The sequence below is a fragment of the Thalassophryne amazonica genome, chromosome 13, assembly GCF_902500255.1.
Source record: "Thalassophryne amazonica chromosome 13, fThaAma1.1, whole genome shotgun sequence".
Lineage (NCBI taxonomy): Eukaryota > Metazoa > Chordata > Actinopteri > Batrachoidiformes > Batrachoididae > Thalassophryne > Thalassophryne amazonica.
In genome coordinates this window covers 66,497,622-66,785,979 of record NC_047115.1, presented here as the reverse complement: position 1 = coordinate 66,785,979, position 288,358 = coordinate 66,497,622, and the positions used below count along the sequence as shown (strand labels likewise).

General features: G+C 41.3%; 2 protein-coding genes across 2 annotated transcripts; one reads left to right on the top strand and one right to left on the bottom strand.

The window, feature by feature from the left end:
- Positions 1-77,525: 77,525 nt before the first annotated feature.
- LOC117522972 (fas-binding factor 1-like) lies at positions 77,526-84,348 on the bottom strand. Its single transcript, XM_034184390.1, has 12 exons — positions 84,339-84,348; positions 83,873-83,952; positions 83,413-83,513; positions 82,448-82,575; positions 81,518-81,636; positions 81,246-81,368; positions 81,022-81,144; positions 80,691-80,867; positions 78,626-78,763; positions 78,443-78,533; positions 78,224-78,300; positions 77,526-77,597 (listed from the first exon to the last, which is right to left on the bottom strand). Exons 1-12 carry the CDS (start codon positions 84,346-84,348, stop codon positions 77,526-77,528), a joined length of 1,239 nt encoding a protein of 412 aa, XP_034040281.1.
- Positions 84,349-103,714: 19,366 nt separating this feature from the next.
- Positions 103,715-213,982, top strand: ccdc85a (coiled-coil domain containing 85A). Its single transcript, XM_034184440.1, is given in 5 exon segments — positions 103,715-103,996; positions 115,455-115,754; positions 115,756-116,527; positions 205,228-205,285; positions 213,310-213,982. Coding segments are annotated over 5 exon segments (1,365 nt in total). The 5' UTR covers positions 103,715-103,777; the 3' UTR covers positions 213,326-213,982.
- The last annotated feature ends 74,376 nt before the right edge of the window (positions 213,983-288,358 follow it).

Sequence of the window (288,358 nt, the reverse complement as noted above, 5' to 3'; positions counted from 1 at the left end):
ACACAAACATGTGTTAATTACCAGACTAGAAAGATTTTTTTTTTCTGTGAAGGGACACAAACATGTGTTAATTACCAGACTAGAAAGATTTTTTTTTTCTGTGAAGGGACACAAACATGTGTTAATTACCAGACTAGAAAGATTTTTTTTTTTCTGTGAAGGGACACAAACATGTGTTAATTACCAGACTAGAAAGATTTTTTTTTTTCTGTGAAGGGACACAAACATGTGTTAATTACCAGACTAGAAAGATTTTTTTTTTTCTGTGAAGGGACACAAACATGTGTTAATTACCAGACTAGAAAGATTTTTTTTTTTCTGTGAAGGGACACAAACATGTGTTAATTACCAGACTAGAAAGATTTTTTTTTTCTGTGAAGGGACACAAACATGTGTTAATTACCAGACTAGAAAGATTTTTTTTTTTCTGTGAAGGGACACAAACATGTGTTAATTACCAGACTAGAAAGATTTTTTTTTTTTCTGTGAAGGGACACAAACATGTGTTAATTACCAGACTAGAAAGATTTTTTTTTTTCTGTGAAGGGACACAAACATGTGTTAATTACCAGACTAGAAAGATTTTTTTTTTCTGTGAAGGGACACAAACATGTGTTAATTACAGACTAGAAAGATTTTTTTTTTTCTGTGAAGGGACACAAACATGTGTTAATTACCAGACTAGAAAGATTTTTTTTTTTCTGTGAAGGGACACAAACATGTGTTAATTACCAGACTAGAAAGATTTTTTTTTTTTCTGTGAAGGGACACAAACATGTGTTAATTACCAGACTAGAAAGATTTTTTTTTTTTCTGTGAAGGGGCACAACATGTGTTAATTACCAGACTAGAAAGATTTTTTTTTTCTGTGAAGGGACACAAACATGTGTTAATTACCAGACTAGAAAGATTTTTTTTTTTCTGTGAAGGGACACAAACATGTGTTAATTACCAGACTAGAAAGATTTTTTTTTTTCTGTGAAGGGACACAAACATGTGTTAATTACCAGACTAGAAAGATTTTTTTTTTTCTGTGAAGGGACACAAACATGTGTTAATTACCAGACTAGAAAGATTTTTTTTTTTTCTGTGAAGGGACACAACATGTGTTAATTACCAGACTAGAAAGATTTTTTTTTTTCTGTGAAGGGACACAAACATGTGTTAATTACCAGACTAGAAAGATTTTTTTTTTCTGTGAAGGGACACAAACATGTGTTAATTACCAGACTAGAAAGATTTTTTTTTTTCTGTGAAGGGACACAAACATGTGTTAATTACCAGACTAGAAAGATTTTTTTTTTTTTTGTGAAGGGACACAAACATGTGTTAATTACCAGACTAGAAGATTTTTTTTTTTCTGTGAAGGGACACAAACATGTGTTAATTACCAGACTAGAAAGATTTTTTTTTTCTGTGAAGGGACACAAACATGTGTTAATTACCAGACTAGAAAGATTTTTTTTTTTCTGTGAAGGGACACAAACATGTGTTAATTACCAGACTAGAAAGATTTTTTTTTTTTCTGTGAAGGGACACAAACATGTGTTAATTACCAGACTAGAAAGATTTTTTTTTTTTCTGTGAAGGGACACAAACATGTGTTAATTACCAGACTAGAAAGATTTTTTTTTTTCTGTGAAGGGACACAAACATGTGTTAATTACCAGACTAGAAAGATTTTTTTTTTTTCTGTGAAGGGACACAAACATGTGTTAATTACCAGACTAGAAAGATTTTTTTTTTTTTCTGTGAAGGGACACAAACATGTGTTAATTACCAGACTAGAAAGATTTTTTTTTTCTGTGAAGGGACACAAACATGTGTTAATTACCAGACTAGAAAGATTTTTTTTTTCTGTGAAGGGACACAAACATGTGTTAATTACCAGACTAGAAAGATTTTTTTTTCTGTGAAGGGACACAAACATGTGTTAATTACCAGACTAGAAAGATTTTTTTTTTTTTCTGTGAAGGGACACAAACATGTGTTAATTACCAGACTAGAAAGATTTTTTTTTTTTTGTGAAGGGGACACAAACATGTGTTAATTACAAGACTAGAAAGATTTTTTTTTTTTTTCTGTGAAGGGACACAAACATGTGTTAATTACCAGACTAGAAAGATTTTTTTTTTTTCTGTGAAGGGACACAAACATGTGTTAATTACCAGACTAGAAAGATTTTTTTTTTTCTGTGAAGGGACACAACATGTGTTAATTACCAGACTAGAAAGATTTTTTTTTTTCTGTGAAGGGACACAAACATGTGTTAATTACCAGACTAGAAAGATTTTTTTTTTCTGTGAAGGGACACAAACATGTGTTAATTACCAGACTAGAAAGATTTTTTTTTTCTGTGAAGGGACACAAACATGTGTTAATTACCAGACTAGATTTTTTTTTTTTTCTGTGAAGGGACACAAACATGTGTTAATTACCAGACTAGAAAGATTTTTTTTTTTTCTGTGAAGGGACACAAACATGTGTTAATTACCAGACTAGAAAGATTTTTTTTTTTCTGTGAAGGGACACAAACATGTGTTAATTACAAGACTAGAAAGATTTTTTTTTTTTTCTGTGAAGGGACACAAACATGTGTTAATTACCAGACTAGAAAGATTTTTTTTTTTTCTGTGAAGGGACACAAACATGTGTTAATTACCAGACTAGAAAGATTTTTTTTTTCTGTGAAGGGACACAAACATGTGTTAATTACCAGACTAGAAAGATTTTTTTTTTCTGTGAAGGGACACAAACATGTGTTAATTACCAGACTAGAAAGATTTTTTTTTTTTCTGTGAAGGGACACAAACATGTGTTAATTACCAGACTAGAAAGATTTTTTTTTTTTTCTGTGAAGGGACACAAACATGTGTTAATTACCAGACTAGAAAGATTTTTTTTTTTCTGTGAAGGGACACAAACATGTGTTAATTACCAGACTAGAAAGATTTTTTTTTTCTGTGAAGGGACACAAACATGTGTTAATTACAAGACTAGAAAGATTTTTTTTTTTTTCTGTGAAGGGACACAAACATGTGTTAATTACCAGACTAGAAAGATTTTTTTTTTTTCTGTGACAGGGACACAAACATGTGTAATTACCAGACTAGAAAGATTTTTTTTTTGTGTGAAGGGACACAAACATGTGTTAATTACCAGACTAGAAAGATTTTTTTTTTTCTGTGAAGGGACACAAACATGTGTTAATTACCAGACTAGAAAGATTTTTTTTTTCTGTGAAGGGACACAAACATGTGTTAATTACAAGACTAGAAAGATTTTTTTTTTTTCTGTGAAGGGACACAAACATGTGTTAATTACCAGACTAGAAAGATTTTTTTTTTTTCTGTGAAGGGACACAAACATGTGTTAATTACCAGACTAGAAAGATTTTTTTTTTCTGTGAAGGGACACAAACATGTGTTAATTACCAGACTAGAAAGATTTTTTTTTTTCTGTGAAGGGACACAAACATGTGTTAATTACCAGACTAGAAAGATTTTTTTTTTTCTGTGAAGGGACACAAACGTGTTAATTACCAGACTAGAAAGATTTTTTTTTTTCTGTGAAGGGACACAAACATGTGTTAATTACCAGACTAGAAAGATTTTTTTTTTTTCTGTGAAGGGACACAAACATGTGTTAATTACCAGACTAGAAAGATTTTTTTTTTCTGTGAAGGGACACAAACATGTGTTAATTACCAGACTAGAAAGATTTTTTTTTTTTTCTGTGAAGGGACACAAACGTGTTAATTACCAGACTAGAAAGATTTTTTTTTCTGTGAAGGGACACAAACATGTGTTAATTACCAGACTAGAAAGATTTTTTTTTTTTTCTGTGAAGGGACACAAACGTGTTAATTACCAGACTAGAAAGATTTTTTTTTTTTCTGTGAAGGGACACAAACATGTGTTAATTACCAGACTAGAAAGATTTTTTTTTTTTTTCTGTGAAGGGACACAAACGTGTTAATTACCAGACTAGAAAGATTTTTTTTTTCTGTGAAGGGACACAAACATGTGTTAATTACCAGACTAGAAAGATTTTTTTTTCTGTGAAGGGACACAAACATGTGTTAATTACCAGACTAGAAAGATTTTTTTTTTTTTCTGTGAAGGGACACAAACATGTGTTAATTACCAGACTAGAAAGATTTTTTTTTTTTCTGTGAAGGGACACAAACATGTGTTAATTACCAGACTAGAAAGATTTTTTTTTTCTGTGAAGGGACACAAACATGTGTTAATTACCAGACTAGAAAGATTTTTTTTTTCTGTGAAGGGACACAAACATGTGTTAATTACCAGACTAGAAAGATTTTTTTTTTTCTGTGAAGGGACACAAACATGTGTTAATTACCAGACTAGAAAGATTTTTTTTTTTTCTGTGAAGGGACACAAACATGTGTTAATTACCAGACTAGAAAGATTTTTTTTTTTCTGTGAAGGGACACAAACATGTGTTAATTACAAACATAGAAAGATTTTTTTTTTTTTTTTTCTGTGAAGGGACACAAACATGTGTTAATTACCAGACTAGAAAGATTTTTTTTTTTTCTGTGAAGGGACACAAACATGTGTTAATTACCAGACTAGAAAGATTTTTTTTTTTTCTGTGAAGGGACACAAACATGTGTTAATTACCAGACTAGAAAGATTTTTTTTTTTCTGTGAAGGGACACAAACATGTGTAATTACCAGACTAGAAAGATTTTTTTTTTTCTGTGAAGGGACACAAACATGTGTTAATTACCAGACTAGATTTTTTTTTTTTTCTGTGAAGGGACACAAACATGTGTTAATTACCAGACTAGAAAGATTTTTTTTTTCTGTGAAGGGACACAAACATGTGTTAATTACCAGACTAGAAAGATTTTTTTTTTTTCTGTGAAGGGACACAAACATGTGTTAATTACCAGACTAGAAAGATTTTTTTTTTTTCTGTGAAGGGACACAAACATGTGTTAATTACCAGACTAGAAAGATTTTTTTTTTTTTTCTGTGAAGGGACACAAACATGTGTTAATTACCAGACTAGAAAGATTTTTTTTTTCTGTGAAGGGACACAAACATGTGTTAATTACAAGACTAGAAAGAGTCGAATTCAACCTCGAGGTGGCTGTCGTCATCCGATGCCATGGACACTTGTGCAGATTTAGTTGAACACAGAAAAATGTTGACACCTCCATAAGGAACTTGAACTTTTTTTTATTCTTCTTGTATATCTCTTTGCTCTTGTGTTTTGTTCGTTTGTTGTTGCATTTGTTGAAATAAAGTTTCAAAAAAAAAAAAAGATGTTGGTTGGGGAATCTTCCTGTCACGGCACAGATTGGATGGGAACTCATTACTTTGTATGGGGAGGGGGCGGGCTTTCAAATGACGTTGTCCCGGGCGGCCAAAGCCAGCAGCAGCCCTGTGTGTGTTGTGTCTTTGATGCCTCCTGAGTGCAACGCCTGCAAAATGATTCTTGGGTGTCAGAGAGAGATGCGTGTTTGGGCAACCAACTGAAATTATCGTACATATTGGATTTTTTCCCATTATTGATCGTACATCGTACAGATGGCAAAACTATCGTACAAATACGATAATTATCGTACATCTGGCAACACTGCACCGGAGCCACCCATCCTCTGCGCTCCGGGACCTCCCACTTTACAAATGAAGCACTGCCTGCCACGAGATGCGCTTTGTTTACGGCCATGTGAGAAGAACGTGAGCCAATGAAATTGCAATATGGGTAACCCTGTCACTCTGGCACGTCGAAAACACAAAACGTGACGACTAAAATTATAGTATCGAGTTCGCAAAAAAATAGTGAATGATTTTGTTATATAAAAAATGCTAAATATTGGTAGGGACTATTTTGCCATCCCAAAATATTGGTTGTGACTTGTCCCTATGGTCCATATGCAAACCTACGCCCCTGTCTGTGTGTGTGTTACCCTGTATTTTATGTATTTATGTGTTTTTTATATACATTTTTATATTATTTTGTGCATGTTTACATTTTATACGAATTAAAATCAATCAAGAGACCAGCTGTATGGGAGACCTTGTGGTTTAATTTCCTGGCAGTACAGCTCACCTGTTGTTTCTGCAAATCCACACCTGCTGCTGCTCTGCAAAATAAAGCAAAGGCTTTTTTAAGAGCCATTCTTTAGTTATTTGAAAGAGCTCTTTATTTTCATATTTTAACAATAAATGAATGAACCGTGTAGTTAAACATGGATAAGAAGTGAAAGCTCAAACAAGAAAATCTTTTGCTTGCACAGGTAGAAGAAGCCACACCCCTACCGTATATGATTTCAATGCATTCATAATCACTGATATATATGTTTATATAACGGCTGAGTGGATAGGTTTGGTACCATTGCACTCTGCGCACACACGCGCACGCACCCACACACACACAATATGCATTACCCCATCACCGTTTGTGGTTAGATAACTCATGGAGTTCTGAAGATATTTTATTGATTCTGTGGTTTCACCCCAGCCTTCCTGTAGCGTTGTATCAGTACAGCTGTCATTGAACCAAAGCCACACCCCTTCGCTGGCAGTGAGCACACTTATCAGCACCTCTCCCCCTTTGTTACCTATGTTGGCAGCCCAGGATGCTGTACCTGCACTGTGCCCTGCCAGTTTCCTGACCACTTTCTTGGTGGAGTCCATCTTCAGGATGCTGCCAAATGTGGAGGTGATGGATGCATTTACCTCTTCCAGCTGGTCCTTGATGTCCAGGACATACACAGTCAGCAGTCACCTTTATTCTGCCAAGGGGACAAACTTGGCAGTTCTTTGAATGACGGTGTGGACAACAGGCCACTAGCTGCGGCAGTGGCAAAGTAGTATTTGCAGTCTGTCAAGGACTGCATTGATTTGGAGAGCGACACAAAGGTGTCCTGCACTCTCAGAACGCAGAGGCCAGACAGTATGTAGGGTTGAATTAGGTCAGCTAAGTGGGAAGTGCCAGTCTGTGAACAATTTTATCAGTTAGTAACAGAACCTGAAAATGTGATCTCACAGGGACAGGAAGCCAGTGAAGAGATGCCAAAATGGGTGTAATGTGGTCAAACTTTCTGCTTCCTGTTAAAAGTCTAACAGCAATATTTTGAACCAATTAGAGACCCCTAATGCTGGACTGCAGTAAACCAGAAAACAGAACATTGCAGTGGCCCATGAATCAGGGTCTCACCATCAGCCATAGACAGGATGGGACGAATCTTCACTATATTTTGCAGGTGAAAGAAAGCAGTCCTTGTGATATCTCTAATATGAAGGTCAAAAGACAACGTAGGATCAAAAATTACCCCAAGGATCCTCACTTTGTTAGTGTGATGTACGACACAGGCTAAGCATTAGCTGGTCAAATTGATGCAGTCTCACTGGACCAGGAACCATCATTACAGTCTTGTCAGAGTTTAAAAGTAGGAAATTACAAGACATCCAGCTTTTCACTGATACAAGGCAATCGTCTAAGGATTTTATGTGGATGAGATTACCAGCACTTATCAGCAAGTATAACTGAGTATAATCAGCACAGCAATGAAAGGTAATCCCAAAATGCCACAATATGTGCCCAAGGGGTGCTATATAAAGGAAGAAAAGCAGAGAGCCGAAGATAGACCGCTGTGGAACCCCAAATTTCATGTCACTAAGGTTAGAGGAAGTGTTATTGTACAAAACACAGTGAGAACGACTGGTCAGGTATGACGTCAACCATGCAAGGGCATTCTCAGTAATCCCAAAATGATTCTCCAGCCTATCAAGCAGAATATAATGATCCACGGAATGGAACGCAGCACTAAGATCAAACAGCACCAGAACCGTAGTGGTGTCCGAATTCACTGCAAGCAGATCATTCATCACTTTAGTAAGAGCTGTCTCTGTGGAATGATATTTTCTAAAAGCAGACTGCAGTGGCTCAAAAAGATTATTCTCAGTAAGGTGATCCATGAGCTGCCGTAAAACCACATTTTCCAGAATTTTAGAGCAAAATGATAGATTTGGTATCGGCCTGTAGTTTTCCAATACACTAGGGTCAAAATTAGATTTCTTAAGTACTGGTTTAATCACTGCAGATTTGAAACATTTAGGAAAAGATCCAGAGGAGAAATTAATCATTTCCACCACAGTCGCGCCATGAGTGGGCCACAGGTCCTTAAACAGTTTTGTTCAAATAGGATCAAATAAGCAGGTTGTGCTTTTTGTAGATGTTACGAGTTTTATCAGTATGCCCCTATCAGTATCAGTTTTATCAGTCACCCCTTTGAGTCTGGTCTGCTTGAGGTTTCTTCCTCAGAGGGAGTTTTTCCTTACCACTGTTGCTCTGGAAGTTGGTATGGTTAGACCTTACATATGTGAAGCGCCTTGAGGCAACTCTGTTGTGATTTGGCGCTATATAAAGGAAAATAAATTGAATTGAAATTGAAATGCCTAGTGAGATACTATCAAATTCTGTAAATTTATGTAATACCTCAGTAATGGCACCCACCTCAATAGCAGGGAGTAGTGGCTGGGTTAAGGCATGCTGGGATATGTTTAACCTAATGTTGTCTATTTCCTTTTCAAAGTAATCCAGGAAATCCTGTGCTGTAAAAGGAAAGCAACTTACAGGTGGATGTCCATGAATAAGTGTTGCCACCGTGTCGAACAAGCACTCTGAGTTATGCTTGTTTTTGTTGATCAAATCAGAGTAAAACGTTTTTGAAGCATGTTGCAGGCATCCATTTCAAAATGACCAAATATTTGCACAAAAACAAAGTTTATCAGTTTGAACATTAAATATATTGTCTTTGTGGTCTATTCAATTGGATATAGGTTGAAGAGGATTTGCAAATCATTGTGTTCTGTTTTTATTTACATTTTAAACAACGTCCCAACTTCATTGGAATTGCGGTTGTAAAAAGCAACATATCAGGGGGTGCAATCCTATTGATCGACCATCTACCATAATGTGGTGAGCAGAAACAGCAGCAACAAAACTTTAATTGTAAGACAGAAATACCGGTCAAACAATGATTGAAGATAGCTCAACAGCACTGGCACAGGAACGCTCAGGGTCCACACCTTGTGTACTGCACCAATGGGTACAAAGCTTCCAACTATTGCCGTATAATGCCCTAGTGGAGGGCGCACAGGCATTCAGTATAGACTGCACAATGGCTTGATCACAAGAGCTCAACATGGAGTCTGTTCCTTCAGGTGCCACACATACAGTTGAAGACGCTCTGGGTGAGGATGCCAAATATTTCCATCCAACTGCGACAAAAGGTCCCTCCTTTGTGGGAGAGGCCATGGCTCTCCGCTGAGGAACGTCAGAATCATGGGGAACCATGTCCTGCCCGGCCAGTACGGGGCTATGAGCAACACTCTGTGATCGGTCATGCATATTCTGTGTAGTATCAGCATGATCAGTGGAAGAGGAGGAAACGCATATAGTAGACAGGCTGGCCAAGGGTGAGCTAGTGCATCCTGACCCAGTGGGCTGTGTGGTTCTGAGAGAGAGAATCACAGTCGACAGTGTGATGTGCATTTAATCTATTATTAGACTCTATTGGCTTTGCTCAAAAAGTAAATGAGTCCACCCACCACTTTAGTCATATCTTAGATCTTGTTCTGACTTATGGTATGGAAATAGAAGACTTAACAGTATTCCCTGAAAACTCCCTTTTGTCTGATCATTTCTTAGTAACATTTACATTTACTCTGATGGACTACCCAGCAGTGGGGAATAAGTTTCATTACACTAGAAGTCTTTCAGAAAGCGCTGTAACTAGGTTTAAGGATATGATTCCTTCTTTATGTTCTCTAATGCCATATACCAACACAGTGCAGAGTAGCTACCTAAATTCTGTAAGTGAGATAGAGTATCTCGTCAATAGTTTTACATCCTCATTGAAGACAACTTTGGATGCTGTAGCTCCTCTGAAAAAGAGAGCTTTAAATCAGAAGTGCCTGACTCTGTGGTATAACTCACAAACTCGTAGCTTAAAGCAGATAACCCGTAAGTTGGAGAGGAAATGGCGTCTCACTAATTTAGAAGATCTTCACTTAGCCTGGAAAAAGAGTCTGTTGCTCTATAAAAAGCCCTCCGTAAAGCTAGGACATCTTTCTACTCATCACTAATTGAAGAAAATAAGAACAACCCCAGGTTTCTTTTCAGCACTGTAGCCAGGCTGACAAAGAGTCAGAGCTCTATTGAGCTGAGTATTCCATTAACTTTAACTAGTAATGACTTCATGACTTTCTTTGCTAACAAAATTTTAACTATTAGAGAAAAAATTACTCATAACCATCCCAAAGACGTATCGTTATCTTTGGCTGCTTTCAGTGATGTCGGTATTTGGTTAGACTCTTTCTCTCCGATTGTTCTGTCTGAGTTATTTTCATTAGTTACTTCATCCAAACCATCAACATGTTTATTAGACCCCATTCCTACCAGGCTGCTCAAGGAAGCCCTACCATTATTTAATGCTTCGATCTTAAATATGATCAATCTATCTTTGTTAGTTGGCTATGTACCACAGGCTTTTAAGGTGGCAGTAATTAAACCATTACTTAAAAAGCCATCACTTGACCCAGCTATCTTAGCTAATTATAGGCCAATCTCCAACCTTCCTTTTCTCTCAAAAATTCTTGAAAGGGTAGTTGTAAAACAGCTAACTGATCATCTGCAGAGGAATGGTCTATTTGAAGAGTTTCAGTCAGGTTTTAGAATTCATCATAGTCCAGAAACAGCATTAGTGAAGGTTACAAATGATCTTCTTATGGCCTCGGACAGTGGACTCATCTCTGTGCTTGTTCTGTTAGACCTCAGTGCTACTTTTGATACTGTTGACCATAAAATTTTATTACAGAGATTAGAGCATGCCATAGGTATTAAAGGCACTGTGCTGCGGTGGTTTGAATCATATTTGTCTAATAGATTACAATTTGTTCATGTAAATGGGGAATCTTCTTCACAGACTAAAGTTAATTATGGAGTTCCACAAGGTTCTGTGATGGACCAATTTTATTCACTTTATACATGCTTCCCTTAGGTAGTATTATTAGACGGTATTGCTTAAATTTTCATTGTTACGCAGATGATACCCAGCTTTATCTATCCATGAAGCCAGAGGACACACACCAATTAGCTAAACTGCAGGATTGTCTTACAGACATAAAGACATGGATGACCTCTAATTTCCTGCTTTTAAACTCAGATAAAACTGAAGTTATTGTACTTGGCCCCACAATCTTAGAAACATGGTGTCTAACCAGATCCTTACTCTGGATGGCATTACCCTGACCTCTAGTAATACTGTGAGAAATCTTGGAGTCATTTTTGATCAGGATATGTCATTCAAAGCGCATATTAAACAAATATGTAGGACTGCTTTTTTGCATTTACGCAATATCTCTAAAATCAGAAAGGTCTTGTCTCAGAGTGATGCTGAAAAACTAATTCATGCATTTATTTCCTCTAGGCTGGACTATTGTAATTCATTATTATCAGGTTGTCCTAAAAGTTCCCTAAAAAGCCTTCAGTTAATTCAAAATGCTGCAGCTAGAGTACTGACGGGGACTAGAAGGAGAGAGCATATCTCACCCATATTGGCCTCTCTTCATTGGCTTCCTGTTAATTCTAGAATAGAATTAAAATTCTTCTTCTTACTTATAAGGTTTTGAATAATCAGGTCCCATCTTATCTTAGGGACCTCGTAGTACCATATCACCCCAATAGAGCGCTTCGCTCTCAGACTGCAGGCTTACTTGTAGTTCCTAGGGTTTGTAAGAGTAGAATGGGAGGCAGAGCCTTCAGCTTTCAGGCTCCTCTCCTGTGGAACCAGCTCCCAATTCAGATCAGTGAGACAGACACCCTCTCTACTTTTAAGATTAGGCTTAAAACTTTCCTTTTTGCTAAAGCTTATAGTTAGGGCTGGATCAGGTGACCCTGAACCATCCCTTAGTTATGCTGCTATAGACGTAGACTGCTGGGGGGTTCCCATGATGCACTGTTTCTTTCTCTTTTTGCTCTGTATGCACCACTCTGCATTTAATCATTAGTGATCGATCTCTGCTCCCCTCCACAGCATGTCTTTTTCCTGGTTCTCTCCCTCAGCCCCAACCAGTCCCAGCAGAAGACTGCCCCTCCCTGAGCCTGGTTCTGCTGGAGGTTTCTTCCTGTTAAAAGGGAGTTTTTCCTTCCCACTGTAGCCAAGTGCTTGCTCACAGGGGGTCGTTTTGATCATTGGGGTTTTACATAATTATTGTATGGCCTTGCCTTACAATATAAAGCGCCTTGGGGCAACTGTTTGTTGTGATTTGGCGCTATATAAAAAAAATTGATTGATTGATTGATTGATGTGGTGTTCAAGGCAAACAGATCGACTTCCGCTTTGCCAAACCTGTTCCAGATCAGTTGAACCACATCCGAGTTGAGGCGCCACTCGCCCGGTGGCGATTTCTGACATGAGAGAAAAACCGCAGCGTAAAACTCGAAATTGGGTTTTCAAGTTTTCAGCGCAGCAGTGGCTGCTGGGTAAGTTCAAAGGTCAATGCATATAAACATTGCGCATTCCCAGGATCATGGTGGCGAAGTACAGTCAAGTCTGTTTGTAGAAATGGGAAAGATTACAGCACTTTGTTCGTGCAAGGGGTTTATCATTGACGGGGAGAGTGGAGGAGCTTCAAGCTTCAGTGTGCTGGTAAAATCCACAGAAAAAGAGGAGAACCAACTCTGAGCAGATCGGTTTACTGACAGTCGACAGCGTTGTCTTACTCGGTCCACTCACCGACCTCCCGAACGGTTCGCTCAGTAAGTTAGTGCATTTATAAGAGATACACTCAACAAAAATATAAACGCAACACTTTTGGTTTTGCTCCCATTTTGTATGAGATGAACTCAAAGATCTAAAACTTTTTCCACATACACAATATCACCATTTCCCTCAAATATTGTTCACAAACCAGTCTAAATCTGTGATAGTGAGCACTCCTCCTTTGCTGAGATAATCCATCCCACCTCACAGGTGTGCCATATCAAGATGCTGATTAGACACCATGATTAGTGCACAGGTGTGCCTTAGACTGCCCACAATAAAAGGCCACTCTGAAAGGTGCAGTTTTGTTTTATTGGGGGGGGGGGGATACCAGTCAGTATCTGGTGTGACCACCATTTGCCTCATGCAGTGCAACACATCTCCTTCGCATAGAGTTGATCAGGTTGTCAATTGTGGCCGGTGGAATGTTGGTCCACTCCTCTTCAATGGCTGTGCGAAGTTGCTGGATATTGGCAGGAACTGGTACACACTGTCGTATACGCCGGTCCAGAGCATCCCAAACATGCTCAATGGGTGACATGTCCGGTGAGTATGCTGGCCATGCAAGAACTTGGACATTTTCATCTTCCAAGAATTGTGTACAGATCCTTGCAACATGGGGCCGTGCATTATCCTGCTGCAACATGAGGTGATGTTCTTGGATGTATGGCACAACAATGGGCCTCAGGATCTCATCACGGTATCTCTGTGCATTCAAAATGCCATCAATAAAATGCACCTGTATTCTTCGTACATAACAGATGCCTGCCCATACCATAACCCCACCGCCACCATGGGCCACTCGATCCACAACATTGACATCAGAAAACCGCTCACCCACACGATGCCACACACGCTGTCTGCCATCTGCCCTGGACAGTGTGAACCGGGATTCATCCGTGAAGAGAACACCTCTCCAACATGCCAAACACCAGCGAATGTGAGCATTTGTCCACTCAAGTCGGTTACGACGATGAACTGGAGTCAGATCGAGACCCTGATGAGGATGACGAGCATGCAGATGAGCTTCCCTGAGACGGTTTCTGACAGTTTGTGCAGAAATTCTTTGGTTATGCAAACCGATTGTTTCAGCAGCTGTCCGAGTGGCTGGTCTCAGACGATCTTGGAGGTGAACATGCTTGATGTGGAGGTCCTGGGCTGGTGTGGTTACACGTGGTCTGTGGTTGTGAGGCTGGTTGGATGTACTGCCAAATTCTCTGAAACGCCTTTGGAGACGGCTTATGGTAGAGAAATGAACATTCAATACACGAGCAACAGCTCTGGTTGAAATTCCTGCTGTCAGCATGCCAATTGCACGCTCCCTCAAATCTTGCGACATCTGTGGCATTGTGCTGTGTGATAAAACTGCACCTTTCAGAGTGGCCTTTTATTGTGGGCAGTCTAAGGCACACCTGTGCACTAATCATGGTGTCTAATCAGCATCTTGGTATGGCACACCTGTGAGGTGGGATGGATTATCTCAGCAAAGGAGAAGTGCTCACTATCACAGATTTAGACTGGTTTGTGAACAATATTTGAGGGAAATGGTGATATTGTGTATGTGGAAAAAGTTTTAGATCTTTGAGTTCATCTCATACAAAATGGGAGCAAAACCAAAAGTGTTGCATTTATATTTTTGTTGAGTGTATATAGATGAATATTATCACAGGCTGGCACTTCTATTTTTTATTTTCCTTTTGCACGTGTGTGTCGTGTCTGACATTACCCAGAAAACTACACACCGAAGGACACTGGTCAACTTGCAAACAAAAATTTAAATATTATCATAAAGTTCATGACATGTTTCGAACAGCCGTCACTCCAGTTGAATTTAATACAAAGTGATTAGAAGTTTAACTCTAAACAGACAGCACTGTTAGACGAGTTCAAGTCACGTTTAAGTTAAAGTTTGCTGACTGGTGCAAAACTGATGACTACTTAAAAAAATGTAGCAGTGATGAGTGTTCTCAGCAGTGAATGATTTTTATGTTCATCTGTCTCAGTATTGTAATTTTGATTATAAATTATATTTTTATCCATTATTCCCATTTCCATTTTTATTTACACATTATGTACATTTGGCCACGCTTTCTGTCTGACATGCAATGAATGAAAGAATGAAGTCAAATAATGTCTTTATTATGGTATTTATTTTATTCAGGAGAGGAGAAAGGAAGGCCACCGTGTTTGTCTTGTGACATATCATCTCATCAGTGGAGAGGAGAGGGACCTGCAGACAGGCTCCTTACAGACTACAAAGGAAAAGCCAACTCGTGCTTCAATTCACAGTGGTTGAAGGAAGTGTATTACCATCCATCTCTATTTACTGCTTTTAAAAGCAGACTGCACCCCTTCTATAAACATACAGTACACAAGCTTCCACACAAAGTTTGGTTGTGTCTCATTAAGAAGACAGTGAAGGTTGTCAGTGGCTGCTGCACTTGCTTTGCTTGGATTGCCAGCCAAATGGTTAAGAACTGTATTATAGATGCTCATAGATGCTTAGCTTATAGATGCGAAGTAAGTCCCTTCGGCTGCTCCCTTGTTTGCACTCGGGGTCACCACAGCAAATCCAAGGTGGATCGGCATGTCGAATTGGCACAGGTTTTACTCCGAATGCCCTTCCTGACACAACTCCACATTATATGGAGAAATGTGGCAGGGGTGGGATTTGAACCTGGAACCTTCTGCACTGAAACCAAGTGCATTAACCACTTGGCCACCACCCCTGCTATTATAGATGCTCATGCACAACTATAATATCGAATTCCAATAATATGAACATTACACATTACAATGACGTGTTCGGATGACCAAGGTCTCATCTGATAATCTTCATGCAGATCTCACCCCCCAGTCATCATATAAGTAATAAAAAAAACCCTGAAAATTAAATGTTTCTGACTTTGTGTACAGTGCTAATAAGAAAGCATTAATTCAGTTGCACTGAAAAGGGGCCCCAAAATATCTCTTGGACTGGAAACCACTACCAATCACATTCAGTATGCCAAGTAAGAATGAAATATATCAAAAAGACAAAACTTAAAGGTTTCGACTGTGATTGTTTTAAGTGCATTTAGATTAGGTTAGCTTTATATTCCCTCAGCCCCAACCAGTCCCAGCAGAAGACTGCCCGTCCCTGAGCCTGGTTCTGCTGGAGGTTTCTTCCTGTTAAAAGGGAGTTTTTCCTTCCCACTGTCACCAAGTGCTGGCTCACAGGGGGTCATTTTGACCGCTGGGGTTTTTCTGTAATTATTGTATGGCTTTTGCCTTACAATATAAAGTGCCTTGGGGCGACTGTTTGTTGTGACTTGGCGCTATATAAATAAATAAATAAATTTGATTTGATATTCCGTTTGTTAGCTTACAAGCTATAGTTACATTGCGCTAGATGAATTGTTTTCAGTTTAGATTGAGTCAGATTTATTTTCAGTCAGTTTTAGATTGTTTCAGGTAGGTTTTCCTGGAGCTGCATTCACTTTGGTTTTGATTAGGTTGGCTTTGTGTTTTGTTGTTGTTTTACAACACAGATATTGTTTATTCAAGTATGGCAGTGGTAGGTCAATGACCTATACGGGATCTAGGCGCTCCCACCATCACGAGCCTCCCAGCTGACTGGGTTATAGCAGTGGGTAGATGGGACTCATTAGCCCTGTTAAGGCGGTCCACCTAGGGGAAGGAAAACCATGATGTTAAACCCCCCAGCCTGGTTACTGCCCCCGTGCCTCCGAGGAAGGTTCTTTAGCCAGAGGCTAGGAGAAGGTCACTCTGATGTAAAACCTACAGCCTGGTGGTCGTCACAGCTGTCTCAGCTTGTCTGTGCCACTGTGGAGTGCCACCTTGCCTAAAGAGTGGAATTGGTGTGCGCGAGCTGATCCCCACTTTAAGCAACGAGCGCAGGCGGGAAGGAAAGCCCTGTAGCGATGGGAAGAGGCGAAAACAGCAGGTGCATGATGGCACTGGGAGCTGCAGTCTCGATCCTGCATGCAGGCGGCTCAGGAACTATGGTCGTTTGATTGCTGACCCGAGACAACAGCATCATCCGGCAGGGCCCTGGGTGACCAAGCAGCCCTGTTTAGGGATAGTCCTGCTTGCTCCACATGGAGACAGACCTAGAAAAGGTGGTCTAAACATGGCTTGTCTCACTAGACCCGGTTGGCTCACTGCTGCCAACAGGCATCACTACACGCGGTGCGAAAAGAAAAACAAAGAACCTGAAAATTGCGTGCCGAAATGTACACACAATGATGGACTCAGACAATAGCGATCGTCCTTGAAGTCGCCAAAGAGCTAGCAAGGCTTGACATAGACATTGCTGCACTCAGCAAGGTGTGCTTTGCAGACCAAGGGTCACTCACCGAGGAAGGCACAGGCTACACACTGTTCTGGTCATTTTAGGCTAAAGAAGATCGTTGACTCTCAGGGGTCGGGTTCATGATTAAGAGCGCCATAGCACATAGGTTACACAGTTTGCCAGTTGGACATTCTGACCGACTCATGTCACTCCGGCTCCCCATCAACAACAAGGATTTTGCCAACTTTGTTGGTGTGTATGCCCCAACCATGCAGGCCGACATCGGAGTTAAAAGGCTTCTACAGCGTGTCGACACCCAGGACAAGCTCCTCATCATGGGAGATTTCAATGCCAGAGTGGGCCGCGACTCTGATGTATGGAGGGACGTGCTAGGGAAACATGGCATAGGCAACTGTAACGACAATGGCCGCCTGCTGCTGGAGTTCTGCTCTGCACATGACTTGACGATCACCAATAGCCTGTTCCAACAGAAAGAGAGATTCAAAGCAACCTGGAGACACCCACGCTCCAAACACTGGCACCTTCTGGACTATGTTCTGACGCGACAGCATGATAGAAGAGACGTACTACATACCAGGGTGATGCCTAGCGCGGATTGCTATACGGGATCATCGCTTGGTCCGTTCCAAGATTGCTTTCACTTTCAAGCCCCCTCCTAAGAAGAAAGGCCCACAGTTTAAGAAGCTACAAGTCCACAAGCAGCAAGACATAGACACAAAAAAGGAGTTCCAGGCCAAACTAGAGGAGAGACTGGGTGGAGAAGAAGGCCTGCCTGATGACCCTGAAAAAAAGTGGATGAGATTAAAGACCATCCTTCAGGAGACGGCAGCAGAAGTAGTGGGCTTCTCAGCCAGGAAAAATAAAGACTTGTTTGATGAGTCTGATGCACAGATCCAGGAACTACTAGAAAAGAAATGTGCATGCCACAAGACTCTTTTAGCTAAACCTGATAACCACTCTGCCAAGACAGCTTACAGAAATACCTGCTCCACACTGCAAAGCAAGCTCCGCATACTGCAGAACGACTGGTAGCTAGCTTTTGCGGAGAAGACACAACAACATGCCGATGCTGGAGACATGCGCTCCTTTTATGAAGCCCTTAAGACCATCCATGGGCCAGCACATCAAGTGCAAGCACCCCTGCGCTCCTCAGACGGCTCCACCCTTCTGACGGACAAGGAAACCATTATGCAGCATTGGTCAGAACTCTTTGAAAACCTCTTCAGTGACAAGCGCACTGTGCCAGAGTCACCGTCATTCCCCAGGTGGAGGTGAAATGGGAACTTGATGACCCCCCAACACTTGAAGAGATCCGAAAGGCCACCACACAGCTGAATCCAGGGAAGTCTCCTGGCATAGATGGCATCCCAGCAGAGGTGTACCAAAATGGAGATGAGGCAGTCCTCGACAAGCTTCAGATTCTCTTCTCCGGTTGCTGGGAAAAGGGAATGGTTTCCACATGACCTTCGGAATGCGGTCATTGTCACCCTGTACAAGAACAAGGGCGACAAGTCTGACTGTTCTAATTACCGGGGCATCACTCTCCTCTCAATAGCAGGTAAGATTTTGGCTCGAGTGCTGCTCAACAGGCTTACCCCTACCATAGCGCATGAAAATACTCCCGAGAGTCAGTGCGGATTTTGAGCCAACAGGGGAACCACCGACATGATCTTCGTCCTGAGACAGATCCAGGAGAAGTGCAGAGAACAGAACATGGCCCTTTATGCAGCCTTCATAGACCTAACCAAGGCTTTGACACGGTCGTCGTGAGGGTTTGTGGAAGATTCTTGCACACCTTGCTGCCCTCCAAAGCTCCTTACCATCATCCGCCAGCTGCATGAAGGCCAGATGGGACAAGTGAAGTACACGGGACTCTGTCCGGCAGCTTTCCCCATCTCAAAGTGCGTCAAAACAAGGTTGCAATCCTCGCACCACTCTGTTCTCCATCTTCTTCAGCATGATGCTTCGTGAGGCCAAAGAAGACTTGACAGACGGCATCTATATCTGCTTCAGAACAGGACGGAAGTCTGTCTACAACTTGCGGCGCCTTCTGTCCCACACTAAGATCACAGAACAGCTAATCATGGAGCTGCTCTTCGCAGATGACTGCGCCCTCGTCGCAGCACATTGTCAACTGTTTTGCTGAAGCAGCAAGAGCCTTCGGCCTCACCATCAGCCTGAGAAAGACAGAAGTGCTATATCAACCGGTCCCCCATACAGCATATACCCCACCCCAAATCAACATCGAGGGTACCAGCCTGAATGCATCTCGGTAGTGTTATCTCAAACAACGCATCTGTTGCAAGGACCTAGACAGTTGCCTTGCCAAGGTCGACTCTCTAAGAAAGTCTGGCAGAATCAAGTATAACAGGTCTTGTGCATCCCACATTGGACCTTTCAGCCACCAGAGGGCTTGTAAAAAAAAAAAGGCCTTCCCACTATCCTCGCAAGCGAGGAAACTGCCAACAACAACTGGCCAGCAGCCCAAATGCATTTTAAATTTGAACTCTTCAGAAAAGGATAATACATGTTGTTTCTAATGATTAATACTACAGTGATTTGTCCTGAAATCATGAAATCATACCTGTTAATCTGGTGACCCTGCTGTCAGTCCTTGTTAGTTTCTCCAGTGGTCTGTTATATCCCAACCACAAACTAAGATGTTCCTCTGTGGGTTTTTTTGTCAATAAAGTGAAAAGAGCACAGGTATAATGTTTTAGGTGGCCAAATCCTTCTGGGTTCCTCATCTCTCTGTCTGGCTTCATGTTAAAGACATCGCTGTTGTAGCCGCAGATTTAACTTTGTCTGGTTGCTTGTACAACTGCGAACAGCGCAACGTGTTCCCGAGTTGTGCAAGGACATTTTTAAATGCTACGGGAGCTGAAGATCATCTAGAAAAGAAAACAATAATTGTTCAACAACAGTGACAGTGCTTTAAAGAGTCACAGCGCTTATTCAGGTTTGATCAGTCCTGATCGATCAGGGCATCTGATGATCGCACGGATAGCGACGGTGCTTTAACAGAGTCACAGTGCTTATTCAGATTTGATCAGACCTGATCGCAGTCGACTGCCACTTTAAAAGTTTAAATCATCACAGAGCTTCTGTCTGACCAGATGTGATCAGCGCACGACACTGCCATCCTCTGAGAAAATGCACCTGGAGCAGAAAAAACACAGAGGGACTTGTTTTAAAATGCTACGTTTCCAGCCACGACAAGAATTAAAAGTTTTTTCAGACATCATTTTCCACAATCAGAAGCTTTATGTGGATATTTGTCTGTCAGAGTGTGATGATGGATTTGATTGAAGTTAATAGGTAATATTTACTCCGTGTATGAATGAAACAGTCTGTCTGAATGAAGCTTGCAAAGTTCAGAGTCTGCTGTGTGTCATCCCTCCCCCCAAAAAGTAGAAATATTGCCATTTAAACTCACAAGCATACTTAAACATCCAGTTTCTTGTCAGCATTTGAGAGAGAGAGAGAGAGAGACAGACAGAGAGCAACAGAGAAAGAGAGAGTGACAGACATTCTCTTTTTTCCAAGACCTGCTGTTTCTGCATTTCTGGATTTATGAGCTGAGGTTCGATTACCTGTTCTGAGCACACATATCCACCAGTAAGATCACCTGCTCTGAGCACATAGAGGCACTGCGGGCTGCGTGATCTTGCAGCCACACACATGCGCTACACCTGTTATCCAACTGATTCACTCTGAAAGCATATGCAGCAGGATAAAGTCTGGATTGAAAAGATATTCCCACTATCTTGGCTAATGGGGGAATTCCCCTTTGGCTGACCTGGTAGAGTTCTGGTCCTTAGTGCGAGCAGTCTGGGACTCGATCCCACCACTGTCCCGGCTACAATAGCATCACGCCATGCAAGGTGGAATACTTCTAATTTTGAACTACGCCATTTCTGTTCTAGACCTCTAACCTAAGCTTGAGGTCTAGAACACAAGTGATCATCGAATCGGGGGGGGGGAGGGGGGGGGGTGTTTTTAATATAGGTGGCGCAATCCTGTCGAGTATAGCTTTGAGCACTGTGTTTAAACTATCCACAAGACTGTCTACCTACTGGGCATTTTCCACATGTGAAGCTAAGATATTAGGTAGTCAGCTTCAAGTTCAGTCATAGTTGAGGAGTTGATGCATCACCGCAGTGATACATAAGGTTGTTGTTCCACTAAAACACAGCAGCAAAACTGTAAACCTAATAAGTGAGTGATCAGAGATCACCGATGCAAGAGTGATGATTTCAGGATTTGTGACAGCAATACCACATGCGAGAACCAAATCCAGGGTATTTCCACTAATGTGCACCGAATCCTGAATGCATTGCTGAAATCCTAATGCATCCACAATTTCCCTAAATGATTTGCAGAGGGGATCAGAAGGCTTATTTATATGAATATTGCAGTCACCAATAATCAGAATGTTATCTTTCTGCACTAGTCAACAACTTAGAGATGAACTCACTAAATTCATCTAAGAAATCAGAGTATGGGTCAGGGGGCCTATATACAGTGACAAAGTAATGCAGCTGATTTTTATTCTTCTTACCATGGCAATATGTAGCATCGTGGGCAGAGCGGAGAGTCAGATGTTCAAACAAGTTATATTTGTGACCCCCAACAGCTAATCACTTAGATCATTAATCAGCAATGATTTTGAGGACAGTGATCTTATGTTAATGAGACCCAGACTAAGGACCTCAGTGGGGTTGACAGTTGGACTGTTTTGAATTTAGGGGGTAGTTCCAGAGTAACATAAGATACCTGGAAGTAGGTTTAGGTTTGAGACATTCCACATGGGTTGTAGGTAGTAGACAGGAATATTTGATACTGCTGGAACAGCCAAAGGGGCCATCCTCAATTCACGTCATCCATATAGTAATGAGTATTAAGTTTGCAAAGCATATCCCTCGATGTTTTATGGACACGTCTGCAGAAACAGGCCACAGTCTCAAACTTGATGAATTTCCGTCTCTGTCACATAAAATGCAACATCACCATAGTGGATTTTCTGGACTAATTTCCCCACTAAGCTAATGGATTCCACACCCACATTTGTCATAAGCCTTGGCAGGGTCTCTAATCACCTGCTCCGTGGCTGCTGTAAAGTCCTAATGTTACTCTCCCTGTAGAGCTCTATCTATGTTCGCAGACAAGATGGCAGCACCTTCCCCCAGTAGGGGAAGGCCGTCCGGCAACAGAATGCCACTGCGGCCCAGAACGAAGGCCAGTTAGCAATAAAACTAAGCACCAGCCACCTATTTAACTATTGCACCAGCCACCTATTTAACAATGTCATCCTGCTAAACACCTCATCATTACCCGGGAGGGGAGGGGGACCAGAGACTATTAATTGATGCCGACAAGGCCAGGTCACAAATCCTCTCTATGTCCATTTTGTGACCTCGGAGTGCTTCATCCTGACATCATTAGCGCGGATGTGAATAACTATGTGACTGTATCTAGTGTCATGTTTCCTTTGTCTGTCTACCCGTTTGCAGCGTCAGCACCCTAAGATGGGAGGGCAATGTCAGGAGCTCTGGCCAGTAATACATTTAATGTCAGCCAGCATCTGTAACCTGACTTTGTGGGCGATAGAATCCACTGTACCTAAAGCCCGCGTTTCGGCCTGGAGATAGGAGTGGAAGTTCACCTGTGGGCTTGAAGAACTCACAACAGGCATATCCAAGGGAAAACCGGTTCACAGCTCACAGTGACAAGTATGATTGGGGTACCACAACTGGGCACCAAGCCCTACGTGACTTCCTCCGCCTAACCACAGTCCGAAAGCCGTCATCCACAGCCGACATTTCTAGTTAATGCTAATGGGCAACGCTAGCCGGCCCAACACTAACCTTGCCTGGAGTGCCCTTAACATCTACCTCCACTGAGCTAAGAAGCTATTCTAGTTTATGGACATGGCTCTAATAGAGCCACCCTGTCTGCCAGCACCATGCAGGATTTATGTAAAGTGTAAAGTAGTGTACTTTGTGCACCAGAAAATTCAAGAGTATAGCCAAGCTAGCGTGAGCTAACCTCTAATGAAATAGCTAACCAATCTAAGATTCACACAGGAGTTAAATAATGAGCTAAAAATTCACAGCAGTTAAACTGAAAAACTAACAGAATTATTAGACTGGTAAAAACAGTAATAAAAGAAACGGGAGGGGGGAGTAAAATGGAACTGGAGACTCAGTCAATCAATCAATTTTTTTATATAGCGCCAAATCACAACAAACAGTTGCCCCAAGGCGCTTTATATTGTAAGGCAAGGCCATACAATAATTATGTAAAACCCCAACGGTCAAAACGACCCCCTGTGAGCAAGCACTTGGCTACAGTGGGAAGGAAAAACTCCCTTTTAACAGGAAGAAACCTCCAGCAGAACCAGGCTCAGGGAGGGGCAGTCTTCTGCTGGGACTGGTTGGGGCTGAGGGAGAGAACCAGGAAAAAGACATGCTGTGGAGGGGAGCAGAGATCGATCACTAATGATTAAATGCAGAGTGGTGCATACAGAGCAAAAGAGAAAGAAACAGTGCATCATGGGAACCCCCCAGCAGTCTACGTCTATAGCAGCATAACTAAGGGATGGTTCAGGGTCACCTGATCCAGCCCTAACTATAAGCTTTAGCAAAAAGGAAAGTTTTAAGCCTAATCTTAAAAGTGGAGAGGGTGTCTGTCTCCCTGATCTGAATTGGGAGCTGGTTCCACAGGAGAGGAGCCTGAAAGCTGAAGGCTCTGCCTCCCATTCTACTCTTACAAACCCTAGGAACTACAAGTAAGCCTGCAGTCTGAGAGCGAAGCGCTCTATTGGGGTGATATGGTACTACGAGGTCCCTAAGATAAGATGGGACCTGATTATTCAAAACCTTATAAGTAAGAAGAAGAATTTTAAATTCTATTCTAGAATTAACAGGAAGCCAATGAAGAGAGGCCAATATGGGTGAGATATGCTCTCTCCTTCTAGTCCCCGTCAGTACTCTAGCTGCAGCATTTTGAATTAACTGAAGGCTTTTTAGGGAACTTTTAGGACAACCTGATAATAATGAATTACAATAGTCCAGCCTAGAGGAAATAAATGCATGAATTAGTTTTTCAGCATCACTCTGAGACAAGACCTTTCTGATTTTAGAGATATTGCGTAAATGCAAAAAAGCAGTCCTACATATTTGTTTAATATGCGCTTTGAATGACATATCCTGATCAAAAATGACTCCAAGATTTCTCACAGTATTACTAGAGGTCAGGGTAATGCCATCCAGAGTAAGGATCTGGTTAGACACCATGTTTCTAAGATTTGTGGGGCCAAGTACAATAACTTCAGTTTTATCTGAGTTTAAAAGCAGGAAATTAGAGGTCATCCATGTCTTTATGTCTGTAAGACAATCCTGCAGTTTAGCTAATTGGTGTGTGTCCTCTGGCTTCATGGATAGATAAAGCTGGGTATCATCTGCGTAACAATGAAAATTTAAGCAATACCGTCTAATAATACTACCTAAGGGAAGCATGTATAAAGTGAATAAAATTGGTCCTAGCACAGAACCTTGTGGAACTCCATAATTAACTTTAGTCTGTGAAGAAGATTCCCCATTTACATGAACAAATTGTAATCTATTAGACAAATATGATTCAAACCACCGCAGCGCAGTGCCTTTAATACCTATGGCATGCTCTAATCTCTGTAATAAAATTTTATGGTCAACAGTATCAAAAGCAGCACTGAGGTCTAACAGAACAAGCACAGAGATGAGTCCACTGTCCGAGGCCATAAGAAGATCATTTGTAACCTTCACTAATGCTGTTTCTGTACTATGATGAATTCTAAAACCTGACTGAAACTCTTCAAATAGACCATTCCTCTGCAGATGATCAGTTAGCTGTTTTACAACTACCCTTTCAAGAATTTTTGAGAGAAAAGGAAGGTTGGAGATTGGCCTATAATTAGCTAAGATAGCTGGGTCAAGTGATGGCTTTTTAAGTAATGGTTTAATTACTGCCACCTTAAAAGGCTGTGGTACATAGCCAACTAACAAAGATAGATTGATCATATTTAAGATCGAAGCATTAAATAATGGTAGGGCTTCCTTGAGCAGCCTGGTAGGAATGGGGTCTAATAAACATGTTGATGGTTTGGATGAAGTAACTAATGAAAATAACTCAGACAGAACAATCGGAGAGAAAGAGTCTAACCAAATACCGGCATCACTGAAAGCAGCCAAAGATAACGATACGTCTTTGGGATGGTTATGAGTAATTTTTTCTCTAATAGTTAAAATTTTGTTAGCAAAGAAAGTCATGAAGTCATTACTAGTTAAAGTTAATGGAATACTCAGCTCAATAGAGCTCTGACTCTTTGTCAGCCTGGCTACAGTGCTGAAAAGAAACCTGGGGTTGTTCTTATTTTCTTCAATTAGTGATGAGTAGAAAGATGTCCTAGCTTTACGGAGGGCTTTTTTATAGAGCAACAGACTCTTTTTCCAGGCTAAGTGAAGATCTTCTAAATTAGTGAGACGCCATTTCCTCTCCAACTTACGGGTTATCTGCTTTAAGCTACGAGCTTGTGAGTTATACCACGGAGTCAGGCACTTCTGATTTAAAGCTCTCTTTTTCAGAGGAGCTACAGCATCCAAAGTTGTCTTCAATGAGGATGTAAATTATTGACGAGATACTCTATCTCACTTACAGAATTTAGGTAGCTACTCTGCACTGTGTTGGTATATGGCATTAGAGAACATAAAGAAGGAATCATATCCTTAAACCTAGTTACAGCGTTTTCTGAAAGACTTCTAGTGTAATGAAACTTATTCCCCACTGCTGGGTAGTCCATCAGAGTAAATGTAAATGTTATTAAGAAATGATCAGACAAAAGGGAGTTTTCAGGGAATACTGTTAAGTCTTCTATTTCCATACCATAAGTCAGAACAAGATCTAAGATATGATTAAAGTGGTGGGTGGACTCATTTACTTTTTGAGTAAAGCCAATAGAGTCTAATAATAGATTAAATGCAGTGTTGAGGCTGTCATTCTCAGCATCTGTGTGGATGTTAAAATCGCCCACTATAATTATCTTATCTGAGCTAAGCACTAAGTCAGACAAAAGGTCTGAAAATTCACAGAGAAACTCACAGTAACGACCAGGTGGACGATAGATAATAACAAATAAAACTGGTTTTTGGGACTTCCAATTTGGATGGACAAGACTAAGAGTCAAGCTTTCAAATGAATTAAAGCTCTGTCTGGGTTTTTGATTAATTAATAAGCTGGAATGGAAGATTGCTGCTAATCCTCCGCCTCGGCCCGTGCTACGAGCGTTCTGGCAGTTAGTGTGACTCGGGTTGTTGACTCATTTAAACTAACATATTCATCCTGCTGTAACCAGGTTTCTGTAAGGCAGAATAAATCAATATGTTGATCAATTATTATATCATTTACTAACAGGGACTTAGAAGAGAGAGACCTAATGTTTAATAGACCACATTTAACTGTTTTAGTCTGTGGTGCAGTTGAAGGTGCTATATTATTTTTTCTTTTTGAATTTTTATGCTTAAATAGATTTTTGCTGGTTATTGGTGGTCTGGGAGCAGGCACTGTCTCTACGGGGATGGGGTAATGAGGGGATGACAGGGGGAGAGAAGCTGCAGAGAGGTGTGTAAGACTACAACTCTGCTTCCTGGTCCCAACCCTGGATAGTCACGGTTTGGAGGATTTAAGAAAATTGGCCAGATTTCTAGAAATGAGAGCTGCTCCATCCAAAGTGGGATGGATGCCGTCTCTCCTAACAAGACCAGGTTTTCCCCAGAAGCTTTGCCAATTATCTATGAAGCCCACCTCATACAGTGACAACTGTAAGACATTAACTGAAGCACCATTTTTATTTAGTGGTTCATCAACAATGTCAGGGCCTCCAGGCCCCAAGGGCTTTACACTGCATAACATAATATGAAGACCAAAGTTAACACTTTGAATTTTATGAAACAGTCATCACAATCAAATGAGCATTATTATGATTTAATGTAGGTTTGAAATTCAACATGTATCTTCATCATCGATTTCTATTTAATACACTATATGACGTGGGCTGTTGCCAGGCAGCTGCCATCTTGCTTAGCATTATTACGTGTCAGGCATTAGATTAAATAGAAATTGATGATGTGCTTACTTAAACGTGGGCTGAAAATGCCATTTTGTGCAGTGTTCGGCTGAGCAACAAGCTGACAAAGGATTGTGGAGTGAGCTAAGTGAGCATTATATGTCATATTAATGATGTGTGGAAATGACTAAAATTACTGAAAAAAAAACTTAGAAAATGATTACATTTTTGGAGTCAATCTGTATTCTGTAAAGTAGACTTCAATTTTACTGCCTGGATGCTTTGTTGTGAGAAATATTTCACCATTCGTTTAGTAATTCTTTTAGAAGTGTCACCTTCAAAAGTCTCAATTTATTCCTTTTTAATTAACCTCAGTATTTTCTTCATATCAGGTTTTCCATCCTGAGATTTTCTGTAAAAGCAAATTCATAGAAAGGAAATGTTTTTCTCTCAATTTGGTGGGTGACATGACAGTCACTAACCATCTTTGACATTGAATATTTTGCTACTAATATAAGAACATGCACGAGTGAGATTAATTTCTCTATGATATACTCCATAGTAATTCCCAATGTAGTGTTGCTTTCAGATTTCTTTCAACTTGGTTCAGAAATTATTTCCCATCTTTATCTTAAATTTATAATGAAATCAATTCAGGATCAGACTGCTATCTCATGTTGTGGCAGACATAGTGTGTTTATATATGTTTCTGTTTGACAAACTGATGGTATTATTTTCTATCTTGATAAAGATAATGACTTCAGTGGTTGAGATAGTATAAACAAAATTCGTAACTCCAGGCAAACTCTTCACAACATCTGGACTGGGACTAGCAAATTCATCCAAGTCTATTATATATATATAGTTTTTTTTTTATGCCTGGTTCTTAGATGCTAACCAAGATGGTGGCGCTCTGGCAACAGCCAGCAAATGAGCGGATTGCACTGGTCCTCCATCTAGTGATTAAACTGAAATCAATGATCTGCATGCTGATGTGGCACAAGTTTTATGCCGGATGCTCTTCCTGATCCAAAATCACATTGCATGGAGAAATATAGCAGGGGTGGGATTTAAACTGGGAATCTTCTGCACTGAAACCAAGCACACTAACCACTTGGCCACCACTTCATTAAGTCACAACATTTATGTTGAAATGGTGCTAGGCAATTTTAATGACACTTTCAATATAAAATAGCTTTGGAGTATAAAATACTTTTGGTTGTATTTGGTAGAGATTTGTTTTAGTACTGCGTATTTAGGATAAGCACATATATTTTATTCATTTGCCTTTTTTTTAATGCGTTTGGCTGTTCCAGCCACTGTGGCTAATGTCAAGGGATAGGGGTCGGTGAGGGGGTACAGAGATAACTAAATCTAAACATTTATCGAGAAATACAGGGATTGGAGGCTTCTGATTAATTTTAAAATATAGCAATTCAGCATAGACATTTAAAATGATGAGGGACACAGACCAATGGATGACTCTTTGCAGAATGGGGTCTGCAAACTCTTTGCCTCAGTGTCGAAGGGAAATGCGAACCGCCAAAGGCCCCAGTGTCGTGTCGTGCAAAATTTTGACGAATATCCATAGTGGCACAACACAACAAGACACTGGCGCCTTCGGCTTTGCCTTGGCCCGTGTATCTCTGCAGGTGACATATTAGCACAACACAGTGTACAGTGTCCTTAGAAACAGCAGGCTGTTGTCCAAAATGATCCGTACCTAACCAAAGTGCAAGTTCCTTCTGTGGGGAATCTAAATAATTGAAGGTTTCTGGAGCATAACTATAGACAACCAGGTTCCTCTTTCAGAGACACCTGGAACAGATTCATGACACCACCAGCAAATGTAAAATCTATTATTAGTTAAGAAGTTTGGAACCAAACAGGATCTCCATCATGGAGGAAGACCTTCAGACCAGCCAGCCGCATGTTGCTGGAGTGCGCTCTTCAAGATAGATTGTGGATTTCTATTTGATGCCTTCAGTTCTATCATCAGTTCCTTCCATGTGATCCTGAGGATCTGTTGGACTTTTGGGTCAAACCTTCATTCCTTCATGCTTATTCGTTGGGCGACTTTCCTCAATAATGTAAATCTGTGTGACACTTGATGAACCTTCTTAAATGACTTAAGTCTGAAGTGAAGTTCTGCAGATCCAAAATTGTGTCCCAGATCTCTTGAATGAATTCCGTAGACTTTTTCTTTCTTTCAATCTGTCTTTCTTTCTTTTTCTCCCATGCTCTTACACACAAGAAAGCACCAGCTCTTATCAGTTTGTAATTTTGGATTTCCAGCCAACCATCATTCTGTGTCTTGGAATGTTCTGGAATCTTCCTTGCTGTTTCCTCTTGGTGTATGTAAACTCTTGACCGACTCAAAATCTGCCACTGTGACTAAAACCATTTTTTGGCTGCTTCTGTTGACTGTGGGTCACTGCAGTGGATCCGATGCGGATCTGCATCTTGATTTGGCAAATGTTTTACACTAGATGCCCTTCATGAAGCACCTCCATATGCACAAGGACAAGGGGCTTGAACCCAGGACCTTTTGGCTGTGAGGTGAGAATGCATACAGCTGCACACATGTTGATCCATGAAACAGAGTTTGTGCCACTAGGGGAAACTGAATTAGCCGTGGTGTATGTAAACCTATGTTTGAGGGAACTAATATTTTGACCAGTGGACGTGTTTGTTTTTCAGTGACGTTAATTTCATTAAATCGGGTATGTTTGTGTCTGTGAGCTGTTGAAATCTAAAAGCTGGAAAAATAATTTTTCAGCTGCAATGAAGATTCAATGATCCACCAGGTGAGTGAGGAGGTCAAGATCTTCCAGATAAATCAAAAGACTTAATTTAATCTTTATTTAACCAAGTTAGTCCCATTGAGATCGACATCTCTTTTACAAGGGAGACCTGGACAATTATAAAGTTTCCAATCCACCTAACCTGCATGTTTTTAGATGTGTGAGGAAGCCAAAGCACCCAGAGAGAACCCACACAAACACGAGGAGAACAGGCAAACTCCACACAGAAAGGCCACAGGTGGGAATTGATCCCAGGACCTTCTTGCTGTGAGGTAACAGTGCTAACCTCTAAGCCACTATGCTGCTCACTGTGACTTATAAAGTAAAGAAGAAAATCAACCTACATGTTTGGATTTGATTTCTGTGTGTGTGTTTAGAACTGAACTTCTAGCTTTTCCTATCATGTTTGTTATCGAGAACTTGAGCTGAAGTTATTTTTATGCTGAAAACCTCTGCAGCCTGAGATAACAGTCATATTTACTCCTCTGGTGTAAATACTTTTATTGAAATGATTTCTTCACACAGGCCAAGTGTTCTCCATCAGCTTCTCTTTGCAGTAATAATGTTGCAGATATGCAGAGACAATATTGCTTGTAATACTGTCAGTTCGCAAAAATCCAGTGACCTTTGTCCTTTTGACACCCAAGGTGAATAGGCTTCTGGAAGTCAACATACTTAACACTCGGCAGTTACAAAAGAAATTAGTACATTCAACTTGCTGACCCCAAAATCAATATCCTTATTGGGGTCACTATAAATAATGCAAATACCAAGTATGGTGAAAATCGTACCAACTGAAATGTTGTGTGACTCTGACCGACTCCTCACACACGGTGCTGTCGTGGCCACTGGCTGCGTCATTGCGGGAGGGAGTACAAACTCAAAGAAACTGCCTGTACAGACTTTTTCTTTTTGGTTCTATAAATATAACATCTATTTTTAAGCTGAGTTAAAAGTTTATTGCAGCCATTTGAAATAATTTTCCTCAATTTTTTTTCCCTTCTTTAAAATGTTTCTGAACTTTTATAAAATAAATATTATGTTACATTGATTCTTTCACTTATAAAGTTATATTATCAAGCCATATCGAATCTAGTGTGTGTATTGGTGTATGTAAAGGTATTTGTGTATATGTGTATAGAGGTAATGTATTTATGCAAATATATGTTGATATGTATATAGATAGGTGTGTGTTTATATAGGTATGTATGATCACAATTTTTTTTATTTATTCTTGTCTGCACAGCTGAAAACAGTACATGTGAAAGGGGGTAGAAAATATAAGTCTTACTTCATCCTACTCCCTTTGAGCAATGTATGGACTTTAAAAGATGAATGTGCCTGATGTATAAATGTTTTTAACTTGCTCAAATAAAAGAAATGAATGAATAAATGAATGAATGAAGTGTAAACTGTTGTTGTTCTTTCCTTTTACAATTAAAATGTTAATATCCACACCTCACACACACATTCATCTTCACCCCCTTATCCAAGATGGGAACATGAGTACAAAATAGAATAAACAGTGACAACATGAACAATAATTCAATTCAATCAGTTTATTTCAAACTCAAGAGTCATAGGAGTAAAAACAAAAATAAATCAGGAATAATTATATATCTGTATAAACATACACACCATGAATTAAAAGATCATTAAAAAGACAGCAATTCTATTTAAAACAAGCACCACAACAAGAATAAAAGGCTAACACCATATTTGTATTTAAAACAGTAAAACCTACAATATAAATATCATATAAAACCTTATGCCAGAATTTTCCATAATAAGAGTATTTTTTTGAATTTTTAAAAAGACACTAAAAATGTAAAAATGTGATTTAAAACTTTTTGAAAAACTAAGCTAATGCTCCTGAGAGCTAACGAGAAAGCTCACAGGTAAAATAAATGCCATCACACATGGACAAACCTAACACCAAGAACTAATCAAAAAAAAATCAAGTTTGGCCACCAATGTATTTATTTAATTAATGTTTTGACACCAATATGGCTTTTTTTGCATCAAGAATCCATTTTGTGCTTGTGTATTTTGCATAGTTTTAAATTTGAGGGTTGTGTCAGGAAGGGCATCCGGTACAAAACAAGCCAAATTAAAGATGCAAGAGTAGAGCACAAATCAAATATCCATTCCGGATCAGTCGAGGCCAGTGCTATTGCCCAACAGGGTGCTAGCGAAAATTGGGCTACTGCTGGGCAAGGAAGAAGAAGAGGAGGAGCATGTGCCCAGACACAGCAGGAGAAGAAGAAAACTAAGGGTGGAAGTGAGAGCCTGGATTTTGAATGTTGGCAATATGACTATTAAAGGGAGAGAGAGTAAGGTGGACATACTGTGTATGCAAGAGACCAAGTGGAAGGGAACTAAAGCCCAGGAGCATAGGCGGTGGATTCAAGTTGTCATGTCATGGTGTGGACATTTTAAAGGAAGAATGTGTATGAGTGTGTTGGAGTTGTTAAGCGAGTGTCTGACAGGGTGATGAGTGTGAAGTTGGAAATAGAAGGGGTGATGATGAATATCATCAGTGCATATACCCCACAGGTAGCTTGCAAGACAAAGGGGAAAGAATAATTCTGGAGTGAGTTAGAGGTGGTGGAGAGTGTGCTCAAGCATGAAGAGTGGTATGATATCAAGGACAGGAATGTGTGTTGCACATGGTAATTCATTTTGCAAAAAGGATAGAAATGATTGTGGTGAATATACTTTAAAAAGGGAGAAGCACAGGGTAACATATAAGAGTGAAGGAAGGAGGTGCACACAGGTGGACTACATTCTTTGTAGGAGATACAAACCAAAAGAAACTGGAGACTGTAAGGTGGTGGCAGGGGAGAGTGTGGCTAGAAAGCATAGGATGGTGGTTTGTAGGATGAGTTTAGAGGTGAAAAAGAGGGAAGAGAGTCAGAGTTCAACAAAGGATCAGATGGTGGAAGCTGAAGGAGGAGACTGTTGTGTGAAAGCTATAGTTACATTGCGCTAGATGAATTGTTTTCAGTTTAGATTGAGTCAGATTTATTTCAGTCAGTTTTAGATTGTTTCAGGTAGGTTTTCCTGGAGCTGCATTCACTTTGGTTTTGATTAGGTTGGCTTTGTGTTTTGTTGTTGTTTTACAACACGATATGTTTATTCAAGTATGGCAGTGGTAGGTCAATGACCTATACGGGATCTAGGCGCTCCCACCATCACGAGCCTCCCAGCTGACTGGGTTATAGCAGTGGGTAGATGGGACTCATTAGCCCTGTTAAGGCGGTCCACCTAGGGGAAGGAAAACCATGATGTTAAACCCCCAGCCTGGGTTACTGCCCCCGTGCCTCCGAGGAAGGTTCTTTAGCCAGAGGCTAGGAGAAGGTCACTCTGATGTAAAACCTACAGCCTGGTGGTCGTCACAGCTGTCTCAGCTTGTCTGTGCCACTGTGGAGTGCCACCTTGCCTAAAGAGTGGAATTGGTGTGCGCGAGCTGATCCCCACTTTAAGCAACGAGCGCAGGCGGGAAGGAAAGCCCTGTAGCGATGGGAAGAGGCGAAAACAGCAGGTGCATGATGGCACTGGGAGCTGCAGTCTCGATCCTGCATGCAGGCGGCTCAGGAACTATGGTCGTTGATTGCTGACCCGAGACAACAGCATCATCGGCAGGGCCCTGGGTGACCAAGCAGCCCTGTTTAGGGATAGTCCTGCTTGCTCCACATGGAGACAGACCTAGAAAAGGTGGTCTAAACATGGCTTGTCTCACTAGACCCGGTTGGCTCACTGCTGCCAACAGGCATCACTACACGCGGTGCGAAAAGAAAAACAAAGAACCTGAAAATTGCGTGCCGAAATGTACACACATGATGGACTCAGACAATAGCGATCGTCCTTGAAGTCGCCAAAGAGCTAGCAAGGCTTGACATAGACATTGCTGCACTCAGCAAGGTGTGCTTTGCAGACCAAGGGTCACTCACCGAGGAAGGCACAGGCTACACACTGTTCTGGTCATTTTAGGCTAAAGAAGATCGTTGACTCTCAGGGGTCGGGTTCATGATTAAGAGCGCCATAGCACATAGGTTACACAGTTTGCCAGTTGGACATTCTGACCGACTCATGTCACTCCGGCTCCCCATCAACAACAAGGATTTTGCCAACTTTGTTGGTGTGTATGCCCCAAACCATGCAGGCCGACATCGGAGTTAAAAGGCTTCTACAGCGTGTCGACACCCAGGACAAGCTCCTCATCATGGGAGATTTCAATGCCAGGTGGGCCGCGACTCTGATGTATGGAGGACGTGCTAGGGAAACATGGCATAGGCAACTGTAACGACAATGGCCGCCTGCTGCTGGAGTTCTGCTCTGCACATGACTTGACGATCACCAATAGCCTGTTCCAACAGAAAGAGAGATTCAAAGCAACCTGGAGACACACCCACGCTCCAAACACTGGCACCTTCTGGACTATGTTCTGACGCGACAGCATGATAGAAGAGACGTTACTACATACCAGGGTGATGCCTAGCGCGGATTGCTATACGGGATCATCGCTTGGTCCGTTCCAAGATTGCTTTCACTTTCAAGCCCCCTCCTAAGAAGAAAGGCCCACAGTTTAAGAAGCTACAAGTCACAAGCAGCAAGACATAGACAAAAAAGGAGTTCCAGGCCAAACTAGAGGAGAGACTGGGTGGAGAAGAAGGCCTGCCTGATGACCCTGAAAAAAGTGGATGAGATTAAAGACCATCCTTCAGGAGACGGCAGCAGAAGTAGTGGGCTTCTCAGCCAGGAAAAATAAAGACTTGTTGATGAGTCTGATGCACAGATCCAGGAACTACTAGAAAAGAAATGTGCATGCCACAAGACTCTTTTAGCTAAACCTGATAACCACTCTGCCAAGACAGCTTACAGAAATACCTGCTCCACACTGCAAAGCAAGCTCCGCATACTGCAGAACGACTGGTAGCTAGCTTTTGCGGAGAAGACACAACAACATGCCGATGCTGGAGACATGCGCTCCTTTTATGAAGCCCTTAAGACCATCCATGGGCCAGCACATCAAGTGCAAGCACCCCTGCGCTCCTCAGACGGCTCCACCCTTCTGACGGACAAGGAAACCATTATGCAGCATTGGTCAGAACTCTTTGAAAACCTCTTCAGTGACAAGCGCACTGTGCCAGAGTCACCGTCATTCCCCAGGTGGAGGTGAAATGGGAACTTGATGACCCCCCAACACTTGAAGAGATCCGAAAGGCCACCACACAGCTGAATCCAGGGAAGTCTCCTGGCATAGATGGCATCCCAGCAGAGGTGTACCAAAATGGAGATGAGGCAGTCCTCGACAAGCTTCAGATTCTCTTCTCCAGTTGCTGGGAAAAGGGAATGGTTCCACATGACCTTCGGGATGCGGTCATTGTCACCCTGTACAAGAACAAGGGCGACAAGTCTGACTGTTCTAATTACCGGGGCATCACTCTCCTCTCAATAGCAGGTAAGATTTTGGCTCGAGTGCTGCTCAACAGGCTTACCCCTACCATAGCGCATGAAAATACTCCCGAGAGTCAGTGCGGATTTTGAGCCAACAGGGGAACCACCGACATGATCTTCGTCCTGAGACAGATCCAGGAGAAGTGCAGAGAACAGAACATGGCCCTTTATGCAGCCTTCATAGACCTAACCAAGGCTTTTGACACGGTCAGTCGTGAGGGTTTGTGGAAGATTCTTGCACACCTTGGCTGCCCTCCAAAGCTCCTTACCATCATCCGCCAGCTGCATGAAGGCCAGATGGGACAAGTGAAGTACAACGGGACTCTGTCCGGCAGCTTCCCCATCTCAAATGGCGTCAAACAAGGTTGCATCCTCGCACCCACTCTGTTCTCCATCTTCTTCAGCATGATGCTTCGTGAGGCCAAAGAAGACTTGACAGACGGCATCTATATCTGCTTCAGAACAGACGGAAGTCTGTCTAACTTGCGGCGCCTTCTGTCCCACACTAAGATCACAGAACAGCTAATCATGGAGCTGCTCTTCGCAGATGACTGCGCCCTCGTCGCAGCACATTGTCAACTGTTTTGCTGAAGCAGCAAGAGCCTTCGGCCTCACCATCAGCCTGAGAAAGACAGAAGTGCTATATCAACCGGTCCCCCATACAGCATATACCCCACCCCAAATCAACATCGAGGGTACCAGCCTGAATGCATCTCGGTAGTGTTATCTCAAACAACGCATCTGTTGCCAAGGACCTAGACAGTTGCCTTGCCAAGGTCGACTCTCTAAGAAAGTCTGGCAGAATCAAGTATAACAGGTCTTGTGCATCCCACATTGGACCTTTCAGCCACCAGAGGGCTTGTAAAAAAAAAAAGGCCTTCCCACTATCCTCGCAAGCGAGGAAACTGCCAACAACAACTGGCCAGCAGCCCAAATGCATTTTAAATTTGAACTCTTCAGAAAAGGATAATACATGTTGTTTCTAATGATTAATACTACAGTGATTTGTCCTGAAATCATGAAATCATACCTGTTAATCTGGTGACCCTGCTGTCAGTCCTTGTTAGTTTCTCCAGTGGTCTGTTATATCCCAACCACAAACTAAGATGTTCCTCTGTGGGTTTTTTTGTCAATAAAGTGAAAAGAGCACAGGTATAATGTTTTAGGTGGCCAAATCCTTCTGGGTTCCTCATCTCTCGTCTGGCTTCATGTTAAAGACATCGCTGTTGTAGCCGCAGATTTAACTTTGTCTGGTTGCTTGTACAACTGCGAACAGCGCAACGTGTTCGTGTTCCGAGTTGTGCAAGGACATTTTTAAATGCTACGGGAGCTGAAGATCATCTAGAAAAGAAAACAATAATTGTTCAACAACAGTGACAGTGCTTTAAAGAGTCACAGCGCTTATTCAGGTTTGATCAGTCCTGATCGATCAGGGCATCTGATGATCGCACGGATAGCGACGGTGCTTTAACAGAGTCACAGTGCTTATTCAGATTTGATCAGACCTGATCGCAGTCGACTGCCACTTTAAAAGTTTAAATCATCACAGAGCTTCTGTCTGACCAGATGTGATCAGCGCACGACACTGCCATCCTCTGAGAAAATGCACCTGGAGCAGAAAAAACACAGAGGGACTTGTTTTAAAATGCTACGTTTCCAGCCACGACAAGAATTAAAAGTTTTTTCAGACATCATTTTCCACAATCAGAAGCTTTATGTGGATATTTGTCTGTCAGAGTGTGATGATGGATTTGATTGAAGTTAATAGGTAATATTTACTCCGTGTATGAATGAAACAGTCTGTCTGAATGAAGCTTGCAAAGTTCAGAGTCTGCTGTGTGTCATCCCTCCCCCCAAAAAAGTAGAAAATATTGCCATTTAAACTCACAAGCATACTTAAACATCCAGTTTCTTGTCAGCATTTGAGAGAGAGAGAGAGAGAGACAGACAGAGAGCAACAGAGAAAGAGAGAGTGACAGACATTCTCTTTTTTCCCAAGACCTGCTGTTTCTGCATTTCTGGATTTATGAGCTGAGGTTCGATTACCTGTTCTGAGCACACATATCCACCAGTAAGATCACCTGCTCAGAGCACATAGAGGCACTGCGGGCTGCGTGATCTTGCAGCCACACACATGCGCTACACCTGTTATCCAACTGATTCACTCTGAAAGCATATGCAGCAGGATAAAGTCTGGATTGAAAAGATATTCCCACTATCTTGGCTAATGGGGGAATTCCCCTTTGGCTGACCTGGTAGAGTTCTGGTCCTTAGTGCGAGCAGTCTGGGACTCGATCCCACCACTGTCCCGGCTACAATAGCATCACGCCATGCAAGGTGGAATACTTCTAATTTTGAACTACGCCATTTCTGTTCTAGACCTCTAACCTAAGCTTGAGGTCTAGAACACAAGTGATCATCGAATCGGGGGGGGGGAGGGGGGGTGTTTTAATATAGGTGGCGCAATCCTGTCGAGTATAGCTTTGAGCACTGTGTTTAAACTATCCACAAGACTGTCTACCTACTGGGCATTTTCCACATGTGAAGCTAAGATATTAGGTAGTCTAGCTTCAAGTTCAGTCATAGTTGAGGAGTTGATGCATCACCGCAGTGATACATAAGGTTGTTGTTCCACTAAACACAGCAGCAAAACTGTAAACCTAATAAGTGAGTGATCAGAGATCACCGATGCAAGAGTGATGATTTCAGGATTTGTGACAGCAATACCACATGCGAGAACCAAATCCAGGGTATTTCCACTAATGTGCACCGAATCCTGAATGCATTGCTGAAATCCTAATGCATCCACAATTTCCCTAAATGATTTGCAGAGGGGATCAGAAGGCTTATTTATATGAATATTGCAGTCACCAATAATCAGAATGTTATCTTTCTGCACTAGTCAACAACTTAGAGATGAACTCACTAAATTCATCTAAGAAATCAGAGTATGGGTCAGGGGGCCTATATACAGTGACAAAGTAATGCAGCTGATTTTTATTCTTCTTACCATGGCAATATGTAGCATCGTGGGCAGAGCGGAGAGTCAGATGTTCAAACAAGTTATATTTGTGACCCCCAACAGCTAATCACTTAGATCATTAATCAGCAATGATTTTGAGGACAGTGATCTTATGTTAATGAGACCCAGACTAAGGACCTCAGTGGGGTTGACAGTTGGACTGTTTGAATTTAGGGGTAGTTCCAGAGTAACATAAGATACCTGGAAGTAGGTTTAGGTTTGAGACATTCCACATGGGTTGTAGGTAGTAGACAGGAAATATTTGATACTGCTGGAACAGCCAAAGGGCCATCCTCAATTTCAACGTCATCCAATATAGTAATGAGTATTAAGTTTGCAAAGCATATCCCTCGATGATTTTTATGGACACGTCTGCAGAAACAGGCCACAGTCTCAACTTGATGAATTTCCGTCTCTGTCACATAAAATGCAACATCACCATAGTGGATTTTCTGGACTAATTTCCCCACTAAGCTAATGGATTCCACACCCACATTTGTCATAAGCCTTGCAGGGTCTCTAATCACCTGCTCCGTGGCCTGCTGTAAAGTCCTAATGTTACTCTCCCTGTAGAGCTCTATCTATGTTCGCAGACAAGATGGCAGCACCTTCCCCAGTAGGGTGAAGGCCGTCCGGCAACAGAATGCCACTGCGGCCCAGAACGAAGGCCAGTTAGCAATAAAACTAAAGCACCAGCCACCTATTTAACTATTGCACCAGCCACCTATTTAACAATGTCATCCTGCTAAACACCTCATCATTACCCCGGGAGGGGAGGGGACCAGAGACTATTAATTGATGCCGACAAGGCCAGGTCACAAATCCTCTCTATGTCCATTTTGTGACCTCGGAGTGCTTCATCCTGACATCATTAGCGCGGATGTGAATAACTATGTGACTGTATCTAGTGTCATGTTCCTTTGTCTGTCTACCCGTTTGCAGCGTCAGCACCCTAAGATGGGAGGCAATGTCAGGAGCTCTGGCCCAGTAATACATTTAATGTCAGCCAGCATCTGTAACCTGACTTTGTGGGCGATAGAATCCACTGTACCTAAAGCCCGCGTTTCGGCCTGGAGATAGGAGTGGAAGTCACCTGTGGGCTTGAAGAACTCACAACAGGCATATCCAAGGGAGAAAACCGGTTCACAGCTCACAGTGACAAGTATGATTGGGGTACCACAACTGGGCACCAAGCCCTACGTGACTTCCTCCGCCTAACCACAGTCCGAAAGCCGTCATCCACAGCCGACATTTCTAGTTTAATGCTAATGGGCACGCTAGCCGGCCCAACACTAACCTTGCCTGGAGTGCCCTTAACATCTACCTCCACTGAGCTAAGAAGCTATTCTAGTTTATGGACATGGCTCTCTAATAGAGCCACCCTGTCTGCCAGCACCATGCAGGATTTATGTAAAGTGTAAAGTAGTGTACTTTGTGCACCAGAAAATTCAAGAGTATAGCCAAGCTAGCGTGAGCTAACCGCTAATGAAAATGCTAACCAATCCTAAGATTCACACAGGAGTTAAATAATGAGCTAAAATTCACAGCAGTTAAACTGAAAAACTAACAGAATTATTAGACTGGTAAAAACAGTAATAAAAGAAACGGGAGGGGGGAGTAAAATGGAACTGGAGACTCAGTCAATCAATCAATTTTTTTATATAGCGCCAAATCACAACAAACAGTTGCCCCAAGGCGCTTTATATTGTAAGGCAAGGCCATACAATAATTATGTAAACCCCAACGGTCAAAACGACCCCCCTGTGAGCAAGCACTTGGCTACAGTGGGAAGGAAAAACTCCCTTTTAACAGGAAGAAACCTCCAGCAGAACCAGGCTCAGGGAGGGGCAGTCTTCTGCTGGGACTGGTTGGGGCTGAGGGAGAGAACCAGGAAAAAGACATGCTGTGGAGGGGAGCAGAGATCGATCACTAATGATTAAATGCAGAGTGGTGCATACAGAGCAAAAAGAGAAAGAAACAGTGCATCATGGGAACCCCCCAGCAGTCTACGTCTATAGCAGCATAACTAAGGGATGGTTCAGGGTCACCTGATCCAGCCCTAACTATAAGCTTTAGCAAAAAGGAAAGTTTTAAGCCTAATCTTAAAAGTGGAGAGGGTGTCTGTCTCCCTGATCTGAATTGGGAGCTGGTTCCACAGGAGAGGAGCCTGAAAGCTGAAGGCTCTGCCTCCCATTCTACTCTTACAAACCCTAGGAACTACAAGTAAGCCTGCAGTCTGAGAGCGAAGCGCTCTATTGGGGTGATATGGTACTACGAGGTCCCTAAGATAAGATGGGACCTGATTATTCAAAACCTTATAAGTAAGAAGAAGAATTTTAAATTCTATTCTAGAATTAACAGGAAGCCAATGAAGAGAGGCCAATATGGGTGAGATATGCTCTCTCCTTCTAGTCCCCGTCAGTACTCTAGCTGCAGCATTTTGAATTAACTGAAGGCTTTTTAGGGAACTTTTAGGACAACCTGATAATAATGAATTACAATAGTCCAGCCTAGAGGAAATAAATGCATGAATTAGTTTTTTCAGCATCACTCTGAGACAAGACCTTTCTGATTTTAGAGATATTGCGTAAATGCAAAAAAGCAGTCCTACATATTTGTTTAATATGCGCTTTGAATGACATATCCTGATCAAAAATGACTCCAAGATTTCTCACAGTATTACTAGAGGTCAGGGTAATGCCATCCAGAGTAAGGATCTGGTTAGACACCATGTTTCTAAGATTTGTGGGGCCAAGTACAATAACTTCAGTTTTATCTGAGTTTAAAAGCAGGAAATTAGAGGTCATCCATGTCTTTATGTCTGTAAGACAATCCTGCAGTTTAGCTAATTGGTGTGTGTCCTCTGGCTTCATGGATAGATAAAGCTGGGTATCATCTGCGTAACAATGAAAATTTAAGCAATACCGTCTAATAATACTACCTAAGGGAAGCATGTATAAAGTGAATAAAATTGGTCCTAGCACAGAACCTTGTGGAACTCCATAATTAACTTTAGTCTGTGAAGAAGATTCCCCATTTACATGAACAAATTGTAATCTATTAGACAAATATGATTCAAACCACCGCAGCGCAGTGCCTTTAATACCTATGGCATGCTCTAATCTCTGTAATAAAATTTTATGGTCAACAGTATCAAAAGCAGCACTGAGGTCTAACAGAACAAGCACAGAGATGAGTCCACTGTCCGAGGCCATAAGAAGATCATTTGTAACCTTCACTAATGCTGTTTCTGTACTATGATGAATTCTAAAACCTGACTGAAACTCTTCAAATAGACCATTCCTCTGCAGATGATCAGTTAGCTGTTTTACAACTACCCTTTCAAGAATTTTTGAGAGAAAAGGAAGGTTGGAGATTGGCCTATAATTAGCTAAGATAGCTGGGTCAAGTGATGGCTTTTTAAGTAATGGTTTAATTACTGCCACCTTAAAGGCTGTGGTACATAGCCAACTAACAAAGATAGATTGATCATATTTAAGATCGAAGCATTAAATAATGGTAGGGCTTCCTTGAGCAGCCTGGTAGGAATGGGGTCTAATAAACATGTTGATGGTTTGGATGAAGTAACTAATGAAAATAACTCAGACAGAACAATCGGAGAGAAAGAGTCTAACCAAATACCGGCATCACTGAAAGCAGCCAAAGATAACGATACGTCTTTGGGATGGTTATGAGTAATTTTTTCTCTAATAGTTAAAATTTTGTTAGCAAAGAAAGTCATGAAGTCATTACTAGTTAAAGTTAATGGAATACTCAGCTCAATAGAGCTCTGACTCTTTGTCAGCCTGGCTACAGTGCTGAAAAGAAACCTGGGGTTGTTCTTATTTTCTTCAATTAGTGATGAGTAGAAAGATGTCCTAGCTTTACGGAGGGCTTTTTTATAGAGCAACAGACTCTTTTTCCAGGCTAAGTGAAGATCTTCTAAATTAGTGAGACGCCATTTCCTCTCCAACTTACGGGTTATCTGCTTTAAGCTACGAGCTTGTGAGTTATACCACGGAGTCAGGCACTTCTGATTTAAAGCTCTCTTTTTCAGAGGAGCTACAGCATCCAAAGTTGTCTTCAATGAGGATGTAAAATTATTGACGAGATACTCTATCTCACTTACAGAATTTAGGTAGCTACTCTGCACTGTGTTGGTATATGGCATTAGAGAACATAAAGAAGGAATCATATCCTTAAACCTAGTTACAGCGTTTTCTGAAAGACTTCTAGTGTAATGAAACTTATTCCCCACTGCTGGGTAGTCCATCAGAGTAAATGTAAATGTTATTAAGAAATGATCAGACAAAAGGGAGTTTTCAGGGAATACTGTTAAGTCTTCTATTTCCATACCATAAGTCAGAACAAGATCTAAGATATGATTAAAGTGGTGGGTGGACTCATTTACTTTTTGAGTAAAGCCAATAGAGTCTAATAATAGATTAAATGCAGTGTTGAGGCTGTCATTCTCAGCATCTGTGTGGATGTTAAAATCGCCCACTATAATTATCTTATCTGAGCTAAGCACATAAGTCAGGACAAAAGGTCTGAAAATTCACAGAGAAACTCACAGTAACGACCAGGTGGACGATAGATAATAACAAATAAAACTGGTTTTTGGGACTTCCAATTTGGATGGACAAGACTAAGAGTCAAGCTTTCAAATGAATTAAAGCTCTGTCTGGGTTTTTGATTAATTAATAAGCTGGAATGGAAGATTGCTGCTAATCCTCCGCCTCGGCCCGTGCTACGAGCGTTCTGGCAGTTAGTGTGACTCGGGTTGTTGACTCATTTAAACTAACATATTCATCCTGCTGTAACCAGGTTTCTGTAAGGCAGAATAAATCAATATGTTGATCAATTATTATATCATTTACTAACAGGGACTTAGAAGAGAGAGACCTAATGTTTAATAGACCACATTTAACTGTTTTAGTCTGTGGTGCAGTTGAAGGTGCTATATTATTTTTTCTTTTTGAATTTTTATGCTTAAATAGATTTTTGCTGGTTATTGGTGGTCTGGGAGCAGGCACTGTCTCTACGGGGATGGGGTAATGAGGGGATGACAGGGGGAGAGAAGCTGCAGAGAGGTGTGTAAGACTACAACTCTGCTTCCTGGTCCCAACCCTGGATAGTCACGGTTTGGAGGATTTAAGAAAATTGGCCAGATTTCTAGAAATGAGAGCTGCTCCATCCAAAGTGGGATGGATGCCGTCTCTCCTAACAAGACCAGGTTTTCCCCAGAAGCTTTGCCAATTATCTATGAAGCCCACCTCATACAGTGACAACTGTAAGACATTAACTGAAGCACCATTTTTATTTAGTGGTTCATCAACAATGTCAGGGCCTCCAGGCCCCAAGGGCTTTACACTGCATAACATAATATGAAGACCAAAGTTAACACTTTGAATTTTATGAAACAGTCATCACAATCAAAATGAGCATTATTATGATTTAATGTAGGTTTGAAATTCAACATGTATCTTCATCATCGATTTCTATTTAATACACTATATGACGTGGGCTGTTGCCAGGCAGCTGCCATCTTGCTTAGCATTATTACGTGTCAGGCATTAGATTAAATAGAAATTGATGATGTGCTTACTTAAACGTGGGCTGAAAATGCCATTTTGTGCAGTGTTCGGCTGAGCAACAAGCTGACAAAGGATTGTGGAGTGAGCTAAGTGAGCATTATATGTCATATTAATGATGTGTGGAAATGACTAAAATTACTGAAAAAAAAACTTAGAAAATGATTACATTTTTGGAGTCAATCTGTATTCTGTAAAGTAGACTTCAATTTTACTGCCTGGATGCTTTGTTGTGAGAAATATTTCACCATTCGTTTAGTAATTCTTTTAGAAGTGTCACCTTCAAAAGTCTCAATTTATTCCTTTTTAATTAACCTCAGTATTTTCTTCATATCAGGTTTTCCATCCTGAGATTTTCTGTAAAAGCAAATTCATAGAAAGGAAATGTTTTTCTCTCAATTTGGTGGGTGACATGACAGTCACTAACCATCTTTGACATTGAATATTTTGCTACTAATATAAGAACATGCACGAGTGAGATTAATTTCTCTATGATATACTCCATAGTAATTCCCAATGTAGTGTTGCTTTCAGATTTCTTTCAACTTGGTTCAGAAATTATTTCCCATCTTTATCTTAAATTTATAATGAAATCAATTCAGGATCAGACTGCTATCTCATGTTGTGGCAGACATAGTGTGTTTATATATGTTTCTGTTTGACAAACTGATGGTATTATTTTCTATCTTGATAAAGATAATGACTTCAGTGGTTGAGATAGTATAAACAAAATTCGTAACTCCAGGCAAACTCTTCACAACATCTGGACTGGGACTAGCAAATTCATCCAAGTCTATTATATATATATAGTTTTTTTTTATGCCTGGTTCTTAGATGCTAACCAAGATGGTGGCGCTCTGGCAACAGCCAGCAAATGAGCGGATTGCACTGGTCCTCCATCTAGTGATTAAACAGAAATCAATGATCTGCATGCTGATGTGGCACAAGTTTTATGCCGGATGCTCTTCCTGATCCAAAATCACATTGCATGGAGAAATATAGCAGGGGTGGGATTTAAACTGGGAATCTTCTGCACTGAAACCAAGCACACTAACCACTTGGCCACCACTTCATTAAGTCACAACATTTATGTTGAAATGGTGCTAGGCAATTTTAATGACACTTTCAATATAAAATAGCTTTGGAGTATAAAATACTTTTGTTGTATTTGGTAGAGATTTGTTTTAGTACTGCGTATTTAGGATAAGCACATATATTTTATTCATTTGCCTTTTTTTTAATGCGTTTGGCTGTTCCAGCCACTGTGGCTAATGTCAAGGGATAGGGGTCGGTGAGGGGGTACAGAGATAAACTTAAATCTAAACATTTATCGAGAAATACAGGGATTGGAGGCTTCTGATTAATTTTAAAATATAGCAATTCAGCATAGACATTTAAAATGATGAGGGACACAGACAATGGATGACTCTTTGCAGAATGGGGTCTGCAAACTCTTTGCCTCAGTGTCGAAGGGAAATGCGAACCGCCAAAGGCCCCAGTGTCGTGTCGTGCAAAATTTTGACGAATATCCATAGTGGCACAACACAACAAGACACTGGCGCCTTCGGCTTTGCCTTGGCCCGTGTATCTCTGCAGGTGACATATTTAGCACAACACAGTGTACAGTGTCCTTAGAAACAGCAGGCTGTTGTCCAAAATGATCCGTACCTAACCAAAGTGCAAGTTCCTTCTGTGGGGAATCTAAATAATTGAAGGTTTCTGGAGCATAACTATAGACAAACCAGGTTCCTCTTTCAGAGACACCTGGAACAGATTCATGACACCACCAGCAAATGTAAAATCTATTATTAGTTAAGAAGTTTGGAACCAAACAGGATCTCCATCATTGAGGAAGACCTTCAGACCAGCCAGCCTCATGTTGCTGGAGTGCGCTCTTCAAGATAGATTGTGGATTTCTATTTGATGCCTTCAGTTCTATCATCAGTTCCTTCCATGTGATCCTGAGGATCTGTTGGACTTTTGGGTCAAACCTTCATTCCTTCATGCTTATTCGTTTGGGCGACTTTCCTCAATAATGTAAAATCTGTGTGACACTTGATGAACCTTCTTAAAATGACTTAAGTCTGAAGTGAAGTTCTGCAGATCCAAAATTGTGTCCCAGATCTCTTGAATGAATTCCGTAGACTTTTTTCTTTCTTTCAATCTGTCTTTCTTTCTTTTTTCTCCCATGCTCTTACACACAAGAAAGCACCAGCTCTTATCAGTTTGTAATTTTGGATTTCCAGCCAACCATCATTCTGTGTCTTGGAATGTTCTGGAATCTTCCTTGCTGTTTCCTCTTGGTGTATGTAAACTCTTGACCGACTCAAAATCTGCCACTGTGACTAAAACCATTTTTTGGCTGCTTCTGTTGACTGTGGGTCACTGCAGTGGATCCGATGCGGATCTGCATCTTGATTTGGCAAATGTTTTACACTAGATGCCCTTCATGAAGCACCTCCATATGCACAAGGACAAGGGGCTTGAACCCAGGACCTTTTGGCTGTGAGGTGAGAATGCATACAGCTGCACACATGTTGATCCATGAAACAGAGTTTGTGCCACTTAGGGGAAACTGAATTAGCCGTTGGTGTATGTAAACCTATGTTTGAGGGAACTAATATTTTTGGACCATGGACGTGTTGTTTTTCAGTGACGTTAATTTCATTAATACGGTATGTTTGTGTCTGTGAGCTGTTGAAAATCTAAAGCTGGAAAAATAATTTTTCAGCTGCAATGAAGATTCAATGATCCACCAGGTGAGTGAGGAGGTCAAGATCTTCCAGATAAATCAAAAGACTTAATTTAATCTTTATTTAACCAAGTTAGTCCCATTGAGATCGACATCTCTTTTACAAGGGAGACCTGGACAATTATAAAGTTTCCAATCCACCTAACCTGCATGTTTTTAGATGTGTGAGGAAGCCAAAGCACCCAGAGAGAAACCCACACAAACACGAGGAGAACAGGCAAACTCCACACAGAAAGGCCACAGGTGGGAAATTGATCCCAGGACCTTCTTGCTGTGAGGTAACAGTGCTAACCTCTAAGCCACTATGCTGCTCACTGTGACTTATAAAGTAAAGAAGAAAATCAACCTACATGTTTGGATTTGATTTCTGTGTGTGTGTTTAGAACTGAACTTCCAGCTTTTCCTATCATGTTTGTTATCGAGAACTTGAGCTGAAGTTATTTTTATGCTGAAAACCTCTGCAGCCTGAGATAACAGTCATATTTACTCCTCTGGTGTAAATACTTTTATTGAAATGATTTCTTCACACAGGCCAAGTGTTCTCCATCAGCTTCTCTTTGCAGTAATAATGTTGCAGATATGCAGAGACAATATGCTTGTAATACTGTCAGTTCGCAAAAATCCAGTGACCTTTGTCCTTTTGACACCCAAGGTGAATAGGCTTCTGGAAGTCAACATACTTAACACTCGGCAGTTACAAAAGAAATTAGTACATTCAACTTGCTGACCCCAAAATCAATATCCTTATTGGGGTCACTATAAATAATGCAAATACCAAGTATGGTGAAAATCGTACCAACTGAAATGTTGTGTGACTCTGACCGACTCCTCACACACGGTGCTTGTCGTGGCCACTGGCTGCGTCATCATTGCTGGGAGGGAGTACAAACTCAAAGAAACTGCCTGTACAGCGACTTTTCTTTTTGGTTCTATAAATATAACATCTATTTTTAAGCTGAGTTAAAAGTTTATTGCAGCCATTGTAAATAAATTTTCCTCAATTTTTTTTTCCTTCTTTAAAATGTTCTGAACTTTATAAAATAAATATTATGTTACATTGATTCTTTCACTTATAAAGTTATATTATCAAGCCATATCGAATCTAGTGTGTGTATTGGTGTATGTAAAGGTATTTGTGTATATGTGTATAGAGGTAATGTATTTATGCAAATATATGTTGATATGTATATAGATAGGTGTGTGTTTATATAGGTATGTATGATCACAAATTTTTTTATTTATTCTTGTCTGCACAGCTGAAAACAGTACATGTGAAAGGGGGTAGAAAATATAAGTCTTACTTCATCCTACTCCCTTTGAGCAATGTATGGACTTTAAAAGATGAATGTGCCTGATGTATAAAATGTTTTTAACTTGCTCAAATAAAAGAAATGAATGAATAAATGAATGAATGAAGTGTAAACTGTTGTTGTTCTTTCCTTTTACAATTAAAATGTTAATATCCACACCTCACACACACATTCATCTTCACCCCCTTATCCAAGATGGGAACATGAGTACAAAATAGAATAAACAGTGACAACATGAACAATAATTCAATTCAATCAGTTTATTTCAAACTCAAGAGTCATAGGAGTAAAAACAAAAAATAATCATCAGGAATAATTATATATCTGTATAAACATACACACCATGAATTAAAAGATCATTAAAAAGACAGCAATTCTATTTAAAACAAGCACCACAACAAGAATAAAAGGCTAACACCATATTTGTATTTAAAACAGTAAAACCTACAATATAAATATCATATAAAACCTTATGCCAGAATTTTCCATAATAAGAGTATTTTTTTGAATTTTTAAAAAGACACTAAAAATGTAAAAATGTGATTTAAAACTTTTGAAAAACTAAGCTAATGCTCCTGAGAGCTAACGAGAAAGCTCACAGGTAAAATAAATGCCATCACACATGGACAAACCTAACACCAAGAAACTCAAAATAAAAAAATCAAAGTTTGGCCACCAATGTATTTATTTAATTAATGTTTTGACACCAATATGGCTTTTTTTGCATCAAGAATCCATTTTGTGCTTGTGTATTTTGCATAGTTTTAAATTTGAGGGTTGTGTCAGGAAGGGCATCCGGTACAAAACAAGCCAAATTAAAGATGCAAGAGTAGAGCACAAATCAAATATCCATTCCGGATCAGTCGAGGCCAGTGCTATTGCCCAACAGGGTGCTAGCGAAAATTGGGCTACTGCTGGGCAAGGAAGAAGAAGAGGAGGAGCATGTGCCCAGACACAGCAGGAGAAGAAGAAAACTAAGGGTGGAAGTGAGAGCCTGGATTTTGAATGTTGGCAATATGACTATTAAAGGGAGAGAGAGTAAGGTGGACATACTGTGTATGCAAGAGACCAAGTGGAAGGGAACTAAAGCCCAGGAGCATAGGCGGTGGATTCAAGTTGTCATGTCATGGTGTGGACATTTTAAAGGAAGAATGTGTATGAGTGTGTTGGAGTTGTTAAGCGAGTGTCTGACAGGGTGATGAGTGTGAAGTTGGAAATAGAAGGGGTGATGATGAATATCATCAGTGCATATACCCCACAGGTAGCTTGCAAGACAAAGGGGAAAGAATAATTCTGGAGTGAGTTAGATGAGGTGGTGGAGAGTGTGCTCAAGCATGAAAGAGTGGTATGATATCAAGGACAGGAATGTGTCGGTTGCACATGGTAATTCATTTTGCAAAAAGGATAGAAATGATTGTGGTGAATATCTACTTTAAGAAAAGGGAGAAGCACAGGGTAACATATAAGAGTGAAGGAAGGAGGTGCACACAGGTGGACTACATTCTTTGTAGGAGATACAAACCAAAAGAAACTGGAGACTGTAAGGTGGTGGCAGGGGAGAGTGTGGCTAGAAAGCATAGGATGGTGGTTTGTAGGATGAGTTTAGAGGTGAAAAAGAGGAAGAGAGTCAGAGTTCAACAAAGGATCAGATGGTGGAAGCTGAAGGAGGAAGACTGTTGTGTGAAATTCAGTAAGCAGGTGAAACAGGCACTGGATGGAGGGGTAGAAATTTTGCACAACTGGAAAAGTACTGCAGATGTGGTGAGGGAATAGAGGAATAGAGCCTTTACTGTCATTTTACATACACTCAACAAAAATATAAATGCAACACTTTTGGTTTTGCTCCCATTTTGTATGAGATGAACTCAAAGATCTAAAACTTTTTCCACATGCACAATATCACCATTTCCCTCAAATATTGTTCACAAACCAGTCTAAATCTGTGATAGTGAGCACTTCTCCTTTGCTGAGATAATCCATCCCACCTCACAGGTGTGCCATATCAAGATGCTGATTAGACACCATGATTAGTGCACAGGTGTGCCTTAGACTGTCCACAATAAAAGGCCACTCTGAAAGGTGCAGTTTTGTTTTATTGGGGGGGGATACCAGTCAATATCTGGTGTGACCACCATTTGCCTCATGCAGTGCAACACATCTCCTTCGCATAGAGTTGATCAGGTTGTCAATTGTGGCCTGTGGAATGTTGGTCCACTCCTCTTCAATGGCTGTCCGAAGTTGCTGGATATTGGCAGGAACTGGTACACGCTGTCGTATACGCCAGTCCAGAGCATCCCAAACATGCTCAATGGGTGACATGTCCGGGGAGTATACCTGCCATGCAAGAACTGGGACATTTTCAGCTTCCAAGAATTGTGTACAGATCCTTGCAACATGGGGCCGTGCATTATCCTTCTGCAACATGAGGTGATGTTCTTGGATGTTGGCACAACAATGGGCCTCAGGATCTCGTCACGGTATCTCTGTGCATTCAAAATGCCATCAATAAAATGCACCTGTGTTCTTTGTCCATAACAGATGCCTGCCCATACCATAACCCCACCGCCACAATGGGCCACTCGATCCACAACACTGACATCAGAAAACCGCTCACCCACACGACGCCACACATGCTGTCTGCCATCTGCCCTGGACAGTGTGAACCGGGATTCATCTGTGAAGAGAACACCTCTCCAACGTGCCAAACGCCAGCGAATGTGAGCATTTGCCCACTCAAGTCGGTTACGACGACAAACTGGAGTCAGGTCGAGACCCCGATTAGGACGACGAGCATGCAGATGAGCTTCCCTGAGACGGTTTCTGACAGTTTGTGCAGAAATTCTTTGGTTATGCAAACCGATTGTTTCAGCAGATGTCCGAGTGGCTGGTCTCAGACGATCTTGGAGGTGAACATGCTGGATCTGGAGGTCCTGGGCTGGTGTGGTTACACGTGGTCTGCGGTTGTGAGGCTGTTTGGATGTACTGCCAAATTCTCTGAAACGCCTTTGGAGACGGCTTATGGTAGAGAAATGAACATTCAATACACGAGCAACAGCTCTGGTTGACATTCCTGCTGTCAGCATGCCAATTGCACGCTCCCTCAAATCTTGTGACATCTGTGGCATTGTGCTGTGTGATAAAACTGCACATTTCAGAGTGGCCTTTTATTGTGGGCAGTCTAAGGCACACCTGTGCACTAATCATGGTGTCTAATCAGCATCTTGATATGGCACACCTGTGAGGTGGGATGGATTATCTCAGCAAAGGAAAAGTGCTCACTGTCACAGATTTAGACTGGTTTGTGAACAATATTTGAGGGAAATGGTGATATTGTGTATGTGGAAAAAGTTTTAGATCTTTGAGTTCATCTCATACAAAATGGGAGCAAAACCAAAAGTGTTGCGTTTATATTTTTGTTGAGTACAATGAACTTTGTCCTGTTCATTTAACCCATCCTAATTACAGATAGACACAGTCCAATCACGAGGAGCAGTGGGCAGCCACAGTCCGGTGACCAGGGACCAACTCCAGATGTAGACGCTGCCTTGGTCAGGGGCAGAAAAAAGAGCAGACCCTAAATAAATATGGTTTTATTTGTTTTGTTTTTTTTGTTTTTTTTTGCGTGTGGGAGGAAACCAGAGTGCCTGGAGGAAACCCACACAGACATGGGGAGAACATGCCAATTTCACACAGAAAGGGCAGGAAGCAATTCCACGACCTTCTTGCTGTGAGGCACCAGTGCTAACCACTAAGTCACTGTGCCGCCAAACAAGGAAGACAGCAAGGAAGGCATTGAGTGTGACATCTGGACAGTGGAAGGAAGACAAGGAGACTGTGGTGGAATGACAATATTTCAGGAAAGCATGTGGAGAAAGAGGATGGTGAAAAAGAAATGGGATAGTCAGAGAGATGAAGAACATAGACAGGAGTACAAGGAGATGCAGCGTAAGGCAAAAAGGGAAGTGGCAAAAGCTAAGGAAAAGACAGGAAAAGGATGGCTAGGTGTTTGTAGCCATCACCACAATTTGGTTTTGGGTGTTCTAAAGGGGATCAAGACTCTGGTGTCCTAGATTAATCCATCAATCAATCAAGTTTTATTTCTAAAGCGCTTTACAACAACCATAGTTGATCAAAGTGCTGTACACAGTTAAAAACAACCACAAGATAAAACATATACATCTAAAATATATTACAGTTGTCAATTTACAAGGAGTCACAGCTCTATGTGTCAAAGGCCAATTGAAGCAAATAGGTTTTCAGCCTGGCTTTGAACAGGGGCAGGGATGAGATGGAGCGTAACTCCAGAGGAAGAGACTTGCAGAGTTTAGGACCTGCCACGGCAAAGGCATGATCGCCCCACTGTCTATACCTTGACCTTGGAACCACCAGCAGGTGTTGGTCTGAGGAGCGCAAGGCTCTGCTAGGCTGGTGAGGGGTCAAAATGTCACTGAGGTAAGGCGGTGCGAGGCCATGGATTGAACTAAAGATGAACATCAAGAGTTTAAATTGTATTCGAAACTGAACTGGGAGCCAATGGAGGGAGTAAAAAAATGGTGTGATATGGTCGTGTTTGCGAGTGCTGGTGAGGAGGCGAGCAGCCGCATTCTGCACCAGTTGCAGACGGTGAAGAGAGGCTTGACTAAGTCCAGTGTATAGAGCGTTACAATAGTCTAAACGTGAGCTGATAAAAGCTGAGAGATTAAGGTATGGATGCTCACTAACTAGACAACAGACTGTGGCTTTCATTGCTTTTTCATGTGTGGTTGTTTGCCCTGGTATGTTGTATTGTTGGGCTTCCATTTCTTTGATGTCTCACTTTTCATAACTTCACAGTTATTAATGTCATCACTTGTCTTTCATTCTTGTCTGTCTTCATGTTGTTTTCGTGCTCAGTCCTTCCTGATAGAAGTTATCTGTTAGCTTTAAATAAAATTTATAGGCTGATCAGGAAGGGCAGATGAAGGTTACACACGCACACCACGTTCACTCATGCACTACATGCTATCTGTCTTACAAGAACAAATTGCATATTTGTGTATTCTGTCAGTTTGGCCTTTACTGCAGAACTGCAGTAATTACAGAGGCATCAGTCACAACATGAAGTTATGAGAAAGAGTAGTAGAAGCTAGGCTTAAAAAACAGGTGAAGATCTGTGAGCAGCAAGATGGTTTCATGCTGAGAAAGAGCACTGCGGATGCAACGTTTGCTCTGAGAATACTGATGGAGAAGTATAGAGAAGGCCTGAAGGAGTCACATTGTGTGTTTGTGGATTCTGACAAAGTTCATGACAGGGTATCAAGTGAAGAGCTGTGGTATTGTATGAGGAAGTCTGGAGTGGCAGAAAAGTATGCGAGGGTGGTGCAGGATATGTACAAGGACAATGTGACAGCGATGAGATGCACAGTTGGAACGACAGACTCATTCAATGTGGAAGTGGGATTTCACCAAGGACCAGCTCTTAGTCTTTTCTTGTTTACAATGGTGATGGACAGGTTCACAGATCAAATCAAATCAAATCAATTTTATTTATATAGCGTCAAATCACAACAAACAGTCGCCCCAAGGTGCTTTATATTGTAAGGCAAAAGCCATACAATAATTACAGAAAAACCCCAACCGTCAAAACGACCCCCTATGAGCGGTGGGAAGGAAAACTCCCTTTTAACTGGAAGAAACCTCCAGCAGAACCAGGCTCAGGGAGGTGCAGTCTTCTGCTGGGACTGGTTGGGGCTGAGGGGAGAGAATCAGGAAAAAGACATGCTGTGGAAGAGAGCAGAGATCAATCACCAATGATTAAAAGCAGAGTGGTGCATACAGAGCAAAAATAGGTGAATAAAAAGAAACACTGGGTGCATCATGGGAAACCCCCCAGCAGTCTAAGTCTATAGCAGCATAACTAAGGGATGGTTCAGGGTCACCTGATCCAGCCCTAACTATAAGCTTAATCTTAAAAGTACAGAGGGTGTCTGTCTCCCTAATCCGAATTGGGAGCTGGTTCCACAGGAGAGGAGCCTGAAAGCTGAAGGCTCTGCCTCCCATTCTACTCTTACAAACCCTAGGAACTACAAGTAAGCCTGCAGTCTGAGAGCAAAGTGCTCTATTGGGGTGATATGGTACTATGAGGTCCCTAAGATAAGATGGGACCTGATTATTCAAAACCTTATAAGTAAGAAGAAGAATTTTAAATTCTATTCTGGAATTAACAGGGAGCCAATGAAGAGAAGCCAATATGGGTGAAATATGCTCTCTCCTTCTAGTCCCTGTCAGTACTCTAGCTGCAGCATTTTGAATTAACTGAAGGCTTTTCAGGGAACTTTTAGGACAACCTGATAATAATGAATTACAATAGTCCAGCCTAGAAGAAATAAATGCATGAATTAGCTTTTCAGCATCACTCTGAGACAAGACCTTTCTAATTTTAGAGATATTGCGCAAATGCAAAAAAGCAGTCCTACATATTTGCTTAATATGCGCATTGAAGGACATATCCTGATCAACTGGAGGTCAGGGTAATGCCATCCAGAGTAAGGATCTGGTTAGACACCATGTTTCTAAGATTTGTGGGGCCAAGTACAATAACTTCAGTTTTATCTGAATTTAAAAGCAGGAAATTAGAGGTCATCCATGTCTTTATGTCTGAAAGACATTCCTGCAGTTTAACTAATTGGTGTGTGTCCTCTGGCTTCATGGATAGATAAAGCTGGGTATCATCTGCGTAACAATGAAAATTTAAGCAATGCTTTCTAATAATACTGCCTAAGGGAAGCATGTATAAAGTGAATAAAATCGGTCCTAGCACATAACCTTGTGGAACTCTATAATTAACCTTAGTCTGTGAAGAAGACTCCCCATTTACATGAACAAATTGTAATCTGTTAGATAAATATGATTCAAACCACTGCAGCGCAGTGCCTTTAATACCTATGGCATGCTCTAATGTCTGTAATAAAATTTTATGGTCAACAGTATCAAAAGCTGCTTTGAGGTCTAACAGGATGAGCACAGAGATGAGTCCACTGTCTGAGGCCATAAGAAGATCATTTGTAACCTTCACTAATGCCGTTTCTGTACTATGATGAATTCTGAAACCTGACTGAAACTCTTCAAATAGACCATTCCTCTGTAGATGATCAGTTAGCTGTTTTACAACTACCCTTTCAAGAATTTTTGAGAGAAAAGGAAGGTTGGAGATTGGCCTATAATTAGCTAAGATAGCTGGGTCAAGTGATGGCTTTTTAAGTAATGGTTTAATTACTGCCACCTTAAAAGCCTGTGGTACATAGCCAACTAATAAAGATAGATTGATCATATTTAAGATCGAAGCATTAATTAACGGTAGGGCTTCCTTGAGCAGCCTGGTAGGAATGGGGTCTAATAGACATGTTGATGGCTTGGAGGAAGTAACTAATGAAAATAACTCAGACAGAACAATCGGAGAGAAAGAGTCTAACCAAATACCAGCATTACTGAAAGCAGTCGAACATAAAGATATGTCTTTGGGATGGTTATGAATATTTTTTCTCTAATAGTTAAAATTTTATTTGCAAAGAAAGTCATGAAGTCATTACTAGTTAAAGTTAAAGGAATACTCGGCTCAATAGAGCTCTGACTCTTTGTCAGCCTGGCTACAGTGCTGAAAAGAAACCTGGGGTTGTTCTTATTTTCTTCAATTAGTGATGAATAGTATGAATAATGAATAATGGAACGCCTTGGGGTTCCCCCGGAGGAGCTGGGGGAGGTGTGTGTGGATCGGGAGGTCTGGGTGGCTTTGCTTGAGCTGCTGCCCCCGCGACCCGACTCCGGATAAAGCGGAAGAAAATGGATGGATAGTGATGAATAGTAAGATGTCCTAGCATCTAGATGTCCTAGATGAGATCAGACAGGAGTCTCCATGGACTATAATGTTTGCAGATGACATTGTGATCTGTAGTGAGAGTAGAGAGCAGGTTGAGTCCAGCCTGGAAATGTTGCAATGTGCTCTGGAGAGCAGGGGAATGAAATTCAGTAGGCGCAAGACTGAGTATGTGTGTGAATGAGAGAGAGCCCAGTGAAAGGAGTAGAAATGGTGAAAGTACATGAGTTAAAATACTTGAGTCATCTGTCCAAAGTAATGGAGAGTGGAGTAGAGAGGTGAAGGAAAGAGTGCAAGCAGGTTGGAGTGGGTGGAGAAAGGTGACAGGAGTAATTTGTGAATGAAGAATATCAGCAACAGTGAAGGAGAAGGTCTACAAGACCGTAGTGAGACCAGCTATGTTGTACGGCTTAGAGACGGTGGCACTAACAAAAAGACAAGAGGCAGAGCTGGAGGTGGAAAAGCTGAAGATGTTGCAATTCTCTTTGGGAGTGACGAGAATGGACAGCATTAGGAATGAACATATCAGAGGGACAGCTCAGGTGGGACAGTTTGGAGACAAAGTCAGAGAGGCGAGATTGAGATGGTTTGTGTTGTGTGGGCCGCTGAAGAGGAGGTACTGCTGGCCCACTACCACCAGAGGGCGCCCTGCTTGGAGTGCGGGCTCCAAGCACGAGAGGGCGCCAGACCCAGAGGAAGTGACAGCTGTCACTCATTACTCCAGCTGTCACTCATCTACACCACCATATAAGCCGGACTGCAACTCCACCTCCCCGCCGAGAAATCGACTACCAGTACCAAGGTAATTTCTCTGCTGACTGACACTTTGTGTGTAATAACCTGAACTTCTGTTGCAGCCGTTTTCCTGGAGTGTTTCCTTATCTGAGGGATTGGCGTTTGGTGTGACAGCGACGGCTTCGCCTCACACCCCATCTCAGATAAGTGGTTGACCAGGAGCTGCACGAGTGTGTGTGATTTGGAGGTGGAGGTGCTCCCTCCTAACGGTGTCTGGACTGTAAATTACTGAGTGTGCGGACTCACACTCATACATCATCTTTCTGTTTTCTGCCAGCAGTACCAGGGTCGACAGCCGAAGACAGAGGCCACCTGGGGACTCGGGACTTGGCGGCTCCGGTGTTCTTCAGACCGTTGGTGGTGGAGGCCGTGTGGGACGCGGCTTCTCTCTCGTCGGGCGTCTTCTATCTTCGAGCCTGCCCACACGTCACCTGGTGTTTATCGACTGTGAAAATTACGACACATTTCGTTGTGTATTATCACAACATTAAATTGTTACCTTTTGGCTTACTCATTGTCCGTTCATTTGCGCCCCCTGTTGTGGGTCCGTGCTACGACACCTTCCCAACAGGATTTCTCGGCCATCGTCATGGACTCCGAGGGGCGTCAACTCCAGCTTGAACGGCCAATGGAAGAGCCAGGAGTGCAGGCGTCAGCGGGAGGCGGGTTGAGTGAGCTGCAGCAGATCTTAACCGCCTTCAAGGCCCGGTTAGAATTAGTGACCGAGCAGAGTGTCCTCCTTAATCGGAGGGTGGAGGCTCTCACCGCCAGGGTGGAAGCGCGCGATCAGGGCGCTGCTGCAGCCACTCCTCTGGCTGGTCCTGGGCCTGTATCAGACGTTCCACTAGTCGTTCAACGAACCCCCCCACCGTCCCCTGAAGCATACATAAGCCCTCCGGAACCGGTACGGGGGCTGTGTCGAGACGTGCGCGGACTTCCTCATGCAGTGTTCGCTCGTCTTTTCACAGCGCCCCGTCATGTACGCATCAGACGCTAGCCGGGTGGCTTATGTTATTAATTTGCTTCGAGGAGAGGCACGCGCATGGGCTACGGCGCTTTGGGAGCAGAATTCACAGCTCCTAACGTCTTATACTGGGTTTGTACGGGAATTCAAACAAGTGTTTGATCATCCCAACAGAGGCGAGACCGCTTCGAACGTGCTGCTGTCGATGAGACAGGGGCGTCGTAGCGCAGCCGAGTATGCAGTCGGCTTCCGCATCGCGGCAGCGAGGTCCGGCTGGAATAACGTTGCGCTCCGCGCCGCCTTTGTAAATGGACTGTCCCCGGTCCTTAAGGAGCACCTACTGGCCAAGGAGGAACCGCGGGAATTGGACGGGCTGATCAATTTGGTTATACGTTTAGACATAAACATAGTCGCGGCTGCCTTTCTCTGGTGTTCAGCTGAGAGGCGCCTGTTTAGGCCTCTACTGGTGGTTGGCTCTCACTGCGGTATAGTATCACTTCCTGTTCCGGAGCACAGCGGTGTTTTTCTGTATCTGTTAGCTGTTTACTCTGCACAGTTAGATTGATCTAGTTATCTAGATTACGATTTGTTTCCCAGTGTAATCTTTACGTGCCTTAACTAAAGCACTCCTTCTGCTGAATCACCTCTAAATTATTTACACATTATTCACTTTGCGTGTTTTTAGGAATCCGCTAGCTTAGCGTAGCTACTAGCTCTTAGCCGATTTAGCATGGCGGCTTCTCCTGTCTCTCCCGCACTTTTCTGCTCTGGGTGTGAAATGTTTAGTTATTCCTCGGCCTCCTTTAGCAGTAACGGTACTTGTAATAAGTGTAGCTTATTCGTAGCTTTGGAGGCCAGGCTGGGCGAATTGGAGACTCGGCTCCGCACCGTGGAAAATTCTACAGTTAGCCAGGCCCCTGTAGTCGGTGCGGACCAAGGTAGCTTAGCCGCCGTTAGTTCCCCCCTGGCAGATCCCGAGCAGCCGGGAAAGCAGGCCGACTGGGTGACTGTGAGGAGGAAGCGTAGCCCTAAACAGAAGCCCCGTGTACACCGCCAACCCGTTCACATCTCTAACCGTTTTTCCCCACTCGACGACACACCCGCCGAGGATCAAACTCTGGTTATTGGCGACTCTGTTTTGAGAAATGTGAAGTTAGCGACACCAGCAACCATAGTCAATTGTCTTCCGGGGGCCAGAGCAGGCGACATTGAAGGAAATTTGAAACTGCTGGCTAAGGCTAAGCGTAAATTTGGTAAGATTGTAATTCACGTCGGCAGTAATGACACCCGGTTACGCCAATCGGAGGTCACTAAAGTTAACATTAAATCGGTGTGTAACTTTGCAAAAACAATGTCGGACTCTGTAGTTTTCTCTGGGCCCCTCCCCAATCAGACCGGGAGTGACATGTTTAGCCGCATGTTCTCCTTGAATTGCTGGCTGTCTGAGTGGTGTCCAAAAAATGAGGTGGGCTTCATAGATAATTGGCAAAGCTTCTGGGGAAAACCTGGTCTTGTTAGGAGAGACGGCATCCATCCCACTTTGGATGGAGCAGCTCTCATTTCTAGAAATCTGGCCAATTTTCTTAAATCCTCCAAACCGTGACTATCCAGGGTTGGGACCAGGAAGCAGAGTTGTAGTCTTACACACCTCTCTGCAGCTTCTCTCCCCCTGCCATCCCCTCATTACCCCATCCCTGTAGAGACGGTGCCTGCTCCCAGACTACCAATAACCAGCAAAAATCTATTTAAGCATAAAAATTCAAAAAGAAAAAATAATATAGCACCTTCAACTGCACCACAGACTAAAACAGTTAAATGTGGTCTATTAAACATTAGGTCTCTCTCTTCTAAGTCCCTGTTGGTAAATGATATAATAATTGATCAACATATTGATTTATTCTGCCTAACAGAAACCTGGTTACAGCAGGATGAATATGTTAGTTTAAATGAGTCAACACCCCCGAGTCACACTAACTGTCAGAATGCTCGTAGCACGGGCCGGGGCGGAGGATTAGCAGCAATCTTCCATTCCAGCTTATTAATTAATCCAAAACCCAGACAGAGCTTTAATTCATTTGAAAGCTTGTCTCTTAGTCTTGTCCATCCAAATTGGAAGTCCCAAAAACCAGTTTTATTTGTTATTATCTATCGTCCACCTGGTCGTTACTGTGAGTTTCTCTGTGAATTTTCAGACCTTTTGTCTGACTTAGTGCTTAGCTCAGATAAGATAATTATAGTGGGCGATTTTAACATCCACACAGATGCTGAGAATGACAGCCTCAACACTGCATTTAATCTATTATTAGACTCTATTGGCTTTGCTCAAAAAGTAAATGAGTCCACCCACCACTTTAATCATATCTTAGATCTTGTTCTGACTTATGGTATGGAAATAGAAGACTTAACAGTATTCCCTGAAAACTCCCTTCTGTCTGATCATTTCTTAATAACATTTACATTTACTCTGATGGACTACCCAGCAGTAGGGAATAAGTTTCATTACACTAGAAGTCTTTCAGAAAGCGCTGTAACTAGGTTTAAGGATATGATTCCTTCTTTATGTTCTCTAATGCTATATAACAACACAGTGCAGAGTAGCTACCTAAACTCTGTAAGGGAGATAGAGTATCTCGTCAATAGTTTTACATCCTCATTGAAGACAACTTTGGATGCTGTAGCTCCTCTGAAAAAGAGAGCTTTAAATCAGAAGTGTCTGACTCCGTGGTATAACTCACAAACTCGTAGCTTAAAGCAGATAACCCGTAAGTTGGAGAGGAAATGGCGTCTCACTAATTTAGAAGATCTTCACTTAGCCTGGAAAAAGAGTCTGTTGCTCTATAAAAAAGCCCTCCATAAAGCTAGGACATCTTTCTACTCATCACTAATTGAAGAAAATAAGAACAACCCCAGGTTTCTTTTCAGCACTGTAGCCAGGCTGACAAAGAGTCAGAGCTCTATTGAGCTGAGTATTCCATTAACTTTAACTAGTAATGACTTCATGACTTTCTTTGCTAACAAAATTTTAACTATTAGAGAAAAAATTACTCATAACCATCCCAAAGACGTATCGTTATCTTTGGCTGCTTTCAGTGATGCCGGTATTTGGTTAGACTCTTTCTCTCCGATTGTTCTGTCTGAGTTATTTTCATTAGTTACTTCATCCAAACCATCAACATGTTTATTAGACCCCATTCCTACCAGGCTGCTCAAGGAAGCCCTACCATTATTTAATGCTTCGATCTTAAATATGATCAATCTATCTTTGTTAGTTGGCTATGTACCACAGGCTTTTAAGGTGGCAGTAATTAAACCATTACTTAAAAAGCCATCACTTGACCCAGCTATCTTAGCTAATTATAGGCCAATCTCCAACCTTCCTTTTCTCTCAAAAATTCTTGAAAGGGTAGTTGTAAAACAGCTAACTGATCATCTGCAGAGGAATGGTCTATTTGAAGAGTTTCAGTCAGGTTTTAGAATTCATCATAGTACAGAAACAGCATTAGTGAAGGTTACAAATGATCTTCTTATGGCCTCGGACAGTGGACTCATCTCTGTGCTTGTTCTGTTAGACCTCAGTGCTGCTTTTGATACTGTTGACCATAAAATTTTATTACAGAGATTAGAGCATGCCATAGGTACTAAAGGCACTGCGCTGCGGTGGTTTGAATCATATTTGTCTAATAGATTACAATTTGTTCATGTAAATGGGGAATCTTCTTCACAGACTAAAGTTAATTATGGAGTTCCACAAGGTTCTGTGCTAGGACCAATTTTATTCACTTTATATATGCTTCCCTTAGGCAGTATTATTAGACGGTATTGCTTAAATTTTCATTGCTACGCAGATGATACCCAGCTTTATCTATCCATGAAGCCAGAGGACACACACCAATTAGCTAAACTGCAGGATTGTCTTACAGACATAAAGACATGGATGACCTCTAATTTCCTGCTTTTAAACTCAGATAAAACTGAAGTTATTGTACTTGGCCCCACAAATCTTAGAAACATGGTGTCTAACCAGATCCTTACTCTGGATGGCATTACCCTGACCTCTAGTAATACTGTGAGAAATCTTGGAGTCATTTTTGATCAGGATATGTCATTCAAAGCGCATATTAAACAAATATGTAGGACTGCTTTTTTGCATTTACGCAATATCTCTAAAATCAGAAAGGTCTTGTCTCAGAGTGATGCTGAAAAACTAATTCATTTCCTCTAGGCTGGACTATTGTAATTCATTATTATCAGGTTGTCCTAAAAGTTCCCTAAAAAGCCTTCAGTTAATTCAAAATGCTGCAGCTAGAGTACTGACGGGGACTAGAAGGAGAGAGCATATCTCACCTATATTGGCCTCTCTTCATTGGCTTCCTGTTAATTCTAGAATAGAATTTAAAATTCTTCTTCTTACTTATAAGGTTTTGAATAATCAGGTCCCATCTTATCTTAGGGACCTCGTAGTACCATATCACCCCAATAGAGCGCTTCGCTCTCAGACTGCAGGCTTACTTGTAGTTCCTAGGGTTTGTAAGAGTAGAATGGGAGGCAGAGCCTTCAGCTTTCAGGCTCCTCTCCTGTGGAACCAGCTCCCAATTCAGATCAGGGAGACAGACACCCTCTCTACTTTTAAGATTAGGCTTAAAACTTTCCTTTTTGCTAAAGCTTATAGTTAGGGCTGGATCAGGTGACCCTGAACCATCCCTTAGTTATGCTGCTATAGACGTAGACTGCTGGGGGGTTCCCATGATGCACTGTTTCTTTCTCTTTTTGCTCTGTATGCACCACTCTGCATTTAATCATTAGTGATCGATCTCTGCTCCCCTCCACAGCATGTCTTTTTCCTGGTTCTCTCCCTCAGCCCCAACCAGTCCCAGCAGAAGACTGCCCCTCCCTGAGCCTGGTTCTGCTGGAGGTTTCTTCCTGTTAAAAGGGAGTTTTTCCTTCCCACTGTAGCCAAGTGCTTGCTCACAGGGGGTCGTTTTGACCGTTGGGGTTTTACATAATTATTGTATGGCCTTGCCTTACAATATAAAGCGCCTTGGGGCAACTGTTTGTTGTGATTTGGCGCTATATAAAAAAAATTGATTGATTGATTGACAACCGTTTAAATGAGCATCGTCGGGAGCAGGCCGGGAGGCATGACCGGGCACGAGTCGTCCCTCCCCCTTCCGGTTCCGATAAGATGACGTCGTCCCCACGCTTCACTGCCAGAGAGCTCCGTGTGGCTACAGCTCCCCCTGCTGAGGAGGCTAGGGACACGAGCAGGGCCAAATTAAAATCAAACATCAGACAAAGGAGGCTGGCCCGCGGGGAGTGTTTCGTCTGCGGCTCTTGCGAGCACATGCAGAGGGACTGCCCTAAAACGGTCAAACTACAACGCCCGTCCTTAGAAACTGGGCTAAGGGTGGGTCATAACACGCACACGGGAAAACCCCGCAAATCTGCACGAATCCCAGTAACAATCCTTTGTGGGGATTTAACCCTTCATGCCCCAGCACTGATAGACACGGGGTCTGAAGGGAATCTGCTGGACAGCAGATGGGTAAAGGAAGTAGGGCTCCCTCTGGTGGCTCTGCCGGCACCATTGCAGGTGCGAGCACTAGATGGCACCCTGCTTCCATTAATCACACATCAGACACAACCAGTGACTTTGGTTGTGTCTGGGAATCACAGGGAGGAGATAGTGTTCCATGTAACACCTTCTACCTCCCGCGTGATTTTGGGCTTTCCATGGATGGTGAAGCACAATCCCCGGATAGATTGGCCGTCTGGGGTTGTGACGCAGTGGAGCAAAACCTGCCACCGGGAGTGCTTAGGATCCTCGGTTCCTCCCGGCACTACGGCTAATGAGGAGGTCAAAGTCCCCCCCAATCTATCGGCGGTGCCAAAGGAGTACCACGATCTTGCTGACGTTTTCAGCAAAGATCTGGCACTCACTCTTCCCCCGCACCGACCGTATGATTGTGCCATCGATTTGGTCCCGGGCGCTGAGTACCCGTCCAGTAGGTTGTACAACCTCTCACGTCCGGAACGCGAATCAATGGAGACCTACATCCGGGACTCCTTAGCTGCCGGGCTGATCCGAAACTCCACCTCCCCGATGGGTGCTGGTTTCTTTTTTGTGGGCAAGAAAGACGGCGGACTCCGTCCATGCATTGATTACAGAGGGCTGAACGAGATCACGGTTCGCAACCGATACCCGTTACCTCTGTTGGATTCAGTGTTCACGCCCCTGCATGGAGCCCAAATTTTCACTAAATTGGATCTTAGAAACGCGTACCACCTGGTTCGGATCCGGAAGGGAGACGAATGGAAGACGGCATTCAACACCCCGTTAGGTCATTTTGAGTACCTGGTCATGCCGTTCGGCCTCACTAACGCCCCCGCGACGTTCCAAGCATTGGTAAACGACGTCTTGCGGGACTTCCTGCATCGGTTCGTCTTCGTATATCTGGACGATATACTCATCTTTTACCCGGACCCTGAGACCCATGTCCAGCATGTACGTCAGGTCCTACAGCGGTTGTTGGAGAACCGGCTGTTTGTGAAGGGCGAGAAGTGCGAGTTCCACCGCACTTCTTTGTCCTTCCTGGGGTTCATCATCTCCTCCAACTCCGTCGCCCCTGATCCGGCTAAGGTTGCGGCGGTGAGAGATTGGCCCCAACCAACAAGCCGCAGGAAACTACAGCAGTTCCTTGGCTTTGCAAATTTCTACAGGAGGTTCATTAAAGGTTACAGTCAGGTAGTTAGCCCCCTGACTGCCCTGACCTCCATCAAGGTCCCCTTCGCCTGGTCGGATCGGTGCGAAGCCGCGTTCCAGGAGTTGAAACGCCGGTTCTCGACTGCACCAGTTCTGGTGCAGCCAGATCCTGATCGCCAGTACATAGTAGAAGTGGACGCCTCTGACTCAGGGATAGGAGCCGTGCTGTCCCAGAGCGTGGAGGCTGATAAAGTCCTCCATCCTTGTGCCTTTTATTCCCGCAGGTTGACCCCAGCTGAACGGAACTATGACGTCGGCAATCGGGAACTTCTTGCGGTGAAGGAGGCTCTTGAAGAGTGGAGACACCTGCTGGAGGGGGCATCGTTGCCCTTCGCGGTTTTCACAGACCATCGGAACCTGGAGTACATCCGGACCGCCAAGCGGCTGAACCCCAGGCAAGCCCGCTGGTCTCTGTTCTTCGGGCGCTTTGACTTCCAGATCACGTATCGCCCCGGGACCAAGAACCAAAAACCAGATGCATTGTCCCGGGTGCACGAAGAAGAAGCCAAAGCGGGGCTGTCGAACCCCACCGAGACCATCATCCCCGAGTCCACTGTCGTGGCCACCCTCACCTGGGACGTGGAGAAGACCGTCCGGGAGGCCCTGACAAGGAGCCCGGACCCGGGGACTGGCCCCAAGAACAGACTGTACGTCCCACCAGAGGCAAGAGCTGCCGTATTGGACTTCTGTCACGGGTCCAAGCTCTCCTGTCATCCCGGAGTGCGTAGGACCGTGGCAGTAGTCCAGCAGCGCTTCTGGTAGGCGTCCCTGGAAACCGACGTCCGGGACTACGTCCAGGCCTGTACCATCTGCGCCAGGGGCAAGGCAGACCATCGGAGGACGACGGGACTCCTCCAACCCCTGCCAGTGCCTCATCGCCCCTGGTCTCACATCGGCCTGGACTTCATCACAGGCCTCCCGCCGTCCCAGGGCAACACCATTATTCTCACGATAGTGGACCGGTTCTCCAAGGCGGCCCACTTCGTGGCCCTCCCGAAGCTCCCAACGGCCCAGGAGACGGCAGACCTCCTGGTCCACCACGTCATGCGGCTGCATGGGATACCATCGGACATCGTTTCAGATCGTGGTCCCCAGTTCTCTTCGCAGGTGTGGAAGAGTTTCTGTAAGGAGCTGGGGGCCACCGTGAGTCTCTCGTCCGGGTACCACCCCCAGACCAACGGCCAGGCAGAGCGGGCTAACCAAGAGTTGGAACAGGCCCTTTGCTGCGTCACCTCCGCGCACCCGGCGGCCTGGAGTCACCATCTGGCCTGGATCGAGTATGCCCATAACAGCCAAGTCTCGTCTGCTACCGGCCTCTCCCCTTTTGAGGCATGTTTGGGGTTCCAGCCCCCATTGTTCCCGCTGGTGGAGGGAGAGGTCGGTGTGCCCTCGGTCCAGGCCCACCTCAGGAGGTGCCGCCGGGTGTGGCGGACCGCCCGCTCTGCCCTGTTAAAGGCCCGGACGAGGGCCAAAACCCATGCGGACCGCCGACGTTCCCTGGCCCCCACATACCAGCCCGGGCAGGAGGTGTGGCTGTCAACAAAGGACATCCCCCTCTGTGTGGACTCACCCAAGTTAAAGGACAGATACATCGGACCATTCCCCATCCTCAAGATCATCAACCCGGCCGCAGTGAAGCTCCGACTCCCAGCTTCACTGCGGGTCCACCCTGTTTTCCACGTGTCCCGTATCAAGCCACACCACACCTCGCCCCTCTGTGCACCTGGATCTACGCCGCCTCCTGCCCGGCTCATCGACGGGGAGCCTGCTTGGACGGTCCGCAAGCTCCTGGACGTCCGTCGTAAGGGCCGGGGGTTCCAATATCTGGTGGACTGGGAGGGGTATGGACCTGAAGAACGCTCCTGGGTGAAGAGGAGCTTCATCCTGGACCCGGCCCTCCTGGCCGATTTCTACAGACGACACCCGGACAAGCCTGGTCGGGCGCCAGGAGGCGCCCGTTGAGGGGGGGGTCCTGTTGTGTGGGCCTCTGAAGAGGAGGTACTGCTGGCCCACTACCACCAGAGGGCGCCCTGCTTGGAGTGCGGGCTCCAAGCACGAGAGGGCGCCAGACCCAGAGGAAGTGACAGCTGTCACTCATTACTCCAGCTGTCACTCATCTACACCACCATATAAGCCGGACTGCAACTCCACCTCCCCGCCGAGAAATCGACTACCAGTACCAAGGTAATTTCTCTGCTGACTGACACTTTGTGTGTAATAACCTGAACTTCTGTTGCAGCCGTTTTCCTGGAGTGTTTCCTTATCTGAGGGATTGGCGTTTGGTGTGACAGCGACGGCTTCGCCTCACACCCCATCTCAGATAAGTGGTTGACCAGGAGCTGCACGAGTGTGTGTGATTTGGAGGTGGAGGTGCTCCCTCCTAACGGTGTCTGGACTGTAAATTACTGAGTGTGCGGACTCACACTCATACATCATCTTTCTGTTTTCTGCCAGCAGTACCAGGGTCGACAGCCGAAGACAGAGGCCACCTGGGGACTCGGGACTTGGCGGCTCCGGTGTTCTTCAGACCGTTGGTGGTGGAGGCCGTGTGGGACGTGGCTTCTCTCTCGTCGGGCGTCTTCTATCTTCGAGCCTGCCCACACGTCACCTGGTGTTTATTGACTGTGAAAATTACGACACATTTCGTTGTGTATTATCACAACATTAAATTGTTACCTTTTGGCTTACTCATTGTCCGTTCATTTGCGCCCCCTGTTGTGGGTCCGTGCTACGACACCTTCCCAACAGGTTTGGACATATGCAGAGAAGGGACCCAGGGTGTATAGGGAGAAGGATTCTTAGGATTGAGACACCAGGCAGGAGGAGAAGAGGGAGGCCAAAGAAGAGGTTTATGGATGCGCTGAGGGAGGACATGCAGGTGGTTGGTGAGACAGAGGACTACAGAGAACATGTTGAAATGGGAACGATTGATCTGCTGTGGTGACCACTAACGGGCGTAACCAGGAGGAGAAGCAGAAGACTCACAGATCAAGAAGTTCTTGTTTGTCCGAGCGTTTTAATTTATAGCACCACCTATCATTTTTCATCTGGCATTTTGTGTATTGTCCTCCACCAATGGAAATTTCATATTACAACTCCTGGTTTAGACGCACAGAACTGTGCAGAGGTAAAAAATAGTTACAAATATTTTAGAACCACAGAAAGCGTTTGTCATATCACATGACCGAGACTGGGCAATCAGAAGTGCTCCTTTCTTCGGGTGTGACTAAACACTGACAGGAGCCGGTGGTAGCCAACAGGAGCTGGTGGGAGTCAAACCATGCCAAGGATGTAATAAAATCATCTGCGTTTATTTATTTATTTGTTTGTTTGTTTGTCTGCCTGCCTGCCTGCCTGCCTGCCTGTCTGTTAGCAGGATTACATCAAAGCTACGACACGGATTTTGATTAAATTTTCACCACAGATTCCATTACATTTTGGAGGTGATCCGGATCCGGATTGGTGGACATCAGAAATCTCGGATTGCTCTTGATTGTCATGTTCTGAGTAAAAATGCCAAGTTCTTCAGATTTTGTATGAACATCAGAGAAGCATAAAAAGTTATAATTTGCTATTGATGTAGTGGTTATAGATGTGTACCAGCAGAAACGTGTGTGCAGATAAGCACAGTGTGCCAGGATGTGGATTCCAAATGAGTGATATTTGCTCTGTAATAAACAAATGATGCATCAGGAGCTACAATTTATAACTTCTTTGTTGCATAAGAAGTGCATACACGATGTCAAACAAACCTCACTTTCACTCTCAGTTTCCCAACAGAACACAAGTATGTGTACAGAATCAGCAGGTATTAAAATCATGGTTTCCATTCAGGTTTTGAAGTCTGGAAATTAACCATTTTTTTCTGGGAAACATAAATGAGTGGAATTGTTCTTGAATGTGAACTAATGCACATTTCATGTTGTGCTTATTTAGATAAAACACAATGTTCTGCATTAAAATCCATGAGATCAGTGAAAGTTTGGAACTTGGGAAAATATCAAGACTGACCACAGGCTTATGGCCCAGTCACACGGCATATGATGATTCCTGAACAAAGGGAGAAAAGTAAAAAAAAAAAATCACAAATGGTTGAGAAAAGGTGGACAAACGAGCTTTATCACTGAATAGCCTGCGAATCAAGAGCGCAAAAGGGACAAAAGAGGAACAAAACGAAACTGCAGCTCCTCCACAAAAGTGCTCATAAACCAGCTTTTGTACTGTGTGAAAACATTTAGCTGGTTGAATGAAGTCATACGAAAAGCTAACGTTACAAAAACTAAGCAAACGATAAGAAACCACCGAGAACGACAGCAAAATGAAATACGGACACCTGTCGCGTGCCAGGCGAGTAGTTGAGAATAACTTTGGTATCCTTGCTGCGCAGTGGAAGATCTACCACCGGGTAATTGGGGTGTGCCCTGAAAATGTGGATGCCATTATGAAAGCCACAGTGGCCCTTCACAATTTCAGAGGTGGAACTCCACAGCAGAAGCCCCTGTCCCAGCGGATGACCAGACCATCCCTGCTTTTCGAGATGTGAGGAGAACGGATGCAAACAACTCTGCCCAACAGGCCACAGCTGTACGGGAGACCTTGTGCAGCTACTTCTCCTCTCCCGCTGGTGAAGTTCGCTGGCAGTACACCTGAACATCTGCCGTCTCTGCAGCCCACACCTGCTGCTGCTCATCTACATCTTCTAAACAAAGGCTCTTTTAAGAGCCACTCTCATTTTTGAAAGAGCTCTTTCCCATTAAATATCAACATAAGCTTTTCCATGTTATTACAGTTATTCTCTAGTGGAGAAGCTTGAATCTTCGACTGGACTGGGTTGCTTGACACGAGGACGTTTCGCATCAAATCGCAGAAGCTTCCTCAGCTAAGATTCTTGCTCTGGTGGTCTGACTTCTGTCTTGACTCTTGTAGAGAAGAATAATCAAGAAGTCACAAAAGCTGGAGTTTTAAACCTAACCAGACCCCTCCTACTGAGAGGCAGACTGCTATAGGCTAGTGACTAAACAATAGCTCTAATTAGCACCTATTGTGCTCTAGTTAGCACCCTCCTAATGACAGGGCAGCTGTCCCTCCTAATGATGGGATGGACCCTCTCATGATGGCTCCCTTGACGACTCGGCTGATGACGTGAATGACTCATTACCATGAACAAAAGACTGAAACTGCTTTGATCTGAGTACCCCATTGTAAACAGGGGATAAAGCGTGTCTCAGACCCCCCCTCCCCGGTTAAGGCTGGTTTTCAAACGTTTCACAAAGAATGCCTCCTTGACCCCTCTCTCAAACCATTTCTTCTCTCTGGCTAATATTTTAACTTCCTTGTCCTCAAACGTGTGGTTAGTATCTTTAGGGTGGAGATGAACTGCAGACTAGGGTCCACTGGTGCCCTCTCTGCGGTGCTGGTATAGCCTTTTGTGAAAGGTTGCTTCGTCTCACCTATGTAGTGTTCGTTACAGTATTCCTGACATCTGATAGAATACACTACATTGCTCTGTTTGTAACTAGGGATCCTGTCCTTAGGGTGAACTAACTTCTGTCTCAGGGTGTTAACTGGTTTAAAGTAAACTGGGATTTTGTGTTGTCTGAAGATCCTCTGTAGTTTTTCCCCAACTCCTGCTAAATAAGGGAGAGACACTCCTCTTCTTCTTGTCTCCGTCTCCTGTCTATCTGGTCTCTTTGTTCTCTGGGACTTCTGCACCTTGTCCAGGGACCACCGTGGGTACCCACATACTGTGAGGGCTTTCCGGACAAGTTGTTGTTCTTTAGCCCTTCCCTCTGCAGTTGTGGGCACCTGTAGGGCTCTGTGTTGAAGTGTCCTGATCACCCCGAGCTTGTGTTCAAGGGGGTGGTTTGAGCCAAAGAGAAGATATTGGTCAGTGTGAGTGGGTTTTCTGTAAACCCATGTGTGGAGCTGCCTGTTCTCTCCAATCGTAACATCACAGTCCAAGAAGGCTTAATGGTTGTTTCTGGCATCCTCACGTGTGAACATGATATTGGTGTCCACCGAGTTGATGTGTTCTGTAAAGTCCTCAACTTCCTGTTGCTTGATTTTAACCCATGTGTCATCAACATATCTGAACCAGTGACTGGGAGAGATGCCCATGAAAGACGTCAAGGTTGTCTTCTCCACTCGCTCCATGTACAGATTGGCCACAATGGGGGATACCGGAGACCCCATCGCACAACCATGAATCTGCCTGTAGTAATTCCCCCTAAACAGGAAATACGTGGTGTTAAGACAGATCTACAAGAGTTGGTAGATGTGGTCTGGTGTGAGTTTGGTGCTTTCAAGTAGAGACACATCCTCCAGCAGTCTCTGCCTCACAGCTGAGACGGCCTCAGCGGTGGGGATGCAGGTAAACAACAAAGTCACATCAAATGACATGATTGTTTCATCTGCCTCCAGCTGCAGGTCCTTGATCTTGTTCACAAAATCTTGTGTGTTCTCCACATGGTTGTTTGAGTTACCCACTGGAGGAGCCGAAATCCACTTCAGGTGCTTGGCCAAATTGTACGTGATGGAATCTGTGCTAGGCCTGAGTGGCACGTCCTGTTTGTGGATTTTGGGCAGTCCATAGATGCACGGAGTGGCGTCCCCAGGGTACAGTCTGTAGTATGTCTGTCTGTCGATGAGTCCCTCTTTCTCCAGTTTTTGGAGGTAGCTAATGATTTTCTTCTTATAGCCGCTCGTGGGGTATCTCTTCAGACGTTCGTATGTATTGGAGTCACTGAGCAAGTTGTTGATCTTGGCCTCGTAGTCCGATGTGTTCAGGACCACCGTGCATCTGCCTTTATCCGCTGGCAGGATAAATCTAGGATAATCTAGTGATTACTACATTACAAGCAATAAGAGACCCAGTGGTGATGGTAAGTATTGAAAACTATGGATATTTGTGCGCTGGACAAGTACTCTCGACATTGCCAAATGTCTCAATCCCAAAGGCAGAGATCCCACAGATATTAACCTCACTGCCAAGAGTGAATTTCTCAACAATTTGACATTTTCACTGCAAACAGATATAAGAACAGTGGCCATGTCAAGTAAGTCTCTGACAGCCTGGATCTTTGTCTTGATTTATGACAATTGCAAACTCCTAATTCAGCTTCTCAAGTTCTGCAATGATTGATCCCACAAGGATCACACCATCACTCACAAAGTCAAGGTCAGCAAACCTTTCCATATCAGAATTCACTGGGAAAAAGATAGAGACCCCGCCCCCGGGCCGCATATCACTCACAGTACCTGTGTACAGGCTTACCGTGTCCAAGAACTTACTGTGGATATTGCAAAATCTCACTATCTATCACAAAACCAAATGACTTGTGAAAATCAACAGAGGGTGCAAAAAAGGCCTGCTGACATCCACATTAATCAATGAAGGCCATGAGATCATTAATGTAACAACAAATTTAATATCCTGTAGCAGATTTATAACCTTCTTTGCTGTGGATGCGACTGTAATCTAAAAGCATGGATATATGCTGCACAAGGTGACCAATTCTGCTCATAAAAATGTGACCTGCCACTCCATCAATGGCCATGTAGAGAACCCTCCTGGGCCGCACAATATTTAACAGACGGTCAATATAGTCAAAAATGGCGACCATCATTTCATGTGCATTTTTGGGAGCTGGTCTGTGGGTGAAAAATTTAGAGTGCCATCTGGCCGATTTAAAGAATGACTGTGCAACAGGAGAGAGAAGAAGGCAACCAGCCCTCAACTAAAACTAAAGAAGGTCCTACTTGTCTTCTGGATGTGTGCAACGGTGAAAGATCCCTTTCATGTCCAAGTATAAATTGTCAAATTCCACTTCATTGGGGTTTGGTTGTGTTGTACCCACAGGAATACGGACTCCACTGCATTCTCTTCCCAGTACTCCATATGCATTTCAGCGTAACTGTATGCAAGCCCTGATACCAATACCCGATCAAGTCAGGTATTGCCCTTTGCAGTGAAATACAGTGGGGACCTTGTGTGTCCTGTGGCAGCTATGGTAACCATGAAGGCCCAACAGGAACCCTGAACACGAGACAGCTAAAGGGGCTCTGGTAAAAAAAAGAAGTCCTCAACAGCGGATCAGGCAAAGGAGGGGATGGTTAGTAACCAAACGGCTGTGAAGGTGGATGAAGGCTGCAGCAGGTGCTCTCAGCCCGATCACATGGTATTCCCCTACCATTGGACCAGGCTAAGGATCTATCAAGGACCATGTGTTTGTCATGTGCAACCACATTATCACATTAAACAAGCCCACTCACAGCCATCTATAGACTTGACCAAAAGATCATCTTCTTCGCCACTGAGGGAGTGCCACGAATGTGCCATCTTCAAAAGCAACAAAACGGGGTCTATTAATGCTGTAGCTCTGTGACTGAAACTCTGCAGGCTGCCCAGCTATTGTCTTATGTCTCAAGCCCTCATAATTGTCATTAACATTTCTATCACAAACCACTTCCCAAACCTTGTCTCAGACACACTGTCACATCCTGAACTGATGTTCGAGCAAAACAAATCAATCCACCTTATTCCTGGGGGTGCTGCTGTAGAAGCGATTATGGGTGCGACTGTCTGTGAGACACCGGAAGTAGCAGTGGGCCATTATTTAGTAGCGGTTTTCATTTTCCTTACTGGTTTATTTGAATGATTATTGTTTTGTTTTTGAGATGATCTTCAGCTCCTGTAGCATTTAAAAATGTCCTTGTGAAACTCGGGAACATATTGCACTGTTTGCGGTTGTACAAACAACCAGATGAAGTTAAATCTGTGGCGACAACAGCGATGTTTTTAATGTGAAGCTGGACGGAGAGTTAAGGAACCCAGAAGGATGTGGCTGAAAAAACTAAAATGTTATACATGTGCTCTTTTCACTTTATTGACAAAAAACCCACAGAGGAACGTCTTAGTTTGTGGTTGGGATATAACAGACCAATGGAGAAACTAACGAGGACTGACAGCAGGGTCACCAGATTAACAGGTATGATTTCATGTATATGGAGGACAAATCACTGTAGTATTAATCATTAGAAACAACATGTATTATCCTTTTCTGAAGAGATAAAATTTAAAATGCATTTGGACTGCTGGCCAGTGTGAACCTAAAACTGCCATAATTTCAGTAGAGACATAAACTGTTCAACAATACAGTATTTTAATCTTAATCTGAATTCAGTATTGTAGCTGTTATTGGGGTTGATGGAAGGTTGATGGAAGGTTAATGGTGTAATTAAAGTGTTGTCATGAAACCCCTAATGCGTCACTTCTTGATCATAATGTCCTTTATTACTCCCCTCAGATGAACCAGATGAGATGGATCAGGGTGAGGAGCTTGTCTGCAGTAACAAAGTCATCATATTGGACCCAGAGATGGAGAAGATTACACCTGTTCAAAAGGGCCTGCCATCATATGTGAAATGCATCCACCAGGGCCGCCACACCCTGTAGCTGACTGTGTCTTAGAGAGTGATGCAGACTCTAGAGGTGGGCGGTTCGATCTTAATATCGATAATATCGATACCAACGCTGGTATTGATATTGAATGATCCTCGTGTAAAAAGATCGATACTCAAGAGAAGTGCTATGAAGGGAAGAAATTCCTTATTTTTTATATTATTTTATTGTATTGTTCGACTTGAAAAACAGAATAAGTTTGAAATTGTTTACAGTATTTGCTGTGGTGTGTTAATTTTGTTGTATTGTAGTTTGTCAGCCCTCTACCTCAGGAGATTTTGTTTTAAGTTGTGTTGAGTGATATTATTTTAAACAAAAATGATGATTTGATAATAATTTTGTCACGTACAATATTTGGCGAAAATCTATCCTAGGTCTTTTGGATCCTTTGGATCTATGAAGCTTAAATATGAAAAAGTATTGGCATCGATATCGGCGATACCGGGCCTGTCTGTGTTTACTTGGTATCGGATCAAGACCAAAATTCCCCGTATGGTCCACCTTGAGCAGACTCCCGTCTGTATACAGGGATTCCACTAACAGAATTTCAAACACTTCACCAGCAATGCCAGTTGTTGCCCAAATTCTAATAACTTTGATAAAACTAAGACAGAACTTTGTCACTGCTGATTTGGAACACTGATTAAAATATCACAAGGTCAGGTCAGCAGGACAGTGGGTAGACATTATGTGTGAACACATGAAGGATCTCACTATGTGACTGCCTCATGAAACAATCAAAGCAACATTGCCAAAAGCTTTTAAAGAGCATGTTACTCACACAGCCTGTGCAACTGACTGCACAGAGACACTTTTCAAAAAGCAAAAAAACCTGGATTCAAGAAGTGAGTCATACAGTCACTATTCTGCAAATAACACAGTTAAATATTTGGGGGCTGTTTACCCCTCTGGAATAATCATGTTTATTTCTGATGGTTAAGGTGGAAAATGTGACATGTACAGAATACAGATAATGATTTTTAAAAGATCTGAAACATATGTTGAAAATGTATTGAAAACACTGTTTTCTTTGTAACAATAAAAAATAAACAACTGAAAGTGTCTTATTTCCATCCTTTATTTTCCTTCATACTGTGCTATTTTGTTGTCTGTAACACACATTACACCTGTTAAGTGATGACTGTATTTTTAAGAGATTCAGATATCTGGGGCAGCGTAGAACCTTCTTTACAACAAATTCATCCACTAATGTTGGAAGCAGGTGTCCAGATAACCAGCTGGAGTCACATCAGTGTCAACTAGACCTGGAGGGATGTAAAAATAGTTTATTTTAATGAATGTATTCTGTCACATTAGTTCATACATTATAATTAACTAAAGTTACCCACCTGGAGATCTGCCCTAACCTGTGATCCATGAGCACCTGGTCTCACGGCAAGTCGTGCTTCAGCAGCACGAAATATACATTAATCTATTGGTTCATGACATTGTGACGAAAAGCGCCTCATTTTTGTCACGGCAGCATGAATTCATTCTCATTCATTACGTGATGGCTGCACGAAATTAAAAATGAAGCGGGGGGGGGGGGGTGGTGGGTGGGTCAGGGTGGTTAAGGTTAGGGTGGGGTGGAAGAAGTAAGATTAGGTTATGGTTAAGGTTAGGATTGGGGGTGGGAGTAGGGTTAGGAATAGTGAGTTAAAAAGTTCCATCATGAAAATTTGACTCACTTCGTCACAGGAGCACGAAAAAAAAAACAAAAACCGTGAGACTGGGCTGTCCATGAACACCTGCTGTTTGTATTCACCTGATACTGGATACTGAAACTCAAACCCAGGCTCGGTGATGTGGGATTTTAAGGCTTCTGCTGGCCTCTACCACACTCTCACTCGCGCCACCAGCTTAATTCATAGCAATCTAAAAGTGGACACTCTCATTTTGGCCGAACAACTATCCAGTTTCTGGATATTCTGTGTTAGTGCGCACCCGTGGCCAATGTGCTTGATGAATTCCTGTGCAAAAGTAGTTCCCAGATAATTTTGATATATTCCTGTGAGATAATGAGTATATTTCATCTGAATTAATTCGAAAATTTACTTTTAATAAAGTTATAAAGATAACTGAAGTTTTAAGTGTGGCCTTAATAAATATTTAAGAAAAACTTTTATGAGCAACTTCACCTGTTATCGCTCAAGCACATTGTAAACATTGACACGATGGAGTTTGAGGCAGAAGAGTTCAGAAAGATATGATTCGAATGTTTCGATGAAAGACTTGGGTGTTAAATTCAAGTTAAAGTCAGAACAAGAAGCTGCACTGAAAGAAATCTGTCTGGGAAGAGACACATTCTGTAAGTTGTCGCTCCAATGAGAGCAGCGCGCTGAGCAGGGTGGGCCTCTACATCTGCCTTAAGGTAAATAAGCTGTGTCCCAAGACCTCTTTTAACACAACCGGACCGACCTTATTACTGTGCAGGTCCTGATACGCCTCAGAGCTTTTCAGATTGTCCAGAGTGAGAGCTATGTAGCTAAAAATGCTACCGTATGTTATCTTAGGCCACTTCTTCATGTCGTCTTCCCACCTCTCTGTATTTGTAGACAGCTGGATTGTACTGTTGTCTCATTTGAGACAAGCCTCATAGAAAGTGGATTTGCACGAACAGTTAACATGTAATCAAACGCCGTTCCAGTTCATACCGGACGTCTCACCCATAATTCACACACGGCCTCATGGGGGCTTGAAATAAGGTGGATAGGTCATTGAATTTACTTTAAAAAATTGAAGCTAAAATGTCAGCAGTAAGCAAATTCTATCAGGTGCTGTTACAGCCCCATCTAGTGGTATATTGTAGATTATTACAATGGCAAGTGAGCCAATCATAGGTGTCAAACTGATTCCAGAAAGGGCCAAGAGGGTGCAGGTTTTCTTTTTAGCCGCCAACTCCAGCAGGTGATTTCACTGATGAACATCACGTTGAGCAGATGGGAAGAGTTCATCAGTGAAATCACCTGCTGGAGTTGGCGGCTACAAAGAAAACCTGCACCCTCTTGGCCCTTTCTGGAATCAGTTTGACACCTATGCCTGATCAATTTATGTTAAGAACAAACAAAAATACAGTTCAACAGACAGTGCAAATGACTGTGAGCTGAAGAGGAGCTGGATGACTGAACTCAGAAATCCTTTTGTGTCGTTTTGGTCCAGGAGCAGTGACCCAAACTCCAGGAGGCAGAGATGGTGAGCGGGAAGCATGAGTCAAAGAAAAAAACAATACAGGCACATGTCATAATTATTTTATTGTAAAATTTAAAAATACGAACAAAAATAAGAATGTGAACAGTGTCCTGAACACCTCAGTCACACATGAATATTGAAGGGATTTTATTCTTTATATGATGACACCAAAGTCACTGCAACAAAGATCTGTTGAGGGTTGTGGATGAGGAGGACCGATCTTCCTGTTAACACAGTAAAGACACATAAGTGTTATTTCCAGCGACACAACGTCTGAGCTAACAATTGAGGTCCCACTGTATCCTGTTGTCCTCAGCTTCGTTTGTCTTTTGTCCTCATTTTCTTCTGTAGGATTTTTTCTTTAAACTGTCGAGGAACTTCTTCTCCTCTTTGAACTCATCAGTGATCTGTGAATGAATATGAAAAATCATTTGTAAATGTTTGTTTTTGAATAAGTGGTCTCATAAGATGTTAAATACTTGGACAAAACAATGAATTACAGCACAGAATGACCTCATATCTACAATAGAAACTAATAGTTCCAGCAAGTGTGAATACAAATGTTTAATTCTGTGCATTAAACTTGAAAAAAAAAAATAATTTTCATGTCTTTTAAATAGTTTTCACAACAGGACCTTGTAAAAAGGCTGCTGGCAGTTGAGCTGAAAAACTTGATATTTCTGATATTTCCAGTCATGTCGTGAATATTGATGTTGACAATAAATTCATGTAAGATCAGCTTTTTTTTGTTACAGGACCAAACTGATTATGCATATATAGCTATTTTTAATTTAAAAAGTATTTTCATGTGTTTGACTCTGTGATTGGCTGGTATCTTGTCCAGGTTGCTCCCCGCCTCGTGCCCTGTGACTGCTGGGATAGGATCCAGCCCCCAAGTGACCCTCAGCTGGAGTAAGCGGGTACAGAAGATGGATGGATGGATTTTCATGTGTTTTCACTATATTAGATCTTTCATGTTACTGAAACTATAATTTGTCTGATGTATTAATGACTGTAAATATGGTAATGTTACCTTTGCTGCACTGACCTTCTGTGTCAGATTCACCCTGATGCCCATCAGCTGAGGGCTGGCAGAGGAAGTACGAGGTGCTGCATCGACAAATGGAAAAATTAAAACAAAGATGGAACATTCACCACAAAATATTTCACCCATGTAAATGGTGCCATAAACTATTTCTTATAACATTATATTAAAAAAAGAAAAAAAAAAAACCCTTCCTGTTGTCCTCACCTGGTGGTGGTGTTTGTGATACAGGAGGAACTGGAACTCTCTGTCTCACACTCGCTGTCTCCTTCTGCAGTTTGGTGAATCTGATTTGTTCCTGTAATAAATAAATAAATATATATTTTAAATGTGCTGTTACACAGTTGTCATGATACTTTATGTAGTGGAGAAGCAAAGTCTATCGCTTACTTGAAGGAACTGATCTTGCTGCTGGCTCAGCTGTTGTCTCTGTGAGCAGATTTTTTGGAGTCTGCTCTCATGTTCAGCCTCCACACGTTTCGCCTCCTGCAGTGCTTTCTCTCCTTGCTCAAAGTTCTCCTCAGCCAGCTTTAAAACAAGTGTCAAAGTCAGTCTCGGCCTCTTTGTTGCACTGATACACAACACTGGAAGGAGAACTGTTTCTTCCCAACAACGCACAAGAGGAGGTGCAGCATTAATTCTACAATAACATGATTTTGGAGGGCGCTGTTGATAATAATCAGCTCTTCGTCTATGGTTAGCAGCTCGCCATTTCCTTCGCACCCCAACAGACACGTCCCATGATAAACAATAGGGCCCAGAATAAAATCATCCTATTGTCATCATTATTGCATCAAACAAACAAACAACATCCTGTCAAGGTGAGCTTTTCCTCTGTGCTTGATGGAACCAAAGTTTAATCGATTTACTTCCATGACCTCCCCGTATCACTTGTTAGCATGCTAACGTCTCTGTAAGACATCTTGTAAACCTCCTCAGAGGAATTATTGGTTAAAAACACATGTATATATACAAAATATACAGAGAAAAAAATTCCAGACATTAGATTTATAAAGACGTACAGCTGTCTGGGGGCTTACTCTACCTTCTTGGATTATTTTGTTTGACCAGACAACAAACATATCCGCCACCATGATATCATGCTGCCTTCAGAAATCCTGGGGTGGAATATTATATTGAAACTTGCTGTTTCACCCGATACTCTGCATTTTTAATGGTAAATAAATGGACTGCATTTATATAGCGCTTTTCCATCTGCATCAGATGCTCAAAGCGCTTTACAATTATGCCTTTTGGACATTTCAAACATTCAAAACTGTATGACTAGCAGCTGACTTTAGATAGAAAACCAGTGGTAAAATGTCAAACTGGATAGAAACTGACAATACTTGTAAATTTTCCCCAAACCTTTAAAAAAAAACAATTATATATTAATACCAGTCAAAATTGGTGGTTTTCTAAATCCTGCTCTCATCTGCATTTAAACCAGTGTTAACTTTGATTTGAAGCCATTTATAACCAGTTTGTATCCCATTTTAAAAGGCACTTTGAACCAATATATTCCTGACAGAATAGTTTACAAAACAGTATCTCCAATTTAGACTTCAACATAATTTTATTTTTTATTTTTTTGGCAGCTGTGTACAGTGTATCCAGAAAGCACCCACACCGCCTCACTCTTCCCCCCAGTCCATGCCACAGCCCTACTCCACAACGGATCAAATTCACCCTCCCCCTCAAAACCCTAAGCACAACACCCCACAATGACAACGTGAAACAGGTTTTGACATTTCTTTTGCAAACTGACCAAAAACAAAAACCAAGAAATCACATATACGCAAGCACCCACAGCCCCCACCACGAAGCCCAAAACTGAACTCAGTTCACCCTGCTTCCACTCATGAGCCCTGAGATGTTTCTACAGCTTAATCGGAGTCCACCTGGAGTACATTCAGCCGACTGGACATGACCTGGAAAGGCACACACCTGTCTACATATAAGGTCCCACAGTTGACAGCCAGAGCACAAACCAAGCATGCAGTAGCAGTATTAAACTGTTACTGCATGAATTTAAAATAATACAAAAATCTAAATGAACCCTTTAATGGTCAGTGCAACCATTTGGTAGAACATCTTGATATCTATGACATTCTATTGAAAAAATGTGAGGTCATTAAAGGGTAAAAAGTAAAAAAGAAATCCAGAGCGTCCCAAAGTAGTGGGTAGGCAGGGGCGCCACCAGGGATTCTGGGCCCCATGAAAACAAATGTTACTGGGCCACCCCCCATATTATTTTGTCAGTATTATAATTGTATTCGGGGTCTCTCTGGGCTCCTGTCAATCATGGGCTCCTAGAATCCTTCTCCTTATTACCCCTGTGGGTAGGTAATGACATTATCATTTTCATTATGGACTCACCATTTGATGAGCAATTTAGAGAAACAGCATCTATGCAAAGTAATGCTGAACTCCAGGGAACGCCCTAATAATTTACCTTACTGATGGCTTCAAGCTCCTCAACACGGATCTTGAACCTCAGAGCTGTATACTCTATTTTTTCTTTCTCCCTGTCCAGCTCCTCTCTGATGGTCTTCAGGGTCTCTCTCTCCTGTGTCACAGCTGTCTCCTTCAGCTTCAGCTTTGCAGCACGGTCCTTCATGTCAGCCTGGTCCTAAAACACAAAGAGGAAAATGCCGCCTCGTTATTCTGTTGTGACATTTAAGTATGTGACATTTGATGGAGATGCACATAAACTGACGTGGTGATGAAACAATTGGTTAGCAGGTAACACAAACAAAAAACAGCTGTAAGAGATTCCACCTCACCTGTGCCTCCTGTTCACCCCTCTGCTTCTCTCGAGTGTGGAACTGCTCCCACTCAGCAGACAGCCTGCTCCTGTCCTCTGCACAACGTCGCATAAACAACTGGTGCTCCTCAAGCATTGCGCTCTGATGGAAGGAGAAGTGGTTAGAAGGACAAGATACAAGCAAAGAGGAGCTCTGCTCCATTATCACCACTGATATGGATTTGGGGCACCAGTAGGTGTCACCTTAGCTCTTTTTAACTCCTCCTTCTCTGTGTTGATCTGCAGCATCAAAGCCCGGTGCTCTTCTTCAAGCTTCTTTTGGGCTGATTCTGCCTTGGCCTGTTCAGCCGTCATCTCACTGCGAGTCTGGAGAGCAAACAAAAACAACCGTCTTCAGTGTTTGGACTCAAACCTTCTTTTAGTTTCAGCTCTTTGTGCACAGTGTTAAATTGACACTGCGGTGAGTGTTGATGCTCCCACTCATTGACTAAGTATGAATGCACTTGTTGTCTGACCTTCTCAAGTTGTCTTTGCTGTTCGCTGAGCTGAGCGTCCATCCTGCTGATAACGTCTCTGAAGCAAGCTTTCTCCTCCGACGTGGCTTTCTGCTGCTGCTTCAGAGTGTCCTCCATGACTGAAACATGTTTCAAGACAGATCTTAGAAAACATGTAGAATATGTGTATCGTGTAATCATTTATATTTTATATTTGAAGCATTTTGAATAAAAGGCTCTTTTCTCTTCTATTCATAATATTTTAAAACCAGCATGTGCACATTTGCTGTGTGTGTATCAGCAGCAGAAGAATGATGGATGGATGGTCCAAATACTGACATCACACTCAGCTGGCGACTATAAATCAGGTCATCTGAAGACTTTCACATCAGCATCAATCTGCAAAACTATTTAGTAACTTTTATTTCTGTGTCCACTGGTTTAATAACAAACTGGAATAATTTAAATTATTTTTGACTTCAAACTAAATAAAATGTTGAAGAATCCACTATGTGACCTGCAGATATTTACTCCATTTTTAACTGCACTTTCTTTCTTTGGAGTAGAATAAAGTCAGATTATCAGAATTGGTCAGCCGCTTTCTCCCCTTGCTCAAAGTTCTCTTCAGCCAGCTTTAAAACAAGCGTCAAAGTCAGTCTCAGCCTCTTTGTTGCACTGATACACAACACTGGAAGGAGAACTGTTTCTTCCCAACAACGCACAAGAGGAGGTGCAGCATTAATTCTACAGTAACAATGTCGATATATAACTATTGTCATATATTAAAGATTCATGGGATCTTCATGCAAAGAACATTTAGAAGATATGACATATGAACATGCTGCAGCTCAGCTGTTGAACATGTCAGCCTGAGCTTTGGAGATACTGACTGTATTTCTGAATAATTTCTTTTTGTTCCTGCAACATAAATTTTTTGTGTGTCAGAGTTACTTTGAAGCTGTTCATCTTGTTGCCGTATCTTCTGTTCCATGTCTTGGACTGTGGCTTTGTGGACGTTCTTCTGAGAGGAAAGATCTTCCACCTGAGAGGACAAATGTTCCACCAATCGTGTAAGAGACCTGAACGAAGACAGCAGACAATCAAGTACAGATTACAACCTGACCAGGTTCAGGTCGACCTTTAAAATCAGTTTCAACAAAGAAAAAAATGAAAATTTTATGCTTCCTCTTGAACGGAATTCATTCATAATATTGTATTCATACAAAAAGCATAAAAACAGTAGCAAGAAACCCCAAAACAAAAGAAAAAACAAACAAACAATGGAACATCTGAAATGTTTCTGATATAAATTCATGCATGTTTGTGCCAGACTTGTTTTCTATCTTCTGTACTCTGATTTGGAAAAACCCACTGACTCTGTTCTGCTGGAGGTTTCTTCCTGTTAAAAGAGGGTATTTTTTCTTTGCCACAGACACCAATGTGCTTTACTTAAAAGTTGAGTTCCGTCCAGACCTCATTCTTTGTGTGCTTTGAGATGTGGAAGGTGTTTGAAGCAGTGTGCTCTTCATCATCTTCATGTGAGTGTGATGGACCCAAAGATAGTTGTACTTTATTTCAGAGTGGCTCAGATATGATAAATACATAGTAACTCTGACCCACTGTAGCTTTTCTGAGTAAAACCCAGAATCCCCTCAAACCTGGAACATGGATTGATGTCCAAAGACCTGATCTTAGTTTAACTCAATATCCAGATGTTTTCAGATGACAAGCAGAAGTGTGAAAAAAGTGAACCTGTCCTTTAAAATTTGTTGACCTACGTACAGGTCATGTTTAGGACACACATGGGTCCCTGTCATTTTCAGTATGTCTGCGCGTGCACATGGACATAAACAGGTGATTTGTGGTGCACACTGATTCTTCAGAGTGACTTCTGATGAGTGCACTGATTAAAGCACCTTTGTTCTTTCTCCATGACTTCCATTTCTTGTTTGTGCTGCTGTTGGATCGTCTCGACCAGCGCTTGTTTTTGGTCTCGTTCTTGCTGCAGAGTCTTCACCTGGAACAGCGACTCACAAGCGAGGAGGTTACAGGTAAAGAGTCATGCTGGATTTCAGTGAGACAGATTTTCTGTCAGCATCTGTCACTGCAAATCAGTTCACGTTTAACCCCACAGTGATTCCACACAGAGACTCCATATGAACTCTAATATTATCAATTTGTCCTGTCAGGAAACACAATCTGCACAAGTTCACATTTATTGGCTTTAATTCTGCACTTTGCTCTTCTTGTGGAATTTGGGCCAAGCATATGATATTCTGTTTGTACATTTTAAAATATATGTCCTGACAAATAATGACAGATGTAACATAATTATTAGATTTAATTTTTCCCCCCATCATCACTATAGTCACATACCTGTTCCTCCAGCTGGACAATATGAGCCTGCAAATCTTTAACTTCTGCAGACTCATGATGTTTGACTTTCTCTTGGGCAACTGAAAAAAAGCATATCAATGTGTCCACACTGAATACAAGAGCAATGATGTGAAAGGATTCTGATCTTGTGAGAACGTCCCAATAATTAACTGGGTCAAAAAGAGAACGACTTCTAGCGTGATTTTGGGGTCATACTAAAATATGAAATGGAACAAAATGGGGACTGATAATCATGAAATGCAGGTAAAATGTAGCAAAATAGAGCAGACTGACTCCAAAAACGTACTTTTATTTAATTGTTTGGTGTTTTTGTGAGATGCGTTCAGTACAACAATGGTGCGCCATCTGGTATTCAAGATATGGTCAATCCGCTCCAAAAAATTAAATCAAAGTACTTAATTTAATCATATGTGGAGTCAGTCTGCTCCATTTTGCTACATTTTACCCCATTTCATGATTATCTGTCCCCATTTCGCTCATTTTGTCCATTTTTTATTTTAGTATAGCCATGATTTTGTAAGTTATATTTGTGATGGTAAACAACAGAATTTGCATCATAAATGTATTTTTTTTAAGTAAAGTTATGCTCTGTAAACTATTTGTTTGGCTGGATCACTGTGTGACGAAGTGAATACTTAGTTTGGTCGTCTCGTGTGTGACAGGAGGAGCAGCAGCAGTCGGGCTCGGCTGTCCAAGAGAAGTGTTTCTCCACAAAACAAATAAAAAGAATGAGAAAGTCAAAGACAGAAAACTTCAAAGCCTTCATGTATTCACAAACACAGATTTACACAACAGACATTCTACCTGGTGTCTTTCACACTTTCACTTCTCCTGCTGTCAGGTTGCAAAGTCTCTTGTTTCCTGGAAAAAAAGGAACATAAATTAATTCCATGTTGAGAAGTAAATGTAGGTATTTGAGTTACATTTGTGTCAGTCATTGAAGGACTCTGGTTTCGACCTTTGAGAAGTCTCCTGATCCACATGCTCTTCCTGCTTGGGAGATTCATCTTCAGGTTTTGGCAGGACTTGAGCCTTCACGTTCTTCCTCAGTAACCTTAAAAATGAATCCTCCTCATCATCATCTCTACCCTCAGTCTTTGAGTGTTTGCTGTTGCTTGAAGCAAGTGTTTTAAAAAAATCATCTTCAGAGGCTCTGACAAGAGAAAGAAAAATAATAATCACACTAAAAAAAAATACTTAATCAAAGATGTAGTTTATTGTGCAAAAACCAAGAAGCTGAGGTTGGACACACATGGCAGTCCTTCTTTGTGAGTGGCGCCCTCTCGCGGTAGATCCAGTTGATGGCTTCTTGTTGCCAAACAGGAAATTGTCCACATGAAATGTATCTAAGAAATTGTGGCAAAGAAAAAGGTTAATTTATTCCTTTCAAAGTGACTCCCTCTCAGTGATGCTCAGCCAGAGGCCGTGGAGCTTCATTACCTTTCACAGATGAAGACTTCTCTTGTTGTTGCTTCTCTGGAGCCTGATGTCGTGACGGGAACCTGTCTCTGATTGGTTGTTCTGGAGCCTGATGTCGTGACGGGATCCTGTCTCTGGTTGGTTGTTCCACAGCACATGAGGCCAACTCACTCTCCATAAACTCTTTGAGAATCTCTTGAGCTGGAGATGGGCGCTCCTGTCTGAGAATGCACATACAAGGAACAGAGGACACCTTGAGGTTATAAGACATGTCTCCTTAAAATGGCAGATGTTCTTGTGTCCTACAGTCTGCAGCAAACTGTCCTCTATGACTCAATGTCTTGTCAAGCTGTGTTGCATGAAACAGTTCTGCACATTATCTATTATTTTTCATGTGTGTCATTGCTGTCTTGATCTTGGACCATAATCGGGCTGGTGCTTTGGCAGATCAAGCATTTCATATACTATATAATACAAAGAATGTTTTATTTTGGCATTCTTTTTTATGATTTAACCCACATATTTAAAACTATTGCTGCTCACAATTTTTTCTCCTAGAATATGCAGAAAATGTTGTGGATCTCCTGCAGAGTTCATTACTCATCTTCTCCAGCCTCTGTCCTCTGCTGCAGTAATCACGATTATAAATTTTGATTAAAAAAAGTCACCTCATCAGTGCAGAAGCAGGCAACAAAACAAAACAAAACAAAAAATAAACAACAACAACTAAACCTCCACCATATTTGGAAAAACAAACAAAGTAACATACAGCAGAGAAAAAAAAATCTTTAAGTGTAAAACAGGAGAGAAGAATCTGTTGTTTTGAAAATCAGTTTAAAGTGAATCACATGAGAAAAAACACAGAGATTCCTTAAACTTTGTTTTTTTTTTAAACTGCACTAAAGGGCATGAAAGAAGCAATAAACTTACCGAAACCCTGACACAACATGACGTTTCTTCATTTCTTCGGTTTCTGTGATGCAGAAAAGAAAATAATAATTTCATTATTGATGATAATACATACAGTGAGGAAAATAAGTATTTGAACACCCTGCAGTTTTGCAAGGTCTCCCACTTAGAAATCATGGAGGGGTCTGAAATTTTCACCTTAGGTGCATGTCCACTGTGAGAGACATACAACCCCTGGCAAAAATTATGGAATCACCGACCTCGGAGGATGTTCATTCAGTTGTTTAATTTTGTAGAAAAAAAGCAGATCACAGACATGACACAAAACTAAAGTCATTTCAAATGGCAACTTTCTGGCTTTAAGAAACACTATAAGAAATCAGGAAAAAAAAATTGTGGCAGTCAGTAACGGTTACTTTTTTTGGACCAAGCAGAGGGAAAAAAATATGGAATCACTCAATTCTGAGGAAAAAATTATGGAATCATGAAAAACAAAAGAACGCTCCAACACATCACTAGTATTTTGTTGCACCACCTCTGGCTTTTATAACAGCTTGCAGTCTCTGAGGCATGGACTTAATGAGTGACAAACAATACTCTTTATCAATCTGGCTCCAACTTTCTCTGATTGCTGTTGCCAGATCAGCTTTGCAAGTTGGAGCCTTGTCATGGACCATTTTCTTCAACTTCCACCAAAGATTTTCAATTGGATTAAGATCCGGACTATTTGCAGGCCATGACATTGACCCTATGTGTCTTTTTGCAAGGAATGTTTTCACAGTTTTTGCTCTACAGCAAGATGCATTATCATCTTGAAAAATGATTTCATCATCCCCAAACATCCTTTCAATTGATGGGATAAGAAAAGTGTCCAAAATATCAACGTAAACTTGTGCATTTATTGATGATGTAATGACAGTCATCTCCCCAGTGCCTTTGCCTGACATGCAGCCCCATATCATCAATGACTGTGGAAATTTACATGTTCTCTTCAGGCAGTCATCTTTATAAATCTCATTGGAACGGCACCAAACAAAAGTTCCAGCATCATCACCTTGCCCAATGCAGATTCGAGATTCATCGCTGAATATGACTTTCATCCAGTCATCCACAGTCCACGATTGCTTTTCCTTAGCCCATTGTAACCTTGTTTTTTTCTGTTTAGGTGTTAATGATGGCTTTCATTTAGCTTTTCTGTATGTAAATCCCATTTCCTTTAGGCGGTTTCTTACAGTTCGGTCACAGACGACTCCAGTTTCCTCCCATTCGTTCCTCATTTGTTTTGTTGTGCATTTTCGATTTTTGAGACATATTGCTTTAAGTTTTCTGTCTTGACGCTTTGATGTCTAACTTGGTCTACCAGTATGTTTGCCTTTAACAACCTTCCCATGTTGTTTGTATTTGGTCCAGAGTTTAGACACAGCTGACTGTGAACAACTAACATCTTTTGCAACACTGCGTGAGATTTACCATCTTTTAAGAGTTTGATAATCCTCTCCTTTGTTTCAATTGACATCTCTCGTGTTGGAGCCATAATTCATGTCAGTCCACTTGATGCAACAGCTCTCCAAGGTGTGATCACTCCTTTTTAGATGCAGACTAATGAGCAGATCTGATTTGATGCAGGTGTTAGTTTTGGGGATGAAAATTTACAGGGTGATTCCATAATTTATTGCTCAGAATTGAGTGAGTCCATATTTTTTTCCCTCTGCTTGGTCTAAAAAAGTAACCGTTACTGACTGCCACAATTATTTTTCCTGATTTCTTATAGTGTTTTTTAAAGCCAGAAAGTTGCCATTTGAAATGACTTTAGTTTTGTGTCATGTCTGTGATCTGCTTTTTTTCTACAAAATTAAACAACTGAATGAACATCGTCCGAGGCCAGTGATTCCATAATTATTGCCAGGGGTTGTAATCAAAAAAAGAAAAAAAAAAAGAAAAAAAAGAAGAAGTCCGGAAATCACAATGTATGATTTTTTTTTTTAATAATTTATTTGTATGTTACTGCTGCAAATAAGTATTTGAACACTTACCAACCAGCAAGAATTCTGGCTCACACAGACCTGTTAATTTTTCTTTAAGAAGCCCTCTTATTCTGCAGTCTTTACCTGTATTAATTGCACCTGTTTGAACTTGTTACCTGTATAAAAGACACCTGTTCACACAATCAATCTCACTCCAACCTGTCGACCATAGCCAAGACCAAAGAGCTGTCTAAGGACACCAGGGTCAAAACTGTAGACCTGCACAAGGCTGGGATGGACTACAGGACAACAGGGAAGCAGCTTGGTAGAAGCCAACAACTGTTATGATTATTTATTAGAAAGTGGAAGAAACACAAGATGACTTTCAATCTCCCTTGGTCTGGGATTCCATGCAAGATCTCACTTTGTGGGGTAAGGATGATTCTGAGAACACGCAGAACTACACAGGAGGACCTGGTCAATGACCTGAAGAGAGCTGGGACCACAGTCACAAAGATTACATTAGTAACACATTATGCTGTCAAGGTTTAAAATCCTGCAGGGCAGTAAGTTCCCCCTGCTCAAGCCAGCACATGTCCAGGCCCGTCTGAAGTTCACCACTGACCATCTGGATGATCCAGAGGAGGCATGGGAGAAGGTCATGTGGTCAGATGAGACCGGAATAGAGCTTTTTGGAATCAACTCCACTTACCATGTTTAGAGGATGAGAACAACCCCAAGAAAACCATCCCAACCGTGAAGCATAGGGGTGGAAACATCATACTCTGTGGGTGCTCTTCTGCAAAGGGGACAGGACGACTACACCGTATTGAAGGGAGGATGGATGGGGTCATGTATTGCGAGATTTTGGCAAACAACCTCCTTCCCTCAGTAAGAGCATTGAAGATGGGTCATGCTGGGTCTTCCAGCATGACAATGACCCCAAACACACAGCCAGGGCAACTAAGTAGAGGCTCCGTAAGAAGCATTTCAAGGTCCTGGAGTGGCCTGGCCAGTCTCCAGACCTGAACTCAATAGAAAATCTTTGGAGGGAGCTGAAACTCCAAACCTGAAAGATCTGGAGAAGATCTGTATGGAGGAGTGGACCAAAATCCCTGCTGCAGTGTGTGCATACCTGGTGAAAAACTACAGGAATGTTTGACCTCTGTAACTGCAAACAAAGGCTACTGTACCAAATATAAAATTGATTTTCACAGGTGTTCAAATACTTATTTGCAGCAGTAACATACAAATAAATTATTAAAAAAATCATACATTGTGATTTCCGTTTTTTTTTTTTTTTTTTTTAGATTATGTCGCTCACAGTAGACATGCACCTAAGATGAAAATTTCAGACCCCTCCATGATTTCTAAGTGGGAGAACTTGCAAAATCGCAGGGTGTTCAAATAGTTATTTTCCTCACTGTATATCATACATGCAATGAGGACAGCATTCAAGGAGAAAGAAATCTGAAAGACAAGAAAATCTGGAATCAAAGATAAATCCACCCCCCCCCCCTTTTTTTTTTTTTTTACAGCCCAGCTGTATGAAAACATGATTAGAAATCAAGCCTCTGCCTGCTCTCCTCACTTTTCAGGACTGCATTATTTCTGACAAATAAGATTTTGAAAAATTGTTTTTGGAAGGAAGGAATGAGAGAATGTGTCTCCAACCACCAGAGTCACAAAAAGCCACAGGAAATTTAGCAGTTGAAACAGCATAAGAAGTGAACATTGCAATCATCCGTACATTAATGGAACAACTATGTACATGTAAAGAAATATGACCAGCTGTGTGTGTTTTTATTTCTCTAATATAATCATTGATATCAACCCTGCACCAGTCTTAGACAATAGTTCTGTTCAGATTATTTACTGTTAATGTCACACACAGAGGTGCCTTGTGAATCTTTAAAAAAAAAATCGTGATTATTTGCATATTGAAAATGTGGTATTCAAAGTTGTTTTATTTTTTACTTGATTTATTTATTTATTTGACTTCAAAATGTTGTTGAAGCAGAAACATGTCTGGAATTGTGGATGTCATTTATAAAATAGGACAAAATTACTCCCCAAACCTCAAAAGTCTTTGAGTTATCAGTGATATCGGATAAATATGTGCTGCCCACTATGATGGTGCACTCATTATCAATCCTGCCTCCCAGTATGAAGGTCCTGACCTCAGCACCGCCAACGCCCAGGTCCTTTCTGTGTGGAGTTAATATGTTCTCCAGGTGTCTGTGTGGATTATTATTATTATTCAGTAAACCAAGACTTGAAGCTGGTCCCTGGGTGCTGGACCGGCTGCACAATACTCCCAGTTGTTGAATTGTGTGAAAGTATAATTAAGATGAAATAACTGCAAAAGACAAATTCTGTTGTTTACACAAGTGTCGACTCCAGAAAATGCTGAAGTGGATGCACTTACTGTTACAGAATTTTCTTTTTTGAATTGAATCCTGTTAACACACAGAGAGAAAAAAAAAAGCAGGTTAGATTTTAAAATAGATCAGACTGCAAAATGTAGGTATAAAATAAATGAGTGTTAAAGTCTGGAAAACTAAGTGTATATTTTTGGCTTCATACTAAAACTTAAAGCTGCAGTTCTCTGGAAATCAACATCATGGAGTGACATTATGGAAAATACAGGAAGTTTCACATATGTGAGTCTGTGGTTAAAACACACACTTTCATGGATGATAACAAGGATAAAATTTGTTCGAAATTATTCCAACAGCATAACATTTTCAGAAGTATGTTTTCCACAAGAAAACCTGGAAAATGTCTGTACAATATGTGGTACTGGCTGTTGGATCACAGTGAGGTCTAACTCTAGTTGCACTCTTAGAAACAAACTGACTTCATGCCCAGAGTTAAATGGGTTCTACTGAATAAAAGCCAAACTATTACGGTTCTGTAGCTCATAATGTTACACGGGTCTATTTTAATTCAGCTTTGACCAGTTTGGCACACCCTCACAATTCTGACATACTTTATGCTTTCTAAGATGAATTTGAAATAATTCTGCTCTAAAACATTTTTCAAATATTATAGAAATACAAGCTTTGTGGTCTTAAAAGTTATCATTAAAACCTGTAAACCTCAGACCTGGCTCTATTTTTTATTATTATTATAAATTTTAAAGTAATGACATTTTGAAAATGTTTTTAATTATTCATAATGAAAATGCCATAACTAACATTTACTAACTCACTCATAACAATAATAATAATGACAATCTTACTACTACTACTACTACTAATAATAATAACAATAAAAAAACTGACCATGTTTATCTTCTGTAAACTTGTTACCAAAACTGCCTTTACACAATGAACAAATACGTTGGCTTTGACGATGATGTGACACTTGAGGGCAAAGCTCTAATCCTTAAAGTGAACTTTTGAACAATGCCACAAGTGGTCTTTGCTGATTTGATGATGTTTATGCAGTGCAGCTGTTGCCATGCCAACAACGTGTGCTTTGCATTGGTTCCAGATTTCAGTTTTGCATTGCATTGTGGGTAATGTAGTCAGCACATTTTTTGATAAAATAAAATTTGAATAAACCTTTGTTTTATGGTGTTTAAAGATAAAGTAGACTAAAAGTAAAAGTCCCTTTGGTGTCTCCCCTTGTTTCATTTGGCGTAACCACAGCAGGTCCGAGGCAGATCTGTATGTAGACTCTTTTATACTTGTACTTGTTTTGATTTTAGCTGCACTCACTTTGCGATCGCTACCACTTCTGTCTGTCACCGCCGGGGGGCACCAGAGCTCAGGAACTGAAACGACAATAAACCGGGTCCTTTTCTCATCGACTATATTATGCTTAATTCAATAACAGTGACAATCAACACACCGATAGTTGGTGATCCACCTCGCAGGCACCAGATTTAGGCAATTTGGGTTTAAATTAAAATCCATTTTGAGCTTTCAGCCTGACGGTGGGCTTCAGAGTTGGGAATAAATTATACAATATATATACGAGGTCTATTAGAAAAGTATCCGACCTTATTATTTTTTTCAAAAACCATATGGATTTGAATCACGTGTGACTGCGTCAGACAAGCTTGAACCCTCGTGCGCATGCGTGAATTTTTCCATGCCTGTCAGTTGCGTCATTCGCCTGTGAGCAGGCTTTGAGTGAGGAGTGGTCCAGCCCCCTCGTCGGATTTTCATTGTCAGGAAATGGCGGAATGATTTGGGCTTTTTTTCCATCAGAATTTTTTCAGAAACTGTTAGAGACTGGCAGCTGGAAACCATTAGAGAAATTTATCTGGCTTTCGGTGAAAATGTTACGGGCTTGGTAGAGAATAAGGAGTGTTACTGTCGCTTAAAGGACGGCCCCCAGCGGCTGTGGGGCACGCCGCGCTCCGAAGCTGCCATCGACAGGCTGAACGACCATTTCATTTCTAAACGGATGGCTGTCTGGATCCGTGACCATTGTGTGCCATTTCTCTGGTTATCACAAGAGCTGGACATCAACCATTTTCCGGCATATTTCACTTTTAACAAGAGTTTTTGTCATGGAAAGCGGAGCGGAGGCTTCGCGCATCACGATGGATTCGCTACTTGAGCGAGACAAAACCACCTCCGTTTTGGTCTCACAGGACGGCTTTGAGATGGCGTTCAGACAGCTGTCGGTGGTTTTTCGATCGAGTGATTATCCGAGAAATTGTGGATGTGCCTGGACATGCCAGAACATGTCCCGTGAGGCTTCATCATGGCGTTGCTGTGCGCCATGCGGCACCACCACGATTCCTCCGCACGTCTGTCTCAATGTGCCGAAAAAGTGCTGATGTCCACGTCTTTTCACAATTCCTGTGCTAGTCAGACGACGTCCCGGATAAAACACAGCGTTCCAATTCTGATGGAAAAAAAGCCCAAATCATTCCGCCATTTCCTCACAATGAAAATCCGACAAGGGGGCTGGACCACTCCTCACTCAAAGCCTGCTCACAGGCGAATGACGCAACTGACATGCGTGGAAAAACTCACGCATGCGCATGAGGGTTCAAGCTTGTCTGACGCAATCACACGTGATTCAAATCCATACGGTTTTTGAAAAAAATAATAGGTCAGATACTTTTCTAATAGACCTCATATATATTAAACGGATTAAACAAAAATGAAAAAAAAAAATCTTTTGATTTCTCCCTGAATTTTTGATTGTAAATGTTTGCAAGGCAGCATCAGAAAGTATTTTTGTTTGGGTTTTCTTTGAATGGATTAGAGGATTCATTTGTAAATTTTTTTCAAAAATAAAAGACTGAACAAACCTCTATATTTAACACACACAACATCTTCCAGTGGTGGTGTGTGATACCGCAAGATTTGTTATTGTTTTGATAGAAAGTAAATACAGGACCAGTTTCACCATTACTAATACTGATACTTTTTAAAGTGTAGCAGTATTAGTCATAAATATAACGTTAGTCGTGCTATCTATTACCCATAAACAAAATATGTGCATATTCAGTAAAAATTAAACCATAAAAGTAGCATACTGAATAATTTTATCACAGGAATAACCCGCTTGGATACAACCAATGGGGAGTAGCCATTGCTTGCCGGAAGTGGCGTACAGTCGTTGATTCTGGGTCAGCGCATCCGCGTCTCATTTAGTCAAGATTCGTGGTGCGTTCAATAAGCGAAATCATGGTTTGTCACTTTGATGACACTGGTGTAAATGGCTACCTGTATGAACCAGAGAGGGAGGAGGAGGCCATGGGGGATGAGTCCTCGCATTCCAGTGATTCTGAGAATGAAAATGCCTGAGGAGGAAAATGGCTAGCACTCCATGGTGCCAATGCGGACATTGCTGTGTCATGCAAACAGACATGGAGTCATACTGTTGCAAAGAGCATGAAGTCATTGCAGGCCGCTTATTAGACGGCTGCATAACTTCAACTCCTAATCTTCAAGAATATATACTGCACAAACCATCCCTAGAAATGGCCTTTATTAACAGCATGATCCACAGCTACCTCCGTGGACCAGCACCTGAAGGAGAGCTGACGAACAGGCAAGTTCTGAGTCAATTAACTTCAGAAGATGTTGAATAAATCTTGATATAATAGATTTTTTTTAATTAAATAATTTATTGAATTATATTCAGGTAATTTAGCGTGTACATGGTTGGAAGAAAGTACACCAAGTTAAAAATTCTGTGCAAACAGAACCATCAGACACTGAACTTGAATTGAAATGCAATAAATATTTCTTTTCAGACAGTATAACTCCCCTCCTTACAAAAAAAAAGTCAACCAATGTAACAAATACTGTATGTCCATATATTATCATGTAGAATTGAAGTCAAAAACAGTAAACTACGAGAAATAAATACTCGTAGAAATAAACATTTTTCAGCAGTAACGTACAAATGGTAATTCCCTCTGAGGATATATACTTTAATATTCTGTTGATTATAAGACTAGTGTTTCATGCTTGAATAAACAGTGTATCAGAGGCAATGGTGAAGCAATCAACAAAACTTATATAATGTTGCAATTACAATGAGACAAGCATGTTGTGTGGGCCGCTGAAGAGGAGGTACTGCTGGCCCACCACCAGAGGGCACCCTGCCTGAAGTGCGGGCTTCAGGCACGGGAGGGCGCCGGAGCAACCGGGAGTGACAGCTGTCACTCATCATCACCACATCACCATAAAAGCCGGGCAGCAACTCCACCTCGCTGCCGAGATATCATCTACCGCTTAGGTAATATTCTCTGCAGTATTTGAACTGTGACTTACGTCTGATCTGTTTGCAGCCATTGTCCTGTGGTGCACTTTCAGCTGGGTTGGCGGTCAGTGACAGAACCGATGTCCTCGCCTCTCACTCCAACCAGATAAGTGGTTTAACAGGAGCTGCTATTGTGTTTCCTACTTCGGAGGTGGAGGTGCTCCCTCCCGGAGGAACTGTATCTGTGTGTGAGGATTTACTGGGTGTGTATCCACACACCACCATTAACTGTCTCTGCTTCCTGCCAGCATTACCAGGTCTGACAGCTGGAGACGGTGGCCACCTGGCGACTCAGGACTTGGCGGCTCCGGTGTTCTTCTGCTCCGTTGGCGGTGGAAGCCGTGTGGGACCCGGCTCTTCTCTGGACGGACGTCTTCTATCCTCGAGCCTGCCCACACATCACTTTTCATATACTTGACTGTCATTCTCAAACAGCATTTGTCTGTATTCCGTTGTGCACAATTTGCAACATTAAATTGTTATATTTTGGCTTATCCATTGTCCGTTCATTTACGCCCCCTGTTGTGGGTCCGTGTCACTACACTTTCCCAACGGATATCTCAGCTAACTTCACGGATCCCGAGGATCGTCAACCATCGGATGACCACCAATGAAACGCTAGGTGCACAGGCACCAGCAGGAGGCGTGTTAGATGAGCTGCAGCAAATCTTAACCGCCTTCACTGCTCGGTTGGACTTGGTAACCGAGCAGAACATTATACTCAATCGGAGGATGGAGGCTCTCACCGCTCGGGTGGTAGCGCACGCACAGGGCGCTGCTGCAGCACCTCCTCCTGCTGACCGAGTGCCAAATACAGACATTCCAGTGGTCGTTCAACGAACCCCCCCCCCAAGCATACATAAGCCCTCCGGAGCCGTACGGAGGTTGTGTCGAGACGTGCGCAGACTTCTTAATGCAGTGTTCGCTCGTCTTTTCACAGTGTCCCGTCATGTACGCGTCAGATGCTAGCCGGGTGGCTTATGTTATAAATCTGCTTTGAGGAAAGGCATGCACCTGGGCTACGGCGCTCTGGGAGCAGAATTCACGGCTCCTAACAACATATGCTGGGTTTGTGCGGGAGTACAAGCAAGTGTTTGATCACCCCAATAGAGGCGAGACTGCTTCGAATGTGCTGCTGTCAATGAGACAGGGGCATCGGAGTGCAGCCGAGTATGCAGTCAACTTCCGTATTGCGGCAGCGAGGTCCGGCTGGAATACTGTTGCACTCCACGCTGCCTTCATAAACGGACTGTCTCCGGTCCTGAAGGAGCATCTGCTGGCTAAGGACGAACCGCGGGATTTTGACGGGCTTATCGACCTGGTTATACGGTTAGACAACCGACTAGAAGAACATCATCGGGAGTGGGGCGAAGGGCGTGGCTGGGCACGAGCCGTCCCTCTTCCTTCTGGGTCCGAAAGGGTGCCGCTGTCCCCACGCTCCACAGCCAGAGAGCTCCGTGTGGCAACAGCTCCTCCTGCTGACGAAGCTATGGACACGAGCAGGGCCAAAGTCAAATCAGATAACAGACAACGGAGGCTGGCCCGCGGGGGGTGTTTTTTCTGTGGCTCGAGTGAGCACATACAGAAGAATTGCCCCAAGCGGTTAAACTACAATGCCTGCCCTTAGAGACTGGGCTAAGGGTGGGCCATAACACTGACGCGGGGAAACCCCATAAATCCGCATGCATCCTAGTCACGATCCTGAGTGGGGATCTAACCCTTCACGCCCCAGCACTGGTGGACACGGGGTCGGAAGGGAATCTGCTGGATAGCAGATGGGCAAAGGACGTTGGGCTCCCTCTAGTGGCCCTACCTTCACCATTGAAGGTACGGGCACTAGATGGCACCCTTCTCCCATTAATCACACACCAGACACAGCCTGTAACATTGGTTGTGTCTGGGAATCACAGGGAGGAGATTGTGTTTTATGCAACACCTTCTACCTCCCGAGTGATTTTGGGATTTCCATGGATGGTAAAGCACAATCCCCGGATAGACTGGCTGTCTGGGGTGTGACGCAGTGGAGCGAAACCTGCCACCGAGAATGTTTTGGATCCTCGGTTCCACCCGGTGTGACAGCTAATGAGGAGGTCAAAGTTCCCCCCAATCTGATGGCGGTGCCTAAGGAGTACCACGATCTTGCTGACGTCTTCAGCAAAGATCTGGCACTCACTCTCCCCCCGCACCGGCCATACGATTGCGCCATTGATTTGATCCCGGGCGTTGAGTACCCGTCCAGCAGGCTGTACAACCTCTCACGTCCAGAGCGCGAATCAATGGAGACCTACATCCGGGACTCTTTAGCTGCAGGGTTGATCCAGAACTCCACCTCCCCGATTGGTGCATGTTTCTTTTTTGGGGGCAAGAAAGACGGCGGACTCCGTCCATGCATTGATTACAGAGAGCTGAACGAAATTATGGTTCGCAACCGATACCCGTTACCTCTGTTGGATTCTGTGTTCACGCCCCTGCATGGAGCCCAAATATTCACTAAATTGGATCTTAGGAATGTGTACCACCTGGTTCGGATCCGGAAGGGAGACGAGTGGAAGACGGCATTTAACACCCCCTTAGGTCACTTTGAGTACCTGGTCATGCCATTCGGCCTCATCAATGCGCCCGCGACGTTCCAAGCCTTGGTTAATGATGTCTTGCGGGACTTCCTGCATCGGTTCGTCTTCGTATATCTGGACAATATACTCATCTTTTTCCCGGATCCTGAGACCCATGTCCAGCATGTACGTCAGGTCCTGCAGCGGTTGTTGGAGAACCGGCTGTTTGTAAAGGGTGAGAAGTGCGAGTTCCACCGCACTTCTTTGTCCTTCTGGGGTTCATAATCTCCTCCAACTCCGTCGCCCCTGATCTAGCCAAGGTTGCGGCGGTGAGAGACTGGCCCCAACCAACAAGTTGTAGGAAGCTGCAACAGTTCCTCGGCTTTGCAAACTTCTACAGGAGGTTCATTAAGGATTACAGTCAGGTGGTTAGTCCCTTGACAGCCCTGACCTCCTCCAAAGTCCCCTTCACCTGGTCGGATCGGTGCGAAACCGCGTTTAGGGAGTTGAAACGCCGGTTCTCGACTGCGCCAGTCCTGGTGCAGCCCGATCCTAACCGCCAGTTTATAGTTGAAGTGGATGCCTCTGACTCAGGGATAGGAGCCGTGCTGTCCCAGAGCAGGGAGTCCGATAAGGTCCCCCCTGTGCCTATTTTTCCCGCAGGTTGACCCCGGCTGAGCGAGACTATGACGTGGGCAATCGAGAACTCCTTGCGGTGAAAGAGGCTCTTGAGGAGTGGAGACACCTGTTGGAGGGAGCTGCGGTTCCATTCACGGTTTTCACGGACCATCGGAACCTGGAGTACATCCGGACCGCCAAGCGTCTGAACCCCAGGCAAGCCCGCTGGTCATTGTTCTTCGGGCATTTTGACTTCCAAATCACCTACCGCCCCGGGACCAAGAACCAAAGATCTGACGCCTTGTCCCGGGTTCACGAAGAGGAAGTCAAAACCGAGCTGTCAGATCCCATGGAAACCATCATCCCCGAGTCCACTGTCATGGCCACCCTCACCTGGGACGTGGAGAAGACTGTCCGGGAGGCCCGGGCACGGAACCCGGACCCGGGAACTGGTCCAAAGGACAAGTTATACATCCCACCAGAAGCCAGAGCTGCAGTCTTGGACATCTGTCACGGTTCGAAGCTCTCCTGTCACCCAGGGGTGCGAAGAACCGTGGCAGTGGTCCGGCAGCGCTTCTGGTGGGTGTCTATGAAAGCTGACATCCGGGAGTATGTCCAGGCCTGCACCACCTGCGCCAGGGGAAAAGCTGACCACCAACGGGCACAGGGACTCCTCCAGCCATTACCTGTGCCTCACCGCCCCTGGTCCTACATCGGCCTGGACTTCGTCACGGGCCTCCCGCCGTCCCAGGGCATGACCACCATCTTCACGATAGTGGACCGGTTCTCCAAGGCGGCCCACTTCGTGGTGCTCCCGAAGCTCCCAACGGCCCAGGAGACAGCAGACCTCCTGGTCCACCATGTTGTACGTCTGCATGGGATTCCATCTGACGTTGTCACCGACCATGGTCCCCAGTTCTCCTCGCAAGTCTGGAGGAGTTTCTGTAGGGAACTGGGGGCCACCGTAAGCCTCTCGTCCAGGTACCATCCCCAGACGAACGGACAGGCAGAGCGGACCAACCAGGATTTGGAGCAGGCTCTCAGCTGCGTGACCTCCGCGCACCCGACGGCCTGGAGCAACCATCTGGCCTGGATCGAGTATGCTCACAAAAGCCAAATTTTATCTGCCACCAGCCTCTCCCCATTTGAGGTATGTTTGGGGTACCAGCCCCCATTGTTTCCGCTCGTGGAGGGAGAGGTCGGGGTGCCCTCGGTCCAGGCCCACCTCAGGAGGTGCTGTCGGGTGTGGCGTACTGCCCACTCTGCCCTGCTGAAAGCCCGGATGAGGGCCAAGGCCCATGCAGACCGCCCGCGTTCCCCGGCCCCTGTATACCAGTCCGGGCAGGAGGTTTGGCTATCCACCAAAGACATCCCACTGCAAGTGGAATCCCAAAAACTTAAGGACAGATTTATTGGACCGTTCCCCATCCTCAAAGTCCTCAGTCCGGCCACAGTGAAGCTGAAGCTACCAGCTTCACTGCGGATCCATCCTGTCTTTCATGTGTCATGGATTAAGCCCTACCACACTTCACCACTCTGCACCCCTGGACCGGCGCCGCATCCTGCTTGGATCATCGACGGAGAGCCGGCATGGACAGTACGCCGGCTCCTGGATGTCCGTCGGAAGGGCCGGGGGTTCCAGTACTTGGTGGACTGGGAGGGGTATGGACCTGAGGAACGCTCCTGGGTGAAGAGGAGCTTCATCCTGGAGCCGGCACTCCTGTCCGACTTCTACACCCGACACCCCAACAAGCCTGGTCGGGCGCCAGGAGGCGCCCGTTGAGGGGGGGGTCCTGTTGTGTGGGCCGCTGAAGAGGAGGTACTGCTGGCCCACCACCAGAGGGCGCCCTGCCTGAAGTGCGGGCTTCAGGCACGAGAGGGCGCCGGAGCAACCGGGAGTGACAGCTGTCACTCATCAACAGCCCCAGCTGTCACTCATCATCACCACATCACCATAAAAGCCGGGCAGCAACTCCACCTCGCTGCCGAGATATCATCTACCGCTTAGGTAATATTCTCTTACGTCTTACGACTTACGTCTGATCTGTTTGCAGCCGTTGTCCTGTGGTGCACTTTCAGCTGGGTTGGCGGTCAGTGAGAGAACCGACGTCCTCGCCTCTCACTCCAACCAGATAAGTGGTTTAACAGGAGCTGCTATTGTGTTTCCTACTTCGGTGGTGGAGGTGCTCCCTCCCGGAGGAACTGTATCTGTGTGTGAGGATTTACTGGGTGTGTAGCCACACACACCATTAACTGTCTCTGCTTCTGGCTTATCCATTGTCCGTTCATTTCCGCCCCCTGTTGTGGGTCCGTGTCACTACACTTTCCCAACAAAGCATTCCCTTTTTGCCAACATTAGCTTGTATCTTCAGCATATTAACTCCCCCCCCACAAAAAGCACATCAATTACATAATGTACCTTTGAAAGCTGTAATAACTGACATATACGAGTATACAATTATATTATTCCCAAACAACAATCATAAAATTACTTTGATAGACAAACTGTTTGACCCCCACCCATCAAAGAACATCACATCAAAGCTTCTTAATATGCAATAACTCTCTCTTTTTCAGGCGGTACCAGCTCATGGCATATCGCTGCATACACAGGGGACAACTGTTGGGCAAATGGTCCAGAGACCATTGCCATCATGCTGTGTACAGTATATTAGGCAAGCATTTCCATCGCCTAATGGAGTTTATGAGTGCTACAAAGAAGTGAGGAGAAGCCAGAACCATTCCGAAGATTCTATGGACTAACTGTACATGTTACATTTTCAAAGTTAATTTTGTAATTAAAATATTTTGGTTGAGTTTATCCCATGGTTAATAAAGAGTATATGCAAGGCTGCCTTTGTGTGTGCTATGTGTGCTTTTGGTCTGTATCTTGTATTGCCTTTTTTTCAGGTATCCAAGCATTGTCACAAGGATCAAGCAGTAATACATAGTAAGGTTATGGTTAACATGCCTCAACCTTAAAACCTGTAACTAGGGCAGGGTATCAATCAAAAAATTTCGATACCGGTACCAATTTCGATTCCTTCACTTCGATACCGGTTTCTGAATGATACTTTTTTTGATACCAATTTTATAAGATCAATTCTAAAAAAAAGAAAATTACATTACACATAGTACAAATCTTGAGTGTTATTTTTCAGCTTTGGCATTTTTCCACTCTAAGCAATTTTCTTACAGAAAAAATAAGCAACAAATAATTTCCGGTGCAAAAGAACACTTGAAAACACTGTAGTTTTTGTCAAAAGCGTTTCCTTTCAGGCATTTTGGCATGAATGTCTCTCCACAGAATCTGAGCTGAACTCAGCCGGCTGCTGCACGTCAGCGCAGGACGTCTCATTTTGGGGGGGGGGAACTTTTGATCGATAGCAGTTTATTGTTTGTATTACAATGTTTGGAAAGAGGTGCCATTTGATTTAACCGGTGATTTGCTTTAAAGTTATTAATTCCGACAGCTGGAACTCTTTCTAACGTGACTCGCTCAGCAGAGAGTCATGCAGCATTTGGAGCTGTTTGAACTGAACGTTTCTTTCTCGCAACAACACAGGAGTCCCAGTTAGTGACTTTAGTCCGCACAAAAGTAACTCACAATTGACATATTTTAATGGCTCTGAGAGGGGTTAAGAAGCGGATTTGCTGCTTCTGAAAGGCAGCAAAGCAAAGAACCAAAGCAGCGGGTCAGAACAGTGCTTCATTGCTTCAAGCTTCAAAAACGACGCATTAAATTGCAGTTGAAGCGGAGTCCAGCGGTGGAGATTTTGAATCAGGCTGCTTGTGCTCTGTAACGTACACAGGTGGACTTGAATGCTGAGAGGAGGATGACTGCGGACCTCTTCTTCACTTCTTGCACGTGATTAACGTCTGGGTACCGAAACTTGGCCCAGAAAGGCATTTCATCCAGTGCCATAAAAGAACCGAAGTTCGGTACCCAGCTCTACCTGTAAAGACTAATTCATATTTATGTCAAATCTTGATGCATGTTTATTCACAAGATCAATTTTTGGTGGTGCCGGAATCGGGGCAATATTTTTAGCTGATGGTCTTTTTGAGATCGGTAAGGTAATTTCTTGTTTTTTGACCTGAATAACCCAAACAATTAAATCTTTCATTTGTTCATGTTTATTGGGATTATATGTCTTTCTAGCTACCCAGCTATGAGATTGTTTTTTTCCAGACTTGCCTAAATTTGGGTTCGCCAACCTGACTGCTGCCTTTGTGTGCCTGCTTGACCACAGCCTGTTTCCTTCCAACATTAGCACTGTGGTCTAATGCTGCATGTTTTACCCCAGCAGACATGCAAGGGTCATCAAACTCTTGTCTCTTTGGGCAGTATACCAGCAGCTTGGAATAGAAGTTCGAAATCTACAATTTTCTGGGTAGTACTATCCATAAATGAATAGGTACGGTATTTTGCACTGAATCATGGATTGTCACATCTGCCATCTCCTGCCAAAGTCATTGATTGGCTTTCAGTGGTCAGCAGTGAGATGCTCAGTTTGTGCTTCTGTCCATTTTGGTTTGGTTTTGAGTGTGTGTTTAACACTAAATCATAAAGGGACAGTCATGGTTTCTTTCCCCTTGAAACTGCAGCAAGCAGAGAAGAGGAAAGAGAGCGAGAAGTCCGTTCACGTGCGTGTTGGACGAGCGCACGAACGGAAAACAGCTCCACACACATTACCATAATAATAATAACACAGCAAAAATCTGTCATGTGAATTTTCACGGGGATCCGCGTCAAACAACTCCAGAGGGTTAATTGATTGTGTTTATATTATTATATAAAACTACAACTTTAGTATTTTACCTTTGATGTATTCCGTTTGATCAGACGCTTTTCTCATTTGTCGTCATTCCTGACACTTGTGTCCACAAACTGCATTGGAGCCGCGTCTGGTTTTAAGCTTAATACTGACAAAATAATATGGGGGGGGGGGGGTCCCCAGTAAGATTTCCTTTTATGGGGCCCAAAATCCCTGGTGGTGCCCCTGCTCCTAAATACATAAAGAAAAAAAAAAAATCATTATTTCTTCCTTACAATTAACAAATTATGAGTCGTGAAGAACATGAAATACTGATTGATCTGACACTTTCAATGCGGCTGAAGTTGTAAAGAAGTGAAATTATCCCCAAATTTCTATGGGGATTATGAAAACCTCACCTCTAACAGTACAGTGTCTTGATTTCAACACCAGGTGGCGCAACGACACAAAGATGAGAGCGAGAGAGTGAGAGAGGGGAGGAAAAAAAAATTCTGCTCTTCACATTTACACTTTTCATTCTTGTTTCATGCACCTGCTCCGTCTCCTTGCAGCTCTCCTCCTCCTGCTCCTCCTGCTGTCGACGGTGCTCACGGCGTGCGCCTGGGGAGGATCCAGCCCGCTCCGCCGGCCGGGGTCCGAGGCGGAGAGCCGGCACCATGCAGACTGCAGCAGCAGGAGCGCACACCGAGCGCAGCGGCGCGCCGGCCGGAGGAGCTGCAGCAGCATGGGCGTGGGACCGAGCCGGGATGGAGGCGCACCGACGTAACAAGGGTGGGTGGGGGGGATCACCGCTGGAATAAAGGCGGGTTTTTTTCTTTTTTGGGGGGGGTGCGCTGTTCTCTACGATTCACCAAACGCAGCACTTTTTTTTTTAAATGCTGATCTCCACCTGAGTTGGAAAGGATGGATCAAAGCGCACAGCCGAAGAGCGCAGAGACTCCGGCGGAGGACGTCTCCAAATTAACGGACGAGGAGCTGCTGAAGTGGGGGAAAGAGGAGCTGGTGCGCCGGCTGCGGAGGGCGGAGGCGGAGAAAAGGAGCGTCATCCTGGAGCACGGCAATAAGATGCGGGAGGTGAACCGGCGACTCCAGCAACACCTGAACGAGATCCGGAGTCTGAAGGTGAGTCATTAGAACTGAAGTCGAACTGACGCACGGCACGTTTACATGACGTCGCTCCAAAAATAACGTAACCTGAGAAATGTCACGTTTTACAGTCATTTACTGTAAGATAAATTATATATATATATATATATATATATATATATATATATATATATATATATATATATATATATATATATATATATATATATATATGGTACCACTTCATCATGAAGCTGTATAACTGGGGATACAAAATGAAAAACATGCACTATGCACAATTTCTCCAATCACAGCCACAGAAGCCTATAACTTATTCTGGGTTGTCTGGGTGTCTTGGTGGCTTTCCTCACTCTTCTCCTTGCACAGTCACTCAGTTGTTGAGAACTGTCTACTCCATGCAGATGTAGCACAGAGTGCCATACTGTTTGTATTTCTTCATAACTGATGTAAATAAAGTCCAAGACAAATTCAGTGACTTGAAAATGTTCATGTATCCATCCCCTGACTCCTCTGAAGAAAACTGGCAATAAAACAGATTATTTACAGGTATTAAAAATATAAAAGCCAAGGCTTGGCTTTTATAATATATGTCATGTAATACAGAATGATTGATGGTGAGAAATTTGTTCATTTGTTTTCATTTGAAGTTATACAATCAATCATCATCCATTATCAAATTGTACAATAACATGTTATTACAAAAAATCTGAAAGAAAAAATAAACTTTATAAATACAGATTTCTTTTGCAATCATTACAAAACAGTAATTGTTAATTGTTACTTGATATAGTTATACAGTGTAACACTCAAATGTATGAACAATTTCAATTTTCAATTTATTTTCATTTATATAGCGCCAAATCACAACAGAGTTGCCTCAAAGCGCTTCACACAGGTAAGGTCTAACCTTACCAACCCCCAGAGCAACAGTGGTAAGGAAAAACTCCCTCTGAGGAAGTGAAGAAAGCAAAAAAAAAAAAAAAATCAAAGAGTAAAAAATGCTTGTCGCTGTTCAGCTTTATTTACTTTGTTTATTGGTCTAAAAGTTACCGGACAAAAATTAATCGGAAGATAATTGGTCCGATAATGGTTTTTAAAGTTATCTAAAAAGATAATCCGATAATGAAAACATTATCTTCTATAATTATTTGTTATCAGATTATCGGAAGTGTGCCCACCACTGCTCCACAATAATATGTAATGGATCTCAAATATATACAGTTTGACATTTTGAAATACCTGACAAAAAAATTGAACTTATTCAGTTTTTTTTACATGCACCTATATATGTACATGCATTGCGATTAAGGGTGTAACGACACATAGCTACTTTTCCTGGCGTTATGGAGACTTTTCTGATGTTTGGGACTGAAAGTGAAAGTCTCTGTTGTCACCATGTGGCAGCAGGCCTCCCCCTACTCCACTGCAGCAGCCTGTAAAGCACTGAGCGGAGGGATATCTACAATCCTCTGAGTTCCAGCACTATTGAATGGTAAACCTCACTCAGACTCGCACAACCTACTGACCTTGTTTGCTGCACTGTGATTAAATAGTCCCCAGACTTTGAGAAGCCCTGGCCTTGAGAACTTATTTTATTTTATTAAGTGATGGCCAATTTAAATGGAAAAATAAATAAACAAACCAAGAATCAAGTTTATAAAATCCAGTTAAATAAATCCTAAGGTGCTAGTGGCACGGTATGGAATGGCGCAGCGGTTGGCGCTCTGGCAGGGGCACCAAGAGGCGAACACGAGGAACACCTGTCACAGGAACCGCCGCCTCGAACCGTGGAGAGGGTTAAATCTGCAGCTACTTCTGGATTATCAACGCCTTCACTGGGTTCTCCGAAATGGAGCCTGATTGTGAAGAGAGGCCAACAGAAGCTCACTGAGCTGCCCGCTGATCCTAAGCAAGGATTACGCACCAGTAAATTAACATCGAGGCAGAAGAAAGCTGTGAAAACCATTTTGGGCACGGGATCAGCAAGGAACATTAAAGTGGTAACAACTAAACTGGTGAGTGTTTTTGCTACCATGTTCTCGCCGGAAATAGACCTTGCAACTCTGCGTGTTCATCTTGAGGAGAAACTCTGTCGTAAGGTGTCGTGTCAAAAGATTGCCACCATGAATAACAGATATGCTTCATTTAAAATATCCGCCGAATGCGAGGATGTTGGTGACATGTATAACCCAGAGTTGTGGTCAGCGGGAGCGTATGTATGGCGCTTCTTTGAACCCCGGAAAGTTCGTTTTATTGGTGCTTAATGCCAACGCTGCTGTTCTACCTGCTGGGGCTTTAGATATGCCTGCTACCGGTACTGTAGCCCAGGTCTGACACTGCAATGGAGATAAGTGTCCTGTTTTTCAACTGTCATAGCCTGCATTTGGGTCAGTGCGTGGTGGATAGAGCTTGCCGTATTGTTGTGGATCAGTTGTTGGAGGACTGTGACATTCTGTGATGTCATGATAACTTTCATGGTGTAGGTGAATCTACCACTGATCTTTGCTTGGGTTTAAAGAAGGGTAGAGTTCCAGGAAGGGTGGCAATTCTGTGGAATAAGAAGCTGGATCTGGTAGTAAATGTTATTAGGCTTTGTGTGGACTGGTGTATTGCTATACATGTGAAGCAGTCTGATAAGGATTTTGTTATTACAACCCCTGGCAAAAATTATGGAATCACTGGCCTCAGAGGATGTTCATTCAGTTGTTTAATTTTGTAGAAAAAAAGCAGATCACAGACATGACACAAAACTAAAGTTATTTCAAATGGCAACTTTCTGGCTTTAAGAAACACTATAAGAAATCAAGAAAAAAAAAGATTGTGGCAGTCAGTAACGGTTACTTTTTTAGACCAAGCAGAGGAAAAAAATATGGAATCACTCAAATCTGAGGAAAAAATTATGGAATCACCCTGTAAATTTTCATTCCCCAAATTAACACCTGCATCAAATCAGATCTGCTCATTGACATTGACCCTATGCCATGACATTGACCCTGTGTGTCTTTTTGCAAGGAATGTTTTTGCAGTTTTTGCTCTGTGGCAAGATGCATTATCATCTTGAAAAATGATTTCATCATCCCCAAACATCCTTTCAATTGTCCAAAATATCAACATAAACTTGTGCATTTATTGATGATGTAATGACAGCCATCTCCCCAGTGCCTTTACCTGACATGCAGCCCCATATCATCAATGACTGTGGAAAGTTACATGTTCTCTTCAGGCAGTCATCTTTATAAATCTCATTGGAAAGGCACCAAACAAAAGTTCCAGCATCATCACCTTGCCCAATGCAGATTCGAGATTCATCACTGAATATGACTTTCATCCAGTCATCCACAGTCCACAATTGCTTTTCCTTAGCCCATTGTAACCTTGTTTTTTTCTGTTTAGGTGTTAATGATGCCTTTCGTTTAGCTTTTCTGTATGTAAATCCCATTTCCTTTAGGCGGTTTCTTACAGTTCGGTCACAGACGTTGACTCCAGTTTCCTCCCATTCGTTCCTCATTTGTTTTGTTGTACATTTTTTGATTTTTGAGACATATTGCTTTAAGTTTTCTGTCTTGACGCTTTGATGTCTTCCTTGGTCTACCAGTATGTTTGCCTTTAACAACCTTCCCATGTTGTTTGTATTTGGTCCAGAGTTTAGACACAGCTGACTGTGAACAACCAACATCTTTTGCAACATTGTGTGATGATTTACTCTCTTTTAAGAGTTTGATAATCCTCTCCTTTGTTTCAATTGACATCTCTCGTGTTGGAGCCATGATTCATGTCAGTCCACTTGGTGCAACAGCTCTCCAAGGTGTGATCACTCCTTTTTAGATGCAGACTAACGAGCAGATCTGATATGATGCAGGTGTTAGTTTTGGGGATGAAAATTTACAGGGTGATTCCATAATTTTTTCCTCAGAATTGAGTGATTCCATATTTTTTTCTTCTGCTTAGTCTAAAAAAGTAACCGTTACTGACTGCCACAATGTTTTTTCTTGATTTCTTATAGTGTTTCTTAAAGCCAGAAAGTTGCCATTTGAAATGACTTTAGTTTTGTGTCATGTCTGTGATCTGCTTTTTTTCTACAAAATTAAATAACTGAATGAACATCCTCCGAGGCCGGTGATTCCATAATTTTTGCCAGGGGTTGTATAAATGTTTATACCCCTTTTGAATGTCAGATAAATGAAGAGGACTATATGAATAAGTTGGCATTTATGAGCTCTTATTTGTTAAATGAACATTTTACAAGTGTTTTTATTGTTGGAGATATGAATGATATATATGTAGAGATAATACGTAATTTGATTCTGTCCAGCAGGGAGCTGTTGCCTCCTGATAATATATTAGTGAGGCCTGGCACGCCACATCCTGGTTGGATCATTGTCTCTCAACAACTGATGCACATTCATCTTTAGTGCATATGGAAATTTTATATAACACATCAAATTCAGACCATATTCCTGTTAAAATGGTTATTGGATTTGATAAAATACCCGACACTTTTGAATGTGTAAACAAAAGCAAATCTAATCCAGATCGAGTGGACTGGTCCTCTCTAGTGGAGGAAGATAATGATTCCTATTTTACTTTTAGTGATCTATTGCTGAATAACATACAACTGCCCAGAGAGGCAATCCTCTGCACAAACAGTTGTTGTTCTAACACAGATCATAAAGCTGATATCTCCTCAATGTACAATGATATTGTTACAGCTTTACTTTAAGCTGGTGAGCCTCTTCTGAAGCTTAAAATAAGAGGAGACGTAGACCTGGCTGGAATGCACATGTGGCTGAACTCCATGCAGAAGTATGTGAAGCTACTAAATTATGGGCAATGGCTGGTAAACCTAGACAGAGACCTATTCTTGAACACAAGAAGCTTACAAATACAAAATATAAATACGCTATATGGTACATTAGTAAAAATGAACAATGTCTGAAGGGCTGATGCCATGGCCAATAATTTTTTAGGTAAAAACAACAAAGCCTTTTGGAAAGAGGTACACTTTATTAATAACTGCAAACCATCTTTGCCATGTACAGTACAGTAGATGGCGTCTCAGATGTAAATGCAATTACTGCACTTTGGCAATGACACTACGAGAGACTATTTAATTGTGGCCCGTCTGAGTGTTACCAAGTAAACTCTGTTGAAGGTGTAAGTACAATAAAGACACATGAGGTGGTTCAAGCTATTGGAAAGTTATCAGTTAATAAGTCTTCTGGCTTGGATTCCATCTCTCCTGAACATCTTAAATTTGCTAGTTTAAGGTTGGCTCCTCTTCTTGCCCTGTGCTTTACTGCCTTCATGGTCCATGGCTATCTTCCTGACTCCATGATGACAGTGTTGCTGGTTCCTGTTATCAAGGATAAAGCAGGGAAATTATGCAGCTCTGACAATTACAGACCTATTGCTCTTGCTAATGTACTGTCTAAAGTACTTGAGCAAATTCTTCTGGAGAGAGTTAATACTTTGATTATCTCTTCAGAATATCAATTTGGATTTAAAGCCATGCGTAGTACTGATTTGTGTATATATGTTTTAAAAGAATTACTGAGTGATTATAAAGGGAAAAACTCATCAATATTCTTGTGTTTCATGGATGCCTCTAAGGCATTTGATCGTGTGAACCATGGAAAATTGTTCAGAAAATTGAGTGATGCTGGCGTTCCCAAATCCATAGTGAGGCTACTTATGTAATGTATGCACACCAAAAAATGCAGGTGAAATGGGGTGATTGTATATCTTCCCCTTTCCAGGTCAGCAATGGAGTCAGACATGTGAGCTTTAAACTTTGTTTAAAGTTTTGTACACCTCTGTACACTGCACATCTGTGGATAAACTATAATAAAGCGAGCCTTCAGAGACTACAAGTGGCTTATAATGACTCTGAGAATTTTATTAAAAAGGCCCCGATGGACCAGTGCCACTGAAATGTTTGTGATGGCACGCGTGAACACTCACCAAGCCATTTTAAGAACAATGATATTTAGGTTCATCTCTCGTTTAAATAATTCTGATAATAAGATTGTTCTTAAACTGATTAATATTTCCTACAGTGCCACATGGTATATGTCACAGATTTGGAAACACTGGTATAAGTGTCTTTTATTCAAGGGCGTCTAGTGTCCCTATATTATTTATTTATTTATTTTCTTTGTTGTTGTTGTTGCATGTATGGTGTTTTGTTTCTTTTATCTGGACCTTGAGTCTGTAATAAAGTCTATCTATCTATCTATCTATCTATCTATCTATCTATCTATCTATCTATCTATCTATCTATCTATCTATCTATCTATCTATCTATCTATCTATCTATCTATCTATCTATCTATCTATCTATCTATCTATCTATCTATCTATCTATCTATCTATCTATCTATCTATCTATCTATCTATCTATCTATCTATCTATCTATCTATTTATTTGTGGTTCTAAATATTTTTAAGGTGGTTTTACTCACTTTTTTGCCTCTCCCACAATTTTTTTGTTTTCAAAACTTTATTTAAAAAGATGTATTAACAAACATTAAATGAACAGTAAATAGAAAGAGATAGAAAATAAAATAAATTGTACAAAAGTAAAGGGATTCTTTAACATTAATTCCCTTTAAAAAATTTCCTTATAGAGTGTGACAGTTTTGGACAAGTTAGTTTTTCTGGCAAAAAATATAAAGGTTGAATAAAATTGAACAGGGCTTCATGCTGGAACCAGTGTGCTGTGTTTTACTTGTGGAAAGGTTTTGTTAAAAGCTCTTTACTAGGAATTTATTTTTTATAATATTTCATACATTTGTTGTTTATTTGAGAACATTTTATTTAACTTATTACCAGGCAGCACTTTGCAATATTTTATTTTCCTCTTTGTATTTATAAAGAGGAAATAAATAAATAAATTAATACATTTGTTACAATAAATTGTTGGTTTAAACAACAAGCAAATTTAGGTTTTGCATTTTGTTCCCATACTGTACCAAAAATGAACTGAACCGTGACCTCAAAACCGAGGTATGTATCGAACCGTGACTTTTGTGTATCATTACACCCCTAATTGCGATGCACATGCATGCATGCATCAACTCAGGTGGAGGTAAAACTTAGAATCAAGGATTAGTCAAGGATGGAACACAAGTGCATGTTGTGATTGCACACAGTCAGTGACTGTGTTATTAATCAGAAAACTCACTGTTTTGTGCTTTATTTTCAAGTTTTGTTGGAAGCACAATACAGACACTGGGAATTTATCATCGGAAACTCTTCTAATGTTGGTGAGCGTAAATTCATATAGTTTTATCAAACATGCTTTTCCATGAAATGAATAGGTGCCATACAACAGTTCAAAGTGGATAGAAAGTTCTTGAGATGTTTTTGCACATATTTTACAAAATAACTTCAACATTAATAAAGTCGGTTGCAGTTTACCAGTTTACTTTTTAATCAGTTGGAAAATACTCATTCTGTGAATTGGTGTTATGAGAAAGTGTGCTATGGACCTGAATGTTGGAATGTGAGGCCTCAGGTGGTGTTACAAGACACATTTGTTGCAGAAAAAGACTGACTTAAAAGATTGCCGTCTTTTCCTACAAATCTGACATCAGCCTGTCTGGACACACAAGCTTTGACCTCTTTTCTGTGATATTCTGGCTTCGTTAATATGTAATTAATATTCTGAGCTGCAATAGACCTGTGGCTAATTTAACGTAATAAATAAAAGGTTGGCGATCCCTGAAATATTTCCGAACCAAAGAGAATGAATACGACAATGCAGATGGAACTCAGTCCGACTGAAATATAAAGTCTGAGTCCAAGCAGACAACACTGTGTTCTGTGAATACTTTGGTGAAAACAAGTGTTTGGGAAATAAAAACTCTCTGACTTCCCTGCAGGTTGACTCTTTCTTTCTTTCTTTCTTTCTTTCTCTGCTTTTGTGTGTGTTTGACAATTAGAAAATGACACTGAATGGTGCAACCTAATCCCACGCCAGTTTATGATGTCATCACAAAATGTGAATTAATCTATTAGTTCCTGATACTCTCACGAAATGTGCCACATTTTCGTGAGCGTATTACAAATTCATTTCGTGAAGGTGGCACAACATGCGGGGTGAGGGGGGGGGGGGGTCCTGTGGGGGCAATGGTTAGGGTTTGGGGTTGAAATAGTAAAAATAAAAAACTAAACGTATCATGAAAATGTGACAGATTTTGTAACAGGAGCACAAAAGAAGTACGAGGTCTGTTAGAAAAGTATCTGACCTTTTTATTTTTTTCAAAAACCTGATGGATTTGAATCACGTGTGCTTGCATGAGCCAACCTTGAACCTTCGTGCGCATGAGTGAATTTTTTCATGCCTGTCAATTGCGTCATTTGCTGGTAAGCAGCCTTTGTGTGAGGATGGGTGGAGTCTCGCCTTTTTTCTTTGCAAGGAAATGGCAGAATGACTGGAGCAGCGCGACTGCATCAAATTTTTGCCAGAAACTGGGCGACAGCCAGGTGGAAACCATTCGGATTATTCAGACGTCTTTGGGTAACGATGCTATGTGCATCACACAGATTAAGGAGCAGTACAACCGGTTTAAAGACGGGCGCACAACGGTAGAGAGCGAGCCACGCTCCGTGCGGCCATCAACATGCTGAAATGACCAGATCATTTCCAAAGTGAACGCTGTGGTGATGTGGGACCTTCGTGTGACTATCCGAGAAATTGCGGAAGAAGTGGACATCAGCACTTTTTCGGCACATTCCACTGTGACAGAAGATTTTGCTATGAAAACAGTTGCAGCGAAATTCATGCCGATGGCTTTGGCACGAAGCTGATGGCAGAGCAAAAGCGCCACCGTGTTGACATCTCACAGGACATGTTGTGACATGCCCAGCTCTTCCACAATTCGGAAGATTCAGATGGCTTTCGGTGGCTTTTCAGTCGTGTGACTATCTGAGAAATTGTGGAAGAGCTGGGCATGTCACAACATGTCCTGTGAGACTTCAACACGGTGGCGCTTTTGCTGCACCATCAGCTTCGTGCCGAAGCCATCAGCATGAATTTCGCTGCAACTGTTTTCATGGCAAAATCTGTCACAGTGGAATGTGCCGAAAAAGTGCTGTCACACGACGGTCCCACATCACCACAGCGCTCACTTTGGAAATGATCCAGTCATTTCAGCATGATGATGGCCGCCCGGAGCGTGGCTCGCTCTCCACCGTTGTGTGGACGTCTTTAAACCGGTTGTACCGCTCCTTAATCTGTGTGATGCCCAGTGGATCATCACCAAAAGCCATCTGAATCTTCCTAATGGTTTCCACCTGGCTGTCACCCAGTTTCTGGCAAAATTTGATGCAGTCGCACTGCTCCAGTCGTTCCACCATTTCCTTGCAAAGAAAAAACGACGAGAGACTCCACCCATCCTCACACAAAGGCTGCTTACAAGCAAATGACGCAATCGACAGGCGTGAAAAAACTCACGCATGCGCACGAAGGTTCAAGGTTGGCTCATGCAAGCACACGTGATTCAAATCCATCAGGTTTTTGAAAAAAATAAAAAGGTCGGATACTTTTCTAACAGACCTTGTATGTTCACTTGTTCCTTCCACCCTTGACCTCCAACCTCAAACTGTTTGTGCATAAGCAAGTTGAGATAGATGTATCACCTCAGAGGTATTATCTGTGTAAAAACAGCATTTTTTTTATTTAAAAGTCTTTATTTCTCATTTATAAGTGAAATATAAGACGAACTATAAGAGAAGCATCTTTTTTCAGAGCTGATCACTTCATTCTGTGCCAGTTCAGAGGGATTTTAAGTTGAAATCTTAACTTTTCAGAGAGGTGCCGTGCCCATTTTCGGGTAAATGAGATTGGTTTTGCTGATCTGTCACCCATAATCTATCACAATAGAGCAGAGGTGGGGCGAAGTCACCATCAAGTCACTTTCAAGTCATGAATCAGCAAGTCCCAAGTCAAGTCTCAAGTCATAATGACCACCAATTGTTTGCAACATGACTTGAGACTTGACTTGGGACTTGCAGATTGATGACCTGAGAATGACTTGACAATGACTTTGTTCCACCTCTGCAATAGAGACAAAAAGTAATTTGTGAAAGCAAACTGGATAAACACTTGGTTCTTACTGTGGGAAAGCATGTTTTATATAACAGCTGAGTGGATCCTGGTCATTTGTTTGATACTTTGTATGTCACGTGTTTTTATTCATTCCATTTACTGTGCAAATTTGGTTCCATACGTTTTGTACCATTGCATGCTGCGAACCCCACCCATGCACACACTAGTGAGGGCGGTGTTTGTTTGACGGAGTTTGTTTTGCTGATGGACAACGATTTGAACGAGCTAATTGATGGTGCTCATTCTTATAACACACACACACACACACACACAAAAAACAAATCCACTACGCCTTAAGCTCTCTGGAGACATGAAGAACTCAGGATAAAAACCTGGACAAATTTCGGATGCGATTTTTTTGCTGGACTGAGGAAGTACACAAAGTATTTTTTGTCAGTATCATGGACTACGTCGTCAGAATTATTTTTGAACTATCTAACTGTTTTTCCAAGTTGACTGAGAACAATTTTGGACTTCCATTTAAAGTTTGTGTCAAACTGTTGATGTCAAAGCACCAGTGACAAACACCAAAATGTAAGTCCCTTTTCTGTTGTTTTAAATTGATATGATGTCAAATGACAAGGATCTATTTTAGCCGTTATATAAAAAATGAATGTTTGTGCATTCTTTCAATGGGACGAATATTTAATTCAGTGAAAGATGGAATGTTCCATTCAACTCGGCTTCATGTCCTTGAGTGGAACATTCCATCTTTCACATCAATATAAAATATTGAAAAATTAAATTAAAATTCGTACCACTGAACTAATAAATATTAATTATTTATATATTATTACTGTACATTAGAAGCTCGTCCTTGTTAGGTGTTTATAGTTGCTGTAGAAACATGTCATGACGTGCTTTTATTCCTCACTGAAAACACTGAAACTGAACGAAAGCGTTTGTGGGACACTCACTCAGTGCTTCTACACTTGAAAAAAATGCATTAAGGACACAGGGCCTAACATTTATAATAATGATAACAACAATAATAATAATCTGAATAAAAAAAAAAAATCCTGGGGTGGGTGGTCTGATGGGAAGTATTGTGGGTGCTGCTGCTGAACAAGATTACAGCCACATTGTGCAACGATATGACAGTATATAAAAAAATACTGTTCCAGAGCAGACAAAAGTAGTGGATGGAAAATGACTTTTATCAGCCTGCCTTTCATTATCCACTGGCCTTTGTATCAGCATCCATGTAAAGTAATGGCAACCTCCAGGGACTGCCAGAGTAAGTGATAATAATGCAATTAGGATATTTGTTACAGTGTATGTAATCTATTTGTGTGTGTGTGCTTCTGTTCCTCTGTGTGTATGTTTATGCACATTGTTTGTCTGCATCCATATGTACATCAGGATGTGAACCAGAAACTACAGGAGGACAACCAGGAGCTGCGGGACCTGTGCTGCTTCCTGGATGATGACCGGCAGAAAGAGAAGCGAGTGTCAAGGGAGTGGCAGCGTCTGGGTCGTTACAGTGCCGGCCTGATGAGGAAAGAAGTCTCCATCTACCTACAGAAACTGAAAGAGCTGGAGCAACGGCAGATCGAGGTGATCCGTGAGAATGTGGAGCTCAAGGAGGTATGCCTTATGCTGGAGGAAGAGAGGGCTGAAGCTTTGGCAACTGGGGGAGGTGGCAGCATCATGGCTGGTCGGGGGGGGTCCTGGCTGCAGGAGCTCTATTGACAGTCAGAGCAGCCTCACCCAGTTAGGAGGATCTGTCCCTGCGCCTGGATTGCTGCGGGATGTTGGTGATGGGAGCAGCACTTCGAGTGCAGGAAGTACGGACAGCCCTGATAACCCTCACCACAAACCTTCCTTGGTCTCCGGCTCCAACGCCGTCCCTGGATCTAGATGTTTTACCTCAGACCTCCCCAATAAACCAGGAGACATCTCTGAGTCTACAGGAAGGAGGCACAGCTCTACTCCAGAGTACCACACATTCCCCCAGTCCTATCGGCCGCGTGGAGGGTCCCTTACCAATCTGGAACCTCGTGGTCTAAGAGGGAACAGCCCAGAGAAACACAAGTCTCCCGCAAGACTGTTGTGCAACTCCCACTTAAAACCCTGTAGTGCCGACATACTAGCCCAGAAAATTTCAGCGCAACTATCACCTGCCTCTGGAAAGGGCATTGTCAATTCTAGTCCAGAGATTGGTCAAAGGCAACGGACAGTCAACACAGGCGGCGCTGGCTGTGGGAGCCCTGAGGCTACTAAGCACACAATGACTGGGACACCTGAGCACTTGAGAAAAGGATGCGTAATTGTGGGGAGTCCAGAGTCCATACGGCACCACCGTCACTATCAGCACAGTTCTGGTGTGGAGCATGGGAAGGCTCAGTACAACAGCAGATCCCCAAGCAGGGAAGGTCCTCTGCGGAGAGCAGTGGGTGAAGAAATGGGCCCCCACCACCAGAGTCTCTACAATGGTAGGCACAGAGCAACTCCGACATTGTATTTCAATATTTAACACTTACAGCTCATGAAGACAATGGGGGTTGATTTTTAAGTCATACAATTCTTGATCACACTGTAAATTTATGATGCTCTTAAAAAACAACATAAACACTCTCCTGATTTATATTGTGACAAGAGCTGGGATGATACACTTGATTGCCGATGTGATATGTATCATGATACTTGAAAAATGCAAATCCACACGTATTGAAATGTGTGTGTGTGAACATTAATCCCATTTTATAGACTCACTACGGTGACTATTGAGCTTCAGAAGGAGCTGACTCAAACGTTATTGCATTCAACTCTCTTGGGACATTTTCACAGTGAGTCAACAGGAGACCTGCATGACTAAAAAGCCTTTCATATGTTGCAGTTGCTGATACGTTTGTGCTGATCTTATTGACAGCATTTGGAAAAGAATGCAAGTCACTCACACCTGCTGAGGCTGAAGGTGATATATATACTTGTCAAGCTCTCCAGTTTCTGAGCTTTTTGTCACTGATGCGATAAGATTCCTCACTGGATTGACTACCAGGTGAGACACGGTCTTCTTCCAAATAAGTGAAGCTCTGCAGCAAACAGTATTTTTTAAGCATTTTAAGAATTGTTCTTACTCTCACACTTAACTGTGGTTGACGTAATATGGTCATTTTGGAATTAGAACATGTCAAATTGTCATCATTAGATGCATAAATGATTCATCTATGTTTACCAGACCAGAGGTGGTTAAAAGAAGAGTGTTTTAGTAGTAGTTCTACCAGCACACTTAAAAAGGCAATTTCACTAATTAACTCCTCTACCAGGCTGAAGAGTTGTGATGGTATTTCAATTCACCTGATTATTGAATAACTACAGGCCCTTTCACACCGGGCCTGTGTAGAGTTGCATTGTGCTGCATATCTAGTACGCAGGAATGGCTGCGTAAGTTGTGCGCAGAAAAAAGAAAAACATTGGGTGCAGTGGGGAGAAGCTTGGCTCTATGATGCTGTTTTTTACAGACTGCCTGGACACACAGATGGATTTGATACATTGGAAAATGCCAGAATATATTATTTCCAGGAGTTAATGAACTTTATTTAACGTGCCACAATTGTGAGAAAATTTGAGGAGGTGAACACACCATGGAGCTGCAGCCGGCAATTGCCCGCATGATTCGTCCAAGAGGAGTGGATGGTGGACATGTTCTCTCACTGGCGATTGGTCTGTGAGCAGGAGTTAATGAACTTTATTCAACATGCAACAGTCGTGAGAGAACTTGAGGTGAAAGTGCCGCAGAGCTGCAGCCGATGATTGAGTGCGCGATCCATCCATGAGGAGTGGACAGTGGACATGTCCTCTCACTGGCGATCCGTCCGTGAGGAGGTATACTGAAAGTGGACATATCCTCTTGCTGGCGATCGGTCCATGAGAAGGAGTTAGTGGACTTTATTCAACGTGTCACAATCGTGAGAGAACTCACTCGTTATCCATCCATGAGGAGTGAACGTGGACACATCCTCTCACAAGAGTTAGTGAACGTGGAAGCTTGCCAGGCCCGCCTCTTCTTCTTCTGTGGTTTTGAAGCTTCACTGCCAGCAAAGTCCAGCGGAATGAATAAAATCTAGCAATGCAGGTATGTACTGATAAAAAACCAAAAATGATTTTTCACCCTGGCATAGGGTTGTGTACAGTTGCGGAGGCATGGTGTACAGTAGCGCAGTGTTGTGTAGATTTACATACATTAGCGGAGTGTTGTGTAGACTTGCTTGGAATACTGTGTCCGGTGCTCTGCAGTGAAAGTCCGCAAAAAATTTAATAGGTTTAATTTTTTGTGTCCAATTCACGAAGCACTTGCGTCCCTCAGTGTATTGCCATGTAGGGCTGCATAAACTCGACGTAGGGCTGCATAAGCTCAGGGTAGTCGGTACGCAGCATTATGCAACTCTGTGTTGGCCCGGTGTGAAAGGGACTTAACATAAATACCTGACAGGAGGTTAACTCTTTACTTTTCTTTTACACATCTCTGCTACACTCAGGCAGCATGGTGACTCAGTGCTTTGCACTGTTTCCTCATCGTGAGAAGGTCTCAGGTTTGCTTCTCAATTCAATTTCAATTTATTTTCATTTATATAGTGCCATATCACAACAGAGTTGCCTCAAAGCGCTTCACACAGGTAAGGTCTAACCTTACCAACCCCCATAGCAACAGTGGTAAGGAAAAGCTCCCTCTGAGGAAGAAACCTCAAGCAGACCAGACTCAAAGGGGTGACACTCTGCTTGGGCCATGCTACAGACATAAATTACAGAACAATTCACAGAACATCACGACGAATATACAAGAATGCTGTTGGCGCACAGGACAGGAGGGTCGCCAACACAAGTACACTCCCATCTCTGGATGGAGCTGCACCTTAACAGAGGAGAAAAAAACAGAATCAGGCATCAGAAAGACCAAAAAATACAGTATAATTTGCCAGCATTAAACAACAAGAAAAACAGAAGAAATACTAAGGTGATCGCCTGCCACTAGCCCTAAACTTCACTAAAAGACCCAGAATTTAAGTAAAGTTGAGACCGCAGCACGCTCCAATTACTAATAAAATGAGTTAAAAGAGCTTCTGACCTGGTTCTTTCTGTAGGGAGTTTCCATGTTCTCCCTGTGGTTGAGTGGGTTCAATTTGGGACCTCTGGCCTCCTCCCACTTCCAAAGACATGTAGGTTAGATGAATTGGTGGCTTTAAATTGATTGTGTGTTTGTTTGTTTTTCTTTTTAATTTAACCAGGTAAGTCCCCTTGAGATTACAAAGTCTCTTTTACACGGAGCCCCAGCCAAGACAACCGTCACAGTTCAGAAAAGTTACACAAACCAGTATAAAACATCACATAACAAACACGCACAAGCAGCTCAACAGATGTGCAATTAACCAGACAGTGGAAAATGTTTTAGGCTAGGAAAGAAATTAGTTACAAACTCCAATAGAATCTGCCTCCAGTCCCTTTACAATACATTTAAAATCCCTAAGTGAAGTCAGCTCTTGGAGTTGTGTTGTACCAGCCAAGAGATTCCAAGCAGCAAGGGCAAAAAAATGTAGACGCTTGTTTGTTAAGTTCAGTGCGAACCTTTGGAACAGACAATAAAACAGCATTATTTGAGCGCAAGCCGTAACTACTGCTTTTAGTAAGTGAAATATACTCACAGATGGAAGAGGGGAGCATGTCAAGGATGGACATATAAATAAAGATGGAGCAGAATGCCAGTCTGCATTTGGTGAGAAAAGGCCACTGAACTCTGGCATAAAGAGTGCAATGATGAGTCAGAGCTTTGCATCCTGTGATAAACGTCAGAGCGCTGTGGTACACAGTGTCCAGTGACTGCAAACAGTGTTCAGATCCATGCATATACAGCAGATCGCTGTAAACAAAAAGTGGCAGGAATGTTGCCTCAACCACTTTTTTCCCATAGCCATAGTTTACACAAGACCTGTTTCTACAAAAAAATAAAACTTAATTTCAACTTCTTGACAAGGTTTTCAACATGAGAGGTAAAAGAAAAGTGCTCATCAATAAAATGGTTAAATACTTGTATTGTGACACAATTTCAGTCTGTCTGTCTTGCAGAGTTTTGACATTTGGGGGAGTGGATTGTGTTTTATTTTCATTACACCCCGTTTACATCAATTCTACGACCAATGTGCGAATGAAAATGGCCTCTACTTGCCGTGGGGTCGGAACTGGTCGCCATCAGTCTCCAAAAGGTGCAGTAGTGTATTGAACTGTTTAAAACACTCACAGCAGTTGTGCGACTGGCTAAAAGATACATGGGTTTTATAATCGGTCCCGTTAACTCTCACAGGTCCCAACCCGCTCCTAACCTGATCCTATTGGTTGTAATAGACTTCAATTAACTCTGCATGGGTTGTATCACTGATCGTAAATATTAACATATATTTCACTCACACAGTTCAGTTGCAATGCACGCTTGATCTAAATACAAATAACAGATGAAACTGGAGACCAGCCAAGACATTTGAGAGTTAACACATGTCATGGTCTTGTAGGTCTTATATGGGTCTCAGTCTGGTGTAAACGGGGCATTAGAATGTATGTGTATCTGCCCTATGATAGACTGGCGCCCTGTCCAGGGAGTATACCTCTATGGCCTTGTCTGCCATAGCATAGCAGCGGAATGGCAGCTGAAATAAGCTCAGGTCCTTTGAGAGTATTGAAAGTGCTTCTGGATTTCCTGTTGAAGGGCTTAAAGGAGTGGCCTGTAAAGCTTATGAGATAGTTCCAACCTCTTCAGTATTTCCTTCATTTGGTAGAATGTTAGTAGCAGAAAGCCACATGGACAGATTTTTTTCCCCCTGAAGAATGTTCAGGGCCATGGTAGCTGGCTTCATGACTGCAATATGTTCAATCAAAAAGCCCATTTCAGCTTTATTGAACCCATAAATAAAATTAATGGGTAATATCATAGACTTGTAACAATCGCACAACAATGTGAAATGCTTTTATAGTGGACAGGGATAGGGTATTATCGTGGAGTACATGTCACAGACCATTGTGTGAAAGTTAGTTTGAAAGCTGTACGTTATGTACACCTGACAAAGATATATGTTACCTTATCTTTACCAAATTATATAGATTTCTGACAAGTTACAGTATATCTTGCTCTTCAACACTGTGCAAACATTATAAATTGCATTCTCTCCTTCTGGATTGACATGTTTTTCTACTGGAAGGTAGAAGGAGGTCCAGTGGGTATCACTGGGTCATAGAAACTGCAATTGCCATTCACACTAAACAGTTTTAAAAGCTAAGGTGAACCTGTTGGTTTTGTTCCACAGAGCTTCCATGTCTGTATTAGAATCAACACAAAACAATTCCTAATGACAAGCCTCACGCTACAGCCATTCTATCATATACTCACTCATCTTCAGCCTCTTATCTGGGATTGGTAGCGGGGGCAACAGCTCCAGCAGGGGACCTCAGACTTCCCTTTCCTGGGCTACATTGATCACCTCTGACTGGGAGATATCGAGGCGTTCCCAGGCCAATGTGGAGATATAATCTCTCCACCTAGTCCTGGGTCTTCCCCAGGGTCTCCTCCCAGATGGAAGTGCCTGGAGCACCACCCTAGGGAGGCGCCCAAGGGGCATCCTTACCAAATGCCCGAACCACCTCAGCTGGCTCCTTTCAACGCGAAGGAGCAGTGGCTCTACTCCGAGCTCCCTACAGCTCACCCTATCTCTAAGGGAATCACCAGCCACACTCGGCTGCTTGTACCCGCGATCTAGTTCTTTCAGTCATGACCCAACCCTCATGATCATGGTGGTGAGATAAGGAATGTAGATTGACGAGTAGATCGAGAGCTTCGCCTTTTGGCTCAGCTACGTTTTTGACACAACAGTACGGAATGCAACACCACCCCTGCTGTGCTGATTCTCCGGCCAATCTGTTCCCTCACCTGTGAACAAGATCTCGAGGTACTTGATCTCCTTCACTTGGTTCAAAATCGTATTCCCTTCCCGGAGTAGGCAATCCATCGGTTTCCTGCTTATGCTTCGTAAAATATAGCTTGGATTCACTATTAAAATGCTGCAAACATTAATTGCAAACCCATCTGAAGTTCAAAGACCTTTCAGTGATGTTACTGTAAGTTTTGTAACATTCATTTTTGACAGATACGTGACATGTATGTGTGAAGAGTTGTAGCTAAGAATTTATACAGCAAGTTCTCTTTAGCCAGTGGAAGAAACTACTTACAGTAAATGTCACTCTGTAGTGCAGATTTCCGAGGGCAGTGTGGTGAACAAGCAGTTAGTGCACCAGAGCAGAAGGTCCCCAGTTCATGACCACCCTTGCCCATTGTCCATGTAATGTGAAGTTGCATCAAGAAGGGCATCTGGTGTAAAACATGTGCCAAATCAACATACAGATCCATCTTAGTTCTGTTATGGGGACCCGGCGTGGTAGAGGAGGGAGGAGCTAAAGGAACTTACTTAACTACGTCCCTGTTCTTCACTACTGCTGGAAGTCCTTTCCTCAATGTTACATGGCGTTTTCCTTCAGTGAGCTTGTTGTTGAAGGTCACACAACTGCTTCATGTGTGCTCAGGCCTTCCTTCATTCACACTGTGCATCCACACACTCTCTCACTTTCAAATCCATTTTCTTTGGGAAAAAAGGAGCACAGGCTCATCTTCATTCACATAACATGTCAACTAAGCACAGATCTAGTTTACGTTGCAGAATATCATGTCAGTGCATGTGCACTTAGGCATGCTGTCTGTGCACTGGCTGCTGCGGTCATGGTGATAGACACGGAGACAGGTGTTGTTGGTGATGTAACTCTCAAAGGCTGTGTGGGATCCAAAGGTGGAGGACACCCACTATTGTAGTTGTGACTGAAAGAGACACAAAAAGGAGAGAGAAGGACAGAGACAGGCAGAGCTACAGAGAATTATTTCTGTTCTGTATTCTGATGATTTCCAGAAGATTTATGATGGTAATTATGTTATAATTATGTTAGAAACTCAGATATAAATCATGTGATTCTTTGATTCTGTGTTGTGCAGCTGATAAGATGCTGTTAAATTTTAGACAAATTAAAGTTCATTCGTTTTAACTGACACGTTACTACATTTAAAATAAAACACCTCGTCAAAATTTCATCTAGTTTTTTCACTCGTGAGTGGAATTTCATTGAAAAGTGTGTCTCCTGGTACGTTTGAAATTTACTGTTTTAAGCATCACATTATGGGAAGACATCTGTCCTTGTGAAGTAATATAAGACTCAGTCTTTGGGGTTGTATGTGATGAAATTGTAGAGACATTCACTTATCACGGCAGTGACATTCAAGTGTGTGGGTCTTTGGATTTGGAGATCAAGAGACACTTGGGAAGAACTTTGTCATTAGGCCACTGGACAGAGGTATTTTTGGTGATACTAATATTTTTGCAGGAGAATGGTTGGGTTGCGAGACCTGGGCCCATATCCACAAAGCAGCCTAAGGTTAAGAAGAGCTCCTAGTGATGTTACTCTAAGAAAAATTTTAGAATTCCTCAAATCCTTAGACATTTCTTAGAAGTTTCCCTAGGTAAGATGAAAGTTGTCCGCAAAGCACGTTAGGCCTTAAGAGAGCTCCTAAGGTGCCAAACTGGTAAGAGGAGGGAGGAGGACTTTTAACAAGCCAAAGAGTGTCTTAAGCAGTGGAGATGTCAGAAAAGACAGAGAGGAAGCAGAAATATTCTCCGTATGTAGGATGACAGTGAGTCAGTAATACGCTACCGGCTTGATCTACGTAATTATTTTATATTAATTTACTGTGTTAATGTATTTATAAATTGTTTAGTTTCTTGTTAGCATATAATGGTAATATTATCATTACATTTATTATTATTATTATTATTAGTAGTAGTAGTAGTAGTAGTATCTGTATTATTAATATTGTTATTTTCTTTTATTATTACTTCCATTTTGTCATTTGATTTTAAATGGACCACAATGGAAATAAGCGTTTTCACTTTCTTGTGTCATGCACATATTTTTAATGTATTTACAATTATATTATGTACTCACAATGAACATACTAAATAAACTCACAAACATGCACGCACGCTTTTAATAAATAGATATTCAGCATGTGAATGAGATACCTTCAAACATTTTCAAGCTGTGTAACTTTTTTTTTACACCCCCCCCTTCGGCTGCTCCCTTGTTTTCACTTAGGGTCTCCACAGTAGATCTAAGGTGGATCTGCATGTTGATTTTGGAGCAGGTTTTATGCTGGATGCCCTTCCTGATGCAACTGCACATTGCATGGAGAAATGTGGCAGGGGTGGGATTTGAAACTGAAACCTTCCATACTGAAACCAAGCACACTAACAGTGACAGCTAGATGTCTTTGGTAATGGGTCTCTTCGGAGGATCCTTGGGTTCATCCTTGGGACTGTGTCAAATGAGGAGTTCCTCAGGGAGATCAATATGAAGACTATCACTTGTATTGTGAAGGAATATCTGGTTTGACAGTGTAAGTATGTAGGGTGTTTCTCTGAACACAATCCATCATGCAGATGCCGAGGGTTTGAGCATCCCAGTAGCTGGAGAAGGCCAAGGGGGCTTTGGGAGATAGCTGGTTCCTTTCAAGATGTGGGGATGGATTGGTTTCCTACCTGGTGATTGCCTTCTAGGATCCAAGTGTTAGATCCAAGATGTTAGATATGTGGTAGATTTGGAAATGTGTGGCACCAACACGTGCTTCCAAACCCGATCTGATCTGGCACAGGCTGCTAATAATACAATAACATGCTTTTGGAGGGCGGTATGCATTTTCAGAGGCCCGACGTTCATGCCCAGTCGCCCAAAATGACAGATATTCACCTAAGTTAGACAAGGGTGAATATCTGTCATTGCAGGCGACGGCATGGACAGAGGGACTCAGAAAATGCATACCGCACGACAACAGCATGTTATTTGCATTATTATCACTTACTGAGATACACAACACGTAACGTGTACATAAAAAGTTGGCTCACTTAAACTTTTGTCGTGTCGGCTGGTGTGTGCTGCTCTCCAAATTCGGCAGTGCGTCCTCATCAAGCTGGCTGCTTTGGCTGCTGTTCATTGTCGTACTTTCCATGAGAAAATCATCCGGAATATCCATATTGGGACCAACACACACTTCTCGCCTTTTTATCTTTTCCTCTGCGGACAGTTCTTGGCTGCGCACTGTGACGTCATTTGTTTACGCACAGCGGGCAGGTATAGCCAGATAGCATCGACGTAAATCTACAATACCGGCCTAGCAACGCCTCGGTAAAGTGATAATAATGCTCCACATCAGCTTCTTTAAAGAGTAATGAGGCAAATAATGTTGTTAATAGACTTTAATATAAAGCGTGGGAATGAGGCACAGAGAGGTGCAGGAGTGCAGCACAGGGAGAGGGAGACAGAGAGGCTCAACCGATCTATTGTATTCAGACATACTTGGTTTCATATCAGTGTAGTTGAGATATATGAAAGGAGCATGAAATAGTCTTATGTTCATATAGTAGGATGCATAAGTATTTGGATAGTGACACAGTTTGTGTAATTCTGCCTCTGCACACCACAACAGTGGAGTTGAAATGACCCAATCAAGATGTGAATGAAGTGTCAATTTTCAGCCTCATTTCAAAGAGCTTAACAAAAATGCTGCATTAAAAATTTAGCCATTACGGCCATTTTATACAGCCCTTCCATTTTCAGAAGCAAAAAGTAATTTGATGGACATCCATTGCATTCAGTGCCTATCTGAAGTCTGGAACCAATGAACCCCACCAAATGCTGAGTTTCCTCCCTTGAGATGCAGCCCCCCTACGGTGGTGTCACTTCGGTGCCAAAACGAGACTCACATAAAACATGCGTTTGGCATATTATATTATTTCACAACATGTAGATATAAGTGTGCGCGCAAATTATCTCTGCATGCACGTAATTATCTTTGCCCGCACGCGCACTCAGTGGAAACTGCTCCTCGAGCAAGGAAAAAGGTGCTGCGAGTGAGGAGGAATATGTTACCAGTGCTCTTGTACTCTCACTTGAAACTTGGGGGAGGGTTTTGGGCCTCCACTGACATGGAAGTCTGCTGAAAAGAAGGAGACGCCATTGTCTCCTTCAGGGTGGTGGTGGCGTAATGGTTTGTACATGATGTAAGAGGTTTTAGTTTGCCATCTGATGGTTAATTATTCAGAATGCAGAAATCCGCCATGCGCAAGCAGAAATGAACTTTGAGAGGGCAGTCAGTGCGCTGGTCACGTATTCCTCGTTGCTCGCAGCACCTCTTTCCTCACTCAAAGAGCAGTTTCCACTGAGTGCGTGCGCATGCAAAGATAATTTACACGCGCGGTTAAAATCTGCGCATGTGAAGTAATATAATACGCCCGAACGCATGTGTTATGCGAGACTCGTTTTGGCACAGATCTGATGCCATACCCTACTGTGAGTTGTTTTAAGTATGTGTTTATGTCCTCACTTATATCTTCAGCATGTGAAAAGCATATTCAGGTGACTGACCTGACAACTGAAGAATGTTCAACTTCTTTGTCTTGAGAAACAGTCAGGAAATAAAAGTTTTATTTGTCTGATTATCAGTTTTGTTGAAGTGGAGACCATCACATTCTCTGACCACCATGTTCTGTGTCTCATCACGTTTTCTGTTGGTCTGACTGAAGCGCTCTCAGCCAGGTGAAACATGTAGCCAAGGCTTGTGCGCACGTGTAATACAAAAAAAACAAACAAACAAACAAACAAAAAAAAAGACTGTGTACATCCTCAGTGCAGTGAAACAAAATCACGTCAGAAATGAGTCCTGCTTTTCATTCTAACTTCCTGCTAGCAGCCTCCAGACAGTGCAGTGGATTTATTTTGTATGTACATGTGTGTATGTGTGTGTGTGTGTGTGTGTGTGTGTGTGTGTGTGTGTGTGCAGAGTGCAATGGTACTAAATGTATGGAACCAAATTTGCACTCTAAATACAATGCAACAAATGGGACGAATACTCCATGTCATGTGACATACAAAGCACCAATCAAGTGACAAGGATCCACTCAGCTGTTATATAATAATTTATAAACAACAGAAAGGGGACTTACGACTTACATATTGGTGTTCGAAACTGGTGCTTTGACATCAGCAGTCCAACATGAACTTTAAATAGGAGTCCAAAATTGTTCTAAGTCAACTTGGAAAAACAGTTAGATAGTTCATAAATAATTCTGACGATGTAGTCTGTGATGATGTTCACTGACTTCATGTACTGGAAAAATCAAAGTGGCAGATGGAATGCACCGTTTTCTCAGAGCAAACAAATCTATGTGTTGATGCTTGTTATAATCCACATGTTCTCCCCGTGTTTATGTGGGTTTGCTCCAGGTGCGCTGACTTCCTCCCACTTTCAAAGACATGCAGATTTGGTGAATTAGTGGCCTTAAATTGACCATAGGTATGATGTGAATGTATTTAGACAAGCAGCCTGTCCAGGGTGTACCCCACTTCTCATCCAATGACCACTGGAATACACTTCAGCACCTGTGTCCCTTAATTGGAAAAGTGCATATAGAAAATGAATGAATGAATGATTTTTTTTTCACATAAAAACCCAGTTATAACAACTTGCACGCAGAGTGTTATTGTCTAACTCAGTCTAGTGCAATGCAGGTGCTTTTTATGTGCACATGAAGTAATCAAACATTGGAAATAACTATTATTTGTGCATACCCTTCGGCTGCTCTCTTGTTTCACTTGGGGCTGCCACAGTAAATCCTTGGTAGATCTGCATGTTGATTTGGCACAGTTTTCACGCCGGATGCCTTTCCTGATGCATCTCCACATTAGATGAAGAAATGTGGCAGGGGTGGGGTTTGAACCGGAAGCCTTCCGCATTGAAACCAAGTGCATTAACCACTTGGCCACCACCCCTGTGTCATTTGTATACATAGTACAATTTTTTGTATTTGTCTTTCACAATGGAGCTTTGCATCAGTTCTCATGTTCTCATTTGTAAATCACTTTGGCAAATGCCGAACGAGAGATAAATGTGCATGTGAGCCCTCAGCAGAACTCTTCTGTCATCTTAATTAGTCACACATGCAAATTTTACAACTTTGCTGAAATGTTAAAAATGGACTGCTCCCACATGGACTCTGTCAGTTTATTTTTTTGTGCATTTTTGTGTGTGACAGAAAATACATTTCACGCTTACAAATTGCAATCGGGATATGAAACATGCATTCGCTTGGCTTTCCAGTTGGACTTAATTTTGCTGTTATTAAATATTCCAAAACATTCCCTTGTGATGCTTCAGACTTAGTTGCCCCTGCTTATGTTACTTAGCATTTAGTTTTTTTGTGGGAACAGCGAGTGAATTAATATTTTGTATCTTGGGGCACATTGGTGGATAAAACAGCTTAAACTCTCCTTACTCATCTTTTGAACTTTGAAAGAGAATTTAATTAATCATATGTTTTGGGCTTTGATCACACGGGATGCTTGTTTGAAACAGGCTGCTTAGACAAATCACATAACTCACCCACAGCCAGGGATTTTTTTCGTGCACACATTTCACAATAATAATAATAATAGTAAGCCTAGGCTGCACCCTTGTTTTGCAATCGGGGTGGCCACAGCAAATCCGAGGCAGATCTGCATGATTAATTGGCACAAGTTTCACGCCGGATGCCCTTCTTGACGCAACTCCACTTTACATGGAGAAATGTGGCAGGGGTGGGATTCGAACCGGGAACCTTCTACATTGAAACCACCACCCCTGCAATAATAATAATAATAATAATAATAATAATAATAATAATAATAATAATAATATCTTCTTCAAAACATCAGAAACCATTAATAATACAGTACAACACCAAATATTTAACAATACATACAACAAAACAACATGCAAACAGAATTATGGGAATGGGCACAAAGTTAAAACTTTGAGATACGTAACATACATAACTACACACACACACACACACACACACACACACACACACACACACACACACACACACACACACACACATACACACACACACACACACACACGTTAATAATGAAATTCATTTGTCAGTGTCCTGGATGAAACAATTAAATTCCATAGTCGATGTAAAAGCTGAGAGTTGACACTGTATCTATAGGCTAAGAGACAACTGTATTCACAGTTTTAGAGTATCACAGAATCCTTTCCATGCTGGGGAGGGAGGCTTGATAATGGCTCAGCTTAATGCTAACTTTAACATTGAAAATGCCATAGACATGCTAACACATTAGCATCAGTCCCGTTTTTAAGTTATAAAATACATCTATCAACTGTTTCAGAAGACCATAACAGGTCAGTTTAATATAAAAAAAGGTAAATATTACTCACAGACATATGCTCTTTAGCGGGGAAAAATTAAGATAAAGCGACATAAAACAAAGAAGAAAAGAAGCAGCAAATCAAAGATCAAAACACTGCTTCATTGGTTCAAGGTTCAAAGCAAAGTCACGCTGCAGAAATGGTTGATTATACAGACCTGCTGCAGGGTCTGTAATCAATGTAGAGAAATTATCATTTTCCTGATAAACACCCCTAAAAACAACGGCCACTCTGAAGGACCGATAAGGGAATCGTTAAGCAAAAAGGCTGTTGATGTTGATGGATCAAATAATTTCTTTCTTTAATTTCTTAAGGAGACCCAAAAAGAACTGGTTCCCAACACACAACCCTAACAGCAACACACTTTTTTTTTTATAAAACTCACATTAAAGACTCATGATTATCTTAGTTAAACACCTAAATACATATTTTGGTTGAACTCACCTCCATAACAACACAATGTTGCAAACAATTGTTGCTTGTCCACACAGTAGATAGGTGGGAGGTGATAACTTTTCTGGTAAAAATGAAGTTGTCATTTCAATTTCTGAATCAGATCCGCCCCGGGGCAATTAATCAGATAGTAACATCTGTTAGAAAAATCTAGAATTAAGAGCCTCACAGCCAGTCCATAGTGTTATATCCAAGACCACATTGCCGGTTGAGGTCCAGTGATCCGGCTCAGCTCAGACTTTGCTGTGATTGTTCCTCCTCAGTGAAACATGAAGAAATCAAAGCACAGTACACCAACTACACACCATCGGTTACAAATTCTGCTGTGCGTAAATGTTTTTAGTGTTTAGTTTTAACATATGCCACAGAGTTTGACTGTCTATATCACCAAGCAAATTATTCCACTGAAAAGGAGCATGAGTTAAAAAACCAACCAAACAAAAATAACTCACCAACTGACTTCTTCTTCACACTCGGAACACAGAATAGCCCTGCAACTTGAGGCCGTGAGGCATAGAGTGGTACATAAGGTTCTACAAAGTCTTGTGAGAAGAATGCACACTATCCTTCAGGATTATATATTAGGGCTACACATAATTTTTAATTGATTAATCTAATGAGAAGAATGGCCTTTATAGTTACTGGCCTGCTAATATGTAGACCAGGGGTTGAATCCTGGTCACGGTACCTGTCTGTGTCCTTGGACAAGACACTTCATCTATAGTGTCTCAGTCCACCCAGCTGTAAATGGGTACTGGCCTTTGGGTGGGGCAGTAACCTGTGTCCGACTGGTGTCCTGTCCAGGGGGGGTCATAGACTCTCATCTGCTTGATGCTACGGAATCCAGAGATAAGCACAGGCACCAACTGGTCTCCAGGCCTACATAGGACGTACTTCTTAATGAGTAATCTGGAAGTCTGACAACTGCATTTTGAATTTGTTGAAGACTTCTAGAAAAACCAGAAAACAAAACATTACCCATAAACCAAATTTCTTCATCAGCTGTTTTCTCCATCAGCCCTGAACAAGATGGGCCAAAGTTTTTGCAGTATTTTATGAGTGTGGGGAAGGTGGTGGTGGTGGTGGGGGGATGCAGTCTTTGTAGTCTATGTAATATACTGTAATATAAAGGACAAGGTGCGCGCAACGATCAATCCAAGATCTTGTGGTTTTGCCACTGTGATGACTTACCCAAGTGTCAAGTGACAGTGTCACTTTACCGTACCAATGTTTGTGTTGAGCATCAACAATCACCACGATCCGAGTCTTTGAATTCAAGGGTAGAAATTTTGATGACATCTAGATTTTTATCACATCCAGACACGCCTCCAAATCTCCAATGTGGGCTATCAAACCTGCAATAACAGGCATATAACAGTGTGCGCTGTCAGCATATCAATGAAAAGTAATCCAACACATAAATATACTCTGAACACTAGCTGCGGTAAAAAACAAACAAACTAAGTATTATTATTATAAGAAATGCTGAGATTGGTTGGACAGGTACGATCTATCTCATAGATGATTGTTAGCTTGCTAACGCTATCACCGCGGGGGTAATGCACAGTGGTGTCAAAAGTACACACATTTGTTACTTAAGTAGAAGTATAGATACTGCAGTTTAAAAACACTCTGGTAAAAGTTGAAGTATCAACTTGACCTCTTTACTCAAGTAAAAGTGAAAAAGTATGTGCTCCAAAACCTACTTAAAGTATAAAAGTATAAAGTAACCTTTAAAAAAAAAAAAAAAGGTAGATGCCACTATATGAATTGAAAGCTTAATTTAAAAACTGATTCATTCTACATGTGGCCCAAGACCCAAAACCCAAAATTACCCCCCAACACCACCTGCACGAAAATGTTTCAATTCTAGAAGCTCTGAAATGCAATCTGGGACTATTCCAGACAATAAACTGCAGTGAGTGCAGCATCCATTTAGTGAAGCAAAAAAAAAAACAAAACAAAAAAACACAACTTTCCTTATTCAAATTCATTCCAGTAGTATTCTGCTCTTACTAGGATGCAGCAGTTTTCTAGTTTGGCAGATAGTTCTGGAGAAAATCACTGAAGAAATTAACACAATGAAAATATGGTTTGACCGAAACAAACTCATTAAATAAGACAGGGATGAAGTGGAGGTGTAAGAGTCACTAGGTGTTCACAGGAAACATTTATTTATGTATGTATTTATTTATGTATGTTCTTTGTTAGTTGCTTTTATATTTTCTGTTGTGTTTCTATTCAGGTTCTTTTTGCCTCTTTCTCTAGAATTGTATATAATAATCATTAGATTATTAATATATAAACAAAAATAAATTTAAGAAATATTACAATTTGAAAACAAATGCACCCGAACGTGATGACAGCTGCAATTGCTTAATGCTAACTTTTAACATTGAAAATGCCATAGACATGCTAACGCATTAGCGTCGCTCCCGTTTTTAAGTTATAAAATACATCCATCAACTGTTTCAGAAGACCATAACAGGTCGGTTTAACGTAGAAAAGGTAAATAATACTCACAGAAGTATGCTCTTTAGGGTTTTAGCGGGGGAAAATTAAGCGAAAGAAAGAAAGAATAAACGAAGCAATGGTCGAAGCATTGCTTCAATCTGCGAACCACTGCTTCAATTGGTTCACGGTTCAAAGCAAAGCCGCGCTGCAGAAAAGTTGATTACAGACGCACATGATGTGAAATATATATATAAACATTAAACTGAAGCCAAGAGTAATGAGGCTCTTTGTTTTAAAAATGTAAGGAATAGAAAGTACAGATACTTGTGTGAAAATGTAATGAGTAGAAGTCAGAAGTAGGCAGAAAAATAAGTAATGGAGTAAAGTATAGATACCTAAAAAGTGTACTTAAGTACAGTAACGAAGTATTTGTACTTTGTTACTTGACACCTCTGGTAATGCACCACAGTTTGTACTTTAAAAAGATGTTTTCCTCTACTGTCACATCTTCATGCTATATAATGTGATGCTGTTTGTTCAGATGCTGTCTTGTGCTCATCCAGAAGCAGTGATGGTTTCTATAGTGCTGAGTGGAAGCGCACTATATTACAGCCAGGGCCGTGGGGAAAAGGCTTCGTACCTTTGCTGCACCCAGAATCACTGACTCAGCTTTTACCAGGAAACAATAGCGGCTGAATGTACTGTGCTGTAAGCTGAGATGATGCATTTACTTTTCATACACCTTGCTACCACATGAAACTGTATATGTTCAGTAGAACCTGGAGTTAATCATGACCCCTGTGTCTGTCATTTACTTTTCTGTGACAGCACCTCTTGCAGGAACAAAGTGCAAACTTCACAAACCTGAAAAGACACTGCAGTCATACAAGATGAGCTTAGAAGATGAAATTTTTAACTTGTGCATAAGACGAAAATAAAGATTTCACTTGGATTTAGAAGTGTTTTCTGATTTTTGACTGACAGATCACTTAGGAACTCGTAAATACAGGTTTTTGGTGAGGTCTGTGCAGTGACACGGCAAATAAAAACCATCCTACATTAGAAAAAGACCAGATTAAAAAAAAAAAAACAACATACCAGCACAATTTATATTTTGAATGTGTTGTTCATATTTTCAACTAGTTTTGTTCTGATGTCATATAAGAAGAAGTCAAGTGTATTACTTGAATAAGTTGGTAAAAATAGCACCAGTTCTCCTTATCTAGCCTTTTGACTTATTTTTGTTATTTTTGCCCAGTGTTTCATTGTTTCACTCTTCAGCCTCCATAATCATTTTTGCTGCACTGTGTTTGTGGGATTTTTTGGGGGATTGCTGATGCACCGCTGTACTTTTGGAACTTTTTTCCACAATAAACTCAGTGTGATTGGTATTATTCTTGTGTCCTCACTGCTCTGCATTATTGGGGTTTAAATTGACTTCATTAATTGGGGTGTCTTCACAGCAGGCCACCTAGTGGAAAAACATGCCAACATTTGAGGAAATTTACAGGAAGAGTTCCTCATTTGTTCTAATTTATGCTTTCCACTTGGGTGACCATTAACGCCTATGGACAGCATTCATTTATTTATTTTCTACCACTTATTTTGGCCCAGGTCAAAGTGGCAGCAGACTAAGCAGCTCATCCCACACTTCCCTACTCACGGCCAAGTCCTGTAACTCTTGTTGGGGGATCCAGAGGCTTTCCTCAGCCAACTGGGAAATATAATCCCTCTCTTGGTCTTCCCCGGGCCTCCTCCCACTTGAATGTGTCTGGAGGACCTGTATAGGCAGACGAACAGGTGGCATCCTCACCAGATGCCAGAACCACCTCAACTGGCTTCCTTTGATGTGACGAACCAGTGGCTCTACTCCAGGTCTGTCCTGGATAGTCAAGCTTCTCACCCTGTCCAGGAGTGTAAGCCCAGATACTCGATGAAAGAATCTCGTTTCCACAGCTTGTATCCATGACCTTATTTTCTCAGGCATTACCCGACGTTCATGACCATAGGTGAGCATAGGAGCAGATATGAACTGGTAAATTTAGAGCCTCGCCTTCTTCTTTACAGCTGCTTCTTTACTACAACAGTCTGCTTATTCTAAATAAATAGAAGAAAATGTAGAAAAACATTTGGTTGATATTGAGTGAGCGTAATTTGTAGATATTAGAAATATTACAATTATATTAATATTGTGCTGAAATTGGAGAACAAGCACAATGACTTATTATGTACCTGTGAGGCAAAGACATGAGGTTTAAATTATTTAACAAGATACATGTCACTTACTGAATGTTCAGAGGTGAAATGAAGTGCTGTGTGTTTTTAGTTTGCTCCGTGTAGTTGCATGATGTAGCCAGTTAACCCAAGACAGTGTTTGTATTCTAAATCAATACTGCACCGATTAAAGTAATTTTTTTCAAGCTGCAAAGGTAAACCCCAAAACATCTAAAGATAGAGCACAAGTTGAAAAGATGAGTTCCCCTTTAGCAGTCCCTGAGTACCAGGAGTGAGAAGCACAGGGCCAAACCATATGTTATTGGTGCCCCAGTATTTGACTTCTAACTGCAGCTCCAGTTTGTCTCACACATTCTGTGTGCAGCTGGGGAAGTGTAGTCCATGCACAATATACATTAGATCAATTTCTTTCTAAAAATGTTTAAATCTTTTTTTGTTGGTACTGTTTTGCTCAAAAAGAAGCCACAGAGGACCTTTGCTTATGGTCAGGGTTGGGTTGCTTTATTCTGGAGCAGAAAATAATTGGCAGGGCATTTTAGTATTCCTGAAAGGTGATTTAATGTAAAGATTCATTAATTATCCAAGTTTTGTTTAAAGTAAGAGAAAATTTGGTTCATTTATTGTGTGTGAAGTAGCTGTAGGAAAAACTAGTCTAAATCTGAACACTTCTCTATCTTTTCAGGTTGTTCTCTACTTGCTGTACAATATCTGCATTACTGAATAGAAAACCCAGTTCTCATTCATTTGCCACATTCTGTTTAACAATATCCTAACAATTCTGTTAGAGCAGTGTAGGTGTATTTCAAACCCGGCTTACCTTTTTTTTTTTATTATTTGTCCGTTATAGCCAAGAGACACATGCATGACTTTTGTACCAGTAAGAAGAAATCTCACTATATGGTTGTCATAGTCATGGCCACCAGTCACATCTACTTCGCTGGAAACTCTGGCTCCTGTCACCAGTGAAGGAAGTGGGGCAGAATGATGTACATGGTTGGGGCCATATGAATTTAGTAAAATATGTAATTGTGATTTTTTTTCTGAGAAATTTTGTGATTTGATTTGCAATTTTAATTGAACTATTACTCATACGAGGTCTGTAATTAAACTATCGTACCTTTTTATTAAAAAAAAAACCATATGGATTTGAATCACGTGTGATTGCGTCAGACATGCTTGAACCCTCGTGCGCATGCGTGAGTTTTTCCACGCCTGTCGGTGACGTCATTCGCCTGTGAGCATGCCTTGCAGGAGGAGTGCTCCACTCCCTTCATCGGAGTTCTGTTTGTGCGGAAAATGGCGGAACACTTGGAGCAACGCTTTTGCATTAAATTCTGCCAGAAACTTGGCGATAGCCAAGCGGAAACGATTCGAAAAATACAGACGGCTTTCGGGGATGAAGCCATGAGCACCACACGGATTAAGGAGTGGTACAACCGGTTTAAAGACGGACGCGTAACGGTGGAGAGTGAGCCGCGCTCCGGCCGACCATCGACGTCCCGAAATGAGGAGATCATTTCCAAAGTGAACGCCGTGGTGATGCAGGACCGTCGAGTGACCATCCGAGAAATTGCGGAGGAAGTGGACATAAGTACTTTTTCGGCACATTCCATTATTAGAGAAGATTTGGACATGAAGCGAGTGGCTGCGAAGTTCGTGCCGAGGTTGCTGACGGTGGAGCAAAAGCACCTCCGTGTGGAGGTCTCACAGGACATGCTGGACTCCATTCACACTGATCCCAGTTTTATGGACACCATTATAACCGGTGATGAATCCTGGGTGTATTGGTAAGACCCGGAAACCAAGTTCCAGTCGTCACAGTGGAAGCATTCCACGTCGCCACACCGAAGAAGGCGCGCAAAGTGCGCAGCAACGTGAAGGTTATGCTGACTGTTTTTTTTTTACTCCCATGGTGTGGTACACCACGAGTACGCACCACAGGGTCAAACAGTAACGAAGGAGTATTACAGAGATGTCCTCCGTTGCCTCCGTGATGCTGTAAGGCACAAGAGAAGGGAGTTGTGGGCCACAGGAAATTGGCGCCTCCACCATGACAACGCGCCAGCTCATTCCTCCAATTTAATTCAGACTTTTTTGTCTCTTTGTCTTTTTTGCACCTGCGTATAGGTTTTCCCCTCTCCAATCAAATTTTTAATCAAACTACACTGTTCTTCTGAACAATGTCTTGAACGTCCCATTTTCCTCAGGCTTTCAAAGAGAAAAGCATGTTCAATAGGTGCTGGCTTCATCCTTACATAGGGGACACCTGATTCACACCTGTTTGTTCCACAAAATTGACGAACTCACTGACTGAATGCCACACTACTATTATTGTGAACACCCCATTTTCTACTTTTTTTTAACTAATAGCCCAATTTCATAGCCTTAAGAGTGTGCATATCATGAATGCTTGGTCTTGTTGGATTTGTGAGAATCCACTGAATCTACTGGTACTTTGTTTCCCATGTAACAATAAGAAATATACTCAAAACCTGGGTTAATCTTTTTAGTCACATAGCACTACTATTATTCTGAACACTACTGTATACTGACTATGAACCACTTCTCTGCCCTTGAGATGCCTCTTGATAGGCCTCCCAAGTTATGGGCAACCTCCGCCCCATCCTCAGGCTGACACGCTGTGGGTTACTGATTGGGAATTTCATCACCTGCAAAGTCAACTTAGACACGCCAGCTGTTGTTACATGTTTACCTGGGGCCAGAGCATCTGGCATTGCTTCACATCTTAGGGTGCTGGCATCACACAAGGGCAGACAGAATGAGGACCATGACACTAGATATAGTCACAATGTTATCCATATCAACACCAATGAAGTTAGGATGCGACAATCTGAGGTTGCAAAGATGGATGCAGAGAGGACTTGTGACCTTGCCAAAAAGATGTCTAGCATTGGTTCTCTTTGGTCTCCTCCTCTTTGTGGGGAATGATGATGCTTACAGCAGGCTGACATCCTTAAATACAAGTTACCAAACCTGTGGTTATCCCCAGCTTGTCCACAAGTTCTTGGATGGTGACACAGCACTCATCCATGACCAAAGTCCATATTCTGTCAATCGCTTGTCCATTTCGGCTTGTGGATGGCCTACCAGAACATGCTTCACTCTCCACTCGGCACGTTCAAAATTCAGGTGAGACATAAGTGACGTCCCGCGAGGAGATAGCGACACCCAGTGAACGTCACACAAAATCGTTCACAAATGCCGTTTGCGAGCTATCGGAGCCTAATCATTTGTACCTTTTTGCCCTTTTCTTGTGGGTGTAGTGCGTATACACAGTGTATTCCATCAGTGTACCATGAACAGGAGAAAATGGCAGTTTCTTGTAGCGCTCAATAGGTTCAAAGTACATTACAGAAATGCACACGTGTATGTATAGGTACAGGATAAACATGTTGCACCCTACTTTTTTTTGTAAATTCTTCCTTGCCATATTCTTTATTCTCAATGTTTTTCTACTAGGGATAGACCGATAATTGTCCCAGCCAATTATCACCCCAGCTGATTACCGGTCTATGCCTACAGAGCAGCCAGAGGGATAATCGGTCTATCCCTGTTTTATACACACATGGCAGATTTCTCCTTTTAAAAAAAATCAAATTTTAAACTGCAGTCTCATCTTCTGTTTTCTGTTTCATCTGTTTTTAGACTGTCATTCATGGTGTGTTCATTTTCTTTCTGTTAATGTCAGTCTTCTCTGTGTGTCAGGAGAACACCAGCAGCAGTGCCACCTGCCTGCACAGCAAGTGTAAATCTTCATTTAGCATGCCTGATTAAAGGCCAGCACCTTTAACAAATTGAGTTTATTAACTTCCAGCAGCTCCCTATGGACTTCAGTGCAATAAATAATTGATAAGGACCTTGTGCAATGCCTCACCTCTCACCAACCAAGATTTTGCAATAAGTCACCAGTGAATTTACTGTTTTCAGTGTTTTATGTGTAACAGCAGTAACAGTCACAGTAACAATGCACTGCCAAATGAAGACTTTAAGGGCCCTTTCACACAGTATGAATGTGGTCGAATTGCGCATAAAGTGTGCATGAGAGCCCACTCAATCCCTCTCATGGTAGGGGTCAGCAAAATTCCAGGTGACACGCATGAACATCTAACACCGCTCGTTTGGCATTTAGAAAATGTGTGGCCATTTGCACTATTAACATGAAAACAGTCAGCAGACCATCAGTGTTGAGCTGGATGTGAAATTTGTCCCCCCATGACTGTGGAGTTGCCAAGTGCACATGTGGCGTGCCAGAATGTTAGCTCCCCCCACAACACGTGGGCATGTAGTTCACGCACCCCCCGCAGGCAAGGCACCTCTCATCTGATCACAGAGTGACATCTCAGTCTGTGTGCTGACAGGACAGGGGGGTTGGCTGGCTGCCAACAGCTGTTGAGATATCTCTGGTCCTGGACGTCACAGCTGCAGAGCACGTCCCGTGTTTTGACGGACACGTGTGTGTGCTTGCTGTTATCACATGGAAATACATAAAAACATATATCGCTTTTTCGATGGGCTGGAGAAACGGGCCGTTTTCATGTGGACACACAGCAGGCAATCTGAATGTCACATCTGTCTGACAGGACACACGTGTCGGGCCGTGAAGGCTGTGAGTGCTGCACCGCACGACTATATGCCAAGCCAACAGTGCAACAAATATGCCACTTTCAATCGGATATCAGCAGAAATACAATGTAACAAATGCCATTTAGTCACAGTGCTTTTTTCTCTTTTTTAAAAAAATACATTTATCTGCTTGTTGATTTGAGCCATTTCACGCTCCTGTTATAAGACAGTGATTGTAGTGCAGTGTTAAAATTTCCGTCTGGTAATCAGAGCTTTTGGATTCTAATCCCTTGAGTGCCATTTATTTTTGTATTCACCAGGGTTATTTAACCGCGGGGTTCTGTATTGCCTCCCCTTTTATTTATTATTTATATTAACCCAGTGATATTCAGTAATTTATACAGCTGGTTTTTATTTTATTTTCCTCTACATCAGTGGCGCAATGTGGTGGAGCTGCTCGCACTGTGTTCCTGCTCACACAACACCATCACACCTTGATCGTGCATGCTTGCCCGTCGACTCCATGTTTTTGTGGTTCGCTCATATGAGCTGTTCCGCTGTGAGTCGCCCTGATTCGTACTATGTGTGAAGGGGCACTAACAAACAGGACCAGATACAAGAACATTTTTGTAAATTTCTCTTTTATATGATGCCTTTTTTAGTATGTTGGACTCATATGAATGCGCTATTCCAGATTTAGCAAATATTCATGTAAGCAGAGAATTCTATCTATTACATGTGAAAACCTTCTGAAGCCTTCCTTGATGCAAATCTGCACGTATTCATGAAAGTGTTAATTGCCATGTTACAGTGTAATATGCAGACATTTTTCATTCTCATATACAGTACAGTGGTGATGAATTAAATATATATATATATATATTCATGAGGTGAAAGATGGAATGTTCCATTCAATGAATGAAAAAAAACATTCATTATGTGTTTTATATGACAGCTAAAATAGATTCCATTGATATTTTATTAATTTATAAACAAGAGAAAAGGGACTTACATTCTGGTGTGCATCGCTGGTCCATTGATGTCAAGACGTTACAAACAGTCCAACACGAATTTTGAATAGTAATCCAATCAAAAATTGTTCTCAGTCAACTTGCAAAAACAGTCAGATAGTTCAAAAACAGTCCTGACGATGTAGTCCATAGCTGATGCCATGCACGGACTTCTTCGTGTATACTGCTGTCTGCTTTTCTCAGTCCAATGAAAATTCGCAACAGAAATTTGTTGAGCTCCTCATCTGACAGAGGTTCTACTTAGCTAGAGATGTCCCAGCGAATATTGCAAATTCCTCCAGTCAGCTTACCGCATAGTAGATTTTTTTTTCTTTTGTATTAAATGAATGAGCAGCGTCAATAAACTGCTAAACACTGTAGCTGCTACTGTGTGCACGGTGGTGACAGTGTGCAATAGCATGTATTACATTGCATGCTAAATAGCTCTATAATTACATGGTAAATTCAACACAATGGCAAATGGTACAAATAAGTCATGTCACATACATAAACCAGATTACATAACAGCTGAGTGGACCTTTGTCATTTGACAGATGCTTTGTATGTCAAGTGACATGAATTATTTGTCCCATTTGTGTTGCGTGCAAATATGGTTCCATTTAGCGTGCAAGTTTAGTTCCATGTTTTGTACCATTGCACGCTGTGAACCCCGCCCATGTACACACTAGTGGGGGTGGTGTTTAGTTAAACATTACAGAGTTTGTTTTGCTGACGGACGAGGATTTGAACAAGCTAATTGACTATGCTAATTCTTCTAACACACACATAAACATAAGCCGTTTGGAGGCATGAAGAGCTGTTAGGTTGAAAAGCTGGACAAATTTTTGAGGCAGGTTTTTGCTGGACTGAGGAAGTACACAAAGTATTTTTTTTAAGTTTCATGGACTACATCGTCAGAATTATTTTTGAACTATGTATGTTGCCAAGGTGACTGTGAACAATTTTGGACTCCTATTTATAGTTTGTGTTGGATTGCTGATGTCAAAGCAGCATTGATGAACACCAAAATGTAAGTCCCTTTTCTGTTGTTTATAAATGAATCTAATATCAAATGACATGGATCGAGTTTAGCTGTAATATAAAACAAATAATGAATCTTTTTACATTCTTTCAATGGAACGAATATTTAATTTGGTGAAAGCTGGAACGTACCATTCAATTCGGCTGGGCCTTGTTGAATGGAACATGCCATCGTTCACCATGAAATATTTGTACCATTGAACTCAGAAACATTCATTATTTGTATAATGAATAACATTGCTTCCTAGTGTTGTAACTTCTTTCTTCCATACTAACTCACACAATTCCTCACAGTCACCTGGGAAATAATTACAACTTTCCACATAATCTGATTTGTAGTGATTTTCCCCTTGATTTCGCAATTTTAGCTCATCATAAAAGCAGAATGCTCAAAAAGCCACTATGATGGAATAATTTTTTTTTTCCATAGCAACTGTTTCTGACAAACCATCTGGGCATTTTTCTAGGAGCTGTCGCATCATCACTTCAAAGATCTATCTATCTACAGTTGTATATATATATACATACATTTATGATGGTGAAAAGTTGTCTTAAAAACTGTTATAGTACACCATTTATGACTGAATCTGTGTGACTGATTCTTGCATGAGGCCCAGCGGCACACACAAGCTCCTGCTCGCAGCAGTGTGTGCCGTCAACATTTTTAAGAAGTGCTGTCACTGTGTTTTTATACCAACTGGGAACCATCAGATACTCCAATGGTCTATGATCAGCAAGTGAAGGAAACCTCCAGGAATTATTCTGGGCTGTGCAGTAACTGTGTTGTGGTAACAGTCAAAGTGAATATTTAACTCTGTGCCCCCTACCCCCCCGGCCCTAGAAATAATTTATTCCCTCCCTTTGTTTTATCATAATTTGAAACAACAGGTCCAAGTTTATTTATGTTTCTCTATGCAGTCTTATCAGCACAACAGTATTTTTGTTTTAGTTATGAGGAGAGACAGTTAGTTAAAAAGAATACCTTTGTAACAGCTTCACGTGGGTGACTACACAGTAAAATCACCAGTGTAAAACTAACACTGACAGTGTTATATTACACTGATGATTTACTGTGTAGCTTTCAGTAAAATACAGTTAGGTCCATCAGTATTTGAACGGTGACATCATTTTTATCCCCCGCTGGCCGAAGGTGGATTTCTGTCCATCTGTCTGTCGGTCCCAAAAAAGGGTATAAGCGTTCTGAAATCAACTCGTCTCACACTTTTAGGAGGAATTTTGTGAAACTTGGAACAAATCCTTGTTATACATTGGTAATATGCTATTATCCATTCATTGAGTTGGACTCATTTCACCAGAGTGATGGCCCTTGATTAACAAATCTAGACTCCATCTGTTTCATGAGTGGGTGCCTGCATTCTGAAATCAACTCCCCTCACATTTTTAGTAGGGATTTCAGGAAACTTGGTAAAATTGCTTGTTATAGGTTGGTAATACGCATAATGTATTATTGTACAAGATTGACACATTTTGGCAGTTATGGCCTTTGATTAACAAACCTAGACACTGTCAGTTTCATGAGTTGCTGTCTGCATTCTGAAATCAACTATCACATACATTGAAATGTTATTAGAATGTAGCAAGCACTTGTACTAAACCAGCTTTTGCCAATGGGGGATAATTTTCTCTCAGAGCACTCTTGTTGTAATTTTGCATCTACACTCCACCACAGTCATCTTGAAATGATGTACGGTAATCAAGATGTGATTACTATTTAGACTTTCAGGATTCAACTTTCAGGATTTCAGGAAATTTGGAAGGGTTCAACAAAAACTTTTGGATTAACCATTTAGGAATTACAGTTGTATGCAAAAGTTTGGGCACCCCTGATAATTTTCATGATTTTCCTTTATAAATCATTGGTTGTCTGGATCAGAAATTTCAGTTAAATATATCATATAGCAGATGAACACATTGATATTTGAGGAGTGAAATGAAGTTTCTAGTATTTACAGAAAGTGTGCAATAATTATTTAAACAAAATTAGGCTAGGGCATAAATTTGGGCACCCTTGTCATTTTATTGATTTGAATACATTTAGCACTAATCATTGGAACACAAAATTGGTTTGGTAAGCTCACTGACCCTTGACCTCCTTACACAGGTGAATCCGATCATGAGAAAGGCTATTTAAGATGGCCATTTACAAATGTTTCCCCTCTTTGCATCTCTTCTAATGAGTGGCAACATGGGACCCTCTAAACAACTCTCAAATGACCTGAAAACAAAGACTGTTCAACATCATGGTTTAGGGGAAGGATACAAAAAGCTATGTCAGAGATTTCGGCTGTCAGTTTCCATTGTGAGGAACATAGTGAGGAAATGGAAGACAGGCACAGCACTAGTTAAGGCCCGAAGTGGCAGGCCAAGAAAAATCATATAAGCTGAAGCGAAAGATGGTAAGAACAGTCATTGTTAACCCACACACCTGCTCCAAAGACCTACAACATGATCTTGCTACAGATAGTGTCTCTGTGCATCGTTCAGCTATACAGTGCACTTTGCAAAAGGAGATGCTGGATGAGAGAGTAATGCAGAGGAAGCCTTTTCTGCGTACACGCTTGAGGTATGCTAAAGATCATTTGGACAAGCCAGCTTCATTTTGGAATAAGGTGCTGTGGACTGATGAAACTAAAATTGAGTTATTTGGACATAACAAGGGGCGGTATGCATGGCTGAAGAAGAACACAACATTCAAAGAAAAATGGTTGCTACCTACAGTAAAATTTGGAAGTGGTTCCATCATGCTGTGGGGCTGTGTGGCCAGTGCAGGTACTGGGAATCTTGTTAAAGTTGAGGGTCACATGGATTCCAGTCAATATGAGCAGATTCTTGAGAACAATGTTCATGAATCAGTGACAAAGTTGAAGTTGCACTGGGGCTGGATCTTTCAACAAGACAATGACCCTAAACACTGCTCAAAATCTACTAAGACATTCATGCAGAGGAACAAGTACAACATTCTGGAGTGGCCATCTCAGTCTCCAGACCTGAATATTATTGAAAATCTGTGGTGTGATTTTAAGCGGGCTGCCCATGCTCGGAAACCAACAAACCTGAGATGTTTTGTAAAGAAGAATGGTCCAAAATATCTTCAGCCAGAATCCAGAGTCTCATTGGAAGCTATAGGAAGCATTTAGAGGCTGTTATTTCTGCAAAAGGAGTATCAGGAGTATAAATATTGATGTATTTTTTTTTGTTGGGTGCCCAGATTTAATGCACCTGCCTAATTTTGTTTAAAGAATTATTGCTCACTTTCTGTAAATCCTATAAACTTCATTTCACTTCTCAAATATCACTGTTTGTCTGTTATATGATATATTTAACACTAATTGCTGAGCCAAACAACCAATAATTTATAAAGGAAAATCATGGAAATCATCAGGGGTGCCCAAACCTTTACATACCACTATATATTGGTTTCACATGTCAGCTGTAAGCAGCAGGTGGTAAATGGGATGTTCCATTGTTTTCAATGACAGGTTGATGGAGAAATTCTGCCACCCGTGCCTGTGAGCACGACAGCTGTGCACCGTGACAGTACTTACTTTCAAAAGAATAAAAGACAACATAAGTTTTTTTAATGCAAAAAAAAATAAAAAAATAAAAATTAAATTTTAACTGAAAACAGCAACAATACTAAAATGTATTCAAGTCTAAACAATATGTAGAAAATTCCTAAATTATTAGTGTGTTGTACAGAGTTTTTTCTTCAGGATAATAGAGGAAGAGATGTCAAAAGATCATTTGGCTTCATTATCTATTTGAAGGAGTTTTCATACATGAAAATTCACACCAAGGTCTTTGTTTATTTGGTTTCACATTGCATTTACGCGAGTGCACCAAAGATGAGTACGTACTGTATGTCCTGTCAACTTCCCCCATGTGTACTTGCTAAATGGCTTGTAGACAGACATGCATCCATCATCGGCTTGTAATCCAAGGGCATTTGGAGATGAAACAATATGTCATGATTACATAGAACAAAATTACCACAATTATCACTATGATTGGGGTGTTGTTATAATGTGCTGAAAATTACTGTAAACATCAAAATACCGGTCCACTGTCAACAGAAAATGAGGCAGCTACAAGTTGGTACAGTAAGGAAACTGCTACCACCCACCCACACACACACACACACACACACACACACACACAAACAACACACAAGTGTGTACAAATTATACCATAAATTAGGGCTCAATATTGACAAGATCCTAATGATATGCATTATGACAATTTCACTGTGTTGTGACACACTGGTACATAATGTGATATGCTGCAATACTCCACATAATTTCCTGCAAATTAAAACAATTAATTGAGTTTTTGTCTTTGTAAAACACATAGACCATTTCTTTTGTAAAACATACACCAATGGCATGGTACTTCACTTCCATACTTCAGCAATAAACAAACAAAGATAAACAAGAGCAATCTGATGCCAATCCAGACCCCGATCATTTCCAACATTTAATGGAGTCTTCCATGCCCTAATATCTAACTGTGGTGCAAATTTGGTAAGAATCCGTAAAGTAGTTTTGATGTAATCCTTCAAATCCTATATAAAGTGAATCTTGATCCAGAATCCTGATCCAGATCCAGATCACTTCCAAAATTTAATGATTCTTCTGTGGCCTAAAATGTATCTGTGGTGAAAATTTCATCAAATTCTATGCAGTAGTTTTGACAGATCCTGCTAACAGACAGACAGACAGATGCAGGTGATTTTTATTGTGTGTCCTATTATGTCTTTATTATCCTATTATGTCTTTGGCAGACGTAACAAAACGTATTGAAAATATAAGCCAGTGGCATGGTGTATTCACTATGAATAATCCAGTCACTCACCATTTTCAAATTATGCAGTATTTTAAGGTGCACATAACACTCTCCCCAAGCTATATACTATACACTCCACTTGCATAACCACACTACACTCTTCCCCATCTAGTTTTGCTTTCATGATTCCATCCCATTTTAATTTTATAGACTGTTTGTTGATCAGTGATTGAGTGGCTGTGACTTTGGATGCAGTGAGTGATGAAGTCCTATTATTAGGTAAAATTTATGATTTCCTTTAAAGCATGTTTCAGTATAGCAGTATGTGTTTTTGCATATTGCATACCAAAATAATCAAAAGATTTTTTCTACTAATTCGAAAATCCCCTTCCATTTATTTATGTACTTTGTAACCAATGCATTATATGCAGTGGTGGGCACAGTTCTGCTAATTAGTGAAGCTAAGTTTTTGTTAGCTGATTAGCTTTTCAGCTAACTTTGAAAACCATCAGCGCACCAATGAACTTCCGCTAAATTTAGTTCCGATAACTTTTAGACCAAACATATTTTTGCGGGCATAGTGAATAAAGTTAAAAACATTTAAAGTCTGAAATCATACATTTTACTGCCTGCCTGTTGCATGTTTTGTAGCAGACAGACAGCTATGAAAGGCAAAGCTCAATCATCTGCCAGCAGAGGAGACCTGGCTACCAGAGAGAAAAGAGGAGAAAAAAAGATCATTTACTTTCACAGACTTGCATACATGTCACAGGAGTGATGCACAACAACACAGTTTTGAATTATGTTAAAATTGTGAACTAATTCTGGACAAGTTATCAATATTGAAGTCACCTCTGTCGTTTTTACAAAGTGTAAATATCAGCTGTATGTCTTAGTTTTAAAGTAATGCACTAATTTTGAAGGTTTTAGCGTTTACACACACGCTGAAAGGGGTTTTGGGAAAATTAGTTTCCTGTCATCAGTGGCTGTTCGGTTTTATATATATATATATATATATATATATAAACTTTCCCAAAATGTATATATATGCATGGATTAAACAACGAGAAGCTATGCATTATACGGTTTGACCGCACGACGCGGAGTCTAAAACACCACGATGTAAAGCGGAGTTACTCCGCAAAGTGCATTCAAACTATATACTGAACGGCTTCGAGTTGTTTAATCCGCTTATACCATGGTCCCACACAGTGAGCTAACACACAAATATTTAAGTTAACTTTTTTCGTGTTCTCTTCTTCTTTCCCGTCTTCAATCTTGTCCAGTTCATCCGATGTTAAATCTTTATACCGTTGCTTTTGCTGTTTTTCTAGTTTGCTCTCCTCCTCTTCCCATTCCTCAAATGTTTTATTTTGGCCAAAAATATTAAAATTCACTTGTAAATCCATGTTTTATTTTATTGCGTTTTTGTCAGTCACCTGTCAAAACACAGCTGATCTACACCAACTGATTTGCGCATTGCTATGGTGACAACCAGAGCGGAATGATATTACAGTGACTTAACTTGCTGAACTATGTGTGCATATACACGAAAATAATGCACGCCAGTTAGACATGGAATTCTCACTGACCATGGTGTGTGTGTGTATATATATATATATATATATATATATATATATATATATATATATATATATATATATATATATATATATATATATATATATATATGTATGTATGTATGTAAAAACCAAGACAGGTTACTGTAACGTGTGTGTCGGTTTTTACAAAAACATTTTAACAGACAAAATAAAATCCATTTGTTTCCTCATTTCCAACACAGACCTTGAAGTAATCAGGCATCAGTTACGCATCATTACCAGTAACATGATTGTCTTACATTTAAACACTACATTCATTGTTCTTATAATATTCTGTGCTTTCTCACATTATTTGGTTCTTACACATTTTCTTTGATTTATGTACATTTTTACAATATCTAATTGCTTCCGCTGCTGTGTGAGCGCGATGTGGTATCACATCTCTCATGTGGCCGTACTGTGTTCGTGCGTGTGAAAAACGAGCCTGCACAAAACTGCCGCTGCGGGATCATACGGCATCCATACATGACTGTCCAACCATCTGTCCCTTATGACAGCGGCTGGAATTTTGGGGTTCACCAATTCAGCCTTTATCGGCTTGTTTCTGCCTCATTCACCCAACTTCGTGTTATGTGTGAAGGGACCATTAATGTTTGATTGCTTGTTACATTACTGCAAATATTTACTATTAATTCATAAATATGTAAATGGTCATTCTAAATTGCATGAGGTTAATAAATACTTTTTTACTGTGCTGTCTACACAACAGTTTAAAACAGACTCCTGTTCATTATGTAATTTGTTAGTGAATTATAAAGTATGCAATGAGTACACTTTGGGGAGTTATGCACCACAATGAGTGCACTGAGTCCACTTTCGCTACCAGTTTGCTCCTTTTTGTGAGCTACTCTTCTCTTGAGCCCAGCTGGTGAGTCCGTCGGGAGGAATTAGTGCACAGAAGTCATTGTGCTGAGTCCGTAACCACAACCCAACCAAGCAACAGCACAAATTAGTTGATTTGGAAGAACGTCTTTGTTTTTGAAGAGCACCAGAGTAGATCTGCTTTGGTTCATTAAGACCACAATATCCCTCTTGATGCTGTTTTAACAAATGACATGCACAGTTGGGCACTAACATGCACATCTACAGTAATTATGTGCACACACATACATTCACATCAACCACAATAAACACACATGCACTTCAGTGTGTGTGCTAAAAACCCACACACATGTCAAGATATGCAGTCACATAGCCTCAGAGAGCGTGCACTGTGCACACACATGCCCTTTTTTATTCCTTGTGGGATAACACACGTATAGCTGTAGTGTGTGGTCATTCGATGGGTGAGGATGCGATTGGTTGTAACTCCTCTCTCTCTGACTGCATTTTTCGTGCCAGGTGAGTTTGTGTTTTCTCTGCTATTAGATTCATTTCAGCATCATCACTTCAGCAGTTACGGCTGTGACAAAGTGATCACATCTCAAGAGAATGTCAGGTCTGGCTGATGGATTTGGCTGGACACAAATGCAGGACTCAAACAACTGGCTCTGTAGGTAAAAGCAGTTTACTAGAATAGTAAATGGGGTCCAGTACACAGTAAAGCAGTCCAACAAGAGTAACATAATCAGAATCATCAGGCAGAAGGCGTGGTCTAGGATACAGGCAGGTAGTCATAACACACTTGAGGCTAGCAGGTTGGAAATACACAACAGAGCTGGAGAGAAGGCAGAAGGCGCATCAATCTGGCGAAGAAAAGAGGCAAACTGAAGAGCTTATATACACCCAGGTGATGAGGTGCAGATTGAGAGCAGGTGTGTGTGGAATGCCCCCAGAAAGAGGGTGTGGCTAGGGAGAAGGAAACACCCACCACCAGGAGACAGACAATAGAGAAAGTGACAAACAGACCCAAGCAGGAAAAAACCAGCAAGAGACAAAACAAAACAAAGTAATCAAACCAAAACCAAGAAAGCAGCAAACAGAACCCAAAGCCTGACAGAGAATGCAGTTGTTTTGTGAATGACCAACATTTTACAAATGTTCCACTGAAGGCCAAGAAGATTTAAAGGGTAATTCTGCTGCTCATGTTATGGTTAGAGGTCCGGATGGGACGGGACTGGTCAGGCGATGGACTCGAATGCTGGGAGCAATGACGAGAACAGGTGTGAACAAAAGGAGATTTATTTACAATAATGAGTAACAAAGGAATAATAATGCTGAAGCTGGTGATGGTGCCTCTCGGAGCGGTGGAAAGCCAGGAGCTGCAGTGCAAACAGAACCAGGTTTGGGAGTTAGACAGTGGGTTGAAATCCAGGACAGGACCCGGAGTCAGGTGGCCGCACAGAGCCGAGGATGGAGGAATGTTTTGAGGAGACGAGGAGAACAAAGGTGATTGAATGCACTCCTAACCCTGGAAGCCTTTAACAAGAGAATGTTCAGAGTTTGCATGGACGCTTAATGCAGGAATGTTCACAGTTCAGGAATTGTTAAGAGGTCAGAGGTCAGCAGTGCAATTAAGCTGCAGCATGTCTTATGTCTTATGTTCAATTTAGCTGGAACTTGGCTTCAGAAATGACTTGGAAGTTCTTAGTAGTTCTGCACACAGTTCTTGGGAATAGACAAAGTCACTGACAGAAGCTGAATGAGAGGCGGAACTTAGCTGACTGGAGCAGAGCGGCATGCTCTGATGCTGACTGCAGATGAACAGCGGCGGCACAGCTGCGAGTTCCAGAAGTGATGTAGTAGTTGCAGGGAGTGGCGTGGAAGCCAGAAGACGTTGCGGCATGGAAGCTGCACAGGAAAGCTTCTAGAAACACCAAAGGTCAAAGTACTCTATTGCAGAAAATAGAGCATCAGGTTACCTTTGAGAGAAGCTGCGGGAAGCTCAGAATTCACACTGAGGGCATCTCAGGGAAATTCTCGCGGAAGACAGAGCTTGAGGTTGAGGTAGTTCATGGAAGCTCAAAGGTGGGGTTTAAGTAGCCCGCTCATAATCAGGAGCTCATGAATCACAGGTGTAGGACTTGATGAATCTCAGGTGTTCCTCAGCTCTGCAGTGCGCCACCTGCAGGGAAAACAGACAAACACACAAAAGGACAGGCAGGGCACAACAGCTCACAGTTGTTGCTTTTCTACCATTTGATGCATCATTGCAAAGATGAAGGAATTTCAGTGTGTTCAAAGTAGTGCAATCTGATGCTGTAAGTGAGGTGCAGTCAGGTGATCAAAATACTTGGAAACATCCGTCCACCGCTTGTTACACTGCTTGTCCAGAGTTGGGTCGCTCAACTTTCTTCCAACAGAGGAGAAGCAATACAGATTTGGACATTTATTTGCAGATTCAGACATTTATGATTATTTGCCTTATTTTGCAGAGATTTACAGTCAGCTGTACTTGTAGATGTGTTGTAACTGGTGCAGCCAGCATTAAAACTCCATCAGAGTGTAACCCAGACTGGACACATTAAGTAACAAATAACACTGGTCAACACGATTTTTCTTGCATGGAGTTTCTCAATGGATTTTGGGTAATTTGGGGGCGCTGAATCCAAAGCTGGTGTTAGTCTTTGCCAATCACATCATGTTTTTGAGATATGAAACATATTTCTCATATCAAGCATTGAAGCAAAAGCTGCAGTCTCGCACGCTTCTTCGGCGCCATAAACGATGATACAGCTCTTGTTCACATTTCATGATCCTGGTTTAAAGCTGCTTTTGTCCATAATTAGCAGTCAAACTCGTGAGCGAATGAGCAAATTTTGCGTAATCCATCAATAGGGAACATGCAGATTGCAAATAAATGTGATGTGATAGAACAAATCTGAGCTCAGATTCAGATTCAGCACCCAAAAATGACCCTAAATGAGTTCTGAAAGTCCATGCACAAATTTTTTTTTGACCACTGTAATAAATATATTCCTTAAACATAATCACATCCCACTGATGTTGCTTCTCCTTAAGCGGCACAGCACACAGAATATCGTCCTTCTGTCCAGTGCTGCTTTTGGCTTCACAGGGCTTCATATGAGTCAATATTTTAAAGTTACACAAGCTCAACATGATGATGGCAGTTGGATTAAACACATAATTGCCATTGTTACCTTTGTGATTCCAGATTTTGAATTTTTAATGCTTTTTTTCCCCATTTGTCCAGTTGCAATCAATAATCCGGTAAACATAGAAATTGCTATCAGCCAGCAGTGTAAATTGCTTCAGAGTTGTGTGTCCACAGCACAGCTGTCCCGCTGAAATAGTCTGACATCTCCAAACCTTCATAGTCACAGTCATGCAAAAATCACATAAACCCGTGTGGCTTTCTTGTAGGCACATGTAAAAATAAAACGTGGATGTCAAGCACGGTAAACAATGGGATCAAAAATTTCCTGACTGGGAATAAAAAGGATGTTTACAAAGCAGTGCATTATGGGTAAAATTTTTCCCCTATGTGGTCGGGAGAATTGATTAACTGATTGCATTGTGCTGATTCAGGTCAGAGGACAATTTAGTTTGCATTTGTCAGTGTCACACTTGTGCACATTGCAGCACACAGATGCTTTGACAGTTCTATAGCAGCAACAATCAGGACTAAAGTGTTCTATTTGACCTTTCAGCATTTTACTGGAATATAAATCCTGCATCTGTAACCACTGAAGCAGCACCATAAATGTAGGTGTAACAATCCCATAAAAACACTATGTACTGCAGTGGAAAGGAACTTTGACAGTTACCATACATAAACTATAATTTATGAGAAGGATTATTCTTGATTCATCCAGCTTCTGTTTTTATTGTGAAGCATTTTGTAAAGTTTTATGTTACTGTGACCAATGTTTCTACTGCTGAGTGAGCTACAATATCTCTGCTGATGTGCGTTTACAGTTGTGATGAAATAATGTTTCATTGGCTAGAATGGGACATAAATCTGAAAGCAGCAATGTGTAATGAGAGACCTGCTGATATGTTGCTGTTGGACAGCTTTTGTGATAGTTCACATACAGTTATGGTCAGAATTACTGGCAGCTCTATATTTTATGTACACCTTTTAAAATATGGTCAGAAAAAATGCAAACAAAAGTTGCACTATGCATAATTGCTCCATTCACAGCCACAGAAGTTATATCACTTCTTCAGAGTTGTCTTGGTGGCTTCCCTCACTAGTATCCTTCTTGCACAATCAGTTTTTGAGAACTGTCTCTTCAAGACGGTTTTACCATACTGTTTGTGTTTCTTAAAGATTGATGGAAATCAGTGTCAGTGACTTTGAAATGTTCATGTATCCATCCCCTGACTTGTTTAAAGAAAGCTGGCTGTAAAAGTGATGATTTACTGTAAATTCATCAAAGTGTGCTAATAACTATGTCCAGCATGTATTTTATGTCAGGATTTTCTTTTGTTTCACTTTATAAAAGCATTTTGTTTTGTTGTTGTTGTTGCCAAAATTTTTTGGACATTTCAAAAAATATTTTGATTAAACAAAATTGCTTTGTTTGCTTTTAATTCTGACCATATATTAAAATGTGTGCAGAAAATATAGAGGCGACAGTAATTCTGACCACGACAGTATGTTTTCAATTGAAGTTTTTAATTTATGACCCTGCGAGTTGTCAGAATGTGCATCTGTGCATAATGACGTCACTGTAGATGTTGTGGTTGTTGTTGGAAATTTTGCTGTTTGTCTGAGACCTCCTTTGTTATTTCTGGTCATTTAGTTGCATATGGCTGTAATCTGTCTCATTTGTCACGTTGATCTCAGTGTGTTTCTTACAGTAATACTACATTACAGTATTTCACAATGAAGTATGGGGTACCTTAAGGTTCTCAGCCCATTTTTATTTTCCATTTATGTAGCATCTCTTGGTCAGATTATTCATAACTGTGGGATTGACCTTTACTGCTGCACTGATGACCTGTACCTGTACGTGCCTTTTTATGTTGGTAACATCTCACACACTGGAAAACGGGAGGCGTGTCTGATTGCAGTAAAAAAACTGGATGTCATTTAACTTATTACTTCTGAATTCAGATAAGATGGAGATATTGTTTTTGGTTGTGCTGGAAAGAAGTATACACATGACTAATTAACACTATCACTGGGTGATTTTGTTAGGGCCCCTTCACACATAGTTCGAATAAGTACAAATCAGGGTGAATCATGGTAGAACAGCTCGTATGAGCGAACCATGACAACATCTAGCCAACGGGCAGGCATGAACGATGCCGCTGCAGTTTCGTGCACGCGGGAACACAGTGCGAGCAGCTGCGCGATGTGTAACCATATCGCACAGATGCGCAGCTGCCTGCAATTTTCAAAAGCTACCATCGCTGTCCTGTAAAAGGTGCCTGAAAATGGCTGAAATCAAGAAGGACATTGACGTATTTAAAAAAAAAAAATAAACCACACACCATATAAAAACACTGCATTTTATTGAATCCTTGACCTATCCGGCCCCTATGTGATCATGTCTGTGCAGCATATATATATATATATATATATATATATATATATATATATATATATATATATATATATATATATATATATATATATATATATATAGTAAGTCCCTTCGGCTGCTCCCTTGTTTGCACTTGGGGTCGCCACAGCAAATCCAAGGTGGATCTGCATGTTGAATTGGCACAAGTTTTACGCCGGATGCCCTTCCTGACGCAACTCCACATTACATGGAGAAATGTGGCAGGGGTGGGATTTGAACCCGGAACCTTCTGAACTGAAACCAAGCGCATTAACCACTTGGCCACCACCCCTGCTATCTATCTATCTATCTATCTATCTATCTATCTATCTATCTATCTATCTATCTATCTATCTATCTATCTATCTATCTATCTATCTATCTATCTATCTATCTATCTATCTATCTATCTATCTATCTATCTATCTATCTATCTATCTATCTATCTATCTATCTATCCATCCATCCATCCATCCATCCATCCATCCATCCATCCATCCATCCATCCATCCATCCATCCATCCATCCATCCATCCATCCATCCATCCATCTATCTATCTATCTATCTATCTATCTATCTATCTATCTATCTATCTATCTATCTATCTATCTATCTATCTATATATATATATATATATATATATATATATATATATATATATATAAGCAGTAAGCAGTCTTACCTATATCTCTAATATGCAGCTCAAAGGACATTAATGGATCAAAAATCACATGAACATTTTTAAGGGCCCCTTCACACATAGTATGAATGTGGTTGAATTGTGCATGAATTGCGCATGAAGCAGGAAGCATATGCAATACGTGTAAAATCGTAGCTGCCTCTAACGCCTGTTGCTACAACTATTTGCGGACATCAGCGGCTGAAAGACAGAGTGTGCCCTGTGAGAGCCCATCGAACCCTCTTGCAGCAGGTGTCGGCCAAATTCCAAGCGACACACATGAACATTGACATAGTTCGCTTGGCACTTAGAAAATGTGTGGCCATTTGTGCTAACAGCACAACCAAACATGTGGCATACTTGTGGGTTGCGCCCCCCCCCTCCCCAACATATGTGGCATGCCGGGGGGGAGGGCACACTTGCATAAAATGCTGATTATATATATATATATAATCAGCATTTTATGCTGCTTATTTTCATTCAAAGAACATTGCAAAGTAAATAATAAACTAAGTAATAAAATAAATAGCCTGTAGTGCATGCAGAGATACCGATTCATGCATCCCTGTCCTCCTGAGTCGATTATTGGAATTTTTTACTTTCTGTTTTGCCCTAAAAGACCTGTCTTCCTTTGAAGGTGAGAGCAGATTTTGACATTTTGCTACTGACCAATAAAAAATATGGTTGTGCTTAATGTTTGTGAACCTTGATATCTGTTGGAGCTCATCAGGCCATATGTGCCAACCTGCCCACTGCAATCTCAGGATGCAAGCTTACTTTAGGTTCCAAGGGTTAAAAAGTGGTCAGCAAACACCTAGCACCCATTTTCTGTAAATAGCATGTATACACAAAAGCATTTGCAACATAAATCACCACAAAACAAAATAAATAAAAATAAACAAAAAACAGGATGGCTGCAAGTGTTCAGCATAGAGTATTTCTTTATTTAAAGAGCAAAACACTCAGAAGCACCTTACGTAAGTGAATTCATAACACAGACTGCTGCTTGCATGTTGTCTCCAGTCACATGAAACCAAGCATGAAGTCAAAGGAACTGTCTGTAGACCTTTGAGACAGGATTGTATGGAGGCACAAATCTGGGGAATGGTACAGAAACATTTCTGCTGCTTTGAAGATCAGCGTCCTCCATCAGTGGCCTCCATCATCCGTAAATGGAAGAAGTTCAGATCCACCAGGACTCTTCCTAGAGCTGGCCACCCATCTAAATTGAGTGATCAAGGGAGAAGGGCCTTAGTCAGGAGGGTGACCAAGAACCTGATGGTCACTCTGTCAGAGCTCCAGCATTCCTCTGTGGAGAGAGGAGAACCTTCCAGAAGGACAACCATCTGTGCAGCAATCCACCAATCAGGCCTGTATGGTAGAGTGGCCAGATGGAAGCCACTCCTTAGTAAAAGGCACATGGCAGCCTGCCTGGAATTTACCAAAAGGCACCTGAAGGACTCTCAGACCATGAGAGACAAAATTCTCTGGTCTGAGGAGACAAAGAATGAACTTGTTGACGTGAATGCCAGGCGTCATGTTTGGAGGAAACCAGGCACCATCCCTACAGTGAAGCATGATGGTGGCAGCATCAGGCTGTGGGAACTGGGAGACTAGTCAGGATTGAGGGAAAGATGAATTCAGCAATGTACAGAGACATCCTGGATGAAAACCTGCTCCAGAGCGCTCTTGACCTCAGACTGGGGCGATGGTTCAACTTTCAGCAGGACAATGACCCTAAGCACACAGCCAAGATATCAAAGGAGTGGCTTCAGGACAACTCTGTGAATGTCTTTGAGTGGCCCAGCTAGAGCTCAGACCTGAATCTAACTGAACAACTCTGCAGAGATCTGAAAATGGGTGTGCACCAACGCATCCCATCCAACATCACCTGAGAAGTGCTGCAAAGAGGAATGGACAAAACTCCCCAAAGATCGGTGCACCAAGCTTGTAGCATCATATTCAAGAAGACTAAAGGGTGTGAATACTTATGTACATGTGATTTCTTAGTTTTTTATTTTTAATAAATTTTCAAACATTAAAAAAACTTTAATGTTGTCATTATGGGCTGTTGCAAATATAATTTTTAGGGAAAAAATTAATTTACTCCATTTTGGAATAAGGCTGTCACATGAAATGTGGAAAAACTGAAGCGCTGTGAATACTTTCCGGATGCACAGTACGCTCGCCTTTTCCTTTGCTGTTTCTTCTCCTTTAATCAGCTGATGAACAGCATGTCTCTGTCCATAGAACACCAACTGTCGGATGGAACTCAGAGTGCTGCATGTGTGACACAAAATGAACCACGTGCACACACGGCTTCATAAATCTACATAAAGTTTTGACTTATTCTTTGTCCACACACAAGCAGTTGGCGTTGAATTGAGAGAAAATGTCATACATCCGTCTTCTTGTAGGCACACTGTATTCTCACTGTCTGGTGGCTGCACTGTGCACAGACCCGCACATTTCCTGTTTGTGGCACGCATAGTGTCCTTCTGCTTATTGTTTGTTGCTTTGAATGTGCCTCTCTCTCTCTCTCTCAAAGGGCTTTAGGGCAACACGTTACAAGCTTGAGCTGCTCAGATAAGCCCATTTAGTCAGTGCAAGACTAATTGAATTTGTTGGCTCCAGCCTGAAATGTGTGTGTGTGTGTGTGTGTGTGCGTGCGTTGTCACTGCATAATGTGAACTTCAGCTGCTTTGGTGTCAAACAGAATTTAATTTGTGCCCCCACAGATTCCGACTGTAGTCCAGAGGGAGCTTGCAGTGAAGCTGTGTGTAGATGGTCCTACACACAGGCATTTCTTTTAGACATTTTTCATTCGCCAAATCAACTCTGAATTTAGTTATTTCCTATCCCTTTTCCATAAATCACCTCCCATATATTTATAAACACTTGCTCCATATATATATATATATATATATATATATATATATACGAGGTCTGTCAATAAAGTAACGGTCCTTTTTATTTTTTTCAAAAACTATATGGATTTCATTCATATGTTTTTACGTCAGACATGCTTGAACCCTCGTGCGCATGCGTGAGTTTTTCCACGCCTGTCGGTGACGTCATTCGCCTGTGAGCACTCCTTGTGGGAGGAGTCGTCCAGCCCCTCGTCGGAATTCCTTTGTCTGAGAAGTTGCTGAGAGACTGGCGCTTTGTTTGATCAAACTTTTTTCTAAACCTGTGAGGCACATCGAAGTGAACACGGTTCGAAAAATTAAGCTGGTTTTCGGTGAAAATTTTAATGGCTGATGAGAGATTTTGAGGTGATACTGTTGCTTTAAGGACTTCCCACAGAGCGGGATGTCGCGCAGCACTCCCAGGCGCCGTTGTCAGCCTGTTTCAAGCTGAAAACCTCCACATTTCAGGCTCTATTGATCCAGGACGTCGAGAGAGAACAGAGAAGTTTCAGAAGAAGTCGGTTTCAGCATTTTATCCGGATATTGATATTGGGCCTCTACTGGTGGTTGGCTCTCACTGCGGTATTGTATCACTTCCTGTTCCGGAGCACAGCGGTGTTTTGCTGTATCTGTTAGCTGTTTAATCTGCGCAGTTAGATTGATCTAGTTAACTAGATAACGATTTGTTTCACAGTGTAATCTTCACGTGCCTTAACTAAAGCACTCCCTCTGCTGAATCACCTCTAAATTATTTACACATTGTTCACTTTGTGTGTTTTTAGGAATCCGCTAGCTTAGCGCAGCTACTAGCTCTTAGCCGATTTAGCATGGTGGCTTCTCCTGTCTCTCCTGCACTTTTCTGCTCTGGGTGTGAAATGTTTAGTTATTCCACGGCCTCCTTTAACAGTAATGGTACTTGTAATAAGTGTAGCTTATTTGTAGCTTTGGAGGCCAGGCTGGGCAAATTGGAGACTCCGCTCCGCACTGTGGAAAATTCTACAGCTAGCCAGGCCCCTGTAGTCGGTGCGGACCAAGGTAGCTTAGCCGCCGTTAGTTCCCTTCCAGCAGATCCCGAGCAGCCGGGAAAGCAGGCCGACTGGGTGACTGTGAGGAGGAAGCGTAGCCCTAAACAGAAGCCCCGTGTACACCGCCAACCCTTTCACATTTCTAACCGTTTTTCCCCACTCGGCGACACACCCACCGAGGATCAAACTCTGGTTATTGGCGACTCTGTTTTGAGAAATGTGAAGTTAGCGACACCAGCAACCATAGTCAATTGTCTTCTGGGGGCCAGAGCAGGCGACATTGAAGGAAATTTGAAACTGCTGGCTAAGGCTAAGTGTAAATTTGGTAAGATTGTAATTCACGTCGGCAGTAATGACACCTGGTTACGCCAATCGGAGGTCACTAAAATTAACATTGAATCGTGTGTAACTTTGCAAAAACAATGTCGGACTCTGTAGTTTTCTCTGGGCCCCTCCCCAATCGGACCGGGAGTGACATGTTTAGCCGCATGTTCTCCTTGAATTGCTGGCTGTCTGAGTGGTGTCCAAAAAATGAGGTGGGCTTCATAGATAATTGGCAAAGCTTCTGGGGAAAACCTGGTCTTGTTAGGAGAGACGGCATCCATCCCACTTTGGATGGAGCAGCTCTCATTTCTAGAAATCTGGCCAATTTTCTTAAATCCTCCAAACCGTGACTATCCAGGGTTGGGACCAGGAAGCAGAGTTGTAGTCTTACACACCTCTCTGCAGCTTCTCTCCCCCTGCCATCCCCTCATTACCCCATCCCCATAGAGACGGTGCCTGCTCCAAGACCACCAATAACCAGTAAAAATCTATTTAAGCATAAAAATTCAAAAAGAAAAAATAATATAGCACCTTCAACTGCACCACAGACTAAAACAGTTAAATGTGGTCTATTAAACATTAGGTCTCTCTCTTCTAAGTCCCTGTTAGTAAATGATATAATAATTGATCAACATATTGATTTATTCTGCCTTACAGAAACCTGGTTACAGCAGGATGAATATGTTAGTTTAAATGAGTCAACACCCCAGAGTCACACTAACTGCCAGAACGCTCGTAGCACGGGCCGAGGTGGAGGATTACCAGCAATCTTCCATTCCAGCTTATTAATTTATCCAAAACCCAGACAGAGCTTTAATTCATTTGAAAGCTTGACTCTTAGTCTTGTCCATCCAAATTGGAAGTCCCAAAAACCAGTTTATTTGTTATTATCTATCGTCCACCTGGTCGTTACTGTGAGTTTCTCTGTGAATTTTCAGACCTTTTGTCTGACTTAGTGCTTAGCTCAGATAAGATAATTATAGTGGGCGATTTTAACATCCACACAGATGCTGAGAATGACAGCCTCAACACTGCATTTAATCTATTATTACACTCAATTGGCTTTGTTCAAAATGTAAATGAGTCCACCCACCACTTTAATCATATCTTAGAGCTTGTTCTGACTTATGGTATGGAAATTGAAGACTTAACAATATTCCCTGAAAACTCCCTTCTGTCTGATCATTTCTTAATAACATTTACATTTACTCTGATGGACTACCCAGCAGTGGGGAATAAGTTTCATTACACTAGAAGTCTTTCAGAAAGCGCTGTAACTAGGTTTAAGGATATGATTCCTTCTTTATGTTCTCTAATGCCATATACCTACACAGTGCAGAGTAGCTACCTAAACTCTGTAAGTGAGATAGAGTATCTCGTCAATAGTTTTACATCCTCATTGAAGACAACTTTGGATGCTGTAGCTCCTCTGAAAAAGAGAGCTTTAAATCAGAAGTGCCTGACTCCATGGTATAACTCACAAACTCGCATCTTAAAGCAGATAACCCGTAAGTTGGAGATGAAATGGCATCTCACTAATTTAGAAGATCTTCACTTAGCCTGGAAAAAGAGTCTGTTGCTCTATAAAAAAGCCCTCCATAAAGCTAGGACATCTTACTACTCATCACTAATTGAAGAAAATAAGAACAACCCCAGGTTTCTTTTCAGCACTGTAGCCAGGCTGACAAAGAGTCAGAGCTCTATTGAGCTGAGTATTCCTTTAACTTTAACTAGTAATGACTTCATGACTTTCTTTGCTAATAAAATTTTAACTATTAGAGAAAAAATGACTCATAACCATCCCAAAGACGTATCGTTATCTTTGGCTGCTTTCAGTGATGCCGGTATTTGGTTAGACTCTTTCTCTCCGATTGTTCTGCCTGAGTTATTTTCATTAGTTACTTCCTCCAAACCATCAACATGTCTGTTAGACCCCATTCCTACCAGGCTGCTCAAGGAAGCCCTACCATTAATTAATGCTTCGATCTTAAATATGATCAATCTATCTTTATTAGTTGGCTATGTATCACAGGCTTTTAAGGTGGCAGTAATTAAACCATTACTTAAAAAGCCATCACTTGACCCAGCTATCTTAGCTAATTATAGGCCAATGTCCAACCTTCCTTTTCTCTCAAAAATTCTTGAAAGGGTAGTTGTAAAACAGCTAACTGATCATCTGCAGAGGAATGGTCTATTTGAAGAGTTTCAGTCAGGTTTTAGAATTCATCATAGTACAGAAACAGCATTAGTGAAGGTTACAAATGATCTTCTTATGGCCTCAGACAGTGGACTCATCTCTGTGCTTGTTCTGTTAGACCTCAGTGCTGCTTTTGATACTGTTGACCATAAAATTTTATTACAGAGATTAGAGCATGCCATAGGTATTAAAGGCACTGCGCTGCGGTGGTTTGAATCATATTTATCTAATAGATTACAATTTGTTCTTGTAAATGGGGAATCTTCTTCTCAGACTAAGGTTAATTATGGAGTTCCACAAGGTTCTGTGCTAGGACCAATTTTATTCACTTTATACATGTTTCCCTTAGGCAGTATTATTAGACAGCATTGCTTAAATTTTCATTGTTATGCAGATGATACCCAGCTTTATCTATCCATGAAGCCAGAGGACACACACCAATTAGCTAAACTGCAGGATTGTCTTACAGACATAAAGACATGGATGACCTCTAATTTCCTGCTTTTAAACTCAGATAAAACTGAAGTTATTGTACTTGGCCCCACAAATCTTAGAAACATGGTGTCTAACCAGATCCTTACTCTGGATGGCATTACCCTGACCTCTAGTAATACTGTGAGAAATCTTGGAGTCATTTTTGATCAGGATATGTCATTCAATGCGCATATTAAACAAATGGGTAGGACTGCTTTTTTGCATTTGCGCAATATCTCTAAAATTAGAAAGGTCTTGTCTCAGAGTGATGCTGAAAAACTAATTCATGCATTTATTTCCTCTAGGCTGGACTATTGTAATTCATTATTATCAGGTTGTCCTAAAAGGTCCCTGAAAAGCCTTAAGTTAATTCAAAATGCTGCAGCTAGAGTGCTAACAGGGACTAGAAGGAGAGATCATATCTCACCCATATTGGCCTATCTTCATTGGCGTCCTGTTAATTCTAGAATAGAATTTAAAATTCTTCTTCTTACTTATAAGGTTTTGAATAATCAGGTCCCATCTTATCTTAGGGACCTCATAGTACCATATCACCCCAATAGAGCGCTTCGCTCTCAGACTGCAGGCTTACTTGTAGTTCCTAGGGTTTGTAAGAGTAGAATGGGAGGCAGAGCCTTCAGCTTTCAGGCTCCTCTCCTGTGGAACCAGCTCCCAATTCAGATCAGGGAGACAGACACCCTGTCTACTTTTAAGATTAGGCTTAAAACTTTCCTTTTTGCTAAAGCTTATAGTTAGGGCTGGATCGGGTGACCCTGAACCATCCCTTAGTTATGCTGCTATAGACTTAGACTGCTGGGGGGTTCCCATGATGCACTGAGTGTTTCTTTCTCTTTTTGCTCTGTATGCACCACTCTGCATTTAATCATTAGTGATTGATCTCTGCTCCCCTCCACAGCATGTCTTTTTCCTGTTTCTCTCCCTCAGCCCCAACCAGTCCCAGCAGAGGACTGCCCCTCCCTGAGCCTGGTTCTGCTGGAGGTTTCTTCCTGTTAAAAGGGAGTTTTTCCTTCCCACTGTTGCCAAGTGCTTGCTCACAGGGGGTCGTTTTGACCGTTGGGGTTTTTCCGTAATTATTGTATGGCCTTGCCTTACAATATAATGCGCCTTGGGGCAACTGTTGTGATTTGGTGCTATATAAATAAAATTGATTTGATTTGATTTGATTTGATATTCCATTGTTAAAGGAGATTTTTTTAATGAAAGACGTGCGTACGGGTCCGCGCGTCGGGACGCAGCCGGCATGGTGTGGCGGCACTGGAAAAACACATCCGTGTTGATAACCATTTGTAAAATCCAGGCGGCTTTTGATGGCTTTCAGTGGAGTGAGTATCTGAGAAACTGTTTATCAGTTGGGCATGTTCCAACTTGTCCTTAAGGCTTCCAACGGAGGTGTTTTTCTTGTGGCGGAGCGTCACGGCGGCTGCGAGCTGACGCTGCAATCCGTCCGCACGTCTTTCATTAAAAAAATCTCCTTTAACAGTGGAATATCAGGATAAACTGCTGAAACCGACTTCTTCTGAAACTTCTCTGTTCTCTCATGATGTCCTGGATCAATAGAGCCTGAAATGTGGAGGTTTTCAGCTTGAAACAGGCTGACGACGGAGCCTGGGAGCGCTGCGCGACATCCCACTCTGTGGGAAGTCCTTAAAGCGACAGTATCACCTCAAAATCTCTCATCAGCTGTTAAAAATTTCCCCCCGAAAACCAGCTTAATTTTTCGAACCGTGTCCACTTCGATGTGCCTCACAGGTTTAGAAAAAAGTTTGATCAAACAAAGCGCCAGTCTCTCAGCAACTTCTCAGACAAAGGAATTGGATGAGGGGCTGGACGACTCCTCCCACAAGGAGTGCTCACAGGCGAATGACGTTACCGACAGGCGTGGAAAAACTCACGTATGCGTACGAGGGTTCAAGCATGTCTGACATAAAAACATATGAATGAAATCCATATAGTTTTTGAAAAAAAATAAAAAGGACCGTTACTTTATTGACAGCCCTCGTATATATATATATATATATATATATATATATATATATATATATATATATATATATATATATATATATGTGTGTGTGTGTGTGTGTGTGTGTGTGTGTGTATATATATGTATATTTAGGTAGTTTTTCTCACGAGATGAGTGTGTGTGTGTGTGTCCTCCAAATCGTCAGTAGAATCAATAAAACAAACATTCAACAAAATCTTACCTTTAAGAAGTGATCAAATCAAATCAACTTTATTTATATAGCGCCAAATCACAACAAACAGCTGCCCCAGGGCGCTTTATATTGTAAGGCAAGGCCATACAATAATTACGGAAAAACCCCAACGGTCAAAACGACCCCCTGTGAGCAAGCACTTGGCGACAGTGGGAAGGAAAAACTCCCTTTTAACAGGAAGAAACCTCCAGCAGAACCAGGCTCAGGGAGGGGCAGTCTTCTGCTGGGACTGGTTGGGGCTGAGGGAGAGAACCAGGAAAAAGACATGCTGTGGAAGAGAGCAGAGATCAATCACTAATGATTAAATGCAGAGTGATGCATACAGAGCAAAAAGAGAAAGAAACACTCAATGCATCATGGGAACCCCCCAGCAGTCTAAGTCTATAGCAGCATAACTAAGGGATGGTTCAGGGTCACCCGATCCAGCCCTAACTATAAGCTTTAGCAAAAAGGAAAGTTTTAAGCCTAATCTTAAAAGTAGAGAGGGTGTCTGTCTCCCTGATCTGAATTGGGAGCTGGTTCCACAGGAGAGGAGCCTGAAAGCTGAAGGCTCTGCCTCCCATTCTACTCTTACAAACCCTAGGAACTACAAGTAAGCCTGCAGTCTGAGAGCGAAGCGCTCTATTGGGGTGATATGGTACTATGAGGTCCCTAAGATAAGATGGGACCTGATTATTCAAAACCTTATAAGTAAGAAGAAGAATTTTAAATTCTATTCTAGAATTAACAGGAAGCCAATGAAGAGAGGCCAATATGGGTGAGATATTCTCTCTCCTTCTAGTCCCTGTCAGTACTCTAGCTGCAGCATTTTGAATTAACTGAAGGCTTTTCAGGGAACTTTTAGGACAACCTGATAATAATGAATTACAATAATCCAGCCTAGAGGAAATAAATGCATGAATTAGTTTTTCAGCATCACTCTGAGACAAGACCTTTCAAATTTTAGAGATATTGCGCAAATGCAAAAAAGCAGTCCTACATATTTGTTTAATATGCGCATTGAATGACATATCCTGATCAAAAATGACTCCAAGATTTCTCACAGTATTACTAGAGGTCAGGGTAATGCCATCCAGAGTAAGGATCTGGTTAGACACCATGTTTCTAAGATTTGTGGGGCCAAGTACAATAATTTCAGTTTTATCTGAGTTTAAAAGCAGGAAATTAGAGGTCATCCATGTCTTTATGTCTGTAAGACAATCCTGCAGTTTAGCTAATTGGTGTGTGTCCTCTGGCTTCATGGATAGATAAAGCTGGGTATCATCTGCATAACAATGAAAATTTAAGCAATGCTGTCTAATAATACTGCCTAAGGGAAACATGTATAAAGTGAATAAAATTGGTCCTAGCACAGAACCTTGTGGAACTCCATAATTAACCTTAGTCTGTGAAGAAGATTCCCCATTTACATGAACAAATTGTAATCTATTAGGTAAATATGATTCAAACCACCGCAGCGCAGTGCCTTTAATACCTATGGCATGCTCTAATCTCTGTAATAAAATTTTATGGTCAACAGTATCAAAAGCAGCACTGAGGTCTAACAGAACAAGCACAGAGATGAGTCCACTGTCTGAGGCCATAAGAAGATCATTTGTAACCTTCACTAATGCTGTTTCTGTACTATGATGGATTCTAAAACCTGACTGAAACTCTTCAAATAGACCATTCCTCTGCAGATGATCAGTTAGCTGTTTTACAACTACCCTTTCAAGAATTTTTGAGAGAAAAGGAAGGTTGGAGATTGGCCTATAATTAGCTAAGATAGCTGGGTCAAGTGATGGCTTTTTAAGTAATGGTTTAATTACTGCCACCTTAAAAGCCTGTGGTACATAGCCAACTAATAAAGATAGATTGATCATATTTAAGATCGAAGCATTAATTAATGTTAGGGCTTCCTTGAGCAGCCTGGTAGGAATGGGGACTAATACACATGTTGATGGTTTGGAGGAAGTAACTAATGAAAATAACTCAGACAGAACAATCGGAGAGAAAGAGTCTAACCAAATACCGGCATCACTGAAAGCAGCCAAAGATAACGATATGTCTTTGGGATGGTTATGAGTAATTTTTTCTCTAATAGTTAGAATTTTATTAGCAAAGAAAGTCATGAAGTCATTACTAGTTAAAGTTAAAGGAATACTCAACTCAATAGAGCTCTGACTCTTTGTCAGCCTGGCTGCAGTGCTGAAAAGAAACCCCTGGTTGCTCTTATTTTCTTCAATTAGTGACGAGTAGTAAGATGTCCTAGCTTTACGGAGGGCTTTTTTATAGAGCAACAGACTCTTTTTCCAGGCTAAGTGAAGATCTTCTAAATTAGTGAGACGCCATTTCCTCTCCAACTTACGGGTTATCTGCTTTAAGCTGCGAGTTTGTGAGTTATACCATGGAGTCAGGCACTTCTGATTTAAGGCTCTCTTTTTCAGAGGAGCTACAGCATCCAAAGTTGTCTTCAATGAGGATGTAAAACTATTGACGAGATACTCTATCTCACTTACAGAGTTTAGGTAGCTACTCTGCACTGTGTTGGTATATGGCATTAGAGAACATAAAGAAGGAATCATATCCTTAAACCTAGTTACAGCGCTTTCTGAAAGACTTCTACTGTAATGCAACTTATTCCCCACTGCTGGGTAGTCCATCAGAGTAAATGTAAATGTTATTAAGAAATGATCAGACAGAAGGGAGTTTTCAGGGAATACTGTTAAGTCTTCAATTTCCATACCATAAGTCAGAACAAGATCTAAGATATGATTAAAGCGGTGGGTGGACTCATTTACATTTTGAACAAAGCCAATTGAGTGTAATAATAGATTAAATGCAGTGTTGAGGCTGTCATTCTCAGCATCTGTGTGGATGTTAAAATCGCCCACTATAATTATCTTATCTGAGCTAAGCACTAAGTCAGACAAAAGGTCTGAAAATTCACAGAGAAACTCACAGTAACGACCAGGTGGACGATAGATAATAACAAATAAAACTGGTTTTTGGGACTTCCAATTTGGATGGACAAGACTAAGAGTCAAGCTTTCAAATTAATTAAAGCTCTGTCTGGGTTTTGGATTAATTAATAAGCTGGAATTGAAGATTGCTGGTAATCCTCCACCTCGGCCCGTGCTACGAGCGTTCTGGCAGTTAGTGTGACTCTGGGGTGTTGACTCATTTAAACTAACATATTCATCCTGCTGTAACCAGGTTTCTGTAAGGCAGAATAAATCAATATGTTGATCAATTATTATATCATTTACTAACAGGGACTTAGAAGAGAGAGACCTAATGTTTAATAGACCACATTTAACTGTTTTAGTCTGTGGTGCAGTTGAAGGTGCTATATTATTTTTTCTTTTTGAATTTTTATGCTTAAATAGATTTTTGCTGGTTATTGGTGGTCTGGGATCAGGCACCGTCTCTACGGGGATGGGGTAATGAGGGGATGGCAGGCGGAGAGAAGCTGCAGAGAGGTGTGTAAGACTACAACTCTGCTTCCTGGTTAATTTTAGTGACCTCCGATTGGCGTAACCGGGTGTCATTACTGCCGACGTGAATTACAATCTTACCAAATTTACGCTTAGCCTTAGCCAGCAGTTTCAAATTTCCTTCAATGTCGCCTGCTCTGGCCCCCGGAAGACAATTGACTATAGTTGCTGGTGTCGCTAACTTCACATTTCTCAAAACAGAGTCGCCAATAACCAGAGTTTGATCCTTGGTGGGTGTGTCGCCGAGTGGGGAAAAACGGTTCGAAATGTGAACGGGTTGGCGGTGTACACGGGGCTTCTGTTTAGGGCTATGCTTCCTTCTCACAGTCACCCAGTCGGCCTGCTTTCCCGGCTGCTTGGGATCTGCTGGAAGGGAACTAACGGCGGCTAAGCTACCTTGGTCCGCACCGACTACAGGGGCCTGGCTAGCTGTAGAATTTTCCACAGTGCGGAGCCGAGTCTCCAATTCGCCCAGCCTGGCCTCCAAAGCTACGAATAAGCTACACTTATTACAAGTACCATTACTGCTAAAGGAGGCCGAGGAATAACTAAACGTTTCACACCCAGAGCAGAAAAGTGCGGGAGAGACAGGAGAAGCCGCCATGCTAAACCAGCTAAGAGCTAGTAGCTGTGCTAAGCTAGCGGATTCCTAAAAACACACAAAGTGAATAATGTGTAAATAATTTAGAGGTGATTCAGCAGACGGAGTGCTTTAGTTAAGGCACGTGAAGATTACACTGTGAAACAAATCGTTATCTAGATCAATCTAACTGCGCAGATTAAACAGCTAACAGATACAGCAAAACACCGCTGTGCTCTGGAACAGGAAGTGATACAATACTGCAGTGAGAGCCAACCACCAGTAGAGGCAAGCCTCTAGTGATGATGTGAGGTTTCTGTTGAGTGTTCCCCTGCACACCACCACCTTTGTGGAATGTCTTTGCACACCACTGCACTATTACCCAAGGCCAAAATGTGGCCATTGGGTATTGCAAAGACTTTAAGTGCAGTCCTATTACTGCCAGGGTCTTCAAATTCACAGGGACACAGACTTTGGACAAGTTCAAAGATGGCTAACCTTGACCTATTTAAGAGGTCAAAAGGTCAAGTTGTGTTTCCTGTTTTAACCCTCTGGGGCTGACGGCGTCGTATACGACGGCTAAGACCAAGCTTTACTAAATTATAAATAACTTTTTAATGATATGAGATAGAAACTTACTTTTTTTTTCTGAAAAGTTAACTCAGGCGACTTTTGAGCCAGCCATCCGTCATCTTTGTACTCCTCATAGAAGCTGTGTGATGACATGCGCAATGCGAGTGTCCAATCGGAATTGGTTCACTGTCACGTGGTTTTCCAAAATCCAATCGTAGGGCAGATTTACCTCACGTGAAAAGCCAAGGATCGTTTTCAGGAGTGATATGTTACTAGTTGGCCCATTTGAATAGCCCCCTGGGTGCTCCAATGAGTACATCCAGTGCGCCCTGCGCCATTCCGCACAGCGATCAGTGAAAGCAGACAGAGAGCCTCTGATGACAATCTCACGTGCTCAAACAAAGAGTGTGTAACTATCAGGATTGCTCCACTAGTTTGCATGTGAATGTTACTGGATAACTCTGTTGCTTTCTCGGAAGTAAAGCACTGTTTACCATATCAATGGACAACAAAACGCATAGACCATTTTGTATATATTGTTCAAAATGTGCATTTGTGTTTATTGTTTGAACCTTTTTGTTGTACCTTAAATGACCTTTATAAAGTGTCAAAACAGTTGTTTATTATAGTTTGCTGTGTGTTTTGAATAAATGTGTGTGGAAAATTATTTTTTGCTTTATTTTTTCCTTGCCCATTTTTGATTGTAAACCTTTATTACACTTATAAAACACAACAAAAACATATATTCTGAAAGCAGAGGTTGTCCTGAAAAAAAAGAGACATAATACTTGATTGTGGTATGCATGGAGAGCTGTTAACAGCAATAATAAAACATTTATGCCAGGCGAGTGAACTGTCCAAAAAATGTCCTTGGACCCCAGAGGGTTAAACCTCATATGGCTGAGGGTATTTTAGCATTGCGTTATATTTTTTGTATTTGAATGGATTTTATATGCATTAGTAGGGCAAATGTTTCTAGGGCGTGGAGGCCAAGTGGTTATGTCACTTGGTTTCAGTGTGGAAGGTTCATGGTTCAAGCCCCACCCCTGGCACATCTCTTCATCAGGAAGGGCATCCAGCATAGAACTTGTGCCAAATCAACATGCAGATCCACCTTGGATCTGCTGTGGCGACTGTGAGTGAAAACAAGGGAGCAGCCGAAGAGACTTACTTAGTAGGACAGATGTGTCTCATATTTTTTGTCTGTCATGTAAAATTCATGCATGGGTTGTTACACATTCAGTTTTTTTCAATGACTTAAAATAGTAAAATAGCAAAAGCAGCATTTGTTGTAGTCCCGGTTGAGATGCAGCCGGAACCAGCTTTACTTTTGTTTTTGAGCGAGTTACCAGGTATGCGCTTTATAAGCCAGCCCGATAGGGACATGTTTAAGCAATTTCATCCCGCTTTTGCACTTTTTCTGGATCATGGGGGATTATAATAGAATGGTGTCCTGTGGAATAGGGGTGTAACATATGACACAGATAAGGTGGCATGGTGGATTAGTGGTTAGCATTGTTGCTGCAGAGCAAGACGGTTGTGGGATTGCTTCCCACCTGGTCCTTCCTGTGTGGAGTTTGCATGTTTTCTCCATATTTGTGTGGGTTCCCTGTGGGTGCTGCGGCTTCCTCCACTTCAAAACACATGAAGGTTCACACACTGTCTGGTGTCACCTCCCCGCCTCACCAGCTGTAGTGATCCCCACCTAAAAAAAAAAAAAAAAAACCTTTTTGCGGAGATAGGGTTTGCAATCAACATTGAAGTAATTGATCTGTAAACCGAAATCAGTAAACTACTTAAACTGAAAAAATGTATACATCATTCACATATTGCGACTTAACATTTTGCGAGGCCTGCATTCACGTTTTGCAAGATCCGTGTTCACGTCTTTTTCAGTATTCATGTTGTGCAATTAACAGTTTGTGGATAATTCATGATTTGCAAGTGATTCACATTTTGGGGATTAACAAGCCAAATTCCAAGAACAAATGGAAGCCCGGACAGCCCAGTTTAAGAAGGGAGAATCCAAGATGGACAAATGTTGGGTTTATATCTTTGGTGGTGTTTGTCTTATCTGTGTTTTTTTGACAGCAAAGATTGTGAAAAATTTAAACAGGTTTGACCGACAGAGTGAAACAGCTGCTGAAGACTTTTGGAAAATTTGTAAAGTCTACAAGCTGTAATGTTAAGAAATCTATACACATAAATGGCTACTTTTGTCTTTCTGTCTGTCCGGAATAGGCTCTAAAACTACAAAAGGTGAACTCCCCAAAGTTACATATTCTGAACCACCATGACATGGGCTACAACCTGATACTATTTTCAAACAAAAAAATTTATATTAAGACAACAATATTAACAATAATCTGATACATACAGTTTGTCTTTCTGTCTGTCCGAAATAGGCTCTAAAACTACAAAAGGTGATCACATGAATTTTGGTAAAACTTATACACAATCACTATGATATAATACTTATCAGAATACAGCCTATTCCTTCTTGGAATGAAGGTTTTCACTCTTAGCAGAGAGCTTTCAACCACAGGCTGTAAATTAAACTTTAAAAGTTTACTGGATAAAATATCAAGCTTTGTCTTTTCTTGCAATTTGTACATGTATTTCTAAACATTTGCACATTTTCTAAAAAATAAAGGTGTAGAGTGTACATGATGTGTATCACTTGCCTAGCGTTGATCATAATGTATCAGGCAAACGCATGTTTTCTGTATCACAATGGCACTCTCAGATCATTTGAAAAAGTGATGTAGTTCTAACTGCTGATGGGGCAGTACCCTTTCAATCAGCCAGTAAGCGGGCATAGAGCCTGTGTTCTCCAATGGCGCGTTGTATATAGGCTGCTCATTATGATGTAAATATCATAAATTAAATTTTGTTATTTATCAACTCTTCACAACCTGCTGTCCTATTATAATAGTGCACTAGCTTTGGGGTTGATCTAATAGTTTTGGTATGTTGATGTTTCATGGCTCAAACTGTTTTTAGTGGTCAAACCTCTTTTTTTACAATTGAAAAGATTGTTTGTTCTCTAAATATACCAATGAATGCACAACTTTAAGAAATATGCAAGGCAACATTTACACCATTTAAAGATGGAATGCCTCAAAGTGTGCAAAAAGAAACCACTACTTTTGCTGATAATGTGGCTGGCCTGAATATGGCAGAACCTGTGATCTTCCACAGTTAGTTAGTCAGATGCTCCAGAGTTGGTAACCCCAATCAGCTGTATATCCATTTTCCTGACAGAAGGACAAGGAACATTGTCTACCAAGAGGCTCTTCAGAACTATTGGTCAGTAAAAGCTACATTTAAATATATATTCAACATCTCAAATCCAAAATTAACATTTGCTTAAAAGCCATTTTATTTTTGTAGCATTCTTATAAACTAGATTTGCAATGTATCAACAATTATAAAGGTCATAACATCAATTCTGATTAATGATTATGAGCATACTTGATCTGCAATATAAAGTCTGAAGAACTTCATTGTTGTTTCTTGCATGCAGCAAAATTCAGTTTTCTCTCTTGGTTTGGGGATTCCACCTATTTTGGGTTTTTAGTTCAAACCTTTGCCTATTCGGACTACATATATACTTATAAGATATCTACAATTATGACAAAATATAAACTTTGGAACATTTTGTAGAATATATCTTAAACAGGTTAACCTGGGCAACGCCGGGTACCCCAGCTAGTAAATGCATATTTACAATGTTAACATGCTTTTCATGTTACAAATTCTTATATTTCTTTTCTAATTCATAGGAAAATAAGGTTCTTTTCATGTCACTTGTCATATTTCCACACACACACACACACACACACAGCCCCTGGCCTTTGTAAGTGGCCTCCCAGGACCGACACTTCTGAGATCTGATGACAAAGCAGGATGGCTGCAAGAAATGTCAACAGTGTGTTCATTATGTGAACAATCTCAGTTTGTCTGTTGCATCCTAAGTCACTCCTTCAAGCTGGAATGGAACAGACAAGGACTTATGAGGAAATAAATCAAACCTAGGCTTCATTCTTCCATCTGCCTTCTGGCAAACTGCAACTGAAATTTCACATCTTCTTTTGAAGAAATTCCTTCTCTGTTCCACTTCATGAAGTTGTGCAACTGGTGATGTAACAGACTCAAACATATTTCTAAGGGCTTAAAATCTATGATGTAATTGATAATTATACGAGGTCTATCAGAAAAGTATCCTACCTTTTTATTTTTTTAAAAAACTATATGGATTTGAATGACGTGCGATTACACCAATCGTGCGCATGCGTGAGTTTTTTCATGCGTGTCGGCGTCATTTCCCTGTGGGCAGGCCTTGAGTGAGATGTGGTCCCGCCCTCTCGGCTGAATTCCTTTGTTTCACACGCTGCTCGAGACGGCGCGCGTTGCTTTATCAAAATTTTTTCTGGACCTGTGAGGAATATCCGAGTGGACACTATTCGAGAAATTAAGCTGGTTTTCGGTGAAAAGTTTAACGGCTGATGAGAGATTATGGGGTGTTTCTGTCACTGTAAGGACTTCCCACAGAGCGGGACGTCGCGCAGCGCTTCCAGGCGCCGTCGTCGGCCTGTTTCGACCTGAAAACATCCTAATTTAAGGCTTAATTCACCCAGGACGTCGTGAGAGAACAGAGAAGATTCAGAAGAGGCCGGCATGAGGACTTTATGCGGACATTCCACTGTTTAAGGACATTTTGTTATGAAAGACGTGCGCGCAAATTCTGTGTGCGCCGCGACAGGAAAAACACCTCCGTGTTGAAAACCATTTGTAAAATTCAGGCGGCTTTTGATGGCTTTCAACAAGTGAGTAACTGAGAAATTGTTTAACAGCTTGGGCATGTTCCAACTTGCCCGTTAAGGTTTCCAACGGAGGTGTTTTTCCAGTCGTGACCCCCCGCGGTTGGGTCCGGCCCGACATGCGACTCTTCCCGCACGGTCTTTCATTACAAAATGTCCGTTAACAATGGAATGTCCGAATAAACTCCTCATGCCAACTTCTTCTGAAAGTTCTCTGTTCTCTGACGACTTCCTGGGTCAACAGAGCCTGAAATGTGGAAGTTTTCAACTTGAAACGGCGAGATGCTGCCACCTCGAAGCGCAGATCGCCATCAGGCACCGTGGGCCGTCCTTACGGCGACACTACCAGACCAAAATCTCTCATCAGCCGTTAAAATTTTTACCGAAAACCAGCTGAATTTATCGAATGGTGTCCACTCAGTTGTGCCTTACAGTTTTGAAAAAATTTTTATTAAACAAAGCAGCAGTCTCTGAGCCATTCCTAAACAATGAAAAAATCGACGAGAGGGTGGGCCACTCCTCACTCAAAGACTGCCCACAGGCGAATGACGTAAACGACAGGCGTGAAAAAAAACTCTCGCATGCCCACGAGGGTTCAAGCATGTCTGATGTAATCACACGTGATTCAAATCCATATGGTTTTTGAAAAAAATAATAAGGTCGGATACTTTTCTAATAGACCTCGTATAACAGTTATAACGTCACCATTACAGGATGTTTTTTTTTTTTTTATCTTGAATTCCCCTTTTCTGTAAGTGCTTCTATAAAAACGAGTGCATGTTCAGCTCCAAAATTTAGGACTGTGATAGAAACAGGTGACGACCAATGAACCCTCCTATTTTAGGCCCATGTTGGCTTCTTTTAACATGCACAATAAAGACAGACGTGTATTTAGTTGCTTTTGAAGCCTTGTTGCTAATCGCAGGGTCTTGATGGTCACATAGGCCACTGTACTCTCCTAGAAACAGCAGGAGCCTTCTCAGAATGCTCATGTCTGTGGACATGTATGTACAGGGCTGCGCATGTGGAAATCGTTATTGGAATCATCACTCCGCTGGAAACACTGCTGCCATCCTCCAGCCTCTGACATGTGTTCACTGGTTGGCCGTTGCCCCAAAATGCTCTAAATATCACACAAGACAGACATGTTTGTGATTTCATTACTTGTGAAATGCCAGCAAACGGATTAAAGGATTTGTAAGCATTACGGCACACGGGGCCAGTATCAGTTTGACAACCGATTTAGGAAATGAGAAAGTCCTCTTTTGTCATCATTCATTTGCTAATGGCCACAGACACACAGAATTCTCCACAGTCTTGATTACACTTTATCGTGACATTCACATTTACACAGCTTCAATGAACGTAGCTCCAAAAGGATTTGAGGGACACAAAAACTTTCCTGCACCCACTCATGAACATTGCAAAATGACATTTTTTTCTTTAATTCTTGGCTCTGGACACATTTTAGCATTCTGTTTACAAGAACAAGATATGGTGTTGTTTGCAGCAGATGGCCTACATATGTATGAGTGTGTGTGTGTGTGTGTGTGTGTGTGCAGGGTGAAAGCACGGGGAATGTCTCTGTATTCAATCAGGGTATTATGAATGGGACATTACAGTTGTGTAAAATGTAAATAAAAACAGAATACAATGATTTGCAAATCCTCTTCAACCTATATTCAATTGAATACACCAGAAAAACAAGATATTTAATGTTCAAACTGATAAAATGTATTGTTTTTGTGCCAATATACAGTGCTGCCTGACGGATCGAAGGTCATGGGCATTCAATGTTGGTTTTTGGCCTTGCCTCTTATGTGTAGAAAGTTCTCCAGATTCTCTGAATATTCTGATTTTATTATGGACTGTAGATGATGGAATCCCCAAATTCCTTGCAAATGAACGTTGAGAAACATTGTTCTTAAACTGTTGGACTATTTTTTCACGCAGCTGTTCACAAAGTGGTGATCCTCACCCCATCTTTGCTTGTGAATGGCTGAGCCTTTTGGGGTGCAGTCTGAGCAGGAAGAATGGATAATGTGTATTTTATACAGAAAGCACAACCTGGTTGACAGGTAAGAAGGTTTTATAAGTGCTTTTTATGTCATGGCGTCCTCAGAAAGAGACTTTAGCTGCAGTATCGGGGGGGAGGATTAGTACTTATTGTTACCGTGTCGCTGTTTTTAGTTTAACCACAGCGAGGACACTCACAGAGCGGCACAGAGTTTGAAAAAAACAAAAGTGTAAAAATGTCTTTGTAAAGCTCACTACAGGTGTGCTGTTGTCACCGCGATTTGAAACACAGAGAGACGACGACGACAATTGATTTTTCAACTCGGAGCTGTTGTTTTATCCTGTGGTTCAGACACTTCAGAATGTCAGAACCTTTTACTGTTGTGATTGGAGCCTGAGTGACCAGGAAGAACTAAGAAACAAACGTGTGGGACAAAAGACACACTTTCCTTTTGGGTGTGTAGAATAAAACACTGTTGAATACAATTGAGCAAGCTTCACTCAAGTTCAACTGGGGTAACAATTACTGCAGGACTGGACTCAAGCATATGGCTTGCTTAGATGCCAGTGTGACTAAGCCAAGGTGTTTGAAAAACACAAACAAGCTAAAACAGAGAGGTAATACAGAAGAGTTGGTTGTGTTTGAAACGTCTGACCGAATACAGAAAGAAGCTTGTTTAACAGACACGGAATTTGTTTATTTTTAATGAAAGCATGTACAACCATTATGATTGCTACTTTTAGCTACATGAGGGATTCAACCACACAAGACACACCCCATTAGGCTTAAAAGAAGAGCTGTTGTGTGGAAGTGCCATTTTGCTGTTGCTAGGCAACTGCAGTCAGCTGTTGTCAAGCAAAAGTTGTTACAGATTCTAACAGAGTTATAGGTAGATTTATGACTTTGTTAGTGACACTGAAGTCCAAACACTGCTCAGCAGAACTGTCTCAAGTGGTAACATTCTGATGTTCACCTTAATACACTGAAAAAAGAAAATAGTTGAAGCAACTTCATTGAATTGTGTTAATTGGTAACACCTAAATTAATTATGTTCTGTGAAATTAATTTAATAAATTAGATTAACACATATCTTAATTAAATGTATTACTTAGTTGTGTCTCGCTTTGTGATTGTCATCAATAAAGATCACACTCCAGGCTTTCAGTGACATACTAGATTTGACCATCAAAAGAGTATCCATGCAGTGATAGTGTCAAACCTTTGTCAAAGTGTCAAAGAGATTTATTTATCTTGGGTGTGACATTCATGTCTGGGTCCTTTGCCTTTGAATGTGAGTGCTGCCTAAAGTTTTGCGGTCCTGGTGCTTCATGCCTTATGGGCCTTTCACACTGAATACGTCAGATGCGTCAAATGCGTCAAAAATCGGTCTAAAAAGCATTATTTTCAATGAGACGCGTTGCTTTTTGGATGCGTCAGAAGCGTCGCGTCAAAAGCCGAGCTAAACCGATGCTTCTGATGGGAGCGCGCATTGTCGCTTGTCAGCAGGCTGACGCAGTCAAAGTTCAATCCAATCCAACTTTCGATGCTCTGAGCTGTGACGTACCTTTGCATTGTCCAATAGGAACGACGCGTCGAGCCAAAACACGGAAGACTAGCGGCAGAAACCACTGATCTCTACAAAATGGATCGGTGTAGAAACCACTGATCTCTACATAACGGATTAGTGCAGAAACCACTGATCTCTACAAAACGGATTGGTACAGAAAACACTGATCTGTGCAAAACATATGTGTCACAGGACTGCTCATTTATGGAGTAGTTTTCTGAAGAAAAATCCTTCAAAATGTTTTTTTTGTTGTTGTTTGTTACATCAGAATATTTGATTACTGATAAAAAAAAAGTTTAGAACACTTGTCATTAAAATAGCTAAATAAATCAATAAATGGTTCTTTCGAAACCTTTGATCTGTAAATTAAAACCACCTGTCATTTCAGATTAGATAATTTCTTGTTTAACATAAGGAAACTCGGACATTTATTTTTAGACAAAATATGGAAATTTGTACATTTTTTTTAAAGTCTGGTAGATTATTTATTTATTTATTTCTCATTTCAACCAGAAAAACAGAAACTGTAAATAAATACAAATGTTTATTATAAATGCAACAGGAAATAATTTAACAATGACTGCAGTGTGATTGTAAAGTACATTTCTGTGACATACGAGGTCTGTTAGAAAAGTTTCAGACCTTTTTATTTTTTCAAAAACTATATGGATTTGAATCATGTGCGCTTGCATCAGCCAAGCTTGAACCTTCGTGCGCATGCGTGAGTTTTTTCACACCTGTCGGTTGCGTCATTCGCCTGTGGCCAGGCTTTGAGTGAGCCCTGGTCCACCCCCCTCGTCGGATTTTCATTGTCAGGGAAATTGGCTGAGCGACTGCCGCTTTGCTCCATGAAATTTTTTTCAGAAACTGTGTGAGACAGCCAGGTGGAAACCATTCGGAAAATTCAGATGGCTTTCGGTGAAGATTCTATCGGCGTCACACAGATTAAGGAGCATTACAACCGGATTAAAGACGGCCCACAACGGCGGAGGGCACGCCGCGCTTCGAGCGGCCATTGACAGGCTGAAACGACCAGATCATTTCCAAAGTGAAGGCTGTGTTGATCCGGGACGTCGTGTGACTACCAGAGAAATCGCAGAAAATGTGGACATCAGCACTTTTGCGGCACATTCCACTGTTACAGGAGATTTTGTAATGAAAGACGTGCGGAGGAATTCGCGTGTCGGGACGGAGCCGCTCATGGCACACAACAAAAAACACCTCCGTGTTGGAAGTCTCACGGGACATGTTGTGGCATGCCCAGCCGTTACACAATGTCTCGGATACTCACTCGATTGAAAAGCCACCGAAAGCCATCTGAATCTTCCGAATGGTTTCCAATGGTTTCCTCGTAAGTGGAGAGCTTCTACCTGTGCAAATGTCTTTGGACTTTGATTCGTGGACATTTTTAATGATCCGTTCATTTATTGTTAAAATATAAAATGAAACCGCTTTTTAAAAAATAATGAAATAGTAGCCTTTTATTTAGAAGCAGGTTGTTGGGAAAGTGTAATGACATGGACCCACAACAGGGGGCGTAAATGAACTGCTGGCAGGAAGAACAGACAGATTATGGTGGGCGTGTGAACACCCAGTAAACAGTCAACCAACAAACACAGTTCCTTCTGGTGGAAAAACCTCCACCTCCTGAACTCAGTTACTCAGAGTATGTGCAGATCCTTATGTAACACTCAAGTTTTTTTTTTTTTTTAATATTTATTTCATTCATTTAAAAGAAAAACAGAAAAGCAAAAAACAAAAGCACCACAATACCAGAATGAAAAGGAGCAGAAAGAAGAACAAGTCTTATGATTTCTGCCCCTTTTAACAATACAATCTTTCAATATACAGCATCATAGTCAACATTATTTAACAGATTGCATTTCTTTAACTTGTCACATACCACTGACCCATTTCATAATTATGACCATTAATTAATAGATTACATCACTGATAGGTTACATTTAAACTTAAGACACTCCAAACATTATTAAGTTTACTTTTTTTTTTTAACTTTCTTGCAGCCCACTGACTTACTTCATAGTTTCATACTTACTTAATACATCTAATTTAATATGTTTTTTAAATAATTTAAGCGACCTTAATTCTTAAATTTCTTTATTAAGATTGTTCCATAATTTGACACCATTTACTGCAATACTCCTTTCCTTTACTTTGGTTCTAAATCTTGTTTTTTTAAAGACTTCTATTCCTTTCAATTTATAACTACTTACTCTTTTTTCAAACATATTTTGAATGTTTGCTGGTAAAGTATTTTTATTAACTTGGTACATCGTTTGTAATATTTTCAAATCGACTAAATCATGAAATTTAAGTACCCTATACTTAATAAACAATGGATTAGATGGATCTCTAAAACCACTGTTGCTAATCACTTTTAAAGCTCTTTTCTGCAAAATAAATAAATGTTGTATATAGGTTGTATATGTTGATCCCCAGATTTCTACACAGTAAGTTAAATATGGGACAATCAATGAATTGTACAATGTTAATAAACCATAACTATTTAATTAATATTTTACTTTATGCAAAACAGCAATGGCTTTCGCTATTTTTCCTTTTATGTAATTTATGTGTGACTTCCATGTAAGATCTTCATCAATCATGACTCCTAAAAATTTCATTTCTTTTACCCTTTGTATATCCATTCCATCTATTTGTAATGACACATTATTTTTTTTCGCTCTATCATTAAACAATATGAAATTTGTCTTATTAATATTTAGTGACAATCTGTTTATATCAAACCAATGTTTAACTTTTTCCAACTCTGTATTTATCACTTGTGCTACTTCCTGTATATCTGATCCAGAGTAAAACAGCGTTGTATCATCAGCAAATAAAATGCTGCCAAGCACATTGGATACATTCACAAAATCATTGATATACAAAATAAACAGTTTGGGTCCAAGTACCGATCCTTGTGGTACTCCATAAATAATGTTACACAATTCTGATTTGGTATTATTTATCTGAACAAACTGTTTTCTATTTTCTAAGTAGCTTTTTACCCACTGATGTGCAACACCTCTTATTCCATATTGTTGTAACTTGTGGAGCAATCTTGAGTGGTCTATAACATCAAAAGCCTTTTTCAGGTCAATAAAAATACTTACAAAATAATCCTTATTATCTATTGTTGTTGATATTTTCTCTATTAGTTCCATAATTGCCATAGCTGTCGAATGTTTTGTTCTGAATCCATACTGAGCATTATTTAAAATATGATGTTTCTCAATAAATTTATCCAATCTTGTTACAAAAACTTTTTCCATAATTTTAGAAAACTGTGGAAGCAATGATACTGGCCTGTAATTAGAAAAAATTATGTTTGTCTCCATTTTTATATAATGGGACTACCTTAGTAATTTTCATTTCATCTGGAAAAACCCCAGTTGACAGAGACAGATTACAAATATAAGTAAATGGTTCAATAACAATTTCTATTATACTTTTTACAGTCACCATGTCTAAATCTTCATGGTCAGTTGATCTTTTGCTTACACAGTTTTTTATTGTGTAAAAAACTGGATTGAGGAGCGAGAACGCCAACTCCTTCCAACGTCCACAAACTCAGCAACCAGCTGTGTGTATACAAAAGGTTACAGCTGCAAAAACTCAGATGCAAAAACGTTACAACTACGAGCTCAGATGTAAAGACGTTACAACTGACAAGCTTAGCTGTAAAATTGTGTGCGTACGGCACTGAATGGCTGAGAGTTTACCTTGTAGGTAAGCAGATTTCTTGGCAGGGAGGTGGAGTTGCTGTCCGGCTTTTATGGGTAGTGTGGATAATGCAGCGATGAGTGACAGCTATCACTACCGGAGCTCCAGGATGCTCCTGGGAGGCGGCTGCGCCCTCTGGTGCCTGAAGCCCGCCTTCAGGCAGGGCGCCCTGTGGTGTTGGGCCAGCAGTACCTCCTCTTCTGGCGGCCCACACAACACAGGTGATGTTATGCTGGATTCTCTGGACCAGATGAAGGTCTCTTCTGCAGCTTTGAACTCTGGTGGTGTTGCTGAAGACACTTTTGTCCTATTTTGAAGAGCAGAGATGTTTTCTTTCGACTGGACTTTGTGGTGTTCAGCTCATCAATGGAAGTTTGGTTGTCTGCACACCAAATGTTCCTGATTGGAACAAATAAAAATATTTATTTAAATATAAAGAAACACTAAACAGTTTATATATAAAAAATGAAATAAATGGGAAAAAAAACTATGGAAAAAATAAGTTATTTAAAGTTGAGCTTTTGTGGTGTCTGAAAAAAGCTGTAGCTTTATTTGGTAAAAATACAAAAGTGAACCATTTACAAATTAAAGTGTTCACTCAGATCAACTGTACTAAAAGGCTATGCTAACGTTAGCCAATCATTAAACCTTCACAGCAGTTCAGTAAACGTCACGTTTTACTTTTATTTTATTCTCACCTCGATAAAGCTGCTAAACTCCGTTGGGCAAACTGGGACTTCGCAAACAGGATCAAGGATCAAGTCAAATTGATTAGATTGAGACTGGGGCATTGTGGGTTGGCAGCATATTTAAAAGTGATTGGAAAACATCCAGATGGGTTGTGTCAGTGTGGTCAGTTGGAAAGTGTTCATCATGTTTTAATGTGCTGTCCTATGTATTCTAGTGATAGGCGGAAATTGTTTAAAGATTTGTCAGACTGTGGATTGACTGACCAACCTCTATTTGAGAGTCTAACATGAGATAAAGTATTTACCTATTACCTGTGGGGGGCAGCATTATGCTACGCCAGCGTATAGCCTGCCGGAATCTATTAGAAGAAGAAGAAGAAGAAGAGACTGCATGGCCATCCGTCGCCATCCACACGATTTTGTGACGCATTGTTAAAATAAATGCCAAAAAGGCTAAAGATAATCCGAGTACGTTCTGCTTATCCTCTGTACACTGCAGAGGACTGCGCACTCAAATGAAAGCACCCTAACAGGTTATGGGCCCAGGCAGAGTTGGACACAATGTGAAGAAGTTTAACGTGAAGTATTACACGGAGCTTCTACAGAACCTGTGAGTGAACCAGCTTGAAGATAAGTGAACGATAAAAGCTCGGAAGACGTTTTACGCGACGTATAATGTGAAAGTCAATGAAGCTAACAAGCTAATTTAGCAAAGACAAAGCCCATGTGACACAATAGCAAGCAGAGCAGCAGGAGCCGACGGATCCGAAGATAAGTATGACCTCTGGGAAACACGGTTCCTTGGCCACTTACATATTCTGAAGCTAAAAGACACTATCCTAAATGAGCCAAGTGGTGGTAATGAACAACAACAAGCTGAAGCTAGAAAGAAAAATGCGGACTGCTATGCTGAACTAATCAGACTGATAGATGATAAAAGCCTGTCGCTAATAAGGCATGGTGCAGCTGATGACGGCAGAAAAGCCCTGAAAATGCTGAAAGAACACTATTCTGGAAAAAGTAAGCCAAGGATATTAAACCTGTACACGTCACTGACCAAGCTACACATGGCAGATAATGAGAGTGTTACTGACGACCTCATAAGGGCAGAGAACATCATTGTGGCTCTGAGAGATGCAGGTGAAGCCATGAGTGATGGACTACTTGTTGCCATGATACTGGGTGGATTCCCAGAATCTTTCAAGCCTCTAGCTGTCCATGTAACACAAAATGAAGATAATGTTATGTTGGCAGACTTTAAAAGAAGACTGAGAGTCAATGAAGAGGCAGAGAAAATGAATAAGACAGAATCTACAGATAATGTGATGAAAACACATGTGAGGCAAGGCAGAGGTGTCACTAAGACACCTGCTGGCAACAGAAAAGATGAAGATGCCACTGTGACATGTTATAAGTGTGGAATAAAAGGTCACAAGGCAAGAAAATGCTACAGAAAAGTGTGGTGCAGCTACTGCAAAAATAATACACACCAAGAATCCCTGTGTAAGAAAAAAGGAGGACAAGACAGCGCCAGAAAGGTCATAGAGGAAGAACAGGATAACCAAGGTCATCTCTTCAAGGACGAATACATGAAGAATGAAAGACCACCAGACAACGTAAAAATGAAAGGCATCATGGTGGATGGAGGAGTAACATCCCACATCGTGAACGACATAGAAAAATACAAAAGCTTTGATGACACCTTCCAGCCAGAGACCCATTCAGTGGAATTAGCTGATGGCACCAAATGCAGTGGAATGGCACAGTGTAGGGGAACAGCGATAATAAATCTACTAGACAGCGCTGGACGACAGCACAGAGCACAGCTACAGGATGCACTGTACATGCCTTCATACCCACATGACATCTTTTCAGTGGCAAGAGCAACAAATGGAGGAGCGACAATCACCTTCAAGAAAAGAGACAGTCACATGGTTACCAAAGATGGTAGCAGGTTTGACATCCATGAGAGTGGAAATTTGTATTACTTGCCAACTGTTCAGGTGAATGTTGACCAATGTAAACAATGTCATGACATGCAAACTTGGCACAATATTTTGGGTCATTGCAATTATGAAGATGTGCAAAAACTGTAAGGTGTAGTAAAGGGCATGGAGATAAAAGGGAGCACAGTCAGGCCAAATCAGCTGTGTGAAGTGTGTACACAGAGCCAGGCACAAAGGCTAAGAAATCGTTAGAATTGGTTCACACTGATTTAGCCAGTCCCATGCAAACAACGAGCATAGAAGGACACAAATACGCACAGTGTTTTACAGATGACTACTCAGGTACCATGTTTGTGTATTTTCTAAAGTCAAAAAATGATGCTGTGCAAGCTACCGAAAGATTCTTAGCAGACATAGCACCTTACGGAGAGGTCAAATGTATTCGCTCAGATAACGGCACTGAGTTTACAGGCCGAGACTTCCAGGCACTGTTAACCCAGAATAGGATTAGACATGAGACGTCTGCACCCTATTCACCCCACCAAAATGGCACATTAGAAAGAGGCTGGCGAACCCTCTACAGCATGGGCAGATGCTCACTGTTAGATAGCAAGTTACCAAATAAGCTATGGAACTATGCTGTGCAGACAGCAGCCTATACGAGAAACAGGTGCTACAGCAGGCGCACAAAGAAAATGTCATATGAACTGTTCATAGGCAAAGTACCAAACATATCCAAACTGCAGAGATTTGGATCAATGTGTTACACCTACAAGCAAGAAAAAGGGAAGTTAGACTCTAGGTGTGAACGAGGTATTTTTGTTGGCTACGATAAAAACAGCCCAGCTTACCTAGTGTACTGTCCAGAAACACAGGTTAGTGAAGTTCACAACCAAAACAGTCAATGAAAAGGGAACACAAACATCTGTGACATGCATAGAACATGATGATGAGGGTGTACATTCCAAGGTCAATAACAGTGAAGAAGAAAATGTTGACAAAATGCAAAGTGCACCAGTTCAGGATATGCAGAGTGGTGTTTCTGGCACTTTATCCGAACAGACTGAGAACACACAGCTGGATACAGTCACTGATACTGTAAACAGAAGGAACCCACAAAGAATTAAAAGGAAACCAGCTTACCTACAGGAGTTTGAGACTGAGGATACAGTGGACAAACTACAAACATGCGTGGACTCTTGTTATAGAGCAGTATGTGACATTCCTCAAACTTACCAAGATGCCATAGCATCAACCAAATCAAGGCAGTGGAAAAATGCCACGAACGAGGAGATGTAATCACTGGAGGAAAACGAGACTTTCAGCCTCACCCCGTTGCCACCAGGCAAACAGGCAGTGGGGGGCAGATGGATTTACGCACTGAACAGTGACATAGATGGATCAGATAAATATAAAGCAAGATTCGTAGCAAAAGGCTACAGTCAAAAACCAGGAATCGACTATGAGGAGACATTCTCACCCACGGCTGACATAAGTGTGAGAGTGATCATGCAAAAGGCAGCACAAGAAGATTTAATCCTACACCAGCTGGATGTTAAAACAGCCTATTTGCATGCACCAATTGACTGTGAGCTCTATATGGAGCAACCAGAGGGCTATGAGAAAAAGTCAGAAACCGTGAAAAGCTAGTATACAAATTGCAAAAGTCTCTATGGTCTAAAACAGTCAGGCAGAAATTTGAACGCTATATTACATACATATCTGACTGATAATGGTTTTGCACAGAATCCTGCAGATCACTGTGTATACAAAGGAAAAACATAACAAAAAGGTGATATTGCTTGTATGGGTTGATGATCTTATCATTGCAGCTAGCAACAAGAGTGTACTCAACAGTGTAAAGATGATGCTCACTGAAAAGTTTAAAATGAAAGATCTGGGAAAATTGAAGTATTTCTTGGGAATAGAGTTTGACCAAACAGATGGTCAAGTTAAAATGTCACATAAGAAATATGCAACCAGAATATTGGAAAGATTCTTTAAATTGTCTGTAGGTGTGCGTGTGGGTGTGTCTGTGTTTGTTTGTCTGTTTGTGGCCCTGCGACAGACTGGCGTCCTGTCCTGGGTGTACCCCGCCTCACGCCCTATGACTGCTGGGATAGGCTCCGGCTCCCCGCGACCCTTAATTGGACTAAGCGGTAGAAGATGAATGAATGAATATTGGAAAGATTTGGAATGCAGGATTGCAGGTCCAGAGAAACCCCATGTGAGCCAAAACTAGAATACACTGAAGATGCTGAAAAGATGAAAGAGCCAAGAAAGTACAGAGAGGCAGTGGGAAGTTTAATTTACCTATCCACATGCACAAGACCAGATATCATGTTTGTGGTCGGTAAACTATCCCAACACTTTGCTGAACCTTCAGAAGAACATTGGAACACAGTTAAACATGTTCTCAGATATCTTAAAGGTACAGCAGAACAGGAGCTATGCTTCAAAAGGAGCGAGGCAGAGAAACTAGGTCTTCAAATATATAGTGATGCTGACTGGGCATCAGATGCAACAGATAGGCGCAGTACATCAGGATATTGTGCCAGTCTACGTAAGGGGAGTTCTCTGATCTCATGGAAGACAAGAAACCAAGCAACAGTAGCCTCATCTACGTGTGAGGCAGAATACATATCCTCAGCGTCAGCTATACAGGAATGTATGTACTTAGAGCAACTTCTCGAAAGCATGGACAAATATCAATATGCACAAACAAAGGTGCATGAAGACAATCAGGGTACCCTAGCATTGGCTAAAAACCCAGTAAACAGGCAGAGATGCAAGCATATTGACATTAAGTACCATTTCATAAGAGAAACTGTAAACAGTGGGAGGGTAGTTTTGGAGTACTGTCCTACTGAACAAATGATTGCTGATGTGATGACAAAGCCAGCCACCAAGCAAAAACTTAAGAAATTTGCTCTGGATTTGTTTGGCACTTAAATGTGCAGAGTGTTTTTGTTCACATAAAAAAAGGGGGGAACCATGTTATTATACAGTATTTTGTATTTTATTTTCAGGTAACCCAGAGAGCTAAGAGCGAGTGGGGGTGTTAAGTGTTGTGATTTGATGGCGCCCTTACTCCCTGTATTACGGTAGACATACACGACACTGTTGTAATGTGTTTTATGAGAGTTACGGTATGTACGCACAGGACACTGATGTCACCACGCTCACAATGAGCGCCAGTTGTTACTTTTTGCTGTTGGGCTCCGCGAAGAGACTGCATGGCCATCCATCGCCATCCACACGAGTTTGTGACACATTGTTACAATAAATATGCCAAAAAGGCTAAAGATAATCCGCGTACGTTCTGCTTATCCTCCGTACGCTGCAGAGGACTGCGCACTCAAATGAAAACACCCTAACACTATTATTCTAAGACACTCAAATGGACACATTATTCAACGTCACTTAAACACTCCTTTGAATAAACAGAATACTTCAACCTCAACATTTTAGATAATGCGGAAAGGTCACACTTACACATCAGTTAAAATGAGCACGTCACTAAACTGAAACCCAGACGTGATATGACTTGACCTGATGACTGGATTAATTAGATTAATTCTGGATTAATTAGTGTGATTTCCAACGTGGTCTCACAGCAAATCGTGTTTCAGCAGCACGAAATATACATTAATCTACTGGGTTGTGATATTGTGACGAAAAGCGCCTCATACAGCACAAATTTATTTTAATTCTTTCTGTGATGGCTGCACGAAATTAAAATTGAAGCGGGGGTGGGGGGGTGGTGGTGGTGTGGTTATGGTTAGGGTGGGGGGAAGGAGTAATATTAGGTTATGGTTAAGGTTAGGGTTGGGGGTGAGAGTAGGGTTAGGAATAGTGAGTTAAAAAAAAAAGCTCTGTCACGAAAATTTAACTCATTTCGTCACGGGAGCATGAAAAACAAAACAAAACATGAGACTGGGCTGTGATTTCATATCGTCTGAGTCGTGACACCTGGGTCACGACACCAGTGTCTGTAGCGCGCACCTGACGCAGACATTCCTGCATTGTCATGACACCACAGGAAGCTCGAGGCAGCCCCGGTGTAGAGATTGTGCTCATGAAGTATTTTGGACCTGTTGGTGCAGTATGACAGTAATAATAAAGAGCTGAAACTTGAGATTGATTTTTCAGTTTTAGTATGTTTGACAAACTCCCAATTTTCTTGTTTACCATATAATAAAACAGTTATAGACTTTTAGTTTCGGTGTACCCATGAGCCGAGGTGAACCTCATCCTGACCAGGTCCGCATAATCACGGATACACCTCATCAAAAGTCTATAATTGTATAATGTAACATGTTTGTAAGAAACAGACTTTCACATTGATGTCAACTGACATTCCAGCCATCTACCTGTGACTGAACTCAATAAAAAGAGAACGAAAACCTGAAACTTCTGAAAGGCGACATTGATATGAGATGTCCTTTTGTGACTTTTTTTTTTTTTTACATGTGGAAAACTAAAATCGTCAAATAAAACTTTCAGGAGGTTAATAAAAGATGAACACATAAGAAAAATGAACACATTTTCTTCTAGAGTTCAGCAGTCACACTTAGAATAATCTTATAAATATGTTATATTTCTATCATATTAAACATATACTCTTGAGGCTATTGCCAAATGTTCCTCAGAATTAAATGTAGAAGTTCAAGCTTACATTTTCTTAGTGCTCAATGGAATACCTATTGGAAAATTTAAGAATTCATACATATTAACAAGACGTTTAAAAATTCATAAGCACAGTTTGAAGGAATTTCCTCACCTCCATTGAAAATGCCAACTCTGAATTGACCTTGTGATAGTCCAAAAAATAATTCCATAAATCATTTCCATGTAATAGGTAGTTTTGATGTTCATTTACTGACTTTGGTTCAGCATATTTCACCAAATTTTCCCTTTATTGCCGTTCATAGTCCAGCTGTATCTATGCTGCTGTACTCTGATTGCATGTATTTGATTGTGAATACCCTGCAGGATCACAATTGCTAATTGAAGGCAACTTTGCCTTGGAATAAGAGAGAGGTAGTGAATACAGTCTGTGGGTGTTTGCTGGAAGCTGAACTTGTGATGACACTTGTGATTCAATGTGTAAATCTGTTTGTGCGTGTTTTTAGGAGGGATAGTACTACAGTTATTTGTGCTTCTCTAGGATTTTATTTATGTATTTATTTATTCATCTCGGTGTAAGTCAATCTAAATGACCCTATTTGCTGTATCGACCACAAATGGGCATGTTTGGATTTTGCTCCTCTTTGGACATACAAGAGAAGAAACCATTTTTGTCAAATGCTGTTCATACTGTTTATATAGAAAGATTAATAAAGATACTCTTTCAACTGTTTACAAGGAAATGTTGCCTGGTGAGTAATTTCACTTCAGCATGTCAGGTAGAGGGAATGGCGCTAAATTGCTTATGAATTGCAGAACCTCAGGGGTCCTTGCTGGGAACCCCCTCTCCACAAGTCAAGTGATGCATCCATGACACCATGAAACTGCCTTGGGTCCTGGATTGCAGACAACTGGTGCATACCCATATCTCTAAAATAACCATCTATCTGCCGCAGCCACATCAAACGTGGTCATCCCCTTGGTCTTCTCATGCTACATTAGTCCTCAACACTCAGGCACCTGTGCACTGGATCATGCACAGAGAAACAGGCCGCATGACCAACATGTGGAAGCTGACGTTACCTCACAGTGCAGGTGATACTCATCTTAGTCTATCAAAGTAACTGCTCATTTGACACAAAAACCCCACGGCAACTGGACAAGGCCAAGAGGATGCTCACTTACCACCTAGCTGCAGAAAATAGAAGGTTATATTTGGAAGCTGGGGATTGATTGTGGTTGACATGGATGCTTGCCAGTCAGGACCTAGAGCAGTTCCATTGTGTCACGAATGTTGTTTTCCTCATTCTATGAACCTTTGGGTCCTCTGTCAGGATTTTTATAACAAAACCACTTCAAACATTGTGGACCTTGTACATTATATTGTTGATGAATAATGCATACTTGTGGCTTTATGGGCCTTAGTGCATCTCGCTCTGACTATACAGTAGTGTTCAGAATAATAGTAGTGCTATGTGACTAAAAAGATTAATCCAGGTTTGGGGTATATTTCTTATTGTTACATGGGAAACAAGGTACCAGTAGATTCAGTAGATTTTCACAAATCCAACAAGACCAAGCATTCATGACATGCACACTCTTAAGGCTATGAAATTGGGCTATTAGTAAAAAAAAGTAGAAAAGGGGGTGTTCACAGTAATAGTAGCATCTGCTGTTGACGCTACAAACTCAAAACTATTATCACAATAATAGTAGTGTGGCATTCAGTCAGTGAGTTTGTCAATTTTGTGGAAGAAACAGATGTGAATCAGGTGTCCCCTATTTAAGGATGAAGCCAGCACCTGTTGAACATGCTTTTCTCTTTGAAAGCCTGAGGAAAATGGGACGTTCAAGACATTGTTCAGAAGAACAGCGTAGTTTGATTAAAAAGTTGATTGGAGAGGGGAAAACTTATACGCAGGTGCAAAAAAATTATAGGCTGTTCATCTACAATGATCTCCAATGCTTTAAAATGGACAAAAAACCAGAGACGCGGGGAAGAAAATGGAAAACAACCATCAAAATGGATAGAAGAATAACCAGAATGGCAAAGGCCCACCCACTGATCAGCTCCAGGATGATCAAAGACAGTCTGGAGTTACCTGTAAGTGCTGTGACAGTTAGAAGACGCCTGTGTGAAGCTAATTTATTTGCAAGAATCCCCCACAAAGTCCCTCTGTTAAATAAAAGACATGTGCAGAAGAGGTTACAATTTGCCAAAGAACACATCAACTGGCCTAAAGAGAAATGGAGGAATATTTTGTGGACTGATGAGAGTATGATTGTTCTTTTTGGGTCCAAGGGCCGCAGACAGTTTGTGAGACAACCCCCAAACTCTGAATTCAAGCCACAGTTCACAGTGAAGACAGTGAAGCATGGTGGTGCAAGCATCATGATATGGGCATGTTTCTCCTACTATGGTGTTGGGCCTATATATCGCATACCAGGTATCATGGATCAGTTTGGATATGTCAAAATACTTGAAGAGGTCATGTTGCCTTATGCTGAAGAGGACATACCCTTGAAATGGATGTTTCAACAAGACAATGACCCCAAGCACACTAGTAAATGAGCAAAATCTTGGTTCCAAACCAACAAAATTAATGCCTCGTAGATGTGAAGAAATCATGAAAAACTGTGATTATACAACTAAATACTAGTTTAGTGATTCACAGGATTGCTAAAAAAGCAGTTTGAACATAATAGTTTTGAGTTTGTAACATCAACAGCAGATAGTACTATTATTGTGAACACCCGCTTTTTTTTTTTTTACTAATAGCCCAATTACATAGCCTTAAGACTGTGCATATCATGAATGCTTGGTCTTGTTGGATTTGTGAGAATCTACTGAATCTACTGGTACCTTGTTTCCCATGTAACAATAAGAAATATACTCAAAACCTGGATTAATCTTTTTAGTCACATAGCACTATTATTCTAAACACTACTGTAGGTGCATTTCTCCCTCACCTTCTGGATTATGTATGAGTACTTTAGTTTAGTTGCAGTCAGATTGCATCTTCACTGCTGTAACTACTAGTAGGTTAATGACACGGATCATTTCATTTGCTCCTTTAGTCATTGTAAACGGAGACCAGAGGTAGAACACCCCAGTTTCAGTGACTAAAAGTCCTACCATGAGTTACTTTAAGTGTATCTGTGCAAAAGCCTCGTGTACAAAGACGTGCGTGGGTTTCCTACTGAAACATGGCATAGCCAAAACCCAGAAACTGGCGTAAGCACAAAAATATTCAGATTTATCAAAGTGTGCGTAGACATAGATCCATGCACATTCTGTTTGTACATCCTACTGAACATGGAATTGAGCGTAGAACCAAACTCCTCCCTGGTCACACCCCATTTAAATATGCAACTTCATGTGAATAGGCCCCTTGAGCAGGGATTCCCCACGATGTCACATCAGACAGCATGAACACAGAAAATAAATTATATGCTATAGATGACGGGAAATTACATGGAGACACGCAGGGAGTTTATTCGTTACACTGTTAAACGGATTAATCATGAAACTGGAAAAATGTTTGTGGGAGCTACGAAGCACGTGTGTGTGAGGCCGACACGTTGCGAGCTGAGAACAGCACGCACACTGAAGTTTAAAAGGTGAGGTGCGCCTCCACTGACAGTCTGACATTCACAGCTTACACACACATTTATTGACAAATACAGAACACAGGAAGCCTGTTAAGAAGCTCTTCAGCTCTCACCATCAAGCAAAAATAAAGACATTAATAATAATAAAAATAAACATTTGATTGCACACATGCCCAAATGTGCACGCGCCAGTTTACGTTCGGATCAATTACACAAATACACTAGCAGCAGCCAGCCATTGTGCACCGTGCCAGTCACCAGCCTGATGCGCATTTGCGCATCTCATACGATGTGAACTTGTGTGCAGCCAATAGCTCCGATTACATGGAAACCGGTGTTGCAGACCGAATGCCCCCCCCCCCCCCCAAAAAAAAAAAAAAAAAAAATTGGTCCGCCCTGCCTTCACTGCTCATGTGTCATTTGGGACCACAGCAGCTCATTTGAGACTGACTCTGTACACCCAAAGCGACTAAAGGGAATAATGTGATTATTAACCGTCACCTCTTACATTATTCTAAAGTCAGGTTTAAGTGGAAAAAGTTTTAAGCAGAAACAAGGCGATAATCAGTGAGTCGCTACTGAAGCTTTGAAATGACGGAGGCGCAGTGAACGCAGCAGCTAGTAACTCGTCTGGCTGCGGCTCTCTAATCACTTCCTCCATCTTTTATGATGAAATGATGCTGAATTTATGTAGAAATGATTGTTGTACAAAAGCTTCAGATATCTGGTGCAGAGATAGATGATGACTGGAGTGCAGTTTTAAGCAGAAACGAGGTGATAATCGGTGAACCGCGGCTGATGCACAGAAATGATGCATGCGCAGTGAAGGCAGGGCGAACCAAATTTTAGGGGGGACCGGTCGGTCGGTGACACTAGCTCTTGCTGCAAATGGCACATTAAAGTTGGAATGTGATGTACCTGGATGACATTTAGATGATTGCGTTCCACACAGCTGGCATGGCTCAGCTCAAGGTTGACTGGCACACTCCTGACTGATCAGCCAGCTCACGCTGGAATGCCCCTGTTGCCCGGAAGCACAGTGTGGTCAGCACCTGTGTGGACACAGACAACCACCTGACTCCTTGCCGTATTGCGTTCTGGGATGGCCGCAGTTCTGTGTGCATCTCCAGTATCAGTGACCTTGGTAAACAACATCGGCTTGTGAGCAAATTATCATTATTTGCAAGAAAATCTTTGCGTTCTCTGAATACACGCCCACTTCAGATTGCACAATTTACAAGGTCCTCCGATGCTAACGCAGCCATTGTTTGTGCCATTTTATACATCACTTTGTGCATGGTTTTTTATCCACCCATATAATTGCAAACACTTGGGTGTGTTAATTGCTCATCACTGTGCCTCTGACGTGCACATCACTCTGACTTCTTGTTTTCACACTATTAACAGTTTCCCAGCATCACCTTTACATGTCTGCAGTGGAACATTAGCTGTAGAAACGTATGTACGCCAGCCAGTATTTTTGCGTGACGCACCGTACATTTCCACAGTCATTTCACTTTTGATACATTTGAACGTTGGCGTGGAGATGATGGTACACTGTGTTTGTGTGCGTAAGCACGCTTTGTACAGGAGGCCCCTGGTGATTTCACAAATGAGCTCTTCTACATACCTGCCTTAAGAGTACTATTAGAATCAGCTGGTTTAGTGGGTGGATAGAACAAATATGTGGTAATACTCACTCATTGAAGCTGGGTGATTCCACCTCTGATGGAGACACATTACACTGCTCATTATTTCTTTCTGCTGGTTCTTGTTTGGTATCATATCAAATTCAATTTCTTCAAGCTTCTCTGCAGCGGTGACTGAAACAACTACTTCCAACCTCCACTCCCACACCCAGCCACCTCCTCATAGTTGAACCCACACATCCAGATAGCATTTGTTTTGTCAACTTCCTCACAACCTTCACGAAATACAAAAAAATAAAAGAGCAAGTCATCCTCAAAAATCCTATGAATATGTTTGACAAATTTTGTTCCAGACATACAAAAATAAATAAATAAATAAACGGCATATTTTCCAGATCATACATTGACCTAATTACCAGCCAACCTGCTGGTAATCTCATCCACATAAAATCCTTTGACGATTGCCTTGCATCAGTGAGAAACTGGATGTCTAGCAACTTCCTACTTTTCAACTCTGATAAGATTGAAATGATGATTCTTGGTCCAGTAAGACATCAGCATCAATTTGACCAGCTAACGCTTAGCTTAGACTTGTGTGTCATACATCACACTGGCAAAGTGAGGAACCTTTGGGTAATTTTTGGTCCTTTGTTGTCCTTTGACCTCCATATTAGAGATATTATGAGGACTGCTTTCTTCCAACAAAACAAAGCAAAGACTCATCCCATCCTGTCTATGGCTGATGCTGAAACCCTGATTCATGCGTTTGTCTCTTCTAGATTGGACTACTGCAATGTTCTATTTTCTGATTTACCACAGTCCAGCAAAAGGGGTCTCCAATTGGTTCAAAATGCTGCAGCCAGACTTTTGACATGAAGCATAAAGTTTGACCACATTACACCCATTTGCCACATTACACCCAAAGTTGCCTTGAGGCAACTTTGTTGTGATTTGGCGCTATATAAATGAAAATAAATTGAAATTGAAATTGTGAAGTTTTTTCTTTTTCAATTTAAAAAGGACCTTTATACTACCGAAGTCCTTTCATTCACTGCCACTTTACTTTACTCCTGACTTTACAGCCATAGGGCAGTGAATGTATGAAAATACACCTGAGACTCGACACCACTGGAATCAACTCTTTAATCAACAAATTAAATCTCTGGATTTTTGAATGTACAGCAAATACTCCATGTACTCCATTAAACAACATCTGGAGATTGACCCCTTTTGGAGCCTTTGGAATAAAAGTCTTTTAAGATAGGTTAACGGTACAATGGCATTTTAGCACCACATTGAGGTTTTTTTTTTTTTAGCCTTTGAGAATAAAGTCGTAATATTACAAGAATAATGTCTTAATTTTATGAGAATAAAATCATAATATTGCAAGAATAATGTCTTAATTTTTTGAGAAGAACTTGTATTTTATGAGAATAAAGTTATAATATTATGAGAATAAAGTCGTAATTTTATGAGAAAAGAAACTCATAATATTGCAAGAATAAAGTCATAATATTATGAGAATAAACTTGTAATATTATGAAAATAAACTTGTAATTTTACGATAATAAAGACGTAATTTTCTGAGAGAAAAACTCTGCATCTCAAAATGAGATCTGCAGAGTGCTTTAAGTTGTACTTCAGTGAAGGTTTTACAAATAAGGAAATACTTCATCTTTTGACCCATCTGCACCACATTATGATTAGTATTAGATCTTTGAAAAGAATATGCAAGAAAATGTTTTTATTCCGGAGAAGGATCCACACGGACTTTGCCTGTAGTTCTGACCTATTAGTAGCTCCTGAAATCACCTCTTTTGAAGAGGAGGAGATGGCTGGAACTGATGTCGTGGGACGCCAGGAGATACAATTCCTGGCGGGGATAACTACTTCGGCATAATACTGGCATTCGTCGCTTCTCTTGTAAATACAACTTTATTCTCGGAATATTAAGACTTTATTCTCGTAATATTAAGACTTTATTCTCGTAATATTAAGACTTTATTCTTGTAATATTAAGGCTTTATTCTCATAAATTACGGCTATATTCTCATAATATTATGACTTTATTCTTGTAATATTAAGATTTCATTATCGTAAATTACAACTATATTCTTGTAAGTATTATGACTTTATTCTCGAATTTTAAAACAACAACAACAACAAAAACTCAATGTAGCGTTAAAACACCATCGTAAAATGGCATAAACCTCAGTGTGTTAAAGTTTTTTTTTTTTTTTTTTTTTTTACAAGAAGTGGGGGGGGGGTCTTAGGAGGCTAGAAAGAAAATCTAATAAAGGATTTGGCTTTATTAAGAAGTAGGTCAGTGTGATTTCCCCCAGCTCTTTTATGTAAGATTCTGCCCCTTACCAAAAACCAAACCATTGTATTCCTCATTTTGAGTTTATTAAAGGTCATGTTAGAAACCAGGCCTGGGACCCTCACAGACACTGTCCATCTTGTGAAAGACCCCTAAAATGAGTCATACAACACTTTTTATACCTTGTGGGCATCACAGTAGGTGTGCTTTAGTCTCACATTTCTAATGTTACTGGCTCTCACCAACAGGGGGAGAGCTCCCTGTTTCTGAAACTTGCACATATGATGGAAGTGAAATTTAATGCTCACAAACCTCCAAACAAATAACACAAACAAACACTTGATAACTAACATAGAATAAGGAATTAGCACAGATATTATCTAACAGTCAGGAAGGTGGTCGGAGTCTTTGGATACTTGGCAGGGATGTCATTAATTGCTGACATCATGGAATGGTGCTGTAGATACGCATCAGGGACTCATACTGTATATACAAAACAGACCCAGATAAACAAGTCGAAGCACAGAAATGTACATAACACACACCCACACAATATGGAGATGGTTGGAGAGGTCGGCGGCCCCTGACAATGTTAGATTGAAGCCAAGCCTGACAGCTTGTGTGGGTGTTTGCCAGTATAAGCGGTGTGTGTGTGTGTGTGCTCGCGTGTGTCAGATCAGAGGTCCTATGTTAAGGACAGGGCTGCTAACTAGGCCAACAGCTGCTTCCCTGTCAATTCATTTCCAGACAGCTTTAAACCCTTTTTTCCTAATATTTCGTCAATTTGCATATTAATAGAAATTATAGTTCCAGCACTTTGACCATCACAGAGCCACAGACGTATTTACTGAACACAGAACTCAGCGCCCAGGTGCCAGCTCCATGAATGCTTTGTGTATTATATATTCAAATAAATGCAGCACATTCACCTTGTATGTGTGCAGCAGTGTGGGTGTTTGTGATTGTGCAGCAGATGCAACATAGAAATTAGACTTTGTTTAAATTCAGGAGAGTGGCTGCTCTGTCCCCTCTCTGCCACCCATTGTGTTCGTGATTGTGTGTTTTTCTCTGTGTGTGTGTTATGTGCCTTTGAAGTTGCGACAGAAGGCCGGTTCTGTATTTCAAAGAGCAGTTCTGGTTCTGTTTTCTCTGTGCAAAAAAAAAATCCTCAGCCACAAGAGATCCATCTTGAAGGACCATTAGCTCTCGTCAAATTGGCGTTGTAGGGTAGAAGTCCACACTAACAGGTATTCACTGACAATACAGTCCTGCCTGGAAAAAGGAACTCAAGGTCAGCACTGTCTGAACTCATGCAAAAATAAACTGAAATAACCTTTTATCCTAAAGATCTTGGGTCTCCGATGATTTGGTGTTGAGTAATGGTGAATTTCATTGACAGCAGTACAGCTGATGCAAAAACAGGCACATCCGCTAGGTGGTGCGTATGCTTTGGCCGAAGTTGGCAAAGTTTACCAAACCAGTGTCGCCGACTGAACGCTGCCCCCCCCCAAAAAAATCAGTCCACCCTGTCTTCACTGCGCATGCATCATTTCTGTGCGTCAGCCGCGGTTCACTGATTATCACCTAATTTCTGCTTCAAACTGCACTCCAGTCATCATCTGTCTCAGCGACAGATATCTGAAGCTTTTGCACAACAATAATTTCTACATAAATTCAGCATTATTTCATTATAAAAGATGGAGGAAGCGATCAGAGCGTCGCAGCCAGACGAGCTGCTGCTGCTGCGTTCACTGCGCCTCCTTCATTTCAAAGCATCAGAGCTGCGTTCCATTCTGCTCAATACTCCCTGCGCACACTCTGATAATGAGAGCTCCACTGCCATCTACTGTAATGGATGTGCAATTACACTTTTTCTAGTGGGGGGGGGCGCATGTGACTGAGAAGTACTGCATTAGTTGATGATTTTCACGGGCATAACAGCAACGCGAGCGCCGTTGCCAAGAAACGCCTCCAATGTGCGACAGTTTTGTTGTCATGAACTATCCAACCTTTGTTTCATACAATGGCTGTTTTGACATATATAGACGCATACAAACTATAGAACGGTTCCCTTAGCTCTTAGCCTTAGCAGTTCTTCTTCTACACTTCTGTTAAGTTTTTTTGTGCACACAACACTGCTCAGCGTAACAGCGATGCCCGGTGGCTAATGTGAGAACGGTCACAAACACATCATTACAGTTGTTGTCTTCTACAACCATGGCCAAAAGCAGAGGAAGCTCTTCTTTTGGAGGAATACGAGTTACATGTGTTGCTCTTGAGTGTTCCATCAAGTGGCTGTGGATGATAGCCGCCATTTTTTGAGGTAAGACACTGAAGTTTTGTCGACTAAAATAGGATTAGACTCCTCTGTACCAGGCTAAAAACTTTAGTCATGTAACGCGAAAGTTTAGGTGACCAAGCGCTTTGTGCAACGACAAATGTCAAAAAATTAGACAACTATGTGAGTTGACTAAACAAGATTAGACTGCTTTATGAAATGGGGCCCAGGTGAGGGAAGCCACTAAAACACCCGGACAACTCTGAAGGAGTTATAGGCTTCTGTAGTTGTGGATGGAGAAAGTGTGCACGGAGCAACTTTTGTCAGTTGCATCACCGGTAATATAGCTTCATAATGAAGTGGTATAGAGAAGGACTTTCTTCAAAAGTTTAACAGAAGGCACGTGGGAAACCTGAACTTAGATATGGTCTGTTTTCCTGTTTTATAATTCTTCTTGTGAATGGGAATGTAACGGGCAAAGGTTGCACTGTTCCCAGTTTCTCCACTCACATCCACAGAAGCTTGTAATTCTTTCAGAGCTGCTCTCTTAGTCTTGTTTGTTCATTATTCTTCTTCCAGGATGGTCACTCAATTTTTGAAACTGTCACCTTGACACAGATTTACTGCACCAAAATAAATAAATAATATAATTAGCTGACACGTACAGATTTTTTGCCCACGCTGTGATGAATACAGATACACACTTAGTGATTCCAACTCTTAGCAGCCTTCATCGTCCATCACACTGTGAGGTTGACTGAAGTGAAGCAGAACTCACAGCTGTGAACCAAAGCAGAAGACGACCCCCCCCCCCCCCCCCCCCCAAGCCAACCTCACCCCCAGCACGAACAGCTGGGACACAACCAGAGGTATAAATAGGCTAACAACAGAACCAGGTCAGTGTGAGAGTCTGAGGAAGAGGCACAGAGGTGGTGGGGTGGCGCAGGTTGAGAAATTGCCCTTTAGCTTGATTTGTGGTTTGAAACATGACCGCAGTCAGTGGTCGGCTTTTTCCGTCTCCACAGCTGCTTTGACACTCTGAGTCATAGAACACGTCTGATTTTGGAAAGGAGGAGAATTAGACTTTCAAAATGACAGGTGTAGCCAAGATTTTACCCAAGAGATGTGCTTCAGTTATGATAACTTATATACAGTATATAAGAGCCCTGTCCCACTGGCGTTTAGGAGGATTTGCGTATGGATTGCGCACAGAATTGGCTCATACTCTCCTAACATATGTGTGAAACATGCTTGTATGAGTCGGCTGACACCCGCACACGTCCGCAATTATCTGCAGAGGCACGTTTTTCCGTTACCGGGATTTTTGAGCTGCACAAAGTTTTGGCTGCGGATGACATCCGCCTTACATACTCCATACATACTCAATACATACTCAATCTATGCGTTGTATATTCGCCTTCATCTGCTGATATCCACAACTGACAGGGATTTGCGGCTTGGCAGCGGACTGGGCCAGTGTGTAAAACGGATATTTTGCGTGCCCATCATGTCCAAGCTGTAGCGACTGCATACAGATTGGCCACGAATAAAGCGTTTTTGTTACATCTGCTTTGCATCTGATTTGCGGCGGATGCAAATCAGATGCGCTGTGTTCACATCTGGACCCGTTCTTTGTTCTACTGGCTGCCACGCGCTCTGCGCTGAATGCTGTGTATATAAAATAATTATTTAGTTGCGGATTAATCATTTTATTCTGCAAATTGGCTGTTGAAAGCGGCTCTAATCACCTCCTGAATCACAGAGGAAGCTGCAGCTGGGCCGTTCGCGCGCGTGCATGCGAGCGGCTAATAAGCTGCAGAAAGCATTTTGAGCCGTCTAAAAAGGTAATTATTTGACTTGTTTACATTGTCAAGGCTTAATAAAACAGTTGCGTGTTTTTTCCTTCTTGTCTGCAGCTGTTACAGCATTTATTCCGATGTTTATGTTTTAACTTCTTGTTATAATCGTTCAGACAAGCTGCGATCTGGTACGATCCACTGACGTCACCACTCGCCCTGTTCACTGCTTCTTTACTCCAATCAGCTTGTCCAAGTCCAGCAAATGCTCCAGAGCCTGTATTGTTGGTGTGAATAGTGATGCTGACGGCCCGAGTGCGCTTCTTTATAACCGCAATTCAGATGCCGTGCACGCGCAACACGTGTGCGATGCATTCATAATACACCCGTAATACTGCCGTGATAATCGCAATGCGTCGGATCCGTTTCCTCACTCCATGCGTTATATAACCGTGATTGTTCATCATGTATTCTCTATACATTATTAATATATCCATAATTCATACTTGGACATTTGTCATTTTTCGCCATTTTTGTTGCGGACGACAATGAATGCCCGTACTTTGTATACTCAGTTCATGCGTAATTAATCCTCTCCCCAGTGGGACCGGGCCCTAAGGTTTGTGTTCGTCCAATAGTCCTAATTCACAGAATTTTGTAACTTTTCAATGAAACGTAAATGCTAATAATACAACCCCTGGCAAAAATTATGGAATCACCGGCCTCGGAGGATGTTCATTCAGTTGTTTAATTTTGTAGAAAAAAAGCAGATCACAGACTTGACACAAAACTAAAGTCATTTCAAATGGCAACTTTCTGGCTTTAAGAAACACTATAAGAAATCAGGAAAAAAAAATTGTGGCAGTCAGTAACGGTTACTTTTTTAGACCAAGCAGAGGGAAAAAATATGGAATCACTCAATTCTGAGGAATAAATGATGGAATCATGAAAAACAGAAGAACACTCCAACACATCACTAGTATTTTGTTGTACCACCTCTGGCTTTTATAACAGCTTGCAGTCTCTGAGGCATGGACTTAATGAGTGACAAACAGTACTCTTCATCAATCTGGCTCCAACTTTCTCTGATTGCTGTTGCCAGATCAGCTTTGAAGGTTGGAGCCTTGTCATGGACCATTTTCTTCAACTTCCACCAAAGATTTTCAATTGGATTAAGATCCGGACTATTTGCAGGCCATGACATTGACCCTATGTGTCTTTTTGCAAGGAATGTTTTCACAGTTTTTGCTCTATGGCAAGATGCATTATCATCTTGAAAAATGATTTCATCATCCCCAAACATCCTTTCAATTGATGGTATAAGAAAAGTGTCCAAAATATCCATGTAAACGTGTGCATTTATTGATGATGTAATGACAGCCATCTCCCCAGTGCCTTTACCTGACATGCAGCCCCATATCATCAATGACTGTGGAAATGTACATGTTCTCTTCAGGCAGTCATCTTTATAAATCTCATTGGAACGGCACCAAACAAAAGTTCCAGCATCATCATCTTGCCCAATGCAGATTCGAGATTCATCACTGAATATGACTTTCATCCAGTCATCCACAGTCCACGATTGCTTTTCCTTAGCCCATTGTAACCTTGTTTTTTCTGTTTAGGTGTTAATGATGACTTTTGTTTAGCTTTTCTGTATGTAAATCCCATTTCCTTTAGGCGGTTTCTTACAGTTTGGTCACAGACATTGACTCCAGTTTCCTCCCATTCGTTCCTCATTTGTTTTGTTGTGCATTTTCGATTTTTGAGACATATTGCTTTAACTTTTCTGTCTTGACGCTTTGATGTCTTCCTTGGCCTACCAGTATGTTTGCCTTTAACAACCTTCCCATGTTGTTTGTATTTGGTCCAGAGTTTAGACACAGCTGACTGTGAACAACCAACATCTTTTGCAACATTGCGTGATGATTTACCCTCTTTTAAGAGTTTGATAATCCTCTCCTTTGTTTCAATTGACATCTCTCGTGTTGGAGCCATGATTCATGTCAGTCCACTTGGTGCAACAGCTCTCCAAGGTGTGATCACTCCTTTTTAGATGCAGACTAACGAGCAGATCTGATTTGATGCAGGTGTTAGTTTTGGGGATGAAAATTTACAGGGTGATTCCATAATTTATTCCTCAGAATTGAGTGAGTCCATATTTTTTTTCCCTCTGCTTGGTCTAAAAAGGTAACCGTTACTGACTGCCACAATTTTTTTTTTCTCGATTTCTTATAGTGTTTCTTAAAGCCAGAAAGTTGCCATTTGAAATGACAAAATTAAACAACTGAATGAACATCCTCCGAGGCTGGTGATTCCATAATTATTGCCAGGGGTTGTATGTTTTGACTGTGTACTAGATTATTTTTCATCCCATTCCATTTTATGCTTTTAGTGCACACTTTTTTTTTCTTCTTCTCATCACTAAGGCTGGGAAATGTAGCATTTTCTTGCCTGAACTCAAGGATATATTATATTTAATGAGCAGGAATCATGGTGACCAGGTGTTTGTACATACATTATCTCATTCATTACATTTGGTGCTGCTGGCTGCTCTGATTGTATGTACTCGTTACAGTGTGGTAGATTCTGGTGCAGACTGAACTTTTAATTGACAGTTTAATAGCAATGGTCTGATGGAAAAGGGTACAAAATTCACATGGTAGTTTAAAGCACTTGTGTCAGATTTTTATATTTTTGTTAAAAAGAACTCCATGCATTAGGTCACACCAGTGACCATTCCCCCTGTAGAGCTGACTCATGGACACTGAAAATTAAAATCAGCACTAAGACTACACAAATGCACAGTTTCACTGTAACTGTCACATTCCCTCGCCACAAAAAAATTTGATTTTAGAATCTGTGCTTTGTGCAACTTCATCAGTTGCATCAACAGTCACAAACTCATGCTGGAGAAGGATTGTAGAAAAGCAAGCAAATCTAACCTTTGAGTCTCCCAGGTGCTTTCTTGCAAACTTCACATGAAACTTCATATTATTTTTCCCAGTTTTATCTGGGCATGATCCAACATGCAGGTGCCTCAGAGTTGATCATCAGGAACTAGAAACATTTAAGGGAACTCCCAAATCAGGTGCCTGCAGTAAATGAATGGCTATTTTTGGCAGGTGTGGATCAACTGTTGTTCTCCCTGGATGGTTCCCAAACAGGACCCAGCGTGGTTCCATGGCGTCATCGTCTTGATAATCCTTCAGTGGAGAGAAAAAATGTCTCTGGATCAATTCCCAGACAGGATGGTGGACCCGGAGATGACTGAACAGGCCCAGTCTTGATGCACAGGGTTTGTGACAGATGCTGCATGTGTGTACTGCAGGAAGTGTCTGCCAGTCAGGATCTTGCTCTCTTTGCTTCCTTTTTCTCCTCTTCTCCTCTGTATTGTTTGTCTCCATTTTTTGAAGACTTTCATTCCTGTGAAGATCATTGCTCAACAGTTGGCTTAGTCCCTGGCTTGTTCTTTCCAGGTCTTCCAGTTGATGGAGCAGCTCTTGAAGTTGTGCTTCAGGAGGTTCTTGTAGCCCTTCTTCTGCCCTCCTGAGAGGGCAGAAGAGAGCTGCACTCTGAGCAGGGTGCATGCTCTAGTCTTTTTTTATTTTTATTTTATTTTTTCTGGGGATATTAACAGCGCCACACACAGGCCTGGCATATGTACTACAATGTTAAACGAAGCTTTGAGGCACAGAATTTGCCTCGAACATATTTTGTAATCGAATTATTCAAGTTACTTGACTAATCGTTTCAGGCCTAGATCGGACCTGGCGCCACGAGGGGGCGTTTGGGGGCGACGCCCCCTCACGTCATCAACCTCGCCCCCTCAGATGTGAGAGTTATCAAAAATAAAAATAAAAAAGAAAGAAAAAGAAATACTGGAAGATATAGCGCCTCGCAGTTTCGCCGATTTTTGTAGTCCAATTTTGCATGCTTTTTTTTTTTACAGCGCATTGTGCTCTGCGTCCTCATCAAGCAGGCCGGTGTTCTGTCGAGATGATGGGACACCTGTTCTGCATGTCTATTTATAAGAATCTTCTCACCCAGAAGAAAAAAGAGCGCCAACAACTACCCATAACTGTGTTCTTCACTCGGAAAAAGACACCTGCACCGAGTTGTGAGTGGAAAAAGGCGCGACAGTGACACGGCGCCAGGACGAAGAGGCGCGATCAGAGGAACTGTGAAATGCTGGTCAGTCACTATTAATAATTTTTTATCTGTCCAACCTCGTAGGTTGATCATTAAAATTAAATTCCTTAGTTCTAAAAGCCATCATAATTATTTATAGGAAAACGTTCTATTTTTATTTCTCAAACAAATGTTTGGGCCTGAAAACAGGTTGGTCTTATTTTTCTACTAAGGTTTGAACTTTGAGAGTGTTTACACACGAGAGAAAAGTGAGAAAATGTTAATGCCTGTAAAAAGTGTATAAAGTGTGTAGTGAGGGGTTTTACAGCCTTAAAACGTCTATAATAATTGTAAAAAATAACGCTGTCTACTTCGCGGATGTCGCCTATTGCGGGCTATTTTTAGAACATAACTCCCACGATAAACGAGGGACCACTGTATATCTACATGAAAGGTTTATCTTTGACCCGTTGTGTGACTGTCATGCCCAATTGCGCTGTGTTTGCGCTTGTGATGGAGGGCTGTATGTGGGGTTAATCTACTGTCTCGTGTCGTTTCTCAGATCAGTTGTTGGTTTGGTTTTGTGATATGCAGGAGATCACTTGATCGAGGGTCTATACGTTCAAATAATAATTAAAAAAATACTGTCATCACTCTTTACTCTTACTCAGTCAGTCTCTTACAACGGTGTAGCCTAAATACACAAGCTTTCTAGGAGCGCACCCAATTCATTATGCACACTCAGAGGCAGTTACCCTCCGGTGTGCACATTTTTTTGGGGGGGGGCGACCCCGCCCCTTGTGATAAACTCATCGCCCCCTTAATATTTTTTTCTGTCGCCGGGCCTGCCCTAGATATGTGTGATGTTTACAACACCCACAAATTGGCACACAACAATCAAACTGGGCTGACATGCACGTCTCCAACTTCATCTGGTGCTACAACAAAAAGCCAAACACAGTGAAGTACAACCTTTTAGATTGCAGGTCCCTACTCACTAATCAGTGTAATTGTGTGTCTGATGGACAGCTGTAATATTTAGTGGCTCTGCTGCCTGATTGCTGCTGCGTCATTCAGCCACAAACACTCAGAGCAGACGACACCTGGAGAAATGAAAACACAGCAAACAGAAGGCCAAGCAGCTTCCTCTTCTGCTTGTCATCTTAAAGAGCAGAGATATCTCCTTACAACTACTCTTTTTTTTTTTAAAGATACGTTAGCCCATCAAAGGGAGCAACCAACTGAAGTGTTCAAATTTGGACACAGAGAGATTCAGACAGACTGAAACATCCCTGAAGACTCTGTAAAGGGAAAGAGAGGATGATGGGTAACAGAACGTACAGCCCTTCACTGTCCATCTGTGACAGCAATTAACAGGGACAAACAAGGATACTGTCTGTTTCACACCATCAGTGGAGTCGTTTTGTATGTGAGATGTGACACCTTACACACGGGATTGTCTGATTTGACGCTGATTATTTTTCCTTTGCAGCTCTGGTGTCTGCTGGATGCTGCACCAATGCCTGTAGGAGTGTAAATATTTGGGAGAGGTGAGTCATATGCACACGCACACATACACGTACACACACACACGCGCACACACACACACACACACACACACACACGGAGGGTGTGATAATACATTTGCATTTCTATGTGCATCCCAGATATACATACTGTGCAAAAAGTGCTTTTGTGTTTGGACTCGAATAAAGTTTGGGGAGTTGGGCGACTTTACACTCCAAAAAAGGGGTGTCTAAAAACAACATAAAAACACTAAATCTGAGGGAAATTATTTTGCTGGATGGACAGATAATATCTATGGACAAAATGTCTTGAATTAAGATTGTTAAAACTAGACATAAGCATGTGGAACACTTAGAATAAGAAATTAACCCTTAAAACAAGATAAATTATCTAGCACTTCTAAAACTAAAGTGTTTTATTCATTTATTAGAGGGACAGTGTACAGCATCATTAAGCTCATCAGAGCAGAGATGAGTTGTACCAGATTATAGCTAAATAGCTGATTTCCATCTGCAGTCCCTAGGTACATCAAATAATTTAACCATAAATAAATTAAAATTCATAAATTACATTATATTAGCACAATATTCTAAAATTCAAGTTCTAAAATTGCTCTCCCACAATAAATCACTCTCACAGGTACCATATCACCATATCAGTCTGTCAGTCAGTCAGCATATAAATCCATGCCCCCTAAAGACTGTACTACTGCACATTTAAGTCTAAAAAACATGGGGTTGACATTAGACAATTTCACACACACAAAAAGAAAGAAAAAAAACTGTATCTAAGAAAACATGAAATGAATACTAAACAGTTTCTTACCAAAAAAAAAAAAAAAATCTCAGTCAATGCTGGCAGATCTGACCATTCAGCAGCCACTTTTTTAATTCACTGGTGAAAATAAAATAATTTTTTTGACTTTTTAGTACAGTGGGTACTTTAATCGCTCTATATGAAAAAGCTGTCTGTGCAAACGTTTTTACGTCTTGGAACAGCATACTGCCCCCTAGTGGCGGAACGTGTACTTCTATTTGTCATCTGAGATGTTAACTGGACAAAGTTCTAAAGAGGAGCAGGTGCCGAATTATGTATAATTCTATGCACTATGCACTAATCGAATACTAGTCATTCTTGAATGTTTTCAAAATTCAACAATCTGTATTTTTCCAGTACATGGCAGTGATGGTACAGCCTTGTTCTCTGGTCCAAGATTGTTAAGGATTGTTTGTGAATGGATTCTAACGGCTTCAATGTGGTTTTATTTCCTTGTGACCAGCATGTGATACAATAATAGAATCTAGACATGACCATTGCATTAAAATAATTTTTTGCTGCTTCCACAGTTAGAGAATTCCTGATACATTAAAAGTTGCTATACTAGATTTAAATCTCTGACGCATTTGTTTTACATGTTTTTTTAAAGGTAAGCGAAGGATCCAGGATAGCGCCTAAGTATTTGTATGCTGTTACATTTTCAGTCTGTTCCTCATTTACATACACATTTGAAAAGTTAACACTTTTTTGGTTTATTGTAAAAATACATGGTAGATGTTTTCTTTATATTTAAAGTTAATTTTGACTCTAGTAGCCACGCTGCCACTTTACCCATGGCCTCAGTCAGTTTAGAAGCTACCTGCTCAACATCTGTGTCATCTGCGTACTGTGTCATCTGCGTACATACAGATATCCTCCTGCATCACAGATGGCAAGTCGTTTACATATAGGGAGAAGAGCAAAGGGGCCAAATTGGACCCTTGAGGCAGCCCACTATCAGCAGCTAAGATAGAGGATGTAGTATCATTAATACAAACACATTGAGAACGATCTGACAGATAGGATTTTAACCAGGCCAGAGAACAGAGAATTTAAAATTAGCTAATTTGGAAAAAAGAACCTGATGACTGACTGTGTCAAAGGCTTTTCGTAGATCTAAAAAGGTTCTGCCTACTACTCCTCCATTATCCAGATGTTTTTTTATGTTTTCGACAAGGAGGCAGCAAGCTATTTCTGTTGAATGGTTTGTCCTGAACCCAAACTGCATAGGATGTAGCAGGTCTTCAGCCTCGAGATGTGCAATGAGTTGCTTAGCTACAACCTTTTCAAGAGCCTTTGACACAACTGGGAGAATACTGATGGGTCTGTAGTTATTAATGTGTTGTTTATCTCCTGTTTTATGGATAGGAATGACAATTGCTGTTTTTAACAACTTTGGAAATATGTTTTCAGCTATAGATTGATTTACAAGTCTGGTAATTGGCACTGTTAAACTGTCTTTGTAAATTTTTATGAAAAGGGTATGAATCCATGAATATCCTGGCGCCGTGAGCTAGACAGTGAAGTGAGGATTTTGTACATTTCTATGCCATTGGTCAGAGTAAAATTTAACTCATTCATGTTGTCCATGCAAGCATGTTTACATATTGTTTGTGGGAACTTCTGACTGAGCATTTGAACTGATTCAATAAAATAATGATTAAAAGAATTTCCAGTAGTGAGATTATCAGATATAATTGTGTCATTCAGATTCAAGTGTTATATTACAGTCCCTTGATTGTCCTCTTCCTTCCTTATCAATGCTTTTCCACAACTGTTTAATATTTCCTTTCACAGCCTTAATTAATTCTAAGTAAAAATCCACTTTTGCTTTCCTTAACTGCATTGTAACCTTATTCCTTAGGCTTTTAAAATTCATTCTATCCATAATATGTCCCGTTTTAAGAGATATTTTAAGTGCTGAATCCCTTTTTCTCATCAGAGCCCAGACGGTTTCATTCAGCCAAGGTATATTTGCTTTTACATTTGTCTTACATGGTTGAATTACAGTATATTTAAAAACTATTTGTTTCATTTCAGACAAAAATTCATCACATGATCAGTCAGTGTTTTCGCCACTAACAATATTATTCCATGGGACGTTTTTTAGTTGGTTTTGCAAAAGTGCCCTACTTCTTCTGGGGACAAAAGATGTCCTTTTTTGTTGTGAGCAACTTGTAACCTTATGCCTAGATTTTGATAGCTTTCGTACTAATAGCATGAGAATATGATCAGACATTCCTGTTAGGAGGTTATACGTTTTTGTGAAGCGGTCCGGCCTAGTTGTGAAAATTAAATCCAATAAAGTTTGAGAGGTACTGGTTATCCTTGTTGTTTTATTAATTAATTGCATCATATGATATTTATTTGTGATATCCTTAAGTTTTCTCCGGCGTATTTTATTGAACCAGTCCAAATTGAAATCACCCATTAGAATAAGCTCTTTACCACTGTACAATTTGAAAATATTTGCTAATGATTCAAAAAATATATCTGTAGCTGTAGGCAGTCTATATATAGCAACTACAAAGAAGGACATTTCAGGAGATAATGTTATTTTCATCCCAACACACTCCAGACAATTCACTGGTAAGGCAATTTCTGTGCTATTAATGCTTTCCTTAACATAGATCATAATGCCACCTCCTCTGCCACTTTTTTACCAGATTTTATATCCCGGTACTGTAAACAAGGCAGGAGAAGTTGTTGGAGTTAGCCGGGTTTCAGACAGACATAAAGTCAAGATTGGCACCTGATAAGAGGAGCTGGAGTTGTTCTGATTTACAGACAGCACTTCTGATGTTAAGATGCCCCCCCAGAAGCCCCTTAGGTTTTGAGTTGGGGTCCCACAATATCTTTGCATGATTCACAGTTTGAAATATTTTACACATCTGTTGTTTCTGCATTGCAACATTAGAATCTATCTATCTTTGTACACTGCAAATTATTTGGTTCTTACCAAGATAAAAAAAAAAAACATCAATAATCTTGTCGCTATTCAGCATCTTTAGAAGATAAATACTGTCTTTTTTATCCATATTTTTATGAAACAAAAAAGCAAACATAAAAATGAACAGAATCCAACCCATGACCAAACCAAAGAAAAAACAAAATACACAAAGGTAACAAAGAAAAACACACAGAGGACCAATCAACAACTAAAAAAAAAAAAGAACCAGTGGCTCCTGCGACCACGTGAATGGGAGGCAGGCAGGCAAACGATAAAGCACAACCAAGACCCTCAGAGTAAGATTATCCCAATTTCACTCCATTACATTACAGGGAGATTTCACCAGGTGAGAGATGCTTTACATAATTAATCAGAGGATACCTGTTGTGATAGAACTTATTGGAGGAGCCTCCGAGTGTGTACTTAATTTATTTCCTGTTTCAAAAGAAATAAAACATCATGCATCCAGGACTAAATTGAAGGTGGCAAGGGCAACTTCCACGAAAGCAAAATTCTCTGGTGAGTGAGCAAAGAGGTAAAGGCAATGACACCGATTTAAGTCACAGATACTTTACTATCCTCTGTGGGGCAGTCAAAAATAGCTATGACAGGGGAAAGACAGATTTTCAAATCCAAAATCTTTGGGAATGTCACAAAAAAAAAGGCTTGCTGGACAATTTTTTGACACAACCATAACATGTGGGTCATGTCACTGGGGGTCCAAGATAATCTAGAACATCCCTCATCTAGTTTGCCTGGATATAGCTTGGCAAGTCTGGCCTTACTATAGTGAATTCTATGTGATACTTTGAATTGTATTAGCTTAAGTCTGGCACAGCTGAAGGAGGAATTGACAGCATGCAAGGCTCCCTTCCAGATGTCATCTGACAGGGTAATCTGCAGTTCATTCCCCCAGCTGGCCCATATTTTATTAATGACTGGTTCAGATGATGAAGAAAAAAGGTTATAATGGAAATAAATCCATCCCTAAAATAAAGGCTCATGTTTAAGGATTTAGTCTATTTCACTTGGGGGTAAGATGAAGGGTGAAAGGGAATAAATATCAAGTCCTTACAAAGTCACATAACAGGAAATATTGAAGGAAATCTGAGCTATTCAAACTGAATTGAGCACACAGTTGTCCAAAACTGGCAAATACATCATCCAAAAACATATCCTTCAAAAAACAAAGCACTTTTTTCCGAAGGACTTAAATCGAGGGTCAGTTTTAACCGCCAAGAATAAATGGTTGTCACAAATAGGAGTTGTCTGAGGGAGAGTGAGCCAGCCAAGGTGATGAATAATTTGTGCCCAGATTTTTAATGTGCTGATTTCAATAGGATTGGATGTGAAATATGTTGGGAAAAAAAGGCTGCTACAGGCCAGGACCTGGAGTGAGGAGAGGGAGCATGATATGGCCTCAATCTGACACCAATTGCTCTGAGCTGAGATGAACCACAGAATAATGTTATGAGCATTAGCCACGCAATAATATCCAACAAAACTAAGTCCACTATGAGATCCGTTCCTTTGCATAAATGATCTTCTGCCTTTTGCATGCCTACCAGCCCAAATAAATGAGGATATATTATGATCTAAAGAGGTGAAGAATGATCTGGATGGGAAGACTGGAAAACACTAAAAAAGATATAGATATCTAGGAAGTACATTCATCTTAACAGCTTGCACACATCAGATATTGAAAGAGGTAAATGACTCCACGTCTGTAAGTCAGATTCAACTGTTGGTAAAGCAGTCAGATTATGTTCTCACAATGTATGGAATTTATCTAGTATTGAAATCCTTCATTAGAAAATCTAAAATGGATTAATAATTGTGGCAGTCGTTCAGCCCATTCATTGACAAGAAAACATTCACTTTGTGAAAGGTTTAATTTGTACCTGAAAATATACTAAAAGAATAAGGATACTGGATAAGGGGTCACTAACATAAAAATGGCAGCAAACAAGGCCCTATGACCACTACCTAACCTCCGAATCCCATTAATTCCATTCTCAGCCTTTAAAGCAGTCGAAAGTGGTTCAATAGCTCATGCAAATTTGATCAGGGAGAGCAGACACCTTTGGTGTGTCCCACGGAAGAGAGGGAAGAATTTAGAGTTCTGGGTATTAGTCCACAATGATGCCCGAGGAGTGTAGTAGAGTAACTGAACCCAAGAGATGAAGCCTGTGCCAAAACCAAACTGCTGCAAAGAAAAGAAAAGATAGGCCTATTGCACCCTATAAATTTCTCTGCTTCCATGCTTATGACAACCTTTGGTTTTGTCGAAGAACTCTGGGTGTGAATTACATTAATAAGTCTACTGATATTGTGATATTGAGGGGGAAGTCTGGGGTCCCCTGCTAGAGCTGTTGCCCCTGCGACCCGATCTCGGATAAGCGGTTGAAGATGATGATGATAATGATGAGCCTTCTGATATTAGCAAATGAATATCTGCTTTTAATGAATCCTGTCCGATCTTCTGGTATAATCGCGGACAGAGCACGCTCTAATCTGCAGACCAGGACTTCAGCAAGTATTTAAACATCAACAGGTAGAAGTCGGATTGGACAGTACAATATAAGAAAAGTACTTTCTGAAGACCAGATGGTTAAATCCCCCAAAATTACTGAAAATATGTTGTATATCTTTTGTTTTGATGTTCAGAAACAAACAGGAAAACACCAAGCAAATACAATATCCAGTGGCCCACTGAACTACTCCCAGGACTCTCAATGACCAGTCTACTGTAGGATGACATGCATGAAACCTAAAAAAAAAGTTTGACTATTTGTGTTTTGTTTTAAAATGTGTTTAGGAAATGTCAAATTCTGGCACTTGATGCCTTCTATTGGAAGCTCTGACTGCTCAGATGCAGACCACAACAATTCACATCTAAATTAATGAATATTTGGCTGTATTTGTCATTAGTATTATTTACAAAATGTTTCTGGCCAGCAGAAACACTAGAGCAGTCCTTCTCAAATAGTGGGGCGCACGGTGAGATGCCGGGGGAGCATGTGTGACCGTGGGGGAACATGCTTTTTTCCCCGTAATAGAAAAAAAGTGTAATTGCACATCCACTACAATAGGTGGCAGTGGCGCTGTCATTGTTAGAGTGTGCGCAGGGAGTAAGGAGGAATGTAACTCAATGTAGGTTTTTTTTCGCACTGCGGTGGGAGATGAGGAAAGACCGATGTGTCTTAAAATGTTGGCAGCAGACAGCATGAAGCCAAATAAATTAAGGCGTCACTTAAAGACATTACACCCCAATCACACAGATAAGCCGCTTGAGTTTATTTCAGCGAAAATGTGTCGAAAATGGCCAGCAATCATCCCGCTTTGTGAATGCTGCTTCAGTAAACCAGCGAGCACCGTTAACATCATAGCACCTTAGCTGAGGAGCTGAGCAGCAGGAGACATGGTCTCTGTCACGCTGCAAAAATAAAAACTAATAAAAAAATCAGCACAAATTGTTTTATTCATTTTTGTTTTGTCTGTTAAAGTGTTTTATATATTGTGCTCATAAGTAAGTGTTCTGATCAATTTGAATTTATTACTATTGGGGTTGTACATTTTTGCAGCATGGTGACTCAGTGGTTAGCACTGTTTCCTCACAGCAAGAAGGTCATGGGTTTGATTCCCACCTGTGGCCTTTCTGTGTGGAGTTTGCATGTTGTCCCTGTGTTTGCATGGGTTCCCTCCGGGTGCTCCGGTTTCCTCCCACATTTAAAGACATGCAGGTTAGGTGAATTGGAAACTTTATAACTGTCCAGGTCTCTCTTGCAAAAGAGGTCTCAATCTCAATGAGACTAACCTGGTTAAATAAAGACTCAGTTAAACATTTCTTTGTCACAAGGGTTTGATAATAAAATGTTAGGAATCATTGTCATTTTCATCTTTAGATATATCGGTATTGGAATTTTTTTTTTTTACTCCCTAATATCTGTATCATGTCGGCCCCCAAAAACGTCATATCAGTTGGGCTCTCGTAAAAACAAGTTTCCTTTCAAGACCAAATTAAAAATAATAGAAAACGGTGTGGGGAAAATGTCAGATGTCAAATGTAGCTGTTGCTTTGCTATAAAAATGGTTTTGTCAGAAACAGGTACAGCTAATGCTGGCAACTAATGTCGCGGCCAGTGTGAGCAAAGTTTAGCAATGGGAAGCAAAGTTGAAAAAAACTTTAATCCTGCTTAATATTTCATGATAAAGCATTATAAAAATCACTCCGCACACAGTTGCACACTGTGATGATGGTGTGCCGTTCCTGTTTTCCAGCTTTGATGCTTCCTGACCACTGCAAGCCTCCTAAACAGATTCTGCTGCAACTACACACCCAGAGAGGGAGAGTGCCAGAGGTGAGGATGGTGAACAGATGAACTGACTGATGCATAACCAGATGGATAGATGATCGGAAGCAGCGGAGGGCCATGGGCAGTGAAACAGTGACATAAAGAGAAAAAAACACTACAAACGGTGGATACACTGGAGCGCACCGCTCTTTCTACACCCTGTCTGCTGCTGCTGCTGCTGCTATGCATTTTCACCAGAGAAGACTTTATTCTGACATGCCAAAATGAAGAGAACAGGAATAAGAAATATTTGTGTTACTAACAAAATACTGTGGTTTTACCTCTTTGGAAAGAGAGAGAACTTCTGGATGAAATAAGCTGCATATGAAAGAGGGATTTGTTCTGGTGCCGCTCTTCTCCTCACACATAATGCCGGTGCTGACTGGGAAATGCAACACACACCACGTGGCAGGAGGCACTTTAGCTGATGTCCGTGCACCTATCGTTTGGGTCCACCATCCTCAATATACCATGGCCTCCAAAAAAGTGCATGTTAATATTTCCAGATTGGCAGCTTAGAGTCAGCGACACAGGAGTCACAATTTTTGAACAAATCAAAAGGATTCCAAAAAAGATAAAGTTTGTATTCTACTCAAAAAAAAAAACATGAAATCTCAAGGCAACTTGCTGCACAGACATTTATAATTAGTTATAACTATATCATCAACAAAGGTTAGAAAGTAATTCATCTCAAAAATGTATTGCAGCCATCGATTTCTATTTACTCACTAGATGGAGGACCGGGGCGATCTGCTCCTTCTCTGGCTGTTGCCAGAGCGCCGCCATCTTGGTTAGTGTCAGACAACCAGACATAAATTCTAATCAATAGGTATGATCAATGTTTTTAAGAGAGTTTCACCATAAATCTGCATTTTCCGTGCTGTTACTGTGCTGTTACATTTATTCAAACTCAGTCCCACATTTGCACAGCCAATATTTGTCAAAACAAATACAGAAGAGGATCAGACTATTTATATAATAGACTTAAATGAATTTGTTAGTCCCAGTCCAGATGTTGTGAAGAGGTCATGTGGAGTTATGAATTTTGTTTATACTATCCCGTCCACTGAAGTCATTATCTTTATCAAGATAGATAATAACACCGCCAGTTTGTCAAACACACTATGTCTGCCACGACACGAGGTAGTAGCTTGATCCTTAATTAATTTCATTATGAAGTTAACTTAAAGATGGGAAATAATCAGGGGTGAAAGTAAGAGCTTTGCACACTTGCATCATATTAAAGATATTAATATTAAGGATGGCTCTTAACCCACCTGCAGTGCCGCTTTTACAGAGCGCTTCTCTGCTAAAATTTCAAATAAAATACATAAAATGAAACAGCCACGCCAGCCAGGGTGAAAGTAAGATTATTCAATCATTTCTGAACCAAGTTGAAAGAAAATCTGAAGACACTACACTGGAATATGGAGTATATCAAAGAGAAATTAATCTCATTTGTGTATATCCTTATATACAATGTCAAAGCGACTGTCCTGTGACCCAAAAAATTAAGAGAAAAAGCATTTCACTTCTATGAATTTGCTCTTACAGAAAATCTCAGGATGGAAAACCTGATGTGAAGAAAAAACAGCTAATTAAAAAGGGATAAATTGAGACTTAGGAACGTAAGACTTCTAACTGAATCGCTAAGGGCCCCTTCACACATAGTGTGAAGTTTGGTTGAAGTGCGCATGAAGCAGGAATCCTGTGCAAAACGTGTGAAATCATCCCTGCCTCGAACGCCTCGTACACCTGTTGCTACAACTATTTGCGCACACCAGGAGCTGAAAGACAGAGTGTGCGCTGTGCGACCCCATGAATCCCTCTCGCGGCAGGTGTCGGCCAAATTCCAGGTGACACACACGAACATCTAACACCTCTCGCATGGCACTTAGAAAATGTGTGGCCAGTCGCACTCTTGGCACGACAACAGACTGCCGACAATCACTGTCATGCTGGCAGTGAAATTTGTCTAAGTGCCACACGAGTGTGGCTTTGGTGTCTGCACTAAACTGACAGGAGTTGTGGCCGCCGACAGAAGCAGCCGTGGAGATCTGTGGATCTGGATGTCCTAGATGGACAACAGGTACTGTGTTCGGACAGACATGAACTAACAACTGCCTGCTGTGATGAGCGTGTCTGCTTGCTGCTCTTACGTGGATATAAATAAAAACATATATCGGGCTGCAGCGTGTGCACATGCGCTCACTTGCTAAAGGCAATTGACAGGGTACCCCCAGGTTTAAACGGACTGTCAGATTGGAACACGCAGTGGGTGATCTGCCTGTCACATGACCCACGTGAGCTCTGTTCCACATGACACGGCGTCTCTGCTGCAGCATGCCGTCCACAAGACATGTGTGTTGGGCTGACATGCATGTCGCACCGTACAAGTAGATGTGGACGTGGTCAGAGCACACTGCTTCTCATTCATGTTATTTCATGATTGTATGTCAGTGACCATGGATCATCACTAGAGGAACACACGTATCATATTTGTATTGTTCACTTGATAAATGCGGTGTTTTTATATGGTATGTGATTTAATTTTTTTTTTGTAATACTTCCATGTCCTTTCTGATGTGAGGCAGGATCCCACAGCTTTCAAAGGACAGCTCTGTAGCTCAATGGTAAAATTTCTGACTGGCAAGCAGAGCTTTCAGAAGGCGCAGGTTTGAGTCCCGTGAGTGGTATTATTATTATTATTATTATTTTATTTATTCAACATAAGCGGCGCGATGTGGTGCACATCGCACTGTGTTCCTGCTCGAAAAACACCGTCGTGTGCATGCACTCTCGCACCGGGATAGTGCACACCAGCCCATCAGTGTGATGTTTCCTGGTACCGCTAATTTGAACTGTTTCGTGCTGTTTCGCCATATTCGACCAAACTTCACACTATGTGTGAAGGGGCCCTAAACGAATGATGCAATATTTCTCATGACAAAGCATTCAGGCAGTAAAACTGAAGTCACTACTTTACAGAATACAGATTGACACAAAAAAGCATTTTTTAACCTTTATTCAGCAATTGTAGTCATTTCCCCACATCATTAATTTTACATATGATGCACACTGATGAAAGCTCACTCCACAATCCTTTGCCAGCTTGTTGCTGCACCCAAACGCTGCACAAAATGGCATTTTCGGATCACTTTAACCCAAGTTTAAGTCAGCAAATCATCTATTTCTGTTTAATCTAATGCCTCACGATGCGTAACAATGCTGCACGCACCATCTAGTGGATTAAATAGAAATCGATGATTACAGCCACACAGTGCGCAACCAAATTTTGCCTGAATGTTACATTAAAGTGACGTGGCTTTCTGTTACTCTCCACATGATACAAATTGAAGAAGCGAGTTGAAAATTCACTGATTGGAAACATTTGTATTGGGGGAGGTGATGGTCTAGTGGTTGAGGTGTTGGGCTTGAGACCAGAAGATCCTCGGTTCAAATCCCCGCCTGACTGGAAAATCACTAGGGACCCTTGGGCAACGTCTTTAATCCCCTATTGCTCCTGGTGTGTAGTGAGCGCCATGTATGGCAGCACCCTGACATCGGGGTGAATGTGAGGCATAATTGTGAAGCGCTTTGAGCGTCTGATGCAGATGGAAAAGCGCTATATAAATGCAGTCCATTTACCATTTGTATTTTGAAAAAACGCTTACATATTGCAAAAACCTTTTTACGCTCGCAAGAGGCAATTTGAAAAAGACATTTTTGGAAAGACTGGAATGGAACGTTTTTTCAATATTACAGGTCACATGATGTACAGAAAGCATCACATGACACAACTTGCTAAACATAATAGCTGATGTTGTGACAAGATTGGATTTAAAAAGAAAAACAACAAAATGGCAATATTTAGCTGGACTTACCGTTCCGTTGTCATGACTATTGAATTTACAGTTCTCGCAAGCGCCTCACAAGAATCACAGTTCTCGTGGAAGGACGGAACCCAGCTGCATTCAATAACTCAACAGATACATTGTCACTTTGCAACTATTTTTTAATCAACATTCTGAAATTATTGCGAAACTTTTGCACAAATCTGTAATGGCAACCCAGTGAGAGATACAACACAATGCTGTAGTAGTATTCATGTATAGACTCTCTAGAACATTGATGGGATGTTACTAAAAATTTTGCTGTGCTTAAGCATAGGCACCTAATGTTGTTGTTATGTTATTAATTCATTTGAATGCCCCTCCCTCTAAAATGAGTAAATGTAACAAAAATATGTTAATACAAATTGAAAACAAATAAAAATGATAGTTATTGATGGCTGGATTTGTGATGAGACAGGCCATAGGATAATCTTGCTAAACTAGGCTATTTGCACCCATGTTATTTAATTTATTGTTACATATGATTTATGTCTTTCCACATATTATGCCAATGTGGAAACCATGTTACAAACAAATGTGACAAAACCCTAACCAGTCATCACTGTCGTTGCAAGTTGCCAGTACAGGAACCCAGCATTTATTTTTCTGGTACAACTAAATTGTGTCTTCCAGTCAATGTTGCAGCTATGTTGTATTTCTTTTTTTTTTTTTTTTTTTTTTTGCCATATAACAGATGGTGCAAATGTTTTTGTGTCGACCATGGCATATGGAGGCTGGGTTGTACAGGTATGTGTTGTTTTGCCACCTCCGGTGTAATGGATGAGGGTAAAAGTAGCTGCAGGCCCATAGACTACTGCACAGGATGGGGGTTTTGGAGTCATTCAAAGGAATCCGCCTTTAAAATTGTTAAAGTGTCAAACAACGCCTCCAAATGATTTTCAGCGGTGCACTGATTTGCACTTAAACAATTCTCCAAACACCTCTTCCTTTGTTGATTCAGTCATAAATCGCTCATTTATGGCTGAATTTCATGTAAAATTCAAACTGCACACTACAAATAAAAAATATTTTTTGAAGTTCATTTAAATTCAGCAGTTACCAGCACAGCTGTCATTGACTTATTAAATAATAATAATAATAACAATAATCATGCTAATAGAAATGTTCCAGTTGTCATATTGAGAGGTATTTGTTGCTTCTAGGTCCAGTTTTGTTCTTGTGTATTTCAGAGAGAATTCCAAACTATTGCAAAGAGAACTGTAGGCTGAGAAAAACATGTTTGGTACATTACTGCTCCTCGTTCGGCTTTGGTGTCAAAGTCCTGTCCTATCCCGACAGTGTTACAGTCTTCTAAACCTCGTGCCAGCGGTCACTTGTATATTTGGTGCCTGTGTGTGTGTTTTTCAAATTTCCAGGTATCTAGTTGTAAACACGATTTTTAATACCGTCTGATATTTTTAGACAATAGAGCCTCTAACTGCTTTTTCAAGCTTCAGGCCTGATGTGAAAACTCTGTTGAACAATCTATGTATCTCATACTAAATAGAAAGATCTACTGTTTTTTCCAGACTATAAATTACAGGGTTTTTTTGTTAACGGCTGGTCCTCTAACCAAAATAAAAAAACACAAAGAAAACAAACAAAAGCACACAGAGGACTAATCAGTATTTCAAGAAATAAAAAGAACCAGTGGCTCCTGCAACAACCTGAGTGGCAGGGGACAGATGGCAAAGCACAACCAAGAGCAAGATAATCTCAGTTTCAGTCTGTTACATTTTGGGGAGATTTCCCCAGTTGAGAGATGCGTCACACAGTTGATCAGAGGCTTCCAGTGGTGATAGATTGGAGGAGAAACTGAGCCTGTACTTAATTTTGTTCCAGTTTCAAAAGAAGCAAGGCATCATGGAGCCAGACCTTAAGTGAAGGTGGCAAGGGCGACATTCATTCATCCACTATACCCACTTAAGGGTCATGGGGCTGGAGCCTATCCCAGCAGTCATAGGACGTGAGGTAGGGTACACCCTGGACAGGATGCCAGTCTATCGCAGGGCAACATGTAGACAAACATATTCACACCCACACGCACACATCTACAGCCAATTTAGCTTCTAGTTCACCTAACCTACGTGTTTTTGGATGTGGGAGGAAGTCAGAGATCCTGGAGAGAAGCATGCAAACACTGGGAGAAGATGCAAACTCCACACAGAAAGGCCCCAGGTAGGAAGCAATCTCATGACCTTTTTGCTGGGAGGCAACAGTGCTAACCATTGAGCTGCTGAGGGCAACTTCCACTAAAGAAGCAAGGGAGCAAAGAGGTAAAGGCAGTAACCATATCTCACGGCATTTTGTGATGCTGTCACCAAAAGTGATTGAATCTATTAGTATGTGATGTCTTCATGAAAAGTAGTAGATTTTTGTTATGGTATCAGAAGATATTCATAGATGGGGGAGGGAGGTATTGTGTTGTGGACCTGCCGTATGGTGTTTAAGTTACAGTTAGTGTTAGGTGTAGACAACCCCATCACAAAAATCTAGTACACTTTGTGACGGTATCATGATCTAATACAGTGGTCTCCAAACTATTCCAGAAAGGGCCAAGAGGGTGCAGGTTTTCTTTGCAGCCACTGACTTCAGCAGATGATTTCACTGATGAACTCATCCCACCTGTTCAAAGGGATGTTAATCAGTGAAATCACCTGCTGAAGTCAGTGGCTGCAAAGAAAACCTGCACCCTCTCGGCCCTTTCTGGAATAGTTTGGAGACCACTGATCTAATAGCATTAGACTGGACTGTTGAATCACACACACTTTAACATCATCTGGGAGGGGGCCAAGAACAGGTATGTGAAGGAAGGACAGATTTTCAAGTCCAAAATCTTTAAAATTGTATCGAAAAGGTATGCTAGTAGTTGGACAATTTCAGACACAACCAAAACATATGGTTCAAGTCACACAGGGTCTCAGAACATCTAGCACTTAATTTAACTTATGTAAAAAATACACTGTATTTTCTTCTAAGGCCACACTTATATTAACTATTTATGTAGGGCTTTGTTAGAAATCAAAGCACTAAACAAAATAAACTAAGTATAAATGCCTGCTATTAAAAATGAACTGCAACAATGAACAAAACTACCAAATTAAAGAGCTGATAATGCAGAACAACAATCTAATCAACTGCAATTTTTACATGTTTTTCCTTTTTCAAAAAGTATTTTTTGACAGGTGCACCTGATACTCTGAAAAAATGTGATACTATTATGTTCCTACCCATCCGTGGTAACTGGAACTACATGGTGACCTGCCACACCTTGTCATTTGTAATTCCTTTAGGGTTTCTGGTGGGTTTTGAAGACCATATTTTCTGCTCAAGAAACCGATGCTCTACCAGGCCAGCCAAAGAGGAACCCCCACTATACAGTAGGATTTCCTCTTGGTACATTTAAAAAGGTCAGTTTAACAATTTATCATACAACCTAAATAATCTACATATTTTACGAGAGTGATATAATTTTAGAACATGTATTAACTGTAAAATGAACCTTATAATGCCTGACTCACAATATGTATGTATCAGACATGATGCATACGTCATTATATGGTTATTATTCATGTAAAACTGCTTTCATGGCTTATTTGTAAGGAAATATTGATTAAAACCTATTGACATCTTTGTTATTATTTTTAAATGTTTTTTTGTGGAAAACAAACCAGGTTTAAACTTTAACCAGAAACTGCAGCTACACGACAGAGCAACAGCCCATATAACAGGGAAGATACTGTATGTGAAACGACTGTGTGTTTTGTAAAGCACCACAATTTGTAAAATTAGCTGCTTAATAAACATAATATGGTTTCACCACAAGCACTCCTATGTACACACACATATACACTTTCACATCTCTGTTTTATCAATTGCATTCACAACAGAAAAATGGAATTCCAAAAATCCACAGTGATACTTTAGCATCCTCTCTAAAAACAAATATTGAAGAGAATCCACCACAACAAAGGAGAAATGAATCAGGATGTATTGACCAACTAGATGCTTGGATGTGTTGGAAAAAATAAATCTTATTTTTTGATGCACATACACAGTGACAAATGAAATCAGATGTTCTTTGTTCATACTGTTTTCTCTTGTTCCTTTATAGTCAATGACAGAAGACGGGAATTACAATTGTATCATCAAATACCTTTATGTTTTTAAGAACTCCAGAGTAGTATATCTGCTTAGTTTTATAACTATATAACTACAGTTATTTTTGACTTCTTGGTATTATACAGTTATTATAACCAGAGATGTATGTATAAGCTAATAAAATGTCTTTATGGAAAAACAACACCGAAATCAATGTGTGCTTTTGTTGTATATTACACAAGAAGAAGAACATCACTTTTTAACAAAAACAAATTACAACTTGTACTTGGAGGAGACGCAGCACTCATGAGAGCACAAGTTTCCACTGAAAATCAGTAATTCATAATCTGGATTTCTGTCCCACTGCAGGACAAAATTTGATTATGAATCAAACGTAAGTCGCAGATGTCCCACTAATGTGTACATTAGCATTTGTGGTCACAGTCTTGATTTTAGTAGGTTTACATTTCATCTTCTTTCTTGATCTTGCGTCCACATCCATGTGTGCTCAATCTGCACCATGTCTGCCATTGTGGGCTGTAACCTCTGGCACAGACACTTTGACATTTAGCCACAGTTGGGGATGGAAACAATCACTTGATGGACATGTGGCTGCTATTATTCGTATGTTGCTTAAACAATCCAGATGAACAGGAACTGCTATTCTTGGTCAGGCTAATCCAGTTTATTCAGTTTGTTGAACCGGGTTGAGGATTTGTTAAGATGTTCATCCAAGATTATTGTGCTCTCCCAAGGTCAATGAATATATCAATCCTGGAAAACAAGATTGGCATCTCTGTGATTGGAGGAATGTCAAAGGGTAGACCTGCTGTAAGGGGGCTATGAGGAATTTAGTGCTATGGTCACGGTAAAGGGTGAAAGGGAGAACAGAGACAAAAGGTGGTCAGCAAATTAAACATCAGTAAGTGACCTCCTTAAGCTACCTCACCTTGGTGGCCAAGCAGTTAAGCGTACTTGTTTCCAGTGCGGAAGTTCCCAGTTCAAGGCCACTCCTGTCCATTCTCCATTCAGTATGGGTTTGTGTCAGGAAAAGCATCCCAGAGTAAAACTTGTGCCAAATCAACATGCAGATCCACCTTGAGTGCTGTGGTGACCCTTCAAGAAACAAGGGAGAGGTCCAAGCAACTTAAATAATATAATAAAGGCTCTTGATGAATACATACTGAGATGATTTCAGTCTAATGCCTGTGTTGAAGATGTGAGAAATCCAGGTCTACAAAATCATCAATTTATTCAGGTAGCATGATACAAATGTACAAAGAAAGGGCCTATATATGCTCCTAATAATACATAATTTTCTGCTTTCTGAAGTGCTGTACTGTTTATCACAATGTACATGGAAACAAAAGTCTGTAGATTGGTGATTTTTTTTTTCAGAATCTAATTATCAAAATGACAAAACAAAAGCAATGTGAGATTTCTGATGTCTGCCAATCCGGATGTGGATCACCTCCAAAATTCAGTGGAGTCTTCCATGCCCTAGTGTCTATCTGTTGTTCAAATTTGGTGAGAATCTGTGAAGTATTTTTTTAGTAGTGTTTTAAATAGTTAGTCGTAATAACTATAATTAGTAATAATTACTAGTTTTTTGTATTTTTTAAAATGATTATAAAATCCTCAAAGCCTATATAAAGTGAAATCGAGATCCAGATCCTGTTTTTCTTATCAAAGGCAATTCCCTAGAAACTACATGGTTCTGGCAGACAATAATAACAAAGCAGATAGCATTTTCACTTTTGGATTTCAAAGACTATCAGGGGGAAGAGAAAGTAAAGGATCACTATTTCTGAGGTTTTTTTTTTTTCTTGTCTCTGTCATTTTTTAGAATGGCCTAAGCAGTGGGCCACCCCTCTGAGTCTGGTCTATTTTAGGTTTCTTCCTCATAAACACCAGAGGGAGTTTTTCTTTACAACTGTTGCTGTGAGCTTGCTCAGGGGGTTGGTAAGATTAGACTTTACCCATGTGAAGTGCCTTGAGGCAGCTCTTGTGATTTGGCACTATACACTCACAGAAATATTTAACCATAACTTTTAAGATTTATGCAGTTTTATTACATGACAAATTCCCATTTACTTTTTTAGATAATTTTAATACAAACCTACCAAATAAACCTTACATGATGCATATTCATTACTGTAATAAATCCTATTTATTTGAAATGCATAATTCTCAGTTTTATGTATTTAGTATTAATAAAATATAATTACTCTAAATCAATAATAATGATAGTATTTATTTAAAATACATAAAGTATATTGTTTGAATTGCATAATAATTATGTTACCTATGCCCTTTTATCTTGTATAGGTAACATAATTATTATGCAATTCAAACAATATACTTTATGTATTTTAAATAAATACTGTCATTATTATGAAAAATTGCAGAGCTCTAAATGAAGGGAAATATTTTTAGCTGAAGAAAAGGAAGAAGAATTGGCAAAGCAAAGGAAAATAATGAAAATTATTGAATAATTATAAAATAATTATAAAATGAATTAGTCCGTGAATAATTTTCTAATTATTAATTAATTAATTATTATAATTACACCTCCCGACTTAGCTGACCAAATCAAACCCTACTGGCCCGGGCTCTGCGATCTCAGGGTGCAGGACAACTTTGTGTCCCTATATTGAATAAAACATCTGCAGGTCACAGAGCCTTTGCATTGATTCAGGGACAGTACGCTGCAACGCAACGTTATCATTGGTAAGCGCTGACCCCCCCCCCAAAAAAAAAAAAACGTCACAGGGCATTAGATAAGAGATCAAAATGTGTCTCTTTTTAAGAGGTGTTTGGTATAGAAGCTGTCATGGTTCGGTCCTGTCATGGCTCCTGTTTTGACTTTGTCCCCTGTTTTATCTACTATCTGTTTTTTTTCTTTAGCCTTGTCTTGAGTGTCATTCCAGTTATGCTCCTGCCTTTAATTTATTTTCAATTTCAGTTTCAATTTCAATTTATTTTCATTTACATAGTGCCAAATCACAACAGAGTTGCCTCAAAGTGCTTCACACAGGTAAGGTCTAACCTTACCAACCCCCAGAGCAACAGTGGTAAGGAAAAACTCCCTCTGAGGAAGAAACCTCAAGCAGACCAGACTCAAAGGGGTGACCCTCTGCTTGGGCCATGCTATAAACATAAATTACAGAACAATTCACTGACAAATATACAAGAAATGCTATTGGCGCACAGGACAGGAGGGTCGCCAACACAAATACAACTCCAATCTCTGGATGGAGCTGCATCTTAAACAGAGAGAAAAAACAGTATCAGGCATCAGAAAGACAAAAAATACAGTATAATTTACCAGCATTAAACAACAAGAAAAACAGAAGAAATACACCAGCCACTAGCCATAAACTTCACCCAAGACCCAGAATTTAGGTAAAGTTGAGGCCGCAGCTCGCTCCAATTACTAATAAAATGAATTAAAAGAGTAAAAAGCGTAAAACAAAACTGTACCAGTATGCCAGCCATATGAAAGAGAAAATAAGTGCGTCTTAAGTCTGGACTTGAAAATCACAGAATCTGACTGTTTTATTGAAGCAGCGAGATCATTCCACAGAACAGGGGTACGATAAGAGAAAGCTCTGTGATCCGCAGACTTCTTATTCACCTTAGGGACACAAAATAGTCCTGCACCCTGAGAACGTAAAGCCCGGGCCGGTACGTAAGGTTTAATTAGGTCAGCTAGGTAGGGAGGTGCCAGTCCATGAATAATTTTATAGGTTAGTAGCAGAACCTTAAAATCTGATCTCACTGGGACAGGAAGCCAGTGAAGGGATGCCAAAATGGGTGTAATGTGGTTGTACTTTCTGCTTCATGTCTAAAGTCTGGCTGCAGCATTTTGAACCAACTGGAGACCCCTAATGCTAGACTGCGGTAAACCATAAAATAGAACATTGCAGTAGTCCAATCTAGAAGAGATAAATGCATATGGATCAGGGTCTCAGCATCAGCCATAGACAGGATGGGATGAGTCTTCGCTATATTTTGCAGGTGGAAAAAAGCAGTCCTAGTAATATTTCTAATGTGGAGGTCAAAGGGCAACGAAGGATCAAAAATTACCCCAAGGTTCCTCACTTTGTCAGTGTGATGTATGACACACGAGCTGAGGCTGAGCGTTAACTGGTCAAATTGATGCCGATGTCTCACTGGACCAAGAACCATCATTTCAGTCTTGTCAGAGTTTAAAAGTAGGAAATTTCTAGACATCCAACTTGTCACTGCTGCAAGGCAGTTTTCTAAGGACTTTATGTGAACGAGATTATCAGCAGTTATCGGCATGTATAACTGAGTATCATCTGCATAGCAGTGAAAGGTAATCCCAAAACGCTGCAATATGTGCCCAAGGGGTGCTATATAAAGGGAGAAAAGCAGGGGACCTAAGACAGACCCCTGTGGAACCCCAAATTTCATGTCAATAAGGTTAGAGGTAGTGTTACTGTACAAAACACAGTCAAGTATGACATCAGCCATGCAAGGGCACTCCCAGTAATCCCAAAATGATTTTCCAGCCTATCAAGTAGAATATGATGATCCACTGCATCAAATGCATCACTGAGATCTAACAGCAACAGAACCGTAGTGGTGTCCGAATCCATTGTAAGCAGAAGATCATTCACCACTTTAGTGAGAGCCGTCTCTGTGGAATGATATTTTCTAAAAGCAGACTACAGTGGCTCAAAGAGATTATTCTCAGTAAGATAGTCTACGAGCTACTGTGACACCACTTTTTCCAGAATTTTAGAGAAAAATGATAGATTTGCTATCGGCTGATCGTTTTTCAATACACTAGGGTCAAGATTAGGTTTCTTAAGTAAAGGAATAATCACTGCAGATTTGAAACATTTAGGAAAAGATCCAGAAGAAAGATGAATGATTTCCAGCACAGTCGGCCCAAGAGTGGGCCACAGGTCCTTAAACAGTTTTGTTGGTATAGGATCAAATAAACAGGTTGTGCTTTTTGTTGACATTACGAATTTTGTTAGGATGCCTAGTGAGATACTATCAAATTCTGTAAATCTAGGTAATACCTCAGTAGTGGCACCCACCTCAATAGCAGGGTGTAGTGGCTGGGTTAAGGCATGCCGGGATATGTTTAACCTGATGTCTTCTATTTTCTTCCCAAAGTAATCCAGGAAATCTTGTGCTGTAAAAGGAGAGCGAACTACAGGTGGTTGTCCATGCATACGTGTTGCCACCGTGTTGAACAAGAACTTTGAGTTATGCTTGTTTTTGTTGATTAAATCAGAGTAGTAGGTCCACTTTGTAGCCAATAATGCATGCTTATAGTCTAAGATAGCATCATGCCACGCAAGGTGAAATACTCCTAATTTTGAACGATGCCATTTCCGTTCTAGACCTCTTGCTTTATGCTTGAGGTCACACAGATAATCATTGAACCAAGGTGACTGTGATTTGGGGGAGCGTGGTTTTAACACAGGTGGTGCAATCATGTCGAGTGTAGTTTTGAGCACTGAGTTTAAACTATCCACAAGTCTGTCTACTGACTGGGTATTTGTCAAATGTGAAGCTAAGACAGCAGGCAGTCTGGCTTCGAATTCAGTCTCAGTTGAGGAGTTGATGCATCACCGTAATGATATATAAGGTTGTTGTTCCATTAAACACGACAGCGAAACTGTAAACTTAATAAGTGAGTGATCAGACACCACTGATGTAAGAGGCATGATGTCAGTATTCGTGACAGCAATACCACGTGTGAGAACCAGATCCAGGGTATTTCCACTAATGTGCATCGAATCCCGAATGCATTGCCAAAATCCTAATGCATCCACAATTTCCATAAATAATTTGCAGAGGGGATCAGAAGGCTTATTTATATAAATGTTAAAGTCACCAATGATCAGAATGTTATCTACACTAGTTGACAAGTTAGAGTTGAACACACCAAATTCATCTAAGAATTCAGAATATGGGCCAGGAGGCCTATATACAGTGACAAAGTAATACGATTGATTTTTATTCTTCTGACCTTGGCAATGTGTAATATCCTGAGCAGAGTGGAGAATCAGATGCTCAAACGAGTTATATTTGTAACCCCCAACAGCTAATAAACTAAACCTAGATTCATAGGCATTAGATTTTTTTGGCACTAATTGTATTATCTGTTATGTTTTCGTCTTATCCTGTGTTGTTCTGATCATCCCTTTTCTGTGTATTATACTTTTGTCTCTGGTTTTGTTTTCTGTTCTTCATTCATTCTCTGTTTAGCCTTTAGCTGTTTTGCCATTTTGTTATCTTTATTACCTCTTATAATTTATCCATGGTCAATTCTGTTCTAATTTAGTCTTAGTCTTTTATTTTCTGGTTGGTCTGTTCTTCTTAACATTTAGTAGGTTTTTGGTCTTATCTTTCCTTTGGCATTTTAGGTTATTCACTGCTGGTATTTCTCTCACTGTTTTCTTTTATTTCTGTCTCACGCCACTAGTCTCTGTATTTTGTCTTTTCTGTTTTTCTTTCATCATCAGGATTATTAGGATTATTTTCTCTCTTGGTTTTGGCCGTTCAGTCTTTTTGCACTCTATCACACCCACCTGAACTCTCCTGTTTCTTGAAATATTTTCTCTAGAAATATGATCTCTGACCTCTACTGGTGGTTGGTTCTCACTTCGGTATTGTATCACTTCCTGTTCCGGAGCACAGCGGTGTTTTGCTGTATCTGTTAGCTGTTTAATCTGCGCAGTTAGATTGATCTAGTTAACTAGATAACGATTTGTTTCACAGTGTAATCTTCACGTGCCTTAACTAAAGCACTCCCTCTGCTGAATCACCTCTAAATTATTTACACATTATTCACTTTGCGTGTTTTTAGGAATCCGCTAGCTTAGCGCAGCTACTAGCTCTTAGCCGGTTTAGCATGGTGGCTTCTCCTGTCTCTCCCGCACTTTTCTGCTCTGGGTGTGAAATGTTTAGTTATTCCTCGGCCTCCTTTAGCAGTAATGGTACTTGTAATAAATGTAGCTTATTGTTTTCTCTGGGCCCCTCCCCAATCGGACCGGGAGTGACATGTTTAGCCGCATGTTCTCCTTGAATTGCTGGCTGTCTGAGTGGTGTCCAAAAAATGAGGTGGGCTTCATAGATAATTGGCAAAGCTTCTGGGGAAAACCTGGTCTTGTTAGGAGAGACGGCATCCATCCCACTTTGGATGGAGCAGCTCTCATTTCTAGAAATCTGGCCAATTTTCTTAAATCCTCCAAACCGTGACTATCCAGGGTTGGGACCAGGAAGCAGACTTGTAGTCTTACACACCTCTCTGCAGCTTCTCTCCCCCTGCCATCCCCTCATTACCCCATCCCCGTAGAGACGGTGCCTGCTCCCAGACCACCAACAACCAGTAAAAATCTATTTAATCATAAAAATTCAAAAAGAAAAAATAATATAGCACCTTCAACTGCACCACAGACTAAAACAGTTAAATGTGGTCTATTAAACATTAGATCTCTCTCTTCTAAGTCCCTGTTAGTAAATGATATAATAATGGATCAACATATTGATTTATTCTGCCTTACAGAAACCTGGTTACAGCAGGATGAATATGTTAGTTTAAATGAGTCAACACCCCCGAGTCACACTAAGTGCCAGAATGCTCGTAGCACAGGCTGAGGCGAAGGATTAGCAGCAATCTTCCACTCCAGCTTATTAATTAATCAAAAACCCAGACAGCGCTTTAATTCATTTGAAAGCTTGTCTCTTAGTCTTGTCCATCCAAATTGGAAGTCCCAAAAACCAGTTTTATTTGTTGTTATCTATCGTCCTCCTGGTCGTTACTGTGAGTTTCTCTGTGAATTTTCGGACCTTTTGTCTGACTTAGTGCTTAGCTCAGATAAGATAATTATAGTGGGCTATTTTAACGTCAACACAGATGCTGAGAATGACAGCCTCAACACTGCATTTAATCTATTGTTAGACTCGATTGGCTTTGCTCAAAATGTAAATGAGTCCACCCACCACTTTAATCATACCTTAGATCTTGTTCTGACTTATGGTATGGAAATTGAAGACTTAACAGTATTCCCTGAAAACCCCCTTCTGTCTGATCATTTCTTAATAACATTTACATATACTCTGATGGACTACCCAGTAGTGGGGAATAAGTTTCATTACAGTAGAAGTCTTTCAGAAAGCGCTGTAACTAGGTTTAAGGATATGATTCCTTCTTTATGTTCTCCAATGCCATATACCAACACAGGGCAGAGTAGCTACCTAAACTCTGTGAGTGAGATAGATTATCTCGTCAATAATTTTATATCCTCATTGAGGACTACTTTGGATGCTGTAGCTCCTCTGAAAAAGAGAGCCTTAAATCAGAAGTGCCTGACTCCATGGTATAACTCACAAACTCGCAGCTTAAAGCAGATAACCCGTAAGTTGGAGAGGAAATGGCATCTCACTAATTTAGAAGATCTTCACTTAGCCTGGAAAAAGAGTCTGTTGCTCTATAAAAAAGCCCTCCGTAAAGCTAGGACATCTTACTACTCATCACTAATTGAAGAAAATAAGAACAACCCCAGGTTTCTTTTCAGCACTGTAGCCAGGCTGACAAAGAGTCAGAGCTCTATTGAGCTGAGTATTCCTTTAACTTTAACTAGTAATGACTTCATGACTTTCTTTGCTAATAAAATTTTAACTATTAGAGAAAAAATTACTCATAACCATCCCAAAGACGTATCGTTATCTTTGGCTGCTTTCAGTGATGCCGGTATTTGGTTAGACTCTTTCTCTCCGATTGTTCTGTCTGAGTTATTTTCATTAGTTACTTCCTCCAAACCATCAACATGTCTATTAGACCCCATTCCTACCAGGCTGCTCAAGGAAGCCCTACCATTAATTAATGCTTCGATCTTAAATATGATCAATCTGTCTTTATTAGTTGCCTATGTACCACAGGCTTTTAAGGTGGCAGTAATTAAACCATTACTTAAAAAGCCATCACTTGACCCAGCTATCTTAGCTAATTATAGGCCAATCTCCATCCTTCCTTTTCTCTCAAAAATTCTTGAAAGGGTAGTTGTAAAACAGCTAACTGATCATCTGCACAGGAATGGTCTATTTGAAGAGTTTCAGTCAGGTTTTAGAATCCATCATAGTACAGAAACAGCATTAGTGAAGGTTACAAATGATCTTCTTATGGCCTCAGACAGTGGACTCATCTCTGTGCTTGTTCTGTTAGACCTCAGTGCTGCTTTTGATACTGTTGACCATAAAATTTTATTACAGAGATTATAGCATGCCATAGGTATTAAAAGCACTGCGCTGCGGTGGTTTGAATCATATTTATCTAATAGATTACAATTTGTTCATGTAAATGGGGAATCTTCTTCACAGACTAAGGTTAATTATGGAGTTCCACAAGGTTCTGTGCTAGGACCAATTTTATTCACTTTATACATGCTTCCCTTAGGCAGTATTATTAGACAGCATTGCTTAAATTTTCATTGTTACGCAGATGATACTCAGCTTTATCTATCCACGAAGCCAGAAGACACACACCAATTAGCTAAACTGCAGGATTGTCTTACAGACATAAAGACATGGATGACCTCTAATTTCCTGCTTTTAAACTCAGATAAAACTGAAGTTATTGTACTTGGCCCCACAAATCTTAGAAACATGGTGTCTAACCAGATCCTTACTCTGGATGGCATTACCCTGACCTCTAGTAATACTGTGAGAAATCTTGGAGTCATTTTTGATCAGGATATGTCATTCAATGCGCATATTAAACAAATATGTAGGACTGCTTTTTTGCATTTGCGCAATATCTCTAAAATTAGAAAGGTCTTGTCTCAGAGTGATGCTGAAAAACTAATTCATGCATTTATTTCCTCTAGGCTGGATTATTGTAATTCATTATTATCAGGTTGTCCTAAAAGTTCCCTGAAAAGCCTTCAGTTAATTCAAAATGCTGCAGCTAGAGTATTGACAGGGACTAGAAGGAGAGAGCATATCTCACCCATATTGGCCTCTCTTCATTGGCTTCCTGTTAATTCTAGAATAGAATTTAAAATTCTTCTTCTTACTTATAAGGTTTTGAATAATCAGGTCCCATCTTATCTTAGGGACCTCATAGTACCATATCACCCCAATAGAGCGCTTCGCTCTCAGACTGCAGGCTTACTTGTAGTTCCTAGGGTTTGTAAGAGTAGAATGGGAGGCAGAGCCTTCAGCTTTCAGGCTCATCTCCTCTGGAACCAGCTCCCAATTCGGATCAGGGAGACAGACACCCTCTCTACTTTTAAGATTAGGCTTAAAACTTTCCTTTTTGCTAAAGCTTATAGTTAGGGCTGGATCAGGTGACCCTGAACCATCCCTTAGTTATGCTGCTATAGACTTAGACTGCTGGGGGGTTCCCATGATGCACTGAGTGTTTCTTTCTCTTTTTGCTCTGTATGCACCACTCTGCATTTAATCATTAGTGATTGATCTCTGCTCCCCTCCACAGCATGTCTTTTTTCTGGTTCTCTCCCTCAGCCCCAACCAGTCCCAGCAGAAGACTGCCCCTCCCTGAGCCTGGTTCTGCTGGAGGTTTCTTCCTGTTAAAAGGGAGTTTTTCCTTCCCACTGTCGCCAAGTGCTTGCTCACAGGGGGTCGTTTTGACAGTTGGGGTTTTTCTGTAATTATTGTATGGCTTTGCCTTGCAATATGAAGCGCCTTGGGGCAACTGTTTGCTGTGATTTGGCGCTATATAAATGAAATTGATTTGATTTGATTTCTTCTGTGTGCCACACCCCCTTCCTGATTCTTCTCACACACCTGTTCTCACTTTCCTCATTACCGCCCTTGTTATTTAAGCCCTCTGTTTTCACCCATGCCTCACCAGTTTGTTGATTTTCTTAGTCCTCGTGCCAGCCCTTTTCATACCTCTGTCAAGTCTTGCTGTGTTCTCACCCTGTTCTGTTTTTGTAACCTTGCTTTTGCTACAGCCCATGAATTTTGTCCACCTGTGTATAGAGCTGTGCTTGTTTTTTGAGCACGCCTCTGCCTGCTGTCTACCTATACCTCTGCTCCATTGATTGTTGAACTGTCTACTGAATCCCAGCCAGTTTTTCTGATAAAGCCTTTTTGACTCCAACACCACTGTCTGTGAGTTTTGCATCTGTGTCCCACAACCTTCTGTGCCACATCACCTGACGTTCATATCAAAAGCCCCTAAAAGTGTCATTATTTGGAAGGATAATTTTCTTCTGTCTGCTTCATTATGTGTCGCCACAGCAGCTCATCATCATACTGACATCTACTGGTCTAATAAATTGTAATACACTACAAATAAGCTACTTTTTCTTTTGAGTTCTCAGAAAGTAACATTAATATAATATAATATAGTCATTAACTGCTGTAGAGTTACCTTTATGGTTTCGCTGTATAATTTGTCTTGGTTGTATGTTAGGTTATTTTTTATTACAGTGGAAACCGTCCATATTTCAAGTCAGAATTTCATTGAATGTGTAAATTTGAAGATGGTTGAAGCGTTCAGATATCAATCAACCTAAAAACTGAGCCTGTTCAGTGATAGCTTGTATGGGTATGTGTGAAATAAAGTGTAGTCCACAAGAAGAAAAAGAATACATTTTTATTTTAATAAATATGTAGCCATTTATTGAGGACAAAGTTTTGTGGCTTTAACACTTTTATACAGAATAATCACATGTTGTGGAGATTTTGTCATCTGACATACTTTTATTTAAATTGTGATGCATTTTCGAACTTTTGTTCTTGAAATGTAAAAGAAAGCATTTTTCTGATTAACTTAATTCGAATCTGATTGTTCAGCCACATGCTGAAAAAAAGTTCACTTTGAGCACTAAGCGTAGTTTGTGGACATGTTTACTTTTATGAATCAATGAATGAATTACCTCTTAAAGGCTCTTAAAGGCCGCTGTCCATGGTGCTGATTCAGTCTGATTCAGCTGCAGTGATGCATTTTCTAACTTTTGTTCTTGAAATGTGCTATAAAATAAAGCATTTTTCTGATTACCTGAATTTGAATCTCTGATTCTTCAGCTACATGCTGAAGAAAAGTTCATTTTGAGCACCATGCGTAGTTTGCAGACATGTTTACTTTTATGAATCAATGAAAGAATTACCTCTTAAAGGCCACTGTCCATGGTCCTGATTCAGTCTGATTCAGCTCCAGTGATGCAACTTTTGTTCTTGAAATGTGCTATAAAATAAAGCAGTTTTCTGATTACCTGAATTTGAATCTCCGATTCTTCAGCCACATGCTGAAAAAAAAGTTCATTCTGAGCACTAAGCGTAGTTTGTGGACATGTTTACTTTTATGAATCAATGAATGAATTACCTCTTAAAGGCCACTGCCCATGGTCCTGATTCAGTCTGATTCAGCTCCAGTGATACATTTTCTAACTTTTGTTCTTGAAATGTGCTATAAAATAAAGCATTTTTCTGATTACCTGAATTTGAATCTCTGATTCTTCAGTCACATGCTGAAAAAAAAGTTCATTTTGAGCACCATGCGTAGTTTGTGGACATGTTTACTTTTATGAATCAATGAATGAATTACCTCTTAAAGGCTCTTAGAGGCCGTTGTCCATGGTACTGAAACCACATTACATATTTGACTGTAAGTCATGTTACATATTACAATAAATAATTAACAGAGAATAAATGCTTCAGACTATGAAAGCATTACTGGCTAACTAACTTTATTTATTTGGAGAATAAAGTTATGTATAAAGTAGAAACCTGATGCTGAAATTGATTCTCTATGATCTTATCTAGTGATAAAAATATACCTCTCTCGGTCACGGCTACTCCAAAAAATTCAGACACTAGCAATTGCTATGGCACACCTTCATAAGGAGTTGATCAGAGTAGTCTGTGGAACATTGTTCCCCTCTCCTGCTGTAGCCTTGCAAAGATGTTGGGTAAGGTCCGGAGCTGGATCATCACATCCATACATTCAGAGCATCCCAAAATCTGTCAACCTGTGATGTGTAATGAGGATGCTTAACATGGCTTGATCCCTGACACAGAGGGTATGCTTGCTTCGGAAACAGAAGGTTCCTAGTACAAGGCCACCCACACCCCATTTACACATAGAGCTGTAGGTGGAAAGGTATCCAGTATAAAACCTGTCCAAAATCAGCATGGAGATCCATTGCGGTGACTGTGAGCAAAAAACTGAAGAACTCAACATAAGTTTCATAGTGGGTGAATGGCAACAATTTGCAATTTGCATACACTGCTTCCCAGTGAACAGTAGTGGTTGCAGTGTTTGTGACTGTGTGCAGGTATATGTGTTTCTTTGTAAGCATATCTGGCATCCTATGTGCACATATTCAATTAGACCAGTTCGATGTGTGTGCATGTGTGTGTCCTCTTTGTAGAGTGTACAGATTGATTTCTGGCTGGCTGGCTGCCAGAGGAAATGGTTTGCTGTTATTTATCAGCTGGGATGGTAAAAGATCAAACTTATTTAAATATGAACCACCCACACAACATGCACAAACACACAAAACACACACAACACACACACACACACACACACACACACACACACACACACACACACACACACACACACACACACACACACACACACACACACACACACACACACACACACGCAGGGGAGCGGGTGGCATCATTTACAAAGCAAACCTAATTCCTTATTTGCACATCTCTATCATGTCTCAGCCTGACATGCACTCACACACACACACACACACACACACACACACACACACACACACACACACACACACACACACACACACACACACACACACACACAACACACACACACACACACATATCCAGGAGAGGCAGTGACACACAGGACTTATTAAGGTGTGTTACAGTCAGCACTACGGAATATACAAGATGCATCACAATATTTGTAGCTGAGCTCTGCAATGCAGCACAGATCGACTCCTGCTGCCTCCACCACATTACCAGTACACCCACCTGTCCCAGTACCAGCTTTATGTGTCAATGTGTATGCGAGTCAATTTGTCTCTTTCTGTCTCTTACACCGAGTGTGACAACAACCACCTCCCTTCTTAAATCTCAGGATGTCTACTGGAAGCTTTTCACAGAGACAGTGTTGCACACACATAACAGCATGTCTGTTGTCTTGCAGCTGCGTTGCACTGATGATAAAATCACCTTCAACAATTAATAGACATTGGCGGCTTCAGGTGTTTTTTCTTGCCAGGGCTGGGTGGGTGCATGATTATGTAGTTGACTGATTAGCTGTGTAGTGTGAAATTGTATCAGTCTGATTCAGCTCCAGGAGCCTCATTTCTAATCACTGAGCACAAACAATAACCATGTGCCTTTTCTCACACATGAACTGAAATTTCCAGTGGAAGAATACACTCTAAAAAATGAACCGCTGTCTCAACAACAACAAAAAAAAAAGCAATGTAACAATTTGCGTAGATTTTTAAAAGTTATTTCAACTTAACTAGAGAAGTCTTGTGGCATTCCTTTTTTAGAGTGTATGCAGTGAATATGTGTGTACCATAAACCTATTTTAGACCATGTGTCCATATTTGTTTTGAAAGGAAACATGCAAACTCCACTTGTGCCACACTTGGGGCCAGATTAAAGGTATAAGGAATTGGGAAATTACATACTTCATGCATATATATATATATATATATATATATATATATATATATATATATATATATATATATATATATATATATATATATATATATATATATATATATATAATGGAGGTGAGGCATTCCCTCATGCACTCAACTCAATGAGTGTAGTGCAGAAACAACTTTGGGGAAATCATTGTTGTATGAGGATAATTTACACATAATGTGGGCAAATACATGATCCATTAAATAAGTTAAATATCATTGTTAATGATAATCCTTTTCATTGAAGACCATCCCTTCCTCTGTTTTCCTTTGTCCATTTTTTTTCCTACTTTTGGAGGTCAAAGAAGTGATTTTAGGCTTTTGGAAAGATTTGTAATTTAGATTAATATTGTAAAAGAGTACAAACATTGACACCCTCATTTATCAAATTGTCCACAGAAAAGGTTTAAACATTCAAAACTATATTTAGTATGTATACTATAATTACAAAAAAAAAAAAGAAAAAATAAATAAATAAAACAAAACTGTTTACCCAACAGGCACACACCCACACCAGTCTCACACACACATCAGTAAGTATCAGCTGTTGATAAGTCCCACATGTTCAAAAGTACATACTTGTGCATGTTCATGGTGATTTGCATTCAGAAACATCCTCAATTAATCATATATGGTAACAAAACATCTGTTTGTTACTTGTGCTCCTCACCAGAAAAATCACTTTTGTGAAACAGAGATTAATGTGCTTGTTGTGGTCACCAGCAGTGAGATGAAAAACAAATTAAACTAGGACTGCAAGCAGTCATATACGGGCCCTCGTTCCGCGCAACCGCCTACCCAGGCCAGTGGGTGCCCTTGTGACCACATGTGGGCATGTGCATGCAGGGGCAACCACTCATCACACAGTTAAAATTTTAAACAAATCACACAATGCATCAAGGAGTTATGACATGTTGATTGTTCATCCACTAGGGGGCGCTCAGTGTACAAACAGAGGGGCTGGGTGTGTTCAGGGGCCAACCGTCATCATACATGTGAAGTTTCAAGTCAATCAGGCAAAGCATGAAGGAGTTATCATGACTTGATGTTCCATGGCAAAGGGTCAAAATGGCGGCACCATAGCGGCCACACCCTTCAACATAGAGAAAAGCTTTTTGGTCAGTATCATCTTTGGATGCTGTCAAAGAAATTTGAAGTGCATTGGACAAAATCCCTAGGAGGAGTTCGTTCAAATACAACATGGAAACATTTCAAAATGAGAAGAAAATGCAAAATGGCTGACTTCCTGTTTGGAGTAGACTCATGGTGCAAGAGACTTTTTTGTACGTCTACACAAGTCACACATGTGTACCAATTTTCATGTCCCTACTCCAAAAAAACCCCAATGGGGAGGGTTTTTTGAAAGTTTCAAGGGGGTGCTATTGAGGCATTTTGCCCCGCCCACGGGCAATGCCCCTATGAATTGTATGAGGTTGTCGTGCTTGACCTGTGTTTCAATTTTCATGATGATATGACAAAATTAAAGCCGTCAAAAGGAAGAACGTAATTTCATGGCGAATGGGCAATATTCGGCACGCCGCCACACGGATGCCGTTACTTGTAAATTCACGGCGATCATCGCCTACGTTCACCAAGTTGTTCTGCATGTTTTAGAAGTGGAAGGAAGTTGATGGTGTTAAATATGTGACTTCAGTACCTGTTTAAGTATAATGTTCATATGGCGAAGGGTCAAAATGGCGGCGCCATAGCGGCCACACCCTTCGACATAAAGAAAAGCTTTCGATAACTTTTGGTCAGTATCGTCTGTGGGTGATGTGGAAGAAATTTGAAGTGCATTGGACAAAATTCCTAGGAGGACTTCGTTCAAATACAACATGTGGAAATCACGCCAAAATGAGAAGAAAATTAAAAATGGCCGACATCCTGTTTGGAGTAGACCCATGGTGCAAGAGACTTTTTTGTACGTCTATGCAAGTCACACATGTGTACCAATTTTCATCTCCCTACTCCAAAAAAACCCCTATGTGGAGGGGTTTTTGAAAGTTTCAAGGGGGCGCTATTGAGGCATTTTGCCCCGCCCATGGGCGATGCCCCTATGAATTGTAAGAGGTTGTTGTGCTCGACCTGTGTATCAATTTTCATGGTGATGTGACAAAATTAAAGCCGTCAAAAGGAAGAACGTAATTTCATGGCGAATGGGCAATATTCGGTACGCCGCCACACGGACGCCGTTACTCGTAACTTCACGGCGTTCATTGCCTATGTTCACCAATTTGTTCTGCATCTTTTAGAAGTGGAATGAAGTTGATTGGGTTAAGTATGTGACATCAGGACCTCTTAAAGTAAAAATAGGACATTTCCCGCCACCAGCGGGGGGCGCTATGGCGCAGGTGGGAACTTAAGATATGTAGACGTTCAGGGCAGAGCCCTCATCATGTCCAGCAAGTTTGAAGGATCTACAATGAAGTATGTGGGCGTGACAACCGTTCGAAGTGAAATGGCGTGCTCCGAAAAGCTCGCCAAAGTTTGACGACCCCTAGCAGCCACGCCTTTTGACTTAATTATTATCTTTTGATAACTTTTGTGTTGTGATGATTTTGACCAAATTTGAAGACAATAGGATGAAATCCCTAGGACGAGTTTGTTCAAATGTAAGTAGTGGAAATGGCCGGAAATGGCCAAAATTTGCTCAAAATCGAAACTTAAAATCAAAATGGCCAACTTCCTGTCGATATTTCACCATGACAGTAAGAGACTTTTTCGTGTGTCCTGGCATGGTAAATATGTGTACCGAATTTCGTGAGGCTACGATGAAAAAAGCCCAATGAGGAGGGGTTTTTGAAAATTTCTAGGGGGCGCTATTTCGCGATTTTTCTGCGACCATGTGCCACGCCCCCAAAATATCGAATTTCAGATCCGGCTGGATGACTTTGGAAAGTTTGGTGAGTTTTGAGCTTGGGAAGAGGCCGAAATTTCGATTTCAAAAGTGAGAATAATAATAATAATAATAATAATAATAATAATAATAATAATAAATAAATAAAATAATAATAATAATAATAATAATAATAAACAGCGCAATTACAATAGGGTCCTCGTAGGACGTTGCCTACTCGGGCCCTAATAATAATAATAATAATAAACAGCGCAATTACAATAGGGTCCTCGTAGGACGTTGCCTACTCGGGCCCTAATAAATGCACCATTAGCTGAAGACAACCCATCCAGCAGGAGTTTTGAACCTCACCAACCGTGGCGATCATTCATTCACAGGTGTCATGTTGCTTCTTTAGACCTCAAAATCACTTATGGGCATAATTTTCACAAGTTTTGAGAAGCATGAAAAACGTCACCCCAAAAACCAACATAAAGCTTTCCATTTAACAGAATATGTAGACAATTATTTATCACTGCAGTTGTCTCACAATCTTTATTAAGGTAAAATGTCTCCTAAAGAAATCTGAGACGTGAAAATGACATGGTCGCATTTTTAACAAAAGAATTGCAGGAGGGAAGCAATTTTCTTATGCCTCGTAGCACCAGGCAGAGATAAAGGTGCTTGTTGATGGCCAAAAGTGGCTGGTTAGTTCACAAATGTGTTGATTGTAGGTTTTGACACCAATGAGGCAACATATCTGTTTCCAACTCGACATAATTCTTAATTATGCATTTATTAATATGAGGAAATAAAGAACATAAGGATGCAGTCCTTCAGTTTTACCACCAGATGCTGTCTGTACGAACAGTCAGAGTTGTGTGTATATTTACATACATGTCTAAGTCTGAGCAGAAGTTGATAAATTTCATACTTTGCATAAAAAGGTTCGTACAAATGGTTTAAGGTAGTGGCGGGTGGATCGATCCAAATATTGATAATATCTATACTAACATTGGTATTGACATTGATCGATACCACTGTAACGAGATCGATAATTTTGTTTCAGTTTCTCTCCTGTATGTGCTGCTGCATTTACAAAACAAGTGCACTGAGTGGGAGAACTTTTGTTTTATTTTTGTATTTCCTGAACACACATTGTACTTGAAAAGCTACTTGTTTTATAACATTTGTGTTGTGAAGTGATAATTTTGTACACTTTATTTCAGAAAAAAAACAAATCCAGAAATGAAGTGCAATGAAGGGAGACATTTTATAAAATTTTTGTATTGTACTTTATGTACACTTAACTACACTTATTTGTTCTCGATACTTTTGATACTTTTCCACACTTTGTTGATTTAAGAAAAGAAATACGTGTTGTGAAAGTGTAGTGACACGGACCCACAACAGGGGGCGTAAATGAACGGACAATGAAAGAGTCAAATATGAACACTTTACTGTTGTGAAAAGCACAACCAAACACAGCAGATTACAGAATGTGTACAATAGTCAATTAACAAAGGTGACGTCCTGAGAAGAACCGGAACCACACGATTTCCTCCGCCACCGAACCTGGAGAATACTGGAGCCGCCAAATCCCGAACACCCCAGGTGGCCACCGTCTCCGCGTGTCGGATCTGGTACTGCTGGCGAGGAGCAGAGACAATCAGATGTGGGTGTGTGAACACCCAGTAACAACAATGGTGGAAATTCCACCTCCACCTCTCATACAGAAAGCTGGCACGTGCAGTAGTATGTGTACTTATCAAAGGTTTGGAGTGAAGATGTCAGTCCAAACCCAGCCTCCAGCTGCAAGCACTCACAAAACCTACTGCAAAAATAACACAAGCAAACACTGTCTGTGGTAGACAAAACAATGGCTGAGAACAAAGTACCTCCTAAGGTAGACGATATCTCGGCAACGAGGTGGAGATGACGTCCGGTCTTTATGGAGTGGGATGATGAAGTGTAGATGGGTGACAGCTGTCAAAAGATAATGAGTGACAGCTGTCACCCCCGGCTGTGTCTGTGCAGCGCCCTCTCGTGCCTGAAGCCCGCACTTCAGGCAGGGCGCTCTCTGGTGGTGGGCCAGCAGTACCTCCTCTTCTGGCGGCCCACACAACAATACGGGCATGACAGTGTATGGGGAAATTTTTTTTGTTACTGTTGCTATTGTTTCTTAACAAAAAGTTTTATTATGACAGTAAGGTATTTTCTATTCACCGATAAACTTTGCCCAAATTCTGGGCAAAGTTCTGGATTTTGTAATGCAAAGGAAACAGAAATAACAAAAACATTTAAATGTCATGAAAATGCATTCAGATTTAGCAATTTGATGATGCATCCATTTTAATTATTAAAATGTACCGGTACTGGCATTACTGGCCCGGTATTTACTTGGTATCAGCTCGATACCAACTCTTGCAGTATTGCACAGCACTAGTTTAGGGCCCTGTCCCACTGGGGAGAGGATTAATTGCGCATGAATTGAGTACACAAAGTATGGGCGTCCATTGTCGTCCGCAACAAAAATGGCCAAAAATGACAAATGTCCCTGTATGAATTACGGATATATTAGTATCAGCTATATAGCGAATATATGATGAACAATCACGGTTATATAACGCATGTAGTGAGGAAACTGATCCGACACATTGAGATTATCACGGCAGTATTACGGGTGTATTATGATGCATTGCGCACGTGTTGCGCATGCATGGCATCTGCATTGCGGTCATAAAATAAGCTCACTCGGGCCTTTCGGCATCACTATTCACACCAACAATACAGACTCTGGAGCATTTGCTGGACTTGGACAAGTTGATCACAGAGTTAATGTTCATGTTGTCATGCGAGGGTTAACTGTTCATGAGTTTGGGGAGCGGGAGGGGGGAAGCCTCTCCAGGTGTGAGACAGTTTTTTTTTTTTTTTTTTGGAGAATGTCACAAAAAACAGACTTCAGTGTGAGTTGTGGCTAAACAGCAACTCTTCCTTTTGTTGGTGTTAAATAAATGTCCTGGAGGAGACCCGATTGCAGCAGCTATTACGTCTTTGTGGATTTACACAGCCGGACTGGCACTGACTGGCAGGTATGTTGCTTTCTGCTACATATATTACTTTGGGTTTACGTGACATGTTTGTTATGCATTCACAGATTGTCTGCAAATCAGCTGCAAAGCAGATGTAATAAAAAAGCTTTATTCGTGGCCAATCTGAATGCAGTCACTACAACATATTTTAGTTTGTGATGTGGACGTGATAGACACGATATATATCTGTTTTACACACTGTCCCGGTCCGCTGCCAAGCCGCAAACCCCCCTCAGTTATAGGATATAGCTGATATCCTCAATTCGGATATCAGCGGTTAACGGCAGATATACAGCGTATAGAGTGAGTATGTATTGTGTATGAATTGAGTATGTATTGAGTATGTAAGGCGGATGTCATCCGCAGGCAAAATTTTGTGCAGCTCAAAAATCCTGGCAACGGAAGAATGTGCCTCTGTGGATAATTACGGACGCGTGCGGGTGTCGGCCGACTCATACAAGCATGTTTCACGCATATTGCGGATGTTAAGCGAATATGAGCCAATTTTGTGCACAATCCATACGCAAATCCTCCTAAACGCCAGTGTGACAGGGCCCTTAAGTACAAATTGGTGCATAGCAACATTTGATTAATGAGGCCCCAGGACCCTGAAGTAAGAATGAACCTGAGCTGTTCTCATTGGGCCTCATGTATCAATGTTGCGCACTTGTGGCGTAAATTTACAGCGTAAACTTGAAATACACCAAAGTCGCCGTGACATGTATCAAGCAGTGCGCACCTGCCCATTTCTGGCATACGCCTGACGTGATCTTGATAAATGCGGCAGGTGGAAACGATTGTAATTATAATAAACACGCCCATAAATATTCAGACTCCGCTTCAGACACACCCTCATTTTACGACATGGAAGCCGGGAAGACGGCAATGAAAAAGAACTCCACCAATCACGACGCGTGCCAATAGAGCGTCAAAAGCGGCTGTCGTATCAATTGTTTTGTAGTATATAATCAATAAAGTGTTACACTGGTCCCTCATTAATCGCTGGAGTTACGTTCTAAAAAATAGCCCGTAATATGCGAAACTGCGACGTAGTCAGCGTTATTTTTTACAATTATTATAGACGTTTCAAAGCTGTAAAACCCCTCACTACACAGTTTATACACTTTCTCAATCAGGCATGAACATTTTCTCACTTTTCTCTCATGTGTAAACACTCTCAAAGTTCAAACCTTAGTAGGAAAATAATACCAAACTGTTTGAGAAATAAAAATAGAACGTTTTCCTATAAATAATTATGATGGCATTTAGAACTAACGAATTAATTTTAACGATCAACGAACGAGGTCGGACACATAAGAAATTATTAATAGTAACTCACCAGTATTTCACAGATCGGGCCTCTGCGTCCTGACGCCGTGCCTTTTCCCACTCACACCTGGCTGCAGCAGGTGTTTGTTTCCGTGTGACAAACACAGTTAAGAGTAGTTGTTGGCGCTCTTTTCTCTTCTGGGCAACACGATTCTTATAAACAGATACGCAGAACACAGAACACTGTAAAAAAAAGGCATGCAAAATTGGACTAAATACTCTGCGAGACTCCGAGGCCACGACAGGTGAACGGCGTTATAGCGAGGGACCACTGTATTCTCTTTTCACATGTCAATAATTCTTGACATGTAGATATTTGCTCGTTCAATTAATAAGACACGCCTAATCTGTCAGATTTCTTTATTTTTTAAATGTATTTCTGTATTTATTTTATTGTGACAACCGAATGGAGACGACAAAACCTGGTTGCAGCACGGGCGAATTAAGGGAATGACGAAACTACAGTTGTTATTATCAATTTCATAGTCTAAAACAATCACACCACATGAAGTTAAGCTCAGCGCTGCTGTGGCTCCAGGCTCGAAGTCTGGAGAAAAAGGCGAGCAGCGCTTTCTTTGCAGTCAGCGCTGTGGCCACGGATCGTGCTCCATAACAATCCCGCAAAGGCGGGATTTGTATTGATTATTATGTAGTATAATCAGGAAAGTGTTATTTATGTAACATATGCATTGATTTGTATAATGGCACTGTTTATCATGTTGATCATTTTCATTTTTATGTGGATTCCAGCGCTGGTTCATTTTGGTGTATAATTTACGCCACCTCTCAACCTGGTGTATATTTTCAGCGCAGCGTACGCCAATGACCAAATTGATAAATGCCAAGTAGCGCAGCCATTTTGGCGTACACCCCATATACGCTCAAATATCGCTGTACGATGTGTTTTGAGATCACTTTGCTATTGTATTGAAATTAACATTTGAAAAGGGTATATAGATGGAGATAGTTAAAATTATTACTTTGTAAGTGAAATTATCACCCATCAATAATGGCCTTCACTTCTTTAGCTTTATATTGTGACAGAAAGTCTGTGAGCTTAAAGACAGTAAAATAAACATTAGAGTATCTTTAATTTCTGTCTTGTCAGACATTTCAAGGTAAAATGAATATTATGAATTAACTAATCAAAGATAATGCAAGAAAATGAGTTAGTAATGTCAGATTTTTTATTATTATTATTATTAATATGCATATGTTGGGGACATGCACGAGTGAAGCTTGTGAGCATCTTACCATGTCATTTAGGTTCTTTTGGTTCTTGGGAGCATGAGCATGACTAAAACCCAGATCCCCCACCTTTTTTAAGCATTTTCCTTATTTTGGCTTTCAGCTTCTGGAGGGGCTCTCCACCTTTTTAAGCATTTTTCTTTTTTTTGGTTTTCAGCTGACCCCCCTCATTACAGCCCTTGTAACCCCCCACCACTTTAAGCATTTTTTTTTTAATGTAGATGTAAATTAATATTCAAAGTTTTCAGTTAGTTGACAGTAGGGCTGTACAATATGGCCACATTTTCACATCTCAATATTGTCATATAAATTGTCATGTAAATGTCACTTATATACATGCTGTTCATATTCTTGAGCCGTTTAGGTGGGTAGGGAGAGTTCTCATGGGATAAAAAAAGCTTTTCAACCTACCATCCCTGGTTCTCAAGACTAGGCACCTAAGTGGATCTACCCTCTCTCTCTCTCTCTTGCTCTCTTTTTTTTTTCTTTAAAGATATTTAAGTGTACCTTAGTAAACACTAGTAGAGTTCCACCTTGGATTTGGAATGTATAATAGAAGATATACCTTACTGAATTTTCATAATATGATAAACTATATGACTATGATTTGACAGAAAGTGCAGCAACAGTGAAAATGAAACATTCTTAAACAAAACAGTAATAATACCACACTCATTTTGCACTCATTTCAATTTTCAGTTTCAATTTATTTTCATTTATATAGCATCAAATCACAACAGAGTTGCCTCAAAGTGCTTCACACAGGTAAGGTCTAACCTTACCAACCCCCAGAGCAACAGTGGTAAGGAAAAACTCCCTCTGATGAAGAAACGTCAAGCAGACCAGACTCAAAGGGTTGTCCCTCTGCTTGGGCCATGCTACAAAGCATAAATTGCAGAACAATTCACAGAACAATTCACGGACGAATATACAAGAAATGCTATTGGTGCACAGGACAGGAGGGTTGCCAACACGAACACAACTCCCATCTCTGGATGGAGCTGCACCTTAAACAGAGAGAAAAAAACAGAATCAGGCATCAGAAAGACAAGAAATACTGTATAATTTGTCAGCATTAAACAACAATAAAAACAAAGAAATACTAAGGTGATCGCCGGCCAAAGGGAAAATAAGTGCGTCTTAAGTATGGACTTGAAAGTCTCCACAAAATCTGACTGTTTTATTGACGCAGGGAGATCATTCCACAGAACAGGGGCAAGATAAGAGAAAGCTCTGTGACCCGCAGACTTCTTATTCACCTTAGGGACACAAAGTAGTCCTGCACCCTGAGAAAGTAAAGCCCGGGCCGGTACGTAAGGTTTAATTAGGTCAGCTAGTTAGGAGGGTGCCAGTCCATGAATAATTTTATAGGTTAGTAGCAGAACCTTAAAATCTGATCTCACTGGGACAGGAAGCCAGTGAAGGGATGCCAAAATGGGTGTAGCGTGGTCGAACTTTCTGCTTCGTGTCAAAAGTCTGGCTGCAGCATTTTGAACCAATTGGAGACCCCCAGTGCTAGAATGCGGTAAACCAGAAAATAGAACATTGCAGTAGTCCAATCTAGAAGAGATAAATGCATGGATCAGGGTCTCAGCATCAGCCATAGACAGGATGGGACGAATCTTCGCTATATTTCGCAGGTGGAAGAAAGCAGTCCTAGTAATATTTCTAATGTGGAGGTCAAAGGACAACGAAGGATCAAAAATTACCCCAAGGTTCCTCACTTTGTCAGTGTGATGTATGACACATGAGCTGAGGCTGAGTGTTAACTGGTCAAATTGATGCCGATGTCTCACTGGACCAAGAACCATCATTTCAGTCTTATCAGAGTTTAAAAGTAGGAAGTTTTTAGACATCCAACTTCTCACTGCTGCAAGGCAATCTTCTAAGGATTTTATGTGAACGAGATTACCAGCAGTTATCGGCATGTATAACTGAGTATCATCTGCATAGCAGTGAAAGGTAATCCCAAAACGCCACAATATGTGCCCAAGGGGTGCTATATAAAGGGAGAAAAGCAGGGGGCCTAAGACAAACCCCTGTGGAACCCCAAATTTCATGTCACTAAGGTTAGAGGTAGTGTTACTGTACAAAACAGAAGAGAACGACTGGTCAAGTATGACGTCAGCCATGCAAAGGCACTCCCAGTAATCCCAAAATATATGATATATGAATATGATGAGCCACTGTATCAAATGCAGCACTGAGATCTAACAGCAACAGAACAGTAGTGGTGTCCGAATCCATTGTAAGCAGAAGATCATTCACCACTTTAGTGAGAGCCGTCTCTGTGGAATGATATTTTCTAAAAGCAGACTGCAGTGGCTCAAAGAGATTATTCTCAGTAAGATAGTCTACGAGCTGCTGTGACACCACTTTTTCCAGAATTTTAGAGAAAAATTATAGATTTGATATCGGCCGATAGTTTGTCAATACACTAGGGTCAAGATTAGGTTTCTTAAGTAATGGTTTAATTACTGCAGATTTGAAACATTTAGGAACAGATCCAGAAGTTAAAGAAAGATTAATAATTTCCAGCACAGTCAGCCCAAGAGTGGGCCACAGGTCCTTAAACAGTTTTGTTGGTATAGGATATAGGTTTTGTCAGCATGCCTAGTGAGATACTATCAAATTCTGTAAATCTAGGTGATACTTCAGTAGTGGCGCCCACATCAATAGCAGGGTGTAGTGGCTGGATTAAGGAATGCCGGGATATGTTTAACCTGATGTCTTATATTTTCTTCCCAAAGTAATCCAGGAAATCTTGTGCTGTAAAAGGAGAGCGAACCACAGGCGGTTGTCCATGCAAAAGTGTTGCCACCGTGTCGAACAAGAACTTTGAGTTATGCTTGTTTTTGTTGATCAAATCAGAGTAGTAAGTCCACTTTGTAGCCAATAATGCATGCTTATAGTCTAAGATAGCATCACGCCATGCAAGGTGAAATACTTCTAATTTTGAACTACGCCATTTCCGTTCTAGACCTCTTGCTTTATGCTTGAGGTCACGCAGATAATCATTGAACCAAGGTGACTGTGATTTGGGGGAGCGCGGTTTTAACACAGGTGGTGCAATCATGTCGAGTGTAGTTTTGAGCACTGAGTTTAAACTATCCACAAGTCTGTCTACTGACTGGGTATTTGTCAAATGTGAAGCTAAGACAGCAGGCAGTCTAGCTTCGAGTTCAGTCTTAGTTGAGGAGTTGATGCATCGCCGTAAAGATATATAAGGTTGTTTTTCCACTAAACACGGCAGCGAAACTTAAACTTAATAAGTGAGTGATCAGACACCACTGATGTAAGAGGCATGATGTCAATATTCGTGACAGCAATACCACGTGTGAGAACCAGATCCAGGGTATTTTCACTAATGTGCGTCGAATCCCGAATGCATTGCCGAAATCCTAATGCATCCATAATTTCCATAAATGATTTGCAGAGGGGATCAGAAGGCTTATTTATATGAATGTTAAAGTCACCAATGATCAGAATGTTATCTACACTAGTTGACAAGTTAGAGATGAACGTACCAAATTCATCTAAGAATTCAGAATATGGGCCAGGAGGCCTATATACAGTGACCAAGTAATATGACTGATTTTTATTCTTTTGACCTTGGCAATGTGTAATATTCTGAGCAGAGCGGAGAATCAGATGCTCAAATGAGTGATATTTGTAACCCCCAACAGCTAATAAGCTAAACCTAGATTTATAAATAAGAGCAACACCCCCGCCTTGCTTCGCATCACGAGGGATGTGACTAAATGTATATGCTGGCGGGCAGGATATTAATGAGACCCAGTCTAAGGACTTCAGTGGGGTTGACAGTTGAACTGTTTAGGTTTAGGGGTGGTTCCAGAGTAGCATATATAAGATGCCTAGAAGTAGGTTTGGGTTTAAGACATTCCACACGCGTTGTAGGTAGCAGACATGAAATCTTTGCTATTGCTGGAACAACCACTGGACCATCCTCAATTTCAGCATCATCCAATATAGTAATGGGTATTAAGTTTGGAAAGCATATCCTCTATGATTTTTATGGACACGACTACGGAAGCAGGCCACAGTCTCAACTTGTTGAAATTCCCTCCCTGGCAAATAAACTGCACTATCACCATAGTGGATTTTCTGCACTAAATTTCCCACTAAGCTAATGGATTCCACATCCACATTTGTCATAAGCCTTGCAGGGTCTCTAATCACCTGCTCCATGGCCTGCTGTAGATTCCTAATGTTACCCTCCCTGTAGAGCTCTATCTATGTTTGCAGACAAGATGGCGGCGCCTTCCCCAGTAGGTTGGAGGCCGACCGGCATCAGCAAGCCACGGTGGACCCAGAACGAAGGCCAGTTATCAATAAAGCTAAAGCCTTGCTGTCTACAAAACTGCGCCAGCCACCTATTTAATGATGTCAGCCTGCTAAATGCCTCATCAGTACCCCAGGAGGGGAGGGGCCCAGAGACTATTAATCGATGCCGGCACATCTTTCTGGCAAGGTCACAAGTCCTCTCTATGTCCATTTTTGTGACCTCTGAGTGCTTCATCCTGATATCATTGGTGCCAACGTGAATAACTATGTGACTATATCTCATGTTATGTTCCTTCGTCTGTCTTCCCTTCTGCAGCGTCAGCACCCTAAGATGAGATGCAATGTCGGGAGCTCTGGCCCCAGGAATACATTTAACATCAGCCTCATCAACTCATCATAAGGTTAGGATACTGTGCCCTCCAAAAGTATTGGACCACTTGGTATTTCACACATTTTAATTTGTTTATGTCATTTTAAATACAAGAAATAATAATAATAAAAAAAATTAAGAATTAAAATTTCTAAAATTATCTTCCTCAAACTCAAACTGAAAGCAAACCTCTCAAACTTGATAAAACCTGTAAATAATAATCAGTTTTATTGCCAGTTTTCTTTAGACAAGTCCAGGGATGGAAAGATGATAAGTGATAAGAATGATAAATGATAAGAATGGTGACAAAGGTCAGTTTCAGTTTGTACAGGGGTCAAAAGTTAAAGTTGCTCCATTAATTTTGCTCCAGCTGTATTTGTGCAGAATTTGATGCTTGTATCACCATTTGAAGGATTGTTTCAGTTATCTGCTGCACTAATAAGCCAACAGAGCATGAACCAGCTGCTGTCTGTTACATTAAAGATGTGTATATAAGTCAACCCGAATTAAAGGAGAAATGCTGCTTTTAACAACCTGGACATCATTTCTGGCATAAAATACCGTAAGTTTGGTGTGATTAGAAGTCCATGGTTCAAATGACGTGTTCAGTTCAAATCTGAAGCAAACATTGTTTCATCTTCTACTAAAGTGGATTAAAACCTTTTGTGGTACACAGCACAAACTACTGGACAGGAGGAACCTAGCAGTCAGTGTGACACACTGATTTGAAAATGCAGCTCTTTCAACCAGGTGTGTGGTGCCGTGACATGTCAATCATCTGTGTCCAATCAGACTTCAGGGGAGTCCAGTAAAACCCCAGCCTCCACTCTAGCTCCACCCATGCCAGGAAGTGTTCAACATTTCCTGTTTCAATGTGACTGAGAATTCAGCACTTCCTGTTTGAGTGTGAGCTTGCCACTGAGTTCCTGCGAGATTCCATGGGATCTCGTCTGTCAATCCAGGAAGTGTTTGACATTTGAACATTTCCTGTTGTACTGTGGACGTGAATTTTGGCACTTCCAGTTTAAGACACCCTGTACCATGAGTGAGCTTTGCGCCGCTGCGCACCGCTTCACGCCGCTTCACCCATATTATTATTCTGGTCAGCTAAACGCCTAAACCAGTGTTTTGTCTTTTTAAACAAAATAATTTTTAGGCTTATTTACAAATGACATCAAGTTAATATTCATCATTTATGATGATTAAAAACACTTTCTTTAGTTTTCAAATTGAGTAAATGTTTTAAATCAAATTACTATTTTATTATTTTCCAGAAATTAAAACTTACACATAAGTACCTGTAGGGACCCAAATAGGTTTTTCAAAAACAATGAGTAATTATTATTAAATATGTTATCGCATGCTACCATAAAACATTTTACTGGAACATGACACTGTTAAAATACAAAACATACATTAAAATACATTTTTTTCTGTGATGTAATTTGAGAATGACTGAGTATGACTGCTGCCATATTAAATGTTATCATGAGGATATAAAATATAACTTGCCATTTCCAACATTCTACAGCCCATTTATTGAAGCCATGATTGTTCTCGGCCCTCCCACTTCCAGCCCTGAAGCTGTGAACCTATTTTAGGCTTTTGGCATGATCATCTGTCGAGCTGAGCAGTTTGATATCATGTAAAATTTTCATCTTCTTTCTGTTCCAGGGGGCTGTCTTGGGAGTTTTGCTGCTCCCTCCATGTGCAGCTGAGGCCCACCGCAAACAACCCGCTGATACTCTGAAAATGCTTTGCTCCAGGACTTCACTTCCGGAGTGGTCAGGGTGGTCTTAAACGCTGCCAGTCCTGGGTGGTTGCCCTGTGTAAGTGAAAGCCAGAGTGGTTTTATTATGTTCATTCCCAGGATGCCCTTTTCTGGCCCCAAACAGCTGTCATCAACAATTATTACTCCTTTCTCAGGGATATTAACCCCGCCTACCATGCAATTGACAATCACATAGCCACTGTAGGGGATATGTAGCCCATTAGCAGCACGCAAAGTCAGCCAGGGCACCTCCTCAGCATTAGTCAACTGGATCCCCTGTATGTGTTTGTGAAAAAGGCTCTGGCTCATCATGGTGACCTGAGATCCTGTGTCAAGAACAAATGGGATTGTGCAGTTATTTATTTTAATCAAAACATCAGGGCACTCGCCAACCAGCGCTGTTCTAGGTTCCGGCTTAGTTGGAGGCCCTAGGTGCTCTGTCGGCAGGGTCCTTTGTATTATGGGCTCAGCAGCGACTGCCCCCACTGCTTGGCCCACAGCTGCAGGGGTAGTTAAAAATCCTGAGGCCTGGCAGGCCTTTGAGGACAGTGGCGTTGGATATGTCCAGCAGCACCACAGGTCCTACAAATGGGCCTCCCCTGTTCGTCCCAGCTGTAGGGGGAGTGCTTGGGCATCGGAGTCTGTCTTGAGGGGGGTCGAGCTGGGGAATAGTCACAATTAAAAAGTTCAGTCCTAATGTCCGCTACAATAGCAGATGTGAAAGTTTTAATTTGCTCTTTAACCTCCTTCGGAATTTCCCCCAACAATTCTGTTTTCAATTCAGAATAAAGGTGTTCTTTCAGTTGGGTGGGATTAATGTCAGTTTGTTTTGGAGGAGCAAAAGTAGTGACGCGATGTGCTATGAGGGACTCGTCCTCCTCTTTTAACTCCTGCTCCAGTGCACAAGCCTCTTTACATACTTCCCTGAACGACATGTCATCCCGGCACCTCATTTGTCTACTGAGTTCTTGTTTAACCTGTCCTTTTCGGAGGCCCACCATAAGCTGGTCTACCAACAGATCATCAGAGTCCTCCGTCCCACCCTCATCTCTTTCCTGCCACTTAGAAAATGTCTCTCGGAGATGCAGGACAAAAGCCTTTATGGTTTCGTCCGCCCGTTGTTTACAGCCAAAAAAGTCTGTACGTGCCTGAGCTTTAGTTGCTGGTTTTGCATACAGAGCCTCCAATAGGTTTAGCACTTTATCACTAGTGTCCTTCTCACCAGATTTAATCAATATCAGTTCCCTTTTAGCATCCCCTTCAAGAGCTCCTAAAACAAAGTCAGCCTGTTGTTGTTGGCTCAGCCCTTGTGCTCTTAACATGGCCTCCACCTGTGCCCTCCATTCTCCAAATTTAGTCGGTTCCCCACTAATTTTTGGAACCCATGCAGCCCCCATAAACCATGGCATCATAAAATTTGCACAGATGCTTGGACTTCTACCCTGTTCAGCTTGACTCATTTTTTAGGTAGTACTGGTGATCCTGTTCATGACGCCAAAATAAGAGATGTCAAAACATAAGACTCCTTTTTGTCACCAAAATGTACCACCGAAAAAATGAGGACAGCTGGAGAGGTTTATAACAGTTCTAATCAAAATGTGTAAAATTCTTATATTAAAATAAAGCCTATTAAAATCAGGTCCCAGAACTGGACTGGACTAAGCCACTAAAAAGCCAGTCAAATAACTAAAAAAGACAGTTCCTCTCTAGTGGGGGGATTCCGGGGCATCCACAGGTGGAAGCAGTGTTCAATCGTGGCCTCCAGGCATTCCCCACACGAACAAGCGTCCACACCAAACTTATACTCCTAGCGGAAGTCCTTGTTCGTGTCCGCTCCACGACCACCTCCGTCACCAGACCAGTGCCACCATGCAGAGTTATCGTGACAATAGCGTTGCACAACGACTCTGTGTCTCCTCAGCTCCCCGTCTCACTCCTCTTCCCAGGCCGCACCGTGCTGACGTAGGCTTCCCTGTGGGACGCAGAGTCAGACCTTAGCCACCGGACATGCTCAATAATAAAATAAAATAAAAAAAAACACCACACACACAGCAACACGCTCAATGGTGCACATCCCTTTACGTGTGGCTTTAAAGGCGTATCTAAATGCTGATCCGCTCCTCCCTCTCCTGCCGACTCGACCAGACGCGTGCGACAACTGTGGGACACAGAAGTAAACAAACACTGAGCCGGTGCTTCACTCACGTCCCAACCGTACACCACACACACATGGTAGGGGGAAATCGTCCCTTCACTCAGCTGTTTGTCCCGTCTCCTCTCTTCTCCGCAGCTGTCTTCCTCCGCAGCTGTCTCTGATCCGTGCGACACTCCTTCTCCCGCTTCCGCTTCCGCTTCCGGGTCTGTGTCACACAAGACGTCCTCCTCTGCACACCCCCCAGTTTCCCCAAATGGCCTATTTAAAATGTTCTCAAGGCTACAATTAACCAATCGCCAGGTTGGGGCAGTACAGGATAATTCGTAGGTCCATTACCTATTGCCCACTACACAGCACACATACACACAAAATAAAACCAAAACACAAGGTAGGCAACAGGAAAGTGGGAACCCTGTGACACAAACACCAGCCTGACCGGAAAATCACTAAGGGCCCTTGGGCAAGGTTCTTAATCCCCAAGTTGCTTCCAGTGTGCAGTGAGTGCCTTGTGGCTAGTTTGCATTTAAGTCACACCTTGGTTTATGTTCTTTGCCGGTCGATTGGCTACCATTCAGTCCATGCCCTGTTTCACCTGTTATCAACCTGTGTAGCTGTAAGTCACACGACTCTCACTGTCACTTTTGACAGTTGGTTTTTGGTTAGTGTTTTGTTTTTTTTCACGTTGTCTGTCTTTTTCTTAATTTTGGATTTTGCCACCTTGAAGAGTTTTTGTTTCACAACCTCACTGTGACTTTTGAGAGTTGGATTTTGGTTATTGGCTTTGCCACTTTCTCTGTCTTTGTTTTGGATTTTGTCACCGTGGAGATTCTTGTCACGGTTGAATTTAAATAAAAAGCTATTTTGTTTTAATACTTGCTAATTAATAATTACTTTATATTCTTACTGAGCAACATCAATGGACACAAAAATAAATGGCTAGAATTTAAGATAGACCATGTTTTTGCAATATTGGTGAAACAACGAGATCTCATACAGCCTTGGAGATATGCTATAAATGCCAGCAGGTCTCAAGTGATATGAGTAATAAATGACACATCACAACTAAAGGATTATGTATGGCTTGGAATGCTGGATTATGAGTATGTGGCAGACTGATACTGAGCAGATGTGGCTTTGAATGTGTACAAAGCAGCAGTAATGGATTTATGTTCAAGAGGCAACCTCCAGAGACAATGTGTCCAATGTCTTCTCACCCAATATCCCAGCCTTGGTGGTAGAACTCCAAAATACACACACACACACACACACACACACACACACACACACACACACACACACACACACACACACACACACACACACACACACACACACACACACACACACACACACACACACACACAGTACAGTGCACTTCAGCCACTTACTTCATTAGCCCTCCTTTGAGAGATTATTCTTAGCAAAGGCTAATCTTCATTTTTAGCTCAGAGTTATAAAAGGCTCCCCCTGACAAAAGAAAACCAACAATGAAGATTTATCGAAAAGTGAGTAGAGCAATTACTGGCAACACACACACAGGAACAACAGTGTGACAGTTACACACATACCTGACTTCCACATCTTCCATCATTTCTCCTTGGGCTGACAGTGTAACAGCCCTGTCTCATTCCAAAATCTCAAATGAAGACATTGATGCACATCACAGCTCATTTCCGAGTGTGATGCCAAAGACGTACAAAGCATCAAGAGTTCATGCCATGCTGTATTTACTGTATTTTGACTGAACTCTTACTGTATTTTGCTATCATTTTTAGCTGTGAAAGCAAAGACAGTGTGACTCCTGATTTAAATGTTGACAGTGATGACTGAGGCTCTTTAGTTTTTTTCTAATTGCTTACACAGAGAAAAGTGCCACATGTCACCATGTCACCATGTCACCATGTCACAGCTGATGTTCCCTCCTGGTGGTGAATTGATAATCCTCCTCTGAGTCTCATTAAGTAACTATTCATTTTACACAAACTCATTCCACCAGTTCCCATGGATCCTCCAGGTGAGACACAGTGCCAAAGACATCTGTCTTCGGTCACTGGTTAGTGCTGTTATATAACCATACAGTTTAACAGAAGCACCGTGATCCAAAAGGGCTTTCCTGTCCTGCAAAGGTATTGGCATAACCACAAAGTTTTGTCCAGCAATATCATGATGCTATAACCTCCATCTGGACATAAGCATTCAGAAGGACACATCCAGGCTGGACAAACTGATCAGGTGGGCTAGCTCCTTAGTTGGCATGAAGCTGGACCCTCTGGTGACAGTGGCAGAAGAGAAGAGAACACTGGACAAACTGCTGGACATTATGGACAATGCCAGTCACCCTCTATACACCGTCATCAGCAAGCAGAGGAGCCTCTTCAGCCACAGACTGCTCCTTCCCAAGTGCAGGACCAACAGACTGAAAAACTCCTTTGTCCCTCAGGCCATCAGACTGTGCAACTCCTCACTCAGGGGGAGGAGGAGTAACAGGAAGACAGAGGCCGGGAATGAGAGCAACAGTACAGTATGATGCACTTATTTTCCCTTTCGTATGGCTGGCATACTGGCATAGTATAGTTCTATGCTTTTTACTATTTTAATTCATTTTATTAGGAAACGGAGCATGCCACGGCCTCAACTTTACCTAAATTCTGGGTCTTTAGTGAAGCTTAGGGCTAGTGGCCGGTGATCACCTTAGTATTCCTGTTTTTCTTGTTGTTTAATGCTGGCAAATTATACTGTATTTCTTGTCTTTCTGAAGCCTGATTCTGTTTTTCTCTATTTTTAAGGTGCAGCTCCATCCAGAGATGGGTGTGGTATTTTTGTAGGAGACCCTCCTGTCCTGTGCACCAACAGCATTTCCTGTATATTCGTTTTGTGAAGTGTTTTGTAAATTGTGTCTGTAGAATAACCCAAGTAGAGGGTCACCCCTTTGAGTCTGGTCTGCTTGAGTTTTCTTCCTCAGAGGGAGTTTTTCCTTACCACTGTTGCTCTGGTGGTTAGACCTTACTTGTGTGAAGCGCCTTAAGGCAACTCTGTTGTGATTTGGTGCTATATAAATGAAAATAAATTGAAATTGAATTGAAATAGCCAGTAAACCAGTATTGATCAGTATGTATATTTATAGATATACTTTATTGATCTCACAATGGAGAAATTACGTTTACACTCCAGTTACCTCAGACATCAATTAGTCCACAATTATTACTTGTTTACCGTAATAATGGCACACATCTGAATTAAAGGCAGCACATACACATTTGACATTGTTTATGTGCACTAAGTTTGAAGAAGACCGTTATCCCAATTGAGGCAAGTGGGTGAAGGCCACGCAGCAACCCTGAGTTGCGCCGCTATCAGCTTGGGGGGGGGGACGTGGGCTTGCAGCTAAAACTGCACCGACCCCACCGAAGGGAAAAGGAATGACGATAAGCAGGCGCCGGAAAGGGAGGGTGTTGTTGGGGGATGGAGGGGGTGGGGGGAGGGAATGGAACATGCTTCAGTCCTGTGAAAAGCAGTTTATTGCCTTTGTGAGATCAATCAATCAATTCAAACAATTTTATTTATATAGCACCAAATCACAACAAACAGTTGCCCCGAGGCGCTTTATATTGTAAGGCAAGGCCATACAATAATTACGTAAAAACCCCAACGGTCAAAACGACCCCCTGTGAGCAAGCACTTGGCAACAGTGGGAAGGAAAAACTCCCTTTTAACAGGAAGAAACCTCCAGCAGAACCAGGCTCAGGGAGGGGCAGTCTTCTGCTGGGACTGGTTGGGGCTGAGGGAGAGAACCAGGAAAAAGACATGCTGTGGAGGGGAGCAGTGATTGATCTCTGCTCCCCTCCACAGCATGTCTTTTTAAATGCAGAGTGGTGCATACAGAGCAAAAAGAGAAAGAAACAGTGCATCATGGGAACCCCCCAGCAGTCTAAGTCTATAGCAGCATAACTAAGGGATGGTTCAGGGTCACCTGATCCAGCCCTAACTATAAGCTTTAGCAAAAAGGAAAGTTTTAAGCCTAATCTTAAAAGTAGAGAGGGTGTCTGTCTCCCTGATCCGAATTGGGAGCTGGTTCCACAGGAGAGGAGCCTGAAAGCTGAAGGCTCTGCCTCCCATTCTACTCTTACAAACCCTAGGAACTACAAGTAAGCCTGCAGTCTGAGAGCGAAGTGCTCTATTGAGGTGATATGGTACTATGAGGTCCCTAAGATAAGATGGGACCTGATTATTCAAAACCTTATAAGTAAGAAGAAGAATTTTAAATTCTATTCTAGAATTAACAGGAAGCCAATGAAGAGAGGCCAATATGGGTGAGATATGCTCTCTCCTTCTAGTCCCCATTAGTACTCTAGCTGCAGCATTTTGAATTAACTGAAGGCTTTTCAGGGAACTTTTAGGACAACCTGATAATAATGAATTACAATAGTCCAGCCTAGAGGAAATAAATGCATGAATTAGTTTTTCAGCATCACTCTGAGACAAGACCTTTCTAATTTTAGAGATATTGCGTAAATGCAAAAAAGCAGTCCTACATATTTGTTTAATATGCGCTTTGAATGAAATATCCTGATCAAAAATGACTCCAAGATTTCTCACAGTATTACTAGAGGTCAGGGTAATGCCATCCAGAGTAAGGATCTGGTTAGACACCATGTTTCTAAGATTTGTGGGGCCAGGTACAATAACTTCAGTTTTATCTGAGTTTAAAAGCAGGAAATTAGAGGTCATCCATGTCTTTATGTCTGTAAGACAATCCTGCAGTTTAGCTAATTGGTGTGTGTCCTCTGGCTTCATGGATAGATAAAGCTGGGTATCATCTGCGTAACAATGAAAATTTAAGCAATGCCGTCTAATAATACTGCCTAAGGGAAGCATGTATAAAGTGAATAAAATTGGTCCTAGCACAGAACCTTGTGGAACTCCATAATTAACCTTAGTCTGTGAAGAAGATTCCCCATTTACATGAACAAATTGTAATCTATTAGATAAAGATGAGATAAGAAACAGCCAATGTTCCCCAGGTAGAAACAAATCCCTCTGGAGGAGACAATCGGGCAGTTTGACCTTCAGGCTTGATAAGTCTGTAATGTTATTATTACAGCAGTGAAATCACTTTTTAAAGTTTCCTCTTGCACAACCTAATCCCAATTATGAATTAAGAATATTCCCAATTATGAATTAAGAATATTCACCGGCCTCTGAAATCTTCAGCTTCAACTGCAAGGCACGCATCTGCTCCAAGATGTGATCCAATTTGTGTCTGAGTTCAAGAGTCATTGCAGTCTGAGAATGCACTGCCTTGCCAACCTCGTTAATCATGATCGACAAGCGAGGGGCTGTAGTTCTTGATGCCGCTGTCTTGCCAATTTTCCGGTAGATCAGGGCAGCACATAAGCCAAAAAGTACCAGCCCTGCTACCATGAGACCAAAATTGAATAAATCCTCAACGTCCTCAACGGAGAAAGGCGCCAAGCATGCAACATGCCAAGACCCCCAGGAGTCGAGGACATAGCCCGCAGGATATGTTCCATCTGGGCAGGTAGGATCCCCCGGTCCTGACCTTCTTGTAGAAAAACTGGTGTCAATAGCATTCAGAGACCAGCTGATCAATTCCATGGTTAATCCAAAAGTAGTCCAGTAGATCCAGAATCCAACATAATTTGAGGAATTCACAGTCTGGTGAAGTAGGGACTTGAAGGTCAAAGGCAGAGAACAGAGATAAGGGAAAGTGGAGGAGACGCGACCGCCCTTGTCAGAGTCCCAAGCTGAACCTTTCTTTTTTACTTTCACTTTTGATACTCTGTGTGCTTCTTACCCTGTGTGCTGCTATACAATGCTGCTGGAACCTCAGTTTCCCTGAGGGGAGTCTTCCCAAGGGATAAGTAAAGTTCTATCTAGTCTAATCTAAGGCTGGGTTCACACGGCAGGATAATTAGGCCGATACTGGACCCAATCTTCCCCTTCCGACAATCTTAAGGACGCCCTGACAATCGTGATGACGCTAAAGATAATCTTATCAGATATTCCTGCCGTGTGTAGTGTGTTAAGAGCGCTCTGATCTACTCGGAAGGACGTCAGGGGCGCTCTGATCACAAATCGGGGATATTCAACATGTTGGATTGTCTTGGCCCTATATTGCAGCGTGTGTTGTGTCCTCCGACCAAAACGAGCACACAGCCTGCAGAATGTGATGTGCAGCCAATCAGAAAGTGAGGTGACGGACATACAGAGTGGAAAATAAAATCAAAACAGCTGTTGTGACTTACCAGTAAGTCCGGTGGTTGCGCTGTCTCCACTCCTTTAAAGAACACCTTTTCTTTTTGTATTGTTTTTTTTCACTCTGTTTAAAAATAGTCCACAAAGTATCTCTGTTTGTTTACTCTGAAGTCACATTTAATCTCGAGAGATTTTGAGAGATTTCCTGTCTGAGCTGTGAATGTTTGTGTGTGAAATCTGTCCGTGTGTGGTGCTGTTGTCCTTACCGTGTGGCTGAACACCACACACTGTGCGACCAAACCCATTAGATCTATGATTTTTTTATCTTCACGTGTATGGTCTCTCAGGTTTTGGAAACCTAAAGATAATTTTAAAATCGTGTCGTGTGAACCAGGCTTAAGTTCTTCCTGGGTGTGTCTTGATCTCAAACATATATGTCACTGCGAAGATAACTGAATGTCTCTCTACATGTTCATAAATTTCACTGCATGCAGATACACTTCAGATGACTGAGTCCAGGAAGTCACTGAAAGCCTGGATCTGAGTCATGATCCAGGATAATCTCAAACCAAAACACTCTGACTCCTCACTCAGCTTCTCAAGTGGTGCATCCATTGATTCCACACACATACACATTTAAAAAACTCATAATTATTGCAGGAGTGAATCTGATTTGCAGAATCACAAATCAGGATTCACTCCTGCAGCTCTATAACTAATGGCAAAGTCATGACTGTGCTGCATGCTCCTCTGAGGGTTGTTCTGATGATTGCCACCTTCGCTCAGCCTTGTTTGATGGTTTGTTGCTGCTTTTATTACCCTGCACATTCACAAAGTGGTGAAAGCAGAGTATTGTTTTCACTGGCATGCATGTGTGTGTGTGTGTGTGTGGACAAGATCACTCAAAAAGGCTGGAAAAAATTATTTCAAACTTGGTGGAAATATTACTTTGATACACAGTACTGTGTAAAGGATTTAGACATTTAATGCATCATAAAAGCATAACAAATTATGAAAACCTGACAAATATTTATAAATTAATGAAATGTGTGATTAACTTCAACTTCAATGATAATATGAAAATTGGGTTCTATTTACATGTGCTTTTTTAGTATATAGGTCATACCAGAGTATCAGTTGCTGGACCTCAAAAAACTATTTTAAGAAAAATGTGACTTAAATTATGAGTAATTGTAATTTTAATATTGCATGATTATTTGCAACTGTGTTTGTGTGATATTGTACTGGCCAGTAGTAGTACTTAGGAAGAAATTGTTGTTGTTGTTGTTGTTATGGAATAAAAATATAGCTCACATATTCACTTTTATTGGAACTGATTTTGTGGTGGAGGAGAATCAAACACTAATTCTCTAGTACATATATAATATATAAGCTGATCGTGTGTGTGTGTGTGTGTGTGTGTGTGTGTATTCACTATGCGCAGCATAGTAATTAACCAAACCACACCAAACTTGCTATGATGACTGAGGGCCCCAGTGAGGGCAGCAAGGGACCCTCACTGGGGCCCTTAGGTTGAAAACGTATGTGCGCAAACACACACACACACACACACACACACACACACACACACACACACACACACACACACACACACACACACACACACACACACACACACACACACACACACACACACACACACACACACAAACGTTCAGCCATATACTGTATATTAAATGACGACCTGCTCACTGGAGCCCTTATTTTCGCAGTTCATGTGGTACTCAGGTCAGATAGCAAGCGGCTAGCTAAGGTGCACTTTAATTACAATTTAAACAGGCCCATGCATGCCATGTGCCACTTAAAGCGTGTGTTTTTCAAATAAAATGTGCCTGCTGTGTACAGCATGCCAGAGCATTGCAGTGATATGACATACTATTACCTTTTATCATCTTTCACTTGAGTCTCATGAATGTCACAAATTGCTCTATGAAAATTAATGATGACAACATACACACAATGTAATGTAACTTACTACACCTTAACTAAAGTGACATGAAATATACAATGACATGGCTAAAATTCTTCTCTATTACCTGTGCGTAGAACAGGTAACTCAGCTAGTTTTATTATAACTCTGAGAGGCCTAAAACGTTTGCACAGTACTGTATACCGTGAGGTGATTATATATTGGAATAATTTGATCCAAGGTCAAGGAAAAGATGGCCCGACAAACAGATGGATGATCTAAAGCATATACTGATCAGCATTATATTTGTGATTGACTGGTATAAATGAGTTCATAATGACATCACACAGATGTTATATATGATGTAGTCATACGTATATAGTTAAAACACCTTTACAGATATATATCCATTCATTTGTTTTTCTGCACACATTCTAATTAAGGGTCACATTGGGGGTTGACTGGAGTCTATTGGACAACAGGTGAGTACACCTTGGACAGGCTGCCAGTCTATCTCAGGGTTGACACGTGGACAAACAAACTCATTCACCTGCAGTCAGTTTAGAGTCACCAGTTTCAATTATAGATTCTCAAATATTACATTGGCATTTGTAAAATATATGTTTAGCTGCATACTTTGCATATATTGCACTGCTCTAACATTAAACAAAAGAACAAATGATGTGACTGTGTTTAAAAAAGGTTCTGTGTTGAAATCAGAAGAAATGATGCAACTCTGCTATCTGGTGCTCCAGACAATGAAAAACCTCAAATGTCACGTCTATTGTGTTTCTGCATTTATCAGTTCAAACAATCAGATTTATCACTGGTTCTGCTGTCGAGAGTGATGTCACACATGGTAAAGGTCACGGCTGTACCAGCATTTGGATTTGTGCTGTGTGCAACATGTCCACAAAGACAAATATCCCATGCACATATTCAGTAGTGTGTGTGTGTATGTGTGTGTGTGTGTGTGCATGTGTGTGAGTGCTGAGGGAAGAGGGAATGACAAAAGTGCCTCAGTGCCTTTACTGCTTCCTCATCTTTCAATGTCACTCAAGTTGTCTGATTTGAACCTTTCTGCACCACACTTAATCTGCAAGTGCAGTCAGATTTCAGACACGAATGCTATTCCACAGTGTTGAAAGAAGGTCCTTTCAAAAGGTCCCATCAGACAAAAAGAAGAGCTGTCCAGAGTAAAACTGCTGAGGTCATCAAACTAATGTCACACTACAAAGGCAATCAGAAACGTTAGAACCAATCTCATGGCAAGCTGGTGTGAAACTCAAATATGTACTCACAGAGGGCTTTGACAACAGTCTGCACAGATTTGGACATTCCTCTTGTCTTGAGCACCATCCTCCAGAGAACCTTCATCTGCATTTAATCACATATCAGTTTAACTCTTGCTCTGATGTACCACCAAACTCACCATGCTCAAAAATCCTTGTCTTCATCATTTGTTTTCTCTTGACTCTTTGCAGCAGCCGCAGTGATTTTTTTTTTTTTTTTATTTGCTATGTTGTCTCCTCCATGTGTCTCAATCTGATAGCTGCAAACCTCTTGTGTTGAAAGGACAGATTTGCAATGACTATGCTGACCGTATGCTCCTGGCACTGTATTATTCAGCCTTTGAGAATACACAGTATTTGACAGTTGCAGTGACTGGATTGGAGGTTGAGCAACCTATCAATAAGTTTACAGAAAGCAAAGTTGAGAGTTTCAGCTGCATCAAAACCAATTCAATCTCAATTTCTATATTTATAGAGCGCCAAATCACAATGAAGCTGCCTCAAGATACTTCAAACATTAAGGTCTAACCTTACCAACCCCTAGAGCAAGCACACAGGTGGCAGTGGTAAGGAAAAACTCCGTCTGTTGATATTGATGAAGAAATCTCAAGCAGACCCACTACTTAGGCCATTCTAACAGTTACAAGGTTTTTTTACAAAGTTTTACAGAGCTGCGGAAACAGAAAACAGGAATTCAGAAGATCTGCTGCATCAGCCTCAAGTAAGGCATGTCGCAGTCGGTCCAGCAACCTGTTGTCCACAGACGCCACTCCTGCACATTTCCCTCTGCACAGAGAGAAAAAGAGCAGAATCAGTTGACCGGAAAAAACCACACCTACGGTATAATTCATCAGCATGAAATAGTCAGGAAAGCAGAGAAAAGGTGCTACTAAGGTGATCACTGACCGCTAGCCCTTAAGCTTCACCAACAGACCCAGAATTTAGGTAAAGTTGAGGCCGAGACCTACTAATAAAATTAATTTAAAAGGACAAGAAGGACAGTTCCACACTATGCCAGCATGCTAGCCACACGAAAGAGACAATGAAGGTGTCTTAAGTTTGGATTTGAATGTCTCTACAGAATCTGACTGTTTTATTTCTGAATGGAGATCCACAAAAGAGGTACACAATAAGAGAAGGCTCTGTGACCCACAGATCTTTTATTCACCTATAGGGACACAAAGTAGCCCTGCACCCTGAGAATGCAGAGCCCGGGCCGGTACGTAGGGTTTCATTAGGTCAGCTAAGTAGGGAGGTGTTAGTCCGTGAATAATTTTATAGGTTAATAGCAGAACCTTAAAATCTGACCTCACAGGGACAGAAAGCCAGTGAAGAGACACCAAAATGGGTGTAATGTGGTTGAACATTCTACTTCCTGGCAGCAGCATTTTTAACCAGTTGGATACCCCTAATGCTGGACTGCAGTTTAACCAGAAAATAGAACATTACAGTAGTCCAGTCTAGAAGAGACAAATGCATGAGTCAGGGTCTCTGCATCAGCCAAAGACAGGATGGGACGAATCTTCGCTATATTTTGCAGGTGAAAGAAAGCAGTCCTTGTAATATCTCTAATGTGGAGGTCAAAGGACAACGTGGGATAAAAATATCATCCTAAGGTTCCTCACTTTGTTAGTATGACTCACGAGCCTAGGCTAAGCATTAGCTGGTCAAACTGATGCTCATGTCTTGCTAGACCAAGAAACATCATTTCAGTCTTGCCCAGGTTTAAAAGTAAGAAGTTGCTGAACATCCAGCTTTTCACTGATGCAAGGCAAAAGCATTTTATGTGTGTGAGATTACCAGCATTTATCGGCATGTACAGCTGAGTATCATCAGCATAGCAATGAAAGGAAATCCCAAAACCAAGGTGTGCTATATAAATGGAGAATAGCAGGGGAACTAAGATAGACTCCTGTCACTAAGATTAGAGGTAGTGTTGTACAAAATTCAACCATGCAAGGACATTCCCAGCAATCCCAAAATGATTCTCCAGCCTGTCGAGGAGAATACAGTGATCCACCGTATCAAACGCAGCACTAAGATCTAACAGCACCAAAACCATAGTGGTGTCTCAATCCATTGCAGGCAGAAAATCATTTCCCCCTTTAGTAAGAGCTGTCTCTGTGGAATGATATGTTCTAAAATACAGACCACAGTGGTTCAAAAAGATTATTCTCAGTAAAGTGCTCCACAAGCTGCTGTGGAACCACTTTTCCCAGAATTTTAGAACAAAAGGATAGATTTGATATTGGCATATACTTTTTCAATACACTAGGGTCAAGATTAGATTTCTTAAGTAATGTTTTACTAAATCACTAAACTGCAGATTTGAAACATTTAGGAACAGTTCCCATGGTTAATGACACATTAATAATAATAATAAATTAATAACAAAAACCAAATGTCAGTTTCTAGAAATGGCTTGAAGAAAGTTTCCTGATGTGTCCTCATATGAACTCTGTATTAAAACTTGACATTAAAGGTCATATCTCATGTTATTTAACTTGTTGGTCACTGTGAATTTATTCTGTGGTAAGTAACACAGTACATAAGTGGCTGTGTGTGTGTTTTTTTGCACGTTTTAAAAAAATGTATGGACAGCTCATCATAAAATACAGTATCACTTTGTAATTCATGAACTAATATCCTAAAGCGAAACAACTTCTCATAGTGCGCAACTAACAATTCCATTCTTGACTATCAAATAACTGCTAAACAATAAATGTTCTCAGCTTGATTCTGTAAATGTGAAATGGGCCACTTATCAGAGCAACACTTTGTTTACTCAAAGAGAAGACAGATGAATCCCTCTTGCTTTATTGCCACTATTGGCAAAACAACAACCATGTGATTGCACAGGACACATGGTGGAAATGAGACTCCCATGGAGATGGATGGGCTCAGTGTGCCTGCTGTATAAACAGATCAACTGAAGATACGGAACAACACGTTTCCAGCTACAGATCTTCACAGTTTTCTTAATCCTGTGTAATTGCACAGTTTCAACCAAAACCACAGGGCTGTGATGGAAATGATCACTCTAATGGATTAAAGCGCTCCCGCAGTTTTTCAGTCAGTGATGTGACAGTACATCCACTCCTGCTATTCCTGTGGTGTGCTACAAGGTTCTGTTCTAGGACCAATTCTGTCAGTTTCCTTTAGACCCGTGATTCTCTGTCTTTTTACAATGAGTACCACCTTAGAAAATATTTGGTTTACCAAATACCACCATTACAATCGGAATTATAATAATTCAATTAAACTCAATTTATTTATATAGCACCAAATCACAAGATAGTTGCCCCAAGGTCTAGCTCAAAATAGCAGAAAACAGTATGGATTACTATGATTTGGATCAGTTTAAACTAAAGATGTAAGCTTAAAGCATTTTTGCATTTGTTGTGGACCGTCAGTGACATCCAGGACTGTGCCTGCAGTAAAGAGGAACTGATTTCTCTTGCACACGTAGCATCTGTCCATCAGCTTAATGTAAAGAAATTGACAATAGAGCTACGGACTTTTTTTGCATAGAAGTTCAGGAGAAGTTTGTTTTCATTTCTTGATTTCTTTTCTGAAAGAGACTTGGCTATTTAAGAGAATGTGAATCACACAGTTCACAGGGTGTCCTGGACATGCACGTCCTGAGTTTGTCGCTGCAGCAACCATGAATGGGATTACAACCTGTCACACAGCTCATGGTCTCTCCTGTACAAGAAACAAACTGTCATCATCATGTTTATAGTTCTTCTGTTGTAGAAATAATGCTGTGCTGCCAGTGCTTAGTATATGTGATGTGCATTACAAACCACATCATTTTGTCACACGAGATAAGTATAAGAATAATGAAGAATGCTATGTATGTTTTGATGTTTTTTTCAGCCTCAACACTGTGAGCAGGATATTGTAATTATTTGTGCATCTGTGTGTGAACAAAATAATTAAAGCACTGATGGCAAACAAACAAATAATCAAACAGGGGTGAAAACATCAATAAGTGTGACCTCTGTTGTGTTTCGCAGATTTTTCCGACACATCATCAACCCCCCCCAAATTGTGGCCAATGTTAAATGAGCTCACTAACATTAGCTGTTGTTAATGTTGTAGCCTTATGTTTCTCTCAATAGCTGTGTAATGAGGGAATCCATTTCATTCAAGCTCTAATCAATAGATTGCTGTGTGAATGAAGCCAATGTGGCTGCAGGCCAGAGGGGATAAATTCTTCTGTCCTGTGGGACTTCATAACAAATGGCGATGAGTAAGAGTGGGCATTTTCAAGTATACTTACCAAACAGAGATTTAATGTCATACATATAAACACACTGTGCTTAACCCTCAAGTGGCCAAGCTATTTTAGTGACTAATATGACCAAGTGGGGTTATTTATGATATCAGAATACTTCAATGATTGTTTTAGGGTTCTTCATATTTATTTCACCCTCATGCGCAGTTGCGCGGAGGACAGGAATGATGCAACTGCGCACGCATGCGCAGTGTTGTCGGAACACGGAACTGTTGATTTATGCGACGAGACATACAACTCGACAGAACACTGGCTGCACACACTGCTAGCTGTTAGCGTTGTTAGCTGAGAGTGAGAGAAAGTCGCATACCGCCGCCGCCACGCCACCGAAATGGGTGAATTTAAGTTACCATATGAAAGTATTGATGTGGATTCTGATACAGTTACCGTTTCACATTTGATGGATTTGATCATTTGATGGATTACTCCGTGCCCTGACTGCTGTTGGAGCGACGCTGCCTCGACTTGAAGGTAAGCCTCAATGACCGAATTACCTACAGAAAAATAAACCGTGCAAATGATGAAATTGGATTAGAATGGGAATAACCCCCTTGTGTCTGATGATTTGCGGACATTCGTGCTGTTATACGGTCGCAAATAGCCGTTTTAGCTCAATCTGCGACCGTATAACAGCATGAACGTCCGCAAATCATCAGACACAACAGGGTTATTCCCTAATTGGGCTTCTTGCTTTACAGTATGGTTGTGAGACTTGGTCACTAACCAGTGAAATAAGATGATACCAAGAGGTCTTTGGTTCTAGGGCTCTTCAGAGGACCCTGAGGTGCTGTCGGAATAACTTAGTGTGAAATCACTAAAATCACTGAGAAACCCTGGTCAAAACTACATTACCCCAGGTCCCCATGAATATCACTTTCATTATGGGAGAACATCAGCTACAGCGTATCTTGAAAGTATTCACAGTGCTTCACTTTTTCCACATTTTGTTATGTTACAGGGTTATTCCAAAATGGATGAAATTCATGTTTATTTTCTCAAAATTATACACACAGTACCCATAATAACAATGTGAAAAAAGGTTTATTGAGATTTTTGCAAATTTATTAAAAATTTAAAAACTTAAGAAACCACGTGTACGGAAGTATTCACAGCCTTTGTCATGAAGCACAAAATTGAGCTCAGGTGCATCCCGTTTCCACTGATCATCCTTGAGATGTTTCTACAACTTAATTGGAGTCCACCTGGGGTAAATTCAGTTGATTGGACATGATTTGGAAAGACACACACCTGTCTACATATAAGGTCCCACAGCTGACAGTGCATGACAGAGCACAAACCAAGCATGAAGACAAAGGAATTGTCTGTAGACCTCTGAGACAGGATTGTCTTGAGGCACAAATGTAGTGAAGGGTACAGAAATATTTCTGCTGCTTTGAAGGTCCCAATGAGCACAGTGGCTGCCATCATCTGTAAATGGAAGAACTTCAGATTCACCAGGACTCTTCCTGGGGGAGAAAAACCTTAGTTAGGGAGGTGACCTAGGACCCAATGTTCACTTTGTCGGGGCTTCAGCATTAATTCCTTTGTGGAGAGACGAGAACATTCCAGAAAGACAGTCATCTCTCCAGCAATCCACCAATCAGTCTTGTATGGTAGAGTGTCCAGATGGAAGCCATTCCTTAGTAAAAGGCACATGGCAGCCCACCTGGAGTTTGCTAAAAGCTACCTGAAGGACTCAGACAATGAGAAACAAAATGCTGTGGTCCTATGAGACAAAGATTGAACTCTTTGGCAAGTCAGGATTGTGGGAAAGATGAATGCAGCAACAGAGACATCCTGGATGAAAACCTGCTTCAGAGCGCTCTTGACCTCAGACTGGGGCGGCGGTTCATCTTTCAGCAGGACAATGACCCTAAGCACACAGCCAAGATATCAAAGAAGTGGCTTCAGGACAACTCTGTGAATGTCCTTGAGTGGCCCAGCCAGAGCCCAGACCTGAACCTGATTGAACATCTCTGGAGAGATCTGAAAATGGCTGTACACCAATGCTCCCCATCCAACCTGATGGAGCTTGAGAGGTGCTGCAAAGAGAAATGGGCAAAACTGCCCAAATATAGGTGCACCAAGCTTGTGGCATCATAGTCAAGAAGATCTGAGGCTGTAATTACTGCCAAAGGTGCATCAACAAAATATTGAGCAAAGGCTGTGAATACTTATGTACTTGTGATTTGTTAGTCTTTTTAATAAATTTGCTAAAAATTCAAAATACCTTTTTTTCATGTTATCATTATGGGATGGTGTGAGGACAATTTTGAGGGAAAAAATGCATTTACTCCATTTTGGAATAAGGCTGTAACATAACAAAATGTAAAAAATAGTGAAGTGCTGTGAATTAGCTTCTGGATGCACTGTACAACATTGTGGCCATGAGGCACATTTCTCTGGGAATGATAAGCATGCAGGTACCTCCATGTTGAGTGCCCCAGTGGTATTCAAAGGCCAAGGCAATGTACGTGTTTCACCTGGCTGAGGCAGGCAGATGGCTTTTTTGGAGAGATGGGAATGGGCAGGTTGTTTGCCTGGGTGAAGGGCATCTGAGACTCAAGATGGTTCAGCAGTGTGGAGGATGTGGCAATGTATGGTACAAGCACATGTTCCTAGACATGACCTCCTCATGTGAAAGTAATCCTGTCCAAATAGGGCTTTTGAGATATTAACTCACGCAATCTGAGATTTCTGACATCCACCAAGGGTTGACGAGGACTCAGAATAAAAGATATGTGATTCACATCAGGATCTGGACTTTGTCTGGAGCCGGATTCCACAACACAATGTAATAATTGCATACTGATTCTGAATGGTCAGACTGATGTTGCAATCTGATATTTAATTCATAAGATGAAACAAAATAGTGTCTTCCTGATTTTGGTTTTACATTGTGTTGTTGTATCTGTGAACTTGTTTTGAATTAATCTTTAAAAGTCTACAAAGTGAATACCTGATCCAGAATTTGGATCTAGATCACCTCCAAAATTTAATGGAGACTTCCAAGGCATAACACCAATGTGTGGTGAAAATTTGGTGAGAATCCGTGAAGTAGTTTTGATGTAATCCTTAAAAGCCTATATAGTAATATCATGCACATTATAGCCGTAAGTGGCACACTGTGCAGATCCTTTGACTTGCTGTGGGACAGGGCGCCGCACAGCTGCACATGATGTTGCAGCTATTGACGATACTCATAATTCGAATGTATTATGTAACCCATGCATGTAACAACCCGGTCAGATGAGTTCCGCAACGAGTCGGTGCGTCTCAGAGCCAGGTGAAGGGCCTGTGACAGTTGTAATACACATCATATCACAGTAGTACATGTGTGTGGTCAGGACAGCTGACTGATCCACCACGCATGAGTGAGGCTGGAACACATGTGCGCTGAGCTACGTGTGTGTGCTCATAAACATGCGATCGCTTTCCTGCACGTGCACCCATGCAAAACAGCTGTTTCTCTGGTGGGTAAGAGAGGGAGCGAGAGGGCGCATGTGCCATGGGGAAGGGGGAGTGGGCATGCTGATGTGTTAATGTCAGGACCTGCCTTGCCTCTTGCATTTTATCCAATATCTGGACTGCTTTGTATCATAGGGCCCCCTGTACATGGGTTCACTGCATTGTACCGCAACTGGTGGCTATTACCGGTAATAACGGCTGTGAGTGTACATGTCAGTGATCAGATGTCCGTAATAATCCAATCACACATCACATCACTCCAGTGAGGCAATGGTCAGGGGACCCCGGTTTACATATAATCGGTCTATGTGTTGGATGTCATTTGAGATCCAACAGATCTTCAACAGAGCACACCACATCGCTCACTCTGCCATGCTCCTCCCCCTCATGTATGCCTTCCACCCAGACGTTGGGTGGCTTGGAGGGGCATTTTGCATTCTACCGGCATTGTGGGGTTGCCTGCTCTGTTACGTGGTTGACAAGGTGCAGAAAAGCAATGTTGTGATACATGTGGCACTTCCAAGTGATAGCAACATCAGAAAGAAAGAGCATGAGAAGTTTGACAAGAGTTAGGGGCTGAAAGAAGAAATAGAAAACAAGTGGAACATGAACGCTACAGTGGTCCCAGTGGAATTAGGAGCCTTAGTGGTGGTAACCTTCTAACTGATAGAACGGCACCAGCAGATTCCAGATGCAAAATTTCTGTGCAGACCTAGGAGCAGTTAACAAGCTGCACAGGACTTTCAAACTGCCAGTCATCTCAGGACACGAGATACACACACACACACACACACACACACACACACACACACACACACACACACACACACACACACACACACACACACACACACACACACACACACACACACACACACACACACACTATATATTTGTGTCAGCAGAGCCCTTTTCAATAATTGATTGCAATACAGGTGACGCCCTTATGAGCAGCATCACCTCTTTTGTAATATGGAAGATATTTTCATCACCTGGTCTCCAGTCAGACTGCATGGTGAGGTTAATATGACAATGTCGTGTGACAACTATAATCTGAGTTCCACTCAGACAGGAAAGTAATGGGTTTAACAACTGTCTTCTGCTGCGCTTCGCACTTTGTGAACCAGAGCGCACACAAAAATGCAGTAAATGACTGGACTGTGCCTGGATATCTCTGAGTTGTTCATTATTGGCTCTTGTAAATGACTATCTGCATTAGAAGTAATCACATAAGTGAATCATTCTGAAACACCAAGGTCATGAGTATTTCTTCCTCCGTGGTTTCCTCAGATGTTACGGTGAATTTTGCTGTAATTAAATCTATATACAACAAATGCTTCTACAAGGACAAAATGTGTGCAAGTGCAGTTTTAAATGTCATATTGTGATCATTGTATTTATTCAATGAATAGAACCCTGACTGAAATATGCAAATACACTTAACCCTTTAATGGTCAACTCAACCCTTTGGTAGACCAGATTGACATCTACTACATCCTACTGAAGAATGTGAGGATATTAAAGGGTTAAGGTATAAATGTGAAATTTGGTGCATTTAATTTTTCATTGTATTTTCTAATTATATTGTGTATTACGTGTTGTTATATTGCTCAGATTCTGTAGTTTTAAATTGCTGATATTTTATGCAATAATTCTTATGTAATTCCTGCCTTAAGCCCAATTCCCACTTTTAACAGGAAGCTCCTGGTTTGAAAACTTGTCTTTATCTTGCAATATTTTAGAGGGTTACTGTACCATGGTCTTGTTTTCACCATTGCTGAATTTACAGAATGTTCAAAAATTTCCTTTTTTGTCACAACTTTGACATATTTCAGCAATACCATTCATTTCTGTGGAACCTGTGCATGATGGATGAACATTTCCAACCTGATCTCACGGCAAGTTTCATGATGGCATCACGAAAAGTGATTTCATCTATTTGTTCATGATACTGTCACAAAATGTAAATGGTAAATGGACTGCAATTATATAGCGCTTTTCCATCTGTATCAGACGCTCAAAGCGCTTTACAGTAATGCTTCACATTCACCCCGATGTCAGGGTGCTGCCATACAAGGCGCTCACTACACACCGGGAGCAATAGGGGATTAAAGGCCTTGCCCAAGGGCCCTTAGAGATTTTCCAGTCAGGCGGGGATTTGAACCCATGATCTTCTGGACTCAAGCCCAACACCTTAACCACTGCGGTTGTGCCTGATGTTTCTGATTTGTTTGCTGATATTGGACTGTCTTTTGTGTACCGGACCTTGCATTATCAACCAGTAAACGATCTTAAAATTCAGAGCTGTTTGATTCCTGCATTTGTGTCCAGACGTCTCTGTGCATGCAACCTGAAATCTAAAACGATTCCTATTAAACAGGTTATTGGAAGAGACTCCGACGAAATTAAACAGAACATTTAGAATATTTGAAACAGCAAATCATCAGTACCCCACCTCCTGAACACATTTTATTTAAACTTGAACTCACAGCAAATATAAGATTTTATTCAGCTTTTGTACTGACTGAAATGTTGTACAAATAGTGGGAAATTTGTTGGTGTTTGCAAAAAACAGATTTTCGCTAACGTCTCCTCAGTGTAAACTCAGTCGCAAGGAACACTGACAGCGTGCATTTCACATTAAAAGCATTTGCTGGGATGCTGGCATTAAACATTTTATTGTGAAATGGTGCAACATGAACTATCTGATGTTGTTTAACCCTCTGGGGCCAACGCCGTCGTATACGATGGCTAAGACCAAGCATTACAAAATTATAAATAACTTTTATAATGATATGAGATAGAAACTTACTTTTTTTGCTGAAAAGTAAACTCCGTGGACTTTCGAGCCAGCCATTGGCCATCTTTGTACTCCTAATAGAAGCTGTGTGACGATGTGTGCAATGTGAGTGTCCAATCAGAATTGGTTTACCGTCACATGGATTTCGAAAATCCAATCGTAGGGCAGATTTACCTCACGTGAAAAGTCAAAGTCAAAGATTGTTGGCCCATTTGAATAGCCCCTGGGTGCTCCAATGAGGACATACTATTAGTACAAACTCAGTGCGCCCTGCGCCATTACGCACAGCAATCAGTGAAGCAGACGGAGCAGACGGAGAGCCTCTGATGACAATCTCAGGTGCTCAAACAAAGAGTGTGTAACTATCAGGATTGCTCCACAAGTTTGCATGTGAATGTTACTGAATAACTCTGTTGCTTTCTCGGCTTAAAGCACTGTTTACCATATCAATGGAGTGAGGGGGAGGGCCGCTCCTCAGACTGTAAGGAGCCAAAGTGGGCCAAAGTGTGAATGAAAGCTGCTTTAGGAGCAGCACAGAACAGTCTAAAACAGAGTAGAAGTAGAAGTTTGTGTAACCTTTGTGTAATAACAGAGAGAAATTGCTTTGAGATGAAGACAACAAAACGCATAGACCATTTTGTATATATTGTTCAAAATGTGCATTTGTGTTTATTGTTTGAACCTTTTGTTGTACAGTCTTTCACACAAGACCTCAAATTACCTTTATAAAGTGTCAAAACAGTTGTTTATTATAGTTTGCTGTGTGTTTTGAATACATGTGTGTGGAAAATTATTTTCCACTTTACTTTTTTCTTTCTTATTTTTGTTTGTAAACATTTATTACCCTTATAAAACACAACAAAAACATATATATTCTGAAAGCACAGGTTGTCCTGAAAAAAAGAGACATAAAACTTGATTGTGGGATGCAGGGAGAGCTGTTAACAGCAATAATAAACCATTTATGCCAGGTGAGTGAACTGTCCAAAAAATGCCCTCGGACCCCTTAACTTTGCTACCAGCAAGCTCAGCGAGCCACACCATCTTGGAAGTACAAATGTTACAATGTTAATCAAAATAAAGGTTTCAAAATAAAGGTTTTGAAAATGAATTTACAACATTTTCATAATAAAGGATGCACATCATCATCAGATATGTAAGCATATCTGAAAGCTGACAAATAGAAAGATACACGAGCCACATACTCGCACTCACACAGACGCTTCTTGCTTTATAGATAAACGGCACGATAACTCAACATTTAGCCTGTGCTGTATCAACACAGTTGTCTAATTTCTCAATGTAAGAGTCTCTGCAACTGGCGAATATTGACATAATTCCTAAAGGGTCATGGATCGCCAATAACTTGCACTTGGAAATTTCTGTTTAAGATGTACATGCTGACCTCCTACGTTCAGAGAGCTGTGTGCTGAATTTGGAACTCAATATTAGAAGCCTGCAAATGAGATCAATTCAACTGAATTGGATGCTAAATCCCAGCACTGACGTTACAGCATAGCTGTAATGTAATTCCCCATTTGGCTTATTGTGTGTATTTGCAGTCAGCCAGCTGGGTCTCTTTTTGTAGGTATGGCACATCTAAAGCTGCAGATGTCTCCAGTTGAAACTGCTGATATGAGTTTTGTGCTGGTGTCACCTTGACAGAGGTGTTTTGTTCACACATCTATATGGAAGAAACGGTGCTGTGGGTAAAATGGATTGGAAGACACCGACAGTCAACATGAGGTGCCGGCTGCTGTTACATGCAGTGTGTGAATTTAGAGGAAACACTTTCACTCCCTATGAATGTGTAAAATATACAGTAGATCTGTTTATTGCACAAAGTGTGAGAAACTAAAATTATGCCTATGATTATCAGCTTTACTTCTCTTTGATTTCAGTATTTGATGGCTGTAGGGTCAGGAAGGCTTAGAGATGAATCAAGATTTGACAACACAATAACAGAGACACAGCAAATATAAATTCCCAATGCCAAGTAACCAACACCACCAGATTTGTACTTGGCATCACAATTCAGGAATATTGATTGTATTATTCCTCGTCCTGGTAACAGCATAGGGTTTGGAAAGCAAAGAAGATGAGTGATTTTGTTCATCCAACCCAGCCAGCTAGTCTAGACAACAAATGCTGTCATCTTGTAACTCACCAAATTAAAAGAACATATTGAGAATGAATTGATTAGTCTGAATTTTTATCCACTAGCTCTATATCAAAAGAAACTTTGTTTCATCAACACTGTAACAAATTTCCATTTTTAATTTACAATACCCTAATGGCACCTATAGTTACCAGAAGAGTACTTGTATTCTACAGTGTACCTATTGTAACATACAACAACTTATTACTGGAAACTATGACAGGACTGTCCCACTGTGAAATTACAGTAAGCAGCTGTGGTTGCCAGACTAATTCTGCAAACATTTGTAATGAGATTTACTTGGCCTTCTTTCATTTACTCAGTCACCACAGGAGCCAGAGGACCTGCTGCACCCTTCATTCATCTTCACAGCTGTTGGGTTCAAATGTATGTAATATCTTTCCTATGTGTTGATGACTTGACTTAACTCTGTGTACTCGGCAGTATTTTGCTAACATATACAATGTAAGTAGTTGTAATGTCATTTTCAGGGCAGCACAGTGCCTTAGCGTTTAGCACTGTTGTCTCACAGGAAGAAGGTCATGGGGTCAATTCCCACCTGTGGCCTTTCTGTGTGGAGTTTGCATGTTCTCCACATGTTTGTGTGGGTTCCCTCCAGGTGCTCCGGTTTCCTCCCACATCCAAAGACATACAGGTTAGGTGGACTGGAAACTTTAAATTTTCTGTAGGTGTGCATGTGACTGTGTTTGTCTATATGTGGCCCTGTGACAGACTGGCGTCCTGTCCAGGGTGTACCCCGCCTCACATCCTATGACTGCTGGGTTAGGCTCCAGCCCCTGTGACCCTTAATTGGAGTAGGTGGTTGTAGGTGTGTGTGTGTGTGCAATGCCATTTCCCTTGTTCTGTCCACCTGAGACAGATGCGTGTATTTTGCAGTATATTTCCTGGAAACAAGAAGAGTTATTGCCTTTGTATTGTCCATTAGAAGCCGAACCACTGAGAATACTTTTTTTTTGGCCGAGGTCGGCCTAAAGCCTTGCTCTGACCACTAGCCCAATGGTTACCATGGCAACATCAATCCAATATATCATCTACTTGTATTGTGCAACCAGGAATCAAGGTGCAGGACAGTTAAGGAAATTAGTTATAAATCTGTCATTTGCATGATAAAATGTATGTTTTCTGTATTCAAACAAGCATTTTTCAACATATTTTATATAATAATATTACACGTTATAACCTGCAGTTACATTTTTGGGGGGTGAAGCTTTTGTCCACCTGTAACTCAGCTGTTGTGTGCCTTTCTTATTAGATGAGGACACTGCTTTTTTTTGCTTCCACTGCTGTGTGTCTGCAGTTTGCTGTTGTTGCGCCTAATACACAGCAGGAGATGGCAGAATGGTGACCAAGTGTGAACAATCAACCAGCATCCTCTGACAACATTCCCCGCTGAGACTGACAAGTCACACTCAACAGCTCCCTGACTTTGCGCTTTTGCTTGCATCCATCCATTCGCTCACAACCATTTTTTATTTGACCTTTTTCCCTCTTTCGCCTCCAGTCTTTTTCTTTTCTGTCCCATGTCTCCATGGCTTCAGCCAATCACAGTGAGGTGATTGAAACAACTGATTCCAGACAGCTTTTAAACCAAATAAGATTTTTCCAGGGACACAAACAAGAACAACAAGTGAAAATGAAAATTACAAACTATAAATATAAGACTGGGTTCTTAGGTTCTATCAGATATGGGAGCTACTACAGTTTGCGTACTAATCCACCTTATCCACTGCTCTCCACCTGTCCACAGAACACCTGGAGGGGAAAAATGCATGGGTCCAGATGATGCTGGTTGATTTCAGTTCTGCATTTTAATACCATAATCCCGCAGCATCTGATTGAAAAAAAAACGGGGCCCATGGGGACTGAACACCTCCCTGCTAAACTGGATACTGGACCTTTTGACAAACAGTCCTCAGTTTGTGCACAGAGGTAACAGCAGGTCAAACACCATCACCTTAAGCACAGGCTCCACTCAAGAGTGTGTACTGGGTCCCCTCCTTTTCACGCTCATGACCCATGACTGTTGTGCAAAGTAAAAAAAAAAATGACATCATCAAATATGCTGACGACACAACCATAGTGGGGCTCATCTAGAACAAGGACAACACGCACTACAGGGAGTAGTTGAGACTCTTCACTGACTGGTGCAGCGACAATCTGATCCTGAATGTGACGAAAACCAAGGAGCTGGTGATCAACTTCACAAGAAGATGCTCCCTCCATACACCTATTTAAATCAAGGACACTGCTGTGGAGATTGTGCAGCAATCAAAATTCCTGGGGGTTCCTGAGCTCATTTGAAGTCAGATGCATAAACTATATATCTTGGGAATTGTTCTGAGTAGATGAGTAATTTGATATCCATATTGACACAAGTGGGACAATTTTAAATTTTGACCCCTGTTTGAACTTTGTTGGCCTTCCTGAAAATGCCCAGAAGTTTGAAGAGGGCAGCCCAAGTCAGAAATGTTCAAAATCCATCACGGAACCACTTTTGAACCTTTGTTTTCAGCGTTTGGTCATGGCTGGACTTCTACTAGAAATGAAGTAGTCAAAAATGTATGATAGAAGTATACATAAAAAATGGCAATGTTTCAAAACATTCCATGATCTCACTCTTATGACAAAGAAATATCATTGAGGCTTCATGGTTTACAGTTATAACTATAAATGTAATCGACAACTAACCAACGGACATCATGCTGCCTTTGCTCAGCATTTTTGTTAAGTAGGCTTCTCGTACATTTTGGTCTGTTCTGTCAATTGTCATCTAAATTCTCCCCAGTCTGTTGCATGTGATGTCTCTTTTTGCCTGTCTCCTTCATTTGTGATAAAACACCCTGTTGCTTTCTAGTTTGCAGTATTTGTCACACTCTCTTTTCTGTGATCATGTCTTTGAATTTTTGTGTTGAGTCTGTGTCTGGCTGTTTGTGGTTATTTCTTTTGTCCCTCAGTTTGATCACCTTGCTGTTTAGGTCTTCATTCAGAATGAGTTTTTATGTTGTAGATTCACTAGTAATTTGTGCAGTTCATGCTTCAGTCATCTTTGCTTATGTTAGTTCTTATCTGTCACCCTCTTGTGTTTTGTTCTTTTATCGACTTGTGAGTATTGGTTAAGAGTTTTTGGTCCTTCTTGTTTTGTATTTTTGAATGCTTGAATGTACCTCTGTTAAAAAGACCATTAAAGTTAGCTTTCTTTAAAACTACCATATTAAAAGATTGCTATAAATCAAACCATTTTCTCCATATGTGAGAAATCCTTTGTTTGTAAGCGCAATATAAAAATACAATTGATGGTAAAAAAAAATGCATAAATTAACTCTGTTAATCCTCCCCCAGTTCTTACTGTAATACTGTTCCTCAAGTCAAACTATTTTGCACTTTTAAATTTATTCAAAGTCACAGTGGAAAAACAGGACTGGATTGTGAAGAACGTCTCACACAGGAGATCCATCCATTCAGAACCTGAACAATGGACTAAAACAGTTTTTATAAAGCACAACATGGGTGTGATAAGGCAGACCTTATTTCACAAAATCCTTCCTGTATTGGTCCCTGTGGGCATTCATTCCCGCCCCTGCCCATAATGGGACATATGATTTATATTGTAACCTGAATCATTGTTCTAACTGGTAAGACCAGTTAAACATGCACATTCAAACAAATAGCAGACTAAAAGTATAGCAAACTAAGAATATAATCATTTAAGTAAAGTAATTACTTACCAAAATAAGGGTGATTCTTTAACTATGGGCACTATTGGCCTTGTAAATGTAATTTCCACCACACCATTGCCTTACAATATAAAGCGCCTTGGGGCAACTGTTTGTTGTGATGTGGCGCTATATACATGTGCTCTGATGTCACTGTTTATCTCCATAGAAACTACCCAAACAATTTTTCATACAAACTGTTTAGGGACATTACAGTGTTGTGGTGGAAATTACGGCAATAGTGTGGGACAACTACATTTTGTTTAAAAAAAAAAAATCACAACAGTTGTATGACACTGAATACCCCAATTATGTTTTGATTATTTTACTGATATTTTATTCAGAGATATTTTAAAACATTAGAAAAAACGTTTCTTTTACCATTCATTTTTATCATTGAAGATCAAAAGTCTGGGTGTGGGACAAGCACAAAACGGCAATATTTGCATAAAATGATGCTGAAAAAATGTGAAAAAGTCATCATAGACTACTAGAACAAAGTTCTTAACACACTTTCATTGTAAAGATAACTATAAAAGTGTGAAATTTCCCCTTTTTTTCTGTTTTTCATACAATATGATCAAAGGACATAAGTGCCCGTAGTCTAAGAATCACCCATAAAAAATAAATACAAAATAACAGAAACACACTAATATATCTAACAGCTCAGTCATGTTCACAAACACAGCAATCTGAGTATGCACTGATTTCACAAAGATCACAAATTGTCCACAAAATCAAGGTGAGTAATGCCGCGCTCACACCAGACGCCACTCGATGCCACAAATTCATCATTTGCTGCAGGAGCTGCGTCTGGATGACGGCCACTTTCAGCGGTACTTCTGCCTCTCCAGGACCCAGTTTGGGGACCTGCTGTCTTGTTCATGCGTGCACATGTGAACAACAAAAAAAAACTGGCTGCTGCTGCAGTTCATTGCTCTCCCCTCCAACTCTGTCATAATTGTGTTATAAACCAGTCACCATTTGTTTTATTATACATCTGTGTAGTTAATAAAATTATCTTCACAGATGATTCATTCGCGCGCGCACATGTGAAGAAAACAAACAAACAAAAAAAAAACTGGCTGCTGCTGCAGTTCATTGCTCTCCCCTCCAGCTCTGTCATAATTGTGTTAAATAAATAAAGGACAAAAGGGACATAAGTCCTGCTCACAGGCTGATTGCCAGAGACAGGACATATCCACATCAAGTATAAACTCCAGACAGCTCCACGTCACTACATAACCAGTCCCTGATTGGTCATTGCAGCGCAAGACGAAAAAGTTCAGATTTTTCAACATGGTGAAGAGGGCGATGTGACGCGATGCAACGCGATATCGCACCACAAACGCATCCATCGCTCAAATCACTTTATTTGCAAATATCGTGTGGCATTTCGTGGCTTGGACATTTCGTGGCTTGGACATTTGTGGCGCCACAACGCGTCCTTCCATAGGGATTACATGGCAACCTCTTGCCGCCTTCGCTCGAGTGGCGTCCGGTGTGAATGTGGCATAAAAAGGCAAAGAGAGCGAGACACTGCTCTCTCTCTCTGTCTCGTATGAATGCATTTTGGGTGTACAGACAGCGATTAGAATTTTGGTATTTGAGAAGTACTTGGCATGTTTGCAGTGTGTAGTATTTACAGAGGTGGCGTATTTAGCTTGTGTGGTGGTGTGTGTTGTTTTTTTTTTTTTTTAAATAAGGCATCTTATGAGTGTTGCGCAAGTGCTTCTGTTTTTATTTTTTTTAATTGGAGCAAGACTCCGAGCTCCTCCCGAGTGAGTGAGCTCCTCACCCTATCTCTAAACGAGCACCCAGCCACCCTGCGGAGGAAACTCATCTCGGCCGCTTGTACTAGCGATCTTTCAGTCATGAGCCAAATCTCGTGACCATAGGTGAGGGTCGGGATGTAGATCGATTGGTAAATTGAGAACTTTGCCTCCTGCTCAGTTCATTGCTCCTTCCCTCTCTCACGCTCCATCCGTCCCTCACTCGTGAACCAAGACCCTGAGATACTTAAACTCTTACACTTGAGGCAAGGACACCCCACCGACCTGAAGAGGGCAAGGCACCTTTTTCCAGTCAAACCATGGCTTCGGATTTGGAGGTGCTGATCTTCATCCCGGACACTTCACACTCGGCTGCAAACCGCCCCAGTGCATGCTGAAGGTCCTGGTTTGACAAAGCCAACAGAACCACATGATTCGCAAACAGCAGAGATGAGATTCTGTGGTTCCCAAACTGGACCCCCTCTACACCTTGGTTGCGACTAGAAATTCTGTCCATAAAGGCAATGAACAGCACCGGTGACAAAGGGCAGCCCTGTCATTACATTTTACCCAGAATGCATTGCATTGGTCCAGCTTGAAGTGGTGGCCAATAATTGTTCACGTTTTGGCCTGTGCATTGATATTCCATTTATTTATTTAACAGTGAATATGGTTTTGTCTATTTGACTCTTTTACTTTATAGAATTGTTTTTCTTTTCTTTTCTTATTGCTCCAGTAACCCCAGATCAAATTCCTTGTATGTGCAAATTTACTTGGCAAAAAATTTGATTTGGATTTTAATTCAAACTCAACTCAGATTGCAAGGCCAGTGACATCAAACCTACAAAAGATGAGCTCAAAGCTGCAAAGAGGGGCACTTAGCTCTACTGGACTGGACTTTTTTTTATTATTATTAATTAAGTAATTAATAAGAAAGAAAAAAAAAAGCACGGTACTTTATAGGACTCAAGGGTTGGTTGTACATTCATAAGTTTATAGCAAAAAAATATCTCCCTCTCTGGTATTTCCCAGAGTTGACAGGTATGGTTAAGTGGCAACTCAGGCTAAGCCTGACGACCAGGCTAGTTCACAAGTATAAGTTACTATGGTAACTCAGTGAGACTTGACGTTGGTGAGATTGCTGGAATGGAACCCTCGCTGAGAAAGTTACAACTTGTTAAAATAACCAGGGAGTTGGCTTAATCATGTTTGCTGGAATACCCCTCTGAGGTACTGTGAGAATGACAGCATTATCTGGCAAAGTTTGGAAGTGAATCCGGGGAATAAACAGTCACATGATTAAGGTGCATGTGTGACAGCTGCCACAGGTGTCCAACATCAGCAATCAACAACCAGCCTTCACTGGCAGGAGCAAAGCTAACACCAGACATGCAACAACAACTTAATTGGGTGTCTTATCAGTCCTCTGACATTGTAGCTGCAAGCCAGTCAGCAGGCTACAGAGCATCAAAGAACAAGCCCAACACAGCAAATAAATAATTTAAAATTAAGAAAAAATCTGATTGGTTAAAGATATGAAAATGGACGACAATATCACCTATCACCTAAAAGCAGACGAAGTCACTTGAAATTCTGAAGGCTTCAGAGAAAATTCTTTACCCAGAGACAGTAGGGCAAAACTGATTGGATAAAATGAAGCTTTCTTCTATATTATAATAGCCAAGTGGCCTCTGTGTGCGTGTGTATGGCTTTGATCATGCAGAAACTGGGGAGAGCTGACATTTGGCAGATTATGTATTTTGGGTCAAGAATGAATGCTGCAAAAACAGGAAGTTGATAGGACAAATATTTTTGGAGAAATGAGCTATTAGCTAACCAATAAACAGTGGATGCTGTGCTGCAAGTCACCATGACAGTTTGGGGTTTTGAGGTTTTAAATGTTATTGTGGTTTGTTAGTTTAACATTGTTAGTGTTATTGATTCATTGTGTTTTGTAGCTCAGTTGGTTTTTATCATTTTAGATAAGTCTCATGTTGCTCTTACCATGAGTGACTTAAGTTTCATGTTGGTACCATGAGTGAAATGTTTAGTGGTTATGTCTTCAGCCACTGTCTTTGTTTGTCAGATTAAAAGCACCTGTTTACAGCAGGTGTACATGCAACTTTGATCACAGAGAAACTGTGGCCAGTTGACATTTGCTGTTTGGTATGCTTCTGTATTTTGGGTCAAGGAGGAATGCTGCAAAAAATGGAACAATTGATATTGTTAACTACTTTCTGGACTTACACGCCATTCCAACAGAGCAGAACTGTGGTGAGTGATTTTTAAGTTCAATGTAAGTACATAATATAATTATAAATATGTTAAAAATACATGGATGACACCAGAAAGGGAAAACACTTATTTCCATTGTGTATAAAATAATAATAGTGTGTATATGATAACAACAACCTAAACAATTTATAGATACATTAAGACAGTAAATTAACTTTAAAAATGCATAATAACAGGAAATAAAAAGGTTGAGTTACTCTTCTAAAAATTGTTGAGGCTTTGCTTAATTTATTATCACCCTTAACAAAAAATGTCAGCTACCTATTTAATAAACACTACCCAATCTAGAGCCCGTGGATCCCTACAGGCAACACTCTATATATGAGCTTGCTCTTGAAGCAGCACAGCTCAGGAAGAGTAGCACATAACATCACTTAGACCATATTATGACAAATAATGTTTAGATCACCTCTCTAGCCTTATATGTTCTGAAGTTATTGTGGATTTTTTAAGAAACATCTAGGATTTTGCTTCATGACATTATCATAGCATCACTCACACCAAAAAGTTAGAAATGATTTACTGATTCGTATAAATTTTGTATTGCATCTCTAGTTGTACTAATTTGGTGATATCTTTGAAAATGTTTACTGATGATATTTTTGACAACCTTGGACTTTAACTGATCACCTCCATAACTTAATCATCTAGAGACACACACTCAAAGAATGTTACTACCAGGTTTAGTGAAAATTTGCTCAGCTGTTTTCACATTATTGTGTACAGAGACAAATCCACATGAACAATTAAAATGCCCTGTCGCTCTACCAGTCAGCAGGATAGAATTATCAGTCTGGCCCCAAATGTGCCTACACAGCTGATCAACATGATCCATTTTGATTGACTTTTGCAATTATAGATGAATAATAAATGCACTACATGAAAAAATAAATAAATAAATCTGTTCTCTCCATAGTGTGCAGGTGTTAATGTCTGGTAGATATTCATTAATTCTTTCATCTACTGGGCTGGTAAGTGAGCAGAATGACATTACTGAGCCCCACACTGACAGCCGAATGCTGCAAGGGTTTGTGGGTGGAAAAAAGAGAAGCAGATATTTTTGAAAAGGTTAACAGTGAGGTTACTGCGGCAGACTGCTTATGCAGCACATCTGAAGGTTAATCTTGCTGGATGTAAGTGTGTGCATGTGTTTTTCGCTGGGTTGTTTTGTTTACACATGGAGTGAGGCGACGGCTGCACAGCACACTTGTAACTAATGTTCAGCCAATCTGTGCTGATAAGAAACGACACTGGCGACAGGGTCCAATTCATTCGGCTGGTCCAGCTCTTGGTGACGGGTCCCCGGTATTGATTCATGCTCACACACACTGCCTTTTGTCAGGACTTTTCAATTCACAACAAATTAGCTGTATGACACCTTGAAGATAATTCTGGAAACCTAAATTACTTTGAGAGTGAAGGTTTGCAAGGTGAATGATAAAATCACAGGCTACATTCACATTACTCTGTCAGTGGACCCAAATCAGATTTATTTTTTCTCGTGTTTTTTTGTTTCACTTTCTTGTTGGTAAGTGAACTGTACTGACCTGACTGTTCTGATTTGTTTCTGTGACTTCAGCTACAGTGACACCATTACATAATAACAAGAATTTGATGAAGCCAGTAATCATACATGGACAAATGGTCAAGATGGTTGATTTTAAATACTTGGGTACATACATTGGCAACATTTTTAAAAAAATGTTCACAGCGCCTCTATAATAATAATAATAATAACCTTTATTTAACCAGGTAAACATTTTTTTTTTTTTTTTTTTTTAGACAAAGTTTTTTAATTCGGCGCACAAAATATTCAAATAGAAAAAAATGAACAATTCCACAAACAAACACAGACAAAACTAGTGAGTCCGAAAGGGTGTGGGCTGAAGCAAAGCTTATTAGCGCCCACCCCTGCTAGTACAAGTCCAACAATTCTAATCAGTCATATTTACATAAATATAAATTCACTACTACATGTCGACACACAGACATACACATCAATATACTATTCACTTATAATTATATTTATATAGTACCAGATCACAAGAAAGTCAAATCAAGGCACTTTATGCCAGTAAGGACTAACCTTACCAACCAATTTCATTGAGATCAAAACCTCTTTTACAAGGACGACCTGGCCAAGAAAGGCAGAAGCACACATCATAAAGGACACGTTGGTGATAAATAAAAATACAATTGTCCTGGTTGCAACATTGCACAGATTTAGATTTAGAAACAAAGGCATTGCACAAACGAGTCCCATTCGCAATCTCATAGAATAGACTGGTTCAAGGAGGTCAATCTGGACAGTTTCAGTTCTGACTGGAGAACATTCCAGTCAGAGGGAGCTGAGAAAATACGCAACCTCAACAATTTTGGTGTGAGTCAAGCTATTTTAGAAATAGTGTATAAGAGCTTGGTGGAAAGTATCTTATCATTTAATATGATCATGTGGTATGGAAATGTGAACATTAAATGGAGAAACTAGTAGAGAGAAATAGAAATGGAGAAATAGAGAAATAGTGAACCTGGCCTCCAAGATTTTAAGGAAGCCACAGAAGCAGTTGAGTAGTCTCTAAGATGAAATAATCAGAAGTAAAGTTGAGAAGATCATTAATGACTCTTCCCATCCTCTCTATAGTGAATTTGATGTTTTACCATCAGGGAAGCATTACAGACTACCAATAGCAAGGAAAAATCTCTATAAAAGGTCCTTTGTCCCAGATGCCGTTAAAGCAATACAACTAGAAATCTAGAAGGCAGTAGATGCTTATCTTTACTCCTGCTCCCTGCCTTTGAGGGCCTGTTTAGCACTGCAGGTGTTGTTTTTAATTGTGTGGTGTACTTTTTTATTGTTATGCTTTTGAATGTGTGATGACTGGATAGCTACTGTACTTGTAATGCAGACATGATTTTCTGCTATGTTTTATTTTATATATATATATTTTTTGTTACACTTTTAATCTAATGGTTTATCGTACTGTGTTTTTTAATTGTCTTTGAGATATGTCAATGGTGAAAGCAAAGATAAATTTCCACTCTGTGGACAATAAAGTTTTCATATCGTATTGGCCAATAACTGAAATATCCATATGAATTTTATATGATCATTCTTGATCCCCATTGGTGAATATGGGTTTGTCTATTTGACTCTTTTACTTTATAGAATTGTTTTTCTTTTCTTATTGCTTCAATAACCCCAGATCAAATTCCTTGTATGTGCAAATTTACTTGGCAAAAAATGTTGGGAAAGGGTCGTAACACGAACCCGCAACAGGGGGTGCAAAAGAACGGACAATGGATAAGACAAAGAGTAACAATTTAATGTTGTGAATCGCACAACTAAATACAGATACAGATAGTGCCAATTGTACACAAGGTGACGTGCCGGCAGGCTCGAAGATAGGAGACCTCTGGCGATCTGAGAGCCGGGACCCACACAGCTTCCACCACCAACGGCCTGAAGAACACCGGAGCCGCCAAGTCCTGAGTCCGCAGGTGGTCACCGTCTTCTGTTGCAGACCCTGGTACTGCTGGCAGAAGATGACAAAACAGTTAAGGTGAGTGTGTATCCACACACCCAGTAATCCTTGGAACTAGTTCCTTCGGGAGGGAGAACCTCCACCTCCAATAAAGAACAAACGTGCAGCTCCTGTCAGTCGCTTCCTTAGGAGGAGTGAGAGGCGAGGACGTCGCTGACTCTCACTGTATACCACTCCAGCAGGGACTGAGACGCAGGAACACGGCTGCAAAGCAGAATAATAATGATAATAATATCGTTAGATACAGCAGAGAAGATTACCTTCGACGGTAGTAGATTTCTCGGCGAGGAGGTGGAGTAATGATCCGGCTTTTATAGAGATGACGGTGATTGTTGACAGCTGGTGTAAATGAGTGACAGCTGTCACTCTGTCTCGGCGCCCTCTCATGCTTGAAGCCCGCACTCCAAGCAGGGCGCCGACTGGTGGTGGTGGGCCAGCAGTACCTCCTCTTCAGCGGCCCACACAACAGGACCCCCCCCTCAACGGGCGCCTCCTGGCACCCGACCAGGCTTGTCCGGGTGTCGGCGGTAGAAATCGGCCAGGAGGGCCGGGTCCAGGATGAAGCTCCTCTTCACCCAGGAGCGTTCTTCAGGTCCGTACCCCTCCCAGTCCACCAGATATTGAAAACCCCGGCCCTTCCGACGGACGTCCAGGAGCCGACGAACAGTCCATGCCGGCTCCCCATCGATGATACGGGCAGGAGGTGGTACGGGTCCAGGAGTGCAGAGTGGTGAGGCGTGGTATGGCTTTAACCTAGAGACATGAAAAACTGGGTGAAAAACTGAGGATCTTGAGTATAGAGAAGGGTCCGATGAACCGGTCTTTGAGCTTCTGTGGTTGAACCTGCAGTGGGATGTCTTTGGTAGACAACCACACCTCCTGCCCAGGCTGGTATGCAGGGGCCGGGGAACGCCGGCAATCTGCATGGGCCTTAGCCCTCGTCCGGGTCTGCAACAGGGCAGAACGGGCGGTCCGCCACACCCGGCGGCACCTTCGCAGGTGGGCCTGGACCGAGGGGACCCCGACCTCTCCCTCCACAAGTGGAAACAAAGGGGGCTGATACCCCAAACACGCCTCGAAAGGGGAGAGGCCGGTAGCAGACGAGACCTGGCTGTTGTGGGCGTACTCGATCCAGGCCAGATGGTCACACCAAGCCACCGGATGCGCGGAGGTTACGCAGCGGAGAGCCTGCTCCAACTCCTGGTTCGCCCGCTCTGCCTGGCCGTTCGTCTGTGGGTGATACCCGGACGAGAGACTCACGGTGGCCCCCAGTTCCTTACAAAAACTCCTCCAGACTTGCGAGGAGAACTGGGGACCATGATCCGAAACGATGTCTGCTGGTATCCCATGCAGACACACGACGTGGTGGACCAGGAGGTCTGCTGTCTCCTGGGCCGTCGGGAGCTTCGGGAGGGCCACGAAGTGGGCCGCCTTGGAGAACCGGTCCACTATCGTGAGGATGACTGTGTTACCCTGGGACAGCGGGAGGCCCGTAACGAAGTCCAGGCCGATGTGAGACCAGGGGCGATGAGGCACAGGCAGGGGCTGGAGGAGGCCCCTGATCTTGTGATGATCCACCTTGCCCCTGGCACAGGTGGTGCAGGCCTAGACATAGTCCCGGACGTCGGCTTCCAGTGACGCCCACCAGAAGCGCTGCTGGACTACTGCCACGGTCCTACGCACCCCGGGATGACAGGAGAGC

What these genes read in the sequence shown, in the direction of transcription:
- LOC117522972 (XM_034184390.1), bottom strand. An exon ending in ACAAGATGAACAGCTTCAAA is followed by an intron (nt 81,637 to 82,447) that starts GTAACTCTGACA and finishes AACATGTTTCAG; the next exon opens with TCATGGAGGACACTCTGAAG. An exon ending in AGAAGGTCAGTGCAGCAAAG is followed by an intron (nt 77,598 to 78,223) that starts GTAACATTACCA and finishes ATTCATTCACAG; the next exon opens with ATCACTGATGAGTTCAAAGA.